Below are 218684 nucleotides of genomic sequence, written 5' to 3' on the forward strand. Positions count from 1 at the left end.
CCTCTCTTGAACATTAAATACCATACATCATATGATTTCACCAGTAAGCATTTCAGAATGCATCTTCAAAAGACAAGCATTCCCTTTTTAAAACATATTCCCAAACTATCACCTCCCACCCCCCAAAAAATCAACAGTACTATTTCCTAATATCATCAAACGTCAAATGGTTACGTTTCCCTTATTGGCCTATAAATATCATTTTTTAAACAACAGTTTGAATTGAGATCCAGACTACACATTGCAACTGGTTAAAAAATCTCTTAAATCTTCTTAATTCTATGGTTTCCCTCTTCCTCTCTTTTTCACTTGCAATCTCTTTCATGTTCTTTTCATTTCTTTTCTTTCTCTGTTTGTTAAGAAACCAGACAGTTTGTCCTGTAGAGTTTGCCCCAGTCTGGATTTCACATGGCATTGTTTTAACAACTTCCTTTTGCCTCCTTTGTTCTCTGCATCTTGGCAGTTAGAGCTAAAAGATCTGATCAGATCAGGTTTGATTTTTTTTTCTTTGACAAGACTACTTATGTGGTATTGTGTATGAGGAGAATCATAATGCCTGCTTGTCTCTCATTTTGGGATGTTTGCAGCCATTGATGATCATTGCATTGATTAGGGTTGGTCAGTGGTTAATACCACTCAGCATCTATTAGTTGTAATACCTATAAGAGGAATGTCCTTTCATTGACTAATTGATTACATGAGGTACACTTCATATAAGAAAGTCAGGGTAAGTGCTTAACTTTTACCTGTAGCAGTTTTCAAACTAATTAATCAGTTCCCTAGTATCTTCCAATTGATCAATGAAGTTATTATTATCATTATGAACACATATATATATTTTTTTCTTTTTCTTTTATTTATTTATTTTTTTGTAGATAATTATTTTTTATTGAAGGGTAGTTGACACACAGTATTACATTACATTCGTTTCAGGTGTACAACACAGTGATTCAACATTTATATACATGATAATTCTAGGTACCAGCTATCACCATGCCAAGTTGTTACCATATTTTGACTATATTCCTTATGCTATACATTACATCCCGGTTACTTATTTATTTTACAATTGGAAGTGTGTACTTTTTTTGTTGTTGTTGTTGTTGTGAGGGCATCTCTCATATTTATTGATCAAATGGTTAACAACAATAAAATTCTGTATAGGGGAGTCAATGCTCAATGCACAATCATTAATCTACCCCAAGCCTAATTTTCGTCAGTCTCCAATCTTCTGAAGCATAACGAACAAGTTCTTACATGGAGAACAAATTCTTACATATTGAATAAGTTACATGGTGAACAGTACAAGGGCAGTCATCACAGAAACTTTCGGTTTTGCTCATGCATTATGAACTATAAACAGTTCAAATATGAATACGCATGTGATTTTTATACTTGATTTATATGTGGATACCACATTTCTCTCTTTATTATTATTATTTTTAATAAAATGCTGAAGTGGTAGGTAGATACAAGATAAAGGCAGAAAACATAGTTTAGAGTTGTAAGGGAGCAAATGTAGATGATCAGGTGTGTGCCTGTAGACTATGTGTTAATCCAAGCTAGACCAGGGCAATAAAACATCCACGTATGCAGAAGATTTCTCTCAGAACAGGGGGGTGAGGTTCTAAGCCTCACCTCTGTTGATCCCCAATTTCTCACCTGATGACCCCCCTGCGACTGTGCCTGTCTTAGGTTGTTCCTCCCTTGAGGAATCTTACCCGTCTCTGGCTAACCAGTCATCTTCCGGAGCCATACAGGGAAATGTAAAGTTGGTAAGTGAGAGAGAAGCCTTATTGTTTGAAATGAACACATATTTTAAATATATCATTATGAGAACATGGATTTAAACACATTTGTTCTCTTTCAATCCACTAGTTTTTATATTACTTGATGCTTTTATTTTCCTGTCTTTGGCCAGTGGGTGCCTATTCAAGTTGGCACCTGAATCCTTTAGAAAAATGATGAGTTTCCTTGTTTTCTAGTATGACAAGATGTTCTAGGCTCATTGCAATTTTTTTAAACACTTTATTGAATATAATTGACATACATACAGTTCACATGTATTCAGAGTAAACAGTATTATAATTTGACGTGTGCTGTACATTGCACAAGATAGTCAACATATATCCACAACCCAAGAGATTCCTCCTGCTCCTTTACTATCCCTGCCTCTTGCCCTTTCTTTTCCTTCCCCTCCCCAAGCAATCTCTGATCTGCTTTCTGTCATTATAGATTAGTTTGGATCTTACATAATTTTTTATTAAGGTATTATTGATATACACTCTTAAGAAGGTTTCACATGAAAAAACAATGTGGTCACTACATTTGCCCATATTATCAAGTCTCCACCCATACCCAATGCAGTCACTGTCCATCAGTGTAGTAAGATGCCACAGATCCACTATGTGCCTTCTCTGTGCTACACTGTTTTCCCCGTGATCCCCCACACCATGTGTACTAAACATAATACCCCTTAATCCATTCTCCCTCCCTCCCCACTTGCCCTCCCACACCACTGGTAACCACTAGTTCCTTCTTGTAGTCTCTGAGTCTGCTGCCATTTTGTTCCTTCAGTTTTGCTTTGTTGTTATACTCCACAAATGAGGGAAATTATTTGGCACTTGTCTTTCTCCACCTGGCTTATTTCACTGAACATAATGTCCTCCAGCTCCAGCCATGTTGTTGCCAAAGGTAGGATTTGTTTCTTTCTTATGGCTGAATAGTATTCCATTGTGTTTATGTACCACATCTTCTTTATCCATTCATCTACTGATGGACACAGGTTGCTTCCATATCTTGGCTATTGTAAAAAGTGCTGCAATAAACATAGGGGTGCATCTGTCTTTTTGAATCTGAGAAGTTGTATTCTTTGGGTAAATTCCAAAGAGTGAGATTCCCGGGTCAAATGGTATTTCTATTTTTAGTTTTTGCAGGAGCCTCCATATTGCTTTCCACAGTGGTTGAACTAGTTTACATTCCCACCAGCAGTGTAGGAGGGTTCCCCTTTCTCCGCATCCTCACCAGCATTTGTTGTTCTTAGTCTTTTCGATGCTGGCCATCCTAACTGGTGTGAGGTGATATCTCATTGTGGTTTTAATTTGCATTTCCCTGATGATTAGTGATGTGGAGCATCTTTTCATGTGTCTGTTGGCCATCTGAATTTCTTCTTTGGAGAACTGTCTCTTCATACCCTCCCCCCATTTGTTAATCAGGTTATTTGCTTTTTGGGTGTTAAGGCGTGTAAGTTCTTTATATATTTTGGATGTTAACCCATTGTCGGATATGTCATTTACAAATATATTCTCCCATACTGTAGGATGCCTTTTTGTTCTGCTGATGGTGTCCTTTGCCGTACAGAAACGTTTTAGTTTGATGTAGTCCCATGAGTTCATTTTTGCTTTTGTTTCCTTTGTTCAAGGAGATGCGTTCAGGAAGAAGTTGCTCATGCTTATATTCAGGAGATTTTTGCCTATGTTGTCTTCTAAGAGTTTTATGGTTTCATGACTTACATTCAGGTCTTTGATCCATTTTGAGTTTACTTTTGTGAATGGGGTTAAACAATAATCCAGTTTCATTCTCTTGCATGGAGCTGTCCAGTTTTGCCAACACCAGCTGCTGAAGAGGCTGTCATTTCCCCATTGTATGTCCATGGCTCCTTTATCATATATTAATTGACCGTATATGGTTGGGTTATATCAGGGTTCTCTAGTCTGTTCCATTGGTCTATGGGTCTGTTTTTGTGCAAGTTCCAAATTGTCTTGATTACTGTGGCTTTGTAGTAGAGCTTGAAGTTGGGGAGCATAATCCCCCATTTTATTCTTCTTTCTCAGGATTGCTTTGGCTATTCAGGGTCTTTTGTGGATCCATATGAATTTTAGAATGATTTTCTCTAGGGTCTTATAGAAGTTTATACAAATGGAATCATACATGATGTTCTTTTTGTCTGGCTTCTTTTCCGCAGCATAATTATCTTGAGATTTGTCCATGTTGTGTGCATTGTTGATTCTTTTTTATTACTGAGTCATATTCCATTATATGGTTATACAATTTATCCATTCACCTGCTGATGAACATTTAACTTCCACTGTTTGGCCATTACACATAAAGCTGCTATAAACATTTGTGTATAGGTCTCTGTATGGACATCAGTGTTAATTTCTCTTGGGTACAGACCTAGGAGTTGAACGTCTGAATCATATGGTCAGTGTATATTTAACTATACTGTCAACCTGTTTTCCAAAATGGATGTACTATTTTACTTTCCCACCAGCAATATGACAGAATTAGTTCTTCCCCATCCTTGGTAAGGTTGTTCTTTATAAATTTAGCCATTTTCAAAGCTATGTAGTGGTATCTCATTGTGGTTTTAATTTGTATTTCCTTAGCGACTAATATTGAGTATCTTTTCATGTGCTTACTTACTATGACCATATCTTTTTGATGAGGTATCTGTTGACCATTTTTAATTGGATTATTTTATTGTTGAGTTTTTAAGGTTCTTCTTATTTTCTGGATATAAACTCCTTACTATATATGTGGCTGGTCTCTTCACTTGTGTTTTTCAAAGAGAAAAAGTTCTTAATTTTAATGAAGTCCTATTAACTGACTTTTTTTCCTTCTATGGTTCATGCTTTTGGTATCATACCTAAGAATTCCTCACCTAGTCAAAGACCATAAAGATGTTCTCCTATGTTTTCCAATAGAAATGTTATAGTTTTAGGTTTTGCATATAGTTCTCTAATCCATTTGGGGGTTGACTTCTGTGTATAGTGTGATATGGTTTGAAGTTCTTTTTTTTTCTTATTATTGTTCCAGCATCTGGAACACTTTGTTGAAAGTCTATTTTTTCCACTGAATTGCCTTGTGCACTTTTTAAAAAAAATTTTGGTATCATTAATCTACAATTACATGAAGGACATTATGTTTACTAGGCTCCCCCCTTCACCAAGTCCCCCCCACATACCCCTTCACAGTCACTGTCCTTCCCATTTTGTGCACCTTTGTTGAAAGTGAGTTCATATGTACACAAAATTTTGACTTCTTCTTTTTTTCACTCAACACAAGTGCTGGTAAGCATTGTCCACACGGGAAAAGAATATGTCAACGGGGCTCAGAGGCAGAACCCGGAACAGAAATTCCCTGTCCTTCTTGAAAGTGTCCTGCACCGTGCCCTTCAGGGCTACCTTTGTCCTCATTCACCTCCGCCTCCTTGCTCAGAGATTACCTTATTTTCCCATAAAACCATAGCTTCTGGGGTATAGTTCCATTTCCATCAGTTTTGTGGACTGACCGTTAACCTCTCTCCAGATTCTCTCTTCAGCCACAGAGATCTTTGAGTCTACTTGGTTCTCCTGGACTGGAACAAGCCCACATTTTAGCATCGGTCTCTCTCCCAGGGGCCATTTAACAGATAAGCCAGCAGGACTTTTGCCTATAGGCTAATCATAGAGTGAGTTAGATTCAGGGAACCACAGACGATCAAAATTGGAAAGACTCATGGCCAGGGCCCAGACAAGCCAGGCAATGTGCCCAAGTCCCTCAACATCAGATGTCAACTTCATAGCCAAGCTGAAATGAGATTAGTGGCAGGTATTCCTGGGCTTATATCGTGGTTCTAGTTTTTGCATATTTGAAATCTGGTCATTTCATTTGAAGTTAAATACAGTAAGTAAATCATATCATGCGAAATGAGAAATTGAAAAAAAGGTTCCCGTCAACTTGGGGAAGTGAATCCTTCTGTGACCTCATCACCATTTACCCTAAACAGACCTACTAAAATCCTTTGGACTTCCCCCGCCTCCTGCCTCCTCAGAGGAAGTAAATACCTCGTTGGCCTTGACCAAATAGAGTTGGTATTTATCAGCTGCCTAAGCCAATGATCTTTTTGATCAGAGGTGAGAGAGTCTCTTACTGCTTGAGCGGGCTGCTCAGCCATGCCAGCCGAAGAAGCCTGAGAGCCAGGAGGTGGTTTGCTGTGGCCCTTTGGCGAGGTGCTCCTTTCTCTGGGCTACAGTTTTTCCATTTATAGATATTAAGGGGTTGGATGACAGGGTGTCCAAGCCTGCCTCTGTACCTCCACAGGTGTAAAAATTATGCATTTTTACTTAGCATCCCAAGGGCTCTCAACTTCAGCTGATACAAGAATCATTTGGGGTGCTTGTTAAAAAATGCAGATTACTTCCCCCATAGGGACATGCATCCTGATCAAACAGGTCTGGCACATGGCCCGGGAACAAGCATTTTGGTTAGTGGACTACATTTGGAGAGACACGGAACTGGGGATACACATTGCAGCTGATCATCCGAGGCTGCCTTTGTTTCTCATTTCCTGTGTCTCAGGATAAGATGAAGGGCCTCTATTTCCCATCATTTTCTTCCCCATCAAAATTGAGGGTCTGCATAGCCAGACATTGTTTTAGATGTTGGGATACAGCAATAAATAAATCAAAATTCCTTCCATCTTGGAGCTTTCTTGCACTTAGTACTATGTATCTAAGATTCCTCCATATTGCTTCAGGGTTGGTAGCTCATTTCACTTTAGCCCTAAATAGCAGTCCATTGTCTGGATGTACCACACAGCTTGTTTACCCATCCACCTACTGGAGGACATGTTGGTTGCTTCCACGTTTTAGCAATTATGAATAAAGCTTCTATGAATATCTATGTGTAGTTTTTTGCATGGATGTAAGTTTCCATCCTTTTTATTTGCTTATTTACTTTTTTAAACTTTAGGGCTATAAGTTTGAGAAAATCATGAAAAACCAACTGTTGGAGGATTCTGGAGGAAGTTCTGGTAGGCGGCAGTGGCCAAAGATAGAGACACTTCTGACCCAGTTCCTTTTTCTCTTCTTTCACATTCACTCAGCAAATGACTCAAACACCAGTGAACTAACGAAGAAGAAAAAAGAAAGAAAGAAAGAGGATTCACTGTCCAGTAACTTTCAAGAGCTGATATCTTATGCATTTCAACTTTCTTCAGTTGCTGTTCTCAGCAGAGGCAAATGTCAAGAAGCTACAGGGAGTGTCACTGTCAGCTCAAAGAGAAAGGTTCCAAAGTTTGCTTGAGGCTTCCAGCTTTCTGGCCTTCAGCATTCGGTTCTCTCTGACCAGATCATCCATCTTTGTGGGTGACAATACCTCACCCATCACCCGCTTCTGAGCTTCCCTCAGAAGGTGTTCCCCTCAAGGCTGTGTCTGTGGGAAGCCAGTCTTTACTCACCACCAAATGCACAGAGGGTGAGAGTCGCTAAGCTCCATCACCAAGGAAGGGCTGGTGTGCCCCACGTCAACCACAGACCACGTCTTCTTCCTCCATGAGTTCTGGCCCCATCAGACTCAGGAATGACTACTTCTGGGAACCTCAAATTGGCATGTAAAGTTGACGATAAAAAGATGAACAACTCAGTAAACAAGTTAAGCAAGAGATTTGAACAGACATTTCACAAAGAAAGGTACAAATGAGCAACAAGCAAGCAAAAAAAGTGCTCAACAGCATTAGTCAAAAGGAAGTGCAGATTAAAAGCACGATGAGATTCACCAGAACGGATAAAACTGAAAAGACTGATCACACAAAACGAATTCTCTGAGCGGAGCTCTGGAGCACCTGGAATTCTCATGGTAGAAACACATGGGAAAAGGTCAGGCAGTTTCTTATCAAGTAAAACATCTATGCACCTCTGACCCCATAATTCCACTTCTAGGTGGAATTCACCCAAGAGAAATGAAAACACATTTACTAAAAGATTTGTATAAGAATGATTATTGCCACCAAAATGGGAAAGGGCTCAGATGTCCATCAGCAGAGCCCCACATGATGTAGTGCACCCACACCTTGGACTAACTACTCAGTGACAGGGAGGGAGGAATGCGTGTGTCCAAACGCCCATGTCTTTGCTGTGGGTTCCACCTTGCTCCATTCCGCTGGACCTTTGGAAAGTAGACTGAGGTCATCTGGTGTTGGATAGAAGGAGATAAAGTGGTCAGACAGAAACCACAGTGGAAACCTGCATGAGGGTAAAACCCAAGTGTTTCTGTACTCTGCGCCCCAGGCCTCTAGCCGCAGCGGCAGCCAATCCCCCTGGGATGCCCTGGCCTTGGTCTTGGGGTCATATTCTCTCTTTCCAGAATCAATATGCAGGAGTCTGTGTGCTTTGTGTGTGTATACATATATGTATATGTATGTATAAACACTTGGTCCTTGAACAATGCAGGGGGTTGGGGCACTTACTGTTGACTAGAAGCCTTACCAATAACATACACAGTTGAGTAACACATATTCTGTATGTTAAACATATTATATGCTGTATTCATATAATAAAGTGAGCTAGAGAAAATGTTTTTTCAAACTGTTACAAATCTCAAATCTCTATTTTTTTAATTTTTAATTTTGGAATCATTAATATACAATTACATGAGCAACACTGGTTACTAGACTCCCCCCATTATCAAGTCCCCACCACATACCCCATTAGTCACTGTCCATCAGCGTAGTAAGATGCTATAGAGTCACTAGTCTTCTCTGTGCTATACTGCCTTCCCCATGCCCCGCCCCTACATTATGCGTGCTAATTGTAATACCCAGTTTCCCCCTTATCCCTCCCTTCCCACCCATCCTCCCCAGTCCCCTTCCCTTTGGCAACTGTTAGTCCATTCTTGTGTTCTGTGAGTCTGTTGCTGTTTTGTTCCTTCAGTTTTTGCTTTCTTCTTATACTCCACAGATGAGTGAAATCATTTGATAAGACTTGTCTTTCTCTGCCTGGCTTATTTCACTGAGCATAATACCCTCTAGCTCCATCCATGTTGCAAATGGCAGGATTTGTTTTCTACTTATGGCTGAATAGTATTCCATTGTGTATATGTACCACATCTTCTTTATCCATTCATCTACTGATGGACACTTAGGTTGCTTCCATTTCTTGGCTGTTATAAATAGTGCTGCGATAAACATAGGGGTGCATATGTCTTTTTCAAACTGGGTTCCTGCGTTCTTAGGGTAAATTCCTAGGAGTGGAATTCCTGGGTCAAATGCTATTTCTATTTTTAGTTTTTTGAGGAACCTCCACACTGCTTTCCACAATGGTTGAACTAATTTACATTCCCACCAGCAGTGTAGGAGGGTTCTCCTTTCTCCACATCCTTGCCAGCATTTGTTGTTGTTTGTCTTTTGGATGGTGGCCATCCTAACTTGTGTGAGGTTATATCTCATTGTGGTTTTAATTTGCATTTCCCTGATGATTAGCAATGTGGAGCATCTTTTCATGTGCCTGTGGGCCATCTGAATTTCTTCTTTGGAGAAGTGTCTGTTCAGATCCTCTGCCCATTTTGGGAAAAGGTCAGGCAGTTTCTTATTAAGTTAAATATCTATGCACCTCTGACCCCATAATGCCTTTTCTAGGTGGAATTCACCAAAGAGAAATGAAAACACATTTACTAAAATATCTGTATAAGAATGATTATTGCAGCTAAAATGGGAAAGAGCTTAGATCTCCATCAGCAGAGCCCCACATGATGTAGTGCACCCACTATACCATGGTGTCCTTTGCTGTACAGAAGCTTTTTAGTTAGATATAGTCCCACTTGTTCATTTTTGCTTTTGTTTCCCTTGCCCGAGGAGATATGTTCATGAAGAAGTTGCTCATGTTTATATTCAAGAGAGTTTTTTTTTTGAGAACAAAATTTTATTCTAAAAATAGATCTCAGTAACAATGAAATACACCAAAAGATGGTCATTATAGTAAAAAGAAAGGTAACAGGAATTTGCTTTACATTTTTTCTGAAAAAATACAAAATTATACTGTCAGTATATCTGAATTATTCATCTTATGGATTAACCAAAGAAATTTTCAAATCATAGACTGGATTCTGCCTGATATTTAGATGTAGATCTGGATAATTGCTTTTATCTTCAAGTAAATATATTTTTAAGGAATGAAAACAAAATTGAACATTTGCTTAAGTAAGTATGATTAGGGATATGAATTTATGCTTGGGAAATATTGGTTTACATCATCATTTCCCTCAACTTTTGTAGATAAACAAAAAAATTGCATCAAAGTACTCCTATTTGAAAGTAACAAAATTATACAACTTATATACAAAGAAAAGACATAACTAAATTATTTCAAACCCAAAGCACAGGCGACCTTAAAGGCATATAATGAGATTTAGTACTTAAAAAGTGGTTTTACTTCTTTAAAGTGCTAACAAACAAATATTCAAGAAAATTTCAGGCCTGTACTTTCAGCACTTGAAATACTGAAATGTCAAGAATGCAGGAGACAAAACAAGTGAAAGTTAGAAGGCCCTGGTCACTATAAAACATACCTGAAGTACATTTTGTGAAAGGACAGCAAATAGGGCTAATTTAGTAACATACAACTCAGCTGCTGGTCCACCTCTCTTTTCAAATTAATGTAAACACATGTGGTTCATAGTTCCTGCACACTACATGTGTCACATCACACTTTACAACCATATTTTGGATAATTCTTATTCACATTCGTCACTTTAACTGGCCATAATGCAGAGTAAGTAGAAATCTTTTTATATAATATTCCTGACATCTAGCATCCTCTGAAAATCAAAAGCTGATTACAAGTTACATTAATTCCTATGAAACATAGGTACATATTTGTTAGGACATCTTAGCTCTTGGATTATCAAAAATTGGTGTGACTTAGTAGGACTAAATACTTTTGTCAAAACCTGACCCTGCGTTTTGAGTGCTGTAAAAATAAACTGCAAAACAGAACACAATCCAAAATAATTTGGCTAATATTGGTGTCCCTACAATACTGTGATTTTTCCGTCTGTTAACATAATGTCTCTTCAATAAGTGAAGAAGAGGACTGGTCTAAAGAATAACCAGATAAAGATGCAGAAAGTTTCTGTCTAAAGAATTCCTGTTTGAAAATTTCATGTGAATTTATTCCAAAAACACTGGTATTTTAGTATAACAATTGTGTTTCTCTAGTCCTTAAGTAAAATCAGCAGTGTGTGAAAATGCAGCATTTTCATCCTGTAGGTTTAGTAGCCTGAGGGGAACCAACAATCCCTGGCTTGACAAACTGCATTAACCTACAGTTCCACGTATAGTTCTAAATGTTTTGAAATCATGTAAGAGTTTAAGTTAGACGTGTTTACACTAAACATTTGTAGATCTTGAAAGCAGCTCTACATCTCTTAAAAATATTTACCAAGTATAAAATTAGTAGCTGAATATGAAATAAAGCAATTTCCAGTGGTGACAATATTCTCCCAGTAGCAAATAACCTAACTTTTTAGTACTAACAACTGTCTTTGTCATGTTAAACATCACAATTCACTGAAATTACTGAAGAAAAAAGTTATATCAACTACTATTGAAAGCTCAAAAGAACTTAATAAAAAATACAGGCTAATAAGACTAAGCCCAGGTATTGTTTCTGGCTTTGATTTGGGGGGGACTAGGGGAGTCCTAAACCAAGTACTCAGCTTGAAAACATAAAATATTGATGCTTAAGGCTGATTTACTTGTATAATTTCTCTTGTGTGGCACTAGTAATTAGGGTATATCCAACTCTGAACGGCATTAGTTCTTTGCACAACAAAGGTACTCAAAACTCCAAAATGCACTGAGAAACTCCTTATGTGGATGCCCACATGACAGTGCGCCCTTCAGTGATGAGATCTCCCAGTTACTAGCCCTGACTAATGCCACAAAAAAAATGGGACAGGACTTGTCGTACTACGTATTTCCTTAGAGTGAATATAACTCTTCCAGTAACTATGCTCTGGATATTCATTTAAAAACCCAAACCAAACCTTTTTTACCTTTAGTAATCATCACAAATCTTTACATATTTATATAATACGTTGTATATTATATGCATTGCCTGTCTATACTATTTTCAAGAACAGAATATTGTTTTAAATAATCAGCCAGTTAACTGACAGGGCCGCATCAGTCACGTTCTCCACTGGTCCTGGGGTTTCCTTGAATGATGGCATCACGTCCATCGACGGCTCTATACCGAATGCCTCTTCTTGAATAATACATTTTGCATCCAATGTAAAGAACAGATAGAATTCCCAGTGTTAATACAATACCACCAACAGAGCTGCCAGAGTCAAACTCTGATCCTTTATTTTCTTTAGAATTAATAGTAGCTGTGATTGTTACTGAAAGAAATAGATGTCACTGAACTATTATGGGTTGTGGTCACCTGGGACGTGTTTTGTGAAGCACTTATCTTGGGTGTAGACTTTGAGGTGATGAAAGTTGTATTTGTTGAGATTCCTGGTGTTGTCATTTTAGATGTTGCTGTGGATTTCAAGGTAGTGACTGTCACATTCTTTAAGACCGAGGAAACTGGAGTTGTAGATGGTTTTTCTCTGGGTGTCAAGGGTGACTGTCACATTCTTTGAGACTAAAGAAACTGGAGTTGTTGATGGTTTCACAATGTTATGGGAAGATCCAGTTGTGTGGCTGGTAGTCCCTGTTGGCTTAGCACTGGAGTTTGCTAGAAGCACAGGGTTCTTTGTGTTGGCAGATCCCTCAAGGTCCCTACTGACCTCGGTGGCCTTCAGCAGCGCCAGCACCAGCAGCGCCCCCAGAATCAGCACTGCCCAGCCGCTTCGTGCACGCCGAGTCCCATTGTTCCAAGCGCAGGACACGGCGGCCTCATGGGTCCCCGACCGAAGCACAGGCTGCGCAAGCAGGAGTGGCCCCTCCGCACACCAACACTGCACATGCTGCCTGCCCCTCAATCTATATTCAAGAGAGTTTCGCCTATATTTTCTTCTAAGTTTTTATGGTTTCATGACTTACATTCAGGTCTTTGATCCATTTTGAGTTTGCTTTTGTGTATGGAATTAGACAGTGATCCAGTTTCATTGTCTTACATGTAGCTGTCCAGTTTTGCCAACACCAGCTGTTGAAGAGGCTGTTATTTCCCCATTGTTCATCCATGGCTCCTTTATCATATATTAATTGACCATATATGTTTGGGTTAATATCTGGACTCTCTAGTCTGTTCCATTGGTCTGTGGCTCTGTTCTTGTGCCAGTACCAAATTGTCTTGATTACTGTGGCTTTGTAGTAGAGTTTGAAGTTGGGGAGCAAGATCCCCCGTTTTATTCTTCTTTCTCAGGATTGCTTTGGCTATTCGGGGTCTTTTGTGGTTCCATATGAATTTTAGAACTATTTGTTCCAGGTCGTTGAAGAATGCTGTCGGTATTTTGATAGGGATTGCATTGAATCTGTAGATTGCTTTAGACAGGATGGCTGTTTTGACAATATTAATTCTTCCTGGCCAAGAGCATGGGATGAATTTCTATTTATTAGTGTCCTCTTTAATTTCTCTTAAGAGTGTCTTGTAGTTTTCAGGGTATAGGTCTTTAACTTTCTTGGTTAGGTTTATTCCTAGGTATTTTATTCTTCTTGATGTCTATTTTTTGAAAAAAATCCACATGTAAGTTGACCTGTGTGGTTCAAACCTGTGTTGTTCAAGGGTCAACTATATAAAATTTGCCATTCCAACCATTTATAAGTATACAATTCAGTGGCATTAATTCCAATGTTGTGCAACCACATACCCCTATTTCTGAAACTTTTTCATCACTCCAAATAGAAACTCTGTGCCCTCTAAGCAATGACTCCCCATTCTCTCCTCCTCCTGGCCTCTGGTAACCTCTGCTCTACATTCCATCTCTGTGGGTTTACCTCTTCTAGATATTCATGTAAGTGGAACCATATAACATTTGTCCTTTTGTGTCTGGTTTATTTCACTTACCATTATGCTTTCATGGTTCATCCACATTGTAGCATTGATCATGGAGCTTCATTCTTTATATAGCTGAATAATATTCATTTTGCATGTATTTACTACATTCTGTTTATGCATTTCTCTCTTGATGGACAAAGGTGGTTTCCACCTTTTGGCTATTGTGAATAATGCTGCAGCAAACATTGGCATATGAGTATCTGTTTGAATCCCTATTTTCAGTTATTTCAGGTATATGCCTAGGAATGGAATTGTCGGATTATATGGTAATTCTATATTTAGCTCTTTGAGGACTCACCAAACTGCTTTCCAAAGCAATTTTACATTCATACCAGCAATGTGTAAGGGTTTCAGTGTCTCCACATCATAATCAAGGCTTATTTGCTATTTTTTTGATGGCATGATCTTGTGCATATATAATGCTCCCTTCTTTTCCCCTCAGCATCTCTCTGAAGACTTTCCTGACCCCATCTAATTAGGACTGTGGTCCCCCTCAGCAGCCCCTTGCTTCCACCAATCCTGGGATAGATCATTGCTCAGGGTCCTGCACATGCCTTGCGCTCCCTGAAGGTTGGTATTTGGTGATTTTCTTATTCATCTCTCTGCATATTGCAGAATTCCCTTCCTTTTTAAAGGCTCAATAGTATTCCATTGTGTATGTGCTACATTTTCCTTATCCATTCATCTACTGAGGGACACTTAGATTTTTCTGTATCTTGGCTACTATGAGTAATGCTTCAGTAAACATGGGAGTTCACATATCTCTTTCAGATCCTAATTTCAATTATTTTGGATAAATACCCAGAAGTGGGATTGCTGGACTATATGGTAGTTCTATTTTTAATTTTTTGAGGATCCTCCATACTATTTTCTTTTCCACATCCTTATTTTTGCCTCTTAAAAAAAAAAAAGATGTTGCCCTTGTCTAGCTTGGATTAATACTTAGTCTATAGGCACACACCTGATCATCTACATTTGCCCTCTTACAGCACTAAACTATGTTTTCTACCTTTATCTTGCATCTACCTACCACTTCAGCATTTTCTTAAAAAAATAATAATAATAACAATAATAATAAGGGAGAAATGTGGGATTCACATATAAATCAAGTATAAAAATCAAACAAATATTCATATTTGACCTGATTGTTTATAGTTCATGATGCGTGATCAAAACCAAAAGCTTCTGTGATGACTGCCCTTGCACTGTTCACCATGTAAGAACTTACTCACTATGTAAGACCTTGTTCGTTATACTTTAGAAGATTGGAGACTGTTGAGAATTAGGCTTGGGGTTGATTAATGATTGTGCATTGAGTCCCCTATACAGAATTTTATTGTTGTTAACAACCATTTGATCAATAAATATGAGAGATGCCCTCTCAAAAAAAAAAAAAATAATAGCCATTCTGGTGTGACATTTCAAAGTTCTGAAAAAAGTAATCTCTCCCTCTAGGTTACTTTTCTCAGGCTACAAAGCATTTCAAATAGCAACTTCATGGTCAGAAAGTGTTTGTTAAAGGACTTATTATATCCCTGACTGAGAACAAAATGTTTACAGTTTTGTTCAAATAAGATTTTTGAACAGATTTAAACAGATTTCATTACAGGAATAATCAAGTGTCTCATCTCAGACAGCCCGCCCCTCCGTTTCTCTGCCTCAGTCATTTGCTAAGTGAATTTTGTGAGCCTGGTTCCAGTGTGGGGAGGCCTAGAAGCAGTGCTGGAATCTGCTCAGAGCTTGCCTAGTCATGGGTTTTGAACATGAGGTTTACACACAGTTTTGTCCATATGAAATCAAATGCCAAACTACTTCAAACAGTCTGATAACTGAGTAGGGATGAGAGATAAAAATTTGTATAGAGAAATCAATACCTCCCCATATACAAAACCACGAGTTAGATGATAGGATGGAAGAGAAGGTCTGATTTTAAATGTCAACAGAACAGATAAAATATCTGGGATAAGCACAAGAAACATGCAAAATCTCCATGAGGAGACGCACTGCTACAGCTGTAGAAGCACTCATCCCACCAGTTCCTGGACTTGCCATGGGAATGAGGAAGGAGATATCTAAGCTGGCCTGTGCATACAGTAAAACAACAAATTTGACTGGATCTATACTGTTGGAACTCAACCAAGAATTAAGAGAACTGCAAATTGTAGCTCTCCAAAATCTTACAATACAGACTATTTACTGTTAAAAGAACATATGGGATGTGAACAGTCCCCAGGAATGGGTTGTTTTAATTTGTCTGATTTCTCTCAGACTGTTCAAGCTCAGTTGGACAATATCCACCATATCATAGATAAGTTTTCACAAATGCCTAAGGTGCCTAACTGGTTTTCTTGGTTTCACTGGAGATGGCTGGTAATTACAGGTATGCTTTGGTTATGTAACTATACTCCTATTATGTTAATGTGTGTGCGCAATTTAAGTAGTAGCTTAAAACCTATACATGCTGAAGTTACTCTACAAGAAGATATGTCAAAGAAATAACCAATCTTCCCATGTTTTCTGCCGCCTGCTACTTCTATAGCTTTTCTTCTTCCTTCCTAATTACAACCCTTACATAGAATTCGTGCCTCATATCAAATTTACCGAGTATCATAATTCTTCCAAGTGGTAAAGATACCTCAAGACAAATGCTGGGCATAGAAGCTACAGGGCATAAATATGCAAAGAAATAAAAAGCTAACCTTTTCAAACAATAAGGCTTCCCTCTCACTTACCAACTTCACATTTCCCTGTATGGCCCCGGAAGATGACTGGTTAGCCAGAGATGGGTAAGATTCCTCAAGGGAGGAACAACCTAAGACAGGCACAGGTGAGAAATTGGGGATCAACAGAGGTGAGGCTTAGAACCTCACCCCCTCTGTTCTGAGAGAAATCTTCTGCATACGTGGATGTTTTATTCCCCTTGTCTAGCTTGGATTAACACATGGTCTACAGGCACACACCTGATCATCTACATTTGCTCTCTTACAACACTAAACTATGTTTTCTACCTTTATCTTGTATCTACCTACCACTTCAGCATTTTATTAAAAATAATAAAGAGAGAAATGTGGTATCCACATATAAATCAAGTATAAAAATCATATGAGTATTCATATTTGAACTGACTGTTTAGAGTTCATAATGTATGAGCAAAACCGAAAGTTTCTGTGATGACTGCCCTTGTACTGTTCACTATGTAACTTATTCATTATGTAAGAATTTGTTCTCCATGTAAGAACTTGTTTGTTATGCCTCAGAAGATTGGAGACTGACGAAAATTAGGCTTGGGGTGGATTAATGATTGTGCATTGAGCATTGACTCCCCTATACAGAATTTTATTGTTGTTAACAACCATTTGATCAATAAATATGAGAGATGCCCTCACAAACAAAACAACAACAAAAAGTACACCCTTCCAATGGTAAAATAATAAGTAACCGGGATGTAATGAATATAGTCAAGATATTGTAACAGCTTGGTATGGTGATAGCTGGTACCTAGAATTGTCATGTATATAAATGTTGAATCACTATGTTGTACACCTGAAACTAATGTAATGTAATACTGTGTGTCAACTACCCTTCAATAAAAAATAATTATCTACAAAAAAAAAAAAAAAAATCTCCATGAGGAAAACTTTGAAACGTTCCCAAAGGATGTGGACTGGAAAGACATGCTGTGTTCTTGGATAGGAAGACCAGCATCATAAAGATGTCAGTTCTTCTGGAGGTAGTTTATAAATTTAATGATCCAAATAAAAACACCCTGAGGTTTTTCTTCTGGACCCAGACAAGCTGATTCTAAAGTTTACACTGAAAACATAAACAAGAAAAGCCAAGAGAACCTGAGAAGAAGAGGAATGTGGGAGGAATGGCCAATCTGACACCCAGACCAGCTGTTAAGCCTCAGGAACAAGCCCAGCATGCCTAGCAAGGGCCCACAGATGGACGGACAGACAGACAGAACAGAAAGCCTGTAAACAGGAACCCTCCACAAGGAAACCCACTGGATAAAATGCATCCTTTCAAGTATGAAAGCTGACAATGGACCTTTTACTAAATATTAACTGGACAACCAGGTAGCCATCCTGAAAAAAAGAGAGCTGGGTCTAACTTTACCCTAGTCTCCAGGGTAGCCCTTAAATAGATAAAAGATTTCAACATAAAAAATGAAAATATGGATGAATTCTTTGCCCACAATAAGAACAGGAATAGTGGATGGGCACACGGCTGACCAGGAGTGGGCTGGACTCAGAATGAACTACCAGGTGCGGGAGCCAGGCTTGATTCCCCCCCATCATCCTGGGCAATCTTAGGGTAGTTTATCAACGTAAGTTTCTTGACCTGAGGCTGAGAAAGGTTAACTTTTTACCTACCTGGTTATTCCCAAAACATTCAAGGCAACCTGTTCAGGGCCCCCTGAGTTTGGGATCCTAACCCTTGCTGTGTTGCTCTCCTGGCTGCAGACAAGATGGACCACCACTAGTTATGAAGCAGGGCATGGCTTGGTGGAGGCAAGAGAAGAGGGGCCAGGGACTCGGATCAGAGAGAACAGTGGACGCTGCTTAAAGCCAGGTGTGCCCAGAAGGGACTTTGGGGGTCAAGAGTTGGAGAATTGGAACAGACTGCAAAAGCAGGCCTTGAACTCCAAGATCATAATCAGTACAGGACCCACTGCATTTGACAGTTTGTTGAACACCTACATACACTATCATTTTGGATCCTCAGGCCAACCTGGTGACATTGGCCTGTTTTTAAACAGGTGAACAAGGGATCAGAGGTTAAGGGCCCTGACCAAGGTCACAAAGCCTGGAATAAAGCCCTGGGTCTCTGTGCCAATCTCTCTCGTGCCACGCTCTTTCTCCTACATTACGCCACTCCTGAGGGTCAGGAGTCTGCATGTTGTCTTCTCAACACCTGGCAGCTGGGAAACGTTTCTCAACAGAATAGGGAGTGTGTGACGCGGCTGGATAGGAACAATCTGGATCAGCTGGGGCAAGAGGCAGGGTGGAGGAACAGGGGCCTGGACAAGGATGGCCTTGGGGAGTGGTTTCTTGCAGGAACATCCCTGGACACAAAGCTGCCCCAGCGCTGGGCAAGCCTTCCTCAGTGCTTGGCCCCAAATTCTGCGCTCTTCCCTCAAAGAGTGGAGAGTGTGTGGTGGGATCTCATGTAAGGCCATGGCTTCAGGGCCATCTTCATGCCCACAAGCCCCGATCCTGGGTTCCCTGCTCATCAGTCTCCTGAGCTACAGGTGGACACATTCTGCTGCTCCTAGACATTTGCCCAGACACCTCGAATTCCACCTGGCCAACCTTTCTCCCCAACCCCTTTCTCCCCTCCCCTAAGGACTCCCTGTCGGTCAACAGCAACCACTGGCCTTCACATTGCTCAAACAAGGACCCTAAGAGTCATGGCTACCTTCCCCAGTATAAGCCCTGAGGGCTGGGTTTTCTCTTTTTTGTAATGCAAGTGCCTGATTTAAGCTCTGATTCTCCAGGCCTTTACTTCAAAGAGGTGTCCAGTTCAGTGACGGCTATCTTGGCTCTCTCTGGAATAAACACATTGCCACAGGACCAGATAAAGAGCCAGTCCTCCCCCCACCCTTCCCCAGCCTTTGTTTTAGAGATCTTGGTTGATTTTGATAACTCATCATGTGGGCCACGTGTTTTTTTTCTTCCTGCACTTTCACTTCCTGCTCTTATGGTTTAAATTCACCAATAAAGATTGAGCCCGCAAAACCCTAGACCCCCACCCTCAACCCCAATAAAAAGAGAAGCCCCGGATCTGCTCTCTCTCTCTACCTGACACCTTGTGGTGTGGCCCAGGTGTGCTGTATAATTTCCAGGTCTGATAAGTAATAAACCTTTATTTATTCTAAGTTTCTGATGGTTGCTGGGGAAGGGCATCTTGCAATCACAGTTAAGAACCAAATAGGGCTGGTCCAGCCACGACATCAGTTATTGATAGGCTGAGACGGCACAAAACACCCTCCTTTTCCTTTACCTCCCAACCTGTCCTCCTAAATATGGCTCAAATCAACCAGCTTCTTTTTGCTCCCCGTCGCCAACTGCAACAGTCTCTTAGGCTGTCCCCTTTCTCCACTGCTCCGGCCAGAAGGGACCGTGTCTACTCTCCTTCAAATCCTCAGGGTATGTTCTCATAAAACCTTGCACATGAATGCTCATAATAGTCAGAGTGGAGGCAACCCAAATGCCTGCCACTGTACGGTGGTTATTAACAAAATGTGGTGTATTCAAATGGAATAGTATCCAGCCACGACAAAGGATGAAATACTGACACTCGCCACCATTGCAGATATGCTGGGCGGAAGCCAGACACAAAAGGCCACAGTATGGTCCCATGTAAATGGTATGTTCAAAAAGGCAAATACAAAGAGTTAGAAAGTAGACTGATGGTTGCCAGGGGCCCAAAAGGGACTGGGGTTAAAATGGGAAGTGACTGATAATGTATACATGGGTTTTCTGGGGGGGGTGACAGAAATGTTCTGAAACTGATTGCATAATTTCACAAATAACACTCAACACCACTGAGTGGTATGCTTTAAATGGGTGACTTGTGTGACAAATGAATTGTATCTCAAGAAGGCTATCCTTTAAACAAATTCCCAATCCAAGCCCCTAGGGCTCCTCACTTCCGGCCCCTTCCTATGGCTTACATGGCCTGGCCTCATCTGGCCTCTGCCCCTGCGCCAGCTTTTCCTTGGGCCCTGGTCTCCCTCTCTCTACACGCAGCTCTTTCTGGAACTTGAAGGCGGTCCTGCCCAGCACCTTGGCTGGAATACATTCCTTCATCCCCACAGAGCTACCATCCCATTGAGCCTTCAGCTCTGTTTATGCAGAGCCATCTGGTCTTCCCTGGCCTCTGGAAAGGTGGGAGCCGCTTCTGAATGTCCCCCAAACCCCTACTCTCCCTTTAATTATGCCATTCCACCTGCTGAGGCATAATTTGGCTGCCCTCCCCACTGACCCTCAGGTTGGGAATGCTGGCGCCATGAGCCTCATTGATAGCAATGCCTGGGACATAAGTCAGATAGTGAGTATCATGGACACCCAGGGTGTTTCAGGCTCTCTTGTAGGTGTGAGGGATGCAACAGTGGCCAGGTTCCTGCCTTGAACAGCTTACAGTCTGGTGGGGAAATGGGCAGAAAGACGGGCTGCACTCTGAGGGCTATGAAGAAAAACAGCTCAGCAATGCACAGAAGGTGCCAGAGGGGAGGGGAGTGCATCTCTGGAGGGCTCCTCTGAGTGAGGACTCACATTTGAGCAGAGGCCTGAATGAACCACATGACGACCTCAACCTGCCCAGTGAGGGGACAAGGACACAAGACTGAGGGAGGGACAGATCACCAGAGAGTAACGGCTGGCCGTCAGCCTCGGGAGCAGGAGGCCAGAGTGGAGCTGGGCCCCGGGGTGCTGCCAGCTCTGCAGAGGGCTGTGCGCTTGTCTGTCTTGTGACAGCTTTGTTTGCTGTCATCGCTGCTTCCTTATATTTAGGACATGGTGAGCAGTTCAGTTTCCTCCTCCCAAACTTAACATTGTCAGCTGGGCCTTTCAAGTTTCTCCCTTCCTCACTGTTCCCCAGTGTGGCCCTGGATTTGGGGGAGGGTAACACCTGAAACGAAGAGCCCCTGGTCCATGGTGCAGTAAGTCGACGCTTCATTTCTCACTCCCGTCAAGTGAAGCAGGTGAATGCCAGTAGTCCTCCCAGCTCTCCTGCATCCGGCAGACAAGGCAAGGGCAGCATGGGCAAGCTGGGCCAGAAGTGGTGCCTGTCACTCACATTCCAGGACTCCACTGCACGGCCACGTGGAACCACAAGGAGGTTCCCACAGTCCAGCTGACTGGTGAGGAAAAACAAGAATCTGGCTGGGCAGTGCCACAGGCCCTCATGTCTTCGACTACCATGCCCGTGGCAGCCTCTTCCTGGCTGTTGTGATTTGTCCTGTGCACCACTGCGAGACAGGTCTTCCTAAAGCTCAGCTTTCTCCACGCCGCTCATCTATATGAACTTGCACGTCAGCAGGGAGATGGCTCAGCCGGTCCCCACCCCTATCCCCACCCCTGGGCTCTGGTTTCACTGCAGGCCGCCCAGGCCTTGGGCAGCCAGCCTGCAGACACTGCTCATCCCCACTCCACAGCGCTCCTCCCTGCACAGCCTACCACGCGGTGGGCTTATGTGTCCTATTCAAAGCAACCTTCCCCAAGCCCTGGCTGAGGTCCTACCTGCAGCCCCAACTGTGTTGTCTACACTTTCTGATTCTCTCCTATCAGCTTGCACAGCAACAGAACTGAAGAACGCCTTGCCATCAGGTGCAGGAGCAGCCTAAAGGAGGTCATTTCCAGTTTCAGGATGACTCAGAGCAGTGATGCCTGCAGTGCAGGAGTGGAAAGGGTAGTGGATGGCCTGGGGGAGGATATAACCGGCTTCCCCACCGCCTCCATCAAGGGAAGAGGTGCCTGCAGTTCCGGAGTCAGAAAACATGCATACCAGAATGACTACCACGCCAAGGGGAGTTCAACAAGCCTGAGAGGGAGGAACAGAAAAAGGAGCCTTCTGTGCCCTCTGACTTGCTAGCAAGGTTCAGGTCTGGGCCTCAGGCGTGCAGTACTCGACACAGCTGCTTCAGGTGGAGCTGGGGAGGCCCTGTTGCTCAGGGGCACTGCCATGACTGTTTTCCTAGTTTTCCAGGCCCTTTGGTAGAGCAAGAAGTTCCGATATGAAGATCACCTACAGTGGGCAGGTCAAAGGGACAAGTCAAAGACAGGCGACCACTGTGCCCCTTGCCCTTCTCCTGTAGCACTTGGTGGGTGGTGTCACCACTGTCCCCTCCGCAATTGTGTGAACACATGCCCAGGCTCCAGCTGCTGCAGGGCCACCCTGAGGAGCGAGGGAGGTGGAGCGAGCCGCAGCCCCTCACCACCTGTCATTAAATGTGGCTGAGCTGTCCTGGGCTGGCATCCCAAAGACGCTTCCATCCAGACCTCTCTCCAGGAATTACAGATTCATGGCTGGAGCGAGATACAATCACCAAGAAATCTGTGATCTAACTTCCCAAAAGCAGGAATTTCCCCATCACTTCTGTAGTTATTCTGAGGCCAGACTCAAGGAGCAAAAAGCCTCAGTGAGGCTGACACTCACTGGTAAGTTGCTCCATTGTGGAAACATCTGTGCAGCTTCTGAGTAGCCAGCAAAAGTGCCCTGAGATCAGCAGCACCCAGTGGGACAGTGCTGGGCCAAGTTCCTCGTCACACATGGCCGCTGCAGAGGAAGGGAGAACTGAAACCCGCATCCAAGCAGAGAAGCCACAAATGCAGAGAAGCCACAAATGACGTGGTATGTGGAGCTCCACTTAAGAACTGGGCCAGGAATACAAGTGGAAATCCCTCTGGTTTAGTTCTGCTGCTCACTTGTGCTCTAAACCACTCCTATTTGGCCTCTCACAGCCGCTGTATGAGGTTAGGCCTAGTCTCACCCTAGCAGCGGCCTGAGCACACTCGCGCATGCCTCAGCCACCCAGCACACGGAGACTGCTGCTACACATCGTTCTATCCGGTCCGTACTTAATGCGGTGGGGAAGAGGGTTAGGGAGGGGAGACAGGACAGAAGGGAGGGGATGAGAGCCAAGCCAACAAAACTCTGGACCCAGACCAGAGCCTCCGAAGTCTGGTGTATGGTTTGTGTCAAACAACAGGCACTGTCTGGGCCCTCAACCACAATCTTGGAGTATCTGAGGGTGAGACTTGGGGATCTGCACTGCAAACAAGCTCCCCAGGGATTCTGAAGAGCAGCTGAGTAGTACCAGTTATAACTCATACATACTTACAACATATGAGTAGTGAGCATCACTACTCCAGGGGCCCAGCAAGATCCACACGCTCCCCCAGAGGCTAGGTGAGCCAGAAAACAGGACACACGAGTTCTGACTCCCTGACCTAATAACACCTGATACTTGTTAGGTTTTTAAGTAAGGAGAAAAAAAGAAAAGATACAGAATGGAGAATTCATTGTATGTTTATTATTCACAGTTAATCACTACCTACCAAATGCTACCTGCAGTTAAAGGATTAAGTACATAGGTCTTTATTTAAACATTTTAAATATATACACACAAAACTTAGTTCAGCAAGGCTTCATGATATACACCAATTCCAAAATAAAACAATCAAATGGTCCAGGGGTAGAATGCCAGATTCCTTTCATCACCAGCGAGGAAAGGAGAAGCTCTCAGCGAAGGAGCGAGGGGCGGAATGCTCTGTCCAGAAGCACGGTGCCGTGTGCGCCTCTGGGTGCTCCAGGCCCACCTCCATAACCAGAGTCCAGGGGGACCCCAACCGACCGCTTCAGGGCCTGACGGCTGTCACCAGTTCCTAGGCAGCCCCATTTTTGTTGTGGGAGGGAGACTGGGTGGAAAGTTCACAAGCACATCACTGTGAGAGACAAGAAGCTAAAAGGCGTCCGACAAGAGCTCTGCAATGCACTCAGCCTTCCTATGCCTCCCACCTCCTGATTCAGAGACATTTCCTTTTCAAGGGGTAGGGTGGTATCAACTATGAACACAGTCCCTGTCCATGGAGACACAAGCACCCGGCTGCTGCTTGAAAGCCGCTCACTGGGGCAGGAGAGGTAGGGGGCACGGAAGGTGAAGGCCATGAATGGATACCCCCTTATTTTCAGATCAACAAAAACGAAAACTCATTTTCTACCCCAGCGTAGGGATACAGTATAACCTGATACAGTTCAAAGGTGACAGTTTAAGCTCTGTGGGCTTTCCTGTATTTGAAACTTGGTGGCTCCAGGGATGTGTGTCTGGAGGTCTCTGGAGTTAAGGAGGGGGGGGACAATGTCACCTGACACGGCAAAGTCGAGGACTCTGACACCCTTCCAGCCAAAGCAGGTCAGACGTGGGAAGGGCTGTAACCCCTCCTCCTCCCTTGGCAGCTGGTCACTCTGTACCCTGTGCAGTGACTCCAGACACCAGGGCACCGGGCTCCCTTGAACTCCAGAGGGTTGACACCTATTAAAGCTGAACCTTAAAGATTTCTGGCTTTGGGACGGGCAGAACACCCACATCCTCTTCTACTTGCCTCCTCTTCACCACCCTGTTTCCCCTCCCCCTGAGGGAAAAATATTTACACAGAGTGGGAGACAAATTGGCTGAAAAGCTCTGGACTGTCTTTAACTTATTTTAAAACAAAACAAATAAAAAACACCACTCATAAGCAACCATGAAATAAGGAAAAAGGCACTATTAAAAACATGCTCAATAATACCACTTGGAAGGGAAAACAATGCAGAAAAGAGACAAAGGTGTTGAGCCTGACTCAGGAAGCCATGAGGGGTGACACTTCTTCATCTGATCCCCGCACTATTTCCAACTTTGACAACATACACTGGGGGTAAGGGTGGGAGGCAGATTCCTACTTGCACTCCCCTCCTCTGGCAGAAGCTACATAGCAAAGGCCTCATGCTCCCCTACCCTCTGCTTTTGTGATACTCTGGGGACACAGAAGTGGCTGTTCTTCAGTCATTCTGACTAAAACAGACATTTTGCATAGAGAAAATACCAGCCCACTTGGTTTCTTTTATTATTGGCATCAGCTAGGACTATATGTGGCATTAAATGTCATGCATTGATGGACAGAAGAGAGAAAGGATGAAAAAAAGGACAAAGGAGGAGAAACAGGAGCAGTGGTGAAAATTCATAATAAAAATTCTTCTCTTAATTTATAGGTAAGTCTTGACATTTTTATATCCAACGCCCCCTCCCCCCACCCCCCCAAAGTTCCAACCAAAGTGAGAGGATCACCAAGTGACCCAGCCAGGCATTCTGAGCTCCCTCACAGGCTGCTGTCAGAGGCAGCTTGTGGGTTTAATTATTTTGTTATGTGTTTACAATTTTTCACTTTCTTTAAATAATCTCTTCTTCATTCTTAGACATTCCGGTTCACGGGGGTGACGTAATTGCGGGGAAACATGCCGGTCTGCCCATGACAAGCCCCTTTCCACCAGTTGGGGTCTGAGTTATCCATGACGTGGATAAAGTCTCCCCGACGGAATCCCAGCTCTCCATCCTCCTGAGGGTCAAAGTCAAAGAGGGCCTGGACGTACGTTGGCTGCTGCAGAAGAGGGGCAGGCAAACACACACACTGCATTTCTCACCGTGGCCAGGCACGCAAGGGGGCCTGGTCACAAGGGGGCAACAGATGCTCACCGACCTCTTCACATTTCCTGAAATAACCTTCCACTTCTCCCCTCTCCATTTATTCCTGCACAGTCTAAGTTTCCTCAGGTGAGGGTAGTGTAATGCTTTGCCAACACTCAGAAAGCACTCAGGAATCTCTCACTATGGAGGCCAGTGTGCTGTATTACCACACAGGGGCACCAAGGGCTGCTTTACAGTTAATGAAATTCAGAAACAGCAGCTGAGGCTTTGTTTACGGCCCCAGAATTTGGAAATTCTTTAATTCCTATCACTTTATTACTTATAAAATCTTTACTGTTTTATAGAGTGAAAAGGTCAAGAGCCTAAGTAAAACAAACTGGTTCCATCTGTAACATATGACTGGGATCTTAGGTGTGGGGACATAGGTACAAGCATGGACTCCTCCCTCACAAGTGTGATTTTCCTTACAACTGCTTCCAGGGATAGAATATCCGATAGTGTGTGTTAACAACCATTCCCCTATAAACATATAAGCAGTAATTTGGCAACACATTGCCTCTGAAAAAGGCAAAATCATTTTGTTTCAAGCTACATGTCTTTAATGTGAATTAGGAGTAGCATTTTGAGTAATGAGCATAGAAGCCCCAGAAATAATCCTTTGGAAAGGTGCCTGGCTTGCATGAGGAGCTAGTCTTAACTGCTAAAAATGATCCCAATCTCTCTTATGAGGCTTACCTGTGGCACCTGTTCTATGTCCCGGAGGAATATCTGCTGGTTTCTGGAGACGGATGTAGATCTGTGATAATCTACCAGCTCATTCAAAGAATTGAACTTCACCACCCAGAGGAAATATTTCCCGGCTCCATCTCGGAGCACCTTGAAGTGCTGCACATCATTTCCAAACCTGAAGAGGGCAGAGTGTACACAAAGGAGCAGGTCACAGGCCAGAGGGCTCTGCGCTACCTGGGGGCCACCTGCCAGTCTAGGAAGTGTCTTAGGAAATGGAATTCTGGCAGCATTCCTCACAGCCCGAGAGGCAACATGACTCCCTGGCTGGAGAGTCAGGACAATCCAAGGCTCGCCAGTGACCTCTCCATTAGGACTGGTGCTACCAGTGACAACACGAAGACACCTCGCCAGCCATCAGCCTGATTGTGAAGATATCTGTGAAACAGAATGTCCTCACCCATGACACGCCTGTATGTGCCCTGCCCTGCCCCAAAGGAAACAGAACCTCAGATAAGGCAAGGAGTGTGACTTAACATTAACTCTTCAAGCGAAGGAAGAATTAAAATCTTACACGATTCTTAAAGACTACAAAAGGTAAAATAGGAAATAAAGTGAGAAGAGGAGGGATTGGACATACTTTCAGTAATTCTCCCAGACTGCAAACAGTTTAAAGTTGTATTTTTCATCTAGGGATTTTAGTTCTACTCATGGGAAAATGGTCTCAAAATAGAAGAACATAGAAGGATGATAAATAAAAGGGGCCCATGCACCTGCCCCCACAAAGTGGCTTCTCTTTCACCCAGTATGGTGTCATGTTCCCTTTGACATTGGCCAACAAATACAGCAAGAGCCGATCAGGGCTACACGGCTGTATCAGCTCAATGAGGGCTCTGCCCATCCTGCTCACTGCTCAGTCCTCTAAGTCTACACCAGTGCCCAGCCCTCACCAAGCCATCCATGAAGGTTTGTTACACGAGTAACAGTCACTCTTCTTCAGTCTTAGAGGGTAAAGAAACTAAACACTTCTTGAAAACAACCCAGCAGGTGGCAGCACCGAGCTTCAAGGAAGCCAACGTATTCACGGTATCGTGTTCAGAAAAGAGTATTGCTGTTTCAAGAGAGAAAAAAATGTGTATGTGGAGAAAACTTTGAGGAAGGAAGACATATTCAAACGACACTTCTGGCCCCACAGAAGCCCACTCCCACCAGGGCGGTTTCTAAAAGGGGTGTAGGACCCCTGATGGTGAGCTGTTAACTACCTCGGTGTTCCCTCAGACTTCCATCCAGGAACTAGAGAAACATTCAAGACTGGATGCTTGAACCCCCTCTGCGAAGGTCTGTTGAAGGCTTTGTGTTTGTGTTAGAAAAGCAATTATGACATCTGTTTCCAATTTTATTTCTGAAACAATATATGCATGGACTCTATATTTAAATTATATTTAAAGTTTTTTTTTTATTTGATGCAACAGAACGGTTTGGGAGCCTCCTGGTAGCTACCGCATGAGCCTGTACAGTGATTAGCGATACTCAAACAAGGGCCCCAGCTGACCACAAACTGTTGTGATGGTTCTGGCCATCACCCAGTGATTAACTGTTCTGCTCATTCTCTACTGCTTGCCTTAGGCGTGGGTCAGTATCAAACATAAGGAAAACAGATGATGAAATGCAAGTTAATGAGAAGCATAAAGATAGTAACTAACTCAAGATCCTCTTCATCAGATCCTCATTTGCATGTGTTTAAATCAAGCACATCAAAGAGCCACTGTTTCTATGCATGTGGGAGTATGAGGGTACATGGGAAATCTCTGTACCTTCCATTCATTTTGCTGTGAACCTAAAACTGTTCTAAAAAATGAAGCCTATTAAAAAACTTGTTAGTTTAGAAGAAGAAAACTGCTAAGTGGACCCAGTTTAACATTGTCATGTTGAGATTAAAAATTATACTGGAAACATATCTACAAGATATTTCAAGTATCACCTGAAATCACCCCCCATATCTTCACTGAGGAAAGACCCATAAAAATTACCAATTTAAATCTATACTTCAGAAAACCTACACTATAGCCATTTGGTCCTAAAATGAAACAAGACACTCAGTTGATTTTTGAAACTGAGAACTCTTTATACATCATTCGTAAATGGCAAATAACCTGCCTTATAGCCTTCATTTAAAGGGTCAATGTAATCCATAATAAAAGTGACCTTAATTTCAACCTAATCATTTCTGTGACTTTGATGAAGTGATTTGTAAGAATCCTAAGGGTGGGTTCCTGGGATAACATATTAACTAGAAAGGACTGAGTCAAAACACACATGGAAATGAGTTTGATTCAAAATCCTTATTTCATATATGAGAGGTGATTTGCTTGGAATCCTCAAAGTTCTAATTTATATTCCCCACGATTCCCAGGGTAGTAAAATTCCCTGCCTACCAGCTCCCCTTCACATTTAAACTTACCTCTGGGGAAAGCAAAACATCCAAAACCCTGTGATAACCTTTTTAAGTAAATGTGAGAGACTAGGACACTTCAGTAGACATAGGCTATTTGGTAAAGGTGTGCAAAGGCAGCTGAAATGGTGATCAGTGATGCTAAGAGAGAACTGCAGGAATCCCCAAGGGCAGGGGTGCTGGGTGAGGATGGGCTGTGTGTATGGAGAACACTGTGGAGTGGTGGGGCCTAGGGAAAACTGGCAAACACATGCTATCAGAAGTGCAGAGCTGGCTGCTCTGCTATCTAAGACCTTTCCACGTGGGATCCTACATCCAGGGCTGCTAGTGCTCATTTTTAAGAGAAGCCAGAAATTAGGATTCTAGTGTAAATTTTTCTGATTTGGTAAAAAACTGGTTAGGCTAAACCTCTACCAGTCTGCAACTTTTGGTATGTGTAGCCAGATACCTAGTCTGTGGTTTCACAATTTAAATCAGTCAGGGTAACCAAAGCAGGAAATACTTACTTGACAGAGAGGGAGAAATCCCCAGGAGCACTCTCACTCTCTCGGATAAGAAAGGCCCCATCATGCCGCTGTTTGCTAAGCATTTCTTCTGCCTTGGCTCTGGGGATTTTGCCAAAAAACCATCTAAGGAAGGAAGGCAAGTCAGTCAACATCTGCTTCCCCACAAAGAAATGGGATACCCAGCCTCCAAAATATAACTGAGCACGTCTTTCCAGAGGAAGGGGCTACCTCCTTACCCTCCAGTCTCAACATGCCCTCCTCCCTTGAGAGATGGACCATCTCCTTTGAACGACTTCACCCTATTCCACTCTCTAGAAAGTGACTCATAAAGCATGAGTGTGGGTCACTCTTCCTATAGAGGAAGACACTTGAAAATGGGCCTCCCAGGCCAAAGCCCACTGGGCTCTCTACTGACTCATCACGCAGCTCTGGGGAAAGCCCAGGTCCATCAGTGTGAAGCACAAGATGAACCACATGAGGACAGACAGGCCCCTTCTTGCAGCCATTTGATAAGGTTGTAGCTTTACTCAGTGGGATTAAGGGAAATGGGGGCTGGAAACCGGGAAGACCCAGAAACTAGAGACAGGGTGGCTTCTTATAATTGCCTGAAGGGAAGAAGTCCAGACTCCGAGGAAAGCAGCCTCTACCAGTAACTAGTACCTAAGGTTGGCATGCCTTGTTACTAATCAGAGTTGAGCTTCTAGGAAACAGCAGAACATTATAATTTACCCTCTGGAGAGGCAGCTAGTTGCAAAATTTTTCATTTGGAGCAAGCTACAGATTCTTCTACCTCCAATGTTAATTCACCTTGGCCACAAGAATAAGTGGGTGAGTTGATGGAAAACTATGGGAGCAAGTGGCCTGTGGCTTACCAGGAGGCAGAGAACACGCTAAAAGAGCTTAAAATCCCAGCTCCTAACTATTTCACTTGGAAACCGCTGTTAATTAGGACGAACTGTGAAAACAATGTTCTCTTTAACAAAACTGTCTTTAATGTTATTTAAGCAATGACGTTACTTAGAGCTGCTGACAAAGATGTACCTGCTTCATTAGACTCTTTATGTGGTAACTACTACTCGTCAAACATGCAAACTATAAGAAGATACCAAAGAGCCCATTAAAGTTATAAATCTTTAACATTTTACTTATAAGCAACCACACTGCAAGATGTCTCTAAATTAATATAATACACTAAAATTCAAACCAAAAGACGTTAACTACTAACAAGGGTACATTCAGAAGCTGCCATTTGTAACCCTTGAGCATTCTTGAAATCTACCTGTGTCTTTCTCATTCTGCTTACTATAATGCCAAGCTGCGAGAAGCTGGTACAATCTACCTTCCTGCTTCTACATGTAACTCAAGGGTAAGTCCCCCTGTGCTTGGAAGCCAGGCCACACAGAGAAATCACATATTAATACATAAAACAGAATGATCTCCAACTATGAAAAGGACATCTGACAGTATGGAGACCACTTGAACAGCTTCTATTTTAATCTCTGGTGCTTTCAAGTTCACAATGCACTTGCACACGTGTGGCTTTCACTGGAATGGGGTGAAGTCACTCAGCAGCCAAACTCTTTCCCCCGAAGCTCGCAAGAGCTTCCCACCAGGCAGGTAACTTTCCTTCCGTTTTCCCGTTGTAAAGGTCTAAGTAATGAATGTAAGTCAAAATTGCCTAGATGTACATGAAGCAAAAATTAAAAGCAAGACTTCTGCAGCTCCCCAGAGGCAGCAACTGTTGGCAGTTACATATGTAAACAGGCCCTCCCTTGTGAAGCAGAAATATATACAGATATACAATGCTTTTCTGCCCCAGCTTAAAACTAACTCAATTTTATTTTCAATTAAAAAAAAACTGTAGTGAAGTACTCTAGAATTTGTACTAAATAAACACACCCTTGTTACAGTGCACAGACTGAATTGAAAAGTAGAAAATGAGTTGGAGACCATTTTATTAAAGAAATTTCTTTTGTATCTGCTCCCATTTTTACCAAACACACACACTCCCCACCTCCATGTTCCATTTTGTGTTTAACTACATAGCTATGGTCAAAATTAACAAAGCTTTTTAAAGCTTTTTAAGCTTTCTAAAGATGGGTTTATATAATACAAACAGCAAGGGAGAAAGTCAACAGGAGGAGGTGGTTTATTTTTAAATTTAATTCTTTACTACATCCCACAGGCTCCCATCCATATGCATTTAATGTGAAAAGCATGTATTTGGACCCACCCCCAGTATATATAACTCATGCTGCAACACTAATGCCAACAATCATTTCAAAGTCTGTGTTTAATTTGTTAACTTAAATGCTGTCTTAGGTCATACTTCACTTTAAACTTCCCTCCTCTTCCTCCCTAACAAAAACTAAAGATGGGGAGAGAGGAAAAGAGGAGTACTCTATGCTCTCCCAACCATGAACCCAACACCAACCCTATACTTATGGGTGTCCAGCCACAGAGCAGTCCCGTAACACGGGAGCACCCGAGGGCCAGCCACCACACAGGTTCCATGGATTTTCTCTTTCAGGAACATGGCTCCCTTTCCAGAGCAAGAAGTGATGTGCACTGCTTGCCTTTCTAGGGATTACAAAGACTACCACCGCAGAGCCTGTACTGGATGCTTCCTATCATCACTCCCAAGTTCTTTAGACTAGGAAAGAGGACTGGGCGCCAGAGCGACCCTTCCAACGGCTAACCAATCAAACGGGTCAGTAACTACACCTGTCTGAGGAAGGTGGCCTCTCCATGTTCTCAATGGCTGGATTTGAAATGCCTATGTTACCTAAAATAGTCTGAAGAAAAAGGATTTAGAACCACAGGCATTTTATTTAAGAAAAATTCAGCTAAATTCTGTTTTAGCTTGGAAATATGAATAGGAAAAGGATCGTAAGTTCATTTTGTTATCATTGGATCTAGTGCTGGAGTCAGCAAACTATGGTCCTCAGCCTAAATATGCCTGATTTTTGTATGGCCCATATCTAAGACTGTTTTACATTTTTTAAAGAATTTATTTTCAAAAATTCAAAAAAAGAAGAGTATGTAACATGAGATTGTATATGGCTTTCAAAGCCTAAAATAGTTACTATCTATCCCTTTCCAAGAATAGTAGCCAAACCTGGATCTACTTTGAGGGTGGACTGAAGGAATAGATGCACACAAAGTATTTGGCTTATATTAGCCAAGGGAGGATGCACTATGTGACCCAATGAGCCCTTCCCACTCCTAGCAGCCACTACTCAATTGGAGGACATTCTGTGATGCTGTCCATGAGAAGCCCACACAGCCATAAAGCAAACACTGCCATGAAGTGGATGGAAGACTGCAAAGCTGTACTCAGTACACGTCCCAGGAAATCTCTAATAACCTTGTGCTCATCTTTCGGAGTGTCCTGGTTATCACCATTTGTACCTACCTTTTAGGAACCTGGGCATGGCTGTGTGTTAATCCCCAATCTAATGTTACAGGGACCTCAAATGAGGGGCATTATCAACCCACAAACAGGGGTCCAGGAATCTCTTCCACATGAACCCTTGAAGACTTAATGCTTTTGGCTCTTATCACCTTGAACTACTTGGTCTAGGCCTTGGTTCAGGGCCTGAGTATCAATTAAAAAATATTTACTAAGCTACTATGTGCAAAAGCAAGGCACAAGTCCTAATGGGAGTATAAAAGCAGAAGACATAAATTCTCCAGAGAATCTAAAAAAAAAAACCAAAAACATGTTTTTGGGGGGAGTGGGAGATCAAATTCATACAGATACAAGATAATACAAGCTCCAAACAGCTACAAAAATGAACTTCAGACTGATTTTCATCTTGTAAATCATTCAATGAAATATTTATTGAGGAATAATGAGGTGCCTGGTTTTTCTTGAAGCAGTAAGAAATTTCCTTGAGGACAAACTTTTATAGACACCTTCCCATTACCAAACTGCAGGGTAACCCAACCTTCTCTCTCTAGGCTAAAGCTTCCTGGATGGGATCTCCTACAGAGCTTCATATTAACTTTATGGAACTTTTATTATACCATAATTTAACTACAGAACCCATTTCCCAGCACCTAGCACAGTCTCTACTACATAATAAGAACTTTGTAAGAGTTTATTGACCAAAGCATGAACCATCAGACAGTTTTATGGTGAAGCTTCTGAATCATTTGTTTTGTTTTATGGAAGGCAAATCATCTTTTTAGAACAGATTTGGTTCATAAGGTTGCATTTGGCCCATATTTAATTGCTAGTGGTGGCTGCATCTCTGAAAGGGGTATGTGTATGGGGAGAAACTCATTGCTCAATAGTTCTCCACACTGTGAGTCTTTTATAATGAGAACTAAATTCATAAATTACTGGCACTGCAGTAAAAATACTAGAAGCTTGTATTTGCAGGATAAAGAAGAATGAACAAGATCATCTTGAAGGCCCCTTCCAGCTCTGTGACATTCAGTTCTACATAGATGTAAGCTCTGTATAAGTTAAGGTGTGGCTTGGACACTTGCTCTAGTACTTGGGGGAAGAGAAACGACAGGTATACATTAGAGCAGTGACCATGGGGGAGGGGGAAAAACGGGTTGCTACTCAAGGTGGGCCAAGCCATCTACGAATATTTACCACTCTGTATAAACTGAGTAGATAGAATCTATCATTTCTTTGTGTCTTCAGTCTGAATGCTGAAAGCCTCAGTCTCCCCTGACATATGAAGTATGAAATCAACTGCTTTTAAGGCAGAAGCAGGGCCAATGAGAGGTGGTGGGTGCAGGTGGGAGGATAGAGGTCCATAAGGGCCCCCAGGCCCCACCAAGTAACCTATCAATGTATAGGGAGGGAGGGGTTCTGGGGGAAAAAGAAAAAAAGTTCACTGCTCTTAGCTTGGAGGAGAACATTTTGGTGTCTCTAAGTAGGAACACTAAGTGGTGGGCATGGGCAGTGATTATAATAAACATTTACTGAGAACTTATTATATGCTCAGCATTGTGCTCTGGGGATACAATTACTAAGATACCGTCCCATGGGATAATCAAACATACCAATACCAAACTGTGTCATAAGAATTCTTTTTAAAACTCAAAAAATGCAGAATTACAAAACATATCTGGACCCAATAATTTTGTAAAAAAAAAAAAAATTGTGGACCTGCATAACTGTTGTTTTATTGTTTAAAGATCACTGACAATTATCAATCTAAAATACATACTATTATTATGTAATAATATATAACTGTTTTAAATGAAATAATTGTTTCAGTAAAGATCACTAGCAACTATTACGAATCTAAAACATTAACTATTATTGACTACACTATCATTATACAGTAAAGTTAACATGCAAAATCAACATGCTTTGTTAATTTCCTGGGAAGACAGAAGGAAAAGTATGGCATCCATCGCAGTGATTTCAATTTTAAAAACATTACTTGAAACAAGCAGGTTGAGTCTGACCCTTGGGAAACAAGTAGAACCCAACTTACGGATGTGGTTTCATTTCTATGTAATTCTTGGGAATGAACCCGTCTTTCCCATTGAGCTCTGCCTTGTACCAGTTCTGATCACATTCTTCATTCAGAACCTGAAAAGAAAAAAGACAAGGAAAAAAAGATCAGTCATTTCCTTTTCACTTGTAAAAGGGCAGCCAGTAAGACAATCATGCTGTCTTTTAGGTTTGCTGGTAAAGGGTGTTATTGGATTATCATCAGCTTCACGGATGTATCATCACTTCCAAATTAGAACCTGGACTGCTTTAGAGTGGTGTACATACACAGCCAGTCCCTGATTTACAATGGTTCGATTTAGTGATTTTTTTACTTCATAGTGCAAAAGCGATATGCATCCAGTAGAAACTGTACTTTCAATTTTGAATTTGGACCTTTTTCTAGGCTAGTGATATGCGGTCCAATCCTCTCCCATGATGCTGGGCAGCAGCAGGGCTACAGGGTCATGAGGCTCAACAACTGATACATTGACAACCATCCTCTACCCACACAGCCATCCTGTTTCTCACTTCCAGTACTTAATACATCACATGAGATATTCAACACTTTATTATAAGAGGCTTTGTCTTAGATGATTTTACCCAATTTGTAGGCTAATGTTTAAGTGTTCTGAGCATACTTAAGGTAGGCTAGGCTAAGCTAATGATGCTGGTTCGGTAGGTTAGGTTATTAAATGCGCTTTTGACTTACTGCATTTTCAATTTACCCTATGTAAGAGGAAGCTCTGTGTTGACATTTTAAAGTGAGATACAACTTCAGAAAGGGTAGATAAGACTGATAGATAACCAACAAATAGAGAAGCTGCAGTAATGACACCTAAGCAAATTCACTTCTGAACAGAGGCTATAACCTGAGGAGTTTTACAATGCTGGTGCCATTGTGAAGCTGGCCAACCTCTGGCCCTAGGTGTCAGCCTCTGAGTTTAAGCTGCAAGATATGGCAGAAAATCCTGCAAGAGCTAATACATGAGACTACAGAGCTGAAAAATCAGCTATTGGTAAATCCCACCAGCCTCAGAGATGAAAACATCATGGTTTTTCCCTTAAAAAAATCATTATGTTTTATTAAATTCTGCAATGATACCAACTAATATATATAAAATACACTCACAGTTTTAAAATCTGCATTTCAAACACACTGAAACACACTGTAGCCAGCGAAGTCACTCTGTTGCTAGATGATTATTAAGTGCTCACTGAGAACTAAGGTTGGGAGGGACAGTGCTCTTAAGGAGCTCCCTGCCACAATGACACTTGCATCCCTGAGCAGTGAGGTCGACCCACCAGCACACGAGATGCCGTGGCCTCACGAGGGAGCCTGTCATTGTGCAGGTGTCGCAGAACACTCAAGAGCATGAGAGTAAAAGAACTGTTTTAGAAGTTGTGTAAGGCCAGGATTCTGTTATCTACCTACCACAAAGAAGGGCTTGAAGAAGAAAATGCAGCCTATTAATTAATTACAAAGCATCAACCTCTTATAATAGTAAGCCTCTAGGCTTATGAACAGAAGTTTTAAAGAATGTCTTAAATTCTTGAAATGGTGAGTTGTATAATTCTAAAGATTTCTTGGAAGACAGAGGAGAGTCAGGCCAACAAAGAGGTGACCATGGCCCATTTGGGCATTCAAACAGAATAAGTAACACTTGGAAAAGGCCAGTTTTAATTTGTGACCAGTAACTTTGCAGAAAAGATGACTGCATTACATGTCAGGAGTTCTTAGAGTTGCACATTCTTCTCATCACCTTTACCAAGACAGAGGTCAACTGCTCCCTAAAAAAATGCTCTTTCCTAATATAAGAAATTCCAGGGCACCCCTCAGATTTTGCACCAATTTAGAACTATGGTTTTGTGCAGAACAAAGGACTACTTGTTGTTTAATATGCTTTTCTTCCCAGGAAGGCAAGGAAATATGGAGTAAACGTGCTTAGTGTATTTTTAATGCACTGAGTACATGCATGAGTAAAATTTTGTTTCTCTAAATCATTCTAGTACCCATAGTATCACTTAACCAGAAAGTCAAAGTATTGCTGTGCGTGACTCTAAACCTTTTGTTCTAGAACTCAAGAGATTGGTTCTGCTGATGATAAAGCACAAGAGAAAGAGCTTGCCTGGGTCTTTCCACCCACTAGTACATCAGCTTTCACATGCAAGCCCTGAAACCAAGAAGGCATAATTTAAAAGATATTTAAAAAGTTAAGCTTTATTCAAATATTTAAAATAGTAAAGAACACAAATCAACATAAGTGAGTTTAAAGTGGAGCAGAGAAAGGGACCAGAACCTTATGTGGATGGATGTATTTAATTTGTTACGTATTTAGATGAAAACTCAATCCTTCACAAGTAATTTTTAAAAGCCTGACCATAGTTATGATAATGAGGAAGCTGCTCCTATCACCATTTCTCCACAACAGGAGGCAGCTTACCATTTGCTCATTCATTACCTCTTACTAAATACCAGGTTCAGTTCAGCAACCAAATTTTCACTTTTGAAAATTCCAAGGAATGGTTTTGGCTATTACTCCACAGCTGCATGTTCTATTCCAACCCCGTACATTCCCTCGAATTATGACTGTGTAGCCACACAAGACACTTCTGTTTAACAGCAGACTGATCAAGAGATGAGATTACAGAAAGAGGAAGAAACAAGTTTCAGTGAGGGTTTCCTGCCCCCCCTCACCCTTATCCCCCCCCACCGCAAAAGACTGGAAATAATGTCAGAGTTCAAATCAAGAAGAAACCTAAAAGGTGAGGTTTATACAGGAGACTTAAAATTTCCAGTCAATGGAAGGGGACACAACGAGGGTTTCAAGGGGCAGCTAATGTTTTATTTCTTGGTCTGCATGCTGGTTATCTGGGTGTGTTCAGAAATTCACTAAACTGTGCCCTGATGACATAGGAACTTTCCTGTATGTATATCATGCTTCCACTAAAAGTTAGAAATACTTCGGTCAAGAGAGAGAAACCATAATATTACAGTCTAATTCACACATAGGAAGACCACAGCAGGGCCCACAGACCTTGGGCACCAACTTTTCACACCCCAAAATGACAGGAAGCAGAAAATAACAGACTTCAGAAACCCCCATGATAGTAGCTTACTATCACTGCTTTATGAAAATATAAATCCACAGAAATAAAACTTTCTTCATCATTGACACCTCAGAGCATTCCACGTGTTCTGTTTTTCTATATTAAATGATTCTGATAACATAAAATTCACTACTGCCCCCGTCCTTTAATCTGAGACCCTTCTAAAGTCAATGCAAATTGCCATATATACCAATACAAATTTGAAGCTTTTCAAAGTTAAAAAAGAAAAGACAAAGAAGAAAAAATGCCAGAGGTCAAAGATTTAGGTCTCAGACCCCCCAAGATGCACCTGACCTAGTGGCAAGAGCTCAGGATTCAAGAGACTGAACATATGGGTTCAAATTCCATTTGACCAACAATGAACTCTATGACCTAGAGCAAATGACCCTTCTCTTCCCCACCCATGAAGTGGTGGTAGCACCCATCTTCCAGGGTTACTGAGGGGATTAAATGAGAAAATGGAATAAGCAGTAGAGCAATCAGTATACGGCTACATCTCTGCTGTCTTAGTGGACAAGTTTACTCCACAACAGTTATCCTGTCTCACACACCAGCAGAATGTGGCAATCCTGGGGAGCCTGAGTTTTACCTTCACTAAATTAGGTCTCTTTGATGTAATGCTGTCCTTGGGCACCAATAGCACACACATTAAGAAAAGACTGGGATTCTTGTTTTATTCTGAAAACACACAAGTGCAAGACTTCTGGGCTTATTTCAAAGATTTTAAATGCAGAGTTTAAGGATTATAGTAGCTAATTCCCTTCCCTGTTCCTTCTATACCAATAAGAACTACACTTAATTTTCTACAAAAATTATGGAAAAAGGTGTCTTTTATGAAAATGGTAGGTAAATACTTTGTTTATAGATAGCTTCATTTTGAAATATGGGGATATCTTCCTCTGAACATATTCAGTCATCTGTAAACAAACAAAAAAGGAATCATGATTTTTTTGTAAAGAGGCTGTACAGTTATGGAGCAGTTGTCTCATCAAACGTTTTATAACACACATTCTAACAGCTTACAGGGGGTTATGCTTTCAGGGAAAAAATTTAAAACTTTTATCAATCTGTGAAGCACTTTGTATAAGAACATTTGTGCATGACAGATAGGAACAATTACATATCATATTTAAGTTCTTACACACAAAAAAGCCCCAAAATACCACTTATAGCTGGTCCCTGCATTTTAGAAATTTAACATAAGCCGAGTTTTCCCCACTCTTTAAAGATCAGTTAACCGCCCCCCTCCCCAACAGGAGCAATACTGAAATAGTGCCACAACCTGAAGAAAGTTTTCAATAATTCTGGTGACCCTACCACATAATTTCAAGTTCTTAGAAAAGGGAGCGCGCGCACACACACACAGACATGCACACACACAGGCTTTTTAAAGACTTTAATCCCTAGGAAGAATTCTACAGGATCCTCACTAGGGTCACAGTGCTGGGAGAGCTATTTAAAATCAGTTCTCTTCAGCTGCCTGTTACATAGTTTATTAGAAACTCTTGGAATGCCCTTTGGCTTCTCAGACTAGACTCCTTGGATTACTGACCCAGTCTCCAACTACACTGATGCATTTCTAACCGTTTAAAAAGAGCTTTACCATCACTACCTCCACCTGTTAGTGTTTGCTCAATGTGAGAAATATGCTAGTATGCTGTTTGCTTCCCTGGGAGCCAAATCATGACAAATACCCATACTGTAGACAAGCTATTCTGAATTTTAACGATGAGATGACCAACTTTAAGGTAGTTTAATAATTAAGGTTCCTGGACCCAAAAAAACCTTCAATTGCTTATCCCAAGCAGAGAGCAGTGGTTCTCATCACACTGCCAAGCACATCTGTGTTAAATGACAACTCGTGAAGACACAGCAAGCACCTTCTGACCCAGTAAAGACACTTAACAGGTGGATGCCCCTTAAAGACCAGAAACTGAGAAGAAATGAAATACACCTATGAAGTTTTAAAACTCTCCTAATTTTGGAAGATTTTTTTAGTTGTGTATAAACATCAAATTATGGCTGTTTTATTGAATGGTTTAAAGAAAACCTATTCACTTAAAAAGTATTTAATGATATCAAATCAAGGGGTTTGCCTTAGGGTTATGACCTCTCTCAGCAAAAGTATAATAATCTGTGCCATGAAATGCTTTTTCAGTTCCCTCTGAAATGGTATTTCCAGAAGATTTTCTTTTGGGGATCCAAGAGTTCCCAATGCTTTTTAAACCTTATTTTTTTATTTTAAGAAAGGGTTCTACCTACTAAAGAAATCCAAAGGCCATGTGTTAAAGTGTACCTTCTGACCACACAATGGTGAGAGGCGCTAGGTTTTGCCCTTTAAATAATTTCCAAAGTAAAAGAAAAAAAGAGAGGGAGGGAGGAAGAGGGAACGAAGGAGGAAAGAACCTCAAACTCCCAAATTTTCCACTGGTGGAACTCATTCATCACTTTATACTGCTATCTGAATATGAACCAGTTGTATTCCAGGAATCGCATCCTATCTTCTTTCCCATTGCACAAGCTGGATTTCTCTTGCCTCTGTAAGCAGCTGCTGTTAATGGGGATCAGTCTCAAAGGGGAACGCTGGTGGATCAAGAGATCAGGGCACACTACAGTCCATGCATCATGGACTGCTCTGACCTCAATCTATTTAGTGCCCCAAAGCAGTTCTACCATCGTTTTTCTGTTTAAAAAGTATTACACAGCCTTCTATACATTCAAATTATCCTTAGCTTGGCATTCCAGTTTTCATAATTTGGCCATCGTGTAGTTGTCTGCCCTTCTTACCCACTATTCTATGCAAACCCTTCAGGTCAGTCAAGCTAGTCAACCTACCAACCTCTAAACACCACTGTACTTCTTTGTTTCAACGTTTCCCTTCTGGCTAGACTGTCTTCTTCCTTTTCTACTGGAATCTTTCAAGATTCAGTTCAGGGCTTACAATCACCTCAGCCACTTTTCTGTTTCGCTGTTATGGTTTTTAACAGAGGATCATGATCAGCAATAACAATCCCTTATTACATCTTGCCTACCACTCCTTTATACAAACTGCGTACTGGTATGCTTGGGCCCTTTCTTATAAACTGTAAACACCCTGAAGCTGGCTCCACGCCTAATTCTCATCTGTATTCCCCACAGCTCTCTAGCACAATCTGAAGAACTGACTAATATATGGGGGCTTTGTTCTAAGTAATACACACAGCATCACAGAGCTAGCTGGGTCTAGGGACAAAGGAAAGAGCACCACATTACACATTACCTCTTAAAGAGACTCCAGAAAGAAAACTGTCACGAATTTGTTCTCCCAACGAAGGAGAGGCAAAATAAAGGAAGGGGTAGATCAGGCATTCTATCTTTCTGTAACTTAAGCACCACTGCCCAAGACTTCCATGTGGAGTATCAAAAAAAGGGGGTACACCCTTATCTTTTCCACAAGATTATCTGCTTCTACTTTCTCCAAGATACACAGGTACAAGGGTGGGCACATGGGGATGGGTAGATAGGGGAGGGAAACTCAGTATGAAATGGATAAAAGGAGGTGATGCCTTGGGTGGAGTAGGGAGAGAGTGGAGGTGCAGCTCTGTTTCTATACATGTGTCCACACACTAATACCTCTCATCAAGGGGGCACCTTTCTGGAATGTTAAGATGCCTGGTTCAGTCTGCATGTCTGACCTTTGACTGACTCTTGCAAGTTGTTAATTTTATAGCTACAGCTCTTCCAGCAAAATGTTTACCAAGATAGTCTGGAGGACCTTGGACATTTTAATTCTTCCATTGAATCAGGCAGCTAGTTGATAGAAAAAGATTAGACACACATATGAAAAATGATTACAGTTAAGCATTCAGGACCACTCATGCATTTTTTAAATGTAAGACTTCCTTTATAATGTTCATAACATGTAGGAAGATGAACTAAAGTGACTATACATACAGGATATTTCTCTTTCTCTAAGAGATGTTTCAGTACTCAAAAAACAGATCAGACACTCTCAGCAATTTCTCTAAGCTCAGCTGTCATTTTTAAAAAGCTGCTCATGACATTTTAACAAAACAGGAAGGTAGTTCACACTTACATATATTACCCCACCCAGATAAATCTGGAGACAGTGAAACCCAAATGCACAGGCAATACCCCAAAATAAACTCATTCTACCAAAGGGGTACCAAGAGTTTCCATTCAAAATAACTGTCTTTTGTGTCTTGTGACTTATGGAAGACATTACTTTGGTGTAGCTGATTGCTCAACAGAGAAGGAAATACTCTCAGAGTCAGAATCTTAACTGTAGGGGGCTGCGGGAGATGGAAGGGTTGCAAGGAGAGACAGAGAGACATATCAAGGAGTTTCAAGAGAAAATTCTGTACATTTGAAAAATTTTGCAATCATATGATGGCCTCAGGTAAGTACAGCTGACCCTTGAAAAACATAGGGTTAGGGGTGCCATCTCCTCTCCTGCAGTCAAAATTCCTAGTATAACTTTTGACACCCCAAAAACTTGGCTAACAGGTCAAAAGCCTTACTGATAATGTAAACAATGATTAACACATATTCTTAAAATAAAGCTAGAGAAAAGATGATTTTTCCAATTATTGCTAATCTCCAAAAAATATCCAATAAATTTATAAGAAAAAAAATCAGTTCAAATCCATGTTGTTCAAAGGTCAACTATACTATGCCACAGAGTGCCAAGTCCTAAGCTAGGTAAACTGAGGATACAAGGGATGACCCCTTGCAAGGAGCTTAAGAGTCTAGTAAACTGCTAGTTCTGACACAGTGAGATGGTGAGATGGATGCCAGGAGAAGGGGGAATTATGAGTTCTATATGGCGAGTATCAATTCAATGGAAAATCTGAGTTCCAAACACTCAAGAGAAAGACATAAGTCTGGTTTAGGGGATATAGGAAATTTCCCTGGATGAACTGTGAACTAGGTTATATTTTGCCTGCATCTTTAGTTCTGCTCAGCCTGTGTGGGACTGTGAGTAGAAAGAATGTGGCAAATTTCCCAAATTGCTACCAAGCAAATGGAGGGATGGACTGGCTGCTGCCATGAACCAAATGACTGGTTATGCTTTGTTAAATTGAAAGGTAAAAAAACCTTCACTAATGTTATCAGAACATTCTAACTGGAAATAACCAAGATAATTTCAACTGAAGCTATTTCTTTAACAATATATATTTACCCACTGTCCTTGTCATCTTGCTTATTAACAGAAAGCTTTCAATCTTAGGTCAAATTTTCCAACTCTCTCCTCAAAAAACAAACAAAATAAAAACCAAAGCCTCCCAGACCAAGGGAGCAGTAGTGACACATTTCCTGATGATCAGCAAACCTGGTCATATCCATCAGTTCTACCCTCTAAGATCTACTCACTCCCTGTTGCTTCAGCATAATAGAACAGAAAACAGGTGCTCCCACCCAATCTCTCTTCCTCCAAAAAATGAATGACAATAGAGTTTATTAGATTTCACTTAAGGCCCAATTGATTCAAGATATGAACTAAAGGATCTACTGAGTTACACTCATTCTGTGACCCAAGAGCCACCTCAAAGAATATAACTGAGAAAACAAAAACAAAAACCAGTGTCAGTCACTCAGTCACTGAGTGAACCACACACAGCTGCAAAAGGATATATGCCTCCAAAAACCTCAAGGCCAGGGGTCCTTCCACCTCGTGTGCTACCACACTGAGCTCCAAATTAGTAGTTTGTAATCACACGACAGACAAACAGGGGCTGGGGACAGAGTGGTAAGTGCCCACCCACCCCTATTCCCAGGGTTGAAGTTAGTACAGGCAATCACAGTATGAAGGTAAAAATGTGGATTAGGGTTAGCTTAAGTACAGAGCTCAGAGGTAGAAAACAGGGACCTAATCTAGCCAGGGATTTAAAGTGATGTGGCCAGACAATGACATTAGAGGGAAGACCCAAAGGATCTCCTGTGGTTCTAGGCAGAAGGCTCTAGTGTGCAAACCAGTGAGTTAAAACTGGTACACTTAGGACAACCAGCAGACGTCACTGAAGAGTGACATTCTGGTTTGCATTTTTCAAACATTGTGTTGGTGGCAAGGTGAGAACAAAGCTGGGGAAGCCCAGGTGGGGACCACTACAACCCCAGGCGGAAGATGACAGTGCTTGGACTGGCGCTGGGCAGTACAGAGAGGGAAGGAGACAGATTCAAGATATTTCTTGGTAGCATCAAATGGACATGGCTCAGTGATGTCCCTCTTGGCCAATTTTTTCTGAAAAGCCATTTTAGAAAAATGGCTCTACAGACCTGCTAGGCAACTTTCTCTCTTTTAAAGCCATTATGAGTAAAAAGGGTAATTGTAAAAGGTAGATGGTATCCCTGAGCTGGTATTTCCACCTGCCTCTCCAGATGTGGTTGACCCTCTGTCTTCTTGAGCTCTGGGTATGCACAGGTCACATCAAGAGGCTCATTTACAGGCTCTTTGGTTTCCAGGCGTCTCCACAAATGGGAGAGCAGCAGGACAAGGTTCCCCTTCTGGGGGTTGTTGAGGACAGTCTTAGACTTTCAATGACAGTCTCAGCCCTCCTGACACAGTCCTCTCCTTCTCCAGCTTGGGAGCTCCCCTTAGCCCCACTTCAGGTCTTGGATGGTAACCAGTTCCTAGTTTTAGGCAATGCGCCAGCCCATGTGGTGTCCAGAACAGCCCTGCCCACACCCTGCAAACAGTCTCATTCTTAAGGTCTCCTCAAATTAGCTGATTGAAGTGTGTTACATGTTTCCTACCAGGGCCCTGACTGAAATTACACTCAAAATCAGTTGCACCTACAATCCTTTGGAATGCACTAAGGAGACAGGTCTTTGATGTGACACTTGTTACAGGGCAAAGAGGATGCAAGAAGTGTCTAAATTCTACCAACCAACTGGGAGAAGATGATGATGAAAGAGACTTGCTTTATGAGGTCCACCACCCATCCTTAAGTAGCCAAATAATTCTGTTTACTGTTAAAATAGTTATAGGGAGCTGAGAAAGGGAGTGGTGGCATCAAAGTCTGGGATCTGAAATCTGGTCATTACTAGACTGTCTTAATGATTTACAGCAGTTGTCCTCTCTGAATTGCACTTTAGTTAATGTTTAAGTGTCCACTTCACTGAAAACATTGTGCTAGGTAGGAAGCTGCAGTGGGGATAAAGAAAGAAGACATGGTCCCTGCCCTCAGAACTGTTTAGGAGCTAAGGGAGCTGTGTATGTAAATAATGAGGGAATAAATGAAAAGCGCGATAAGGGGAACTGCTGGTTTTGAATGGAATATAAAATCCACATCTACATGTTTCCAAACTAGTTGCATGGCTGATGCAGAAAATTCAATTCATGTCTGGAGGAACTAGAGAAAGGGAAGCTTGAACTAGTCCAGGAATAGAGCAAGAACCTGAACGTAGAACAACTCAAGAGCCCATTAGCGGGTATGGAAAGCCAAGTGGTCTTCCCCTCTTACTTTAACTGGGACTCAATAACACAGGAAGCCACTGCTGTTTAATCACCCTTTGCTTGCCATCCTTTGCCAGGCTGCACACTGCCCTGTTGTGAGGGAGCTGTCCATGTTTAAATAACATATGGTAATTACAGACACTGTGGACAGCTGGAGGTGGCTCGATCAAGCAGAGTCACCCCTTACAGGTAACCACTCTGGTGATGCTACTCTGCTGCAGGAACACTACAAGTACAGGAACTGCCTGCAGGTAGCACAAGCCATCCTTCCCACTGCCTTCCCCACTCTGCTCGACTGCCACCAGGAAGGCTGGAGAGCCTGAGCCAGAAATCTTCAAGAACAGATTTCATGTAGGCATGCTATGAGAAACAGGCCAAGGAGCCTGTTCCAGTCTTCTGTTTCTATCACTCACACATTTGCTAGACCTCCACTCCTCTCTTCTTTTTAGATCACAATGGCAAAGAGGAAAACAGATTAATACTCAGTGATGGTGGTTGAAGTATAAAAAGGTGTGTGTGTGTTTGAAAAACAATATGGCCATATGTATCGATGATATGAATTTTCTTATTTACCCGCCCAGTAATGCCATTCTTAGGACTCTGTTCTAATCAAATAATCAAAGATATATATTAAGACTCAGGAAGTAGGGAAGTTTGCAGCGAGTGCCTATTATGAATCAATCAGAGCTCATGCTACATCCTGGGGATACGATGACAAAGGAATGATCCTTACTTGCAAGGAGCCAATACTGGGAAGGCAAGGTAATTAAAATTTCAGGTATGGTAAGTTATATGATGAAAAGTTCAGGGTGCTTTCCAGAAGAGCATACGTTAGGGAAACCTATCTAACTGTGTGCACAGATGGGTGTTAAGGAAAGCTCACCAGGGCAGTAACATTTCAACTGAAACTCTACCTGAGTAGATCTTAGCTGGGCTTGGGGCTGGGAATGCAGGACATGAATGAGAACAGGAGAAATATTCCAAGCAGGAGGAAAAGCATGAGAAGATGATTTTGGGTGGGAAGGGATTTAGCATACTCTAGAACTGAAATGCAGAATCCAAAGGAGTTATGTGAAAAGTGAAGCTTGGAGACCAGAGGTATCTGACCAGACTGTGCAGGGTTTTGAAGGGTAGAATAAGGATTCTGGGAAACCATGGACTGAATGTGCCCTTTAATATGACGACTCCGGCTTCTGTGTGGTGTGAAGACCTGAGGCGTTAACAGAAGTGGCAGCAGGAGACCCATTAGTTAAGCCAGGCAAGAGGAGACGGACATTTAGACTAGGGTAGGGGGATTCTGATTTTTTTTAAAAGACTCTAAAATGAACAACTAAAAAACCATACACACCAAGAATCCAAATTTACCCCTTTATTCTTTAAGATCCCTCTCTGTTTGCAAGGAACAGGGAATTCAGTACAGGGTGAGATATCAAATTTCATACCGTAAGGTGACACAGTAAGTTAGAGAAAGCTAAAGTATTTTCCACCATAAATAAAAAGAAAAAGAAAATGTGTAAGGGGGAATAATTCCTCAGTTGTGAAAATGATCCTATTTTACACTGGTGATTTTTGAATTGCTATAGAATTAAAAATAGCTACATAAAATGGACATTACTTTTTCATACAAGCAATTCAAATAAATACAAGTACAGACAAACTTTAGAATCTATGAAAACATTTCAGTTCTAGAGTATGCTAAATCCCTTCCCACCCAAAATCATCTTCTCATGCTTTTCCTCCTGCTTGGAATATTTCTCCTGTTCTCATTCATGGGTATCCTATACCCCTGACACATACTTACTTACATATTAAGCTTTCTCTACTTCCAAAAAACTGACATTAGGAGTCTTACAAGACCACAAATACGGACACTTTCATTAAGAAAATGGACATTTGAGTTCAGGACATGACAACTTTTTCTAAGTACCTCTCTGACAGAACTGGGGACAAATATAGCTCTATGGCTGACAGGCTAAATTAACTACCCCTACTTTTACTGTTGGAAGAGAGGCCCTCTCTAGTAATTAAGTATCTTTCACAGCTTCCTTCAGGCAGCTGCACAGCTCAGAAGGAGCAGGGTGGCTGGGAGGGCTGGGGGCTGGCAAAGGAGAACAACCTCCTACTATCAAAAGGAGACAAGCCCAGCCTTGCTCCACCTATTAGTTTTATCTCTAAGCACCTACACACTGTTCCAAGTGGGAAATCTGCACTTTCATCCCACAGAAACGTCACAACCTGCAGAGAACAGAGACATTACGACAACTAAATAATAGGATGCATTAATGCAAACAACAGGTTTGTCAGACCCTCATTCCTGATTTCATGAAGCATTTCAAGTAGGAAACTTGTGTACCATTCCACGATTCTGGGTCAGTCACAGAACCACCAGTGCAGTGTATTCATTGCCCATAAATGAAAGCAGGAAACAGGCACTCTCTTGCCCACAGTAAGTAGGAGTTTCCCCCAAATGATCAGACATTATGCTCAACTAAGGTATGAGTGCTGTTTGTAGCCAGAGTGGTATCATATAGGGTTTTATAATCCCCAGCCCAGATGGTGAAGGGTTTTCATGTCATGAATGGCTACATGAACAGACCTACCATGATCAAGCTATCAAATCTGAACTGACTAGAACCCAAATCCCATTTGCTATAGTTGACTTTTCATTGTCAAGGTCATAGTTTGCAGCTCTGGGAGAAAAAGCTAAGTGGGTAGAAAAGCTACAGTTCCTCTACTGGATGCCCTTCTGCTTTTCCTAGAGTTCTAACAGCCTTAAAGCAATTTTTTTCCTGGTTTTACTACATTTTTTAAGTTATTACAACTTTTCAAGAATGGTATAAAATGGGAATACCCATTTCCCTTTTCAACAGGTCGACCATTCTGGGATTTTCCTCCAATATTCTCCTCAGGTAGATACACTGATTGCTAGATTTTGTGTCTTCCTCATTCTTGGTTTTTGCTGTGGCACATGATGAATACTTTCTCAAGAAAGGGTGCTTAGGAAGCAAACATTTTGAGTCCTGGCATGTCTGAAAATACCGATTCTGTGCTTATACCTGAATGCTAGTTCAATGAGGTACAGAGTTCAACAGAACTCTAGGCTGGACAGTATTTTTCCCTCAACATCTGAAGACTTGTTTTCTGGTATTTAGAGTTTTTGTGCAGAGTTTATTGGAACTCTGATGATTTCCTTACTAAGACTTGTTTCTTTTTTCTAGATCCTTTTTAGACCCTTTTCTTGTCATTTTGAAACTTCACAATAATGTTACCTGAGTATGTATCTGTTTTTGTTCATTATGTTGGGTACCAGCTGAGCCCTTCTTATCAAAAACTTCACAGACATCAGCTATGAAAAGTTATTTATTTCTTTTTAAAAAACTCAAGAGTATCTTTCCATTTGCACTTTTCTCTTTCTGAAACATTCAATATTAGTCAGTCATTAGACCTTATGAAAGATCTCAGAGGGCCCTCACGGTATCTCCCTAGTACATGGACTCTCTCCTTCACATGACTACCTCATACCTTTCCTATCTCCTTAAGCCTCAACAACTCCTCCATGTTCTTTCCCAGATAATCTTTTCACTGAACACAAAGCAACCAGAAGAGCTCTTAAAAAGCACCCACTACGTCACGGAGAAGGCAGTACAGCAGAGAAGACGTGTAGTGACTCCATAGCATTTTACTATGCAATGGGGTGGGCATGGGGCTTGATAATATGGGTGAATGTAGTAACCACAATGTTGCTCATGTGAAACCTTCGTAAGATTGTCTATCAATGATAGCTTGATAAAAAAAAAAGCACCCACCATATGTATGTAACTACTTGTACTCCTATATCCTCATCCTCTGCCTTCTATTATTTTGCCCATGCTCCCAACAGAACAAGATTCTACTTCCATGCTATGTCCCACCAATTTGTGCCTGCTTAAGGACATCAATCCAGTAATCTTCCTATTTTTCTCCTGCATCAATTATTTTCCATCTCTACAGGATCTCTGCCAGCAAACAAAAATGCCATCGATTTCTACCATCTTTGTGACTGGGGGGAAAACAGTTGTACTGACTCTACCACCTCATATCTTTCCTTCCTTTAACAATAAAACTCCTGTAACTGTCTTATTTCCCACCTCTAATTTTTCTCTCCCACCAATATCTTACTATGAAAGTTTTCAAACATGGAGCAAAGTTAAAAGAATTTTACAACAAATGCACATCTACCCACCACTTAAATTATACTATTAACTATGTTCTTTATCACGTATCTATACGTTCATTATCTATCCTTCTACCAATCCAGCTTGTTTCTGATGCATTTCAAAGTTGCAGACACCAGCACACTTTCTCCTGAACACCTCAGCATACACAGTGCTAACTATAAATCCAGTTTGCAGTGTTTTCTTTTGGTGTAAAGGCTGCATAACCACTGCCATCCCCCAACAAGTTTCTTCATGCCCCCTTCCTTCTGTCTACCATTCTCCCTGAACCCACACAGCATGCATCTGCTCTCACAACTCCACTAAAACTACTCACAAAGATCAAAAGTCATCTCCTGCTGTTACAACCAAAGGTCAAGTCCCTGCCCTTACCTTGGCTTTAGCCTCTACAACATTTCCTAAGTTTTCTTCTTACCTAACTGGCCACTCTTGTTTGGTCTCCTTTGCTAATCTCACTTTATCTCATTAACTTTTAAAATGTTAACGTGACCCAAAGGCTGCAACCCTAAACCTGTTTTCTTCTCTATCTGCACTCATCCCTTAATTTTCTCGTCTAGTCTCTGGTTTTTATAGAGCTCAGAGCAGAACACCTTTCTCCACTTCTACTGTTAACACTGTAGTCCAAGCAGACATCATCTCTGGCTTGGATTATCACACAGTGGCTTCCTAATGGGTTTCACGGGTTTCACAGCTTTCACTACGTCCCTGCCAGAATGTTCACAATCCTCCAAACCCACATCATTAAAATGGAAATCAGATCTGTCACAGCCAGAAAGGAGCTAAGTAAGTAAGACAACTAAATGTGGTGTGGTATCTCACATGGGACCTGGAATATTAAAAGGACATCAGGGAAAACTAAGGAAATGTGAAAGTATGGACTTTAATTAATAACTATGTATCAACAGTGGTTCACTAATTCTAAAAGATATGATATATACTAATGTAAGATGTTAATAATGGGAAATTTGGTGTGGGGTATATATGTACAACTTTTCTGTAAATCTAAAACTGTTCTGAAAAATAAAGTTTATTAAAAAAAAAAAAACAGACCACCATTCTGCTTAAAATCCTTCAATGGTTTCTCATTCCTCTAACATCTGGTGCTCCTTGGTGGTGAAAATTGTAAAACTGAGGCAATTTCAAGACTAGGAACTCCACTGGAAGTAGGGAAGGCTTGACAACAGAAGGACTGCTTCAGAGTGAGTGAACAGGACTCTAACTCCAAGTATCTTTAGGAAGAGTTGCTGAATATCATTTTCATGCCACCATTTTTGAGACAGTTTAGCAGAAGTGGTATAGTCTATTATGCTCAACGACAGTCTATCTCTGTTGATGAGACATTCTCTCATGATACTATGCCCTTCCTCTGAAATTACTGATCCTGTTTTACTGTTCTCTGTATTTTGTACTAGACACTCAACATTGGAAGGGAATGGGGAATGAGTACATGATGAACAAGCGAGATGAACAAGGGAGAGAGGCTATTATGCAACTTAAATTGGGATTAAAAAGCAACAAAAAACCACCCACAATGTAGGAGATATTTATTAAAATGCACTAGGATCTTTAGAACTTTAACCAAAATGTGAAGTGTACAGATTTTTCCCCTAACAATCTAGGTAAAATGCAATTTGGAATCAATTCATTGTAACAGGCCTTATGGCCACATTTTTAATTGAAGTACTTGCTTACAGAAGCTATTTTTCTTCCTCTGTACTTATCTGTGTGGGCAGTGCATCTAATAACTAACTGAAGTGAAAGGACAGAGAAAATCAATTTCAGAGAGCTCACCTCTTACTAACACAGCAAACGCCACCTATCACTTGGTACAGGTCCTGTATTTTCAGACTGGTGTGAAGTGCACAGCACCAGACACAAAGCTCACCATTATCTCACCCTCACTTAACTCTCCGGTCTTACCTTCCTCTTACTTCCTGCCTTTAACTCCAACTTCCAACAATAGTAAAGCTACTATAAGTAGCTTACTAACTGCAAAGATGTTTTGTGATTTTTAGATTGGTATATGCTCTTTCCTCTGCCTAAAATGGCCAAATCAAAACCTTACTTAAGGATCACTTCCTCTGCTGGCACTGCACTTTGTATTGCCATCACAGTTCTATCGTCACACCTGTTCGAGCAATTGTGATTATTTGTCTCCTCTACTAGATGGAGCTACTTGAGGTGAACAACCTCATCTATTAATCTTGGTAACTTCAAGGGCATTCAGTTAGCATGTGGCAGCTTGATCTATCTTGCAAAGAAATAACTTTGTTGGAGAAACAGCATGCTACATACATATTCTAGTTCTTTCTCTCTTGAAAGAAATGATGAACTATCGCCCAAATGTAAATAATGAAATGTAATTATATGACGAATTTTTAAGTCTTTTTTTAAAATCATAAGCAAATGCTTCAATAGCTTAAATCTAAAAATAGTTTCAACAGACTGTAACCACTTAGTATGTATGTGCTCTACCCCCGTGTGTATGCGTGCATGACCCCTCTCCCCCAACATCCCCCCCACCACACAATCTTAGACAATTTTGGACAACAGGGGTCAGTTTTATATACGTTTGGAACAATTTCTGATAATTGTAAGCCTTTCACACATAAAAACCAAAGGACCAGATGGGATTTTAGGAGATTTTCCAATCCATTTTCCTATTATAAAACCTAGTAAATTAAGTCACAAATTAAGGCTACATAACTGTCCTGTTTTAGAAGGCTTCCATAGAACTATCCCTAAGAAACTACACAAGTGTAATTGCCAATACCCATGCAATTTAGGTCAAACTGAGTGTGAATTCGCACAGAACAGCAAATTACAGCCTTTACCAGGTGCATGCCCGGTCAGCCATGTGACACGAAGGAAGGTACAGTGTAGAGAAAAGTGCTGCTCCTCCCCCCTCTAACCTTGCTCTGGAGCCTTCAGTCCTCTGGGCCTCATACAAATCCCTCATAAACTCCAAAGTGCTGGGCCACAGCCCTAATGCTAGCTTCTCTTTTACTTACAGTTAGAACTTACAAAAGGCACAGTGTATTTGTGTACTTGATATGTGACTTCTGTATGTATATTAAGGGCAACCCTTCCCAGAGTGGCTATTTTTATTTCACATGAACAAACCAGGGCACAAAGAGGTTAAGTGTCTGTACCACACACAGTTAATAAAAAATGAAATGGCAATTCAATTCAAATTCAGGCCTGTCTTGTTCCAAAAAACATTTTGCTAATCTGCCTCTTGAAAGAGGAAACAAACCCCATAAACAAGAAAACTGCAGAGTGGCAACGGTACAAATAAGGGTTTTTCCTTCAGGAAGTACAAGGACAGAAAAATAGGTCAAGATGGTCTACTATGCTAAGGGTAGGGCTAGGGAAACCCTAAGAAAAATGGGCCCCAAAACTTGGCTCTTTTAAAATGATATCATAAATTCTATCATTTCTTTACCAATTGCTTATTTGTCTGGAAATACCATTCTATTTCTCTTTATATCTATTTGCAAAATACGAGACATCTTGAATGAGGGATGAGGGATGAGGGATGAGGGAAATACTCTGAACAGTCTGAGGAGCTATTCTAAAAATCATGACTTGGGGATGGAGGCAAGGGCAGGGCAGGCACGTAGGACCATAAACTCCCCAACAAATTAGGACAAAAAAATCTCAATTTGCTAAGTTTTAATAACTCTGAAAACATAACCTCATAAGCAAAATATATTATGATCATTAAATGCTGATACTAAGCAACTCCACTCATACAACTTATTAAATTAATATTGTAAATTACAATGTTGTAAATATTTTGGGATTCATGTCTTCCCACCCCTGGTATTTTTTCCATCTTATCTTCACATGTTTAAAGTTCCCTGACATAAGGGAACTGTATAAATGTATGTTTGAAGCATTACATATATTCTTTTTATTGTTTGCCCAGAGCATTTCTGAAGCACTGCTCATTAGTGAGAGGGTTTACCACCCTCACACTAGCCACAGAGATGAGGAAAATAAAGAGCGTGCACTGACATCCTCAGACACACTGACTTGCAGGACCACAGGTACTTGAAAAGAGGAGCCCATGTCTCAGCCTTAAAAAAAAAAAAACAAAAACCACACCCTGCACAATGAAGTTTTGATACCACAGATATATTGTGTATCTGGTTATGTACTGTATGCATAAAAAGAGTAAGATTTTTTTTACCCTCTACCCAATTTTGCCCCCTTGGGGGAGAAATCATCCCTGTTGAGAATGCAAAATCCAGCACATTTACTCCACTAAATTACTCAGAACACACGTAAGTCAGGAAGTATTAACAATTTGGGAGCCAGCAAGCATTTTTAAATGTGTTGATTTTTACCAATTAGCAATAGATTCAGGTACTGAATAATTTTCACTTTATCCTTATCCTTAGTATTTTAAATTGCTGGATGTAGGACAAGAAAAACAGAAACAAAGGTTCTGTTATAAAGTTTATTTCTCTGACCCCATTAGGAGCATGAGGGCTTTAAAAATTCTTAAACTATACATGCCCCACCCACAGTACCATGCTTCTGCACTCAAAATCCAGGCAGCTTGCCACTGGCTCCTACGTGAGTAACCTGAGTACAATCGTGTGTGGGCCAATCTTAAAAAGGGCAAAACAGCCCCCCACCTCCAGCCAAGATCACCCAATTACTAATGTGACAAACACTGACAGCCAAATGAAGGACTACAGTTAAAAACTGAAGAAAGGCTTTCTCATTTTAAGAGTAGAGGAAGAATAGCAAATTTAGAGGACAGCAAAAAAAATTTTAGTACTGTTTGAGTTGGGTAAATGAAGGAAAAAGAAATGAAAATAGAGGTGCCCAGAATCGAATCCTGTTACAAAGTGTGTGTCTTTTTGTTTTGGAGGTAAAAGGAGATTCTCTCTCTTCCATCACACAGATCTCATGGTTTCTAATACTAAGATCAAAAGACCCTTGTGTGAAGGGTTTGGACACCTTAATTATCTCCTTTGGTCAACCCCAATACCCTACCCCACTCACAAGTAACTGTCAGATCTTCCACTTCTTGACCACTAACATCAGCCTGGGGGAGGGGGCAGGGGCACTACGCTCATAGCAGCACCATATCCACTCACAGTAGCACCTCTGCCTCCAAGCTTTCTCTTTGGAATATCTTTTCCATTTTGTAAAACTATGCAGATTGTCTAGAGGACAGTGATAGATATACCATTTGATCATTTTTATTTCAAGAATCCAAAAGAACAGTGAATGCAAACAATTTTTTATTTGCAAAATGCTGTAAGTCTAATTTTTATGAAATCACAATTGTGAGTTTTTGTTAAGCTTGTCCTAACAGCAATTCAGCTCAACCCTACAAATTCAGCTCAAACACCACATCTGTCATTGGGTGTACACCAGAAAGTCAACATAATGACTGCATACTAAAAAGCCAACCTCAGATACTCCTGGTGAAGTTTTACAATGGTCTCTTTCGGTTCCAGGGACAGTAGGAATGCTTGCACAGCACTGCTCACTGCTGGCTTCTTTTCAAATGTCTGGCATTCCTCTTTTTGGTATGGTTCTAACCCTACAGTTTCACTTTAGTAAAAGCTCACCTCTGCACAAATTCCCATTACTGCCTTTATTACTTAGATATTTGCAAAACTCTCTAGTCCAAACCAACCTATTCAACTGCCTAATCTCTTTTCCTGAATGACTCACAAGCACATCAAATGTAATTCATAACCAAACGGAATTCAGGATGTTCCAAAAAATATTCTATATCCCACCTTCCCTTTCCCAGTTAATAGTACCCACAACCACCAGGTTGCCTTAGACCCATTCCTCACTCATCCCCAAGTAAGGTTCCTCCTATCATCTAGATACATGTTCTCTTTAATTAGAATGTCTATCATCTCTACACAGTGCAATGTCCTGATTTCCCTTTCTTTACCACTGCCACAATTTCTTTCTTCAAATGCAATTCTGATGTTATTTCCAATATTAATATATTTCAGTTATTTCCTACCCTTAAAGAATAAAGACCAATACTTAGCTCAGCATACCAACTCCCCGATGACAGTTTTGCCTACCACTCCAACTACCTCTGCCATTTCCTTACAAAGACCCTGCATTCTGACAACAGCAAAACCACATGCAGTTTCCCTCACTTTGTGTTATCTCAGGCCTCTGCTCTCTCTGCCAGGAGTGCTCTTTCCTCTATATTTATTCACTTAGTCGTATCTCACTCTTCAAAACTTAGCTGAATGGTCCATCATCAGAAACCTGTCACAACCATTCTCCTTTCTAGACTGTACCTTGCACACACCTCTACTAGGGAACTGGAACTAACTGCACAACCACAGGTGGGATATACTCTTACAGCCTTCATGGAGTAGTGTCTCTGGTTTGATCACATACCTATATAGGCACTCAACATCTATGTGAGGAATGGATTAATCTCTCCTCTACTGAACAACTCTTAACAACACAGCTTACATTTATTAAACAATTTATCACATACCAAAACTCATGCAATATTATGCCATCTTATCCTCGTAACAACTCCATAAGGTGGGAAAATGTTGTTCATTTTACAGATGAGGCATCCAAGGTCCAATCAAAGAGGCCAGTACCTTGCCAAAGGTAACATAGCTTGTTAATGGAAAAGGCAGGACGGGATTTCAGGCGTAACCAATTCTTCTGAGTGCATGCTTGTAACTACTACCAACACTTCCACTGCATGTTGTTTTACACTGTCCTTAAGAGACCTCCCAAAGAGTGCTGTCCACACTATTTCTGACCAATCCTTTACAGAAGCAATGATCTAGGTAGGTGTCTATTAGGGTTTTATACTTTCTGCAACTGAAGGAATAGTTATTTCAGATTAAGAATGCTATGGACGAGAGAGGGGCGGAAGATGGCGGCGTGAGTAGAGCAGCGGGAATCTCCTCCCAAAACAACATATATCTATGAAAATATAACAAAGACAACCCTTCCTAGAATAAAGACCAGAGGACACAGGACAATTATCCAGACCACATCCGCACCTGAGAGAACCCAGCGCCCCGCGAAGGGGGTAAGATACAAGCCCCGGCCCCGCGGGAACTGAGCGCCCCTCCCCCCAGCTCCCAGCGGGAGAAGAGCAGGCAGAGCGGGAGGGAGACGGAGCCCAGGACTGCCGAACGCCCAGCCCCAGCCATCCGGGCCAGAGTGCAGGGCGCTCGATACTAGGAAAACAGGGCAGCAAGAACAGTGAGCAGGCACTGGAGGCTGGGCGACAGAGGACATAAGAAAAGCGCGCGACCATTTTTTTTTTTTTTTTTTGCTTTTCTGCTGTTTTGTTTTGGCGAGCGCTTTCTGGAAGTCTTAAAGGGATAGGGACCCCAATACTAGGGAAACAGGGCAGAAAGACCGGTGAGCAGAGGCCTGAGGCTGGCACCGGAGAATAAAGAAAAACGAACGACCACCTTTTTTTTTTAATTAAAAACTATTTTTTTTTTTTTTTTTTTTTTGGTGGTCGTTGTTTTGTTTTGGCGGGTGCTTTTTGGAAGTCTTAAAGGGGCAGGGCGGGTCACTTAATCCAGAGGTAGGGAATCCGGGATCTCTGGGCACCCTAACCCCTGGGCTGCAGGGAGCAGGGAGGCCCCTTACGGAGATAAATAGCCTCCCAGCAGCTCCTGCTCCAACGCGACTCCACCACTTTGGAGCAGCTGCCCGAGCCAGGCCACGCCCACAGCAACAGCGGAGATTAACTCCATAGCAGCCGGGCAGGAAGCAGAAGCCCTGTCTGCGCGCAGCTGCGCAGCACAAGCCACTAGAGGCCGCTGTTCTCCCAGGAGAGGAGGGCCACAAACCAACGAGAAAGGAAGTCCTTCCAGCCGTCACTCGTCCCAGTTCTGCAGACTATTCCTATCACCATGAAAAGGCAAAGCTACAGGCAGACAAAGATCACAGAGACAACACCAGAGAAGGAGACAGACCTAACCAGTCTTCCTGAAAAAGAATTCAAAATAAGAATCATAAACATGCTGACAGAGATGCAGAGAAATACGCAAGAGAAATGGGATGAAGTCCGGAAAGAGATCACAGATGCCAGAAAGGAGATCGCAGAAATGAAACAAACTCTGGAAGGGTTTATAAGCAGAATGGATACGATGCAAGAGGCCATTGATGGAATTGAAATCAGAGAACAGGAACGCATAGAAGCTGACATAGAGAGAGACAAAAGGATCTCCAGGAATGAAACAATATTAACAGAACTGTGTGGCCAATCCAAAAGGAACAATATCCATATTATAGGGGTCCCAGAAGAAGAAGAGAGGAAAAGAGATGGAAAGTATCTTAGAAGAAATAATTGCTGAAAACTTCCCCACACTGGGGGAGGAAGTAATCGAACAGACCATGGAAATACACAGAACCCCCAACAGAAAGGATCCAAGAAGGGCAACACCAAGACACATAATAATTAAAATGGCAAAGATCAAGGACAAGGAAAGAGTGTTAAAGGCAGCTAGAGAGAAAAAGGTCACCTATAAAGGGAAACCCATCAGGCTAATGTCAGATTTCTCAACAGAAACCCTACAGGCCAGAAGAGAATGGCATGATATATTTAATACAATGAAACAGAAGGGCCTTGAACCAAGGATACTGTATCCAGCACGACTATCATTCAAATATGACGGTGGGATTAAACAATTCCCAGACAAACAAAAGCTGAGGGAATTTGCTTTCCACAAACCACCTCTACAGAACATCTTACAGGGACTGCTCTAGATGGGAGCACTCCTAGAAAGAGCACAGCACAAAACACCCAACATATGAAGAATCGAGGAGGAGGAACAAGAAGGGAGAGAAGAAAAGAATCTCCAGACAGTGTATATAACAGCTCAATAAGCAAGCTAAGTTAGGCAGTAAGATACTAAAGAGGCTAACCTTGAACCTTTGGTAACCACAAATTTAAAGCCTGCAATGGCAATAAGTACATATCTTTCAATAGTCACCCTAAATGTTAATGGGTTGAATGCACCAATCAAAAGACACAGAGTAACAGAATGGATAAAAAAGCAAGACCCATCTATATGCTGCTTACAAGAAACTCACCTCAAACCCAAAGACATGTACAGACTAAAAGTCAAGGGATGGAAAAACATATTTCAAGCAAACAACAGTGAGAAGAAAGCAGGGGTTGCAGTACTAATATCAGACAAAATAGACTTCAAAACAAAGAAAGTAACAAGAGATAAAGAAGGACATTACATAATGATAAAGGGGTCAGTCCAACAAGAGGATATAACCATTCTAAATATATATGCACCTAACACAGGAGCACCAGCATATGTGAAACAAATACTAACAGAACTAAAGGGGGATATAGACTGCAGTGCATTCATTCTAGGAGACTTCAACACACCACTCACCCCACAGGATAGATCCACTGGGCAGAAAATAAGTAAGGACACGGAAGCACTGAACAACACAGTAGAGCAGATGGACCTAATAGACATCTATAGAACTCTACATCCAAAAGCAGCGGGATATACATTCTTCTCAAGTGCACATGGAACATTCTCCAGAATAGACCACATACTAGGCCACAAAAAGAGCCTCAGAAAATTCCAAAAGATTGAAATCCTACCAACCAACTTTTCAGACCACAAAGGCATAAAACTAGAAATAAACTGTACAAAGAAAGCAAAGAGGCTCACAAACACATGGAGGCTTAACAACACGCTCCTAAATAATCAATGGATCAATGACCAAATCAAAATGGAGATCCAGCAATATATGGAAACAAATGACAACAACAACACTAAGCCCCAACTTCTGTGGGACACAGCAAAAGCAGTCTTAAGAGGAAAGTATATAGCAATCCAAGCATATTTAAAAAAGGAAGAGCAATCCCAAATGAATGCTCTAATGTCACAATTATCGAAATTGGAAAAAGAAGAACAGATGAGGCCTAAGGTCAGCAGAAGGAGGGACATAATAAAGATCAGAGAAGAAATAAATAAAATTGAGAAGAATAAAACAATAGCAAAAATCAATGAAACCAAGAGCTGGTTCTTCGAGAAAATAAACAAAATAGATAAGCCTCTAGCCAGACTTATTAAGAAGAAAAGAGAGTCAACACAAATCAACTGTATCAGAAACGAGAAAGGAAAAATCACGACGGATCCCACGGAAATGCAAAGAATTTTTGGAGAATACTATGAAAACCTATATGCTAACAAACTGGGAAACCTAGGAGAAATGGACAACTTCCTAGAAAAATATAACCTTCCAAGATTGACCCAGGAAGAAACAGAAAATCTAAACAGACCAATTACCAGCAACGAAATTGAAGCGGTAATCAAAAAACTACCAAAGAACAAAACCCCCGGGCCAGATGGATTTACCTCGGAATTTTATCAGACATACAGGGAAGACATAATACCCATTCTCCTTAAAGTTTTCCAAAAAATAGAGGAGGAGGGGATACTCCCAAACTCATTCTATGAAGCTAACATCACCCTAATACCAAAACCAGGCAAAGACCCCACCAAAAAAGAAAACTACAGACCAATATCCCTGATGAACGTAGATGCAAAAATACTCAACAAAATATTAGCAAACCAAATTCAAAAATACATCAAAAGGAGCATACACCATGACCAAGTGGGATTCATCCCAGGGATGCAAGGATGGTACAACATTCGAAAGTCCATCAACATCATCCACCACATCAACAAAAAGAAAGACAAAAACCACATGATCATCTCCATAGATGCTGAAAAAGCATTTGACAAAGTTCAACATGCATTCATGTTAAAAACTCTCAGCAAAATGGGAATAGAAGGCAAGTACCTCAACATAATAAAGGCCATCTATGATAAACCCACAGCCAACATTATATTGAACAGCGAGAAGCTGAAAGCATTTCCTCTGAGATCGGGAACTAGACAGGGATGCCCACTCTCTCCACTGTTATTTAACATAGTACTGGAGGTCCTAGCCACAGCAATCAGACAAAATAAAGAAATACAAGGAATCCAGATTGGTAAAGAAGAAGTTAAACTGTCACTATTTGCAGATGACATGATACTGTACATAAAAAACCCTAAAGACTCCACCCCAAAACTACTAGAACTGATATCGGAATACAGCAAAGTTGCAGGATACAAAATCAACACACAGAAATCTGTGGCTTTCCTATATATTAACAATGAACCAACAGAAAGAGAAATCAGGAAAACAACTCCATTCACAATTGCATCAAAAAAAAATAAAATACCTAGGAATAAACCTAACCAAAGAAGTGAAAGACTTATACTCTGAAAACTACAAGTCACTCTTAAGAGAAATTAAAGGGGACACTAACAGATGGAAACTCATCCCATGCTCCTGGCTAGGAAGAATTAATATCGTCAAAATGGCCATCCTGTCCAAAGCAATATACAGATTTGATGCAATCCCTATGAAACTACCAGCAACATTCTTCAATGAACTGGAACAAATAATTCAAAAATTCATATGGAAACACCAAAGACCCCGAATAGCCAAAGCAATCCTGAGAAAGAAGAATAAAGTAGGGGGGATCTCACTCCCCAACTTCAAGCTCTACTATAAAGCCATAGTAATCAAGACAATTTGGTACTGGCACAAGAACAGAGCCACAGACCAATGGAACAGACTAGAGAATCCAGACATTAACCCAGACATATATGGTCAATTAATATTTGATAAAGGAGCCATGGACATACAATGGTGAAATGACAGTCTCTTCAACAGGTGGTGCTGGCAAAACTGGACAGCTACATGTAGGAGAATGAAACTGGACCATTGTCTAACCCCATATACAAAAGTAAACTCAAAATGGATCAAAGACCTGAATGTAAGCCATGAAACCATTAAACTCTTGGAAGAAAACATAGGCAAAAACCTCTTAGACATAAACATGAGTGACCTCTTCTTGAACATATCTCCCCGGGCAAGGAAAACAACAGCAAAAATGAACAAGTGGGACTATATTAAGCTGAAAAGCTTCTGTACAGCAAAAGACACCATCAATGGAACAAAAAGGATCCCTACAGTATGGGAGAATATATTTGAAAATGACACATCCGATAAAGGCTTGACGTCCAGAATATATAAGGAGCTCACACGCCTCAACAAACAAAAAACAAATAACCCAATTAAAAAATGGGCAGAGGAACTGAACAGACAGTTCTCCAAAAAAGAAATACAGATGGCCAACAGACACATGAAAAGATGCTCCACATCGCTAATTATCAGAGAAATGCAAATTAAAACTACAATGAGGTATCACCTCACACCAGTAAGGATGGCCGCCATCCAAAAGACAAACAACAACAAATGTTGGCGAGGCTGTGGAGAAAGGGGAACCCTCCTACACTGCTGGTGGGAATGTAAGTTAGTTCAACCATTGTGGAAAGCAGTATGGAGGTACATCAAAATGCTCAAAACAGACTTACCATTTGACCCAGGAATTCCACTCCTAGGAATTTACCCTAAGAACGTAGCAATCAAGTTTGAGAAAGACAGATGCACCCCTATGTTTATTGCAGCACTATTTACAATAGCCAAGAATTGGAAGCAACCTAAATGTCCATCAATAGATGAATGGATAAAGAAGATGTGGTACATATACACAATGGAATACTACTCAGCCATAAGAAAAGGGCAAATCCAATCATTTGCAGCAACATGGATGGAGCTGGAGGGTATTTTGCTCAGTGAAACAAGCCAAGCAGAGAAAGAGAACTACCAAATGATTTCACTCATCTGAGGAATATAAGAACAAAGGAAAAACTGAAGGAACAAAACAGCAGCAGAATCACAGAACTCAAGAATGGACTAACAGGTACCAAAGGGAAAGGGACTGGGGAGGATGGGTGGGTAGGGAGGGATAAGGGGGGGAGAAGTAGGGGGGTATTAAGATTAGCATCCATAGAGGGGTGGGAGAAAGGGGAGGGCTGTACAACACAGAGAAGACAAGTAGTGATTCTACAACAGGTTGCTACGCTGATGGACAGTGACTGTAAAGGAGTATATAGGGGGGACCTGGTATAGGGGAGAGCCTAGTAAACAAAGTATTCGTAAGTATTCGTCATGTAAGTGTAGATTAATGATTAAAAAAAAAAATGCAGTTCCTATGTGGTGACCTCTAATGAGTTCTACACAATGATATAAAGGACATATAAAAGTGTAGGCAAAGGGTCTGTTTGTGTTTATACAGAGGATCAAAGCCTAATTTGGCTACCCCGAAAATGAACTAAGAAACGATATGAAAGAGAACTTCCAACATCAGCACTCTCGGGAAGACTCATGCCAGAAGATGATCATCAAAAAACCCCAACAAAGATCCACGCACTGCTACAGCTGTAGATGCACTCATCCCACCAGCTCCTGGACTTGCCATGGGAATGAAGGAGATATCTAAGCTGGCCTGTGCATACAGTAAAACAACAAATTTGACTGGATCTATACTGTTGGAACTCAACCAAGAATTCGGAGAAGTGCAAATTGTAGCGCTCCAAAATCTTACAACTACAGACTATTTACTGTTAAAAGAACATATGGGATGTGAACAGTGCCCAGGAATGGGTTGTTTTAATTTGTCTGATTTTTCTCAAACTATTCAAATTCAGTTAGATAATATCCACCATATCATAGATAAGTTTTCACAAATACCTAAGGTGCCTAACTGGTTTTCTTGGTTTCACTGGAGATGGCTGGTAATTACAGGTATGCTTTGGTTATGTAACTATACTCCTATTATGTTAAAGTGTGTGCGCAATTTAAGTAGTAGCTTAAAACCTATACATGCTGAAGTTACTCTACAAGAAGATATGTCAAAGAAATAATCAATCTTCCCATGTTTTCTCCCGCCTGCTACTTCTATAGCTTTTCTTCTTCCTTCCTAATTACAACGAATTCTTAAATAGAATTCGTGCCTCATATCAAATTTACCGAGTATCATAACTCCTCCAAGTGGTAAAGATACCTCAAGACAAATGCTGGGCATAGAAGCCACAGGGCATAAATATGCAAAGAAATAAAAAGCTAACCATTTCAAACAATAAGGCTTCTCTCTCACTTACCAACTTAACATTTCCCTGTGTGGCCCCGGAAGATGACTGGTTAGCCAGAGACGGGTAAGATTCCTCAAGGGAGGAACAACCTAAGACAGGCACAGTCGCTGGGGGGTCATCAGGTGAGAAATTGGGGATCAACAGAGGTGAGGCTTAGAACCTCACCCCCCCGTTCTGAGAGAAATCTTCTGCATATGTGGATGTTTTATTGCCCTTGTCTAGCTTGGATTAACACATAGTCTACAGGCACACACCTGATCATCTACATTTGCTCTCTTACAACACTAAACTATGTTTTCTACCTTTATGTTGTATCTACCTACCACTTCAGCATCTTATTAAAAATAATAAAGAGAGAAATGTGGTATCCACATATAAATCAAGTATAAAAATCAAATGTGTATTCATATTTGAACTGACTGTTTATAGTTCATAATGCATGAGCAAAACCAAAAGTTTCTGTGATGACTGCCCTTGTACTGTTCACCATGTAACTTATTCACTATGTAAGAATTTGTTCTCCATGTAAGAACTTGTTCGTTATGCTTCAGAAGATTGGAGACTGACGAAAATTAGGCTTGGGGTGGATTAATGATTGTGCATTGAGCATTGACTCCCCTATACAGAATTTTATTGTTGTTAACAACCATTTGATCAATAAAAATGAGAGATGCCCTAACAACAACAACCAAGAAAAAGTACACACTTCCAACTGTAAAATAAATAAGTAACCGGGATGTAATGTATAGCATAAGGAATATAGTCAAAATATTGTAACAACTTGGTATGGTGATAGCTGGTACTTAGAATTATCATGTATATAAATGTTGAATCACTGTGTTTACACCTGAAACTAATGTAATGTAATACTGTGTGTCAACTACCCTTCAATAAAAAATAATTATCTAAAAAAAAAAGTGTAGGCAAAGGGTCTGTTTGTGTTTATACAGAGGATCAAAGCCTAATTTGGCTACCCCGAAAATGAACTAAGATACGATATGAAAAAGAACTTCCAACATCAGCACTCTGGGGAAGACTCATGACAGAAGATGATCAGAAAAAAAAAAAAAAAAACCTTCAACAAAGATCCACGCACTGTCACAGGTGTAGATGCACTCATCCCACCAGTTCCTGGACTTGCCATGGGAAAGATGAAGGAGATATCTAAGCTGGCCTGTGCATGCAGTAAAACAAAAATTGGACTGGATCTATACTGTTGGAACTCAACCAAGAATTAGGAGAAGTGCAAATTGTAGCACTCCAAAATCTTACAACCACAGACTATTTATCGTTAAAAGAACATATGGGATATGAACAGTCCCCAGGAATGGGGTGTTCTAGTTTATCTGAATTCTCTCAGACTGTTTAAGTTCAGTCGGACAATATCCACCATATCATAGATAAGTTTTCACAAATGCCTAAGGTGCCTAACTGGTTTTCTTGGTTTCACTGGAGATGGCTGGTAATTACAGGTATGCTTTGGTTAGGTAACTATATTCCTATTATGTTAATGTGTGTGCACAATTTAATTAGTAGTTTAAAACCTATCCATGCTGAAGTTACTCTACAAGAAGATATGTCAAAGAAATAATCAATCTTCCCAGGTTTTCTTCTGCCTGCTACTTCTGTAGCTTTTCTTCTTCCTTCCTAATCACAACCTTTAAATAGAACTCGTGCCACATGTCGAATTTACCGAGTATCATAATTCTTCCAAGTGGTAAAGACACCTCAAGACAAATGCTGGGCATAGAAGCCACAGGGCATAAATATGCAAAGAAGTAAAAAGCTAACCTTTTCAAACGATAAGGCTTCTCTCTCACTTACCAACTTAACATTTCCCTGTATGGCCCCGGAAGATGACTGGTAGCCAGAGACGGGTAAGATTCCTCAAGGGAGGAACAACCTAAGACAGGCACAGTCGCAGGGGGACCATCACGTGAGAAATTGGGGATCAACAGAGGTGAGGCTTAGAACCTCACCCCCCCTGTTCTGAGAGAAATCTTCTGCATACGTGGATGTTTTATTGCCCTGGTCTAGCTTGGATTAACACATAGTCTACAGGCACACACCTGATCATCTACATTTGCTCTCTTACAACACTAAACTATGTTTTCTACCTTTATCTTGTATCTACCTACCACTTCAGCATTTTATTAAAAATAATAATAATAAAGAGAGAAATGTGGTATCCACATATAAATCAAGTATAAAAACCAAATGAGTATTCATATTTGAACTGACTGTTTAGAGTTCATAATGCATGAGCAAAACCGAAAGTTTCTGTGATGACTGCCCTTGTACTGTTCACTATGTAACTTATTCATTACGTAAGAATTTGTTCTCCATGTAAGAACTTGTTTGTTATGCCTCAGAAGATTGGAGACTGACGAAAATTAGGCTTGGGGTGGATTAATGATTGTCCATTGAGCATTGACTCCCCTATACAGAATTTTATTGTCGTTAACAACCATTTGATCAATAAATATGAGAGATGCCCTCACAAAAAAAAAAAAAAAAAAAAAGGACAGACTTCCAATGGTAAAATAAATAAGTAACCAGGATGTAATGTATAGCATAAGGAATATAGTGAAGATATTGTAACAGCTTGGTAGGGTGATAGCTGGAACCTAGAATTATGTATATAAATGTTCTACCACTGTGTTGTACACTTGAAACTAATGTAATGTAATACTGGGCGTCAACTACCCTTCAATAAAAAATAATTATTTAAAAAAAAAAAAAAAAAGAATGCTATGGACAATGAACTCAGAATAACAGGATTATGCTAAACTGCCTCACATACAAGTATCTGGTACCCAACCTAACCTCTCCATTCTATCTGGACAGAAAAATGCAGCCAACCAGAAAAGGCAGTTTGAGGTCCACGTAGGAAAAAAAAAAAATCTACCAACTACTTATTTACTCAGGTCAATCTTCCACGGGAATAACTTCTCAATTTTTGGAAGGCAGGGCAGTCTGAAAATACAGAAATTCTTTTAACTTGGCAGTTTTGAGGCTAATAACCAAACTTCTGATGGCAGACTATGAAGAAAAAGTAGATCAAACTAATCTCATAAGCCTCTCCTCTGCCTCTGGTCCCCTTTATTTTTAGGACATTCTCTGGCAGTTCTAGTATCAAATGACAGCTATACTGAGAATGCATGAGCTTCAAAAGGTGGCAGGTATCTGATATCAGTCCCAAGCAGCTCTATCTGCTGCCTGCTCCAATGCTTACATTTGAACTGGGAAAAAGTCCAGGAAGGGGACAGACGCTATTTGCTCATTTTACACCACATCTACTTTTAGTTTTCTCAAAACCAAACCAAATAAAAAACCCTTTAAAATAGTTATTTAAGTCTTCCTAGACAGAACCTTCTATCAAAGAAATTCTAAGTCCTATTTTAATGAATTCTACTTTGCTGTAAGTAACGCCACAGGAAATTAAGCTATCCTTTAACTCAGAATAAATCAGTTATGTATTTTTAATAGAAGCTAAACACAGTAAAATAAGAAGGGACAGCAGGGACAAGTTATTCTGGTAAGATGCTCCATATAACTGTGGTAGTCATGACTGACTAGTCTGACTTGAGATTTGACATGTCCAAAACAAAACAACCGTCCTCCTGTGTCCTGCTACTGCCCCACTTGCTGTGTCTGTCTGTGGACACCACTTTCACAATTACTTCCCCTTTTCCCTTTCTTTCACATTCATGTCTAATCAGGTATCAAGTATTGTTCTTCCTTTAAAACAACTCTAAATATAGTAAGGATGTTCAGCTAAGCACTACTTAAAATGGTGGTGAGTGGGGGACGATGTTCTAAAACATCCAACAGTGGACAAATAAAATTACAGTACATTCATATAATAAGATACTTTGCAGCTGTTACAAAAGTTATTTACTTAGAGTTTATAATAGCATGGGTGGAGTAGACACTGGGTGGTCTCCTCAACCTCTGTTCTGCCTCTATGTAGCAGCCCTGAGGTTTGGGAGGGACTGACCCCCAATCAAATCTCCCAGAGCAAGTCCATCTCCTCTAATCCACAGTGACAAGATTAGTCCTTGGTTACCTGAACCAATCAGCCTAAATCTCAGGACTTTTTCTGGAAATGGGAAAGGAACCCTTCTCTCTTCACCTGATGTTAATGAGTATTCTAGGCAAGGTCTCTGGTGCTAAGCGTATTGATCATGAGGGACACCAGCCTCAGAGCGAAGCTAATCGATAAACAGGGCACAGCAACCAAAAAAATCATGGAGAGCGAACGATGGGTCTTAAACCATACCTGATCTCTTTTCTACCTTTGAACTTTATATAAGCCTACATACATATCTTTTATTGTTTACACCAGTGTGAGTAGCATATTCTGTGTATTGCAAACAACAGTGGTTTAAAACAATGGAAAAAATACTTTACATTTCAATATAATCTCTACTTTAAAAGTGTCCAGGAAAAGTGGCTATTAGGAAAGAGAGTAAAACATAAACAGTGATGATTTCTGAGCAGTAGACTGGGCTAGACTTGGGCCCAGAAACCATCACATATTTTTTAATTACAAAAAAGATTTTGCTAGACTAATCACTGACTTTGAAACTCACATTCCACTCACACCCCAAGTGTCCGTGAACACTGCTACCTGAAATGCTGTTCTCTTCTTTGCCTACCTAATCCAACTCTCACCCATTAGGATCAGTACTCTTACTTCTTAGCTAGGATCCCCAACAATTTCTTTCTCTCAATGCTTGATGCCTTCAACAGTTAACAGCACCAACTGTTACAATAACCACCTCATTTACTGAACACCTACCTTAATGCCCACTACAATCCAGGGCACTCTGTACCATTAATTTAAACATAACTGTTTCTATATTAGAAACTAAACACTGAATTCTTGGAGGGCAGGAATTGTTTCACATTTATGTTGAACTGCCTTAACACCAAGCATATTAACTATAAATAAAGTAGATTCTTAATATAGATTCTTTATATACATTTGAAAGGAGGAAATAGCTTTTAATAGAGTCTCAAAGGATGTGACTTCCAAAACAGGTTAAGAATTACTACAGAAGATTCAACATGTAGTTCTTAAGTAACTAAACAGACCAACAATAAACCAGATTCCCAGGTAGAATAGCTGGTGGTATATACTGGTCAGCACATTTTGAGTATACTGCACAGTTTGAATCTCACCAGAACAGTACTCTGATGAAGTGTAGGCGAACAGAGAACTTCCCTTTGACAACTGACAGCACTGATCAAGGTCTGCACTCGAGGAGAGACTGGGTTTGCCAATTCTTATGTAAATTAGGTCTGATTAACCTGAATTCCTTTTAACCTAGTCTGCAAGCTTTTCCTAGGCCTACCCTAAGAGGTACAGGAGCATAATGGGGCTAATGATGACCATAAAATTAACACAAGATTTCAGTATTTGAGAGTCTTAATTGAGAGGTGGGAATTCTCCCTTGAATCTTTCATTTATAGGGCCACACTATTTTTAACCACAAATAAAAATAAAGACTAAATTCTTCTGTAACCAAGTTGGGAAATCTACTGCAATCAATTCTAGCACTTGCCACAAAGGGTCATACTCCCATCCATCACTTTGTTTTGAGACAGATGGTGAAACAGGAACTTCTTACAGGAGTTAAATCTCAGGGGCAACTCATGCACCTCAATACTAAGGCTGCTTCTTGCTATGGAAGATGCAGAAAGAAGTTACCTTGTAAGGAATGAGTTGAGTCCGGTTACTGTTTACTATTCACCAATGTGTTAAATTCTAAACTGTCCACAATATTTTCAGTCCAACCTCTTCCAGTGGTGTAGCATTCAACCTCTTTTCTTTGACAATTAGATAATTCCTAACTTTCTCATCTGTTAATGATATCAGTATCTCCCAGTCACAAAGCCTTGGAATCCCCTGGCTCAACTGCATCTCTTGCCCAATCTTGTCATCTTCTCTTGTAATATCCTCTAGATTTTGAGTCTTCTCCATTCCTATCTCATCAGCTTGCCTGCAACAAAACTGCTACCTGTCTGATAATAACTACCTATATACTTGTAGCTTTAAGTGCTTACACATTTAATTAATTTAATCCTCACAATCTGATTAGGTAAGTATGGTTGGTTAATATCCCCATTCTTCTAGTAGGAAATTTTGACGCAAGTAAGTTAAAAAACTTGCTCAATGTCACACACGTGGACAACAGCATGGCACAGCTGAAGTCTGAACCCAGAATGTCTGGTTCCAGCCTGGACTCTTTAACCCTATGCCATGTCTGTCCACTAATCTTTCCCTACTTAAATCTGTACTTCTAGTAATCTTTCTAAAAATACAGCTTTGGTAAACAAACTATTCCAGGACCTGTTAGAAAATGTTGTCTGTTTCAACATAAATGCCTGCCTTCTGATTATCCCAGTTCAAATTCTGAACCTTATCAAATTATGCTCAAAAGTCTGCTCTCCCACTGAATAGCTGTGCAATTTTACACAAGTTACTCAACCCTTCTAAATCTCTGTTAACACATTTGGAAATGCTTCTCTCATTGAGCTGGTGAGAAATTTAAGAACAAAGTAGCTGGTACAAAGGCTGCCTGGCTCCCAAGACTGTATGAGCTCATTAGGAGCTAATTTTCTTGCCTACAGGAAAGCTTCATTCCAGTGAGGGAGCTCCATGTTCAAGTCCCTCTCTCCAATGCTTCCTCCCACCTAGAAGGCTGATTACTCAGAAGGTAGCTATCTTTCTTTCATGCTATCAAGTGTTACCTTGAGTCCAACGTTATTTATAGTATACAATCACACATCTGCTTCTTAATATAAATCCTCTAAATCAGCATTTACTCATGAGATGCATTTCATGTAACTGTCTTCCTTATGAACTGTTTCACAGGTACAGAGTTCACAGGTAAACAGGGCCTTCCTTACCTGCAACTCTTAAAGTTCCTAGGGACTGAAACTGTCTCTTGGCACACACTCAAAGGCTTGCTGACTGAACTATGCTTAGCATATGAGGAGAATCTTAGAAAGGTATTAAGTTATGATTTTGTTCATTTTATATCAACTCACCATGAGATAGTCCTAAGAGTTCAAAAGGGAATATATATATCAAAACTACTTATTTAATGATTTTATGCTGGAATAAGGAGTAGCAGCTTAAAGTTCTAACAAAATTGGAAGGTTTCTTTACACTACACTGTGAGCCAAAGATAAAAAAAACTGAAGGCACAGACAACCATATGTTTCTCTACTCAGTGTAAAGATTCTGATCAACCTTATGCTATGAAAAACTCCAATTTATTCCTTTGTTTCTTCCAAGCTCAGCTGCTTAGTCACAACATACAACTCCTGGACAAGGACTGTGGGGCTGACATGGGTTGGGTTGGTCAAAGACTGACCTTCTGACTCTAGTTAACCAACCTATTTAAGAATGGAACTTGCAACGACAGTAGTGGTGTTTAAGAACTTACTCTCTAATGCACCAACCATTAGTGGAAAAGCAACTCTGAACATATGCACTCCTTTGCTTTAGAGATAACATTATTTACCCCTCATGAGCCATTGTATTACTAATGAGGAGGCATGGGCACTCAAAATTAACGAATGTGAAACACTGAGCCATATAGATCAACTCATATCGTAGATGGCTAAAGCCAGGTCCTACTACAATGCAAATTCATTATTTTTAAATATCACAGGGACAGAATGTTAACACAGGTCACTGATGCAACATTCAAGCTCCAAATTTATCATCAGCATGTATCAGCATGTATCAGCATGTATACATTCCAAGAGGTGGCTTCTACGGGAAATTTTAAAGGAAATAGTATTAGGGCCTTGTCAGCTGAAATCCACTACTCAGGACCTAAGAGAAATTGAAATGTCAGTTTATGAACAAATTTTCAAGAAGCGTGTTAGATCTGCCTGCACGGCTTTCCTATGAAGACTTTTCAGTATCTGACTAAGTGAGTATTTGCACCACTTGTTCATTCTGACTTCAGTATCTGGTTTGGTTTGGACACATTCCAGGCTGGCTACGGCTATGTTTGGCATCATAAAACAGGCCACTGGTCTAGCTGCACTGCCAGTAAGAGGTCAGGTCAGAAAGTGTCCCTGGAAATACAGGGACATAGTAAGAGTTCAGGCAGTTGTTTGTAAGCACAGTGTTCTGGCAAAGCCTGAAAAACAAGAATTCTTCCCCCAAATCTACCTCATTTTTAGCTAAGCTCAAGAGAACATCTGGTAAGAGCAGACTCTCCTCTTACGCACTCCAGTCCTCTGGTACTTTTTCTAAGGCTATGAGTTGTATAAACTATGTATATTAGAACAAATCAGAGTTACTTCAAACTATTCCTGTGAATTTATTTTCCTTGCTTTTCTTATATATTTAAAGAATGAGGGATAAATTCAGGGAAGAGGGTCAAAGTGTTTAGAATTGCCTTCTATAGTGATGTTTCTTATATATAAGTAGAATGTGAGAATGACCACCTCCCGTGGTCAGAGAGGTACACAAAAGTGATGTTTCTTGTATGGACATGCTGAAACAAAATGCCACCATGACTGGATGGAATAAATGTCCAAAAACAACAACTGGTGGAAACTGGCAATGTTTTTTTGGTGACTTACAAACAAAACTGATCAAGTATTCTTCAGATCACATGCACAGTAAAGTGTGATTTTACACTTTTACAAAGACTCAAAGGAAGTTAAGAAACCTGACCAAGATGGTGGCAAAAAATAAAGGAATAAAAAACTGCAATAGAAATTCAAGAATTCCATTTCTGGTCCATGATACCTTAATAAATGTAAAAATAGCAGAGGTAACATAAGAACCAAGCCTGACCTCTGACAGGGCAACGCTGGGCCACAAAGACATTATCGACAATGGACTTGATTTATACTGACTCTGATGAACCTGTTGTGGGTGTCAACGCTTCCTCTGTTCCAACACACTAAATTACCATGATGCTAGACACTGCACAAGACACAGGAAGACACAAGAACCTACTGAGATCTGGGCAAAGAGAAATTCTCGTGGTCAGAGAGGTACACAAAGGAGCTAAGGCGCAGTGGAGTGGCAGTGGAGGGAGAGAGGGGCTGCAAGACAGACCTCTGGATTTTGGAGCTGCTCTAAGTAATGAGGGAAGAATGAGAGGTGACCAAGGTTATACAGGCAAAAAGAACAACATGACCGAAGACCAGAAGAGACTAAATAACTTGGTGTTCAGAGAAATTATGCAACTAACTGAAAACTGACCAAATTTTGTTTTAAATATAGCCATGAAGATGAACTGTCCCATTATTTGACATTAATGACAAAATCTCAGTGAAACACTGCAGAAAGAGCTTTTCAAGTGATGGTATTCAACTGTAAAATTTTGGTGCAAGTTAACACAGAATCAAATAACTAGAATAAGAGCAAGATTTGGCGTAAGATTATTTATGTAAAACGGTTCTGAAAAGAAAATACAATTATGGTTTTGCTAAATTTAAAGAAATGCTGCCTCTGGTCTCTGGATGATCCTCAGATGCTGCTGTGGGCACATTTAGCTCAAGACCACACTACACACCCAAGAAACCCAAACTGAGAGAGGCAGCTCTAGACTCAGCATCTTACAGGCCACCCAGCACTCCTCTGGTCCTTCCACCTTCACTAGTAAAGACACTAATTCCCACTGTCTGCCTCTGCACAGGCTGGCAGTGGAAAAGGTATGGCAATGTGAAGAAAGGGGTTTGTGAAATGGAAGGTTCCCAAGGAAAGGAAGTAGTGCAGACAAGGAAGAGCTCCTGAGTGAGAGAAAATCCCACCAATTCTACTCCAAGTCCGCAGCGGCACATTCTACTTTCCCATGCACCACAATTCTGCCTGAGGGCCTCATCTCTGAAGTCCAGGGTAACCCACCAATGCTTTGCAACCAGAAGGGAAGATATGATTTCCGGCATTTCAAAGTAAAGCCCAATATACATTGAATACAAAAACTGTGATCTGGGTGTGAGATTCTACAGCAGGGCTGTCCAAAAACCTTTCTGCAATGACATATCCTCTAATCGCACTGTCCAATATAGTAGTCACTAGCCACATGTAGGTACTGAGATCCTGAAACATGGTCAATGCAAAGTGAAGAAATTTGTTAATTTAATTTAAATTAATGTAAATTTAAACAGCCATATATGGCTAGTGGCCACCATACTGAACAGTGTAGTAAGTATCAGGCATATGGAAGCCAAATACTTTATAGTCCAACCAAAAAATGTCATCCATCAGAAATAACATCTTCCACAGAATCATCAATCTATAACTTTCAGGAAACAATTTCTCACTGTAAGGACTACCAAAAAAATCAAAAGAACAAATATTAACCTTAAAGAATGTATGTATGTGTGTGTGTGTGTAGGTATGTGTGTGTGTGTGTATTTAAATTTATGTTTAGCTGTCACATCCAAGGCAAACCTAAAGGAGACATGACTAAATAATGTGGCATCCTGGAACAGAAAAAGGGACATTAGAAAAACTAAAACTAAGAATATTTGAATAAAGTATGATTTTAGTTAACAATAAGGTATCAATATAGGTTCAGTAATTGTAACAAATGTCCTATATTAATGTTAATAATGGGGGAAATTGGGTATGAGATATATAGGACTCTGCATAATCTGAAAATTTTTTTGGGTAAATCTAAAGACATTCTAAAATAAAGTTACTTAAAAAAAAAAAAACTATGTTAAGGAACAATGCTGTAACTGTTTGACTTTTAATGAGAAGATCCTGTTGAGGGGACCCCAGCTGAGAGCACAAGTGGCACTAATACATTGTTCAGCCCTTCCTGTGAACAGAACACTAAAATTTGGGGCTCCCATACTTGTATTTGATGAACAGTATGTATTAACTGAGTAAATGCTTTCAGGTCTATGAAGAGCAGAGCTGCTTATTTACTTGAGCAATTTTCTTTCCAAAGCTTCATGAAAAGGTATTCCATTTCCCACTTTTTTGACCACTGACTTTTTAAACTAGAACACCTGGAGCTAGTTTCGGGTGTATACCACTCTGGATTATACACAAATCTGTTATAATTCATATTCCAGTGATGGAGAAAATAAAAGTCTTAACCTTCTTGTTTCTAAAGTTACTAAAACGTTGGTGTTAAGTTCATGCTATTTTCAATACATGCAAAGTTGTAATTTAAGTAGCCCCACTTAAAAGTGCTATTCTACTATTTTCTAGATATAAATCTGTAGTAGAAACCTATTTCCATAAAAGATTTCCTTAAGGGGGAGGGTGGGGAGCATGAAGTTTTTGAGTTTGAAGCAAGTTATCTAGTCTTTTACAAAATGTTAAAACGAAAAAGTCATCATTATTTTGAAGCTCTTGCATGTGCCACGCTGTTATTAATATGGCTCGTGTCTACTTTTGTAACTGTCTGATACACTGAGAGGCAATTAACCTTCCAAGTTTAAATATTCTAGGACAATTCCAACAACTCATCAGAGTTGACAGTAAATTTTGCTAATGTTAGAAACGTAAATCAGAAACATGCCATAAGTCAGGCATGTCTGGATGGACAAAGGAGTTATGAGCATTTTCTAAGTTATCTCAGAAAACCTTAATACTTATGTCTTACTAAATCTGCTTCTTTCAGAACATCCAGTGCATACCTCTAGCATTGCTCTTAAAACAGTGATTAAATACTGTGTGCATCCTGAAACCTTTGCACTAAGCACAGTGCCCTTCACCTAGGAGATACTCAGTAATTTCTTGCTGTGATTCACCAAGATACTGGATAAGCAGTCTTAAGAAATCATCAAGATTCTACAACTACCATGACATACTCAAGGAAAAAATTATTAACCAACAGATCTAACAGACGCACCACCCAACAGTGGCAGAATAAACAGTATTTCAAGTATGGTGGAACATTCTCTAGGACAGAATGCATGCCAGGCAATGTATAAGCCTCAAAAATTTAGGACTGTTATCACTCAAAGTATGTTCTATAAACCCAATGGAATTAAAACAGAAATCACCAACAGAAGGAATTCTGGGAAATTCACACTACGCAATCAGCATGGGTCAAAGAAAAAATAAGGAAAATTAGAAAATACTTTGAGATGAATGAAAACAGAAACAACTATATACCCAAATTTAAAGGACACAGCTAAAGCAGTTTAGAAATTTATAGCTGTAAATACCTATATTAATAGGGAAAATGTATTATAATTCATTTCAAACTGAGGTTCTATTATTTTGTTAATAAAACCCAAACCCCAAAGCACGTAATACAAGAATAATTTTTCATTAGGTTATTGGAGACTATGTACATGAGAAGCATGCCCTTTTGGTGGGGCCTTTAAATCTAACAGGGAAGGAGTGGAGCGAGGGGAAGAACACACAGAAATCTTGGGCTTTAATATATATGACCAACAAACAAATAGCTGAATTTGAAAATCACTTCTACAGTCTTTAAGGGCAACAGCTGTTCAGTGGGCATAGTTATGTTGGGTGCTCAAAGGTGGGCAGCTCAGGGCTTCTGAACACAAAGTATGACTTTTCAAGTTAATGAAAACTTAAAAAGTATTGGTTCTTTCTACATCAGTAACCTAAATTTAGGAAATCAGTAATGTAATTAAATCTCAAGGAAGGAGACATAGGGCTGCTAGTTTTTACTTCTAGCACTAAGTGAGGCCATTTATCACAAATTCATTTGGATACCTGATGTGAACAATATTATTAGCACAACTTTTGAGAAAATTCACACCAATTTCAGATTTAAGATCTACTCCAACTCAGATTTAACGCATGATTTTGAGAAAGTCTTAATCAACATGATCTTTGCTAACAATCTGCCATAGACATTTTTTGAGCTACTGCTGTTTTCTAAGACATATAGTACAGAAACAGAAACCCCATTCTTCCCTCCAAAGATAAAGTACCTGTTTACTTTCATTATTAAAAATTTGAATACAGCTTCACTGTTTTTCACTGTATCCATAAAGTACAATAAAAATAACTATAGCTGTATTCTTTAAATTACTGGGTTTTTTCTTTCTAAAAGATTACAGAAAAACTGAAAGGTGATATTGTACATAAAAAACCCTAAAGACTCCACTCCAAAACTACCAGAACTAATATCTGAATTCAGCAAAGTTGCAGGATACAAAATTAACACAGAAAATCTGTGGCTTTCCTATACACTAACAATGAACTAATAGGAAAACAATTCCATTCACAATAGCATCAAAAAGAATAAAATACCTAGGAATAAACCTAACCAAGGAAGTGAAAGACCTATACCCTGAAAACTACAAGACACTCTTAAGAGAAATTAAAGAGGACACTAACAAATGGAAACTCATCCCATGCTCCTGGCTAGGAAGAATTAATATTGTCAAAATGGCCATCCTGCCCAAAGCAATATACAGATTCGATGCAATCCCTATCAAAACACCAACAGCATTCTTCAATGAACTGGAACAAATAGTTCAAAAATTCATATGGAACCACCATAGACCCCGAATAGCCAAAGCAATCCTGAGAAGGAAGAATAAAGTGGGGGGATCTCTCTCCCCAACTTCAAGATCTACTACAGAGCTACAGTAATCAAGACAATTTGGTACTGGCACAAGAACAGAGTCACAGACCAGTGGAACAGAATAGAGTCCAGACATTAACCCAAACATATATGGTCAACTAATATTCGATAAAGGGGCCATGGACATACAATGGGGAAATGACAGTCTCTTCAACAGGTGGTGCTGGCAAAACTGGACAGCTACACGTAAGAGAATGAAACTGGATCACTGTCTAATCCCATACACAAAAGTAAATTCGAAATGGATCAAAGATCTGAATATAAGTCATGAAACCATAAAACTCTTAGAAAAAAACATAGGCAAAAATCTCTTGGACATAAATATGAGTGACTTCTTCATGAACGTATCTCCCCAGGCAAGGGAAACAAAAGCAAAAATGAACAGGTGGGACTATATCAAGCTGAAAAGCTTCTGTACAGCAAAGGACACCATCAACAGAACAAAAAGGTGCCCTACAGTATGGGAGAATGTATTCATAAATGACAGATCCGATAAAGGGTTGACATCCAAAATATATAAAGAGCTCACACACCTCAACAAACAAAAAGCAAATAATCCAATTAAAAAATGGGCAGAGGAGTTGAATAGACAGTTCTCTAAAGAAGAAATTCAGATGGCCAACAGACACATGAAAAGATGCTCCACATCGCTTGTCATCAGAGAAATGCAAATTAAAACCACAATGAGATATCATCTCACACCAGTAAGGATGGCTACCATCTAAAAGACACATAACAACAAATGTTGGCGAGGTTGTGGAGAAAGGGGAACCCTCCTACACTGCTGGTGGGAATATAAATTAGTTCAGCCATTGTGGAAAGCAGTATGGAGGTTCCTCAAAAAACTAAAAATAGAAATACCATTTGGCCCAGGAATTCCACATCTAGGAATTTACCCCAAGAATGCAGCATCCAGTTTGAAAAAGACAGATGCACCCCTATGTTTATCGCAGCACTATTTACAATAGCCAAGATATGGAAGCAACCTAAGTGTCCATCAGTAGATGAATGGATAAAGATGTGGTACATATACACAATGGAATATTACTCAGCCATAAGAAAAAAACAAATCCTACCATTCGCAACAACATGGATGGAGCTAGAGGGTATTATGCTCAGTGAAATAAGCCAGGCAGAGAAAGACAAGTACCAAATGATTTCACTCATATGTGGAGTATAAGAACAAAAGAAAACTGAAGGAACAAAACAGCAGCAGAAGCACAGAACCCAAGAATGGACTAATAGTTACCAAAGGGAAAGGGACTGGGGAGGACGGGTGGGGAGGGAGGGATAAGGGTGGAAAAAAAAGAAAGGGGGCATTACGATTAGCATGTATAGTGTGTGGGGGCACGGGGAGGGCTGTGCAACACAGAGAAGACAAGTAGTAATTTTACAGCATCTTACTTATGTTGATGGACAGTGACTGTGAACGGGAATGTGGGGGGGACTTGAAGGGGGAGCCTAGTAAACATAATGTCCTTCATTTAATTATAGATTAATGATACCAAAATAAAATTAAAAAAAAAAAAAAAACACCACAATGAGGTATCACCTCACAACAGTAAGGATGGCTACCATCCAAAAGACAAACAACAACAAATGTTGGCGAGGTTGTGGAGAAAGGGGAACCCTCCTACACTGTTGGTGGGAATGTAAATTAGTTCAACCATTGTGGAAAGCAGTATGGAGGTTCCTCAAAATGCTTAAAATAGAAATACCACTTGACCCAGGAATTCCACTTCTAGGAATTTACCCTAAGAATGCAGCAGCCCAGTTTGAAAAAGACAGATGCACCCCTATGTTTATTGCAGCACTATTTACAATAGCCAAGAAATGGAAGCAACCTAAATGTCCATCGGTAGATGAATGGATAAAGAAGATGTGGTACATATACACAATGGAATTTTATTCAGCCATAAGAAGAAAACAAATCCTACCATTTGCAACAACATGGATGGAGCTGGAGTGTATTATGCTCAGTGAAATAAGCCAGGTGGAGAAAGACAAGTACCAAATGATTTCACTCATATGTGGAGTATAAGAGCAAAGAAAAACTGAAGGAACAAAACAGCAGCAGAATCACAGAACCCACGAATGGACTAACAGTTACCAAAGGGAAAGGGACTGGGGAGGATGGGTGGGTAGGGAGGGATACGGACGGGGAAAAAGAAAGGGGGCATTAAGATTAGCATGTATAATGTGGAGGGGGTATGGGGTGAGCTCTACAACACAGAGAAGACAAGTAGTGATTTTACAGCATACGCTGATGGACAGTGACTGTGAAGGGGTATGTGGGGGGGACTTGGTGAAGGGGGGGAGCCTAGTAAACATAATGTTCTTCATGTAATTGTAGATTAATGATACCAAAAAAAAAAAAATACATAGGACTCACTAATATATCCCTAATACATAGTAATTTGGTGGATCAACAAATATTTGCTGAGTGAATGAATAAATATTATAAATATTCAAATATTTATATACAAATAAAGGACTTTTCTTGGTTCCATAAAAAAAAAAAATAAAGAACTGAAAGGTGAGTTTCTCTGGGAAGAGAGTTTGCCTTCTGCATTTTCTAACAGTGCATACAACGTTTATTTATTAAATTTTTAAAAGTTGCCCAGATCACAAGAGTATGGCATTTCTTTTACACTTTTCTATTAAATAATTTTAACAAATGTTTAAAAATAATATAATGAAAACACCTGATTTTTTTTAACTGCGCAATAGATTAACTAAAACCCACTAATAACTTCAAACCGTTGTCTTTCAATTTTACTTCGGAAGACAAACATTTTACAGAAGTTGATAAGTAATACCATGAGGCTTGACTAGAGCTAAATATGGATAAAAGACCAGGAGGGAGAAATGGACAATTAAGCTTGAAAAACTACAATTTGGTTGCATCAGAAATTTTAATCCAGTTGGGAGAATGACCTAAATCAAAAGTTAAGTATGTGATTGATAAATAGTAACTACACTAGAGGGGGTGAAGATTTAATAATGTGGGTAACTGCTGAACCACTGTGTTGTATATTTGAAACCAACCTAACATTGTATATCAACAATACTTTAATAAAAAAAAAAGTAAAATATGTAAGAAAGCACGTAACTTTCTTATCAGGTGCAGGGAAAAGATTAGCTAGATATAATTAGATATCTGGGCAGCAAGACCAATTTCAGGGCCAATTTGTTTGCTTATTAAGCAGAAGGGTTGAGCACATTTCTAGTTTATGGTCTGTCGCATACTCTAGATAAAGTCTATGTATGCAATAGCCCTGGACAAGGTGGAGGATGCTTGTGCTTCCTGCACTAAGGAGAGTCTCAATACGAAACAATTTGCTCCATGAGGCTATGCACAGTGATTTTTTTCCTTGTAAAAAAGCAAAATAGGCCTTAAAGTGTTTGTTGACTTGTAAACTGACATCTGGAAAACTACTGCAGTGTTTATTTTATTGCTTTTCTGATTACGAAACTAACATATGCTTGTAAAAGCATCCATTTTAGAAATGTGTGCAATATAGTTAAAAGTTCACCATAATCCCACCATCCAGAGAAAACCATTACCAACATGACAGTTTTCTTTTTGCTTTGTATTGCAATACATGTAAGTGCTGTTTCAGTAAGTCACTACCTTTTTCTCAAAAGCTCTCAAAAGAGCCTCCTGGTTCTAAAGTTGAACATTTGCAGCATCAACTAAACAAACCCTGGTATGTCTATTTTCCCATCTTTTTCAAACCATGAGTTAGGATGGATCATCTCCCTCCAGAAGGAATTCATTTAGCCAAAGAAAAAGACTGAATTAAAACTTCATCTATGAACACACACCATTTCTCAGCTATCAAAATTTCTACTTAACCTGACACAGCTATTAAAGCAAATTAATCATCAGAAGGAATGTGTCTTGAAAAAATTATGTGCTCTTGTCCAGTACCTTAGATGCTGAGTAAAGAAGTTTAATCATTTCACAAATCTGGTTCCATAGTTCTATAAAACACTGTTTAAACTGTAAAATAATGTCCTATGATTAAAGAAAATTAGAGAATAAAGTAAACATAAGCTGTGCTATTATTATGTTTTCTGGCTACGGATTTGGGCTATTCTCATTTAACGTGATTTCAAGTAGGCCATCTATTCAGCCCTTTTGGGCAGTAGAGCAACATATATATCAAAAGCCTCCTTTCAGATTATGAACTAAATTGTTAACAGGAACAAGCTAAATAGCCAGCAACAGGGAAATAGTTAAGTCAATTATAGATCATTAACTTAAAAATATTTAAAAATACTAAGCCATTAAAAATAATTAGTAAAATTAATATGAGAAAATGGTGACATACATTGTATTTTAAGTCCACTACAATTACAGCATTATAAAAATGTGTGTATAATGATAAAGCCTAAAAGATACCTGAAACAGTAAAAAAATACTGGAAGGGGGAGTATGCAATGCAGAATTTTGAGTTTCCTATCTTTTTTTCCCTATTAATATATATTATTTTTAAATGCTAAAGTGGAAATATTACTAATAAAATACTGTAAATATACTCCCTTTCCCCTAGTAATCCATTTCAATCCACACATACTTACCTATGAAAATAAGGAGCTATGAAATAACGACACAAAGATGACAAGCAACAATCAATATCCTCACTAGAAACACATACTCCTTTCTTGTTCTCTGTGGAGTCCGCAGGTTCAAAGCCCAAAATGCATTTCCTCTCTTTATGACCGAACTGATGTGTTTTGTATTTTCCAAAAGCAAAATGTTACAAAAAGCTTTTGCTCTTTTGCTTTAACCAATATTCTTTTAAAAACCAGTATTAAACTAAAGGTTAAATAAATTAGTTAACAAAGCCATTGTTAAGGTGAGGAGAAACTTTCAATATTTTACTGTTAATTAGTACCTGCTTTGATAAAAATATTAGAAAATGTAAGAACTGCTAGAAATAGGACTTAAGTAGGCTCTAAGCTTTCCCACAAGGTAAAGAAAAACATATTAAAGCATTATATTTATAGTATCCTTAGGATTTTAAAAAGTTGTTTGGCACCCAAAAGACAAGGAACAACAAATGCTGGCGAGGATGTGGAGAAAGAGGAACCCTCCTAACATTGTTGGTGGGAATGTAAATTAGTTCAGCCAATGTGGAAAGCAATATGGAGGTTCCTCAAAAAACTAAAATTAGAAATACCACTGACCCAGGAACTCCACTCCTAGGAATTTACCCGAAGAAAACAAGATCCCAGATTCAAAAAGACATATGCACCCCTATGTTTATTGCAGCACTATTTACAAGAGCCAAGATAAGGAAGCAACCTAAAAGTCCATCAGTAGATGAATGGATAAAGAAGAGGTAGTACATAAACACAATGGAATATCATTCAGCTGTAAGAAGAAAACAAATCCTACCATTTGCAACAACATGGATGGAGCTAAAGAGTATTATGCTCAGTGAAATAAGCCAAGCAGAGAAAGACAAGTACCAAATGATTTCACTCATTTGTGGAGTATAACAACAAAGCAAAACTGAAGGAACAAAACAGCAGCAGACTCACAGACTCCAAGGACTAGCAGTTACTAAAGGGAAGGGGGTGGGGAGGGATGGAGAACGGGATTAAGGGGCATTATGATTAACACACATAATGGAGGGGGGCACCGGGAAGGCAGTATAGCAGAGAGAAGTCAAGTAGTGATTCTATAGCATCTTACTACGCTGATGGACAGTGACTGCATGGGGTGTGGAGGGGACTTGATTATATGAGTCAATGTAGTAACCACAATGTTGCTCATGTGAAACCTTCATAAGATTGTTTATCAATGATACCGTAATAAAAAAATAAAAATAAAAAGTTGTTTGGGGGAAAATGCAGCTATTTTTGGTATTGAGACCAGAGAGAATGTCCTCCCACAGGTCCTCACCAGGACACTTACAGATAATAAAAGACTCCTTAATATGCATGCCGTAAAACACAACAGTGAGATTTCCCCCAGGCTGTTGCTTCTAACATCTCTCTCAATGTTAGCCAACAGCATAGTCCCAAAGCTCCTTTCAGCTGCAGATGGTCCACGGGAGAGAGGCCCGGCAGATGTGTAGGTTTCTCTGCTTTCAGGTTTAATTCTGAGAGAGACCAGACTTCTAAGAATGGAGAAACTGCTAGTATGTCACACAATCCTCCATCAACAGTGTGCTTTTCAGCAGAGCTCCGGACAAAGTGTGAACAGTTCTGAGTTTGAGGTAATATCAGGACAAGGACTTGTCCAGTTTTATAGGTAGAGCCAAGTGACTTAATAGTTACCTGAGCCTGGTGTTAGAATGACATCCTCTTACCATAGTTGTGCACCTGAATAATAATAAAACTGATGGCAGCTAGCATTATCTACTTAATGCTGGCCACCGCTTTAAGCAAGTAATATATTGTTCTTTTAATCCTCACTGCGGCTCTAGGAAGGTAGGTGCTATTCTCATTTTACAGACCGGAGAACCAAAGCTCCAAGCAAACTGCCCAAGATCCCAGCACCAAACAGGTCAGTAGCAGATCTAGGATTCCAAGGTGGGCCCAGCCCAAGTGCTGGCATGCGTGTTGTTTACACAGTGCTAGAGGTCTCTCATTCCACATCCACAAGGAGGTGAAGCTGAGGGAGTATTTGCCAAAAGGACCAAGAGCTTCCCCAAAAAAGTTATTTTGAGTCACTTCTCAAAAGGTCTCTACGTTTTATGACACTGAGCATAGCCACAGTGAACTTTAGCCTAAAGATCTGAAAACAGGTTAAACCTGAGCCATTAAAGAACAAACCAATCAACCCCTGACAAAGCACTTTATTTCCGGAATATTCATCAAGGTAAAATAGATGCAAAATATTAACAACTCTATTTGAATATAATTTCAGTTTTAATAGAACTGGTAAATTTAAATTATAATAATACAAAAAAGGAGTAAAAATCACCTGAAATCTAGCCCCTTAATGCTTCTTACTTTTAGAAAGAAATTTATGTATTCAATAAGAAAAAAGAAATAAATAGCAAATTTCCTTAACTAGTGCTCTTTCTCTAGTTTGACCTCATTTGGGTACAAAAAGGCCCTACAGGAAAGTGGTTAAGAACATGGAGTCTGAGTTCACACCTATCTGGATCTGAATCCTAACTAATCAACTTGGTTTTTCACCCTAAGTTACTTAAGCTAAGCACAGGGTTCCTGATCAGCAAAATGGGGATAATAGCATGTCTTTATTGGGATTATTGTGAAGATTAAAAGGGAATGCAAGTAAAATCCTTAGCTTAGTGCAGGACATACTAAGCACTCATGTATTAGCTACATCAGCACTTTTTAAAAGAGGATCCATTTAATTCTCTGGGCAAGTACAGACATTATTCTGTGTTGATAACAGATTTACATCAACATTGACACCTTCACAATATTCCACTTTACATTTGCTCTGAAGCCCCCTACCAATGGGCTACTTAGGTTTTTTGTTTTTGCTAATATGATTAATTCAAAGATGACCCCCTTTACATTTTAATATCTCTGAAATACATTATACAGATAATCATTTCATAATTTAATTGTAGAAATTTCTTTTCTAAGTGCCATACAGATTCACTGAAATAAACATCCTTATGTCTATATTTCTTAAAACCTGTTTGAGAATTTTCTTAGAACAAATTCTTAAAAGTGGAACTGCTGGGTCACTTTCACATCACTAAGCTACCATTCACCTCCATGGGCAGGAGGCCACAGTACCCATTTCTCCACACCATGGCCAACAGATGGTGGTGTCAATCTATCATTTTTGGTACACTGACAGGGAAAATTTTTTCCCATTTCTCTCACTTTTTAAGTCATCTTACTTCAGACAGGAAGTCCTATAAGTCACTTAGCAGAAGCACTAAAGATTTGAAAACAGGTTAAACCTCAGCGATGGCTGGCTGTTCATGCCTGGCAGGTGAGCAAAGCAGGACTGTTGATATCTTTTACTTCTGGTTTACTCATACCTGACAGTTAAGAGTGCATTCATGTATCATGGAGGAAGCACTGCAGTCAGACCTAAGATCAAACCCCAGCTCTGCCATTTACTGGATGCATGAACCTGAGCAAGTTACGTGACTTCTGAGCCCATTTCTGTACACATGATATGGGGCTATCGAAGCCCCCATTAGAAGCAATGTATAACTTTGCGACAGATAGTAAATAGTAGCTATTCAATGATGACTTCAACTACAATGGCTTACAAAGGTGAAACTGGAAGACCCCAAGAATTGTGTTTCCTCTCATTTCTTTCTCCGATGACTGGTCTTCAGCCAGTTGCGCCAAAGGAGTCCTGCATAGGAACTGAAAGCTCATTCTCAGCACCTGTTTAGAAATTGTCCATTCAGATAAAGAAGATGTGGTACATATACACAATGGAATATTATTCAGCCAGAAAACAAATCCTACCATTTGCAACAACATGGATGGAGCTAGAGGGTATTATGCTCAGTGAAATAAGTCAGGCAGAAAAACACAAGTATCAAATGATTTCACTCATCTGTGGAGTACAAGAACAAAGAAAAAACCTGAAGGAACAAAACAGCAACAGATTCACAGAACCCAAAGGGAAAGGGACTGGGGATGATGGGTGGGAAGGGAGTGATAAAGGGAAAAAGGGGGGGGGCATTACTATTACCAGACATAATGGGGGTGCACAGGGAGGGTTGTACAACACAGAGAAGACAAGTAGTGATTCTACAGCATCTCACTAGACTGATGGACAGTGACTGTAATGGAGTATGTGGGGGAGACTTGGTGTTGGGGGGAGTCTAGTAAACATAATGTTCCTCATGTAATTTTAGATTAATGATACCAAAATAAAATAATAATAATAATAAATAAAGGGAGGGTTGAAACAAAATAAAGTGTAAAACAAAACACCTTAAAAAAAAAAAAGAAACTATCCATTCAGGTGATCAGGGGAAAAATGAGTATAATGAAGGCAAACAAATTATTTGCTCTGATAGAAATCAAACTAACTGTCCTTATTCCTACAGATTAAGTGCAGTATTTTGGGTTTAGTCAACAAGATTTATAAGAATTCTTATCAACAGGCAAGATCTACAAAGTGTACTCATACTAGGACTTTAAAATAGTGAAGAAAAAAATAAAACACAACACCTGAAATGAGACCCCCCAAAGCAAAATGCAGAACTTACAGCTGTTGTGAAAACCGTAAGCAACTGAATCCTAGTTCAGATTTCTGGCTCTCAGAAATATACTTGCAGGGCATTCTTTTCTCGGTGACACAGGAGACATTCCAAGGCCTCTAGCTGACAGGCAGAAATCCCATTATTTTTGCTTTCAGCATCTCTCAAAACTATCCCCATCCTTCATTCCTCATCTCCAATACCAATGCAGGCACTTGTCTCACAGCCTGGCAACTTTGTCTTCCAGGCTGGGACTCCAGGCTTGCCTCCTTGCAGTCCATCCACTATACATACAGAACACTAAAAACCTTCAGAGGCTTAAGAACAAGATCAAATTTTTACTGGGTTTTTCTTATTCTATCCTATCTTATTTTCCACTCGGTCACAGACTATCCCCTTATTTTGGCATTCCTGTCTTAAATACAAGCACAGCCCACCCACCCCCTTCCTCACCTGGCCCTGTCCTATGCATCTCATAAAGTCCAGTTCATGCCACACCTCCACGATAGCTTTTTCTGACTTGAGCTCATGCAAATCTCTCCCCTTTCTAAACTCCTCTGGCAGTCACAGTAACACAGCTTTAGCATTCCACCAAATACTAGTTCACTGCTGAGTACTAGTAGTTGTGATCTTAAATCATTTAACCTCTATGGGCCACCAGTTCCTCATCTGAAAAATAATAGAAGTCTAAATTAAGAGATTTTTAAAAGGGCTTTTCCTGTTCTAAAAATCCTCATATTTTATATTCACATATTATCTATTCATGTTATTTTTATTTACATAATATTTATATTAACATATTAATCTCACATCTCTTATTTAGAATTCCTGAAGGGAGAACGTACATCTTATATTTTCCTCCCCAACTCTCAAAGCAACTTATCCTTGATGTGGTTGAAGGAATGGTCGATAAATGTAACATGAAATAGTCACCAGTCCCAAGATAGAAGTACACTTCAATGATCCAAGAGTGAGCCCAAACCCTATTTCTAAAGCAGTTTAAGAAACTTGTAGAGGCAGTTAGTGCCAGACACAGTAGGAGACACCAAAGTAATCGATCCACTGCTCATTCTCTTCTAGAGCAAAAGGTCTGCCTCAACAGAAAACAAGAATCCGCCCGAGAATGGACTGAGCACAGCTTTGAGAGCTCAAAATGGTCTCTTAATTCCTACGCCACACTGTTTGAAGTACGTGTACAGAAGCCTCTAAATGGCAGATGCAACTTTTAGGAAAGCTCAGATGTTTTATGTGCCCTGGTGCCGAGTATTCAGAGGCTGTGCTTGTGGAGAACCCCTACAAGCCTGCCCTACAACAGTGGGGAAATTTAGGTTCGTTTCAGCCATGCAAGGCCTGAAACCTACAATAGAAGAGCAATTCCTTCCATTTCTATGCCCCAGTGCCCTCCCCTCTCCTTCCCGCCCCAAGAAAAACACAAGCTTTTATAATAGGGAAAGTAACAAAGGCAGATATATCAAAGCATTCAGTTCTATTTTAGGCTTCCACTAAAGTGTTTTTACTTTCTCTCTTTTTTCAGGGCAGTACAAGTCAACATGTAAAAAGAAAATAAGGAAGTAGTCTGCTGGAGGACAGGAGTCAACATTAACCAAAAGGTAACCAGAAACTCCAAGATAGTGAGGATGTAATTCCTTCTGAACTCTAGTCAGGGGCAGAGGGCTAAGCCCCTTTCTATTTCATCATCTTCAAATAAAATGTATTCACTACCCATATGCACACACACCCCCATCAAGAGAGGGCAAATCTATCCCCATTTCAGTCAAGTTAAACTGGTCAATACTGAGACAGGGACCATAAATGTAGTCAGAATAGGGTGAGGGCCTTCGGAGGGGGCAGGGCAGGATATTTGCAGCCAGAGCAATGTAACTACATGCAGGGAACCCCCCCTGCTAAAACTCTATGTTAAACATTGAGCTCTAGAATCATTCTTCAGTAAAATTAGTTAATGTTCCCCAGATGAAGAAGAGTAGCACATGTTTTATTACGCTAACCATTTATAATCATATGTAAGGTTCTCTTTAGCATACTAAAAGGCCCAGGCCTATGTGCTGTCTTTCTCCTTCAGATCTAATGAAGTGCTTTTGCAAACTGGGCAACTAATTTAGCAAGTAAGCCCAGGCATAAACAACAGGGTAAAAGGCAGGAAGGATTCCACCTTAAAGATAAGATTGCATTAAATACCCAAGAAGTTAAGACGTTAGAAATTCTTAACTTACTCTTTAGCAAAACAATACCTTGGACCCACCTTGGGGGCTGAGCAGTTGGCCTTGTTTCCTGTGCCCCCAGACCAAGATGCTGGTATCTCAGGGAGAAATCATCAGAGGAAGTTGCTTGTGTTAAGTTAATTCTAAATATTCAGAGACCACTTAACAAGTCTACACCCCTAAGTTTTTTTATGTTCTCGAAAAATCCTCAGCTGCCTATAAAACCCCCTAGACAACGCACCACTACGGACTCGGACTCTCTTGTCCCCTCCTGGCGTGAGCCAGGAGCTCTGTCCTTTCACTGGATCTCTAAATAAAAGCCTGTACCTTGGTCTCCTACCTTGACTGTTTGTGAAGCTCATTCTTCGGCTCCGCAAACAAGAACCCCGGCATCAATACCACTGGTCCAGCCACTTCTAAATATGTTTGGCTCACAATTAACATCCTAAAGGGTTATCAAATCAAAGCGACTCAAATGAAGTCAATTACTCTATGAATAACCAGATGAAGAAAACACTGCTTTTCAAGTAACACTCTTAAAACAAAGCAGCGTCCCTCCTCTTCACTCAGCTTTTTCACTGAATTATGAGACAAAGGGCAACTACTGTATTGTCACTTTTTTTTTGGAGTAAAGCCACAAGATGACTAATAAACAGCTAACAGTCACCATTCAAAAGCAATAACGATATTATGACTTCATATACCAGTTATCTATCAAACTGGAAAGAACAAAATATATGTATTTTTGTCCCTCCTCAAAGAAAATCTGAAAGTAAATGTGAGAACTGATTCACTCTCCCACCATAAAAATTTCTGGGGGAATATTAAACAGTATTTCTTCTTAATTACAGGACAGGAGAGAAGAGTTTTATACTTGTTCAAGAATTTATCAACTTAAACTGGAGAACTTACGAAATGTTCATGGTCTAGGACAGACTTCAGTGATAGTAAACAGGGAAAGTTCTTATCTAAAAATAATCTTAAAAACAGCCCTCAATTTCCTAGTTTTTAAAAAATCTGTTGCATTAGTGCTAAATATGCAATGGGGTAAACTTAGCAAAAAATATGAACTACCAGGCTTCCAGGTTCGTTTTTAGGGTAAAGCGTAGTGGAGAAATATAAGCCTGTATTAAAAACAAGAAAAACTCTGGCCCCAAAGGGTTTTCATATAGGCCACAATGCTATCTGCTGAAACAGTAATCACCAAATTACCTCTGTATAAACATGATGCAGAGTAATTTAGTAGTCTAAGTTATGTTTGGTCTGATTTCTAGCTGAGAAAACAGAAACAACATACATGTCACTGCAACACCTAAGCTGGTTCTGTCTGCTTTCTGACAATTTATGCTGACTTTGAGAATACCCTCGAAAAGCCTGGTGTCACAAAAACAGCGTTGGAAAGAACACACACACACAGGGGTCCTTCTCTCTCCTTACAGGATTCTTCAATACCACCTTTGATGAAGTACAACCTACATTTCGAATACCAAGAAACTACCGAGAAGATAACTTTGGAGTAGAATTCTATGCCTTGGGCAATGAGAGCAAAATAGTAACTATCCATAGGCCTGCATAACTTAAACAAAAACAAAAAGAACCACTAGTCCTTTTATAAAGGACAGTATTTCCACATTTCCGCTTTCTTCCTCTCTGTAAAACTAATAATTTCATTCAGGGGTAGTAAATACAGGGACAGCAAATTCCAACAAATCAGACTAAAGCTCAGAGGGGGAAAAAAGAGGTTAAAACTTGAGACAGTGAATATGCAAACAAATTTCAGTTTTTCCTCATTTAGAGTTGACTCTCTACTTGGTAACACCCACCCTTAGCAAAAATAAATTACATATCCAAAAGGGCAAGCTGCTCCAGTCAATTGGGTAAACAACATAATTAACATGTGCCAGGTGGAAAGTGAATTCTTATGTAGATAGTGGAGCTCAAAGTGAGCTGCAAACTGTAAAGCAACTTATTTTAAAATTGTCAGCAGGTTTCTTTTGTGCAATTAGAGTTTACTATAGGGTAATTATTTCTCAAGTTTTTTTTAGGAAAACATAAATCTGACTTGCACAAGAGCAAGGTGAAATCCCTTAGTTTTCGCACAAAGAATTAAACAGATTCTTTAATGATTTTTTGCATATACTTCCAACTACCTCTCTAAACTGGGGGAAATTAATTTCTAATCAACTAGGATCACATTTCATAACGCAAAAAAATCTTTGACTATGTAAAATAAGACTGAGTAATTTTACATAAATACTTCAAGTTCAGGTCTTTTAAAAAAATCCTCTAGTGTTTTATAAAACTCTATAACTCAATCTACTCCTACACTTCCTTACTACAATCACATTGCTTTGACTTTTCTTCAGTTACCAATCAACAAGAAAACAAATACTCTAGGCATTCATACAAAGGCAGTTAAAGTCCACACACGACACCAAAACAAACCAACCCTCTCAAGTCATATTTAATATTCTACTCTGCAACCATCTCAGCTATCCAAATCATACACGGTGGTAAGTGGTGAAGTGGGCAATGAAACAAGGATGAGCAAGGCTTCTTTGTGTGTTATCAGCAGAAGAAGGTAGGTGAGTACAAGGAGAGGCCATCTCAGCATTTGCTTGGCATCAACACTTACCTTGAGGATGTCCCCCCTCTTGAAGCTCAGCTCGTCGTCTGCAGTAGCTTTGAAGTCATATTTGGCGATGGCTTCCATTCTGAGCGCTGCTCAGTGTCAGCAGCCTAAAGCAGGGGGAAGGGAGGCTTCCCTGCTGAAGCAACCCAGCGCTCTGGGCTCAGGCTCGCCTCTCCTCTGGAACTCGCTCCTGCACTCCGGGACACACAATGCCACCCTGAATCAGAAGAGGGATGACTGAGCGAAGGGGCCGGAATCGAAGGCAGCCCCGCCCTGCCAATTGGCCTGCAGTCCCAGCCCCCACGCCCCCTGGTTCGGCCTGGCTCAGCCCTCCTCCCTCCCTTCCAGGCAAGATCTTTCTTCCTCTTCTCAGCTTCAGCCCCCAGGCAACTGACAGGCCTGCCGGCCAATGGCGGCAGCTGCTTGAGCTATTCCAGAACACACTTCCTCTTCCTTCCCGCTGGTTGTGTGGGGTGTGCAGGAACCGGCTGGAGCCCCACTCAGTCTCCGCCTTTCCTCCCTAATCCCTTGCTCTATCTTCTCCCGGTAGCAAAGGTAGCCCATTGGAGGAAAGGCTTCATCCTGGGGATGGCACCCTACTTTTCTCAGTTAAATAGGCCTATCTCCCTGCCAACCTTTCTCATTTCTGAAAATGTTGGGACCCAAATTCACAGTCAAAGCAAGCAAATGCAGGACTTGGTCCTTAGCTGCTTTCATGTTCTCAGAAACTAAACCTTGGTCTGCTCCTAGGAAAGTGGGAGAAGGTGAACCTAGGAACTACTTTTTTAAATTTAATTTGCTACCTGAGCACAGGCACTCTCCTGCCACTTCCCAACTGCGATTCACAGGCTCCGGTAACCAGAGAAAAGAGACCCAGTTCAAAGCATTTTGCTTGTGGAAACCTGCTCTTGCATAAGGCTCCCTCCCCTCTGAAGACCCACAAGACTTTGGGTTCCCCAAGAGCCCTTGAAATAGATGTCCAAAGCTCATTATTCCAGAATTAGCTCTGCATTCTTTCTAACTAGCCAAAGGAGCGGAGGTTAAGTCCTAATCTACACGTGAAGGAATCTTTTTCAGAATCTGAGCTGCCAGATAATCTCGCCTAGGAAACGTGCAGGGAGAGGGTGCCAGAAAGTCAAAACAAGTCTCTGACCCAGTTACCCTGAGAACAACTGCTTTTCTCAGAGCCAGAGGAGCACGAAACTGAACCAAATTGCACTCTGCAGGTAAATATTCTGTAATAATCGTTCCTTCGGTAACATACTAGACAATGGACAGTGGGTAGTACAATCACTGCTGCAGTAAAGAGTCTGCAGCCATGAATCTGGGACACAACCAAAACCTCTGTGTACTGAAAGAAAAATAAAGCCCCACTACTCTGATCAGTCAGTTTTCTTACAGGCTGAATAAAAGCAGAAAACAATGCTTACACTGACAGAATGGGGACAGGGTATTTATAGTGACATCTTCCTTGGATATTACTCCAGCAGAGAACTCATTTAAGGGGCACGAGAAATTGTTCTTTTTCTATTCTAAAGTTAACAACTGGGACACTAACCAAGCACAGCTAAACCTAAACAGTAGGCCAGCTAGGAAGATGGAAGATTAGAGGGAAGCGAGTATTGCCCAGGAGGAAAGAAATCACCTGATAATACAAAGTCCTTCAAATTCTGAAAGCCAAATATTCTACAACAGGTAAACTAATAAACCTAAACAATGTTTATTCTCTCAGTACATACCTGGGATAGCTTATGTGCTGCTGACTCTAAGAGGGGAAAGTAAAGATTAAGAGTTCTACCAAATATAAAATTATACAAAGATTAGTCTCAGTATTTTTTTTTGTGTGTGTGTCCTTCAACACTCTACTCATATTCTATTTTTTTAAATCAAACAATGCACGCATGGAACTTTAAAAGTCAGCATATTAAAAGGCTTATGAGTGACTGTGAAGGGGTATGTGGGGGGGGACTTGGTGAAGGGGGGAGCCTAGTAAACATAATGTTCTTCATGTAATTGTAGATTAATAGTACCAAAAAAAAAAAAAAAAAGAGAGTGACACTAACATTCAAGATAGCAAAGCATGAGGCAAAGAACATTCCTAAGACATTAGATGCTGCAAAAAAAAAAAAAAAAAAAAGGCTTATGAAAAAGCAGTTCCCTACCCCAACACCCACAAGCAATCACCCTCAATTCCATTTTTTGCTTTCTCTTTACATTTCTAAATGATATGCCTCAACTGCTGTTTAATTTATTCCAACCATCATCTTTATCTGAAAGACAAGGACCTAGCTATTCCACCCCTGCAGGTTCCACTTGCCCCACCCCAGTAGTATCACATATTCTGGTTTAAGCAGTAGCATTACATTATGAAATATTGTTCACTAATGACTTAAATAATGTATTACAACCAACCTTCCTTTCTAGTATAATCCTTCAATTTTTCCCAACATTAATAACTGCTCTTCCTTTTTTGACTACTCTCCAATATGTTTGCCTATTTTTAATTTGTTACAAATGCTTTAAAATCTCTGCTATATGCCTATCAAAATTTTCCATACCCCAACCTGACCATTTAATTGGTATCCAGGTCTGATTACTGGAACTATGTATCAATGATGGGAAACTGAAGAATAACTGATCAGATCTAAAAAAAAGTTTCATTTTAAAAAACAGAAATCACACCCCAAAGCATACCGTCAAAGTACTGTGGAGTAACAGCATAAACGTCTAGATCATTCAGGATTTCAGACAACTGCAGAGTAACCAAACAGTCCTAACAGAAAAACCAAGACCATTCTCAACATGTTTTCCTGCCTTTACTTATCTACTACAGGTTTCCCAGAGAAAGCTTAAACAGACTAATACTCTTGAAAATCATATTTCAATCAACTATTGCTTTGTGTGATGTATTTGATAGAAATTAACACCTAGCATAATAATACTTCTGTGGCTGTGACAAATAGAAATTAGCATCTCACGGAAAAAAGTCTGAAGAAATCAGCTTAGTAGTCTATCCACAGAAAGGCACACACAGGATAAATGAATTCAAAAGGGTGTTTTATTACAGACAAAAAAATTCTATCACATACACAACACTAATTACAAAGAGGAAGAAAACTGAAAGTGGACACAATGTATAATGATTTTTAACAGAACAGATGTTGCTGTTCATTTTTCAAGAAAATGGGTTGGGAGCACACTCTGAAGCCTAAGGAGACTATGTCTAAACTGTTACCACACACGCCTGTGCAGCCCATCACACAGCAAATTTAAAGAAGGCCAGTGCAGCCTGAGAGGTTCACTTCAAGCAATATGCATTTCGTATGCTAAAATGCAGTCTCCTAAACGTATTCACTGGATTTTATTTTCTTTCTTCCATTGAATTATCTTCTTAAATACGAAACACTGGGCCAGTATAGCTTAGTGCTTAGTCTGCAGGGTTTCTAAAAGCATTCAAGTAAAACCTTCATGCTTACCAGCTATAATTTTGGCCAAACCTTTTAAATAAGCCCGTTTTCTCATCTATAAAATGGGGACAATTTCACATACATAACATACATGAAGTGCTTTGGACAGAGCTCAACATTAAATCACTCAAAATAAGTTAAAATGTTCTCAACTTAAGATGTTCAACTTCATGGCTAAAAATTACAAATTAAAACAATGAGATTTAGTAACTGACAAAAATTTTTAAAGATTGATAACATTAAGTCTCTGCAACACTCTGGGTAAAGGGGCTCTCAGACTCTTATCCAATGTTCGTTCATTCAACGTTTGGGGCAGCTACTATATTTTGACAATGTGCTTGGTACTGGATTATAACAAAAGCATCAGAGCCCACACTCTAGCAGGGAATAATTAGTTCAATCATTTTGGGGAGTAATTTTGTAGAATCCATTGACAATTTAAAAATACATACCCTTGAACAAGCAATTCCACTCCCTAGATTTACTTCTCTGACATAGTGACAAATAACCATGTGCAAAATGATCAACATCCATGAGCACATCTATGAAATATCTTTCTATATATGTACCAAGATATATTATCAAGTTAAACTACAGAAAAATTATAGTTTTCCCATTTCTGTATAGCCAAATAATATATATCAGGTTATGCTAAAGCAAAAGTTCAAAAGGTTAATGATACAGTTATCTCTAAGAGGGAGATTACAGAATATTTTTACTTACTGCACCATATACAACTTTATTTTCACTGTTTTTATTTTAAGCATGTATTAGTAGTTGGAAAAACTTTTGTAGCTAGAAAAAAAACCCCAAATATTACTGAAGCTCTGGAGTTAGACCTGGATTCAATTATCACTTTACCACTTACTAATTGGGTGGATGACACTGGAGAAATAATTTTATATTCTCAAATCCCAAGTATGCCTCAGCTGGAAAAATGGGAGTAACATCATCTACCTTATAAAAGAAGAAATAGACCTGAAAAGCCCCTTAGCAGTCTCTAGCATAAAGTGCTAAGAGGTGTGATTAGCATCATCAGTCTCTTCAAGTGCTGGTTCACAGTAAGGCTAGAGCTTCTATCTACATACAGACTCAGAAGAACTTTCTGGCAGGGAAATTAACATTCCTATTAACTATAAACTTAAAAATTAAATTGCTCCACATCACAATCCTAACAATGCTCAAATATGCACACATATAAAAATTAATCATGTCTCGCATCACTATTCTAATAGTTCTTAAATATTTAATCTATATATACCTGAAGTGTAATTAACTCCAGTAATTTAAAGCCACACTCCAGTCTCATTATTTTATGGCTGCTATCTGTAACAACAGTTTTGGTCCTTGGACCAGCTGCATCAAAATCACCCCACTCAAAGACTGATGCACTGTGGGGTACCTTCTGGAGTTCTGCAAGGTAGTGAGTGGCCTTAGGTCCAGAATCTAATTGTAAGTAATATTTACAATTAATTCTTATGCATGCCAAATTTTAAGAACCACTGCTGTACTATAAGAGTGCCTTCAGCAGATTTTAAGCATTGCATTCCAGACAGTGCATTAAAATGTCTCTGCATAAAATGAAAATGCATAGTGACTTGGTACAACTGTGAAAAAGCCAACTTCGACAAATAAAACCAAAGACTCTCAATGGCCATTCAGTAATGCCAGAAAGTTCTTCTGAATTAAGCAACTATTAATTTCTCTCAAGACAGCATGGTGGTTTTCTGTTACTTCATTTCCTCAAAAATTATCACTCTTCTGCTCTCAGTAACAATCAGAACTGCTACAGCACAACATAACAGGAATTACTGAGAAAAATCTTCAGTATCATCAAACTAGTTGTATTTAAAACCTAGTAATCCCTCAAATCTGAATACACTTGATGAGGAAGTAAACTGCTTCAAGCATGTAAATGCTTGCTTTTAGCATCAAAGCAAGCGGATTACAAGAATTACCTTTTTAAAAATTTCGGGACTCAGAAAATTCTCAACATGGCAAGAGGCAACAGAATAAAGCATTTCTTCCTGTCCAAAATACAAAACAAAAACAAAGGCAGCTGATTTTAACAGATGCAGGAAAAGATGCCTGATTTTTAAAAGTCTGGTAAAGAATAAATTAGTACTATTCTAATGAGCAAGCTTCAATTCACCAGTGGTCTAAATAAATTCTATTCGTTATCTTGATTCTATTTTAATATAGGTCTATGGTTGGTTCTACATAAACTGCCCCACACCAAAAGCCAAAAAGTAGTCATACAAGCCCCAAATTTCCCCAAACTTCCTTAGTAATATAAAGGAAACATAAGAAGAGCGTAAGCAGGCACAAAGCATGATCTTGAAGTGAGGAAAACAGCTAAAACACAAATAACACTAGCACGCTACACTTGTGACCTAAGGGGCAGTATTGATTACTTACGGATGAATTCAATCCTTTGAGCCTCCCAGTTCCCAGGGGGAGAACTTAAGTCTCGCATGGCTCTCTGGCAACTCTTCTGGCTGACTGAAGGAACACAACTGGACGCTTACAAGTAAAGGATAAAGCAGGAAAGAGGGTATCTTCCCGGGAGGAAGAAACGGAGACTTAAAATGGGGGAGAAAACAAATTGCGGCAAACAGCACAAACTTTGAAAAATTATGCCAGAGAGGAGACAATAAGGAGGAAGGGGAAGTAGATTAGAAAAAAAAGAGGGGGAGGGGGCAAATGACTTGCATTACACAAGCATTTAGCGTCCGCAGTGGAATGGATAGTAGGCAGAAAAAGGCAACGACTGGAGAAATACTAAGTGGAAGAAGGACACGAAAGCCGGTGAGACTAATGCTGATTTCTCTCGTGCGTCTTTCAGACTCTTTTCTGAGTCAACAGTAATAAAAGCTAGACCTCGAGTGCACTTCAGCTCCTCTGCAAACTACTTTCACAGCATCTGAAGCCAGCCTAGAATAACTCCCTGAACAAGCTGTTAACTCAAACGGCTTACAATCATATACATGAACAGCGTTGTAAATAAAAAATACCACTGCTTCTCTCACCTCTCTCACTGAAAGCTTTCCTAAGAGCATTCCAACCAATTGCTGCTCATTTTTCTTCACAAATAATTTTCAGAGAGCAGTTGGGAAAAAAAAAAAAAGCGGTATTAGTAAAGGGATCTCCACGGCCTCCGAAAGCAAACCTTCCAACTCAAGGTATTAATAGGGTCCAGCGGTTCCCTCCCAAAATTCCCTCTTCTGGACCCCCAAACGCCAAGAGATGGTGACGTGGTGATCGCTGAGTCGAAGGAGCATCAATCCCCACCTCGGCAACCAGCTGCGAATCCCCCGCCTCCCGGGCCAAGTCAGACTGACTCACAGAGTGAGTACGTTGTGCTCTCGGGCTTCTTTCGGGCCCCTCTGGGAAACCATCGTGAAGAAGACATGAAATTTAATTAGGAACCCCCGGCCCCTTGCCCCGGAGTCCGCGCTCTGCCCCAGCCAAAGGCCGGGGAAGGACGGTCCCCAGGAAGGAAGCGCCCCAAAAGGGGAAACGTGGAGCCCGGAGCCCCAGGGGTTCCGCTCCCCGCCCCAGGCCTTGCCGCTCTGAGCCCCAGGCTCGGCGTCCCTCAGCAAGCTGGGCCCGGTACCCCGGCCGCCTCCCGCTGCGGAGCGGGGACGAAGACGCACTAGAGCACCGCCGTCGCCGACGGCCGTACTCACCGTGGCGCAGCGGCTCCGCTCTGCGCCCGGCCCGCCCCTTCGCAGCACTGCGAGCGGTGCCGACCCCGCTGCTGCTTCCTGAAGGCAGCGCCTATTCCGGCTGCCGACACCAACACAGTCTTCGTCGCCGCCGCCGCCGCCCGGTCACCGAAACAGTACAGCCGCCTCGCTTCCGCTCTTCGTCGGCGTCCCGCGAGAACTTCTCCGTATGGCCCCGCCCCGGTCTGCCCCCACGAGACTTCCCCCAGCGGAAAAGGCCTAGAGCGCAGGCGCTCCCCTTCGGCCGGGTACCCACAGGTAGAGCGCGCCTGGTTGCCGGGGCGCGTGCGCTGACTGCCCCGCAGCAGGTGGCACCGGCATGGCTCCGCCCCCGGTCTCTGTAACCCTCTCGGTGCTAGAGCGGACAAATTACAACTCAGCCCCGAAGAAGCAATCCTATCCACACCTAATCACTCCCATTCCCCTTCCAAGCCCTGGCCGTTGGGGGCGGAGATCCCACCAGCATGAAACACTCCAAATAGAGAACCAGGTTTTGAAATATTTGAGAATCCGGTCCAAACAAAGTCTGCAGTGTTAGATGAATTAACAAAATTTGTTCGCTCGTTGACTGAATCAAGTGCCTAAAATATGCTAAGCACTGTGCTAGGTATAGAGGGTGCAACGAAGAAGAGAATCCTGCCTTCCTGTAATTCACGATCTAGAGGAGGTGAAGAAAAGAAAACAAATATTGCTCTAAGTACGATTAGAATTATTTGGGGAATGCTGAGGAAACTAAAAGGATGGGGAGGCAGAGGTCGCTACTCTGCCCATTTCAGACAAGCCTTCCAGAGCTGCGAAGGTGATGCGGTGATGCCTGAGCTGAGTCTTGGAGGACCAGTAGGAGTTCGCCAGGCAGAGCAGCCCAGCAAGGGCATTCCAGGCGAAGGGCAAAAGCACGCAAGGACAAAGGAACGCAGGCGTAAATCGTGTTCTGCGCAATGCTTAGCAGTTCCATTCGCTTAGGGAGGCAAGTGAGCGCCGGGCACTGGCAGAAGGTGAGGCTTGGAGAAGTAATTCCTATTTTTCGGTCCCAAAGTTCTTCTCAATTGAAGGAGATAACAGAATTCATCTAACGGTAATGTGCGCTCTGGATGCTAACAAAATAGCGTTGAGATGAGAATAAACAAACATCTAATTCTGTAGAGAAAACAAGCTCAGTGAAATAAGGAAAATAAATTGTTCTTTCAAATATTTATTGACCATCATCTGCATGCAAGGCGCTATGCAGGGTACTAGAGGAATCCAACAGAAGTCTCTGCTTTCCACATTTTGTGATCTAAAAGGGAGAGAGCTGAATAGTCTGTAAGCCAAAACAGTGGGCCGCAAGTGCCACTGAACTATGTATAGGATTGCAGAGGAGGGAATCAGCTACTCGGTACTCAGGTAAGCAGGGAGGACTTCGTGATTGAACTGCAACGTGAAAGCAGGGAGGAAAGAGTGACTGCATCAGCTGATATTTCAGATTGGCCACAGTTTAGGATTTAGAGGGAGCAGTAATGAGAGACAAGCCAAGATATTTGACTTGGGTTTCATTGTCAAATGATGTGCAACCTCAGAAGGTTTTTGAGCAGAGATGTCTGATAGGAGGTGAAAATAACAAGGACTATCTATTTACCACCAGATGTGTACTAAAGTCAGTGTTTCTACAGGGTGGATAATATCCTCCATTTTATAGACTCAGAAACTGAGGTTTAGAGTAACTCACAGAAACCCAAGTATAGCAGACCCAAGATTTGAACCTGGGACTGTCTTGTTCTAAATCCCTTATTTTTTCCCCACTATGATACTTTGTCCTAGAATGGTGGCCAGAAAAAAAATAGAAATGAAAGGGAAGGGTTTAGTTGCTGAGCAGAGAGGAGGGGGCAGTGGGGTAAGAGTTGCATTTCTTTGTTTTGAGTGGGGAGAACAACAGAGAAATTTGCCAGGAAGAAGAGTAGCTGACTGGGCAGGAGGGGGGAGTATGTCAGGGCTGTTCAGGGAAAGGATAGGGAAGGAGATGATGATGCCACAGTTTGGGAAATACAGAGTTCCTATTTTTAAGAGACATGCAAGTGGAAATCTCCAGCATGCTGTTGAAAAGTTCAATGTATTCATGCATTCTCTGCACAACACTGACAGCATCTAAGCTTCAGAGAGTGGGACTCATCATAGAGCTTGCAGCCTCAGGTAGAGACGTACCCCTGAGAATATGACACTTGCAATACTGGTAGCTTTGGGAGCACACAGCAGGGGACCTGACTAGTCCAGGATCAGGGAAGGCTGAGGAGGGAGTTTTAAGCAGAGACTGTGGTTAGCATGGGAGGAAGAGTGTTCCAGGAGAGGGTCCAGCATATGCAAAGGCCAGACAGTATAAGAGAATGCAAGGAAGCCATTTTGGCTGCAATGAAGAAGAATGTGGCATGTGGGGGAAGCATTTGAAAAGGCTCATTCAGGGCTTTTTCAGTGCTAAAAACTAGGGACTTGATTCTATGCGATACAGAAGCAGGGGTGATCATGGTCAGATTTTCATCTTCAAAATACTTTATCACTCTGGCTACAGAGTGGAAAACATTCAGAACTAAGATATTTATCACCCACAAGATAAAGTCTCAAGTCCTTTGCAAGACTTCTATGGATCTGGACCCTGCCTGCCAGCCCCACCCTGTCAGTCACCATCCCACACACACTCTGCCAATACTAAACCGCTGTGGTTCCCGTAAAGCCATGATCTTTTGAGTGTCCATATCTTTGCACATGCAGTTTCCTCTGCTCAATTGGCCTTCTTCCCTTTCTTTAAGCCCCCAAGTCAGTTTTGGGGTTTCTTTCAAAATTCCCACTATACCCCCAATCTCATTTGTGGCATTGTGGTCGTTCACCCCCACCCTGCCCCAAACTCTACAGGCTGCCAAGCAGGACCACACCTTTTCACATTTGTAATCCCAGCACAGTAAATACAGTGAATAAATGGGTAGATGGATATAAATCAACAGAGGCTGCCTACAGATAGATGTGGCTGCTTTTCGGTGATACTTGAAGCTAAGGAAGTGGGTGAGATCGCAGAAGAGATGAGATACCTAAAAGAACAACAAAAAAAATGCACTTCCTTTTAAATGCAGCATTGATAAAACAGACTCTGAATATGTCTATGTAAAAATATATGCATATAGACCAAATATGGACGGGAACATTTAAAAAGAAAACTGTGTTGAAATGAACCAATTGTAGGTGACTTAAAAAAAAACAACAACACTTCTACATGTATTACATTGTCTTTGCGATAAAAATTATTTTCTACAGACACGGTCTCAGGAACTTGAGTGAACTCAGCTCAAGATCATTCCAGGCAGAGAGAAAAACCACACTAGGGGCAGTAGCATTTTGAACGTGTGTGTGGTTTATGCTAAATAGTAAGTTAAGTTAAGTGTGTGGTTTATGTTAAAAAGAGTAAGAGGCAAGCTGGGAAATGAAAAGTCACGCCCTTGTATGAAAACTTGTAACTGCGGCAAAACTTACTAATTACAAACTGGCCACCTCAGTCACTTCGGAATTAAATTAATTACCAAAAAGTCTTTTCGGTTGGGGTTTGCAGTTAATTGTCGTCGCAAAGCGTTTGTCGCTTAGCTTTCTGTGAGTTGTGGTGCTACCACCTACTGGTAAAATTTGGACATTGCCCGGGTGTTTACAGCTCTGAACCTTGAAAGCCGAAAGGAAATAGGTCTAACATGATGCCCTGAACCCATTCAGGCATATCCCTGGAGCCCACATTTCCGAGCTTCTCTTTAGAGGGAAAGAACCAAACAGCCAGCGACAACCTAAACTTGGTCGCTGAAATTCTACTCCCTGCTCAATTGATCTTGGAAGTTCTCATTTTATAATTTCCTTTGCTCAAGTTGTGAGCCAAAGCTGCATACACCTCTCAGGCTTTCAGGGCGGCCTCTGATGCTGAGCCTACCAGTGGGATACCAAGTCCTGTGACTACTCTTCCTCCACCTCTTTCCTCCATTTCCATCCCCTGACCTGGTCCAGACCACCATCCTTCCTGGGGGCTGCTCTGGCCTGTTCACCTATCCTCCTAACCCCTTCCAAGTCATTATCTATGCTGCAGCCAGAGTGGCTTTCTAAAATACAAATTGAATCAGGGGGTTTACAGGTAAGATCCAAAGTCAGCATGTGGCCCCCTGTGGCTGGTCCCTGCCAACAGCCCCAGCTCCCCCACCACTCAGCCAGGTCTCTCTGAACTCTTCTGTCTCCACTCTTCTGAATGACTTGCAGCTTCCTGGCTAAGCCTGCAATTCTCTTACTTCCAAATTTTTGTGCATACCACTCCTTTGGGCTAGAATGGAAAGCCTCCTCTCCCTGCCTTCCCCATCAGCACTCAGTGCTTGTCTGCCCTTCAATACTCAATTCAGGTGCCACCTCCACCAAGAAGCCTCTCGTGATGCTTTGGTCACTCCAATGTGTTCTCCCAACACCCTCGGCATACTGCCTCATCACCATTTTCATAAGACCAACTTGGCCATCTCCTTACTTGTCCTTCTCCCCTTTAGACTATGGGTTCCTTGAGGAAAAGGCCGTGTCTTGTTTTTCTTGGCATCCCAAATAAAGCCTGACTCCAAATAATGTGATACAGCATTACATGTGCTCTAGGAGCACTGGGACTCAGTGTTAAGTGAGTCCAGGAGATTGAGATAACTTGGGGTAGGGAGTTTAAGAAGACTTCATGGGGCGGGTAGTATCTGAGTTTTCTTGACGTATAGCTACATTCCAATAGGTAGAACCGATGGGAGCCCCTTTAGGCCAAAGGGCAAGTTTTTAAAATGGAGAACAGAGCCAAGAATTTCTCTACTGCAGCAGTCCTTGAATTGTAATACACAAGAGAATCACCTAGGAACTAGTTTAAAATGCAAGCTCCAGTATCCCAGAGATAACTCAATTCCTAAGTCTGGGAAGGGCCCAGAAATACGCATTTTAAATAAGCAGCTGCAGGTAATTCTTAGAATGGTCCTCTTTGGACCAGACTTTGAGAGACAACGCTTACTGAATAATTGAGTCATGGGGATTCTGGGATCTTCCCAGTGTGTCCTAGATTACAGGAGTCAGAATGCAAATTGCTATGAGCAGGAAAGAAATTTGGGACTCATGCCCCAGGGCACTCCCCCAGGATCTTAAGCTGTCTGCCACTGAGAAATGCCAGGAAAGTCCCTGATCAGGGTCTGGGCGGGTGGCACTTCTTGGTGCCACAGTGTTAAAAAAAAGAGCCCAGATAAGGGAATGGACTCTTGTCCTGACAACTCTCTGTAGCAATGCCAGCGTCAAGTTCAAAGGAGGCTGGCCCTTCTCTAGTTCTTCTCTTTCGGTTTCCACATCTCTCATTAGAACACATTCTGTTCATTAAGATTAAGTCACTTCCATTTTAGCCGTGAACTAAGATGCAAGCAATGTATCCGAAAGGTGGAAACTTCCCTACTGTGTCTATGCCTATGAGAAAGAAACATTAGCAATTTTAATACTAGGAAGCTTGTCCAATATTGGTTTTATTATACTTTTTAAAAAGAATAAAATATTCTACATGAGATTCTCCCTTTTCTTCTCCTTTAACATGTCCAATTTTATAGAATTCATTTGTATCTCTGATGTCCTTTCGTGTACATTTTTTACAAAATTTTAATTAGACAAGTGTTACATGAACCCATTCTTCCATGAAAGATGAAAAGATCAAAGATGAAGAGACAAGCTAGCAGTATTGAACACTGATTTGGGGCCAGGAAAAGTCTAAGGGCTTTATGCACATTATCTCATTTAATGCCCACAATAACTGTCCTTGGTAGATATGACTATGCCTGTTGTAAAGATGGGGAAATTAAGTGTTTCCGTAAGGAGGGGAGAGTCAGCTGTGTCCGGTGTTATTAATGAGCGGGGCGAGATGAAGACTCAGAGCCAACCATGGAATTTGGATGATGATTGTTGGTGATATGGACAAGAACAGTTTCGGGGTACAGTGGGGTAAGAGTCTGATTGGAGGGGCCAAGAGAAAGAACTGGGGGAAAGAGAGACAATGGGAAGTAAGAAAGCCCAGGCAGCAAGTACAGGCAACTTTGTAAGAGTTTTGCTACAAACCAGAACAGAAAAAGGAACAGGATTTGGGGGGGCCACGGGAGGGATTTTAGATACGGGACCTGTTAAGGTATGGTTTATATGCTGAAGGGAATTATCTAGCAAAGAGGGAAACTTTGGGGTATAGAACAGAAGAGGGAATTGAGGAGCAAAGTCCTTGTGGCTCAGCTATTTGTATGGACAAGCAGCGGCATACGTGCGAACAGATGCAGGTCGGTGTTTGGCAGTGGTGGTGGGAAGAGGCTCTCCTGCTCATGGCTTCTGTTCTTGTGAGTGAGGTCAATGCCTAAGGTGGGGAAGAGGGAAAGTGCAGAGGTTTGTTTTGATTAGAAGGATAGTTTTGATTTGATTAAAGGTTTGTTTGATTTGATTTGAACTTTTGGACTGGGGGGGATTCAGGAAACACTGCAGTGGGCTACGGTCCCACTCAGTTTGTGATTGTAAATTTGAAAGAGACCACTTATCCTGGTTACATGTTTTTCACCAAATTCAGCTGCCTGGTTTCAGATGCAGGGCGGGTGACAAGCCTGGTTTGGCTGGGTTGGGGTTTTGCCAAGCAGACACCACCAAAGGAGGGAGGGGCCAAGGTGTTGCGGGGGGCATGCAGGGCACTGGATGCAGTGATGGGGCGTGGAACCTAAGCCAGGCAGAAAGAAGGGGAGGTAAGGATAACGGGGACAAAGCTTCTGTTGGGGAAGATGAGAAGCTTCTGGAGGTGGATGGTGGTGATGGTTGCACAGCAACGTGAAGGTATTCGTGCCACCTAAAATGATTAAACTGGTACATTTTTTAAAAATTGAATTTGTAATTGGCATAAAATATCTTTGCAGTTTCAGGTGTACATCATAGTGATTCAGTATTTCTGTACATTATAAAAGATCCCACAATAAATCTAGTTACCATCTGACATCATACAAAATTGTGACAATATTATTGACTATGTTCTATAGCCTGTAGTAAAATGGTAAATTTTATGTTATTTATTTCAAACCAACAAAAGAAAAAGAAAAGAAAGGTCAAGGTGTGTGTGTGTATGTGTGTTAAAGAGCTGCAGGGTGAACAGATTTAAGCTTCCCAGGAGTCAAAGGGTTGTTGGGGAGGAGAAAGAGCTGAGTAGAAAGAGCTGGGAGATAGAGGACGGGACTTAGGGAATGGGACACTTGGATCAAGACGGTGAGCAACAGCTGGGGGTGATGACAGGTTGTGGGGTCTGGCTGTAGAAATGGGTAGCTGAGGTTAGATATGGTTGGAAACCAGGAGGGGGACCACAGGGCTGAGACAGGGGACTGGAAGGATTCTTCTGTGTCAACAGTTCTCAATTCTGACTGCTCATTTGAATCTACTGTAAAGAATGTATTGACTATTTATAAACATTTAAATATTTTAAAATATAGAGTATTTTAAAGTATTGAATAGTGGTTACCAGGGGCTGGGAGAGGGGGAAGGGGGAGTTCCTGTGTCACAGGGACAGGCTTCAATTTGGGAAGTTGAAAGCATCTGGAGATGGACAGTGGTGAATCATTGCACAACAATGTGAATGAACTTAAGGCCACTGAACTTTTGTTGCACTTCATAGGTTTTTTTTTTCCCCCACAAATTGAAGGTTTGTGGCAACCCTGCGTTGAGCAAATCTATTGGCACCATTTTTCCAATGGCATTTGCTCACTTGATGTCTCTGAGTCACATTTTGGTAATTCTTGTCATATTTCAAACTTTGTCATATTTTTTATGGTGTCTGTGATCAGTGATCTTTGATGATACTATTGCAACTATTTTAGGGCGCCACAAACTGCACCTATATAAGTCAACCAATTTAATCAGTAAATGTGTGTGTTCTGACTGTTCCAATGACTGGGTGTTCTGCTGTCTCTCTCCTCCCCATTTTCTGAGACACAGTGATATTGAAGTTAGGCCAGTTAATAACCTAACAATGGCCTTGAAGTGTTCAAGTGAGAGGAAGAGTTGCATGTCTCTCACTTTAAAACAAAAGCTAGAAGTGATTAAGTTTAGTGAGGAAGGCATGCTTTAAGCCAGGACAGGCCGAAAGCTAGACCTTGTATCAAATAATTGGCTGAGTTGTGAATGCAAAGAAACACTTCATGAAAGAAGTGAAAAGTGCACCTCCAGTGAGCACATGAATGGTATGAAAGCAAAACAGCCTTATTGCTGATGTGGAGAAAGTTTTTGTGGTCTGGTAGAAGATCAAACCAGCCACAACCTTCCCATAAGCCAAAGCCTAATCCAGAGCAAGGCCTTAACTTTCTTCAATGCTGGGAGGGCTGAGAGGTAAGGGAGCTGCAAAGAAAAGTCAGAAGCTAGCAGAGGTTGGTTCATGAGGTTTAAGGGCAGAAGCCGTCTCCGTAACAGAAAAGTGCAGGTGAAGCAGCAGGTGCTGATGGAGCCGCTGCAGCAAGTTATCCAGAAGATCCAGCCGAGATAATTAACCATGGCAGCTACGCTAACCAACAGATTGTCAATGTAGACGAAACAGCCTTATGCTTGGAAGACGGTGTCATCTAGGACTTTCATAGCTAGAGAGGAGAAGTCAGTGCTGCTTCAAGGCTTCAAAGGACAGGCTGACTCTCTTGTTGGGGCTAATGCAGCTGGTGACTTAACTTGAAGCCAGGGCTCATTTACCATTCATTGCCCAGGGACCTTAAGAATTATGCTAAATCTACTCTGCCTGTGCTCTAGGTATGGAAAAACAAAGCCTGGGTGACAGCACATCTGTTTGCAACATGGTTTACTAATATTTTAAGCCCACTATTGAGACCTACTGTTCAGATAAAAGATTATTTTCAATGCACACAATGCACCTGGTCGCCCAAGAGCTCTGATGGAGATGGACAAGGAGATTCATGTTGTTGTCTTCATGCCTCCTAACAAAACATCCATTCCGCCCAGGGATCAAGGAGTCATTTTTGACTTTCAAGTCTTATTATTTAAGGAGTACATGTGATAAGGCTGTAGCTGCCACAGTGATTCCACTGATGGATCTGGGCAGAGTAAATTGAAAACCGGAAAAGGATTCACCATTCTAGATGCATTAAAAACACTTGTGATTCATGAGGAAGGAGTCAAAATATCAACATTGACAGGAGTTCAGAAGAAGCTGATTCCAGCCCTCATCGATGACTTCAAGGGCTTCAAGACTTCAGTGGAGGAAGTCACTGTAGATGTGGTGGAAACAGCTAGAGAGCTAGAACTGGAAGTGGAGCCTGAAGATGTGGCTGAACCGCTGCCACCTCATGGGAAAACTTCAATGGGTGAGGAGTCGCTTCTTACGGATGAGCAAAGAAAGTGATTTCTTGAGATGGAATCTACTGGTAGTGATGCTGTGAAGACTTGAAATGACAACGAAGGATTTAGACTATTGCATAAGCCTGGTCAAGAAAACAGTGGCAGGGCTTGAGACAATGGACTCTAATCCTGAAAGAAGTTCTCCTGTGGATAAAATGCTGTCTAATGGCATCTCATGCTACAGAGAAATTGTTCATGCAAGGAAGAGTCAGTCAATATGGCCAACTTCACTGTCATATTTTAAGAAATTGCCCAGCCTTTATCAACCACCATCCTGACCAGTCAGCAGCCATCAACATTGATGAGACCCTCTACCAGCTAAAGGATTATGACCTGCTGAAAGCTCAGATAATGATTAGTGTTTCTTAGCAATAAAGTATTTTTTAATTAAAGTATGTACATTGTGTTTTTAGACATAATGCTATTGCACACTTAACAGACTACAGTATAGTTTGAGTGTAACTTTTATATGAACTGGGAAACCAAAAAAATGCATTTGACTTGTTTTATTGCAATGTTTGCTTTATTGTGGTGGTCTGTAAGCAAACTGGCAATATCTCTGAGGTGTGTCTGTATATGTTACAAAAATTTTAAACTATATTGAATATTAAAATACATCCTGATACCTAGCCCATCCCAGATAAAATAGAATCCCTGGGGTTGGGGCCTAGACATCCGTATTTTAATAGACTGTGGAATTGCTAAATTAGCATGAACTCTTTAATTCATTCATCCCACAAACATATATTGAATGTGCATTATGGGTGTTAACCTTAAAAATAAAGCTGTCAGTTATTTTACCAGCATAATAGGTTTATTCGATCAACAGCAGAGAATTGCAACACGGCACAGGCCAGCAATGGCAAAACTACAACACATCCGTAGAATAAAGGAGAGGAGTCACTTTTGCAGAAGAAAGGGGGAGTTGGGGGACTGTTCCAAGCAAAAAGTCCATTGGAGGAAGAAGGGTCCCATACCTCTGTGGCTGCTCGTTGACTGAGTTGTAACAGTCTCTCATTGGCTAGGCGTTGCTGGGATGTTGCTGGGGAAGCAGAAACACTTCCCTCCTCCTACTGGGTGGTAAAGTAGCCAAAACAGTCTGGTCTGTAAACTGTCTCTGCCTCCTGTGGAGTCTGCAATTGACCAGGAGGGGCAGGGCATGAGAGCTCCCCCTGCAGGCCTCCCAACTCCAGGTGAGTGAGGCTGCCCTTTATCAATTTTCACATGGGCTAAGGCCCTGGCGGTGCCTTTGTGAGTTTAAAAGGACATGGAGCTTACAATGTTGTGGGGGAAAGGTAGATGACAAACCTAAACAAATAAATATTTAACAACAATTTCAGAAGCCTGTTGCTACCATCTAAGTGACCTTGGCCTAGGATAGTGAGCTGAAGTAGACAGAGGGGCTGTGGGGATGGACAGACTTGAGATTTTTGCCACAGGGAGAAACCACACGCTGCAGCAATGGGGCAGTGCAGAGATGTGTGGTTGCCTCTTGCCGATGGACTGGCAGTGAGAGGTGAGTGAAAACGAGAAATAAAGGTGTTATCTTTTACTTCTCCAGCTTGAGATTTGGAGGGCTGACCCAAGAGACCCAGTGAAATAAAAACAGGACTTCTGGCCAAAGAGATGATTCCAGTGCCAGCCTTTCTAAGTGACTGTGTAATCTCTGACATGTGGTAGCACCTGTTTGTGACTAAATGTCCTCATCTGGAAAAATGGGATAATGATATTGTTGTCAGAACAGAGTTGTGAAAGTGAGACAAAATAAGATAACGCATAGTGCAAGTGCTGCAAAATGTTTATAAATCATAACCTTTCAGACATTCACATTTGTTTTCCCTTTCTTCACCTTAGCAATCCCATATGGACCCTTTCCCCTAGTTATTAACAACTTATCAAGCCATATAGTCCAGACATTGTCCCTTGAACATACATACCTGTATTGCCAATCATCCAAAGATCTCAAAACACTTTGTAGGTTATTACCATTATTTCTCCTATAAAGTATTAAGGCCCCTCAAAAGAGTAAATATCTCCCTGGCATCCTGTAGCCAGGCAGGCTGTACCCCTGGTAGACATGTCATTCTAATTTGGGACAACCACTGCCAAGGCCAGGAGGCTGGGCACATCCAAACGTATTCAAAACATGGCTTCATGTTTTACACGAAAACATACTTCACAGTTCTAATTAGCAAGTGGAATAACTTCAGCTTGCTCATGTTGTCAGCCATGCCTGTCATCATCAACCACAGGGCAATTAGTGAGGGCAAGAATCAAGAGGCTTTTGTTGTGACAGGAGTCCGATATTTCCAGGGTGATTCTTCCATAGGCTGCACAATTGGGCCACTCTCTTTGGTTGCCAGCAGAGGTCACTCTAGACAGGCAAGAGCTTCCTTGGAGGTTGGAGAACTCAGCTGTAAAGGAATGCTGGTGTTTGGCTCCAAAAATGGATTTGACCTCGCTGCCGAGACTTGCCGCTCTGGAGTGCCAGGAAACATCGTTTGCCAGGTCCCAGCAACAGAGCGTGGAGGAAATATCCAGTTGCGCCCTATGCAATAGAAACCCCATTTCTCTGGAACCAAAACAGAAATCAGGAATGAACAAGACTGCCCCACCCCCCTCACTCTCCCTAACCCCTAAATTTTTTTTTCACTTTAAAAACATTTTGTTATCATTAATCTACAATTACATGAAGAATATTATGTTTACTAGGCTCTCCCCTACCCCAAGTCCCCCCCCATTACAGTCACTGTCCATCAGCATAGTAAGATGTTGTAGAATCACTACTTGTCTTCTCTGTGTTGCAAAGCCCTCCCCTTTCCCCCACCCCCCACATTATACATGCTAATCACTATACCCCCTTTCTTCTTCCCTGCCCTTATCCCTCCCTACCCTCCCATTCTCCCCAGTCTCTTTCCCTTTGGTAACTCTTGGTCCATTCTTGGGTTCTGTGATTCTGCTGCTGTTTTGTTCCTTCAGTTTTTCTTTTGTTCTTATACTCCACAGATGAGTGAAATCATTTGGTATTTGTCTTTCTCCTCTTGGCTTATTTCACTGAGCATAATACCCTCTAGCTCCATCCATGTTGTTGCAAATTGTAGGATTTGTTTTCTTCTTATGGCTGAATAATATTCCATTGTGTATATGCACCACATCTTCTTTATCCATTCATCTACTGATGGACACTTAGGTTGCTTCCATTTCTTGGCTATTGTAAATAGTGCTGCGATAAACATAGGGGTGCATCTGTCTTTTTCAAACTGGGCTCCTGCATTCTTAGGGTAAATTCCTAGGAGTGGAATTCCTGGGTCAAATGGTAAGTCTATTTTGAGCATTTTGAGGAACCTCTATATTGCTTTCCACAATTAACCCCTAAATTTTTAACCACAAGTTTCAGTTATTTGTGGTTACCAAAGAACAGAACTTTATTTTCCTATGTATTTAATAAACCCAAAAGCTGCATTTTCCCTGCCTTCTTAGGTGAAATGTGTCTTCAGTTTCTGCTGGACTATTCTTTTGGTTTTATGGCCAAGGGCAGAGCATAATGGAATTTATCCTCTCAAACTTTTTCAGAGTTAGGTGGTTCTGCGGCAAAGTTTCTGGTGTCCTAGCTTCTTCTGGCAACGATCCTCAGTGTCTGAACATTTTGTCTCAGGAGCTTAAATGAAATAATGCATGCAGTGTGATTAAGGCACAGCCTGGCCCTCAATAAGCTCTTAAGAATATGTTCATTGTTATTATTATTATTACTGTCGTCACGGCATCTGGACCGTGACACTAAGATAATTGTCAGTCAGGACTGGGAGAAACAAGATTGGTTGCCAGGATTCAATGCCACCCCTAGACTCTTCTCAAGGTGGCCAGACTACCTAAACAACCCCGTCACCAGGAACACCTCCCTCACAGTTTGACCACAGACGCCACTTATCGGCTGTATTTTATATGACAACATAGCTAAGGGTTTTAACTGGTAACTAGAACAATGTCAACTCCATTCTTTAATACATCTTATTATCAGCAGTACAACTAGGGAGAGAACTAACTTGTGTTGAGTACTTGCCTATGTTTTAGGGCCCTGTGCCAGGCAGTTGGCACAATTTATCTCCTCTAACTAAGCTTCAGTCCTCAGGCATAATAACAGTAGGGTGTTGTAAGTCCAGGGAAAGGAAATCCCGGGGTAAATACCTCTAAAACTGAAATCAGTCAATGGGAGAAATAAAGTTTAAAACCCGTTTATTGCTTACAAACTACAGTCCAGGGCCTCTCTCTCTCCTGCTCTGGCAGAAGCAAGACCAGCACCCCCCTAACCTCAGGTTCAGATGGGCCCTCAGTTGCCCAGGTAATTACCCATTGATATGGAGGTGAACTTTTCTCCACCCCTGAAGAATGCCTATTGATATGCAAATGAACTAAAGCCATACTTCTCTCCACTCTGAGAATGCACTAAAGCCAGGTGAGATATTTTGGAAATATTACAATTTTACCCACAGGTATTATGATAAATAGTTGATCATGTAAGTTTTCTTACTTTCTTTAGGCTCATTACATCTGAAGGTAGGATGGGATCACTTGTAAATCAATTCCAATGCTTTTTTAGCTTTTCTAGTTTCTCTTTTCCTTCCCCCTCACCTCATCATCATCTGTTGCTGCTGCTCTGTCATCCAGCTGAGTGTTTTATGAGACTTTACCCAATCACCAAAGCCAGGCAGGTTCACTGATGCGATCTCTGTTCTTCTGTTCAGAGCTACAAAGAAATAAAGCAATTTGCTTCAAAGTCTTGCCGGCAGCCTTTCTAGAGCTGGGAATCAACTCTATTCCTGAGTCTGTGGCTCTGCTCAAGAAATCAAATTCCCACCCTCTCCCAAATTAACATGAGCGTTTAGGCTTGAGAAAAATTCAATCTCTCCAAGCATCATCATGAGCTAAGATCAATATAAATACCAGAACTGCCTAGAAACCAGAAGGGAGTGTCATTATTCACTCACTCTGATATTTAGGAATGTCAGGCAGGGAAAATCTTTTGCTTTATATAACTGTGTTTATATACACACAGGCTGTAGATGAATCAGGCGAGCAAGTCCTCCGAAGGCTTGTAGGCTGCAAGGGAAGTGAGAAAGGGAGTAAAGCTGCTACGTCAGGGACTCTTCCTGGCCCTGTGCACAGGGACAGTCTTCAGTAGCCTCTGGCCTGGTTTGGAGGCTGGGAAAGCAGAGCACACAGATTTGAACCCCAGGAGTAACTGACCAGTTAGCAATTGAAGTAAAGGGAAGACAAAGACCTTAGCTGGGCTTTCATTTCGCTGTTAAAGGGACACTGCTAAGGAGTGTCTTCAAGCACATGGAAGATGATCACTACCATTTTCCCTAATTCCTGGTTACAGATTCCAGCATAGTGAATTCAGGTTAGATCCAAGTGGGAACTTTTTTGTTGTTGTTGTTATCATTAATCTACAATTATATGAAGAACATTATGTTTACCAGGCTCCTCCCTTCACCAAGTCCCCCCCCCACACCCCATTAGTCACCAAGTGGGAACTTTTTAACAGAGTTAAGTACTGGAATGTATTACCGAGGTCGCAGTACTCTCTCAATTGGGGTGGTTAAATATCCGTTTGTTTGACAGAAGATCGGAGGCAAGTGAGCGTGATGTCTTAGCTCTCTCTATATATACACACAAGTTACCCTATGAACAGTGTGGCAACAAATAGCACTGTTTATCCAATAAGCAGGTGTGTCTTAGGACTTGAACAGGTTTAAATTTACCAAGTCAGTCCTGGATAAATATAAGATCTGTGCATTTTACAGAAGAGAAACTGGATGCCAGCAGGCCAGGGGCAGAATGCAGGAAGGGGTCCTTGCCCATCTCACATGGCCTCTGATCACTGCCTTCTCTAACCTGTCCTTCAGACCCGCCAGCAGCTGAAGGCAAAGCTATGTGACCCCCAAGTATCTCTGTCCAGGAGGAAAGCAGAGAACCTAAGCCCTAGGGGAATGTCGGCAATGTGGGCTGGGCAACTGGGGAATGTCAGCAATGAGTCCACAGTCCAGAGTTCAGATCTCACAGTTTGGCTTTGCCCTGCCCTGACAACCTCCATCAAAGATAAGGAGCTCCCTGTTTTGGGAGCTGTGAATCCTGCTTCTGAATCATATTGCTTTTCTGAGCCCATGTGTCTTATTATAGCTAGAAAGACTTCATCCAGTCTGGCTCAGGCTGCAGAGAACTAAATATGCTGTCAAAATAGTCCCTAAACTTGGGGTCCAAAAAGACCACACGGACAGCTGTCTTTGTTATCAGACCCTTCTGCCTAATGTTGAACAAATTATGCCATCCCAGTGCTCTTCAAAGCTAATTTTCCTCAGCAGTAATTTTCTCAATAATGAAAATTTCTGGGAGAATACTCAGGAAACTCACATATTTGTCCCCTCGGGGGAGGGGAACGAGGAGGTAGAGATCGGGGTGGGAGGGAGACCTGTTTGTCACCACACACCTCTGTTTCTTTTTAATCATTTATGTGCATGTGTTACCTATTCCAAAATAACCAGGATACTTCTTTTAACATTAAGGTTTGTAAAATTCTGGCTTGGCTCCTTCTCTTCCCCATCAGGTGTTTACCCTTATTCAGCCCTCCTTTCACTAATAATCACATCGACCACATCCACCTGTCGCCCACCTTTTACTTGGTGCTGTTCTTGGTGTCTTCCACTCATCATCTCATTCTCTCCTTTGGCAAGTCAATGAGAAGGTTCTATTGTTATTCAAATTCTACAGATCAGGAAACTGAGGCTTAGAGAGAGGTCCCATGGCCAGTAAGTATCAGATGTGGGATTCAAATTTGGGTTTACCTGATTCAGCCCCCACACCCCACCACCTCGGTTGTAACCCTCACAACCTATGGCCTCAGTAGCTGTAAGAACACTGAAGTCTTAACTATACCCAACATTTTAGGAACTTTCTCACAAAGTCTTTCATCAGCCAAACCCTTAAAAGACATGGGAGTAATGAACACATTTAATGTACATTTTTTGCCTGATAGCAAAGCTGGGTTTTTAGTACATGTCCCTCTTCATGTTGTGAGCACAGATTATTCTGCTTAATGAATGACTAGCCAGCTTATCAGAGTATGAGACCTCTGATCCCCCACAACCAAATCCTGAACAAGGGCCCTCTCAGTAGGACATTCAAATGGAAAAGGGGTGCTTTTGCTTTGAGTTAGAAGACACCACCAATAGATAACACCAGCTCAACTTTTGGCTTAAGGGAGAAAGCTCTAAGGCTCAGAGCAAAGCTGTGAGAATCTTAGAGGCCCCACAGAAGGACAAGCATCACTGGTAGTTTCTATGGACACAAGATTGCCATGAAAAATAACTAAGAAGCCAGCAATTCGAGACGAGGCTACAGAAGGCCAGGTGGAATAACAGCTGATAACATATCATACACTCTCATGAAGCCCCCATCGTTCAAAGATAGAAAGGGGTTATATAAACAGCCATCAATTATTCCAGCTTTTTGTGGTGAAAGCCAAGCCAGGGGGATCTGGTAATAATTGTCCTTAAATAAACCTGCCTTTCTTCATGTAGCTTATTCACACAGTTAGGGGGAGGATTTATAATATACTTTATATGCTTTGCAGTTCAAAAGCATCGTCACACAATGATTTCATTTGATCAAGTGAGAGTCCTCATTTTCCTCCAATCCTGATTTCCACCAACCATTCCACATGAACCCCCCCATCAACTAGCAGCCAGGTTAGGCAGGCTGTCTCTGCACAGTAGACCCTGGAAGCAGCAGCAAGAAGATTCCATGTCTTCAGGTTCTGTCCAACATTGACTATTTCTGGACATACACCTGATTTTAAACGATGAGGGTCACGGTGATTCAGTGTTGGCACTAGAACAAAATTTAAGAGAGATTTCTCCCTCCTTCCTTTTCAAAGTCTGCATTGATGACCCTCTTGAAATTAACCACTTGCAATGAAATGAACCACCTTCAAGCTGTAAACAACCACCTGGGTGAGCCATGTGGCTGAGAAGCACAGGGGACGGCCAGCACAAACCAACAGACATTGTTCTCTTCAGTGTTCATCCATCTTGTTCCAGTAAATCCCAACAGGATGCCAACTTCCAGATTATACAGGACTGACTGCCATAATTCCACGGACATGAACTTGGGAGTCTGACTCTCAATCAGTAATTAAGACTTCTAGAAAAGATCAGAGGTAAAGCTGAGCTATGGCTGACAGAAACTCTATGAGAAAGAGAAACTTCTCAAACACTAGTGTTTTAAACCTTTTAAAATTTTTCATTATTTCCCCCAAAAGAGAAAAGTAAATTGAATGCAAATTCTCCTTAATGAGGAAAATTAAATATTAGGAAATAAGATTTGGTTGGGTAGAGCTGAGCTTTGGAGGGCCACAAACTATTATAAATAGCTATTTTATCCTTCTAAGAACTGACTTTCCCCCTCCTGTATGGCCAATATTGCCCCCATTGAGAATGTATTTTATGGAGGAAATCCAAATGTTTATCTTTTAGGCATAATTTTTCTTTCTACATGGCCACTTACGCATGATTCTTAACTTGAAAATTATGAGCTAGACCAAGCAACTGGTATTACAAAGCAGAAAAGAAAAACAAAGTTTGTTGTGTATCTTTTTCTGTTTAAAGTTTGTTTTTCTTTTTTTTTCCCCCCAACAGGCAAATTTGGTCCCAATCACATTTTCAGTTTTTAAATCTGTGGCGTCCAGATTGTCAGCTTTGGCTAAATTGCTCCTTTCCAGCCTGGAATAGCCCAGTTGCTTATCAAGGATAAAGAAAACAGCTACATACTGTACCTTCAAGTTAGGCTTGGATTTACGTTTCTAGTCTAGAAGCTGGAATGGCACGTTCAAATCAGCTGGGATCCCCCAGGGGTGTGAGCAGCAGGCATCTGCTCCTTACATGCTGGGCCCTCTCTCCTCGAAATCCAAATTAAGCTGTCCTGCAGTGGGAAGCCTGTGATGACTGACAAGCTTAGGGCTTATTTTCAGCATCACCCCAGAACCCACTTATTATGTGATCCTGAGCAAAACCACTCAGCCTGGTTGTCCCATGTTTCTGCCTTCTGGAATACAGATAACGACGTTGCTAATGCTGCAGCCCACTTCACAGGGATGTCCCAGGCAGAAGGGAGGTCATCCATAAAAAGCTCTGTGCAGACCCAAAGGAAAGGTGGTGCCTTATTTCCAGAGTTTATTATGAAAACTGCAAACATACCTGAACTTTAGCCGATAAGGATCTTCAGGGAATACTAAAGTTCCTTTAGTTCTGAACAACATGCCAACCGCACCCATGATAAATGATCAAATCAAAACAAAACCAAAGCAACAACCTGTGTTCGTTGGCCTTTATACCCAAGATCAACTGCTCTCTGCAGAGCCGTCTTACAGAGTGCTTTCCTGGGGAGTGTATCTGTGTCCAGCAGCTGACTGTCATCACTCTGCCCGCTGGCCCCTGAGGCTGGCCCCCTCAGGTGGGGAAGGTGGCAACGAAGAAGGCAGCTGATGGCTGAGGCATCTGATTCCAACAACCTGGCAGGGGATTGATTGTCAAGAGCTAAGCCGGGGAACCTAAAGGGGAAGTCTCAGGTGCTGCGCTCAGACACGTCCCAAAGCAACCCCCACTCAAACCTTCCTGCCCCTTATTGGAGGTTTGTCAGTCTTGCAGATTCCATAGCTAACTTCCATTCATCTACACATCCTGATCCTGGAAGCTGTGACCAGCTCCCTGGGAAGAAAGACCCCTCCCCAGTGGACACAGCCTTGATCCCAAGGGGCTGATCAGAATGAACTGAACGGTTGGGAAAGGTACTGAGACCTCAGTTGCACTTGATCCCTAAAATGATCAATTTTTTGAAAAGGAATATTCTATTCCTGGGTATTGACAGCACTTCCAGACACTAACCAGTCATATCAAAAATGTCTGCCCTTGATCAGAAAGGGCCATGGAGGAAAAGGTGAACTCATCCAAAACCATTTCTCCCTTTATAAAAGGAAAAGGCGTCAACTTATGGAGGGATGAACTTACACAAGGAATCTGCAACTAGCAAGTTCTTCCTCTGGCAGAATGGTCCATCATTCTCAGGGGCAATGCCTCCCCTCTTGAGTTTTAGGTCACCTAAGAGTGATCAGGCCCTTTGGTCAGGCAGGTGCCAACTGTGCTAACTGAAAATCTCAAGACTGATACATAAACTGATCATTTGATTCATAGTATTCATCCACTACAGGGGGCTGTATAGCCAAGCATATATTTGAAGAACCTCATCTCTGTGTCTGTATGACCCTGCAGTTTCACTCCTAGGTATCTACCCAAGAGACATGAAAACACAGGTCCACACACAAACTTGTATACAAATGTTCATAGCAATAGATAACTAATACAGTAAGGACTTGAGCATTACTCATTATAGCCACAGAGTGGAAAGAACTCAAATGTCCACCAACTGATGAATGGATAAACAAAATATGGTATCTCCATGTAATAGGACATTACTTAGTAATCAAAAGGAATGAAGTAGGATACGTATTCCATGTGGATGAGCCTGGAAACCACTGTGCTCAGTGAAATCAGCCAGTCACAAAAGATCACATATTGTGTGATTCCACCTGCATGAGATATCCAGAATAGACAGATCCATAAAGACAGAAATCAGGTAGTGGTTGCCTGATGCTGAAGGCAGAGGTTGGGGTCAAATAGCAGTGCCTGCTTAGGAATGCAGGGCTCCTCTTTGGGGTGCTTAAAATGTTCCATAATTGGTCATGGTGATGGTTGCACATCTCCGTGAACATATTAAAAGCCATTGAATAATAAACTGTAAATGGGTGAGTTGGCCTGTTGATTATGACATATATATTAAAGACCACTTTTTAATGTACAGCATTTGCTTTGGTGCTAACAGAACCTAGCCTGTGGAACCAGATTGCTTAGCTTGAATCCTGCTCTGCCGCTTGCTAGCTATGTGAGCTCATGGCAAGGTGCTTGGACCCTCTGGGCCTCATTTCTCTCATCTCTGAAATGGGAATGATAGTATTTCTATCCTCACAGAGTTATTATGACTTATTATGGAAAACATTTAGAATAGTGCATGGTACATAGTAAACTCTACATAAGGATTCACTATTACCGATATTATCATTAGTCCCAGTATCTCCCGGGACATCTCACTGATTTTGAGGTACTCAAGAAGCTGAGTCAGAAGCAGGTGGATATTTCTGTGGGATACTTATCAGAGCTTGGACAGCCCTTCACTCACTCATTTGTCAAAGTCATGAAGATGTGCCAGCCACTGTTTAAAGTGCTGAGAAGATGGCAGTGACCAAAATAGATACAATTTCCTGTTCATTTGAGGCTTATCTCCTAGTGGTGGAGACTGACAATGAAAAACAAACAAGAAAACATGCAGATAGAGGTCGGTACTCTGAAAAAAAAATCTGGTATGTTGGTGACTGGGGGCATGTTAGGTTGGGGGTCAGAGGAGTCCTCTCAGAGAGGGGGACATTCTGATTATGAAAACCGCTCGGGGAGGGCATTCTGGCAGTGGGAATAGCTAGTGCAAAGGTCCCAAAGCAGGAACATACTAGGTGTTTTGGAGAAAAAGGAAGCCAGTGTGGCTGGAACATGATGAAGAGCAAGGGGGACTGAGGTAGGAAATAAGGTTGGAAATAGAGGTAGGGGTCAAAATCTGTAGGGTCTTGTAGGTCACATGTGAGAGCCAGGTCCCCTCCCACATTGACTAGGACCGTCTTGATTAACCAAAAGGATATGGTAGAAATGATAGTGTGTAACTTCCAAGGCTAGGTCACAAAAGACATAGGGCTTCTGCCTTGTTCTCCCTTGGATCATTTGCTTTGGGGGAAGCCAGCAGTCATGTCCTGAGGCCACTCCAACAGCCCTATGGAGGGTCCACATGATGAGGAACTGAAGCTTCTACGACCAACCACTGTTAATTTACCAGGCGTGTGAGTCAGGCACCTTGGGTCTTGCAGCTGCAGTCAAGCCTCCCGATGACTGGCCAACATCTTGACTGCAAGCTTTGAGAGGCACCAGAGTCTGAATCACCCAGCCATGCTGCTCCCCGATTCCTGACGTACAGGAACTGAGATAATAGATGTTTATTGTTTTTAAAACACCAGAATCGTGGCAATTTGTTTTACAGCAATAGATAACTAATACAGTAAGGACTTGCCATAAGTAAGTGGGATGGGAAGCCATTCAAGGAGTTCAATCAGGGGAGTCACATGAACGGATTTATGTTGAGAAAAGATCTGGCTATGGTGCAGAGACTGGACTGTGGGGGAGCTGAAGAAGCAGGGGCCTAATTTGGAGTTACTGCAGTATCATAGCAATACTAAGTTGACAGTGGCCTGGACTGAGGTGGTAGGCTTGGAAAGGAGAGAAGTGGACAGATTAGGTTGCAGTTTGGAGTTAAGAGCACACAGAGCTGGCTGATAATTGAACATGGGAAACAAGAAATGGAAAGAATTCAAACATGATGGGTTTTGGCTGGAGCATGTAGGTGTTGCTAATGTCATTTACTGCAAAGGGGAGGATTAGAAGAAGGAAGCTGTGGCAGGGAGGAGGCCATGAACTTGAATTTGGATGTTTTGAATTTAAGATGTGTATTAGACACCAAATTGGGGGTGTCAACTAAGCAATTGGCTAAGTGCATCTGGGGTTTAGGAGAGAGATGAAGATATAAATGTGGGTGTCATCTGCATATACATGGTATTTAGGACCATGGGACTGGATTCAGCCTCCTGGAGAGAGACTAGCAGAGAAGAGAGAAGGCCCTTCCACTCCAAAATCTAGGGGCTAAGCAGAGGAGGGGCTAGCAAGGGGGCCTGAAAAGGAAGGAAGGAACCAGGAGGCGGCAGACGAACCAGAACAGAGTGGTGACCCAGAAGCCAGCAGCGAGTATTTCTAAGAGGGAGAGGGATGGGTCAAGCGTAGCTGTTTATGTTCCAGGAAGCATGTGTGTTATCGTACAAGATCCTGACTGTTCACTGAGAAAGAACAATCCTCTGCAGGATGTTTTACCATTTCTTTAATGCTCTCTATCCTGTGTGCCCCTCTGTTGATAAGCCGATGTTCCACTGAACGGAGAGCAAGCTGGCTGCCTCCTCCTGTTAGCTCAGCTAGCAAATTAGACCCACCCAGTTTTAGAGAACCCGGAGATAGCTATGTAAATGTAGTTTAGATACAGCAGGGGACTTCCTTGGTTCTTTTAGAGCTAGACAACATTAACTTAAAGGCACTCTGAAAGAACTCTCTGCAGGATCTTACGTTCTTATGGTCGCTGCTGGTTCCTAGCCGCACTGGTTTACTGTAGGGATTCTCCCGCAATCCCACTAGTCTAGTTCCTTAATCACCAGCACTGACAGATGTGAAACATACTCCTGCCCCTTCATTTTCACTAAGCCAACCACTCGCACAGGAACCTAGATATGTAGACATCTCTATTGAAGGGCTGGGATTCAGGGACTTACACTGTAGAAACATGAGCAACTTCAAAATCATCTCAGGGAAATTTTTTTCCAAACATCCTCGGCCATTTCCACAGTTAAGGCTCCAACTCCCTTCACGTTGCTCAGCCTTCCTCTTTGCTCTTTCCTCTCTTTTTGTCCAACTTCAACTTTCTGGTTCACTTTTTAATGTACAGCATTTGCTTTGGTGCTTGCAGACCTAAGTGTTTTGGGCCTTGTCTTCAAACAGTCATCAAGTATTTTCCTAAACAAAGACGGTTTCCTCCCTATCACTTTTGGTGCCACTGTCAGGATACAAATGTCCACGTAAACAGCCACTCTGATAATCTGTGAGGAATTAAAAAGCAGTTGGGCCCTGTCTGTGCTCTCAGAGCTTAAAGTTTAGTTAATGAAATGACATTTACACCTACAATGCTATGAAGCCACACAAAAATGAATCCAGGATGCCAGACAGAGAAGCCTGGGGTTGGTTTGGAGTTAACAAGCAGTGAAATATGGCTTCCACTCTAGATGATGAAAATGGCTGTTTTGAGGCATACAGAAGCCCTGGATGTCAGCCAGTTGCTATTTAGCTATTTCTGGAAAGCAAACAAAACAGTGGCCTAATTTCTGCATGGAATCCCCAGGTCAGTAAGACGAGACGCTGCTGGTGATCCACCCGTGGCAAACAGGCCTCTGAACCCTGGCATCGCTGACACTGGACCAGACCATCCTTTCTTGTGGGGTCTGTCCTGTGCATTGTGGTGCTCAGCAACATTCCTGGCCTCCACCCACTAGATGCCAATAGCAGCTCCCACATCATGACGACCAAAATACCTCCAGACAGTCCTTGCTCAAGAATCCAGGGGGCAAAATCGCCCCCAGTTGAAACTAGACCTTATATACATATACATAAACATCTCTCTTAGATATAAAACTGTATTATCTCCATAAACTATACATCTTACTGAGGTATAATTTAAATACACTTAAACATACAGATTTTAAGTGTATGGTTTGATGAGTTTTGATAACTATATAAACCTATGTAACTCTTACCCTAAAAAACAGAACATTTCTTTCATCTCCCAAAATTTCCTTCAGGCCCCACTGAAGTCAGTCCTCACCTTCCCCAAACCCCTATCCTAGAAATTCATATAAGTGGAATCATACGGTATGTAATCACCTGTATCGGGCTTCTTCCCTCCAGCATATATCTGAGAGGTTCATTTACATTGTCGCATGTACCCTGGTTCATTTATTTTTATTGCTGCATGGTGTTCCCTTGGGTGGCTATGCTGCTATTTGTTTATCCATTCCCCTGCTGATAGTCACTTGAATGGTTTCCCATTTGCGGCTATTACGAGAGAAGTCTGTATGGGCATTCCTGGTCATCCAGAGACATGCATTTTGCAGAGGGCGGGCGGCCAGATGCCCTACTACACTGGCACTGTGACTCTGTCCTGCTTCAAGACTGCTCTTGGGGAGGCTGCACAAGGTACTTACAAGCAAGGCCTCCCTCGGACCCTCTGAGTGAAGCAAAGGACTCCTCAGTGAGACATTGCTATGACTCATTGCAGGTATCAAGGGAGCAGCTGTTGCTAAAAACATCATTCACAACCTAGAGGCAAATGGCTCTTGCCTGTCGAGAGAGTTGCACATGGGAACTGCCTGCTCCAGTCAAGGATTGACAGTTCACACCATTTCACCAGGCCTTACATTCTAGTCCCCCACCATTGCTTCCCCAAATGTCAGGGACTGTCATCAATCCTGGTTTACCGCTTGTGGGCTATTTCTCTGTGGCTTTGACCCCCACTGCAGTCTCCCCAAAACCTTCCTCTTGTGCTATGGGAGGCCCTTGTTTCTCCGGGAGGAAAATCCCCTATAGCCTCAGCAGCCTCACAAGGCCCTCTTGCTACCTGCTCCCCTCACCTGAGGGGCAGCCATTCCCTGCAGTTCTTAAAAGAGGGAGGACTTGGGAGGCAGACTTCTCCCAAACCAAAGTTTTGTGCCTTGTTTTTGTGCTTACTTCCAGGTCATCCCCTTCCTTCCTCATGAAAACTCCCTGTTGAGGTGCATGTCACCTGGTAATCACCTGTGACCCCCATCTCACGCTGTGCTCCAAGCTCTGCCCTGACCCTGAATGGGTAACCATCCTATAGCTTAGCCTAGTCTTTGTTTTTTTCCCCCTTTAAAAAAAATTGATATATAATTGACATATAACAATGTGTAAGTTGAAGGTGTACCCTCGACACACAGCTTTGGAAGTTGTACTATCATAAAGAGAGATAATCAAGACAAAGTGTTGACCATTTCATGGTCTTTATTTCCTGCTGTCAGGTTGCCCAGCCAACATATTGTGACAATATATACATTGTAATCAAAATAATGTATAAACCTATTAAGTTTCACCACATTCTCAGCATTATTCAATTTTATTATTTTATCTAACTGAACAGGTAAGAAATGACCCCTTTGTGTCTAATTTAGTGTTCTTTGCTTATTGACTGAAACTTTTTCCAAAAAAAAACCCCAATTCCTAACAGTTGGTTTCTTCTTACACAAACTCACATCCTTTGATCATTTGGTCCATCCTTCCGAAGAGCCTGGATGTGCTTGTGGTTTGGTCAGAAACTTTAGCTGCAACCATTGGCACTTAGCCATTTGCAGGATGTGGATCCTGACACCGGGATTCTGGCAAGAGATGCTAATTCTGATTGTGGTGTTTAGCTCAGTTGAGTTAAAAGAATTGCAGCCCAGGGATGTTAAACAATCAGCATTTCCTCCTGTCACCCTTAAACAAGCACTTAGGCAGAAAGGATGGTGTAATGGTGGAGGGTGCTCCAGTGCTGGAGGGGTCGGCTTCTGCTTGCATGTGACTAGGGGTGCACCTCTTTGTTCAAAAACCTGCATCAGTCCTGCTGAGTTGCTCACATTTTCTGGCTCACCCCTCAGATCCCCATCTGATGAAGGGAAGTCTTATAAATAAACAAGAATGTTTCCTGGATGATGCTTTGCTCAGTCCTTTGCTCTAAATTAGCCTTTTCCAGGCACCTGGAGCTAACAGAGGCACTTTGTCATTATAACTGCTACCATAACGGTCCAGGGTCTAGAAACCTAGGAGTCATCCTTCTCTTTCTCCCCAAACCTTAAAGTCTAATCAAGCACTAAATTTTGCCTTGTCCACTTGCCAAACATCTCCCAAACACATCTATTTCTTGCCAGTCAGGCTGCTGCCACCTTAGCACAGGGTCTGTGTTACTCAGATCACTGCCACGCCTCCTCTCTGGGCTTCTCAAAGCAGCTCTTGCTTCTCTACAACCCATTCTCTACTCAGCAGCCAAACTATTTTTATAAATGCCCACCAGATTGTGGCACTCTTTTGCTTAAAGCCCTCCAATAGTTTTTTGACACTCTCAGAATAAAGCTCAAACCCTTAATGTGGTGCAGAAGACTCCACGTGGGCTGCCCCACCCCACTTCCCCAGCTGTCTGTCACTACTCTGCTCCTCTCCTTTCCAGCTCCTGTCATGCAGGAATCCCCTTTAGTTCCTCAGTCTCATACCTTTCTTCCTCAGGGCCTTTGCACACGCCATGTCTGTCTTCATTCCCTTTGGTTGGCTAACCTGTAGTCATCCTTTAGATTTCAGCTTAAACATCACTTCTTCAGGACAGCCATCCCCAGCCACCAAAGAGGTGGTCACCAGGATCCCATTAGAGACGCTCATCTTTAGCACTTTGCACACTCACGATGATATAATTAGTTATTTGTTAAAGGTCTTGTCTCCTCCATTAGAATACTGGTGGCTTAAGAGCAGGGATCTCCTCAGTTTTATTCACCACAATATGTCCAGCATCCAGCCCCAGGCCCGGCACATGCAAGGGACTCAGTAAACAATTGGCAGGTAGGCCAACACATCGTGATGTCACTGGTTGGTTCTAAAGAGGGTTATTCCAGGCTGATTTAACAACATTTGAAACATGGTTCTTAGAGTCACGTGACATTGAAATTTTCAGCTATAGCACTCAAATAGCCCATAGGGTCCCAAAACAAATGAAGTAGTGATTCTCTACTGGCTGTACCAGCTAAGGTGAAGTCACTGGGTGTTACTATACTGGCTGGTTTAACAGAGATGTAACATCGCAGAAGGAGAGGGAGCTTTTTGCTAGTTGATTCGTCAGCTATATGGCAGAGGAGTGTCACACAGACCAGACCACTTGATGTCAGAAGTCCTCTCCTCCTTCCTCCCCTGTTTCTTTCTTTCCTTCTCCTTCTCTTTTCCCCCTACCACCCCCTCCTCCTTTTGTTTTAGGGACAGATGAGAACTATGAATGTTTGCACAGCTATGGAAAAGATCCAATGGAAGGGAAGCCACTACTGATGCAAAAGAGAGAGGCTAACAGGGCACTAGCTCATTTATTCAACAAACACTTACCCAACATCTCCTGTGTGCCAGGTACTTTGTTAATCAGTAGTGACACAAAGCTGAATAAGACACAGTCCTTGGACTCAAGGACTCACAGGAAAAGAAATGCCACACAGATAATGCTATTAATATATAAAGCCTAGCAATGGATATGTCCAGTCTCTATACAGAATCATCAAAGAAACGTTAGATGGCATCCAAAAATAATTACAAGGCAACTTCAAATCTTTCTGTGGTCTCTTGAGAAAAATGCCAAAGGGGGAATAACATCAATGACTTTCAAGAAATCCTCTTAAAATCCTGTTCTGCATTTCTCTTTCCCTCCTCCTGTCTGCTAAGGATGATTCTGTCCGTGCCTGAGAAACACCTTAGCAGATTGGGTGAAATACCTTATCCCTATTATTCTGAGACTGTACTATGATCTGGGAACCTAACAGGCAGGAAGAATCCTCCTTAACAGGCAGGAGGAGAGAAAGAGGCTGTGGATACTAATGCATTATTAATACCATTTTCCTGTCGAAGATATAAAACAATGTGGTAAGTGAAATGATCCAGTTATATACAGGGAATTATGAGAAACAGAACAGAGACAATTCCTAACCTTAAAGGATGACAGGGAGCTAGCCAGGAAGAGAGGAGGTAAGAAGGACATTCTCAGGCACAGTGAAGAGGCCTAGAGATGGGAACTAGCATGCAAGGCTGGGGCAGGGGAAGAGGAAGGTCCAAGGGTAAAGGAAGAGGAATCTCTTTTTCTTGGAGGAATGCTGAGAGAGAAGTGAAGGTGATGAGAAATGTCCACTGGGAGGAATTTGTCTTTTCATCAAGGTCATCTTGGTAGGGAGACAGGCAAGGCTCCAGAAGAATGGACTGGTACAGCTGCCAGAAGTTGCTAGACAACCAACCGCACTTGGCCGTGGGGACCTTAGAGCGGCAAAAAGACCGGCCAGGGTGAACTTAAGAGTGGGTACACTGGCATGTTTTGGTTTGAGTGATTTGGTTTACTTATTCTTCAAAGTTTTATGGCTGGGGGGCTGACAGAGGGGATGGTCCTAACATGAAGGACTATAGCACTGCCCCAGAAACTGGTAGGCGCTCAGTTCACATTTATCGAGTGATATTCATAAAACCCAGTGGAGCAGAGAAACAGTGTGGCCAGAGGGGAATGAGAAACAAGGTGGAGCAGGGCAGGATGACCATGTTACATTTGTTAATCTTCCAAATGCAGCTATGTAAACCTTCTGGGATGAGGTGGGACAACGTAAGATATAAGCAATAGACTAGTTCAGTGTAGCCAACATTTACTGGGTACAAGGCCCCAAGGAAGGTGCTGTGGGGCCAGCTAGGATAAGTCAGCTGCCTTCAGGGAGCTTGAGGTCTTGCAGAAATAGTGTTGTATAAAGGATACTTTTGTAAAGGCAGCAGTGGAGGCACAAGAAAAGAGGTACAAGGCCAGAGTTTCAATGACTGAAAGTCAGGGGAGGCTTTTGGGCAGGCAGTGCTTGAGGTGCACCTCTAGAATAGGTGTGTGTTTGACTGCTGGCTTTACTGGAATCTTCAAAGTACAGGGAACCTCTTAGGTAAAGGAGCAGAGTGCAAGGGTCCCACATGCATTTAGGGGATGGTGGTGAATGTGTGTGGCTGCAGTAGTAGTTTGGTCTTTGCAGAGTTCTCCTGAAAATGCATGTCTGGGGCGATTTATGATGTGACTCAAATGTTAGGCGAGAGATATGGACCTCCTCTACTTGCAAAGATAAACTGCAGAAGATTTTTGTGTGCAGGAAGGTGACATGAGATTCTACCAGTGTTTTAGGCAAACACCTAATTCAGTTCACACATACAAGATTAGGTACTGAAATGGTGCCTTCCAGTCCAGCCGAGGAGAGGTTTTAATTACATACTTAAATTCATTAATAGGACGAAGGGACTTTTCCTTCCCAGGGCCAGCCATGACCCTCCTCCAATTTTACAGATTAAAGAACAAAAGCAAAACACCAAGTCTCCAGGCTTAGATCTCTGGGAAAACAGAAGTAAATACTGACACAGGCTTGCTTTGTTTTCCCAAGAGAGGTCTCCCAGGCGATTTCTCTCATTATCTAGAAAAAAATTTTAACTTGTTTTTTTCCCTTTAGAATTCAGCCGAGCTGAGGGGAAAACAGCCGTTATTACCTTAGATTCTCCAGCTTTGGTTTGGACGAAGTATTAGTCCCTGAGGGCCTCCCTCCACGGTCTCGGAGCAAGGTGTCTCTAGGCATTCGTTCCCGGTAACAAGAAGCTTAGAAGTACGAGACAGGGGAGCTCTGCAAAGGGCTAATTTAAAAAAGAAAGAAAAAAGCAAGGAGGAGGGAGCTCTGTCCATCTTTGTAGGATAATTCCGTAGGAGAATTAATCGAGGCGGAAGCCGTGCCCTCCCGTCTGGTCAGGACCTCTGGACCAGAAGCGGCTCGAGCTTTACGCCAAAAGGATGGACAGAGATTGGGCGCTCCCCCCACCGCATCTCTTGGCACTTAATTCCGCCAGGTTCCTAGAAGGGCGGTTGCAGCTACAGCTGAGCGGCCGTGCAGCCAATAAGCGGCCATAAATCCAGCTTGTCTCAGATTTTGACCAATAGGCACTCAGATCTTTAGCTAGCTGGCGGGTGTCTTTGTTGTCCGAAAAGGGAGGCAAGTCCCCTTTGAGTTGCCAGTAATGGGCATGGCTCCGGCCCCTGGAGGCGGGGACGTGAAGTGAGGAGGGGGCAGGGAGGGGAGAGGACGCAGGCGAGGAAGACAGGCCCCCGGGCCCCGGTAAGTACAAGAAGGCCGGTGGGGCCCGAGCAAGGGGAGCAAGGGGGCGTGGGGCTCGGCCTTCCGCGTCCTCTGGATTCTTGGCCGAGGGGATGGGAATGTGGGGTCTGCACCCAGGGAACGGCCTCGGAGGATCCCTTCGAAGGGGGAGTCAAGAACAGGCTCCTGCCTCCAGCTCTTGGCCATTTTCTTACCCCAGGGGCTCACACTTGCCCTCGGCCCTCGCTTGGCCCTTCGGGGGTCCCGCATCTGAAATTGAAGGTTCCTACCAACAAAGAACCCCTCCTACCCAGGTTTGTGGTCGGGGCCGTGGTCCAGAGAACGTCTAACGCTGATGCCCAGTGTACTTACTGGGTCCTAGGGGCCCCCCATCCCCGGTCCCACTTCAGACCGTTGTTCCCCTGCACGCGCTGTGGGCTGCTGCCCGGCCCTCGTGCTGACCGCGTCCCCTATGCCCAGTGGATGGAGCAGAGGGGCTTCTCGATCGCGAGCAGCAACGTTGCAGTTTGGAGCATGCCCTACCTTTTTCTTTTTTCCCCTTCCGTCTTTCCCGAATCGCTTAAAGACTTCTTAGAAGCAACCATAGGAACACAATACTTGCCATCCTATAAACCGATTTCTGTACTGTGTCCTCATTCCCCTGCCGCACACCCCTAAAATCCAATGTCACAGTCCCGAGCATGCCACGCTGTGAGCCCCTACCCGGTGCCCAGAGCTAGATGCGAGGGAAACCCTGCCCTTCTTTGATTGGTGTGTAACCACAGGCTGCACTTGGCGCATTCGTTGATTTAGTCACGTGCTGCAGCATCCCACCCTCTCATCCAGTTTTTGTGTGGCTCTAGGTGGAAAAACGAGGGAACGCTGTACTGAATCTATTTTCCTTTTAGTGTGTGATTTTGTGCATGCGGGGAGATGATGGTTTTCTCGTGCATTATCCAAGATAGTTAGCTTTAGCGACATAATTCAGTTATTCCCTGGGTACTCTTAGAAGGTGGAAGTGGGGGTGGGGGACGGTTTTAACGTTTTTATTTTACAGATGTGGGGACAATTGGGAGAGGCAAAGAGGCAGGGCCAGGGTCTGGAACGCTGAGGTCCAGATTTTTAAATTCTTTATCCATTAAAGCCAGTTTCCTGCATGTGATCTGAGGAAATCAAGTTCCCTAACTTCTCTGAGCTTCTTGCAGAATGGTTGTGAGCATTAAATGAGACGGTATGTATAGGAATTCTATATTTAGGTATTTATAGCATGCGGTCTAGCACTTACTAGGTTCTTGAATATTTTGCATTCATTAATTTTAAGTAACCAGCAGGTAGTTCACTGGCTGATTTTTTTTATTTTAATATTTATTGTGGTCTCTGTGTATTTGGGGCCATAAATGATCATAGTGATTATCAGTTGAGAGGGAAGGAAGGGGTGGAGTCAGGGCACGGTAGACCTCTTCCCCCGTTTGGGGGCAACCGTTGTAGTGTCATTACAGATTTATTAAGGGGAATGTGTTGTGTCTAAGAACAGGATGGAGGCAGAAAGAGTTTGAGAACTACTGAAGAAAGAAGAAATACCGGTGTGATGTGTCTTTATGGTAATCTTGGAAAAGAAGGGTTGATCTTAGTATTACAATGAGGCACTTTTAATTTTTTTTTTCTTTTTTAAGCAATGGCACAGGTATGGTTCATTATCTAAAGAGTCAAATAAAAGTGATCCATGGAATAAAAAAGTTTGAAAATCACTGTAAAGATCAGAACACATCAGAACATAGACTATCATTAACCCTGGAACAGGGGACAGCATGTCCAAATAAAGTCTACAGATACTCTGCAAGTCTTATTTTAGCGGCCTTGTTAGCTTTAACCTCCTTGTTTACTAGTTCTTTCTGTCCGAACTTCAAATAGGGAAACTGGTGGATACCATGGAACAGTGCATTGGCCAGGGAGGTGAAGTACACATCATTCCCTTGGTAATCAGCCACCAAATAATTGGGAATTAACTGCCCTTGAACCCCTACTCCCACCCCTTGTTTGTGGTGACCCGCCGTCAGAAGATCAGACCCAGAGAGCCAGGGCTGGGCGGTGAGAAGGAAGAAAACAGAAAGCCTTCACATTTCTATTTTGAGAAGTTGCTAGGGAGTGCCAGCCCTGACTGTTGAGAATCAGTCTCTTGGAAAGCTTAACTCCTGCAGAACTAATGAGAAATGAAGGTTGCCATCCTTCGTTTCTCCCCACTGCTCTTTCCCTAATGTTGGGCTTGGGAAACAGTTTCCATAAGGAGAGAGAAGAGTGCTCATGCAAATATTACCCACCCCCAAGGCTTTATTGAGCCTCACCTGGTGAGTAAAACATGAGCTCTTCCAATAGCAGTCCCAGCTGGGAAGACACAAAGCCTCTAAGTCCATTCCTGGTATTCGAGTGAGACGGTTCCAGGTCACGGGTGGCCCTTCCCCACTGGTAAACACGTGTCAATGTTTTTTATCTTGTTATTGCGCCAGTGTTGTTTCCACTAGAGTGTCTTTCTTTATGTAAAAGATAGGCTTCTTTAAAAATAATGTTTGAACCATGGTTTCCGAGCAGGCCTGGATTTGTTTACAGTAGCACAGGTGAACGAAAGGGTAGGCCCTGGCTGCAGCAGGAATGTTTTTCTTCCCAACGGACCAGCCAGCCAGAATGTGTGGTTTGGTGATCAGGGGTTTGTATAATTATAAGCCTTGCCTGCGGCTGCCCAGGCAGTAGTAAACAGTATCGGTCACATGGCACGGCAAGTAGGGTAATGGCCAGATTTAGACCCAGCATGATGACTGTAAGCCAGGCGCATCTCACACTGGTTGCTTTGGGCTTTGAGAGCTCCAAAGACAAAAAGTGACAGGAGTGAGGGGTGCCCAAGGGAAGGAGACCCTTTCAGGGCTGACAGTGGCCTTTGGGAAATCAAAAATCTTAGTGTAGTTGCATGAACCCAGTTTTCTTAATTTCAGGATCCTTTTGAAAAAGAGACTTGTGACAGCAGTGTTCCTTAGTAGGGAGGTGGGCAGAAACATACTGGGAAATGCTTTGAAAAGATATATACTGGAGAGAGACCCAAATGTGTATCTAAAAGAACATAAACATCCCTAAAGTTTGCATGGAATGTGAGGGGGAAGTAACACTTAGGAACATGAGCCAGAGCCAATTGCAAAATCAGAATCAAGTTGTTGATTTTTTTTTCCTATGGTAAAATGTACACAACATAAAATTTACCATTTTAGTCAGTTCTGTGGCATCAAGTACATTTGTGTTGTTATGCAACCATCACCACCATCCATCTCCAGAACTTCTTCATCTTCCCAAACTGAAACTCTGTGCCCATAAAACACCAACTGCCCTTTTCCCCTCCTTCCCACTTTCTGGCTCCCCCATTCTGTTTTTCTGTCTCTATGAATTTGACTATGGAAGGGACCTCAAGTAAGAGGACTCATACAATGTTTGTCCTTTTGTGACTGACTTACTTCACTTAGTGTAAGATTTTCAAAGTTCATCCATGTTGGGGCATGTGTCAGAATTTCTTCCTTTTTAGGGCTTAATAGTATTCTGTTGTATGGGTGTACCACATTTTGTTTTTCCATTCATCTTTGTATGGACACATGGGTGGCTTCTACCTTTTGGCTATTGTGTATAATGCTGCTGTGAATGTGGTGTACACACATCTGTTTGAGTCCCTGGGAATCTACCTACAGGTGAGAGATAGCTGATTTTTTAAAGATACATATAATACATTCACATGGTTTGAAAATCAAAAAACACAAAATTATGTACAATAAAAATTCTCCTTCCCACTCCTTCCCCTGCCACCCAGTTCCAAATTATTCTTCTATTGTGGGTTGTGCTTTTGGTATTGAGTCTAAGAAATCCAAACAAAGTCACAAAGATTTTCTCCCATCTTTTCTTCTAGAAATTGTATAGTTTTACATTTAGGTCTGTGACCCATTTTTAGTTAATTTGTGTATATGGTGCAAGGTATTTCTAGGTTTGTTTGTTTTTTTCATCTGAGTGTTCAATTGTTCCAGCATTTTGTTCAAAAAACTATCTTTTCTCCACTGAATTGACTTTGCATCCCTCTCAAAAATCAATTGACCACATATGTCTGGATCTTTTCTGGACTCTATTACCAGGGCAATATACACACTGCCTCAATTACTGTAGCTTTATAAACCTTGAGGGCAGGAGTGAAAGCCTTCCATCTTTCTCTTGGAGTAGTCTAACTTGAATATCTTTTATTCATTTATTTATCCCCACCCTCCTGCTCTCTGCTCCCCTCCCCCACCCCCACGGCCTCCCCAAATGTTTTTTATTTTTATGAGTGGCGTTGATCATCTTTCTTTTTCTTATTTGCTACCTGATGTATTTATTACCCATGATTTCCCAGACTCTGCTTGGATCTCTCTAGTGATGGGGAGTTTATTGGCCCTGGGGTGGCCTAGTCCATTTTTTTATACATTCTGTTATGTAAAAGCTGTTATTCATGTTGAGTCCCAATCTGCCTCCTTATGGCTTCTTCTCCCTGATCTGGTTCCTGGCTTTGGGGCCTCCCAGAGTAAGCCTGGCCCTTCTTTGTCCAAGCAGCCATTATAGCCCTTCTAGCCCTGGTGTCACCTGATGTATTTTTCATGTACTAGCTAAGTATCTTTAGTCTTTTCATTTTGCATATCATAATTTCTCCTGCCTGGTTGCTGCTGCCTGGAAGCCTTCCAATTTTGTCAGTGTCCTTCTTAAAATGTGTCATGCACGAATGAACAAAATATTCCAGGTATGCTCTGATGTACAGAACTCAGACTACTCCTCTCTGTTTGGGGACATGGCATGTCTGTTAATGCAGCCTAAATGTGAATGAACTTGGGGTGGCCATGTTACTTGTGTTGAAATTGCATCTAAGCTATTTATAATAGTTTTATTCAGTAGTTTTTTTAACCTAAGTGCAGGACTTAATATTAAATCTATTACAACTAAATTGAATGTATTAGATTTGGCCCATCATTTCAGTCTGTTGAGATCTTCTTGGATCTTGACTTTGATCCCCTTTCCAGATTTACACCAGCCAAGAATTTGATTAGCACACTGTCTGTTTCCTCATCCAAGTCATTGACAGAAATATTGACTAGGATGCCACCAAGGATAGAACCCTGAGGCTTGCTATTAAAAACCTCCCTCCACCTGAACATCAATCCATCCCTTTTGGCTGAATACAAGTCCACCAGACTGGATGTTTTGTGTGTTGGGCATGGCCAGAGTACAAGCCCAGCTAATGAAGATGGTGTCAGAAGGGATTAGGGCAGCCAACTTCTCAGCTCGCCCTCAACCTGAACCTTAGGCACCCACTTAGCTCCTTTTGGTACTGGTTCTGAGCTTGACAGCAGGAACCATCCTTCCCTTTGTTTCTCTGGCTCCTGTGCAGCTTTATCTAGATACTTGTCATGGCAAATGAGGATTACTGTGATTTTCTTCTAACTCTTCTGCCTGTAATATCTCTCCTTTCCCCTGCAGATCCACTCTCTACCCTCTTAAAATACTGGGATCCACTCAGAAACCCTGAGTGCTTCCTCAAGGATCCCTTTATTTTGTCCTTCAGGGGTGTCTGCATTTCTGTCTCGATTCCCCGTCCTATGTGGCATTTCTTTTTTTTAAATTAAGGTATCATTGATATATAATCTTATGAAGGTTTCATATGAACAGCATTCACCCATATTATCAATCCCCCCCTCACCCCATTGCAGTCACTGTCTGTCAGCATAGTAAGATGCTGTAGAGTCATTACTTGTCTTCTCCTTGCTATACCACCTTCCCTGTGACCTACCTATATTGTGAGTGCTAATTATAATACCCCTTAATCCCCTTCTCCCCAGCCTCTTCCCTTTGGTAACTGCTAGTCCCTTCTTGGAGTCTGTGAGTCTGCTGCTGTTTTGTTCCTTCAGTTTTGCTTTGTTGTTATACTCCACAAATGAGGGAAATCATTTGGTACTTGTCCTCCATGTGGCTTACTTCACTGAGCATAATCCCTCTAGCAACATCCATGTTGTTGCAAATGGTAGGATTTGTTTTCTTCTTATGGCTGAATAATATTCCATTGTGTTTATGTACCACATCTTCTTTCTCCATTCGTCTACTGATGGACACTTAGGTTGCTTCTGTATCTTAGCTATTGTAAATAGTGCAGCGATAAACATAGGGGTGCATATGTCTTTTTGAATCAGGGATCTTGTTTTCTTCAGTAAATTCCTAGGAGTGTAATTCCTGGGTCAAATGGTATTTCTATTTTTAGTTGTTTGAGAAACCTCTATATTGCTTTTGTGGCCCTTCATTTCTTCCTCTCGACTCAGGCCTTCTGCTCTAACCAAACAGGCCAGATCACCATCTTTCAAAAAAGGCTACCTGAATTTCTTCCTTGGTCCCTTTTTTGGGACTTTGAGTTCCCGCTTGGGTTGCTTTCCCTCTTTTACTTTACTTTTTCTTAAGGGCATAGCTCCCACTTGCTTCTTCCAGGAAACGAGCCCTGCCCCCAGCCCCCAGTGTCCTGATCTCTTCCTCCCCAAACTCCTGCAGCACCTAATTGCAATTCTCATTTAGTATTTCAATGCCAACTTGAGTTTTAGTTATCTTTTTTCATAATAGCCCCAAACTGGCTCTTTATAAATTCCTCTAGGGAAGGGACCATATCTTATACTTCAGTGAAAACAGGACCATTCCTTACAGTTATTAAATAAATGCAGTTATTATACACAGTAGGTATATATAGTATAAATATATATACACAGTATAAAAAATAGATAAATGTGGTATAAATAGGTATAAATATTTGTTTCCTTCATTGTCTCTTCTATTTTATATCTGCCAAATCTTGTATGTACTGGGCATTTTAGAGGTTGGTTGAGCTGATTTAGTTGAATCTCAGATCCCATCTTACTTTTTAAAAATCAATTCCATTGAGGCAATATTTGCACACAGTAAAAGACACCTATTTAAGTATATCATTCAAAGATTGACAGATGCATACACTCCAGTTACCACCACCCATAGTCGAGATATTGAACAGAAGATCTTGCACCCTTTGCAGTCATTCCCTCCCCCAACCCCCAGGCAACCCCTGATCTGCTTGCTGTCATTACTGATAAGTTTTGCCTGCTCTAAATTTTATATGTATGAAATCACACACTATATGCTCTTTTGTGTCTGGCTCCTCTCACTCAGCAGATGTTTGAGATTCAGCCATATCGTTGCGTGTGTCAGTACTTCATTCTGTTTTGTGTCTGGGTAGAATTCCATTGTATAGCTGTACCACACTTGTTCATCCATTCACCTGTGAATGGATGTTTGGATTGCTTCCAGTTTTTGGCTCTTTTAAATAAAGCTGCTAGGAACAGTTGTATACAGTTCTTTTTGAGGACAGATGTTTTCATTACAGGCCATTAGTAAGTGTATACTTAACTTTCTCAGAAATTGCCAAAATGTTTTCTGAAGTGGTTGTACCATGTTACATTATCACCAGCAATTTATGAGGTCATATCCTCACCAACACTAGATATTGTCAGCCTTTTTTATTTTTAGCTGTTCTAATGGGTATATATTAATTTATGATAAACATGAATATATTAGTATACATAGAAATATTATTTAATTATTTAAACAATTAATGTTAATATTGAATCTTCTGATCTGTGAACATGGCATATCTCTCCATTTATTTAGGTCTTCTTTAATTTCTCTCAGCAGTGTGAAGTGTACGGTATAACATGTATTTTTGTTACAGTCATCTTTAAGTATTTCATGGAGTTTTTTTGTACTATTATGTGATGTTTAAAAATTTTTGTTTGCCTGTATTTCATTGTAGCATCTAGAAATTTAATTTATGTTGTATTTTGCATTTTGACCTTGTATCTTGCAATCTTGCCCATTTATTTGTTCTAATGTCTTATTTGTAGATTCCTTAGGATTTTCTACATATATGATCTAGTCTTCTGCAAATAAGACAGTTTTACTTATTTCTTTATGGTCTTTATGCCTTTCATTTCTTTTCCTTCTCCTTGCTTTTGAGTCCTCATTCTTGACCTAGGTTGCACTTTGTTCATATTTCTTGTCTGCTAATGATAGTGATGTCAACTACTTATTAAGACCTACTATGTGGCAAATAGAGTACTAGACTCTCTGTGTAACATTTTACCTAATTCTTGTTAACACTTCTGTGAGATAGGTATCATTCTATGAATAAGGACTCAGAGACACAAGTAATTTGCCAAGGTCATTTGGCATTTGATACATGTTAGAATCAGGATTTGAACCTGGGGTGTTTGGCTTTGAAGCCAGTGCTTTTTTTTTTTTTTTTTTTTTTTTACCCGCAGTGAACCAGGAGTAGAACTAGCCCTTTAAGGATACAACGGCCGGTTTCAGATCAGGCAGTTGAGGACAGCTCTTTCTCAGAATCCCATGTATGGAGTGATGGGAAAACAGAGACTCTTAGAAACATGTCCTGCTCCTGGCTGCCCTTTCTGAACTGCTGTGGTTCCAGCTGGCCACAGAGTTATTTCACACTTGCAGTGTTGGCAGGAGTTAAGCACAATCCCCATCTGGCTCCTGGTGCTTTTCCCTGTGTGGTGACTACCTCATCCAACCCCTGCTGGGACGGGGTGCATGGGGACCTTGAGCTGTCCTCATAAACAGGGCCTGGGCAGCTTAAGTCAGAACAGCCTTGGGGAGAAGTGGATTCAGCCTTCCAGGATCCCATTTCAGTTGGCTGCCAGAGACCAAATGTCACTGCATTGTGAGGCTGCTTCCAGTGTCACTGTCTGTCTCTGAGCCCTAGGGGCTAGCTCAGCTTTGAAAGCCCTGCTGGAAAGGCAGGGGTAGAAAGAGACTTGGAAGCACAGGCCTGTGATGTCGGTCCTGGTGCCGCCTTGTGAGGAATCAGAGGGGGTTTGGAGTGGAGTTGGAGGCTGCAGAGCTTGAGCCTCCTGGCTGGGGTCCCCTGGACCCAGCTTTTTAAAAATTGTTTCTAGACCCTTCTTTTATGGATCAGTTCTCCTGGGCCTCTGACCAGCTCCTCTTAATGAGGCTTTGCTGCAGGCCCCAGAAAGAACTGCCCTAGTCAGCAGGTTAGTGCTTTCTCCACGACTAGTCACCTGGCACCAAACCAGATTACTCAGTGGCACTTTTTACCAAACACGCCCTGGTCTGAAATCATTAAAGTGTGTTGGCTGCCAGGCTGGGTGGGTGAGGGTCAGGGGTTGTGTGGGGAGGGTGGTGGTGGGCGGGGAGGTGGGGCTGATCTTCATTTTCCAGACTGATGTCCTGTGGACCACAGCCCAGGTGCCTGTTGAGCGCCGCCCTCTTGGCAGCCTGCCCGAAAGGTTGGGCGGACGGTGGGCAGTCTGTGTGCACATGTGTGGTATGTGTTCCCAGCACCTGGACATAGGTGCTCCTGGTGGCAGCAGTGGAGTGAGCATGTCTCCACTTCCCACCATTCCATTCCCCTGATTATTCGAGGTATATGCAGTTTACCTTCATGCTAACCGTCACTTTTTAAAAAGTGATTTCTCCTGCCTGCTGAAGTCAGTGACTGAAAGAGCACATGGGGAATGGAGCATATGTGCCTCCAAAGATTGGGGCTACAAAAGGGGCAGTGTGCCCCCCTGCCACATCTGCTGCTAGCCCTGTCCCTGCTGGCCTCAGAGGGTGGGCTTCGTCCAAAGCTGACTGCCTGGGAGGCGGTGCTGCAGGATGGGGCCAGCCAGGGGCTGGGGACCGGCTCTTTCCCAGAAATAACACCATTGTTCAGATGACCCTGCTTTGGTTCACAAGAGCCGTCCGTTCTAGCAACCTGGACTTAGGGGATTGCTTCCTTCTTTTCCCCAGATGCTGTGAGATTGGCAGAATCACTGGGTTTGTACATGTTGGGGAGGAACCTTCCTTTCGGGGGTGACCACATTCATCTGGGCATGCCTACAGTACTCCGGACCCATGGACCTGACGGAGAAGCACATGGTAGGCCTTTTGTGATGTCCTGACAGGTATTGTCTGTGTGTCTCTGCTGGACTCCCCCACTTGTGTTTGCTGGGAGGTCCTCACTTGGGAGCCTTAAAACAAAAGTGAGAGAGGGGGCTCAGAGGCTTGGGGCATGGGATTGTGACCCCCTCTGAGAGGGTGCCATTGCTAGTCTGGAAAGCAAACTTGGAAGTGTACACACAGGACAGAGGGCGGGCTGGTCAGCACAGCCACGTGGGAGCGGGTTTCTAATCTGGGTTGCTCCACACCAGCCTTCCACTTCTTGCTCAGGGGTTTGTAATTTCGTTTGTTTGCTCTTTGCTGGGGCTCCACCCCAACCTGCTGAGCCATGCTGTGTGCCATTGGGCACCCTCTCTGTGGTTAGGGACGAGCTCCCCAGTCAGACTCCAAACAGCTGCGTAATCAGCTGGAGGTCCGGGTGTGCCTAAGATTGGCCTCTTCCCAGCCTGGTCAGGTGCACCATCTTTGCATGGAGGCAGACTGTCAGCAGTCGGAGCGTCCCTCTCCTGTGACAACTGCCCTAGTTGAGGTCCCCCCATCTCTGGATGTCTGGCATACCTTCCTAACAGGTCCCTGTCTCAGGTCTCCTTCCTCCTCTTGGCTGTCAGAGAAAGCTATCCAAGATGCAGGGCTACTTTTTGTCACCCCTGCTGTTTAAGGGACTTTAAAAGGACTCTGCGCCACCTGCTGAAACTCTCAGTGTGGCGTGCAAAGCCCTTCATAATCCCGCTCCTGCACATGGGCCCAGTGTCCCTACCTCCCCTGCCTCACCACTAGTAATTCTGAATGCTTCAGAGTTGGGGCACACACCCCACACCTAGGCTCTTACCCTGACATGCTCCCCACTCTTTTCCCTGGCAGACTTGTCCTAATCTTTCTTCAGGACCCAGGTTAAGCATCCCCTTCTCCAGATATGCCCTCCTTCCCCTCCACCATCAGACTTGCCACACTGTACTGAAATAACCTGTCCCACTTTATCTCAGTGTCCCTGGCTCCTAACATAGAGCCTGGAATGTTACAAGGGCTTTATTAGTATATACTGACTTGAACTTATGGGTGGTGATCTTCCTGCACAAGAGATGTTGGGAGGTTCTGGAGAGGGAGCCGTGGGTCGACATGCTGGTCCTCTGGTGGTGCATGGCTGACTGCTGACTTGTTCAACTCAAGGCTTCACATGACTGTGCATCAGCTCTGGAACAGGCTTGTGGACCTGAACTTGAAGCAGGGTGTTCAGCCTCCGGTTCACAGATGCCTCTGGCTGCCCTGCAGGTGTCCATCCTAGCGGTGACTGGCGTAGAGGGAAAGCGACACTTGCCTCTCCTCTAGCCTGGGTGCAAGGCCACTGCATATAGGTGCAAGGGCTGTGCCCCGCTCAATTCCAGGGAGCACCCCTCAGAGGCTGTGACGTTGTGCAGTGTGGTGGCCTGCCTGAGATGGGGCCGAATGCCCCCAAAACAGAGGACAATACTGTCCTCTGGTTTCAACCTGTTGCTGAAACACCAGTTCCTAGTGAGTTGTGGGGACAAAGTTCTTTTGATCCAGGGGCTGGCTTCTCTCTCAAGCCTCGGGAGGAACATGGAAGCCCAGGCTAGACAGCTCTCAGGGGTGATTTCTCCAGGAGGATTTTTCTTTATAGATGAGGCCTGAGCTAGAAAGCACCTTCACCATCACCACCAGACATATTTATGGAACACTTCCTTTGGGTTGGTAGAACTAGGCATCGGGGAGGTGGCCTCCAGCTTGGAGACTAACAGTCTGGCTGAGAAACTGATAGTACAGTTACTAGAACCTGGCAGGGTTCCACCCGGAGGTACCCCGTGAGTTGTATAAATGGGCTTCTAAGGATAACCCCTGTGGCCTCCGACAGTCCAGGGCTTCTTGGAGGAGAGCTGGATGGAGCGAGTTGACAGTAAGGGGCCCGTTGTCCCTGGCTGTCGCCCAGGAATGGCTTGGCTGTGGTGGGTTGATTTTCGCCATCAGAGCCTCCTCTCCCCCATCTCTATTCCTCTGGCCAGTGGTAGACACGCGTTAGTAGTGACAGTCTGGGTTTCTGCTTCTGAGATGCAGAGCTCCCCTTCTTGCTTGCTGAAGTGGCCAGTGTAGGAATGGAGCAGGACAGGGGAGGCTGTGCTGGGGGCCCTGCGGAACCTCTGGGTTAGACCCTGTGAGCTTTCTTTCTAGGGCCAGTTGCACAGAAAGGAGAGTGTTTGCTTAACTGTTTCCACAGAGCAGTGCCTTGGTAGAAAGCTAAGGGGAAGGGTGACCTGGATGCCGGGGACGGGGACAGGAGTATCTCCTGGCAGTTTGCTAAAGCTGCAGCCCAGCTGCACTGGCAGCAGCCAGCCTCAGAGAGGCTGGCTCAGAAGCTGACCCCTCCTCCCCTGGCCTGTGCCTCGTGGAGACATCCTGCCCTTAACCTCTGGACTGCATGGCCCCTCCTTTCTGTTCCCATTCAGCTCTGGGTTTGGCAGGGGCCCCACCGGGAGCTGTGCTGGAGAGTGGGGAGGGGAAAGGCCAGCTTGAACTCCGCTGAGGCTCCCTCTTCCTTCCCTGCAGCTTGAGTGGTGTCGTCTAGGAAACAGGGCCCTGGAGAAATGTGCTCTGGCTCCAGCCTCCTCCCTGGTGGTTGGACCCATTAGGCTGTTTCCTGTCCCTCGGGGTTTGGCAGCCCCATCCTAAGGGTGACCTGGATGGAGGCAGAGAAGTTTCCAGTCCACTCCCAAAGTTTCCTTTGGCCACCCCTTCACCCAAGGGTCTGGGCTGAGAGCTTCCTGTATGTCAAACTCAGGGTCCCAGAGTGATGTTCGGGCTCTGCTTGGTTCTGAGAGATGCTGAGGCAGGAACTCCAGGTCACTGGCCGCCTCTTTCTGCCTGGAGATGAGGCCCAGTGTCCACAGGCAGTCCCCTGTGCCCAGCAGCCCTGAGACAGGTGTGTCTTACTGCACTGGCCATTCATGACCTGCTGGTTGAGCCTGTGGCTGTTGGAGCCCCACCCCTACCCGGTGGGAAGGTGTTGGGTCCTAGGTGTTGGGCTCCTCAGAGGCCCTGCAGGCTGGCTCGGGCTGGCTCTTCCCTCTTCCTCGGATTCTTCCTCTCTCTTGCTTCCTGGCCCCTGCTCTGCCCCTCAGAGGTCTCTGCTCCAGTCTCCCCCATCACCGGTGCTCCCCCTCCACACAGGATGTGCTGCTATTAATAACCCGAAAGTCCCCTCTCCCCTCCTTCCTGCAGCTCTAACTATGGAAAGAGCTGTTGTTGGCAGGGCTCCATGCTGGGAGTGTGAGTGATTTGGGGGATCTCTCACGGACACAGGCTCACGACCTTGCCCGGTGACTTGGGGCCAAGGAAAGGTGGGCTGGAAAGACAGCCCAGGTGCTCCTGATGCCGTGGCCCTCAGGGCCCGGGGCAGCAGCGTTAGCACAGCTTCTCTTTTGCGCATGTATCCACGCCTCCTGGGCTGCACATGGCCCCTCTGCGTACCCTGCAGTGGCCTCCTCTGATGAATGCGCTGCGCTCCTGGACATCTGGCAGAGCATCTACAAACTTTCTCCTCTCGAGCCCTCTCTCCGCCTCCTTCCCCCCCCTCCTGCCCCTCCCTCTCGCTCAGGCTGCTGTTCCAGCACTGCTGCCTCCTCCCTCCTCCCGAAATCTGCAGTGGCTGGAAATAGGCTGAATTAATCAGCAGATTGGAGCTCCACTCTGCTGTGCGGATGCTCTGCAGCACCAGCTCCCTACTGACACCCTAGCTCTGTCCCCTGTCTTCTGTTCCCTCACTCTTTCTCTCTGTGTCTCCATCTCTTCTCTCTCTCTGAGGGGTGGTGTTGGAAGTACTGTAGCTGACCCCTGTCTCAGCTCTCCCCATGCTCTTTAAGCAGGCGGAGCTATGGATGCCCCATCAGGGCAAACGCAGCAAAGTGAGTATGCTAGCTTGTGTCTGCATGTCTGTTACAAACGCCTTGTCCCCTGCTTTGTGCGGGAGGCTCTGGGTTAGCGGTCACCACAAGCCTTGAAGTGGATGCCGCACTGGAGGCTGCTTCGACTACGAGGTGGTTAGAACCATGGAAGGAGGCTGGGGATGGGGGCCCGAAAGCCACCATGTCTAGGGCGCTGCCAGCCAGGGTCCTGAGTCACCCAGAGTAGGACTAGAACTGGGCTTCCCGGTGGGGCATCCTTTCAAGTTATGCTGGGACCCGGATCTCCATGCACAAGTGACAGGAAGCTCTGGGCCTGGATGCCACCCCTTCTTGAGGCCAGGAAGGGGGTTTTATTGCTGGACCACATGGGTCATTGACTCAGGAGCAACTGGGACTGGGGTGATTTCTTTCTTGGTCTTGGTGGCTGCAGGAGGAAGATGGCTAGAAGTGCCAAGGTCAGCATGAGGCCAGTAGCCCTAGGAAGAGGAGGAAGGTTGCAGCTTTGACTCGCCTGGCTTCAGAGTACATCTGAGTCTGGCCACACTCAGAAGAATTTATCATGACTGCTCTAAAGGCCCTGTGTATGGTAGCTGATTCCCTGCCTCAGTAATGCAGGCATTATATGGTATCCAGCTTTGGGTCCCCTCTCCACTGGTGCTGGCCAAGAAAGCTGTGATGGTGGGGACCTGGCCGAAGGGCCAGCCAGTTCTAATTACTGGTTACCTGCTATTGTCAAGGCCAAGGATCAAGGTGTAAATTCATAACCGCTGTACCTGAGCCTAGGGGACCTTGATTCCGCTTGCTCCTGAAACAGGTAGAATAGGAAGGAAAATGACTGGGGTAAGAACCTTGGGGTCGGGGGACGTGCTGAAAGGAGAGGGGCTTGGAGATGGGGCTTATGGCTCTGGGCCACCTGAGAAATCTGACTGGGGTGGTGCAGGAGACCCCAGGGATGTTGGCTCTCTGAAGACTTGTTAGACTGACCCAAGGGCTCAGCTTCAGGCCCTGCAGAACTGGCCCTGCTCAGCAACAGACTGCTTGTAGTTCTGAGGTGTTGGATGGAGTCCTTTCACCAGCCTGCTGTTCCCCCTAATCCCCGTGCCCTGCCAGTGTCCCCCTTTGATGAGGGGACAGAGAGTAGCAGCATGGCTCATGAAGGGCGTTTGTCCCAGCCTTGCCTGAGCTGGGCTTCCTAGAGCCTCGACTTACTCTCTGTCGAGGTGGCTGCTGAGCTCAAGCAGTTAAAACAGTGGGATGGAGTTGCTTCTCCCTGCACAGCATCAGTGTAAGTGGGGAAGCTGGGTGTCGCCCCCGCTCGCTGGGGTAGAGGCCTTGCTTAGCCATCGCTTCTTGCCCCAGAAACGTCTCTGGAGGTGCCTAACGGTGCGATGGGGTGGGAGTTTCCGAGCATCTGGGAAGCAGGAAGAATCTATTACTGCCTTTGGGTACTGAAGGCTGGGCTAGGTTTTCCTTACCCTTCTTGGCTCTACAGGCAAGAAAAGCAGGCCTCAGACTGTGTGTGTGTGTGTGACTCAGGTCCTTATTTCTTCAACAAACTCCTGCAGTCTCTCTATTGGTGCCCAGGCACCCAGGGTGCTCAGTCTAACTCATGCTTTGAGGAAGGCTGGCAGAGCCCCTCACCCACCAGCCCTTTCTGAATTTCGTTTGGAAAGGGTGAGGGTCTTCCACCACATTCCTCAGCTTTGGCCTCACACTGCATGGGGGGACACCATGGCATAATGAGAAGCAGGGAGTGCACTTGTAACTGGGACACTCCTGCCGGAGGCCGGGGAGGAGTTGCCCTTCGGTTTTGGTGAGGGGCTGTGGCAGTTGGATCATGCAGTTCGGGCCGTAGAGAATGGGCTGGCCCAGAAGGCTGTCTCCTCACCCCAGGCCCAGCCTGTGCAGGCAGGCACTTTTGGAAGGCATGTAATTACAGAATGGTTCATTTTTCCTCTGCTGTGCTGTCTTTAATCGCCAGTGTGGGGTCGGTGCTCCTAACCAGACACACCATGCGGGGGCGATGCACACAGCTGTGCAGGCGGCCTCCGGCCTCCACTGGTCCCGCCCAGGAGCATCTGCCACCCGCCGGCCCATACCTCTCACACCTGGAGAGCAGCAGCAGGCAGGTTCTAGGAACCTGGGGACACAGAGAAAGCGAATCATTGCTGGGCGAGGGAGGAGGAGGTCCTGGGCTTGGGGGCACATGGAATAAGGCAGCAGATGTCAGGACAGCCACAAGGCAAGCTGTGTGACCACAGTCCTAGCTGCCGGAGGGACACCATCCTGGCTCTCTGGCTTCTCCTTTTAGCCTTTTCCTGCCTTTCTGAGCACAGTCCTCATTCTGGCTTCCCAGGTGACCTGGCAGCCCCTGGGATCTGCCTGGCCCGTCGTTCAGTCTCCCAACCCCTGTTTCTGGCGTGCAGCCTTTCGCCTCTGCAGCCTGCCCTTCCCTGCCTCTAGGAGGTTTTCTCACTTTTATCATTTCAGGAGGCCTGGCCTGGGCAAGTCCACCCTGGGAACTCTCACCCACTTCACTGTGGAGAGGGAGTGGGAGTTCGGAAGGTGCAACCGGAAGGAGAAAAGGGCAGGGTTTTGGGGAGGCCCAGAAGGCCCTGCTTTCTCCCGGGCCTGGTGCACAGCGGCTGTGCCTTCCAAATTCCCTCTTCCCTGAGCCTGGGCAGCCCCTTCGATGTGGGCAGGCCTCCTGGAGGATTTTCTTCCCTCCTGTGTTAGGACTCGAGGAGGCAGAGGTACAGACCTTTGCCTTACCTGATGTTCATTTGTCCTGGACCATGGCCTCTCAGGGAGGCCTCGGGATCCCTGTCAAAGTGGGAGCAGATGGTTGGAGTGCATTATTTGCCCAATGCTGGGGTGCAGGCCCCTGTCCAGAAGGCCATTTCTTCCTGAGCTGAAATAACCAGTTGTCCCCTCTGGGAAGAAGCAGTGCTTATCCTCATAATCACCCAAAGCCACTGTGAAGAGCAGGGATTAGGTGGGATTCAGGCAAGGGACCTGGGAAATCTTTGGACAAGGCCCACTCTGGGGCGCGTCCTCTCTCTCAGGCTGCGGAAGCTGGCAGGAGGCTGGGGAGTGGGGGCCTGCTCAGGTGCCACGCCAGGTCTGCAGCCGTGGGCTACTGCCCTCCCACCGGCAGCCCCTTCTGGTCGTGGAGGTGAGGGTTCCTGCGAGGGGTAAGGCTGCCAAGGAGTGGGGGGACATGGAGACAGGCAGGGAGCAGGAATCTGGAATGTTGGTGGGCAAAGCTGGGGCAGAGCCTGGGAAGGCAGGTGTGCGGTGGTAGCAGTGAAAGGAGGAGGGCGGCGAGCCTGTGGTCAGAGCATCCTGGCGCAGCCACCTTGGCCAGGACTCGGCCAGAAGCTCCGAGTCCCTTTCCTGGCTCCCCAGGTCTGAGGCTTTGCTCCTCCTGCTCAGGAATTTCTCTGGTGGTAACTCACGTCAGTGTTCTTCAGGTGGCCATGGGAAAAAAACCCTCTCCTGTGACATTGGCTTCCCTAGGGGTGTCCTTTTTCTGAGGACCCCCCGAGCTGGGGACCTGTGAATCACATTCAACCGGGGAAAGGCCTTGCCTCCAGAGTTCTGATTCAGTAGGTCTGGGATAGGGTCCAGGCGTCCACGTTTTTAAGAGCTCCAGGTGTTTCTGCTACAGCTCCCGGGTCGAAAATCCCTGGTTGAGGTATTACTGGGGTCAGCAAAGCTACATGTGCATTCATTCATTCAGCAGGTATTCATTGAGGAGCTGCTGTGTGCCAGGCACATCTTAGTGGCTGGGGGGAGGAGTGTGGAGGTGGGAGAATTCGGTACCTGTTTTCAAGGAATTGGCAGTCTAGTGGAGAGCCAGACAAGTGAATCGACAATGACAATTCTCCGTGAGATGGCAGACTGTGAGCCGGGCCACCCAGGGTGCTATTGGAGTACAAACCTCCCCCTGTTCAGCTGAGTCTTGAAGGAGAAGTAAGAGTTGTCTGGGGCAGGGAGTGTGTTCTCTCGGCCACATAATACACAAAGGTATTTGCACATGAGCTGGGAGTGTGTGGAATGGCAGGAAGGAGGCCAGAGAAGCTGGCACATCACAGATCGTGTTCAAGAGTCTGGGTCTGATTTGAAAGGTAGCAGGGTCATGTGATCAGATGTGGGGCCCCCCTCTGGCTGGAGTGTTTGTTAGTTTGGGAACAGGTAGCGATGAGGGTAGGGAGGGTGGGAGTGAGGGTAGGCCTGAGTGGGGTTTTCTGCCCTGGGTGATGGGGTGTGTGGTAGCTCAGGCAGAGTACTGCCTGTGGTGTGGGGGCGGGGGGCAAATTTGGGGTTTCTGGACGATCCGACTCCTAGGCACCTGTGACACAGCTATGAGGCAGTTAGTAGCTTCCAGGTAGTTGTCAGGCTAGAGGTAGAACTTACGAGTTCTATTGGTGGTGGGTGACTCCCTGACCGTGGCTGAGGTCTCCCTGGAAACGCACAGAGAGATGTTGAGAAGATGTCTCGGGGGGACTGTTGGGTGGGTGGATGGGAAAGAACAGCCAGAACCAGAGAAGTGGAAAGTAGGACAGAAGCCCGGGAACAGGGGCCTCAACAAGGAGAGGCCAGGCCAGGTCACACTGGACAATGTGTGTGGGGGTCCCCTGTGACACCAGGGACCACTCTCATCTATACCTCGTTCTCCCATCCTCAGTGAGATGAGGGTCCGGTGTCACTGGTGCACGGTTCTCTCTGGGGAGCTGCTGTCCCCTGAGATTGTGTCCCTCCTGATGTAGTAGTGTCGCAATATCCTCACTTTTATGAAATGGCAGCCGCAGAGGATGGTGGGACTTTTTTCTTAGTGCTTTTATGAGGAGCAAGGAAAACCTAGCATCTCTGTTATTCTCTTTGTTAAGTCTCCTCTACCCACTTGAAAATGATGTATTTTCTGGCCTGTGAAATCTGAAAGATAGCAGCAGAGAGGTTACTTGAGAGGTGAGTGGCTGGGAGACACTGATGGCTGCAGGTCAAGAGTTAAGGGAAGGCCCAGGGGACTCAACTGAGTCAAGTTAGAAAACACTGAGTATATACAGTTTTGTGTCTGTTTTTGTTTTAAACTTGGCTTTGAAGAGTAGGGGACTGTGTACTCCAACATCTTTTAATCTGGTGGAGGTTTGGATGTGCTTACACCCTGAGGGACTGGGGCCAGGGGAGGAAGGAGAGGGGAGGAGTCAGGAGGAGCAGGGGAAGGGCCTGGGGATGTGGCGGGGGACAGGCCCAGTGGGCGACAGAGAGCCCTGTCTTGGCAGGGGCCTCCTGGGAGATGGTAAGCACCTCCTGCCTCCCTCCAGGGCGAGCCACCCTTGGCCCTGGGCCTGTCCACCAGGAAGGCCCTCAGCATCCTGAAGGAGCAGCTGGAGGCGGTCCTCGAAGGACACCTGAGAAAGCAGAAAAAACATCTTACGTGGAAGGTGAACCTTCTTCCTGGGGAGGCCAGGGCCTAGTTGGGACGGCAGAAGCTTGGGTGGGCATGTTCTCAGTTCTGTGCCTCGCCCCATCACCCTGCATGGCATGACCCGACTACGGCATCGCCAAAACTCAGGAAGAAGCCAGGGTTCCCCTTCAGAGTAGTGTGCTGACCCCACTTGCTGCCGGAGCCCAAGGCTGGACCCCGAGACCAAAGCAGGGAGACAGAGGTGGCCACAGGGGCTGGGTCGGGTGGATGTGGGGGGACAGTGGGCAGGCTCTAGCAGAGGATCTCAGCAGCGTCCCATCTCTTTGTCCCCGCGTCCCCCTGTCCGGCCCCTGCCCCTCAGGAGATGTGGAGCAGCAGCTTCCTGCACCACGGTAACCGCTGCTCCTGCTTCCACTGGCCGGGGGCCTCGCTCATGCTGCTGGCTGTGCTCCTGCTGTTGGGCTGCTCCGGGAGCCAGCCGGCCGGCAGGTACGCAGCCACAGCCCCGGGGAGGCCTGCCCTGCTGTTCCCCCCGGGACAGCCCAGCGGAGAGCTGCCCTGTAGCTGGTGCCTCGGTTGTCTGGGAGTCCTCGGCCTCTTGGCTGGCTGGCAGCAGCACCAGAATGAGACAAGTCTTTTTGCAGGGGCTCAGGGTGGTGGTGAGGTCTAGGGGCCTGGGTCGGCAGGGTTGGAGAGCCTCTGTCCCTGCTAGTACCCCTCCCCTCTTCCCGCCAGCCACGGGGTGGAGCTGGTGAATGCCTCGGCGCTGTTCCTCTTGCTGATTCTCAACCTGGTCCTCATTGGGCGGCAAGATCAACTGAAGCGTCGGGAGGTAGAGCGGAGACTCCGAGGGATCATCGACCAAATCCAAGGTGGGACCAAGGCTCAGGCGTGTCAGGAGGGAAGAGATGCCCTGGGAACAGGGTGTGCAGCCCATCGTCGTTGCCTGTGCTCAGCGTTCTGGGGCTCCTGGCATCAGGAGAGTTAGGGGGATGCCCTGCCCTCTTTGGAGCAGGACAGGAGAGCCGTGGACCAGCTGTGTGTACACAGGCAGTGGTCTGGGCAGGCAGAACGGCCTAATGGCGGCCCGGTAGGCTTTTCGGTTTGCTAACATTGGGAGACTAACAGAGAAAACCCTCTCTTGGCAAGAGGACAGTTGAGATTTTGTCTTCCAAGTCTGTTTTATCTGGTGGTCCTCTGCCAGCGGGGTGGCCATGTGGACCAGAGAAGTTTGAGATACTTAAAAGAATTGGGGTTGGGGGCAGGGATCCAGGTGCCCCAAAATGGAGCAGCCCAGTTCCTAAAGGAGGGAACTGCTTAGATTGCTGCTAAGCCCTCCCTCCGTTCAGCTAGCATTTATTAAGCCCTGGCTATGGACTGAGGATTACATTAGGCTCTTTTGAGAGACACGTGGGACACATGGTCTTAGAAGAGAAGCGGCATCTACTCCCAGGAAGCCTTTCTCCAGCTGCTCTGGGCAGTGGGTTCAAATGCCAAGTGAGAACGCGCAGGTTCATCTGAAATGATTGGTTAATTTCAGCCACGTGCCTCGCACTGGGAGTCCCACACTGACTGAAGGAGTTGGGCGGTGCTCTCCGGGAGCTTAGTCTCCTGTAGAACCGTCAGTGGCTACTTCTTGCTCATTAAAGCCCGTGTGGCCTCCCAGAACCTCTGGCACAGGCTCCGACCTTCCTCTCTGGCTCCTGAACCTCACGTTGAAACTACTCACTAGTCTTAAACCCACTGCAGACTCCTCTGACCCTGTGCCTTTGTGCTGCGGTCCCTCTGCCTGCAATGCTTCACCCTCGTTCTTCTCCACCTGACAAAATCTTGCCCATTCTTCAAGACCCATCTTAAATGTTCCCTTTTCCACAAAGCCATCTGTGATCGCCTCAGCTCTTCTGGGCCCCTGCGTTCTCTCCCGACTGACGCCTTTCCCAACACTCTTAGCACGTTTGCCTTATTTGGAGTTATCTGCCCACATGTCTCATCTCCCCTTTTGGTTGTGGCTCCTCAAGGGCAGGGACCATTTCATCTTAACCTTTGACCTCCCCTCCATCCAGCATACCCCTCAAAGCCTTCAGCAACGTTTGTGAAATGTGTTTGAATGGAACGGGATACAAAGAAACAGCTTCAGGTGCTTAGAGGAGGAGCAAGTGCCTGGGCCAGAGTGGTTGGGCGTGGCTTCACCGGGGAGGTGACCTTGGAAGAGGGGAGGTACTGGAATGAATGATGTGGATTGATGCAGAACTTCCAGGAAAGGAAGAAGAGTAGGCAAGCTTCGGGGTGTGCCTGATCTTGCTGTAGGTGAGGTCGTTTCCCTCTTTCTACCCTCCTCAGATGCCCTCAGGGATGGCAAGGAGATCAAGTGGTCAGATGCCATGTACCCAGACCTCCACATGCCCTTTGCACCCTCCTGGTCACTGCACTGGGCCTACAGAGATGGACATCTGGTCAACCTGCCAGTTAGCCTGTTGGTAGAAGGAGATATCATAGCTCTCAGGCCCGGCCAAGAATCGTTTGCCTCTCTGAGAGGGATTAAGGTAGTTCAAGGCTTTTCTCCTCCCGTGCTAAATGCTGTGGGAGCCCCCACAGGCAATGGTGGGAGGGCCCCAGGGCTTAATTCTGCAGCTTCCTGGACAGCTCGTAGACTTCTCGGCGAAGGCTCTAGGGGACCGGAGAAGAGCTGGGACATCTTTCCCCTTCTTGTCCTGTTCTTCTCTTTGATCCTCAAGCTGCTTGGAGTCCAGTCCTGCAGGTTCCACCCCAGCTGGCTCTTTGCTAACCTGATGGTGCATGGTCCCCAACCCAAGGAGATGTCTCCACTTGGCTGGAATTGTCTAGGGAGAGTGGCTTCTGATAGGACCCTTTAATTACCCTCTCTCCCCTCCCCTCCATCGCTGGCAGGATGATGAACACATTGTCTTGGAGCCCGGAGACCTGTTTCCCCCTTTCTCGCCACCGCCCTCCCCCCGGGGAGAAGTGAAGAAAGGGCCACAGAACCCCCAGCAGCACCGGCTCTTCCGAGTCCTTGAGACCCCAGTGATTGACAACATCAGGTAGGGGTGCTCCCTGCCTTCCTCCTGCCCCCCGACTTCTCTTCCCCAATGCCTCCCATGAGCAGGGGATGGGGTGATGGGGAAGGAGGCCCCGCAGGACTGGCATCTTGGTGGATTCTTTAGTGTTGGTGAGGATTCCTAGACTGGGTGATCACTCCCTCTCTGTGCTCTGAGGGCAGCTCTGGGGGCCTCCGCGGGCCACACTCCCAGGAACCACTCTACTGGGGCCGGAGGTGGGAGGGAATTGCAGGCTCAGTGACTCACATAGAGGGTACAGGCTTCTGGCCTCTCCCCTGAGCAGGGCTTGCCTGAGTGCAGGGTCACCTCTTCCTGCAGATGGTGCCTGGACATGGCCCTGTCCCGCCCAGTCACCGCCCTGGACAACGAGAGGTTCACGGTGCAATGGGTGATGCTGCAGTACGCCGTGCCCGTGGTGCTGGTGCGTAAGGCGGGCGGCGGGGGGCCAGGCAGGAGACGGGGCACCTCAGGGCCAGACTCAGTGAGTGTGTGAGTGAAGATAGGGGTCCTGGAGTGAGCTGGCCAGGCTGGGGCTGTGAGTGGGCAGGGCCAGGGAGCCCTAGAGCCTGGGTCCCTCTCTGCCAGTCAGGAGTCAGCCTGCACCTCTCCTGTCCCCAACAGGCTGGCTTCCTCATCACCAATGCCCTGCGCTTCGTGCTGAATGCGCCTGGCGTCACGTCCTGGCAGTACACCCTCCTCCAGCTGCAGGTGAGGCCTGCCCTTCCCTCTGTTGTGCTTCTCTCTTTCCCTCACGGTGCCCTGAGTGTCCCTCCCCCTCTGAGGGCAGCCCAGGGTTCCCTCAGGCCTCAGCCTAAGAATGCCTGCTTCCCGTCCTCCCTTCTTGCCCAGGACAGCTGCCCCTTTCTACTCAGGGAGTGGCCTCAGGCCAGGAAAGCCCTTCCTCTGTCCCTGTCCCTCCCGTCCTCCTTGGGAAGCCTGCAGTGAGGTTTGCTCCTCCCCAGGTGAATGGCGTCCTGCCCATCCTGCCCCTGCTCTTTCCGGTCCTCTGGGTTCTGGCAACGGCCTGTGGAGAAGCCCGTGTCCTGGCCCAGATGAGCAAGGCCTCCCCCAGCTCCCTGGTAGGTGTTCCAAGGCATCTGGGAGACAGCAGGAACAAAAAGGGGGCATTGGCCACACTCACTAAATGGGCAGAAGCCCAGGCCCACCATGGGCCCATACACGGGGAGGCCCCTGGCACCTCTCCCAGGGCTCTGCCCTGTCCGGACAGAAGAGCCTCCAGGCCAGGTTCTGAGGGCGGGTGAGCATCCGTCCTGGCTCTCAGCAGACGGGGATTCGGGGCCTGCCTGGCACCCTTTACCAAAGGTGATGGGAGCCTTGCTGGCATGGGACCTGTGTGGCAGCTTCCTCCTGGAGGCTCACGCCCTCTTCTCCATGCAGCTGGCCAAGTTCTCAGAGGACACTCTCAGCAGCTATACAGAAGCTGTCTCAACTCAGGTACACATACCTGGGAGGGATTCTGCCCCAGGCCCCTGTAGCCACCAACCCAAGCTCCCTTAGGCCCCTTGCAGAACCCTGGGAGTCCCCTACTTTATGGCCTTCAAACCTCCAGCAGGCTCCTGGAGTCCCCCTTCCACCCATCTTGCGTGGGTACCGAGTCACTGCCCTGCCCAGACAAATGCCTTTCTACCCCAGCTTCCTGGTGCCCCCTGAACTGTTTTCCCTGTTAGGCCCAGAGGCTAGCTCCAGGGAAATATGGCAGAGCCCCAAACAGCCTTGCAGACTGTCTGTCTCCCACCAGGAAATGCTGCGCTGCATTTGGGGCCACTTCCTGCAGGTGATCCGGGGGACATCGCCAACCCTGAGCCACAGCTCCAGCTTGCTGCACAGCCTGGGCTCAGTCACGGTGAGCGTGGGCCCCGAGGAAGGGCCGGGTTTCAGCAGGTCTGTGCCAGGTGCCTGTCTGCCACTTAAGTGGCCCCTGGCAGGTTGGGGAATGCCAAGCCCCAGACAATCCCCATCTCCCTACAGGTTCTGTGCTGTGTGGACAAGCAGGGGATCCTGTCATGGCCAAACCCCAGCCCAGAGACCGTGCTGTTCTTCAGCGGGAAGGTGGAGCCCCCCCACAGCAGCCACGAGGACCTAACAGATGACCTGTCTGCCCACTCCTTCTGCCACCCGGAGGTAGAGGAGGAGGTACGGCCGGCTCCCAGGGTCCAGCTCCAGGCTGAGCTGGTGGCCTCAGGGAGGGTGAGGCTAGGAGGGAGAAGAAGGGCTCCCGGCACCATTAGGGTCTGCTTCTGAGCAGTTCAGGTGGAGCCATCAGACAAGGCAGGGAGGGGACACAACTGCCCTGCCCCTCAGCCATTGGGACCCCGGTGCAAGGCCTGCCCTCCTTGTTCTCCTCAGCCCCATGAACAGGACACCCTCCTGGCTGGCTCCCTGAACACTACCCTGCACCTTCCCAATGAGCAGGAGTGTGGTGACTGGCCTGGCGATGGTCCCAAGCCCCCTGAACCCTACTCTCACCACAAAGCACATGGCCGTAGCAAACACCCCTCCGGCTCCAACGTGAGCTTCAGCAGGGACACAGAGGGCGGTGAAGAGCCCGGCAAGGTGAGAGGAGAGAGGGGAGGGCAGTCACTCCATCAGCCACAGGGCGTCCTGCCTCCCCCGCCAGAGGGGTCCGTGTGGCCCAGCCCAGCCTGGGTAGCTGGAGCCGAAGGCAAAGATGCCAGGGCCTCCGTTGTCAGGCCTCCAGCCTGGCCAGGCAGGGCTGCCTCCTGAGGCCTCACCCAGGGCTCTTCCGTGAAGTAGGCCTTTGCTGCTTTCCAGGTCTTGCCCATGGTAATTGGTTGGGACACGGCCCTTCTTCCCAGTCACGACCTTCCAAGACAGACCACCAGTGGCTCCCTCTCCAGTACTTTCCTCTGGCTGAACACGAGCCTCTGTTATTTCCTCCTTGGCCTGGTCACCTCTTCCTAGGCATGGCCAGTGCTATGGAATAAATAGTAGAGCCCAGGAAGGATGGGAGAAAGGTTCGGGGAGGGACTGCGAGAGGGTGCCCTAGCATGCCTGCTGGGAGGGGCCTTACCTTGGCCAGCCCCTCGCCCCGCCCAGGCTGAGGTGCCCTTTTTCCTCCACGTTTCCTCCAGACCCAGCGTGGGCTTGAGAGTGAGCCCTCCGAGGCAGAGGACTTTGTGTGTGACTACCACTTGGAGATGCTCAGCCTGTCTCAGGACCAGCAGAACCCCTCCTGCATTCAGTTCGATGACTCCAACTGGCAGCTCCATCTCACCTCCCTCAAGCCCCTGGGCCTCAACGTGCTGCTGAACCTTTGTAACGCTAGTGTCACCGAGCGGCTGTGCCGGTTCTCAGACCACCTGTGCAACATCGCCCTGCAGGAGAGCCACAGCGCTGTACTCCCCGTGCATGTGCCCTGGGGCCTCTGCGAGCTCGCCCGCCTCATTGGTGCGCAGCCTCTGGCCGCTGGCTCCAAACAGACCAGTCCTGGGCATGGCACTTGGCAGAAGCACTGTCAGCCCTTTTAGCTTCTGATTGTCCCTATAACCAGACACTGCTGTTTGACACCACTTTGTAATCTGGGAAAATACTGGGTGGTAGGATGAACAGGTAGAAGGAACCAGCCTGCCTGGATTTCTCTCCATGTGGGGCGGGAAGTGTAGGTGGTAAGGACTTCCTCCCAGACGCCCTGAGTTATCATGCCTTATCTTGCAGGCTTTACTCCTGGGGCCAAGGAACTCTTCAAGCAGGAGAACCACCTTGCACTCTACCGCCTCCCCAGTGCTGAGATGGTGAAGGAAACCTCGCTGGGAAGGCTCTCCTGTGTCACCAAGCGGCGCCCGCCTCTCAGCCATATGATCAGCCTCTTTATCAAGGACACCACTACCAGTGAGTCCCCCATGCTTCTGGCCCACATCAGGCCAAACCTTCCAGGAGCTTGGTGGGGTGGGGCACTTTTTAGGAAGGGCTGGGCAGATGAGCACTAGACTGCTTCCCAAAACCTCAAATATGGCAGGGATTGGATCTGGGGACCAGGGCCAGGATGGTCATGGCCACAGAGGTTGGGATTGAACGATGGGCAACTTAGTGCCTGCACTACAAGCCCAGCAATGTTCCACACAGGCTTGCTACCGTGAGGCCTGGAGAGTTCCCACCCCCACCAGGGGCTCCGTAGCACCCTCGTCAAGGATGGCAGTGTATTACCTGGGTAGGAGTGACGGGAGTGGTGGCTTGGGGCACTCATGGTTTTTCTGCCCCCAACTCAGGCACAGAACAGATGCTGTCCCATGGCACAGCTGATGTGGTCTTGGAGGCCTGCACAGACTTCTGGGATGGAGCCGACATCTACCCTCTTTCGGGTTCTGACCGGTGGGTGGAAGCATGCGTGAGGGGCAATGGCAGGCAGCTCTGGCAGTCTGTCTGCCGGGCTCACAGCACAGGGGCATCCCAGGGCCACTTACCTCACTTCTGCCCTGCTTCCCTGGCAGAAAGAAAGTGCTGGATTTCTACCAGCGAGCCTGCCTGTCTGGTTACTGCTCTGCCTTTGCCTACAAGCCCATGAGCTGTGCCCTGTCCTCTCAGCTCAATGGCAAGTGCATCGAGCTGGTGCAAGCGCCTGGCCAGAGCAGCATCTTCACCATGTGTGAGCTGCCCAGCACCATCCCCATCAAGCTCGGCACCCGCCACAACAGCTGGAGTTCTGACGGTACTGGGCGAGGCCATTCCATTCAGGGCCAGGAGTGGGGGGGCTTCTTGGGGGCCATGGAGTTGATCATAGCAGAGGGGACAGTGGGCACAGCCCTGGACCTGGCACGCTGTGGTGGCATTCACTATCTGGTGACATGGGCAAGTCCCCCAGGCCTCTCATGTATAACCCGGTGCTTCCTCTGCCCTCCTCATGGGGTTCTTGCGGCACTCCAGGGGGATAATGTACAGAAAAGAACTTTCTTTGGAGATTATAAAGCAGCAGCAGCAGCATTTAATAGGGTACTAGCCTTATGCTAATCAGACAAAAGGCCAGGTTACAAACCCTGCCAGAACAGAGGGACTTAGAGCCACCCCCCAACTCCCAACTCTGGCAAACACACAGCCTCATGGTGTCTTTTGACCCAAGTAACTGAATTGAAGCCATTGCTAAGGGCGGGGCCAGCCCCCTAGCCCTTGACCTAGGCTGGGCTCTGATGTTACTCCTTAGAATCATCACTGGACTGATGAGTACCTTTCATTGTCTTTTCTCCTGTGTCTGTTGGTTCCTCTATGTGTCTTGGCTGTGTGCATGCGTGCATGCATGCTTGTGCGTGTGCGTGCGTGCGTGCGTGTGTGTGTGTGTGTATGTGTGTGGCCTGGGCTGCCTCCTGGAATCTGCTGGTTCACGGGTGTCCTGGCCGGGTTTGTGCCTTGTGCCTCCTGAAGAAGGGATCGGGGAGGTACTGGAGAAGGAAGACTGCATGCAGGCCCTGAGCAGCCAGATCTTCATGGGCATGGTGTCCTCCCAGTACCAGGCCCGGCTGGACGTTGTGCGCCTCATTGACGGGCTGGTCAATGCCTGCATCCGCTTCGTCTACTTCTCTTTGGAGGATGAACTCAAAAGCAAGGTGGGGAGAGCAATCCCCCTATGCTGTCACTGACCCTTTTTCCCACAGGCTTTTGGGCCCAACTGTTCATTGCCATCTGCCTTTTGCAGGTATTTGCAGAAAAGATGGGCCTGGAGACAGGCTGGAACTGCCACATCTCCCTTACGCCCAATGGTGACATGCCTGACTCCGAGATCCCCCCCTCCAGCCCCAGCCACGCTGGCTCCCTGCATGACGACCTGAATCAGGGTGAGGGCAAAGTTTGCAGAGGGATGGGGTGGGCATGGGCCGTGGAGCTACAGCTAGGAAGAGCCTCCATGGATTCTCCTGATGACCCCCTTCCCTTGGAAAATGGCTCTGATCCCCCTGTGGCACCAGCAGTTGACAGAGGAGAGGAGACTTGGACGCAGGAAGTTCTGTGCTACCTGCAGGGCAAGAACAGCCCCTAGGGGCCAGCCCCAAGGTGAAGGACAGGCTTTTGTCCCTACAGTGTCCCGAGATGATGCAGAAGGGCTCCTTCTGATGGAGGAGGAGGGTCACTTGGATCTCATCAGCTTCCAGCCTACAGACAGCGACCTCCCCAGTTTCCTGGAGGACTGCAACCGGGTATGATGGGGGCTGTGCTCCCATGCCCCCAGAAGGGGCTGAATGTTGGGTCCAGAGAAGGGAGGGAGGAGAGACCGTTTTCTCCCACCCTGAGGCCACTGGTCTCTCTCCTTTCTCCAGGCCAAGCTGCCCCGGGGCATCCACCAGGTGCGGCCCCACCTGCAGAACATTGACAACGTGCCTCTGCTGGTACCCCTCTTCACCGACTGTACCCCCGAGAGTGAGTGCTACAGTCATGGCTACTTGGGCAGCCTGGCCCTACCTCAGAGCGTCCAGGGTCTGGATGCCCCGTGAGCTCTGGAGGGGATGTTGGTTTCCCAGGCAGATGGTGGGGGAACCTGGGCCAGATGAGCTGGGGAGTCTAGTGGGCGTGCCCGTCCTCAGGGGTCAGAAGTGACACTAGTTACATGATATTCAGGCTCTGGGGTAAGAATGTCCTGAAGATGGGCCCTTCGGCTTCCCTTTGGCTCCTGTTCCCCTGTTCTGAGGGTCTCTGCCCAGAGTTCCCCATGGGGCTCTACTTGCCTGACTCTCATGCCGCCTGACTCTGCCCCCTCAGCCATGTGCGAGATGATCAAGATCATGCAAGAGTATGGGGAGGTGACCTGCTGCCTGGGCAGCTCTGCGAACTTGAGGAACAGCTGCCTTTTCCTTCAGAGTGACATCAGGTCAGGATAACTAGAACTGGCGCCAGCCTCTTCCTCCCAGAGACCTCGGGCCCAGACTTGCATGGGCTTGGGGTGTATTTCATGAATGATTTTGTCCTGGTTGGGACCAAAGGACTGGGGCATGGTGGGGAGAAGAGGGAGCGGGTGCTTGCTCAGTCTGTGGAGGGGATCTTCATGGAGCGTAGCTCATGGCCACACTTCCCCTGCACTGAACAGCATTGCTCTGGATCCTCTGTACCCATCCCGCTGTTCCTGGGAGACGTTTGGCTACGCCACCAGCACCAGCATGGCCCAGGCCTCTGACGGCCTTTCTCCCCTGCGGCTCTCCGGGCAGCTCAACAGTCTGCCCTGCTCCCTGACCTTCCGCCAGGAGGAGACCATCAGCATCATCCGGCTTATCGAGCAGGTGGGGGCACGGGCAGGCAGAGGGGTCAGGGGTCCGGAGCCTGCTTAGGGTGGGGGGTAGAGACATAGGGGACCCATGTGGGCTCCCAAGGGCCGGTTCACCACCAAGTGAAGCTCCCCAAGGCAGTTCAGTTGCCTCCCCCACCTCCTGGCAGGACTGGGGCGTCTGGCTCTTGGCTGAGGCTTGTCAGCTATGGGGACTGAGAGGAGTCAGAAGGGCACAGCCACAACCTGTCCCTCCCGGTCCCTAGGCCCGGCATGCCACCTACGGCATTCGCAAGTGCTTCCTTTTCCTGCTGCAGTGCCAGTTGACTCTCGTGGTCATCCAGGTGAGGTGGGGCCCTCACAGACCTGGCTCCCCGCCCTTCTTCTTGGCTCCAAGGGCCAGCTGAGAGTCTGAGGCGGGGGCTGGGCTGATACAGCACAGCCTAGGGGCCCTCAGAAACGATAGGCTTTTAGAGAGGACCCCATTGGCAAAACAGCATGCCCTCCAGCCCTGCTCCGCTCAGCCAGGATGTGAGCGCCTGCCTGGGCCCAGGGTGAGGCAGCCCTGGGGCTCCTGGCAGCCTGCCTTGCACCAAAATCGAATCATGCCTCTGGGTTTTCCTGCTCCAGTTCCTCTCCTGCCTCGTCCAGCTGCCACCACTGCTGAGCACCACCGATATCCTGTGGCTGTCCTGTTTTTGCTACCCTCTGCTCAGGTGAGAGGCTGTGCTGTTCCTCTGTGCCCAGTCAGGCAGGGCCAGGATGTGCCCGAGCATCCGCAGGAGCCCAGGCTCTGGGAGGCCTGCTCAGCGCTCACCTGCCCCGGCACAGGAGGCACCAGGGGCTCTCCTTGTCTTATTCCATCTTCTGCCCTAAGTCCTGACTCCTGAAAGACTTGCCATGTGGGACTGGGGGACAGAGGACCGTAGTCGCTGCCCTTTGTCCTGTCTCTACCTTTCAGCATGTCTCTGCTGGGGAAGCCCCCCCATAGCTCCATCATGTCTATGGCCACGGGGAAGAACCTTCAGTCCATTCCCAAGAAGGTGAGCAAGGGGGAGTCCTGTGAGTCTGGGCCTTCCCCAAGGAAGAGTGTGCAGGGGGGCGAGCCTTGCGGGAGGGAGCAACCCTCCATCAGAATGTCCCGGCTCAAAGGAGAGGTGGTGGTCGTGGGCTGGGGGAGACCCTCCCTTGGGCAGGCAGTCCCTGCTCGTGGTCCCCCACCTGCCCGTTTACTGAAGAGTCCGCCGAATCCATGCTCCAGAGGGCCCCGGGCACCGGGTGGCGTGCCTGCCTTCTTCCCGCAGACCCAGCACTACTTCCTGCTCTGCTTCTTGCTCAAATTCAGCCTGACCGTCAGCTCTTGCCTCGTCTGCTTCGGCTTCACGCTGCAGAGCTTCTGCGACAGCTCCCGGGCCCGCAACCTCACCAACTGCTCCTCCATCATGCTGCGCAGGTGGGTTCCTCTCCCCTGACCCCGGGGTTCCCCCAAACCCAGCCCATTTTCCTGGGGCCCAGAGGATGCTGAGCCCACACCTTGCTTTGGCAGCCACACCGACACTGCTCCAGCCTGGTTTGAAGACTTTGCCAATGGGCTGCTGTCGGCTCAGAAGCTCGCTGCCGCCCTGACCGTCCTGCACACGGGTGAGGGGCTCCCGGGAAGGGGCCGATGGTGGTGGTGAAGTGCCCCTGGAGTGAGGCATGGGGCTGGGGAAAGTCTGACACCCCCTACGGACCCTATTTTCTCCAGTCTTCATTTCCATCACCCACGTGCATCGCACCAAGCCTCTGTGGAGAAAGAGCCCCTTGACAAACCGCTGGTGGGCTGTAACCGTGCCTGTGGTGTGAGTATTGCTTGGATGGAGGGTGGGAGGAGGGGGAGAGGGCTTGGGCAGGTATGACTGAAGGGTGGGATTTGGGCCAGGGGTTGAATGGTGCCCTGTTGGTACTAAGGAAAGCAGGGAAGGAAGCAAGAAGAGCCATGTTCACGCCGGGCTGCCACCTCTTGCAGGCTGCTGGGGCAGGTGGTCCAGACGGTGGTGGACCTGCAGCTGTGGACACACAGGGATAGCCATGTCCACTTTGGCCTGGAGGATGTACCTCTGCTCACGTGGCTTCTGGGATGCCTTTCCCTGGTCCTTGTGGTGGTCACCAATGAGATCGTGAAGCTGCATGAGATTCGGTGAGCCGCCAGCAGGGCACCCTCTCCGGGCTCAGGCATGTTCGCTAAGCCTTTGACATCCTGGGCCCCATCCCCCCACCTGCTGCCCATCCCTTCCCTCTGGGGTCCCGCCCTGGGGGTCTGCTCTAACCTAGACTTCACTCTCCTGCCCCACCAGAGTCCGGGTACGCTACCAGAAGCGACAGAAGCTGCAGTTTGAAACTAAGCTGGGCATGAACTCTCCCTTCTGAGCTGTTGGTCACAGAGGCTGTCATTGCCCTGGTCCCTGGAGCTAAAGCCAGACCCATTGCTGAATCTGGGCAGTCGGTATCATGAATGTTTCAGGGTTTGCCCTTGTGCCCTGTGGCACTGGGGGCCCAGCTCCCAGTGTCAAACCCAGCTGTTGTGAATCCCTTGTCTTCCTACAGAGGAGCTGAGAGCTGTGGCCTTAGCATCAGGGCAGTCCTGGTTTTGAATGTATGACCTCATGTGCTTAGTGAGGGGCCCTTGGTCCCCTCCCTATACCTGTGGGCAGCCCTCCTTCAGGGTCCCATAACCCAGTGACCTCTGCTCTTGTGTCTCCTGTCAGCCGTGAACCCGTGGGGCCAGGGTTCAACCTTTTTTGGAAGAGCAGGGGCAGCAGCCGTGGGAGGTCTGGACAACCAAGGTCACTGTTAGTGAAGGCAGCGGTAGCGGCTCTTCCTCCCTATGCCCACCGCATCCTGTCTTCCTGGGGCGAGGGCCTGGGTGTGGCCAAGGACTTTCCCTCCCTCCCTCTTTGGGGAGCCTCCCACTCAGACCCGAAGACAAAGAGCCCTGGCCTTGCCCTGGCACCTCTCTGTGTGCCTGTCAAGCTGGCCTGGGGAGTCAGTCTTGGGGACATGGCCCAGGGCAACATTTAGCCCCCTGCCCTAGTTCTGTGAGAATGTTTTTACTGGTGTATATTTTTTACTGGAAATGAGCCTTTTAGGAATGAATGTAGACTGGTTTGTATTAAAACTTACAAATTGCTTAAGAAAAGTCTGTGGCTGGTCCATGAGGCAGCCACAAGGGGCCCACCCAAGGCTTCGGGTGAGGAGGGGAGGGCTCACACCTTCCTCCTTCCACACTGGCACGAGCCCTGGGGTCTGGCTCAGGTGAGACCCCTGGGCTCAGAGGTCCATGGCACAGATCCAAACACACAGCCCGATCACATGGAATGACATTTTCATTGGTGTTAGTTGGGGGAAGAGGTTAATGGTTACAGAGCTGGTGCTTGGGCCAATCAGGTCAGGCTTCCAGCCCTGAGCTGGGCAGTGGGCACTCTTGCTGTGGTCCAAAGTCCCTCCCCCTGTGTCCTGTCAGGCAGTTATAGATAGAATAAATTCCATTTAAAATATATGCATTTCTCTCTGCTTAAAAAATAACATTTACAGTTGAAAAAGTTTGGACTTTGGGGATCTGTTAATCCCACTGTCTCCACCCCCACCAGCCTCACTTCACTGAGGGTAGGCAGGGCAGGAGCAAGGGCTGGCCTGGGCACTGCCACTGCCACCAAGAGCGGGCCCCTGGCCACTATTTACATGTCCTGTGTACACCTGCAGGGACCCGGCCAGATACATCGCCCTCCAGCCTCAGAGCACCAGGATGGCACAGTGGGTGGCAGGAGGACCTTGGCACAGGGATTTGAGACACTGGGGAGGCTTTAGAAAATGTACCCCAGAAGCTGTGCCACCACCTCCTGCCCCCCCGGGAGGAAGCTCTTACCAGGGTCCCTGTCCAAGGGACAGGACTGTCCGGTCAGACTACACATTGGGAAGGGGCCTTGCTGAGATGTCAAGTCCTGACAAGTCCCCTCGGCCCCCTGTGGGGGCTGCCCCTAGGGCTGCGGTGCTGCTGATGGCTGCTGCTTGGAGCAACAGGAGGGACCCTGCTAGGGTGGCAGGAGCCTCCATGCTGGATGCTGGTCATGGCTGGCACTGCAGTCTACTGGCGGGTGTCACTCAGTCCAGCATGGCATCCAGCTGGTCAGCAAGGGCATCGAACATGGTACTGATATCATCCAGAATGTGCTTGGTAGATGTGCCAGGGGGGCTGGAGTAGGGGGAAGAGCCGGGTCAGATGAGTCAATGGCAGGCACCCCTACTGGTCCTGGGCAGTGCGGCTGTCACTGAGCGCCTGGTGGTGCCGAGCACTTGGCATGTATCTTCTAATTCCCACAACCTCCCAAGGCAGTGGGAGCTACTTTCCCTTCCTTACGTGAGTGCACTGGGGCTCAGAGGGGGAACTACTTGCCTGAGCTCCCCCGCCTCCAGGTGGCAGCCACCAGGATTCCCTGGAGGTTGGATCTAGGTGACTTCAGAATCTGGGCTCCTCCCATTCCAACCAGGCCACCCCAGCCTGATGACCTGTGACAGTCCCCCCTTTCTACATTCCCAGGACCCCAGCAAGAGGATCCGAGAGGAGCTACTCCCCTGTGGCTGCCTTCTTGCTCTCCACCCAGCACTCCTCACCCTTTTCGCTCCTCAGCGCAAATGCTCTTCTCTGCGGCCCTCAACGCAGCTGCCAGGGACGAGCTGGTCTGCTCCAGTCTCTGCTGGGCCTGGCCTGAGCCCGTGGCCCCGGTGCTCTCTGGCCTTGGAGGGGGCACCGGGCGGGGGCCAAGCCGGGGAGGCAGCTTAGGGCCAGAAAATGCCAGCTGGGTGCAGGCCACAGACACAGGCTTGGGGGCTGTTCCTGCAGAGACAAACAGTTGCCTGTGACTTGGCTGGTCTGGACACAACCCCTGCAGACAAGGCCCTCTCCCCACAGGCCCTGCCTCTCGTACCTGCTCCAGGCACCTTGATGAGGGCAGCAGGGGGAGCTGGGAGCTCAGTCTCCGCATGCCTTCGGCTGCTTGCTGAGTTTTCCAGAGCTGGCCCAGGGCAGGGGAGCATGGGGTGCTGGGCTTGGGGGCTCAGAGAAAGAGGGGCTGGAGCTCCTTGAGTTGGAAGGCTGCTCGGCTCAGGCCGGGGAGGGCTAGGAGGAGCTGAGGGGGCCTCGCTGGGGGTGAGCGAGAGCATGGGGGCAGAGGGGCTGGGCGTGGCACTGGCCACTCCGAAGGCCAGAAGTGCTGTCTGCAGCGGCTCTCTCTCCCTGCATTTGGGCCTTCGCTTAACAGTGTCTGACTCTGTGAGGTTGAAATCGAGACCAGTAGGCACAGATGCCTCCCGAGGCGGGGGTCCAGCCGGCTTTGGCCTCTGTTTGATAGTCAGGTTCCCCTCCTCTGCAAACGGGAGCCCTTCCCCTGAGCTGCCCCGAGAAGGGGGCGTCCCCTCGGGCCCTGGCTCCTCCTCCTCTGTGTCTGAGGCGGGGCCAGCCGCAGCAGGCAGGCCAGGGGGCTCTGGTGGGCCAGTTGGTTCACTCAGTGTTCGCCTTCGGGGCCCTGCTGCCCCCTCCTTGGGCCCTGGGCTGCCATCTAGAGGAGGTGGCTCTGGGGTGGGGCCAGAGACAGAGCTGAGGCGCTTGGGGGGAGGTGGGGGGGGGCCTTTGCGACGAGCCCGAAGGGCAAAGGACTGGCTGCGGGGAGCCCCTCGAGCTGGGGTGGGGCTTGGGCTGGTCCGGGCTAGGGCACTGCGTCCTGGTCGCCGAGTAAGCGTGGCATAACTGCCCAAGGCACTGCCCACTGGCCCTTCAGCCTCTGCCTCTGCTTCCCCCTCAGCTGGGCCAGGGCGGCTTAGGCTATGGGACCGGCGCTTGGGCCGAGGTGGGTCTGGAGGAGTGGCAGGGGGGCCAGCCAAGTAGGAGAAGGCCCGGGGTGCACCAGGAGGTGGCCCTGGGGCTGGGCTGGAGGGTGAGCCCTGGGGGTACATAAAAACATAAGGAGGGGGCCCTTGGCCAGGAAGTGGGGAACAAAGCTTAGGGGGCCGCTCTGTGCCCTCTGGAAGATTCCTCTCCTGTGGGGCGCCGGGGTCTGCCCCAGTGGGCTGGGAGGCAGACTGTTCCTGTGAGTGACCGGATCCTCGTGAGCGTGCTCCAATGCTCTCCTGGCTGGGGGAACGGGCAGGGGGCAGGGGCAGCGGCTCAGGGCTACCCCCTGCCATGGCTGCCTGGAGCTCTGGGCTCAGCTCGCTGCCCTGAAAGGTGAGGAGGCGTGGGCCAGCCGCAGCTGGACCGTCCCCATTCTCCAGCCCCTCGATGGCCATCAGCTCTGGGCCCCTGGCCAGCCGGTGGCCGCTTTCACCTGGGGCCTCCCCCTGAAGGAGGCCCCGCCGAAGCTCGGCCAGCCTCTTCACTCCTAGCATAAGCTTCTTCTGATGGCCTGAGAAGGGGGTGGAGAGAGGCAGCAAGGTTAGTTGGGGCAGGCAAGGGTCCCCTGAACCCCATCCTCTCTCCAGGGCCTGGACCCTGAAAACATCTTGGAGGCCCTAAGGCAGTCCTCACCGAGCTTGTTGACACCAATCTCCTGCAGCTCCTCCCAGGTGAGGTCGGCCACCAGCCCCATGGAGTCATAGCCACTGCGCACCAAGTGCTTGTGGTACTGCGGCAGCCCCAGAGCACACAGCCACTCCAGCAAGTCCGTCTGGAAGAGCATCACCATCAAACCAGCAAGGCACCACGAAGCCACAGCTGAGGCGGGAGCCCGTGCCAAAAGCCCACTCACCGGGATGTAGTTGGGCAGCCACTCGGCAATGCTGAGCTGGGCAATCTCAGAGGCAATCTTTTTCCTGTGCCCAGGTTTGGTCACCCCGATGGCCGTCAAGTCCTGCCACACAGAGTCATGCCATCAGTTCCCCTTCTCTGGCTGCTGGGCCCTCCACTGTCCTCCTGCTGTGGCACCTACCTCAGGCGTCATGCGGCTGATGGTCGGCACATCATAGCCAGCCTGCAGAAAGTGGGCAGTGTAGCCCTCCAGCTGGAACTCACTCAGCCAGTTATGAATGGCCTGGGCATCCTGTGGCATGAAGAGGAGGGCTGATGCTAAGGGAGCTAAGTCTGCTGAGGAGGGGCCCAGGCACAGTCCAACCATCTGCCCTAGCCTCCCTTAGGGGCCCGGCCTGAGCAGGGACTTCAGTCCAGACTGAGGCCCACCCCACCCCCTTGCCTGCAGCCCACTCCCCGGGGGAGGTCACACCTTCCCCTCCAGCAGCTGCTCTGGCCTCATGTCCTGGGTGAAGAGCTGCTCCCCAGAGCGGTAGTTGGCCAGAAGGCGGTGGCTTGGGTTGTCTTCAAGGAGGGAAAGAAATGGAATCAGGGGTGGCAGGATGAAAGTGTACCAAGCCCTTAGCTTCCCCAGTTGAACCTCCTAGGCCCCCCAGGTCCCATGGACCCTTCCTACCTGCCAGGGACGGAGGTTGCAGTCCTAATGGCACCTGGTCCTCTCCAGCAGAGGGCAGCGGCTGCAAACAGGGAAGGAGCCAACTCAGGCTGGGGAACTGGCATCAGGGGGAGGGCCCTGCCCGGGTCACCCCTCCCTCCTACCTGGGCGTTCTCAATAAGGAGGCCAGTGCTGTGGCCATTGGTGCCCTCGGAACTCTGCCCGCTGCCAGCACTGCGGATGCTGCCCACGCTGCCCTCACTGCCCACACTATTCCTGTCACCTGCTGCAGGGGCAGAAGCAAAGGGGTTAGATCCCCAGTTGGCTCTGCCAACAGCTGCCTGGCAGCCTGCCAAAGCCCAATGCCTGCCCTGGTGCCCAGCACTGCCCTCCAGGAGGATGTACCTGGGCTGTCTGGGCTGAGGCCCACCCGAGGGAGCTGGCCATAGTTAAGAGGGTGTAGGGGGTCATCAGCAGGGGGCTGCAGTGTCCGGGAGAAGCCTGGGCGCAGGGGGGCAGGCACAGAGGGGAGGCGGGGCACAAGGATGCCCACCCTCTTGCTGACCACCTCAACGATGCCTGGAGGGAAGTAGCCCACACGGTCTGTGCCCCTCTGACTCTCATGGATGTGGCCCTTCCAGCGGCCATCAGGATGCTGCTCGAGCACCTGTGGCAGATTGGGTGGAGGGGGCAGATGACAATGACAGTGGTTACTTCCTGCACCAAGCAGGGCAGGCGGTCAGCAATGCAGCCGAGGTCCAGTTCTTCCCCTACCCACAAAACGCTAGTCTCTGATGCCCAAGTCGGCCCACAGTTCTGCCCCTGCTACCAGCCTCCACCTCAACCCCGTGTGTCTCCAGGGCATGCAAACGAGTCTTTAAACCAGCTTGGGCTCAAATCCTAGCTCCACTGCTTTCTAGCTGGGTGGCCTTGGGCAAGTCACTTAAACTTCTCTAGGCCTCAATTTTGTTATCTCTAAAAAGGAAATAGTAACAGCGCCTACCTTACCTGGGTTGGGAAGAATTCACTGAGATAGTGCATATAAAGGCCTTAGCACCCAGAGTCTGATTCACAGTAGGTGCCGAAGTAAGTGACATCATTTGCATTCAAAAAAGAATGTACTGGGTCCTCACCGTGATGACATCCCCTGCCCGGACATTGAGGGCAGTGGGATCATGCAGGTTCCAGAAATCCTTGAGTGCTCGGACCTTCAGGATCCCTGAGGCTTCTACGAGAAGAGGCAGAGCAGGCATCATCTGACGGTCCTTAGGGTATCTTCCCACCCTTCCTGTGCCCTTCATGACCCTCCCCTAGATGTCTGCCTCAGCATCCCTAAAGTAGTCCCTCTGATCAGCCCTGGGCCCAGCAGTGTGACACTCTGCTTCTGGGACACCTGCTCCTCCACTTCCTGGTGCCCACTGGAGTGGCTCTGAATCCCCTAGGGTGGGTCTTAACCCCACACTCACCCCGCAACAGCTGTTTGATTTCCCGGCTGGCCTGGGAGGTGGTGAACTGGTTCACGATGTCCAGTGCTGTCTGGTTATACGTGTTCCGAATATTCACATCCACCCCGCCCTGGGTGCACAGCGCAGTGTGAGCATGTACTATGTGCTCTGCTGTCACTTCCTCCAATCCTCATGACTACCCAGGAGGTAGGTACTGTTTTCAAGTTTTACGGATGAGGAAATGGAAGCTCAGAGGTAGGATCAAGGATGAGCTCAAGGTCACTCAGTAAGAGGCAGGACTGGGGCTCAGATCAGGTCCATATGCTCTCCAACTACAAGGCCACCACCATACCAAACACCGTGTTGGTGACAGAGACCCCCTCCCTAGCCTCCCCAGCGGTCTGACACCTGGCACTCAGCAGGCTGCTGTGTACACCCGCAGGGCATCCAGGTGCCCACACCCACCTCCAGGAGCAGCCGCACCACCTCGGTCTTGCCATACAGCGCGGCCTCGTGGAGTGCCGTGCCCGTCTTGGTTTGGCGATTGATCTCTATCCCGGCTCTCAGGAGCTGCCTGTGGAGGGAAGGGTGAGTCACAGGGGAGGGGGGGACAGAAGAGGAAGCTGACTGCTGGTGGCTAGATGGCAATCCAGCGCAAGGGTGAAGAGGGCAGCAGGGCAGGACACTGAGGGGATATCACTGGTCACACAGGAAGCGGATAAGGAAGTGTGAGGGTCCCAGTGGGTACCTGATGACCTCTCTGTGGCCATTCTTGGCAGCCAAGTGCAGGGGTGTGGTGTAGTTGGGGTCACAGGGGTCCTTGGCCTCACCCTCCAGTAGCGCCACACATAAGTGGCTGTTCAGCAGCAGCTGGGCCACCTGCAACAACCAGCAGCCAGGTGGGGCCTCCTCCTCAGACCCGACACACAGCCAGAACCCAGCACCCCAAGGGCTGTAGGTCTCACCTTGAGCCGCCCAAATTCACAGGCCAGATCCAGGGGTGTCTTTTTGGCCTTGTTGACCAGGCATGGGTTGGACTGATGCTGGAGGAGCATTTCTGACTGGGGTACGGGGAGTCAGGTAAGGTGTCTGGCCCGGAGAGCCCCTGGTACCAGCCCCCAGCCCCTGCTCCAACACCCCTTTGAGGAAGCAGGCTGGCTCACATACCACTTCATAGTGTCCGTACTGGGCAGCCAGGTGCAGTGGGATCTGCCCGTCCAGGGAGGACGCGTTGACGGCTGCGGAGGCCCGCAGCAGCAGCCTCACAGGCTCCAGCCGGCCCTGCCAGGCCGCATAGTGCAGTGGGCGCATGCCTGCGGGAAGGACAGGGTTTCTGAGAGAGGCCCTGGGTTGGCAGGGTCAGGGGAGGGAACTGAGCAAGGTCTGGAACCACCCCAACTGAGGGGAGGCAGAGCCAGGGAAAGTGATTCTGGCTTCGCCCAGGTCTGGCGAAGGGAGCTGCTGCAGCAGTGTACCAGCTTCCTCGGGTCCCCAGCCCAGCTTGTTTATAGAGCCAAAGGGAGAGGTCCAGCTACATGGGCTTAAAGCCAGAATCCCACTGTGCCCACCACAGGGAATCTGGCAACCTCATGACAGTAACATAACCTCAACCTCCTCATCTGGATAATGGGCTATCAGTACGATGCACTACCCCAGAAGCTGTGAAGGTTGAGAGGTAAAGCTTGGCAAGCCCAGATACGCTATGCCAGCTACTAGCATTTCTAGGGTATAGCAGGGACCAACTCTGACCACAGGGTCTGGGTGGGGGCTCACCATTGCTGTCCTTGATGTCAACAGTGGCCTGAGCCTCCAGGAGCAAGGCTATGAGCTCCAGGCTGCCCCCCAGGGCGGCATGGTGGAGAGCAGAAAATCTGATGTGGCGGAACACAAGGTAGGAGGTACAGTGAGCAGCCCCCACACCCCAAATCCTGGGGGCTGGCATGGATGAGTTACTCGCCCACTTGGCCCCTGTCCCCCCCATCCCAGCCCTGCCAGCCCAGCCGTGGGAGCGCAGAGCAGCCGGGCTGCAGCATGAAAGGGCTCAGTGTCTGGGCTGAGAGGCCTGTTTGTCTGGCCTCCCCCTGAGCCGGCCCAGGGGAGGGGGCCGTGGGAGCAAGAGCCTCAGGACTCGTACCCTCCAGGGAGAAAAGGGGGCCCAGCAGGAACCTGACCCAAGGAGGCCCCTCAGCGAGGCTCCAGGGCCCTCCCCTGGCTCCCCGAGCTCCCCAGCAGGCGGGTGGGCAGGACCCCTACTCCCTCCCCCTCACAGGCAGGGCCCAGAGCTCCCAGCAAACATGCTTCAATGGTCAAGTTGCAGAGAGAAAGGGACTCTAGGCCCCAGGTCTTTCCCATCGACCTTTTCCCACCCCACAGCTCTCAAGGACAGGGGCCCATACTCACCCATCAGCATCCTGGTAGTTGACATTGAGTCTCTTCGTGGAGCCAAGGAGCTCTGGGGGTCAGGGCAAGTGGCATCAGGGACCTTTGAATGATCCATCCTTACCGGCACCTTAACCCTGGGTTCCCTCCGCACCCACCTCCCAAATCCACCTGACCTCTCGGTGTGCAGGAAAGCACCTGCCCCATGGCTCTTCAGCTGTCCTGTCCCTATGGCTCCCCACCCAGGCCCACTGGCCCATCGGCTCAAGGCTCCAAGCAGGGAGCTGCTGCAGCGGTGTACCAGCTTCCTCAGATCCCCAGCCCAGCTCGTTTATAGAGCCAAAGGGGGTGGGGAGCTGGGGGACTGGCATGCCAGGCCCTCAATGGACAGGCCCACGAGTGCATGGTTAGCATTCCTGCCTGAAGAGGCCAAGGAGCGAGTCTCCTTGTCCCACTGGGCTGGGAGAGAAGGGAGACGGGTACTAGATGCTGGAGAGTAGAAGGGCAGATGCCAGGGCTGGACTCAAGGGCCACAGTGCTTGGCCCTGGGATATCCCTGAGTGAGCATGATGGAGAAGGTGGCGTCAGACAGACCGACACCGTGCCCTAGCTCTGCCACATACTAGCTGTGTGATCCTGGGCAAGTCACTTAACCTCTTAATCTCAGTGTCCTCATTTGTAAAATGGGCTGATCACAGAACCTGCTCACAAGGGTTGTGGGTACAACGCTTGACCCTTGTCAGCACGCCAAAGGTGGGAGCCATTACCATTTAGCACTCCTTACGCATTAGCCATTATTAGCAAGATGCTGTCCTCTAGCAAAAGCTGGTACAGTCTTGCCACTGGCCCATCAGGGAGTAACTTCTGACTCTGCACCCACAGGCCCCTAGCAGAGACGTCCATGCTCCAGGCAGGGTCCCTCTGCTGGGTGGTGGCAAGAGGAGCTAGGCACCTGGGCCGGACGCTGATTCAGTACCCTTTCAGGGACAAGGCCAGGATTCATGCAGGTGCGCTCCACGCATGAGCCAGGGCATGGGTGGGGCGGTCCTGGGTGAGCATTGGGGAGGGGGAGGGGAATGCCTGCCACAAGCAGACCCTGCCTCCTCCTGGAACCCACCCCTGTTAGGAAAGAGGCAGCCTGGCTCAACCCAGGCTGGGCAGGACGCCAAGCATGCTGGTCCAGACCTGCCCCCCAGGCCTTGGTGGGCCCCTGAATACCCCAGCAAGCCAGGGCCTCATTCCAACAGGGAGGGACCAACCCTGAAGTGAGGAGTAAGGGATGCGGGGGAGAGGGGACACCACATTTAGGGCTGAGTCAAATTATGCCATGTGAAAAGGTAAATACAGAGCCAAGGAGTGATGGAAGAGGTGAGTGGGTGGGGGCCACTGGAAAGAAATACAGGCCTCCCAGCCTTCCTCTAGCCCGCTTGGAAAGTCCTTGTCACACAGAACCATTCAGAGCAATGGAAAGAACAGGGGCTCTAAAAGCAGGATATAAGTGGTTTGAATTCTCCCTCTTGCTGGCTGTGTGATCTCGGTCAGCCGTGGTCCTTCTCTGAGCCTCAGTGAAGATGAGGTCAACAGGGAAGAGACACAGGCTCTCCACCTGCTGCCAGCCAGGACAGTCTGGGACGGAGTGGCTCCACAGCGAGATATAGCCCCTCTGGGGAGTGGCAGGGCAATGTGACATGAGGGACAGGAACAGGGGCAGGGCCAGGCTGGGTGGCTCTGTTCTTTCCAGAACAATGGCCGGAAAGGCAGTGGGGAGAGGCTCAGAGTGCCGGCTGGGGAACTTGGCGGGAGGGCGGAGGGTCCTGGCTCCTGGCAGCAGTTCCAGGCACTTCCCCTGCAGCACTACCATCTTCCCAGGCCTGGCTAGGAGGTGGAAGGGTCGCTCCTGATTTAGGCTGGGCAAAGGATGTGAGCTCAGCGGGCCACCCCCAGCCTGCTCCATTTCCTCTGGCCTGAGGAGACAGCTCAAAAAAGGGAGTGGGGGGGAGAGGGAGGGCAGGGGCAAGGCCAGGGCAACCGCCCCCATCTCCTCCCTGCCACCTGCTCACTGGAGAGCCGCTGGCTGGACAGAGGACGCCAGCCCCCAGTGACCAGACAGCAAATGGAGGACGCTGAAGCGCACCTCTCTTTGGACAGCCAGAAAGCTCCGGCCACCCCCCAGAAAGAAAAAGGGGATCTCTAACATCTCCCTTCCAGCAGTGTCCTTGGCCTCTCTGTGGTAAGGAGGAGTTCCCAGCCTCCCTTCTGAGAACTGCTTTAGAATTACCTGGAGAGCTTTCTGATTTGCAGTCTCAGGCTCTCTGGGATGATTCTAATTCTGGGGGAGACCAGGGAGTCCAGCCTTGCAGAATAGTCCCTAGGTATTCCTGATGGGCAGCCAAGTGTGGGAGCATAGAGCAAAAGGGCATAGGCTTGTCTCTGACCTGCCACAACATGGCTGTGTGACCTTGGGAAATCACTGACCCTCTCTGAGTGTCCTTTTGCTTATCGGTAAGTAGATATAGAAATATCCACTTTACAGGAAGTTGAGGGGATTACAATATTTCATAAAATGTAGGGTCTGCAAATGTCACCTTGTGCTATCCTTTTCGTCACCAGCTTTCCCAGCTTCTGAGAGGACTGGAAGTAGAGGTGCGGTGCCAGGGCCTCACCAGGAGCCCCAGGACCCTGTCACCCTGTGCCTGTGCCTACACTCTGTGCAAGTCCCCTGGAAGCCTTGGGGAAGGGATCTCTTCCTCCAGATACTTCTCCCTGTGCAGGAGAACCTCCTGGAGCCTAAGAGCCTGGCTGTGAGGCTCCCTCCATCTGCCTCCAGACTCTATCCACTGGCCTTCCTGACGGCCTCACTTTGAGGCCCCAAGGCTGGGAGGCTAGCGGCAGCTCACACAAGGCCCCACTGGGCAGGTTGCCAAAAACAACACAGAGGTGAGGGGAGGAAGGGGCGTGGCTCCCACTCTTGAGCCTGCAGGACCTCCTTGGGACCTTCCCCCATCATGCTCACCCAGTAGTCACTTTGCCAGGGCACAGAGACTACCCCCCGCAGTTCCATCTCCTGATACCCTGGCTCTCCTGCTCTGGTGTGCAAGTGGATGCACACACATATGCACAACTCCAGGTCCTTCAGATCTTTCCTTCTAGCACCCGCACTCCCAGGTATGGGTGGGGATTAGATGTCTCAGGTAGCATGGGGGACTCCTTCCTATGCACAGGGCCTGGGAACTGTGGTCTAGGCCTGGTGGTCTAGGAACTCAAGCAGACAAGTCCAGTATCCTCCTGGGATGGCCCAGAGAGCTTGCCCTGAAGCCCAGAGGTCTACTCTCTTTGGGGGCAGGGGGTGGCAGGGGAGGTATCTCACCACAAAGTTACCCAAGAGATGGTATCCACGACAGAGCCCCGCCACAACTCTGTCAAGACTAGAGACTTGAGGCTGTGGAGAAACCTCCAAAAAATTAGCTTTGGCCACGTGCCTTCAGGGCGCACAGGTAGATAGGTCAAGCGGAGAGGGGCTTTAGCAAGCATTTATGTAAAACAAAGTAGTCCAACTTTGTTTTAAGCAGTAGAACTCTTTTTAAAATCTATCTTACAGGCATCCCCATTAAAATGACATAAATGTAGAGATGTTAGGTTGAATGGGGAGGGGGTGATGGAGCTCTATTTGCTCAGTCATTCCCAACCCACTGTCGACCCCATGGCTCCAACAAACACTGCAGAAAAACCATTTGCTAAAGGCAACTCCATGAAGGCAGGAATTCTGGTCTGCTTTCTTCACTGTTGTGGCCAAGTGCTTAGAACAGAACCTGACACACACAACAGGCATGCAAAAAAGCTTACATGAATATACTTCAACCTTTTTACTTTATAGGTAAGGAAACTGAGGCTCAGAGAGGTTAAGTGATTTGTCTAAGGATACATAGCAGGGGGGACACAACTTCCTCCCTGGCTTTCTCACACAGAGGCACTTCATACAAAGAACAAAACAGTCTTCCCACCCTGAGACCCCAGATCACAGTGACGGTCAGACTTCTCTGTGGCCTGAGCACTCAGGAGAGAATTTCAGCTGGACCGTCACCCAGTCATTACTCACTTGTCTTTGCAGCCTTGACCTTAGCCACCAGTTTCTGCACACCAGTCACATCTCCATTCTTAACAGCGAGGATCAGATCCTGTTCACGACCCATTCTGGTCCCTGGGCTCCGGAAACCAGGGCAGAGGCAGAGAAAATGGTCCTAGCCGAGGCGTCAGGGTGCCATGCCTTGGCCTTTTGGAGGGCCAGGCGTCCTGGGGGAGTGTGTCTGTGTCCCAGGCAGTGGGCTTCTTGTTAGGTGCTGACAAGTATTCCCTCAGGTGCTTTGTGAGCTGCCGCCACAAGCAAGAAAGCTGATCTCTTGGAGGGTGGAGGCTGAGTGGAAATCTGGATGGATATCAGCTTGCAGCTTCTGACAGCCCAGGGATGGGCAGGCACCAGGTACACCAATCTTCCCAGTGTGGCTGAGGAGGACCAATGCCCACCCAGGGAGCAGCCAGCATTCCCTCAGGCCTTGGGCAGCAGTGGTGGGCACGTCTCAGGGGTCTGGAAAAGTCGCAGTGCTTCTGCTGAAGGCTTGGCAGGGCCAGCAAGGATCCCAGAAGCAGTGCTCGGAGGAAGAGCAGGACTGGGCCTCCAGGGAGCCCCCCAAACCATCCTGGCTGATCTTCTCAGTCAAGAGAGAGGCTGAGCCACTCCAAGGGGGAAAGGAGCAGCCATTCATGAGAGGAGTATTTGGATGGGGGAGGTGGCATCCTGGGAGGGGGAGGCTGAGTCACTGAGGCCCCAGGGCACCTGGCAGCACCTCAACCTGGGGCAGGAGGGGCCCTGGCAGCACGACACACTGGAGCAGGCCAGGCCAGCAGCCTGTTCTCCACAGCCTGAGGCTCTGACACCCACAGACAACTGGTGGGCCAGGAGGTGGGGCCTGGGAGGGTCAGACACAGGCAGACAGTCAGGGGTCCTCCTTATAGAAGGTGCCTAAACCCTAGACTCTTCTCCACCTAAGCTTTACTCTAATAGCTGGACTACTATAATAGCTGAGCCCCAGGGCTCTTTATTTATTCAGAAGGTGGAGTGGGGAGGCTGTGGTCCCCCATTTGTGGCTAGGGTCTGCCTGCTGGACAGAGAGTCTACAGCACCTGTTGCTGACCCCTCCTCACCCCTTGTGCCAGATGGGGAAGCAGGTGGGCAGTGAGCAGGTCCAAGAACTGGGGCAACTGCGGGCAAATGGGGCTGCCTGGCCCCCGCAGCTTGAACCTGAGGCCCAGAGCCCCGACTTCACTGCAGAAAAGCTTACGTCAGTTCCTCAGTGGCCACGAATTTGTTGCCCGAGTCCTGTGGCATGAGACATACAGGCCTGGGGCCCTAGCTGGGGTCCCCTTACCCCCAAAACGTCCCAAGCCCAACCCAGATGGTACTCCCGCTCATGGCCCGCGGCCGACATTGGGGGAGGGCGCCCCTGGCAGTGCCTGGGGTCGGGCTGGCTCCCCCGCCCCCCGGAATGCCCTTTCAGCGCCGCGCAACCCCCCCAACCCAGCCCAGTCCAGGCTAACCCGGGGAACAAAGCGGCAGAAGGGGCCGGGAGGGCCAGGCTCCGGAGGGGTTGATGAAGAACGGAATATAAGCGCGAGGACAGAAGGCGCAGAGAGATGGAGGTGACCGCCGATCCCGCAAAAAAAGTTAGTTTGTGCCCGCCCTCAAAGGTGCTGACGCCCGAGTTCAGGCCCCTTAGTCTCACCTTTCCCCGCCGCCGAGCCGTGGGTCCGGCTGGCCCCGCTTGGTCCCTGGCACTCTGGGCCGTGGCCCCCACTGCCCCCCTTACCCCCTTTCTCCTCCTTCTCCTTTTCCAAGGCCGGCTCGGCGCCACCCGCAGGAAATCCCGCCCATCCCCCCTCCCTCCCGCCGGATCGGGAGCAGAGGGACCGTCCCGGCCGCTCAGTAGGGCTGTCAGTCAGCGCCGGCAGCCCCACCCCCATCTGCACCAGGCCCCGCCCCCGTGGCTTCAGTCGGGACCGGGAACACAGGCTGGGTCAGCGCATGCGCCCAGGTGAAGCCGTAGGAGCTGGGGCGAGAGTACCCGCCTCTGCGTCCGAGTTGTGGAGCCGGGACGACCGGGGTTCTTGACTTCAGACCGTAGGGCAAGATACCCTGTTTGTGGCTGGGTGGGAGACAAGATGTGATGTGAAGAGAGAGGAGAACCGAGACGCGGGCACCTCACTTGGGAAGCCCCTCTTTCTCTTAGCCCCTCGCCCCTCCCCGAACTCCCAGGGCGATCTCCCCCCGCGGCCAGAGTCACCGACCCACAGACTTTGGCAGGAGCAATGGTGCCACCTAGCGGATCTTGCAGCGGCCCTTGGTGGCGGCAGCGGCTAGGGGACCCCAGCCTCGAGAAGGTGCTAACGACTGGCTGGGGTGGCGCTTCAGCACCATCGAGAGCCGGACAGCGCCTCTCGCCCCCGACCCTCGGAACCTGGCTTCCGAGCTCCTCGGAAGGAATAATGCAAGACCCTAAAGGAACTTCGAACCTTGCCAGACCGCACCTGACAGCCCCCGGTGGCTCTCAGTTTGCGAAGTTGGAATTCGAGAACACACCGCTCTCCCTTCTCTAAATCCCCTCATCTGTCCTTGTCCAGCCCGAGTGGTTGCGGAGAGTCACACTTAACTCTTCATATTACACCCAGACCTCTGGTTTCTCAAGTTTTACTATTGAGGAGCCCAGAAGAGGGCTGGAAACAGGAGATGGGGAGCTTCAACAAATCCAGAAACCTGCAAGCTTTTTGCATCCGAAATTGCAGCAATAATTGTAGACGGGCGCTAGGACCCAGAACAACCAGAAAGGGAAAGCCGGTGGGTTGATCGAAGACCTGGAGCCTAAATCGGATAGGCGGGCGCTAGGGCCTCACGGAGTTCCGGCGGTGGGCGGGGCTTGGGCGTTGCGCGCGCAGCCGCAGACGGCGGTCCGATGGAGCCTGAACCCGAGTCCTGCTCTGTGGAGGTTCCTGCCGGGCGCGTGCTCAGGTGCGCTACGGCGCGGCCCGGGGGAGGCTCTGGGACCGCGGGTGGGCGCGGGGAAGGGGTCGGGGATCTAGGCCTGGGCTGGGCGATCTTGATTGCGCGGTGCTGACTCCGCGTCCCTTTCTTCCTCAGTGCCCGGGAGCTCCTCGCTGCCCGCTCGAGATCCCACAAGCTACCCCAGCGCTCGCATGGCCCCAAAGACTTCCTCCCCGACGGCTCGGCGGCCCAGGCCGAGCGGTTACGCCTGTGCCGCGAGGAGCTCTGGCAGCTGCTGGCGGAGGAACGCGTGGAGCGCCTGTAAGGGGGCCGGCCCAGGGGCGGGGCGGGGTGGGTGGACCCCGCAGACCTACTGGTTGACTGAGATGGACCCCCTCCCCACTCCTCACCAGGGGCAGTTTGGTAGCTGCAGAGTGGAGACCCACAGAGGGCCTCGTGGAGTTGAAATCTCCTGCGGTGAGCGGCTGGTCTTAAGGATAGGACCCACCTTCTCTGCGCTCCTGGCTCCTTTGTGACATTTGTTCTGGGCCCCACACAGGGTAAATTCTGGCAGACCATGGGCTTCTCAGAAAAGGGCCGGCAGCGGCTTCACCCTGAAGAGGCCTTGTATCTGCTGGAGTGTGTGAGTGGCGCCTCAGGAGGGTGGGGAAGGGATTGGGACGAAGAAACCTGAAGTACGTGTTTCTATTGGATAAAAAGTATACACAACCGAGTATTCAGGGAGTTTTGTAACCTGACTTCTAGAGCAGGAGACAAAAAAACCGTGCAGGAAGCAGAGTCCTGTCCGGATGGCACTGCTCCCACCTTGCTCGTTGGCAGTATTCCTGCTGTGTGCTTGGGGGAGATGGGGGCGGGTGGTCGTGGTGTGTGGCTCAGCAACTTCCCAGTGGCAACCATCCCTATAGCTGCCACTGGGAAGTTGCCCCAGTGGCAGCTATAGGGATGGTTCACAAGCTGAGCTGTTGGTCCCACTAACAGGGCTCCATTCAGCTCTTCCACCAAGATCTGCCATTGTCTATCCAGGAGGCCTACCAAGTGCTGCTGTCTGAGGATACTGTGACTTTCCTGCAGTACCAGGTATCTGCCACCCTCTGCCAGGAGAGAAGCCACCGCCCCCACCCCACCCCCGCCTAGTCAATGATACTTAAGAGTACCTACAAGAAGGGCATGGGCTCTGCTGTCATGGTGCTTGCATCCTGCTGGTGGAAACTGGGTAATAAGTAAGCAAGCAACTGAACCACTGTCTTCACAGAGCTAAGTGCTAAGAAAAAGACAAAGCAGGAGCTAGAGACATAAACGTGGACATATGTGCACACAGATGGTATATAAAACTATGGGGCTGTGTGCGGGTTTGGCCAGAGTAGAAGGCTATTGTCTGAAACCTGGAGCACCAGGAAGCCAGGGGAAGATAAAGAACCAGAAACAGAGATGGAGAAGTATCTGGCAACACAGGAGAAAAACCAGGAGAGGTAGCATCAGAAGAGAATACAAGAAAAGGTCTTTCAAGGAAGAACTGATCAGCTATGATGAAGGCTGCTAAGATCAAGCAAGATGGGGGCACTTCTGTATGCATGTCTCTGGTACATATATATGAGACACAGGATGAACCTGTGGTTCTTTACCAACGGCTACTCCCACTCTGCCCCTGACTGTGGAGGTGTGTGTGGGCAGGGGGCCCACCACTTTCTGCCATCTTCTTGTTCCTACTATAGTCAGGAACTTCATGATAGTTTTGGCATCAAAATATCCTAGGGCACAGTTACTTTTCTGGCCCATCAGTTATCAGCTTTTTGGGAGTTGTGTTTAAATCAAGAAACTGCTGTGTGTCATTTGTATCCAGAGTAAGCGAAGTGAGGGATAGGCATTCAGACTAAGCCCTTAGTTTGGGGAGAGTGTTTATAATGGAATGTGGTCCAGCCAGTGCCAGGGTTTGGAATCTGTGGGTATGCAGGAAAGGCAAAGGAGGGAGTATGGGGAATGGCTTCTGTTTGTAGAAACTGGTGTTTTAAAAAGTAGTCTGATCTTTACTTTTTAAAAATTTTGAGGTCTTCAGCCACCTGAAAAGACTGGGCTATGTGGTTCGACGATTCCAACCAAGGTAAATCCCTATCCCATTTGTTCTGTAGTCTTGGGACCTGGCTGACTGGTCCCAAAGTGGTAAGTGCCTCTCCTTATCTGGAATCCTTGACTGAAACTGCAGCTACCTGGGCATGGGCTGGGGGCCTTGGCTGGAAGTACTTTATGGAGAGGCATGTTGGGATGAATCTGGGTCATTCACCTTATCCTGGGTTATCAAATTGAGCCCTATCTGCAGCTTATTTGCTCCACAGATGATAGTTGAGTACCTATAGCTCACTGTGAGCATGGAGATGAAGTACTGGAACAGTGCCTAGCACTTAGGAGGTGTACAAGATCTGTTGAGTGCATGAAAGAAGGACCAAGTGAGGAATTAGTAGTTGAGTAGGGTTCACGTTTTTGCGTAGATGTTCTTGCCTCTGAAGAGCATCAGCTCAGCAGTCCAGCATTGCTAAGAGCTGCAGAGACCTTTAGACTTGGGGTGGAAATTGGTACAGCTTTTGCAGTGTCACAGAATGTCACAAGAGCTCTAGGACATATACCCTTTAATTCCTGAAGGTAGAATATATCCTAAGGAAACAGTCACAGATGTGTAAATTCACTTGAGAAAATGTTCATCCATTGGTTCATTCAGCAGTACTTGCTGACCATGGGCTGGGTGCCAGGCCCTGTGCTTGTTGCTGCAGAAGAGCAAACAGCAAAATCACTGCCCCCACAGAACTTGGATTTAGTGGGGAGCTTACACAGAACACCATCCCTTTGCAGTCAGTGAACTTGGCAAGCTCCTATGGGTCTGACAGGGAAGGCATGATCACACGAATTGGGGTTTATCACTGAGCAGCACTGTCCAGTCGAACTTTGTGTCGTGATATTCTCTTTGCTGTCCAGTATATGTGGCTTGTGCACCTGTGGAACTAAATTTTTGTTTAATTTTAAAGGATTAAATTGAGCTTTAATAGCCCCTTGTCCTTAATGACTACCATATTGGACAGTGTAGCCATAGAGCTGTAAACAAATCATAGCAGAGAAGGATGCTATCGTGATAAGGAGCTATGTCCAGAATATTGAGTGTAAAACAAAAAAGATTACACAGAAGTATGTTGGTATAATATCATTTTTGGTAGAAAAAAACATGGAGAGACATTATGTGTGTTTATGAGAAACAAAAATGTTATAGCAGTATCTGTGGGTTTTATCTTAATTTTAATTTTTCTGTATTTTCCAAATTTTCTAGTCCTCTTGATTCTTCTCACCAGTGATTCATCATTTATTGCTGGCTCTGCAGGAGCCCTGGTTCAACTAAGCCTCTGTTCAAAGGCGCCACTGGTGAGACCCAGAGACCCAGGCAGAGACACACAGGCTCAAGTGTTCTGTGACTGTCCCCATGTAGCTTGAGTGCAGGTGTGCCCAGGGCCTTAGCCCCTGGGTGTGGCTCTGACCCTGGCCCATTGACTTGTGCTCTGTGCCAGTCCTTCAGAAATTCCACTGGGAGCGCCATGTGAGGAAGTGGACTTGTTGTCTGCCCTGTTCTCCCCACATAGTTGCATCTTGTCCCCTTACGAGAGGCAGCTGAACTTGGATGGCAGTGCCCAGTACTTGGAGGACCGGAATGGCAAGCGGAAGAGGAGGAGCTTCACCTGTCGGTAATGCTGCCCTCATGGCCGCCCCCAGGGAGTTCCAGGGCACAGAGCTGTTGGGGATGCTGGTGTTCAGGACCTTGACAAATGCAGGGGCTTAAGAACTGGGCGTGGGAGCTCATGTGTAGGCTCAGGGAGGCAGTAGGACACGTGTGGCGCTTCGGGGCAGATGTGCTGCATTTCCTCTCCATGACCCTCAGGTCCATTAATAAGAAGCCCAAGGCCCTCGAGAACCCCCTGCAGGGTGTGGATGGAACACCTGAGAGTCTGGCAACCTCCAGCCCACTTCCCTGCAACCAGAACAGCCGATGCCCAGAGGAGAAACCTAAGGAGTCAAGTCCTGTAAAGGACCCAGTGGGCCCCTTTCAGCTGCTGGGGTCCCTGGAGCCCTGCCTTGGCCTGGCCTGGGACGGGGTGGAGTGCAGCCAAGAGAGTGGCAAAGTCGAGAATAGGGTCAAGGGGGCTTGTAAGCCCCGTTGGAACTTTGAGCAGATCTCCTTCCCCAACATGGCGTCAGATAGCCGCCACACCCTCTTGCTTGCCCCAGCCCCAGAGCTGCTCCCGGCCAATGTCACTGGGCGGGAGACAGACGCTGAGTCTTGGTGCCAGAAGCTGAACCAGCGGAAGGAGAAGCTCTCCAGGAGGGAACGGGAGAAACAGGCAGAGGCCCAGCACTTCCAGGAGGACATAAACTCGGATCCCGAGGTGCAGCGCTGCTCCAGCTGGAGGGAGTACAAGCACCTGCTGCAGAGGCGGCACCTGCAGAAGACCCAGAGCCGCCTCCCACACCTGTGGGACCAGCCCGTCAGCCCCTTGCTGAGTCCCAGCCAGGCAAACTCCCCAGGTACCTTCTCACCCTGCCATAGCCTCAGACCACAGGCAGCTGAGGAATCACAATACTTTGAAAGGGCACAGATTTAACCACAAGTGATTGAGGCTTATGATTGAGAATGGAACCCACAAGGACAGTCCATTCTCCTGAGAAACAGCAAAGGGACCCATGTGGGAAGGTTAGAAATGGCGAGTCAGTGGCCAAGGAGAGGTGAAGAGAAGTGAAAACTACAACCACATGTTTAAAATCATAAATCAGATGCATGTGAGTGGCTCTGCCACCAACTAGTTCCTGGTTCCTTGTCCTCCCAACTCTGCTAGAGGGGAACAAGGAGATGCCACCTTGGCCAAATAAAAGGAAAGCTTACTGTATGCCCTACAGATAGGGAACTAATAGGGCAAGGACAGTATTAACATATTCAGAACCACTTAAAATCCAGATGGGGACAGGTAGATTTGAAGTAACTAGATTAGGGTTGCCAAATCAGTTGAATTTGAATTTGAGATAAACAGCTTTTTTTTAGTATATTCCAAATATTGCATGGGACATACCTATGCGAAAAAAACATTTACCTCTTCTGAATCTGGCAATCTTGAACTAGATGGCAGATTCAGAAATGTCAGGGGAGCCTGTAATGGTTGACTCCTCTCCCCAGTGCCTTATTTTTACTGTCCTTTTAGCCACAGTCCTTCAGCATATCTCCGTGCTGCAGACCACACACCTTGCTGATGGAGGTGCCCGGTGAGTTTCCAGGAAGTGCCTGACTCCACAGTACTTTGGCTGCCAGCAGGAGTTGGCAGCTGGGATTTGACTCCTTAAGTTGGGCATTTGCTGGGGGATCACCTCAGGAACCCTTCCCTACACTCTGGCTACTATTCATGTGTGTTTAGGGGAGAGGGAGAGGTGGATTTATCCCCAGGGCTCTGACATAGGCAGCCAAGCCTCCCCCTGTTCCTCAAGTGGCACCTCACAGCAGGATCTCAGTTCTCCTGCTGGCAGCTGGAGGGGGAGGGGAAAGGTGGCATGGAAAGAAATGAAGGGAGTCCCTGTTTCCTAAGGTTTTTCACTCTATCCTCAGGCTTTTGGAGAAGTCTAAGGGCTTGGAGATCAGCTTTGATGTTTACCAGGCTGATGCGGTGGCCACATTCCGAAAGAACAACCCTTGCAAGCCCTATGTCCGGATGTGCATTAGTGGGTATGAGACCAGCCAGTGCTACCCAGGTTGCTGCCAGTTCTCGTGTAAACCACTGGGACCTCCTCTCTGTGCCCTGGCCAGTTTGCCAATCTGGAACGAGTGGTCCAGAGAGATGTGACTCATGCAAGCCCACAGCCCGTTAGTGCTATGGGAACCCAAGTCTCCCAGTTTGTCTCTCAAACTTGGCATTTTTGAGTGTAGTGTCTCTCCTGTGCCACTTTAGTCTGGGCTCACCCAGCAGAAGGGGTGTGAGTCAATGGTGAGAACCTCACTCTTCCTAGCCCCTTCCCCAACTAGGGCTCTGGGACTCTGCTGAACTTAACAGAATCATGACATTTGCAGATGGGAGAGCCCAGCGGCCAGACTTCTCACACCCCTGACTCCTGTCTTACAATCCCTCTTTCCTGGGAGCCTCAGAGGGCTGGGGTCTCGAAGCTGATGGGTGGGCTATGTCAGGTCTCAGCCTAACCTTTATCCCCGCAGATTTGATGAGCCAGTCCCAGACCTCTGCACTCTCAAGCGGTTGTCCTACCAGAGCGGGGCTGTTCCTCTGATCTTTGCCCTGGTGGATCACGGGGACATCTCCTTCTACAGCTTCAGGGACTTCACGTTGCCCAGGGATCTGGAACACTGACTACGTAACTCTGGCAGGCCTGGGGCCTATTCTGAGGGACCTGGCTGTCTACTCTCAGGGACCATATCTCAGCTGCCTCCTACACCCAGACTCTGACCTGTAGCTTCAGGGGCGAGTCTGGACCTTGGCCCTGGGTGTCTGACACTTGCAGGAGAGCAAAGCCATGCCCCCCTACCTGGCTGCTGCGGCATTCTAAGCCCCAGGCCTGAGCTTGCTGCCCTGCAGTGATCCCCCTTGGAACTCAGGACTAGATTTGAGACCCAGCAAGGTGCAGCAGAAGAGAGGACTCTGTGCCTTTAAAAGAAAGGTGCCTGTTAACGCGATAAAGCCAAAGCTATTAAAAAAATAGACCCCTTTTCGGCTGTGGCTGGATATACTGGACAAGCCTCCCAATCCCCTTGTCCGTGGAACTGGCCTCCAGGCCCTCACCCCTGCTTTATCCACCCACAACGCTGCTTTTTCTGACGCAGGAGCTAAGAGAAGCCCGCATGAGGGCAGAAGTGCGACCCTGCACCTTTCGCGGGAGGGAACGGGAAGTCACAGACCTCTCTGGGTGGCGTGGCTTTCTGAGGGTAGTCCGAGAAGGGAAGCTGGTGCCCCGTCGGGTTCACCTGAACGCAGCCGGGTCCGGGTAGAAGGGCAGCAGAGAAGCGCCATGACTGTGGCTTGAACCCTGGTGGCTTAAGAGGTGTGCGGTGGAGTGGCGGGCCTGACCCCCACGCCCTTTCTGCTCCCGTCTCTCGTCGCTCCAACCCCCTCCCTCGTGCTCAAAACTCCAGTCGTCGCTGCTGTACAACGCAGAAAGGGTAAGGTGGTCCGGGCTTGGAACCCTTGCCTCTGCCACCTCGCTGTCGAGTCCTGAAACCTGGCCCCGGGACTGCCGGCCACCCTCTCAGATTGGGTTGGGCGCTCTGGAAGAGCTGGCCGGACTATGCTCCTCCCTCAGCCGCTCCGGGTCGGTCTGTGGGAGGGACGGTTTTCCTTTGCGCTCAGGCCTGGGAGGTGGCCCAGGGCCGCCGCGCGTTCCGGGAACTATTTCCTCCGGGAGGCGGCAGAACACAAGGCGCGGCGCACTGCTCCGCCACCAGGTACGCGCAGGTGAGGCGGAGGGCGGGCCGGCAACGCCTCCTGCATATTCACGCAGGCCGGAGGTCCCGCCCCTGCCCGCCGGAGCCGCGGATTGGCTTGAGCGTGGCGCCCGCCCCCAAGTGCGCCCCCGCCCGATCGGCGCAGGGCTGAGGGGCGGGGCCGGGCCCGGCGCTCGCGGTTCCGCTGAAACGGCTGGCTCGCTCTTTATGTAAATACGGCGGCTCCGCCCTCTGCTTGCAGAGCCGGAGGTGAGCAGGAAGGAGACTGCCGCGCAGCAGCCCCCGGGCCCGCGGTAGAGGGGGCAGAGCCGGTGGCAGCGCCGAGGGACTCTGAGGCCTCGGGCGGGGGCCGGCCTGGAGTTCCAGGTGAGGCGCGGGCTGGGACGAACCTGAGCAGGCCCGCCCCCTGGGGCGCCCGCTACTCCGGGAGGGAAGCAGCGGAGGGCCAGGACCCCTGGCTTACCGGGGTCGGGCGGGGAGGGCTGCGCCCAGGTCCGACCGCCTCGCCCTAGATCCCGTCGCTCCGTGTCTCTGAGATACAGACACCTGTAGAAAGTGCCGCTGAGAACTTTTCTCTGCCTGATCCGCCCGCGATCACAGTGTTTGAGTTTCGGGTTTGCACGATAGGTGTTGGCTTTGGGGAGCGGGGAAACAGGTGCCCAGCCCGGCTGGGTGCGCGGTCGCTGCAGGCGGAGATGGAGTCCCCGGCCCCACGTGTTAACTCTCCTTGGCCCGAGAGGTGGACGACGCACATCTCTGGGGGTCCTCTCCGCGAGCGGTGGCCTGAGCACGTTACCTCGGCGGCTTAGCCCCTGCCGCTGCCATCTGGACTCTCTCCCTGCCGGCCTTTTGTGCCTCCTAATCCCCGGACGCAGGAAGCCCGCGGGAGGGACTTTGGTCTCGGGGCCTTTTCGGCCTCGGGCCGCTTTGGACACCTTTAGGGGACGGTACTGAGATCCAGTTGTGTTTTCTACAACAACAGGGGGAGGAATTACGTTGTGGTGCGTTGTGGAACGTTGGGACTTGGTAAGGAGTGAAAGCTTTTGTCTGAGCAAAGAAAAGTGTGCAAAGTTTGCTCTGGCTGGACGCTTCCTAGACACACTGATCTTTGGCTGTGGGGACAACTGACCATAACCAGGAGAAGCTCGTTTGGCTCCCTGAGGCTCTTACTTGAGATAGGTGAGCTTTGAGTGAGGCAGGCGGGGCTTAGACGCAACCCCGGTTCCCATGGGGATCCATGTACCAGATGCCGGGCATTGTAATATGGCTCTGGGGACCCTCCGCAGAGTTTACAACTCAAGGTCCTGTCAGGCTGCAGAGGGGATTTTGAGCAGGAGGAGGAGATGGGAGAGAATGAGTGCATCAGGGATCCAGGAAGCCCCAGGTGGGAAGAGCAGAGTGGCAGTTCAAGAGCTGTGGCCTAGTGCAGGGGGAACCAGGGTCAGAAGTGGCTTCTGAGGAAGACAGCTGAGTCTGTGTGAGCTGAGGCCCTGAAGGGGTCCTGGGAGAGGTAGTCCAACTTCGTTATTGAATGAAATTAGGATTTGGTTTTCTTCAGAGATCTGCCCACAGTGCCCTCTTAAGGCAGTCAAGACTCAAACCCAGCTCTGGGACTCCGATCAGGCCTTGCTCCTCCTCCCAAACCTAGATTGGGCCAGTCTCTGAGGGCCGGTGGCCACAGTTTCCAGAGTCTGTGGTCATTCTGCATCCCTGGTCTTCCTTGAGGCAGTGGAGTGTCGTCTTTAATGACAGATTAACTAGGAGAGGCTCCTCTGGGTGTGGGGACAGGGAAGCTGCTAGGTACCTGCTAGGTATACTTTATAGAAGGTATAAAATGAGGGGAGAATGTCCCCTCTTGCCTCACAGTCTTTTTCCTCAAATAGTCCTTACTCTGCCATCTAGTTTTTACAGATGTAACAGGAAGATGAAAAAATGTGTCATAAATATGTGTGGCCTGGCACATAGCAGGCACCAGGTGAGGGTGAGTTTAATTTCTTCACAACATGAAAAGCATGGGCACTTGCAGGCCGTTGGGCATATGCCTGGGCCTTGTGAAGGCACCTGATGGGTTTTGAGGGAATTTGGCTTCTCTGTCCAGGAATCAGCTGAGAGATCATGGTTTTTTGAAAGCCTGTGGGAGTCAGCACTTCAAAAGTGAGGATGTTTCTCTTTGAAAGTGGTGGGACAGAGGTAGAGGACAGTGGCCTCTCCTAACCTCATCTTGTGTTCTAGTGGCTCCTGGAACTTCCTCTGCTCTTTGGAGGACCAGGAGTGAGGCCTGATAGCCAGACCCCAGCTGGGGCCTTTGCATGTATGTGTGAGGGGCAGGTTGCAAAACTAGCCTGCTCTGCTTTCTGCACAGGGCAGGCCTGGCTGTGTATATTTAGTGCCCTGTTGGGGATGGAGAGAGGGGATCCAATTCCTGCATCTGTTGTCATTAAGATTTTCTGGGAACCCCACAGTGCTTCATTTCAACCTTTCCTGCCAGGTTGGGATTTAGGAAAGGGATGTCCTTTCCTGCCAGGACTTCCTAGCATAGAGACCTTCCTTCCCATAGAGAAAGTGTGCCTGGAGCTGGACCGTTTGGAGCCTCTGCCATACCATTGGTATGTGACCCCTCTCATCTACCCATTGGACACATTGAGCATCCCAGGCAAGAGTCTCCAGCAGTAACACAGAGTTTTCTGAAGGGTTATTCAGTCTTTCTGGTGTTTTCCCATATGTCAGAGGCAGCTGTTGAGACACCTGAGCTGGGGGCCGGGGTGGAAGCACAAGAGGCCAACAGTTCCTGCCCCTGGGTTGGCTGTTTTGAGCAGGTCTGGCCACCTGGACTTACTTATCCTGAGTCCTCAGTTGGGAGAAGCTGTCTTATCTCAGTTGGGTGCTGCCACTATCAGGGCTCCGTCTGGGTCAAGGTGTGCCAGGTCTGCTTGGTGACTTTGTTTTCCCCTGCCCAGGGGCAGTTTGCAGGAGAAAGTGGGGTGGGGGGCAGGAGATGGGCATCCCCCAGTGGGTCCACCAGTACTGCTTGCCCTTCTCCAGCCCTGGTTCTGCAGGGTTCTCCAGAAGACCCTCCCCTCACCATCACCATGGGGCTTTGCCTGGCTGTCTTCAGGGTGACCTTCCCTGCCTACCCTACCTCTCAGAAGAAATTGGTACTTTGGAGAATCACCTGACTCCTTCCCCTTCCCAGGAAGCACAGTGAATTCTTGAGCTAGGAGAGGCTTCTCTGGGTGTGGGGACAGGGAAGTTGCTAGGTACCTGACTCTACCCTTCAGGAATTCAGCAGAGACCTGAGCCATCTCTTGAGACACCTGACTCACTGTTCCTAGGATTTCACGAGAGAGACATCTGGGAACAGGACTATTTGCATCTAGTCAATAATAGCATTCTTGGGTCCTCCTTGCCAAGGATCTGGGTGTCCTGGAGCCTTGGGCTGAGGCAGGGCCACAGAGATATTCCCAGCAGGATGCCAGGCATGCTGTCCACATAGCTTTGGCCATGGCCAGAGACTTGAGATTGGGGTGGGGAGGTTCCCTAAGGGACCTTATGGGGTCTCAACCCTGTGCTCTTAGGAGTCAGCAGCTCCCCACTGGAGAAGCAACAGCTCTCCTTTGTCTAGTTGATCCCTGTTCAGCCCTAGCTGTTCATTCATTCATTCAGTAAGTATTTACTGGTGCCTCTGTGTGTCTGGCATGGTTTAGACACCGGGTATAATCCTTACACAAAGCAAAGATCTTTCCCATCTCAGGACTAACATTCTAAGGGGAATGGGAGCGAGAGAAAATAAGCATTAAGTACTGAATAATGTGTTATAGAGTAAGGACTGAAGCAGGGATTGTGCCCCCTGTGGCAGGGGTGAGGTGGGGGCGGAGGTTGCAACTTTAAAAGGTGGTCATGGTGGGCCTTGACAAGGTCACATTTGGGCACAGACTTGCAGCATGTGAGGGAGTTCTGTAAACAATGTGAGCACCTCCCATGTGTCAGGATACTAAGCACTGGGGATACTACCACACACGGGACAGCTATGGTCCCATCCTCCTAGAGCTGACATCTTCTGGAAGCTCCTTGGGGCAGATGCTCAAGTTTTGAGGCAAGTAGGAGGCTGTGGTATGGGACTTTATAGGATGAGCCAGGCACCCAGCCACCCCAAGCCACCTCCTCGCCAGAATGGCTTTGCCCCTTCCTGCACTTGGCCGTGTTTAGTCCGTCACTTCCCTAGAGAGAGTCTTGTGTTGGATTGCTGAAGGGGGCTGAGGCCCCCAGGATGGTGATGTGTTAGGGGATGCAGCATTCTGACTTCCCCTCCCATCTTCATGGGTCAAGGGAGGGACACCTGCAGGAGGAGCCTTGGGTGTGGCAGGGGGCCGCCCAGGGACTGGCTTGTGGCTCTGTAGGATTGGAGAGGAAGGGGGCTGGTGACAGGCCTGGACCCAGCCGCAGAGGGTGAGGTCAGGCTCTTGCTGCTGACCCCAGGTTGCCCCCTCCAGGCTACTGCTCGCTAGCCCTTAGGTCCTGGGAGAGGCCTGAATTGAGCAGAGGGTTCTGCAGTCAGGTTGGAACTCAGATTGGGGCTTGGAGTCTTACTAATTGCTTGGACCTGATAGCTCTCAGAATTGGTTATTTCCTCAGTGACTTAGAATTACACAAGGTGATACATAGAAAGTGCTTCAAGTAGCAGCTGGCCATAGTCACTCAGTCCCTTCCGTTACTTAACAACAGTGACAACAGTGCTCTGATTGCCGCCCCACGTTCTCTGTGTTCGCCTAGTCCCACCTCCATGGAGGTGCTCTTTCAGCCGAGGTCTGGCTGCTAAGCTGCTGGCCAAGGGCCTGCCTGTTGCCTCTGGGAGACTGGGTTTCCTGGGGTAACAAGGCCACCTGCAGAGCTGTCCTGGGCATCTGAGTTGGCATGGACAGATGCCTGTGGGGTCCTCAGCTGCCCCAGCTGCTTAGAGCCCTGCCCCACCACTCCCCTAAGTAGGAGAAGCAGGGATGTACTTACACCTATCAGATGTCAGACAGGAGGCCAAAGCCGCATAGGGCCTCACACAGGATGTTGGGGAGGGAGGCAGTCCTTCAGCAGCAGTAGGCTGTGGGGAGCACTAGCAAAGGGGCAAGGAGAGCTCAGCACTCAAGCTCACGCTGTCTGGGCCCCTGCAGATCATGAGGTGGGGGCTGAGTATGGCTCCAGAGCCTTCCCTCCCTGGTGTCCAAGATGTTCAGTGTCCTACTGCTGGCTGCAGCCTCATCAGATCTGTGGGACTGCCTGGGCTATCGAGGGACCTTCTGGGGTGCTGGCCCATCATATACCTCCAGGACAGATGGGCTCAACTTAGCCAAGCCTTTTAGTCCAGCCACCCAAACAGGGCCAGCGTAGGACAAGCAGTCTGGGCTGGGAATCCCCCTCTTCCTCCCTATGGCACAGTCAGATCTGTTGCTTAGGGCAGGGGACCCAGGACAAGTCCACCCCATGCAGGTATTCCTTCTCTTCCCCCACTGGTCTCTACTAGCTCCTGAGATGTGGTTGGGGGGATAGGGTCGATGTGTGTCATCCCAGAGGGGTCCGGGCAGAGGATGGGAAGGGAAGACAGGATATGAATTTGCTAGCCGGTTTCCAAGTAGGCAGCTCTCCTTTTTTTCCCAGGGAAGGCACCAGAGTGTGGGGAGACCAATCCTAGGCCCTAGGGTGTCTTGCTAGTCTGATTGGAGCAGTGAGGAGAGAAGTGGCCAGATCAGCTGCCCACAGGGAACTCTCAGGCTAGTTCCACACACAAGGCACAGACCTGTTTGGAATGAGTAAGAATCTACTACAGGTCAGCAAGCTTCATGTGGCCTGGCCCAAAACCCTGAGTGCCCGCTCTCTAAGGGAACAGAGCAGGGCAGGGCAGAGAGGGGGGCTCAGAGTTTGGTCTGGTCATGGACTGAGGGCAGAACAGGCAAGAACAGAGATCAAGGCTGGACAATCTTAGAAACCCAGGGGATGGAGGTCTTTCTTCTTAGGAAGCCCCCTCCCAGGGGTCATGCCATCCTGGTACAGGAAGTCAGGACCCTCGGAGCATCCCCAGTGGCTTTGCCTCAGACCCTTGGACTTGGGGGGCTCCTGAACTTGTTTCTTCTCCCACAGCCCTCATGGTAGAAGAAACAGCAGCTTGTACAGACGGCACCCAAGAGTTTGCCAAGCCCCTTCCCAGGCCCTCCTGTTGAAGTTCACAATATCTCCACTGGTCATAACGTGTGAAGCTATGGGGCTTTGTGTTCCAGAACCCTGAAGCCCAAGATCACACAACTGGTTCCACTCACCTTGTCTGCTCCCCGCCTCTGTACCCATCTGGTGTCCTTGAAGGGGGTTCTCACTATGCAGGCTACTGTGGCTGGAGAGGATCCCAGCCCCTGAGAGAACAGTAGGGGTCCTACCAAGTGCCCTAGTGCCTCCTGTGAGCATAGGGCCACCGTCACGCCTGACTGCTAGCTGGGTGGTCACCCCTTACCCCATGTGATCCTCTTAACTACCCTGCCTGGGAGGCAGATAAACCAAAAGAGGGAAAAAAATCACTAATCCTCCAGTGTGTTGCCTACATACGTAAGTGTGTTAGTAGACTCAGCCTGACTCTTGGATGCATCTTATATCTGTTCCCCCGCCTGTAGTCTTCTGCCCTTTCAATGACTGTGTGCCTCCCATTGTGGCGCTGAGCACACTGTCATTGACTTCTTAGGTTGCTTCTGGTTCTTCCTAAAAAGCTTAATGACCAGCACAGCAAAACTTGGGAGAAATTCAAGGAGCTGAATGGGTGCCTGCATCCATGGTGGTTTTAGGGACCATTTTAGCATAAGGTGTGGTCAGGTGCTAGCAGAGGACAGTGAGAGTGGCCAGGATGGGTTCAGGCAGGGAAGGCTTTTTGAAAGGTGGTTCACCTTGCTGCTTGAGGGACAAGAACATTATTTGACACAGAGTTTTGGAGACCATAGTGAATGGGACCTGGGGTGGGGCAGAGCAGATGGACTGACTGACACAGGGCCAGGCAAAGGGAGATGTAGTGTGGTGGGGAGCGCTGACCGCATCGGGCCCCTGCCCAGGACTATCAGTGGTTTCCAGTGGAGTCAGACTGAAGCTCTTTGCTGCAACCCACCAAGCCCCCCTTTCTGACCCACTTCATCTCCCTGTTGCCTGCACTCAGACCCTCCACTTGTCTTTTTCCTCCTGGAACATGCAAACTTGTTCTGTCTGCTGGCCACACCCTGACCCAAGTCTCACCACACTGACCACTTCCTATCATTCAGGTCTGGGTGGAGATAGTACCTTCTCCACTCATTCATTCAACGCGTACCTGGGTGCCGCGGTGGAAACAGAAGTCCCTGAGTAAGAATAAGAAAGCAAGCTAGTCCTTGTGGAGGGTTGCATAGGTAATGATAAGATTAGTAAATAAACTATTCCATGTGACCCCTATGAAGGAGAAAAGCAAAGTGGGAAGTGGGAGAGAAAATGTCAAGAGGCACAGGAGACAGGCATGCGAGTGTCTGGAGGAAAAACACCCCAAGCAGAAGGAACAGTGAGCCCCCAAGCCCAGAGGCAGGAATGTTCACAGAGTCCTTCTAACCACCATATCCTGATCACTCTTAGCATCTTCCTTTATTTTCTTGCTGGTCCTGATCTCTATCTGAAACCATCCTGCTGACTGATTTGGGTACTGTGAGTCATCACACTCTCCCCTGCGTGGACCTGAGCTTGGTGAAGTATCTGTCACTGTTGTATCCCCAGGCCTAGAACAGTGCCTGCTCTGTGCCAAGCACTGTGCCAGGCACTTGGCATTGCTCCCACTCTTCCCAGCAGACCTGTGCATCTCCTCTTACAGATGAGCTTGCTGGGCCTCAAGCTCTCTTGGGAGGCTGTCCAGCTTGGAAGAGCTGAGCCATAGTGATTGAGCCCTGACTGTTGATACCAAGCCCTGGGCTTGTTCCCTAACATCTCCCCACCCCACTGACGGGTTGAATAGATGGGATCTGTTCCACGTTAGGAAGCTCCAAGCCCAGGTTCCTGAAGCTTCTCTGCAGAGAACCTACTTTTCTGGGGTGAGTAGAGCTAAAGATTTGCCTAGAGGTGAGTCCAGCCAGTCCCAGGCCTGTTCCACTTCAAGAAGGGGTAGCACTTTTTTATGCCTTGACCTGGGCAGTTATTCTGTGTTGGGAGCTACACTAAGTGGTTGATTAGAGTGAGGAACTGATGCTGTGGCTGCTCACCTCAGCCCTGACTCCATCACCCCACACCAATGGGGTCCCAGCCCCCTGTGCAGTGAGCGGCAGGGCCATGCAAGTCCACCCAGTGCTGCCCAGCCAGACCTCACAGCACCCTGCAAGCAGCAACCAGGCCCCAGGCCTCAAACTGCTCGGGTGACTCTGAAGTGAAGGCATGTGGGAGTGTGGATGTCCTTGCCTTTTAACTGCAGCTTGTAATTAGGCATTCTCTGTCCTGTCAAATACACCCTTTGCTGCCTCCCAGAGCCCTTAAGTTTGGGAGTTCACCAGACCTGGCATGAAATCTGAGTACTGCTGGTTCTTCCTTGGTGGCCTGGATGCTGTGGTCTTTGTTTGCTTGTCTGCCAAGTGGAAATGTTCCACTCACATTCCAGGGAAACTTGCAGAAGGTGAACAAACATCAGGGAAGAGGTTCAGGGGTACCACGTCACGTGCACACACACTGAAGTGCAAAGGGAAGGGGAGGGACAGGACACGTACAGACACGCCACGCTGCTGTGCCTACCCCTGGGTGGTGGGATTTAGGGAGGATTTTCTCCTCTGGATTGTTTGCTTTTTCTACAACGAGCATGGATTACTTGAGCAAAATGTTTAAAAAGTTAAAAAAAAAACATGCAAAGGTCTGGTATAATGCCTGGTAGGTGGCAGGTGCGCTGAGGGCTGTTCAGGTGAATGGAGAGCCCGCCGTGCCGTCCTGAGTGGGGCTGTCATCCTACCTCCTACCTGCATCTCCTCCCCCTGTAACTGTGTGATGTCGCTCTTTAGCCTGTGTGGGTCCTTGGCCCACATGGCCCTGTGCATTCTTGTCCCCACCCCACGGCTGCTTGGGTCCCACAGAGCAGAGCCCAGGTCAGCCTCTTCTGGGAGTCTGCGGCCCCTGTCCTCCTCCAGGCCGCCACTCCCAGCTTCCTCTGACTTCTGACCCAATGACCCAGGCCCAGGAAGGGAGAGCAAATACCCCCAGGCGCTCAGAGTGGCCCATTTATGAGCTGTGCTGCCCTCCCCCATGGCCTGAATGCGAGGCCACTGGCTTAGCTGTTTGTCTAGGCGGCGGAGGCCTCAGAGACTGTTTCCCTCCCAGGCCCAGGAGCCTCTAGGACTTTCTTGTGTTTGTGCCCTGAACCTCCTTCCAGGCCTCAGGTGGGCACCTGGGCGTTTCCTCACTGCCTGCCATTCTTCAGAGAAGTGGGGTACCCCGCTCTGCTCTGGCTCCCTCAAAATGTGAAGGCACAGACCTCTCATTCATCCCCCTCCCTCCCACTAGTGGCAGTCTCCAGTGTCCGGGAGGTGATGGAGCTTTGAGGGCTGGTCGCCACCTGTTGCCTCCCAGCTGGGGTGATGTTTGGGTTGCCCCAGGATGTGGGTCTCTCCCGAGTGGAGTGTGACCCCCTCCCAGCATGGCCAACCCTCGGTTGCTCTACCAAAGAACCTACCCAACTCTACCATGCAGGAGCCCCCAGTCTTTGACCACATAGGGTCCTTTCATATGCAAAGATGTGGCCTGATAGTTAATTTTTTCACCTCCCAAGAAGCCAAAAAATTAAGGCATGAGCTTAGATGCCTTCTTCTCCCAAAGGACACCCCCGGTCTGAGCCAGATGTCCCCCTGTGTCTCCCCGTCAGGGCACTCAGCTCACTGCCCTGTCTGCTGCCTGCCCCTGCCCCACAGTCAGCTCCTTCAGAGCTGGGGCTGGATCTAATTCCTTCCCTCTCTGGAGGAGTGTGGAACTAACGGAGCAGTTCTAGAGTAGGCCTGAGCCCTTCCGTGTCCGGGGACAGGCTTCATGTCCTGCGGTCAGTGGGAGGCCATGCTACTGGAAGCTGGAAGCTGAAGCACAGATCGTCCTCCCCCCAAGGATGATCCAGAAATAGTTCCCCTTGGATTGGGAAGGCATTCTACATTCGGATGGTGTCGGGCCTTGAGCTGGTTTCTTGATTGGGAGCCGATTTCTTCTCCTAATTAACCTTCACTTTGTCCCATGGGAAAGGGAGCCTGTCCACCTGAACATACCCCATCAGAGCCCAGGGGAGCTGGAACTGGGTCAGCCAGAGATGGTGGGGGCAACCAGGGAGCCTGGGCCAGGGCTGCGGCTGCAGAGACCCCAGCAGCCCCACGGGGTGGACCCATCGCCCCAGCCGCATGTTCTGCACCCTACCCACTCAGGTTTCTGAGGCCTGTGGCTGGTGGCAGCAGCCTTCCCTGAAGCCAGGAGGAAGAGTGCAGGTGTGCTGACTCCCCGAGACATTTCTGCTGGGCCGAGGCCTGGAATCGCCCGGCCTCTCCCCTACCCCGCTTGGATTCTGGTCAGGGAGCCCAGGTGGACCGCCTTTGTGTTTCTGCCTCCCACTGGCTCTCGAGAGAGAGGTTTGGGAAGTTTCCTTTTCTGGTTAGCCAGAGTTTTATGGTTTTTCAGAAAACAGGTTAACAATTAAGCTAATTAACCTTGGGGCTTCTGGCCCTCTTTGTTCCTATGAAGCTGGGCTAAATGGCTTCCTCCCCCAGCTTCTCTGCCGGCTTTATAAGGCCGCAGGTGGCCGGGAGCAAGTGTGAGAGCATTAACCAGCCCCAGGCCTCCAGTGCAGAAGTCCCTCCAGTTCCTGTGCCGCACTCCGCAGATGGAGGGAGGGTGCCCAGGCTGTGGGGGTGAAGCTGCCCGCACCCAGAGGCGGCCACCTGCCGGGCTTGGCCAGGTCTGCCTGCGCTGACATGGTTCTCTGGCCAGAGCCCGCCTGCTCCTCGTGTCAGCAGCTCCTCCTCTTCTTATAAGGGGCTGCGCCAAGCAAGATGAGGCGATTCCTGAGGTCCGGACATGACCCTGCTCGGGAGAGGCTCAAGCGGGACCTCTTCCAGTTTAACAAGGTAAGGGGAAGTGGGGAAGCAGCCAGGTGGTTATGGCAGTGCTATGCTAATTGCCCCCCAAGCTGGGGCTGTGGGCACTCAGGCTGCCTTACCTGGACTGAGGTACTTATTTGGCACTTCCTGCAATAAATGCCTCATAGGAAGCTGACTTTGCGAATGGAGTCTGGTTCGAGGGCTTCCCTGAGAAAGGGCCAGGGGTCAAGACTCCTTGTCCCAAGTCTCTCTCTGTGTGACCTCTGAAAGTCATTCCACCTCTACTAGCCTCAATTTCCCCACCTGTACAATGAGGATAAAACCATCTGCCCTGCACACCTCCTCACAGAGTTGTTGAGTAGACTTAGGGATGGGAAAGATGAAAGGAGTTTGAACCCTGCAAAATGTAATGTTCCTGTGAGGCCAGGTCCCTTGGCTAGTGACCACAGGCCATGACTGTACCCTCCTCCTCAAAGTGCCCCCAAAGGGAATGCAACTTTCCCTGCAGTCAGAATAGGCTTAGCCCCAGAGAGTGGGGCAAGGTGCCTGGGAGAACGTGCTGAGGTTGACATTTGACCACCCCAACCCCAACTCTGTTCCTAAGGTTCCTGAAGCCAGAGCAGCCTGTCACCAGAGATCACAGGGAAGATCCTAGAAACTCCACAGGGTTCCTCAAGGGAGCTGGTCCTGAGAAGACCACAGCTGGCCTGCAAATGGGAGGAGCACAGCATGGTTTATTAGTTCCCCGGCCACCTGGGCTGCTGTTTCGGGGTAATTAGCTTGTTTTACCTCTGCTTTGATCTAGGCATTTGGCCCCCGTATGCCTGAGCTTCCTCTGCTCCAGAAGGTGGACTGCAGGAAGGGGAACTCCATGATGCTCTTCCCCTCGGGGGCCCAGGGGTCCCTTGAGGACATGCTGATGGCTAGAGCTTCAAATCCAGTTTAGCCACTTAGAATCTGGGTGACCTTGTGCCCATTACCCACAGCATAGGCTTGTTATAAGGATTACATAGAATTAGATTATTAAGTGCTAGGCAGAGTGGTCCAGGAATGCTAGCTCCTGTTTTTAGGGGCTGCCTCCCAGGGGTAGAGAGTTCCCAGGGGTTTATTCAAGGTGAGTTGGGGTCCCAACATGCCCTGCTGTTTCCCTCTGATTTTCTTGACTTGTGTGAGGTGTCTCGATGGATCTCTGCTGTGAGGCCACTGCCTCTAGGATCAGGGCTTCTCTAAATGAACACCTCCTCCCACTGACAAAAGGAAGCAGTGGGCAGGGCTTTTGGGCCTCGTGAAATGGCGTGCAGGTACTGGGAATGGGGGATCGGGGCCCCTGGGAGCCTGCTGCCCTTGTTCCCAGATCTAAGAATCTCAGCACCCTCCAGGGGGCCTGCATGACCACCGGGCACCTCCAGTTGCTGCTGGTGACTCCGATCTCACTCAGAGAAGGAGTCAGTTCCAGTGGAAACCGGACAGACAGGCTCAGTCAAGAGGGATGAACCCCAGCCCCGAGTCCCAGTTGTGCACTTGGGGTGGGGCTGGGGTGGAGCTGGAAGAGGAATTAGCCCCCCATGCTCCACATCTGCTGGTCCCCAAAAAACATGTCCACCCCACCCCAAGGCCTGGCTGGGGAGAGGAAGGGGAAGCTCCTGTAGTTACTTCTTCCTTCCATTCGCTTGCAAGAAACTAGCATTGAGCACCAATTGTAGACAACCTAGGGCTGGGGCTGTGGGAATCTATGACTGAAGATCTTTCCCCTCCAAGACTTTTATGGTCTGACCTGGCAGGAGGGATGGGACTGACGTCTGAAATTCCACTTCCTGGGACTGGAAAGGAGGAAGGGGGTGGGGAGCGAGGGAGGTGGATGGAGGGGGGTTAGTCCCATCCAGGCTCTTGGTGAATGGTGGAGCCTGAAGGGTTGGGGTGAGGGTGAGGCCTGATTCTGGAAGATTTGGGAACCTGACTGGTCCCACTCACGCCAGCCCCTCCCCAGCCCCAGGCTTCCCCGACCCCCAGCTGTGGTTTGAGGGAGGCTGGAACCTGGGAGTCTGGGTCTGACACACTAAGGCTGTGGTAGAGTTTGAGCTAGAGAGTAGGTAATCCTACCTACAATTTAGAAAAGAACTATGAAGCCTTTCTTTTTCTTTTTTAAAGGAGACATCGCGGTGAGTGGAGGGGCCCAGGCATGAGGGGAGAGGGGGTCTTAGGGCACAGAGCAGGGTTTTTGAATCTCAGCACTATTGACATTGGTGTTGCTTTGGGGTCAGGACGTTTAGCATCCCTGGCCCTACCTCCTTGAGATGCACCGCTAAAACCATCTTCAGACATGGCCCCTGGCTGAGGACCGCTGGACTAGAGCACTATTTTAGCCGTAAGATTAATGAGACGTTGTGTAGATGGAGAATGGGAGTAAGGGGAAGAGGGGTGGGTGTCTAGCGTGACTGTGGTGGGATGTGTGGTTCCATCCTGGGTGGGTAATGTGCCAAGCACTGGGGTAGGGAGCCCAGGAGGGGCAAGGAATAGGTTTAAGTGAAAGTGATACATTTGATTTGCACAGAATAGCAACAGTAATTATCTCCATTTATTTTCCCCCAGTAGTTAGTCTTCCAAGCCCAGAACCTGGCTGCTGGGGGTGACCAGCTGGGTGGCCTTGGGCAAGTCACTCAACTCTAAAATGGCAGATAGTGGGATATACAGAGCGAGCGGTAGCTCTGAGCCTCAGGGGGCCTGTCAGCGTAGGCGTCACTCACACATTCCTGGGGGTCAGCCCTCTGTGGAGTGCCCACAGCTGGTGAAGCAAGCATTGTCCGGACCAGACAGGTCATGGAAGTGCAGTCTGCAGGTTGCTGTGCTGGGAAGGGGGACTGGGACAGTGGCACCATCATAGGCCTGCGTAGCAGCTTCTAGACAGTGGCTTCTAAACCAGTGCTGGGTCTCTTCCTTCAGCACCTCTGGCCAAACTCCTTGAAGCCCACACTAAGTGAGGTGCCTCCAAGAGAGGGGAACGTCTCCCCAGGGGGCTGAGAGCAGCGTGTCCGGTTTCACTGGCTTCAGTTCCTGGGAAGGAGCTGTGTATGGATACCTTCTCTGAGCCCTCTGCATGAGACTGGCTGTCGGAGGGGCAACTCCAGTTGACCAAAGGCGCTATGCCAAGCAGCAGAGTGGCCGGGAAGTGCAGTGGGTAGAGGCAGGGATCAGATGGTGCTTCTTCCCTGAGTGGCTGGAGGCACATTACTTAACCCCTCCCTGTCCTCAGTTTCCTTATCTATGAAGTGGGCATCCCAAGAGTGTCTACACCCAGGTTGGTGTGCTCAGTTCAGTCGTTCCAGATGGAGCCATGCGAGGGTTGGCCTCGTCCTCGTGACAGTTCACAGGTGGGTGGGGGTCCTATTCCCCAGGCCGCTCGGGTTCCCCAGGGCTTGCCCAGGTGAGCCATGGTGGAGGCGCTGGCTGGGATGGGGACCCCTCAGTCACATCTGCTCACCAGTTGTGTGGTCTTAGGATGGTGACCTCAGCCCCGAGCCTCAGTTTCTTGGCCTATAAGGTAGTCGCCTGGGCCACTGAGGACCAAATGAGGGGACTGTGGGACCCACTGGGCACCTCGGTAGGGAGGAAGTGCGTCCCAGGGGACTTAAGCTCATGCCCAAACCCTTCCCTCAAAACCCCTAGAGGCCGCTCCCTGCTCTGGTGAAACTGAGCAGACCAGCCTAGACAGTTGATAAGGGCGCCAGGGCCCTTCCTGTCCCGGTCACCCTCCCCCACCCCAGGCCCCAAACAAACAGTGTGTTCCTGACTGACCGCCCCTGCCCAGGGCCAGGTTGTTTTGTCTTGGCCTTTGCATGGCAGGGCCCCTGGTGTCAGGTGACAGCCACACAGAGAAGGCCAGGTTGCTGCCACAGCCTGGAATCTGAGCTGACCACACCCAGTGCGGAGCGGTGCCAGCCAGGGAGGCAGGCAGGTGTGCTCCCCATGGTTCCAGGCAGCCCTCCTTCCTGCCCCCTCAGCACTTGCTAGGGATTCCTCCACATTTGATCTTGGATGAAGTCCCCCTTGCAGGGGGCAGGATGAAGGGTCCCCACCAGATCTGACCAACAGCCTCTTCCCTCTCCCCTCCCAGAGCCTGAAATGGGGTCCTGGAGCCAGCCCGAGGCAGATGGGGCTTCCTCTCCCGCACAGGGCTCATGTGTCTCGTACAAATCTCTCCTTTCCCAACTGCCTCTCAAGAGAGTTCATTGTTTTCTCCTCTCTTGGTAGAAGTCACCTGAGCCCGGTAGCAGGGGTGGGACCGGGCCCAGTCGGGATGCTGAGCCTGGGAGGCAGCGGAGGACTGTTAGGCAATGGTCAGCCTCCTAGCTCGAACCCGAGCTGGAGAAGGCTGGGGCCTCGGGCTGGACCCCTGGGCCTGCTGTCCTGGGCCGAGCTCTTGCCCCACCCTTGGTCCTTGCCGGGCGGATGACACACGGTTGCTCTGTGCCTGGGAAGTCCCGCCGCGGGCCACCCTGGGGCTGAGCCCACCCTCCTGTGCCCTGGGGGGATGAGGTCTTTGTCCATGTGGATGTTGTTAGGAGTTGGGAGGGGCGACCAAGGAATGGGGTGGGCATCTGAGGTTGGGGGGACAGCTAGAGCTTAGGGCAGAGATGCCTTGTGCAAACCTCCTGCTTCCCCAGGCTGCTTGGGTCCCAGGTTCTAACTCCCATCAATTAACTGACCTCAGTCCTCTCCCCAGCTCCAAATCCCTTCCTTCCCAGCAAGACCCCCTGGGACTCTCAGGACTGGCCAGGGACCCCCATACCTCCTTGCTCAACCCAACTCAACTTTACCTGTCATGATATAATTGCTTCACCCAGGGATTTGTGGGCCTTATTTGCATGTCCACCTCCCCTCCGTGGACCTGGGGAACCTGCTGTCACACACTATTTACATTTAAGTCCACTCTCTTGGCCTCTGGCCAGGTCAGGTCACCATGAAATTCTCTCCCCTTATTTTGTTCTTAGGGAGGCTTGCTCCCTTCTCCATATTGTTAACTTGGAGAAGATGCCCCAAAGGATACAAAGTAATGATGGAGAACCTCAGAAGGAAGCCCAGCCTATGGGGCAAGGCCTGCGTGCCCTGGGGTGAGCAGAGCCTTTTAGCCACTATCAGGCAATTTTTGATGTTCCTAGTGTTCCAGTCGAGGACAGCCTTGTTCAATGCAGTCGTTGACATTGTCCCACTTATGAGACAGGAAATGAGGCTCAGGGAGGTTCTGTAACTTGCCTATGTCCAGAGGCATTTTAAGTGGCATAGGGGGATTCAAAGTTTAATGTGCCTGACTCGGTCCCTAGAGCCTATGGAAAAGGTGGAGATGGGAGGGAGGGGTTCCCAGGACCCGGAAGGAAATGAGGAATGAGTATGAGTGATTCAGTGATGGGCCGGATCTGCAGCTGGGGTGGCACAGGTGAGGTGTTCGGAGAGCTTCCTGCACGAGTTATGTGAGTCGATGGATAACGTGTGGCCTGAAAGCCTGACAAAAGCTGCAGGTTGTTGTCTCTTTGCCTCGTCTTTCCTGCTGGTGTCAAAACTGTCTAGGGCACTGCCTTGGTCCAGTGAGAATATAATATGAGCCACATGTGTAATTTAAAAGAGGTCACATTACAAACATTTTTAAACAAGTGAAATTAATTTTGATAACACTCTGTTCAACCTAATATATCCAAAATATTATTGTTCTCACATGTGCTCTCAGTATAAATCAGTGAGACTTTTTTCATTTTGCTTTTTTCTCATACAAAGTCTTTGAAATCCCAAGTGTATTTTATACTTACAGTGCATCTCAATTCAGACATGAAATTTTCTTTGGAAATATATGATCTGTATTTAGAGTTTTGGAGATTGAAAAAGTTGAAAAAGGAGATTAAAAGCTTGGACTGCCTGACTCCAGCCTCTGTTCCTTTGGAACCCAGAACCCTACAGATTTCCCCCAACATCTGAAAGTAAAAAGTGCATTCCTATGACACCTTTGTAAGCCAAATCTAAAGCAACGAAGTAATTACTATTAATTTATGTAACATTTCTAGCATTCCCAGACCCAAAAAAGCATCTCTCTTAGGCTTTTCTCCTACCTTAGGATACATCTTGCTAAAGGATGCACAAAATAAATGGAGATAAAGTGCCCAGGGATGGCCACACGGCCAAGGACTGGGTCAGAAGTGAGCTGAGCATGGGGCCCAGGCAGGTCTGGGATTGGCTGCACGCTCAGTAGGAATCGGAGTGTGACCGAATTCCTCCTTCCTGCTGGGGACGGCTCAGCCGTGGAGGGGCAGAGGGGTTGTGTCTGCAGGCCCATGCCCGTGTGGTTCTCGTTGCAGATGGTGGCGCATGGCTTCCCATGATCACAGACACCGTTCACACGGTGACAGTTTGATGCTGGGATGCTGGTTCCTGGGGAAGCTGGTTGGAAGGGGGCTGCTCCCACTGCTGGCCCTGCGAGCTGCCTCTTTAAGATCTCTGTCAAACAGACATCGAAAGCTATTTGCTTTTTTTGCCTTTTTTTGCAAAAGTGAAAATCCTCTATGGATTTCTTTTGGTTAGTGAAATCAGGTTTCGATGTAGGTCTTTTGTAAAAGCGACGTGATATAACACGAACCTTTAAAAGCAGAGATACCTGTACCTGTAAAGTTTTCCAGTAACTGAATTGAGTGTTCATTCTTAAATTTAAATCCATTAAAATTAAAATTACAAGTTCATGTCCTTGGTGTTGCTAGCTAGCAACACTGCAAGTGCTTAGGGTCTACTCATGGCTCATGACTGTTGTGCTGGGCAACTCGGGGTGTGGGCCTCCTGGTAGCCACCGGCCTCCTGCAGGACATTTCTCCCACAATCTGCCACATTCCAGAGGCTTTGGCTTTGATTGGCTGCTGTCTGTGCTGCCATTCCAGGGACCTTTTCTGAGCTCTGGCTACTGACTTCCTGAGGCCCCTTCAACCTGGGGCTGGCTGAGGCCTAGCAGGGCCCCTGGGGAAGCTTGTCCCACACATCCCATCACATGCCCTGCCTTCTTTTTCCTGGGAAATGTTTACATTCCAGACACTCCCGCTATCTCCCCAAGGCTTTTTGAGGCTCTGCATTTTTTGCATAGCTCAACAGGGACCTGGGCTAGCCAGAGGGCTCCTGCTGGGTCCTGCGGGTCACTTCTGCCCTCTCTGCTATCTCCTCCAGGTAGAGCCATTTGCAAGGTAGACTGTGTTCCTGGCAAAGAGCCAGGCCTGGGGGCACCCATCCAATTATGCCTCCCCAGGTGTCCCCAGAACAGGCACTCTGTGGAGTTCTTCTCCCTGGCCTGACCCCAGTACAGAGCCTCCTTCCTTGAAGGACTGAATCGGACTGGACTGGTCTGGGCAAGCAGGCGGGCTGAGCTATCAAGCCAGCTGTCACCAGGACTTATCTCTCTCTCCTCCTTTGAGACCTGATGGGACAGCCAAGTAAAGCCCAGAGGAGAGCTCTGGGCCTAAGGAGAACTGCCTTGGTGCAACATTTTTCTGCTAGGCAGTCTCCATAGTTAAAAAAAAAAAGTCTTGAAAGCAGCTGGCTGGCATCCATTACCCTGCTTTAATCTAGCTCTACGGGTTCAGTATCCCCTAGGGAGGTAGGGTTAAGTTGATTAAGAAACAACCAAGAACCTCTGGAAAACTATTTGACAATCTATATGTATAGTGTTTTCAGCCATACCTTTTTAAAAAAATATATAGTTGATATACGTACATAGTTGATACACTTATACATCCATGGCTTTTTAACCTGTAATTCCACCCCGGGACCTCTGCCTAAGGAAAGACTCCGAGTTGCAGGGAAAGAGAATCAAGAATAGTTAGTGCAATTGGGAATTGCAAATCCTCTAGAAACAAACTGTTCAATTGCAGAGGCCTGGTGAGGTAAGACCACCTCCACATTGGGAATATTCTAAGTCATCTTAGCGTTTTTAAGCCCCTGGGTCTGCTGCAGTTGGGAAACAAGCTACAGAGCTCTGCACGTATGCATATGTCCACATGGCATGCTCCCCACTAGGTCTCTGTGTTTTTGGTATAGACAAGCACTTGCAGAAGTCACAGGCAGACTCAGGAAGCACTCAAACACTCTGAGATGGTAGCAAAGGTTACTTCCAGTTGTGGGGGGTTTATTTTCTTTTTCAAACTCCTTGCTAGGTTTCAAGTTTTCTACAGTGTGTCTTGCTTCTATAATGAGCAATGAGCAAAAGCATGTGTCTTTAACAACGCTCCAGAAGCTTCCTGTCTGGAAAGTGGTAGAAGGGAACGCAGGGACAGAGGGCACTCGAGAGAGCAGATGTTCAGCGTTAGGAGCCTCAGATGGCCCAGAGGCAGGAAGGGACTGCCCTGGGGCTGTGGTGCAATGGGTGCCTCCACTGTGCCAGCCGCCCAAAGCTTCCCTTGCCTCTGTACCCCTGCAGGAGGGCTGGGTTGGTTACCCACAGTAAGTGTGCTGGAGGAACTGAGTCAGTTCCTAGAGAACATCAAGTGACCAGGGTGGTGTCGAGAGAATAAACACCCAGGGATGGCCACACAGTCAAGGACCTGATTAGAAATGGACTGTGTATGGGGCCCAGACGGGTCTGGGATTGGCTGCACACTTGGGGTCTGTGTAGGAACTTGAACGTGACCGAATTCCTCCTTCCCGCTGGGGGATGGCTCAGCTGTGCAGGAGGGGGAGAGGGGATGCAGCTGCAAGCCCCTGCCCATGTGGTTCTCGTTGCAGACGGTGGAGCATGGCTTCCCGCACCAGCCCAGCGCCCTTGGCTACAGTCCCTCTCTTCGCATCCTGGCCATCGGCACCCGCTCCGGAGCTGTCAAGCTGTATCCTTTCCCTTCTTCCAGCTCCCACGCAGGGAGGCCCTGGAAGGGGTAGGGCATTAGCACTGGTGAGGTTTAGGAAAGACCCCTGCCCTCCACAAAACCAAGTTGCAGATAACCCCACCTGTTTCCGTGACGTTCCAATATCCTCTTAGGAGTCAGCCCTGAATGCAGTAAGTGGTGGGGGCAGGTGATGGGCCAAGAAACTTTAAACACAAACACTTTTTCCAGTAAGAGTCAGTAGGCTGGCACCAGGGTTCTGTCCAAACTGGGGTGGCCAGATTCTACTCCATACCATGCACCCCCCCCATGTACACATACATGCACGCCAGAGAAGAACAGAGTCCTGGGCAGCAGAGACAGTTCTTCTCTGGCGTGAGGCTGGGCATGATTCAGTAGGGTCATCTTTTTCCAAAGCATTTGTTCCGGGCTGATGGGGCCTCCGGGCCATTTCCAGGGCAGGCCCACAGGTTCCAGGACAGAAGATTGCTGCTTGGGCCATCTGGCTGGCTCAGGCTGTAAGCCTTTGAGTTCCCCATCCCCAAACCTGACCTAAGCCCCCACAGTGAGACAGGGTGGCACCTGGGGGAGGCCGCCACAGAGAGCCCAGCTGGCACGTCCACCAGTGAAGCTGTGACTCCCCCGGTTCCTCTCTGCTGTGGCACGGGCACTGGGAGTGGCAGGGGTGCCACCGTGGGCTGGGCTGGGACTGCGCTCCCACTGCCGGCTCAGCACTCCCCCAGCTGGCTAATCATTGCCAGGCCACGGCCCTACCCTGGTTACCTATCCTGGTGCTAAGCCTCTAGCCATGGCCACTGAGGGTGGGCCCACAGGCACCCTGTACATCTCACAGGTGCCACCTTGCGGCAGCTGATGGGTCTGTCGCAGCTCAGGACGGGGGCGGGGTGCAGTGAGCAGCCTAACAGTTGCCAAGATAAGGCTTCATTGTCCCTTCTAAGGAGTTGCCCCCACCCGCCTGGCTAGGAGAGCTCTCCCTCCCTAGCTGGATCTGGCCCTACCTCGGGGGTCAGGTCACTGGCTGAGTGCCTCTCAGGCCAGCACCACTGCTCTCTGGGCGGAGGGTGAGCCCTTCTCTGCTGCCCAGGTATTTGCATTCCTTGCTGTGTGGGCCCTGAGGTCCTGGCACTTGGGTGGGTGAAGGGTGGTGACTGCGTTCTGGAGCTTTTCCTGAGCCTGCTGCTCCCAGCTATGGTGCCCCCGGGGTGGAGTTCATGGGGCTGCACCGGGAGAACAATGCGGTGGTACAGGTTCACTTCCTGCCTGGCCAGGTGAGGGGCCCCTCCACCCACTTCCTACTGTCGCCTTCCAGGAGGTGTGTGGGGAGAGGCAGGCATCTGGCAGCCCTGGGCTTTGTGCTGACGGGAGGACCTGGGACCACCTCCTTTTCCCCAGCTGTGCCTCAAGGGCCACGCTAAGAGTAGCTGGAGTCCTGTGGTCCTGGGGCTCTCTGACAGAACCGGGGCAGGCTGGGCCACTCGGTGTGTGAAATAAAGGCCAGGCCGTGGTGCATGCTGGCCCCATCGACGAGACAGTGTGCCCCTGTCCCTGTCCCGTTCCCTCCCTAGTGCCAGCTGGTTACCCTGCTGGACGACAATAGCCTGCACCTGTGGAGCCTGAAGGTCAAAGGCGGGGTGTCAGAGCTGCAGGAAGATGAGAGTTTCATGCTGCGTGGCCCCCCAGGGTAAGGACTTGGTTCCCTTCCTCTCCCAGCCAGCCTGACCCATGCACCCAAATCCAGGGTGAGGTCACCCCTTTGAAGGTCCTGTGGAGCCCTTGGTGGCCCTGGCAGTTTGAGCCAATGCTTGTCCACCTGCAGGTGCTCTGGGAGGAGTGGGCAGGGACACAGCCTGCCTCCTTCCAACCCCATAGTGTCTGTGCAGGAGGCTCTGAGGGATTTTTTTCTGCCTCCTAGCCCAAGTGGGCTGCCCTCTGTCTCCTGTCTTGGCAGAAAGTAACCTTGTGTTTGTCCTGATCTGACACCACTGGACCCTGTTAGAGAGTGCGCAGGCCTGCTTTTCCTAGGCATGCCTTCCCTGGGGCCAGTGCAGGCAGCCAGCAGCCAGGGGAAGCTATCCACGGGCTCTCCCCTGCCTGGGCAGCAGCCAGCTCATAGGCAGCCATTCCCATCTGCAGGGCTGCCCCCAGTGCCACACAGATCACCGTGGTCCTGCCACATTCCTCTCGAGAGCTACTTTACCTGGGCACAGAAAGTGGCAACGTGTTTGTGGTACAGCTGCCAGCCTTCCACACACTGGAGGACCAGACCATCAGCTCGGATGCCGTGCTGCAGCGGTGAGCCCAGAGACCCTGCTGCTGTTAGGGATCTGTGCCCTCGGGTGGGGCGTGGCTCTCTCCCTTTGGTCCCAGTAGTGTCTCAGGAGCTAATGCTTTCTCTCCTGGTAAGTCTGGAGGGACAGGAGGAGAGATTCTCAGCTCCCCATCCATCCCCCAAATTGAGACTCTCACCCCATGATGTGTCAGCATCAAAGCACTAAAAGGGGCCTTGAAGGCAGCCTGTCTCTCATTTAAAGATGAGGAAAAGGAGGCCTTAAAAAGGTTGTGTGATGTCACCAACTTTTAGTCCAGCATTCTTTGTACTGACACCATGTATCTGAAAACCCCAGGGGCTCTGCCGTGGGACAGATGGGGCCCAAACCTCCCTGCGTAAGGCAGGGAAGCTTCTGCTGATATTTATGCTTTGGAGTCTGTGCTAAGTTTCTGTTTGCCCACAGGCTCCATGGCCAAAAGTCCTGCCAGCCCCAACTCTGTAGGTTTCTTCAGGCCTTTTTGGAAGCTTTATTCCTTGACAGTGGTAGACAGGGAGCCAGATGAGGTCTGGGTGTGGAGGAGTGGATAGGACCCAGAAAGGGAGGAGGTGAGAGTTGGTTGGGTGGGATGTTCTGCAGTTCTAAGGAACAGAGCAGGGGCCAGGGTCCGGACCTGTGGAGCTGCTTCAGGCTCAAGCTGGCGGGCCCTGCTCCTGAAAAAAACAGGCTACTAACACATTCACAGCCATCAGGCCCCCGGTATCAGGCCCAGCTGTCCAGCGCCGAGCATTGCTGGGCTGAAGGATTCCTGCTTGGGGCTGGGTCCCTCCGAGTGCAAACCTCTGTCTTTCCTGCTTGGCAGGGTAGTATCAGAGCAGCATGACCATGATCAGAACAGGACTGTTTTCAGGATAGCAAGCACAGCTGGCTCTCAGCTGGGCACCCAGTCTGTGGGCAGGACAGTGGGAGGGCCTGCCGGTGCCCACCTCACTCCATGCTGGTGGGAACCTAGTTAGGGAGGGACCTTCCTCTGGGCCATGCCTATCCCACTGCGCTTTCCCGGTCTGAGTGCCCTGGGAACCCCTCCTACCATACTAAATCCTTGTTCTAAATGTAGAGAGGTTTGGTTTGGTTTGGTTTGGTTTGGGGCATAGAAATACCCTCAGGATCCAGGCCGTTTGCATTTCCTCCTTGCTACCCCCAGTGTGGGCTCTTGGTCCCATGTCTACCTGTCACAGTCTTCTGTCACATTAGCATTCCAGGCCCAGAGAAGGAGGCGAGGGTCAAAGCTTAAGGCCAAGCCAACTAATAGAACTTCACTTTGTGTGTTTTAAAAAGTTTTTTTTACAAAATACCACCTCCTTACAGAAATGCCCTAAGTATGAATATACAGTTTAACAGATCCTTGTAAGCTCCCCTTCAACCACCATCAGGAAAATAGAACTTTGCCAGCTCCCCAGGACCCTCCCCAGTCATGACTCCCTCCCTCCCCTAGAGGTAACCATGACATCGACTTTTCTAGAAATCGCTTTCTTGCTGTTCCTTCTAGCTGTGCCATGTGCATTTGCATTCTGTGTGGTTTTTATCTATCACTGCCTTGCTCCGTGCACTGCTTCTCTCTCCCCTTGGTGGTTTGTCCTTGCAGTCTTTCCATGCTGGCCCACTCAGTGCCCACTGCTGCTCAGAATGCTGCGTGCAGCTGTGCTGTGCTTGGCCGTGCCCTGCCGGTGGTCAGCTGCATGGGCTCATGGCATTCCCCTTGCCCAGGTTGCCGGAGGAGGCCCGCCATCGGCGGGTGTTTGAAATGGTGGAGGCCCTGCAGGAGCACCCCCGAAACCCCACCCAGGTCCTCATCGGCTACAGCCGGGGCCTCGTCGTTGTCTGGGACCTGCAGGGCAGCCGTGTGCTCTGCCATTTCCTCAGCAGCCAGGTAGGCAGTGGCTGGGATGGGGGCAGGCACCACGTGGCTCTCCCAGACTGCACACATCACCTACAGCCCTGGGCGGAGGTGCAGGGGTGCAGGGATGGGGTCGTTGGGACCACCGCCCTGACTGCAGCCTGTGCACTCTGCTCTCCCTCTCCTCTGAAGCAACTGGAGAATGTCTGCTGGCAGCAGGACGGCCGCCTGATTGTCAGCTGCCATTCCGACGGCAGCTATTGTCAGTGGCCCACGTCCAGCGACATCCAGCAGCCAGAGCCCCTGCGCAACTGCGTGCCTTATGGTCAGTGGTGCCCCCACCAAGCACGACCTGGTCCTGCCCTGTCACTTGGGACCATCTTTCAGTCAGCAAAGCATCCTCTGTTGCCAGTCCATTTTGCCTGCATGCAGAAGTGGGTACCCAGCTCACAGAGGCAAAACCTAGGGCCCAGAGAGGTGCAGGCCTTGTCCGAAGCCACACAGCAGGTTGTCTGACACCCATCGTGGCTCTCTTAGGGAACTGCTCAGAACAAGACCCCCAAGCAGAGGTCCACTCGGTGGGTGCGGGTGTGAGGGATTTGTGCCTGAGTGGACTCACATGCCCCCAACAGTGGGAGGCCCGCTCAAGCTAATTCCTTTTATTTTAGGTCCTTTTCCTTGCAAAGCTATTACCAAAATCTTCTGGCTGACCACCAAGCAGGGGTAGGTATCATGCTCTGTTCCTTTCCAGAGCCTTCCTGGAAGGCTGGAAAGGCTGCTCAGGCCTCTGCTCGGGGGAGATGGTGCCTAGCGAATGCTTCTGAGCCCCATGTCAGGGTCTCAGACTATAGGGAGACGAGGCCATTTATACCTCTCATGGCTAATTCCTGACAAAATATTCCCAGTCTTTTCCTTCCACCCTCCCAGAGAGAGGTTTCAGACTGTTTTAATAACAGGCCTGTTTCTTCAAACAGAATGGTATAGGAAGACCTAGTGTATCAGCAGAAACTAGGGGGGCGCTCTCGTTCAAGCAGGGGGCAAGTCTCATTGCAGACTCAGAAGCCACAGCCTGTGTGCCCCCACCTCACCACCAAGGTCTCCAGGCTGCTGTGGTCAGGAAGAGTTGGGGTCTACCCCACCCCTCCTGGGGACCTTGGGTGAGCATTCACCCTGAGACTGGCCTCCCTCCCAGGGCCTGCCACTTTGGCTGGCACTGAAAATTCCAAGCTGCCAGTGCATCCCGTGGCTCTTGGGGGTTGTCGGGAGCCCCAGCCCACCCCACCCCACCTTCTGTGCCTGTCAGGTTGCCCTTCACCATCTTCCAGGGTGGCATGCCACGGGCCAGCTATGGGGACCGCCACTGCATCTCGGTGGTGCACGACGGCCAGCAGACAGCCTTCGACTTCACCTCCCGTGTCATTGACTTTACTGTCCTCACTGAGGTGGACCCTGCCGCTGGTAGGCGAGCTTCGGGAGTGGGCATGGAGGGCTAGCTGCTGCACGGTGTGGGGATGCAGTCCTATCTGGAGATGAAGAGGAGGGGCCTGCCTGGGTGTTCCAACTGCCACGCCCTGAGTCCCTCAGCCCCACTGCACCCCTTCTTAGTGCCACCGAGGCCAGCAGCTGTAGTCAGGCCCTTTCTTTCCCTCCTGCCAGCCTGTGGCTTCATCCTTTGTCCTTGCCTGGCTCTGATGGGGCTTAGTGCAAAACGGGCAGGTCTGTACCATTTGGTTTAACACCCACCCAGCTGAAGCAAGGGGGTCCTGGCTTGGTCCCGGTGAAGCCTGCCATGTGGTGTGGGGCAGGGGACAGTGTGGGGCCAGCTCCGAGCCAGCCCCTTGGAGCTCAACCAGGACAGCAAAGCCCTGAGTCAGCCTCATAAATTGGGTGACAGACGAGACGAGAAAGGGCTGATGTGGAAGCCTGGAAAGGAGGCCTGGTGGGAGAACGGCAGGAGGGTGGGCCTCTCCAAATGACTGTGACCTGACCAGGCCCTGGGCCTCCAGGTGAACAGGGCAGGCCTGCTCAGGACACCCTGGGCTACATTCTCCTGGCCTTGCCACCACAAGGCCATTTGGAGGGGGAGCTCCAAACCTGCTTTCCTCCTTTCTCAGCCTCCTCTCGCCTCACACCTGACACAGGCTGCTGGGAGCAGGGTCTAGTCTGTGGTCAGTTCTTTTGGATTTTCTTACCTAGGTGATGATGTCATCTGTGAACAAAGACAGTGTTATTTCTTCCTTCCCAATCTGTGTTCTTTTCATCTCCTTTTGTTGTCTTACTAAAATATTATCTGTCAATAAGATCTCTTTTTTATCCTGTTGATGTGGTGGCTCACATTAATTGGCTGTCAAATGTTGAAGCAGCCTTGCACACCAGGGATAAATCCCACTTGGTCATGGCATATAATTTTCTTTATACATTGTTAGATTTGGAGCTTGTTTTTAAAATGCAGATTCCCTGGCTTCAACCTTAGAGCTTCAGGTCCCATGGGGCCACACTGGGCAGACTTCTGCAGCCCCTCACCTGTGGCCTGTAACCCCCAGCCTTTGATGAGCCCTGTGCCTTGGTGGTGCTAGCCGAGGAGGAGCTGGTGCTGATTGACCTGCAGACGGCCGGGTGGCCAGTAGTCCAGCCTCCCTACCTGGCCTCCCTGCACTGCTCTGCCATCACCTGCTCCCACCATGTCTCCAACATCCCCCTGAAGCTGTGGGAGCGGATCATCGCCGCTGGCAGCCGGCAGAACACACACTTCTCCAGCATGGTAGGTCGCGCACCCACCCCAGCCCTCCCTCAGGGCCGAGCTCTCCCATGACTTGCCGGTCTCATTCTCTAGGAGTGGCCCATCGATGGTGGCACCAGCCTGGCCCCAGCCCCACCCCAGAGGGACCTGCTGCTCACAGGGTAGGTAACTTGGAGGGTACTCTCTTTAATAGGATATGCAGAGGGTAGGACAGAGCCCAGAGTGGTGCATGCCCCTCCCGGGTACCCTGGCCCTGCAACCCCTCACAGCTGATAGGCAGGCTCTGCCCACAGGCATGAGGACGGCACTGTGCGATTCTGGGATGCCTCTGGTGTCTGCTTGCGACTGCTGTACAAGCTCAGCACAGTGCGAGTGTTTCTCACTGACACAGACCCCAGTGAAAGCCTCAGTGCCCAGGGCGAGGACGAATGGCCCCCTCTCCGCAAGGTGAGACCAGGAGCTTAGGAACCCTGGTGGGCAGGGCAGGCTGCGGCTGGTGCTTATGACCACTCATGGGCCTCCTCTCCCTTGTCAGGTGGGTTCCTTCGACCCTTACAGTGACGATCCCCGGCTGGGCATCCAGAAGATTTTCCTCTGCAAATACAGTGGCTATCTGGCTGTGGCAGGCACAGCAGGGCAGGTACCAGGCCGGCCTGAGGGTGGGAGCAGCGGGCAGGAGTGATCAGGTGGCTTCACGCAGCATCCAGGCCCATGAACTTACTTCACAGGATTGGGGAGGGGGCAGCAGGGGTGGGGGCAGCAGGGACAATAACCAGCTCCCCGAGCGCCCACCGATGGTGTCAGCAAGAGCACCGTCTGCTCCTGTGGCTCCAGGCTTTCCCAGTGCGTAGAGATTGCGTGATCCCAAGAGAGGGAGGCCTTTGAGGGAGCCGTTGTCCTCTCAAAACCAGAATTAAGGGCTGATGATTGGACACAGGCTTTTGGACCCTGGCCCTTGGCGTGGGGACCAGGTCCTTTGCTTCCCCATTCTCCACCAGCAGGGTCCCTTGGCGTGGGGGTTGCTCAGACCATCACTGCCCTTCCTAGGTGCTGGTGCTGGAGCTGAATGACGAGGAGGCGGAGCACGCTGTGGAGCAGGTAGAGGCTGACCTCCTGCAGGACCAGGAGGGCTACCGCTGGAAGGGACACGAGCGTCTGTGTGCCCGCCCGGTGCCCGTGCACTTTGAGCCCGGCTTCCAGCCCTTTGTGTTGGTGCAGTGCCAGCCCCCGGCTGTGGTCACCTCCTTGGCCCTGCACTCCGAGTGGCGGCTTGTGGCCTTCGGCACAAGTCATGGCTTTGGCCTCTTTGACCACCAGCAGCGGCGGCAGGTTTTCGTCAAGTGAGCAGCCCGCCTGGGGTGGCCGGGGCCCAGGTCTGGGAGTGGTGCCCCATGAGGACACTCAGGCTCCGGCAGCACTGACGGCCTAACATCCCCTCCAGGTGCACACTGCACCCCAGTGACCAGCTAGCCCTGGAGGGCCCACTGTCCCGTGTGAAGTCCCTAAAGAAGTCCCTGCGCCAGTCCTTCCGCCGAATACGTCGAAGCCGGGTGTCCAGCAGGAAGCGGCGGCCAGCCGGGCCCCCAGGAGAGGTAAGGCCGAGGCTGGCTATGATCCAGAGCAGAGCTCAGAGCAGCCATAAGTGGGTCTGAACTACCTCTTCTGCCCCAGCTTGCTTTGTCTGCAAGCAAGGCTCTGAGCCACACAGCCGAGGCTCACGTCCTGCCCACAGCTCACCGACTATGTGGCCTCAGATATGTCACAATTGTTTCTCTGTGTCTTGGCTTCCCCAAGAGTTAAAGGCAATGATTCTAACACCTTGGGGTCAATCCTCAGTAAATATTCCCAGGCAGGTGGTGGCATGAGCTGTGGCCAGTGTTCCCCTGGAAGGATTGGTGGGGAGCAATCCAATGTCCACACCAGAGGGGGCAGGGAGAGAGCGGAGGCGAGAGCCGCACCTCAGGCCCAGCCCAACCCACAGCAGGTGCAGGAGGGAAGCGCCAGGGCAGAGCGGCCGGGCCTGCAGAACATGGAGCTAGCACCCGTGCAGCGGAAGATCGAGGCCCGCTCAGCAGAGGACTCCTTCACGGGCTTTGTCCGGACCCTCTACTTTGCTGACACCTACCTGAGAGACAGTGAGTGGTTAGGCAGAGGTGGGGGATCCAGGCAAGCACTCCTGGCATGAGGGCGGGTCGGAGGCTGCTGCCTGCTGGGCTGGTGGTGCTATTAAAAGGGGTTCCCTTCACCAGCAGGGGGAGACTGGAGCCCCGCCTGCCTCCTTCCCTCCCCTTCCCGGGTCTCCAAGTCAGGTTGCCCGGCTTTCACATCTAGGCTCGACAGTCCTCCAGAAGTGCGGCCTTGGACACGTCACCTTGCCTTACTGGGTCTCAGCTTCTCCCCCTGTAAAACGGGGGACCGCTATGAGGGTTGGTGCCTGCTGGTACCCAGTGGGCCCTGCGGAAGTTCTCTGGCTGCTCACCCCTGCTGCACTCCTGCCAGGGCAAGGTGCATGGTCGGGGGCTGTCTGCAGCTGTCCTGGGTTTAGGATCATTCGTGCTTGGGGCTCTTGGTTGTCAGTGTTCCCAGCCTTTCCTGTCTACACCCCGGGAGGCAGGTAGCACCCACAGCACTCTGTTTGGTATAGGAGGATGCTAAGGCTTATGAGGTTTGCTGACTTGACCCTAGAGTCACACAGGACTTGAGTAGCAAGGCCAGGATGTAAGTCCAGGTCACCTGGCTTCACCTGACCCTCAGAGCCAGGGGTTAGATATAAGCCTTTGCTTCCTGGCAGGCTCCCGCCACTGTCCCTCGCTGTGGGCCGGCACCAATGGGGGCACTGTCTACGCCTTCGCCCTGCGTGTGCCCCCTGCTGAGCGGAGAATGGATGAGCTGGTTCGGGCAGAGCAGGGTGAGTGCTGGGCAGAGGGAGAGCAGAGGATGCTCGCTCACCTAGGCTGGGGGCAGGGTGGTGTCTTCAGCCTCGCCGCCTGCCTGACCACCGGCTGCCTCCTTCCCGGTAGCTAAGGAGATCCAACTGATGCACCGAGCACCTGTGGTGGGCATCCTGGTGCTGGACGGACATCACGTTCCCCTTCCTGAGCCCCTGGAAGTGGCGCATGACCTGTCGAAGAGCCCAGACATGCAGGGAAGCCACCAGTTGCTCGTTGTGTCAGAGGAGCAGTTCAAGGTGTCTCTTGGGTGAAGGCAGGGTCCCACAGCAATCTCCGGGACATCCGGGGGCTCAGAGTCTGGCACAGATGCCAATGGCTGGGACTCACTTAAAGTTGTATTTGCCGTTGGTATGTGAGGGGGGCTGTGGAGGCACAGGAAAGGAATGGGGTCTTGGTGGAGTCCCTGGGCCCAGGGTCAGCAGTGGGGACACTGAAGCAGACCTGTGTCTGTGGGAGGGACAGAAAACAGAGACATGGATATGTGGCCTTGGCATTCCTTGCAGTTCAAGTACACGCTGAGGGAACACCGAGGCTGAGCAGGCTTTGCTGGGAAGCAGGGCCCAGAGGCGGCACCAGGCAGAGAAACGAGAGGTCCTTGCTTGGCTGGACAGAGCACTGCACATGGTCCAGCCGTGGGTGTGACCGGCTGCCCTGTGCTCCCAGGTATTCACGCTGCCCAAGGTGAGCGCCAAGCTGAAGCTGAAACTGACCGCCCTGGAGGGCTCACGGATACGGCGCGTCAGTGTGGCCCACTTTGGCAGCTGTCGAGCTGAGGACTATGGGGAGCATCACCTGGCCGTCCTTACCAACTTGGGCGACATCCAGGTGGTCTCGTTGCCCCTGCTCAAGCCCCAGGTGCGTTACAGCTGCATCCGCCGGGAGGATGTCAGTGGCATCGCCTCCTGCGTCTTCACCAAATACGGCCAAGGTACACACGGGCAGGTGCATCTGGGACCTCTGCAGGCAGCACAGGGTGGGGGCTCCCCCGGCATCTCCAGGGCTGCTGGGAAGGGCAGCCAGGGGCGCTGTGGCCAGAGCCAGGCTGGGTTGGCCTGAGGGAGAGAGCTGCAAGGGAGGCTCTGGCCCCTGACATCCCCTGGGAGGGAGGCCTGGCTGGCCTCACCTGCAGGCTTCCTCCCCCACCCAGGTTTCTACCTGATCTCCCCCTCGGAGTTTGAGCGCTTCTCTCTCTCTACCAAGTGGCTGGTTGAGCCCCGGTGTCTGGTGGATTCAGCAGAAGCCAAGAACCACAGCCGCCCCCGCCATGAGAAGGCTGTGGGCCGTGCCAGGTCTGTAAAAGTGCCTTAGCCCCAGCACTGACCCCCACCAGGCGAACGTGGGGGGCTAGCCAGGGTCCTGCTCCCCTGTGAGCTTAGCCCACCCTCCCAGTCCTGGTTCTTTGCCCCACTTCACATGCCCCTCCCCCTAGGCAAGCTGCCATCCAGGGCAGGGCTTGGTTTACCTCCCCGGGGCCCTTGCTCAGGGCAGGCCAGGCCAGTTGGCCTCATTCTTCATGCGACCAGGGCTTTCTGAGCCGGCTGGCGAGCCTACTGGCCCCCCGGTCCTCACCATCTCTCTTCCCACAGGATCTCAGGGAGCCAGAGTGGTGGAGAGGGTAAGGCAGGCCTCCGGGGCCGGGGACGCGCGGGGGCAGAGGCGTGGCGAGCACACCTGGGGCTGGGAGGTGGGGAAGGGGCCTCAGGCGAGCAGGTGGCGCTCAGATTGGGAGCAGAAGCAGCATCCCTTGTGTCCTGGACAAGGACGGAGCTGGGGCAGAGGGCCCAGGGCTCGCCTGACCTGGCTTCTACCCTCCAGAGAGGAGGCCTGGCCTCGTGATGGAGCATGCTCTGCTCAGTGACGAGAGTGAGTCCGGGCGGGAGTTGGTGGGCTGGCGCGAGGGCTGCTCCCAGAGGAGGCTTGGAAGGCCAGAGGGGAACTGAGGGCCGCTTCCCTGAGGGGCAGACCCCCCCAGCACCACATCAGTAAAAGGGGGAGAGAGGCTTGTGTCTGGCCCAGCGGCTCCCCCCATCCTCACCAAGCCCCTGGTCCCCACCCCTGCCCACAGAGGTCCTGACAGCCATCCAGAGCACGCTGGAGGGGGGCCGACGGTGAGTTACTGCTCAGGTTTATGGGGGTGGGGCAAGGCGCCAGGGGGGCTCTGGGAATGAGGGTCCTCGTCTGGCTGCCCTGAGTACCCATGGACAGTGACTGCCCTGCCCTTGCCCGCAGGAGCTCTGGCGATTGGTATTCTCAGCGACTGGCCATGGGGTACAGCCTCAGCAATGGGGCAGGTAGGGGCTTCTGGGCACTGCTGTGGGGTTGGGGGGCAGCGGGGAGGGTGTGTTCCTGGGGAGGAATAGGAGGAAGAACCCCCACCTCCCTCCCCAGGGTCCTGCAGACCTTTGGATCCATTCTAGCCCTGACACATGGGCCTGCTCGTCCTGAAAACCCATGTCTGGTCTCAGGGCGGGTGGCCAAGGCCCCTTCCTGCCAAGGATGCTCCCGAGTTGCTGTCACTCCCTTCACAGCAGACTGAGCGGGATGCACACCCAGGCTGCACGATGAACACACACTACTGAGGGCTCCTCCCTGGGGCACTTCGCCTGGGCAGGCATGTGCCGGGGAGCCGGGAGCACCCCCAGTCCCCACCCTGCTGCTGCTCCTGGCCTCAGGACAGGAGGAGCCCCAGAGCCCTGGGGCTGTCCCTCCCTGTGTCTCGTCTGTCTCGGTCCCTTTGTCAATGTTGCACAGTTTTTATCCCCTCCTCCCTTTTTGTAGTCGGCTGGGTTTTAAATTATAAAATGTAACTGTCTCTGGGTGAGAAAGAATTTTTAATAAATACCTTATTACCTCTTCACTGGACTGGTCCAGTGATTTTAATTTGTCAGAAGTGTCCACATAAATGGACATGATCATTAGCTGGCTCCTTGCCTTTTTCCCTGGCGTCCACCCCCTGGACCAGGCTGGTGCCCAGGAAAACCTGTTTTTTTAAGCCATCTGAATCAGAGCCACCTGTACTTGGCTGTACCTGAGCGCCATACACCTTCATCTCGGGAATAAATAGTGAGAGTTAACCATCTGGAATCTGACTGCTTCCCTGGGACGGGGACAGAGGGAGTCCCCTTCCTGCTCCTGGTGGCCCTTTTTTGCTGTCAGAAGGGAAAGATACCCATGGTATCTCAAGCCTGGTGGCTTCTTCCAGGCCTCAGGGAAGGACTTGGGGGACATGGAGGTGAAAGGTCGTACCCCTGGGCAAGTGGCCAGATGAGACAGCTGTTAGGTCCTTACAAGCCAGGGGTGTAATTCTACTTGGGCTGTGTCTCACTCCTCTTTGTCGATCTCCTCCTGTGTGCTGGGCACTTGGGGCTCGGAGCCGGCCCCTACAGTGTGGTCCCCACCTCGCGGGGCTCACAGCCCTTACAAGTGTGGGAAGTGTCAGGATGAAGGGCCTGGGAGAAACGCTGCTGCAGGGGCGACGTTTCCCTGTCTCGGGAGAGATGACCAGGAGCCGGCTGGACGGAAGGCACGGGGGTGGGCAGACCGTTCTGCACAGAGGACGGGGGATGGCAGCCTGTGAGGAACTGGACTGCTTCCGTGGGAATGAGTGAGAGCCGAGGGCGGCTGGCAGGAAGTGTGCTGCAGCGAGGCCGCCCAGGGCCGGGGCCAGACACAGGGCCTGTGGCGCCCTGGGGAGAGGGTTCTGCTGAGTGTACCGCAGCCCACCCTGCCCTGAACAGCGGAAGGGCCCATCGGGAGGACACCGATTCACTCACAGCGGAGGAGCAGAGGCCCTGGTCCCGCAATGGATGTGCTGTGGGAGCGCCCTACCCACCTGCCCTCCAGCTCAGCATGTCAGCTTGAGTCTCTGGGGAGGAACAGTCCCTCAAAGGGAAGAGGAGTGCTATCCCTGGAAGAGGTGGAGAAGGGACACTGGGCAGGGAAAAAGAGCCCCAGATGAGGGGCTGCGCACTCACCCTGCTGGACACTCAGCATCTGGACTTTATCCTGAGGCAATGGAAGCATCTGAAGGGCTTTAAGCAGGGAAATTCCATGAGATTTATTCCTCTAAAGAGCACTACATTTTAAATCCCAGCAAATTCCACTCGTGTGACCTCAGTAAAATAACAACCTGCTCTACATCAGTTTCTTCTGGAAAATGGGATGACAACAGTGTCCCCTCACCATCTATTGTGAGTTTACATCAGTCCACAAGGTTAATGGGTCAATGACCAGGGTCAGGAGAACACATTAGAGTTTGATGTGCAGGAAGTCTTTATTGCTATTATAAAAAAACATCAAGCTTTACTGTTTATACTTTGGGTTAGCACTGGGGTCCTCTGTTGGTAGGTCAGAAGACCATGCACCAAAAGTGAGTGCCAAGGAAGGATGGGAACACCACATGCCAGAGGACAGCCTCCCACCCCAGCCTGTGGAGACGTGTGGTGTTTTGACTGCCAGTTTAAGGGGCCTGCAGTTGATTTATCCAAGTTAACTCACAAATGGACATGTAGCATAAAGTTTCCTGCCAAGAAAAAAGAAGATACCGGTGACAAAACAAATCCCAGTCAATCAGAAGGAAATGGCACAACCAACCCTTGCATAGCTCAGAGGAGCATCG

General features: G+C 47.3%; 5 protein-coding genes and 1 long non-coding RNA gene across 29 annotated transcripts; 3 read left to right on the forward strand and 3 right to left on the reverse strand.

Annotated features, from left to right (window-relative positions):
* Positions 1 to 23785: 23785 nt before the first annotated feature.
* GRB2 (growth factor receptor bound protein 2) lies at positions 23786 to 98914 on the reverse strand. Its single transcript, XM_036900046.2, has 6 exons — positions 98712 to 98914; positions 91559 to 91772; positions 35103 to 35200; positions 29638 to 29760; positions 26689 to 26857; positions 23786 to 25906 (listed from the first exon to the last, which is right to left on the reverse strand). The coding sequence occupies exons 2-6, from the start codon at positions 91634 to 91636 to the stop codon at positions 25721 to 25723; spliced, it is 654 nt and encodes a 217-aa protein (XP_036755941.1). The 5' UTR covers positions 91637 to 91772; positions 98712 to 98914; the 3' UTR covers positions 23786 to 25720.
* A 9948-nt stretch (positions 98915 to 108862) lies between these two features.
* LOC118919865 (uncharacterized) lies at positions 108863 to 128565 on the reverse strand. 2 transcript variants are annotated; one of them, XR_008997454.1, is made up of 3 exons: positions 128231 to 128565; positions 112773 to 112887; positions 108863 to 110715 (listed from the first exon to the last, which is right to left on the reverse strand). It is a non-coding gene; the product is annotated as an uncharacterized LOC118919865 (long non-coding RNA). The 2 variants fall into 2 exon arrangements; XR_008997455.1 differs by lacking the exon at positions 108863 to 110715 and adding an exon at positions 111044 to 111801.
* A 148-nt stretch (positions 128566 to 128713) lies between these two features.
* Positions 128714 to 161677, forward strand: TMEM94 (transmembrane protein 94). Of its 8 annotated transcripts, none has more exons than XM_057501696.1 (33): positions 128714 to 128847; positions 138712 to 138840; positions 140729 to 140770; positions 148100 to 148219; positions 148565 to 148692; positions 148939 to 149075; positions 150544 to 150746; positions 151111 to 151262; positions 151599 to 151701; positions 151902 to 151988; positions 152243 to 152359; positions 152679 to 152735; positions 153040 to 153144; positions 153270 to 153434; positions 153648 to 153854; positions 154394 to 154709; positions 154977 to 155150; positions 155528 to 155630; positions 155750 to 155967; positions 156675 to 156856; positions 156946 to 157084; positions 157326 to 157441; positions 157562 to 157661; positions 158001 to 158109; positions 158326 to 158515; positions 158766 to 158843; positions 159130 to 159215; positions 159461 to 159542; positions 159804 to 159952; positions 160046 to 160140; positions 160247 to 160340; positions 160508 to 160678; positions 160836 to 161677. In XM_057501696.1, exons 2-33 carry the CDS (start codon positions 138817 to 138819, stop codon positions 160906 to 160908), a joined length of 4122 nt encoding a protein of 1373 aa, XP_057357679.1. In that variant the 5' UTR covers positions 128714 to 128847; positions 138712 to 138816; the 3' UTR covers positions 160909 to 161677. The 8 variants fall into 8 exon arrangements, 7 of the variants coding, with proteins under 7 accessions (XP_057357679.1, XP_057357680.1, XP_057357683.1 ...); XM_057501697.1 differs by having other exon boundaries at positions 156678 to 156856; XM_057501700.1 differs by lacking the exon at positions 153648 to 153854.
* Positions 161678 to 161846: 169 nt separating this feature from the next.
* Positions 161847 to 175670, reverse strand: CASKIN2 (CASK interacting protein 2). Of its 5 annotated transcripts, none has more exons than XM_036900032.2 (20): positions 175534 to 175670; positions 173853 to 174720; positions 169778 to 169829; positions 169151 to 169248; positions 168545 to 168690; positions 168343 to 168438; positions 168126 to 168256; positions 167843 to 167951; positions 167399 to 167507; positions 167066 to 167160; positions 166338 to 166599; positions 166097 to 166218; positions 165954 to 166014; positions 165750 to 165841; positions 165459 to 165569; positions 165279 to 165380; positions 165059 to 165197; positions 163464 to 164936; positions 163150 to 163372; positions 161847 to 162730 (listed from the first exon to the last, which is right to left on the reverse strand). In XM_036900032.2, exons 2-20 carry the CDS (start codon positions 173944 to 173946, stop codon positions 162640 to 162642), a joined length of 3606 nt encoding a protein of 1201 aa, XP_036755927.2. In that variant the 5' UTR covers positions 173947 to 174720; positions 175534 to 175670; the 3' UTR covers positions 161847 to 162639. The 5 variants fall into 5 exon arrangements, with proteins under 5 accessions (XP_036755927.2, XP_036755926.2, XP_057357684.1 ...); XM_036900031.2 differs by having other exon boundaries at positions 173853 to 174338; positions 175534 to 175667; XM_057501701.1 differs by having other exon boundaries at positions 173853 to 174548; positions 175534 to 175652.
* Positions 175671 to 175854: 184 nt separating this feature from the next.
* TSEN54 (tRNA splicing endonuclease subunit 54) lies at positions 175855 to 183565 on the forward strand. Of its 2 annotated transcripts, none has more exons than XM_036900044.2 (11): positions 175855 to 176813; positions 176943 to 177107; positions 177200 to 177263; positions 177346 to 177429; positions 177786 to 177884; positions 178853 to 178905; positions 180425 to 180526; positions 180721 to 181364; positions 182033 to 182093; positions 182431 to 182547; positions 183031 to 183565. In XM_036900044.2, exons 1-11 carry the CDS (start codon positions 176758 to 176760, stop codon positions 183179 to 183181), a joined length of 1596 nt encoding a protein of 531 aa, XP_036755939.2. In that variant the 5' UTR covers positions 175855 to 176757; the 3' UTR covers positions 183182 to 183565. The 2 variants fall into 2 exon arrangements, with proteins under 2 accessions (XP_036755939.2, XP_036755940.2); XM_036900045.2 differs by having other exon boundaries at positions 180449 to 180526.
* A 917-nt stretch (positions 183566 to 184482) lies between these two features.
* Positions 184483 to 216923, forward strand: LLGL2 (LLGL scribble cell polarity complex component 2). Of its 11 annotated transcripts, none has more exons than XR_008997451.1 (26): positions 184483 to 184636; positions 195288 to 195380; positions 204096 to 204193; positions 205398 to 205479; positions 205777 to 205892; positions 206345 to 206503; positions 208246 to 208408; positions 208568 to 208700; positions 209044 to 209098; positions 209679 to 209833; positions 210919 to 211136; positions 211209 to 211276; positions 211409 to 211562; positions 211651 to 211755; positions 212163 to 212455; positions 212557 to 212707; positions 213097 to 213250; positions 213907 to 214023; positions 214136 to 214302; positions 214730 to 214994; positions 215214 to 215355; positions 215653 to 215681; positions 215827 to 215929; positions 216132 to 216174; positions 216296 to 216357; positions 216455 to 216923. XR_008997451.1 is itself a non-coding variant. In XM_057501704.1 (26 exons), exons 2-26 carry the CDS (start codon positions 195306 to 195308, stop codon positions 216481 to 216483), a joined length of 3081 nt encoding a protein of 1026 aa, XP_057357687.1. In that variant the 5' UTR covers positions 184483 to 184636; positions 195288 to 195305; the 3' UTR covers positions 216484 to 216923. The 11 variants fall into 11 exon arrangements, 6 of the variants coding, with proteins under 6 accessions (XP_057357687.1, XP_057357688.1, XP_057357686.1 ...); XR_008997452.1 differs by having other exon boundaries at positions 216532 to 216923; XR_008997453.1 differs by having other exon boundaries at positions 216595 to 216923.
* Positions 216924 to 218684: the final 1761 nt, after the last annotated feature.

This window comes from Manis pentadactyla, chromosome 4 (assembly GCF_030020395.1).
Source record: "Manis pentadactyla isolate mManPen7 chromosome 4, mManPen7.hap1, whole genome shotgun sequence".
NCBI classification, from domain to species: Eukaryota; Metazoa; Chordata; class Mammalia; order Pholidota; family Manidae; genus Manis; species Manis pentadactyla.

Coding starts and splice junctions, on each gene's coding strand:
- CASKIN2 (XM_036900032.2), bottom strand. CDS start 173,946: ATGGGTCGTGAACAGGATCTGATCCTCGCTGTTAAGAATGGAGATGTG. Junction 167,952..168,125: donor GGCCACAGAGAGGTCATCAG/GTACCCACTGGG, acceptor TTCCCTCCACAG/GCAGCTCCTGAGAGCCGGGA. Junction 167,161..167,398: donor AATCAAACAGCTGTTGCGGG/GTGAGTGTGGGG, acceptor CTCTTCTCGTAG/AAGCCTCAGGGATCCTGAAG.
- GRB2 (XM_036900046.2), bottom strand. CDS start 91,636: ATGGAAGCCATCGCCAAATATGACTTCAAAGCTACTGCAGACGACGAG. Junction 26,858..29,637: donor GATTTCTCCCTCTCTGTCAA/GTAAGTATTTCC, acceptor TGCCCTCTTCAG/GTTTGGAAATGATGTGCAGC. Junction 25,907..26,688: donor ACATAGAACAGGTGCCACAG/GTAAGCCTCATA, acceptor CCTCTTCTGCAG/CAGCCAACGTACGTCCAGGC.
- TMEM94 (XM_057501696.1), top strand. CDS start 138,817: ATGGACCTGACGGAGAAGCACATG. Junction 153,435..153,647: donor ACCCGGAGGTAGAGGAGGAG/GTACGGCCGGCT, acceptor TGTTCTCCTCAG/CCCCATGAACAGGACACCCT. Junction 159,953..160,045: donor TCCTCCATCATGCTGCGCAG/GTGGGTTCCTCT, acceptor TTGCTTTGGCAG/CCACACCGACACTGCTCCAG.
- TSEN54 (XM_036900044.2), top strand. CDS start 176,758: ATGGAGCCTGAACCCGAGTCCTGCTCTGTGGAGGTTCCTGCCGGGCGC. Junction 176,814..176,942: donor CCTGCCGGGCGCGTGCTCAG/GTGCGCTACGGC, acceptor TTTCTTCCTCAG/TGCCCGGGAGCTCCTCGCTG. Junction 178,906..180,424: donor GTTCGACGATTCCAACCAAG/GTAAATCCCTAT, acceptor CTCCCCACATAG/TTGCATCTTGTCCCCTTACG.
- LLGL2 (XM_057501702.1), top strand. CDS start 195,306: ATGAGGCGATTCCTGAGGTCCGGACATGACCCTGCTCGGGAGAGGCTC. Junction 214,303..214,729: donor TGTCAGAGGAGCAGTTCAAG/GTGTCTCTTGGG, acceptor CTGTGCTCCCAG/GTATTCACGCTGCCCAAGGT. Junction 214,995..215,213: donor CTTCACCAAATACGGCCAAG/GTACACACGGGC, acceptor TCCCCCACCCAG/GTTTCTACCTGATCTCCCCC.